General features: G+C 42.4%; 24 protein-coding genes, 1 long non-coding RNA gene and 4 other non-coding genes across 49 annotated transcripts in view; 20 read left to right on the plus strand and 9 right to left on the minus strand.

Moving 5' to 3' along the window:
- The first annotated feature begins 2,816 nt into the window (after nt 1-2,816).
- On the plus strand, nt 2,817-7,918 carry rad51ap1 (RAD51 associated protein 1). Of its 2 annotated transcripts, none has more exons than XM_086202441.1 (9): nt 2,817-3,137; nt 3,222-3,268; nt 3,971-4,112; nt 5,538-5,644; nt 6,375-6,458; nt 6,576-6,707; nt 6,785-6,967; nt 7,066-7,206; nt 7,311-7,918. In XM_086202441.1, the coding sequence occupies exons 1-9, from the start codon at nt 3,121-3,123 to the stop codon at nt 7,436-7,438; spliced, it is 981 nt and encodes a 326-aa protein (XP_086058567.1). In that variant the 5' UTR covers nt 2,817-3,120; the 3' UTR covers nt 7,439-7,918. The 2 variants fall into 2 exon arrangements, with proteins under 2 accessions (XP_086058567.1, XP_086058568.1); XM_086202442.1 differs by having other exon boundaries at nt 7,069-7,206; nt 7,311-7,916.
- Nucleotides 7,919-9,233: 1,315 nt separating this feature from the next.
- LOC147262757 (putative polypeptide N-acetylgalactosaminyltransferase 8) lies at nt 9,234-15,748 on the plus strand. 2 transcript variants are annotated; one of them, XM_086201921.1, is made up of 13 exons: nt 9,234-9,457; nt 9,590-9,813; nt 10,613-10,856; nt 11,332-11,498; nt 11,820-12,003; nt 12,082-12,279; nt 12,735-12,849; nt 13,052-13,237; nt 13,336-13,473; nt 13,615-13,710; nt 13,803-13,970; nt 14,070-14,283; nt 14,390-15,748. In XM_086201921.1, exons 1-12 carry the CDS (start codon nt 9,393-9,395, stop codon nt 14,220-14,222), a joined length of 1,938 nt encoding a protein of 645 aa, XP_086058047.1. In that variant the 5' UTR covers nt 9,234-9,392; the 3' UTR covers nt 14,223-14,283; nt 14,390-15,748. The 2 variants fall into 2 exon arrangements, with proteins under 2 accessions (XP_086058047.1, XP_086058046.1); XM_086201920.1 differs by having other exon boundaries at nt 11,820-12,279.
- ada2b (adenosine deaminase 2b) lies at nt 14,002-20,064 on the minus strand. The gene is made up of 10 exons (XM_086201923.1): nt 19,958-20,064; nt 19,340-19,702; nt 18,141-18,360; nt 17,856-18,066; nt 17,660-17,787; nt 17,232-17,322; nt 17,036-17,144; nt 16,157-16,314; nt 15,869-16,071; nt 14,002-15,169 (listed from the first exon to the last, which is right to left on the minus strand). The coding sequence occupies exons 1-10, from the start codon at nt 19,995-19,997 to the stop codon at nt 15,082-15,084; spliced, it is 1,611 nt and encodes a 536-aa protein (XP_086058049.1). The 5' UTR covers nt 19,998-20,064; the 3' UTR covers nt 14,002-15,081.
- Nucleotides 20,065-20,215: 151 nt separating this feature from the next.
- On the minus strand, nt 20,216-25,388 carry atp6v1e1b (ATPase H+ transporting V1 subunit E1b). The gene is made up of 10 exons (XM_086201922.1): nt 25,106-25,388; nt 24,935-24,990; nt 24,152-24,217; nt 22,989-23,098; nt 22,715-22,781; nt 22,542-22,631; nt 22,395-22,463; nt 22,201-22,295; nt 22,034-22,121; nt 20,216-20,924 (listed from the first exon to the last, which is right to left on the minus strand). Exons 2-10 carry the CDS (start codon nt 24,965-24,967, stop codon nt 20,862-20,864), a joined length of 681 nt encoding a protein of 226 aa, XP_086058048.1. The 5' UTR covers nt 24,968-24,990; nt 25,106-25,388; the 3' UTR covers nt 20,216-20,861.
- Nucleotides 25,389-26,357: 969 nt separating this feature from the next.
- On the plus strand, nt 26,358-30,702 carry LOC147262760 (uncharacterized). 2 transcript variants are annotated; one of them, XM_086202443.1, is made up of 2 exons: nt 26,358-26,490; nt 29,531-30,702. In XM_086202443.1, the coding sequence occupies exon 2, from the start codon at nt 29,702-29,704 to the stop codon at nt 30,449-30,451; it is 750 nt and encodes a 249-aa protein (XP_086058569.1). In that variant the 5' UTR covers nt 26,358-26,490; nt 29,531-29,701; the 3' UTR covers nt 30,452-30,702. The 2 variants fall into 2 exon arrangements, with proteins under 2 accessions (XP_086058569.1, XP_086058570.1); XM_086202444.1 differs by lacking the exon at nt 26,358-26,490 and adding an exon at nt 26,546-27,299.
- Nucleotides 30,703-35,515: 4,813 nt separating this feature from the next.
- Nucleotides 35,516-37,663, plus strand: spic (Spi-C transcription factor (Spi-1/PU.1 related)). The gene is made up of 5 exons (XM_086202446.1): nt 35,516-35,580; nt 35,745-35,832; nt 35,952-36,073; nt 36,153-36,258; nt 36,332-37,663. The coding sequence occupies exons 1-5, from the start codon at nt 35,578-35,580 to the stop codon at nt 36,811-36,813; spliced, it is 801 nt and encodes a 266-aa protein (XP_086058572.1). The 5' UTR covers nt 35,516-35,577; the 3' UTR covers nt 36,814-37,663.
- Nucleotides 37,664-38,035: 372 nt separating this feature from the next.
- spi2 (Spi-2 proto-oncogene) lies at nt 38,036-40,485 on the plus strand. Of its 2 annotated transcripts, XM_086201929.1 has the most exons (5): nt 38,036-38,265; nt 38,365-38,449; nt 38,522-38,598; nt 39,479-39,629; nt 39,939-40,485. In XM_086201929.1, the coding sequence occupies exons 1-5, from the start codon at nt 38,251-38,253 to the stop codon at nt 40,238-40,240; spliced, it is 630 nt and encodes a 209-aa protein (XP_086058055.1). In that variant the 5' UTR covers nt 38,036-38,250; the 3' UTR covers nt 40,241-40,485. The 2 variants fall into 2 exon arrangements, with proteins under 2 accessions (XP_086058055.1, XP_086058054.1); XM_086201928.1 differs by having other exon boundaries at nt 38,365-38,598.
- Nucleotides 38,639-50,507, minus strand: LOC147262763 (uncharacterized). 2 transcript variants are annotated; one of them, XR_015112476.1, is made up of 3 exons: nt 50,001-50,507; nt 46,563-46,665; nt 38,639-40,074 (listed from the first exon to the last, which is right to left on the minus strand). It is a non-coding gene; the product is annotated as an uncharacterized LOC147262763 (long non-coding RNA). The 2 variants fall into 2 exon arrangements; XR_015112475.1 differs by having other exon boundaries at nt 49,839-50,507.
- On the plus strand, nt 43,053-74,382 carry mybpc1 (myosin binding protein C1). The gene is made up of 30 exons (XM_086201930.1): nt 43,053-43,294; nt 47,389-47,415; nt 55,241-55,282; nt 55,714-55,755; nt 56,404-56,514; nt 57,265-57,413; nt 57,502-57,619; nt 57,721-57,775; nt 59,020-59,076; nt 61,298-61,464; nt 61,552-61,684; nt 63,497-63,505; nt 63,774-63,898; nt 63,990-64,095; nt 64,202-64,368; nt 64,451-64,616; nt 64,688-64,794; nt 64,888-65,024; nt 65,367-65,526; nt 65,614-65,718; nt 65,798-65,986; nt 66,936-67,070; nt 67,267-67,434; nt 67,536-67,624; nt 67,917-68,112; nt 68,203-68,342; nt 68,448-68,607; nt 69,091-69,227; nt 69,844-70,030; nt 73,690-74,382. The coding sequence occupies exons 1-30, from the start codon at nt 43,273-43,275 to the stop codon at nt 73,785-73,787; spliced, it is 3,504 nt and encodes a 1,167-aa protein (XP_086058056.1). The 5' UTR covers nt 43,053-43,272; the 3' UTR covers nt 73,788-74,382.
- A 1,051-nt stretch (nt 74,383-75,433) lies between these two features.
- Nucleotides 75,434-84,265, plus strand: chpt1 (choline phosphotransferase 1). Its single transcript, XM_086201927.1, has 8 exons — nt 75,434-75,884; nt 79,064-79,211; nt 79,284-79,425; nt 79,505-79,589; nt 79,983-80,114; nt 80,193-80,351; nt 81,125-81,250; nt 82,583-84,265. Exons 1-8 carry the CDS (start codon nt 75,645-75,647, stop codon nt 82,697-82,699), a joined length of 1,149 nt encoding a protein of 382 aa, XP_086058053.1. The 5' UTR covers nt 75,434-75,644; the 3' UTR covers nt 82,700-84,265.
- A 19-nt stretch (nt 84,266-84,284) lies between these two features.
- gnptab (N-acetylglucosamine-1-phosphate transferase subunits alpha and beta) lies at nt 84,285-103,029 on the minus strand. Of its 2 annotated transcripts, none has more exons than XM_086201926.1 (21): nt 102,762-103,029; nt 102,109-102,208; nt 101,754-101,873; nt 101,543-101,593; nt 100,729-100,931; nt 99,455-99,519; nt 99,189-99,323; nt 92,838-92,999; nt 92,542-92,721; nt 92,170-92,340; nt 91,965-92,088; nt 91,229-91,444; nt 90,099-91,138; nt 89,589-89,788; nt 89,274-89,493; nt 89,014-89,127; nt 88,789-88,874; nt 88,607-88,705; nt 88,339-88,506; nt 87,383-87,473; nt 84,285-86,655 (listed from the first exon to the last, which is right to left on the minus strand). In XM_086201926.1, exons 1-21 carry the CDS (start codon nt 102,934-102,936, stop codon nt 86,584-86,586), a joined length of 3,792 nt encoding a protein of 1,263 aa, XP_086058052.1. In that variant the 5' UTR covers nt 102,937-103,029; the 3' UTR covers nt 84,285-86,583. The 2 variants fall into 2 exon arrangements, with proteins under 2 accessions (XP_086058052.1, XP_086058051.1); XM_086201925.1 differs by having other exon boundaries at nt 84,286-86,655; nt 102,109-102,194; nt 102,771-103,029.
- A 2,738-nt stretch (nt 103,030-105,767) lies between these two features.
- Nucleotides 105,768-111,426, plus strand: dram1 (DNA-damage regulated autophagy modulator 1). The gene is made up of 7 exons (XM_086201931.1): nt 105,768-106,062; nt 107,056-107,123; nt 107,732-107,874; nt 107,990-108,167; nt 108,308-108,366; nt 109,693-109,785; nt 109,877-111,426. The coding sequence occupies exons 1-7, from the start codon at nt 105,932-105,934 to the stop codon at nt 109,916-109,918; spliced, it is 714 nt and encodes a 237-aa protein (XP_086058057.1). The 5' UTR covers nt 105,768-105,931; the 3' UTR covers nt 109,919-111,426.
- A 1,008-nt stretch (nt 111,427-112,434) lies between these two features.
- Nucleotides 112,435-115,815, minus strand: washc3 (WASH complex subunit 3). The gene is made up of 7 exons (XM_086201932.1): nt 115,639-115,815; nt 114,973-115,071; nt 114,822-114,887; nt 114,613-114,750; nt 113,307-113,423; nt 113,157-113,221; nt 112,435-113,044 (listed from the first exon to the last, which is right to left on the minus strand). The coding sequence occupies exons 1-7, from the start codon at nt 115,687-115,689 to the stop codon at nt 112,951-112,953; spliced, it is 630 nt and encodes a 209-aa protein (XP_086058058.1). The 5' UTR covers nt 115,690-115,815; the 3' UTR covers nt 112,435-112,950.
- Nucleotides 115,816-116,134: 319 nt separating this feature from the next.
- Nucleotides 116,135-121,507, plus strand: LOC147262769 (uncharacterized). 2 transcript variants are annotated; one of them, XM_086201933.1, is made up of 9 exons: nt 116,135-116,367; nt 116,795-117,030; nt 117,111-117,212; nt 117,314-117,409; nt 117,486-117,596; nt 117,685-117,802; nt 118,043-118,736; nt 119,522-119,574; nt 119,648-121,507. In XM_086201933.1, the coding sequence occupies exons 1-9, from the start codon at nt 116,334-116,336 to the stop codon at nt 121,174-121,176; spliced, it is 2,973 nt and encodes a 990-aa protein (XP_086058059.1). In that variant the 5' UTR covers nt 116,135-116,333; the 3' UTR covers nt 121,177-121,507. The 2 variants fall into 2 exon arrangements, with proteins under 2 accessions (XP_086058059.1, XP_086058060.1); XM_086201934.1 differs by having other exon boundaries at nt 116,137-116,367; nt 116,828-117,030.
- Nucleotides 121,508-124,220: 2,713 nt separating this feature from the next.
- Nucleotides 124,221-125,652, plus strand: LOC147262770 (tetraspanin-7-like). The gene has a single exon (XM_086202447.1). The coding sequence runs from the start codon at nt 124,473-124,475 to the stop codon at nt 125,562-125,564; it is 1,092 nt and encodes a 363-aa protein (XP_086058573.1). The 5' UTR covers nt 124,221-124,472; the 3' UTR covers nt 125,565-125,652.
- A 4,772-nt stretch (nt 125,653-130,424) lies between these two features.
- def6c (DEF6 guanine nucleotide exchange factor c) lies at nt 130,425-139,307 on the plus strand. 2 transcript variants are annotated; one of them, XM_086202448.1, is made up of 12 exons: nt 130,425-130,681; nt 131,369-131,509; nt 133,027-133,209; nt 135,070-135,300; nt 135,379-135,525; nt 135,604-135,712; nt 137,297-137,517; nt 137,633-137,740; nt 138,046-138,212; nt 138,296-138,494; nt 138,572-138,662; nt 138,844-139,305. In XM_086202448.1, the coding sequence occupies exons 1-12, from the start codon at nt 130,586-130,588 to the stop codon at nt 139,053-139,055; spliced, it is 1,905 nt and encodes a 634-aa protein (XP_086058574.1). In that variant the 5' UTR covers nt 130,425-130,585; the 3' UTR covers nt 139,056-139,305. The 2 variants fall into 2 exon arrangements, with proteins under 2 accessions (XP_086058574.1, XP_086058575.1); XM_086202449.1 differs by lacking the exon at nt 130,425-130,681 and adding an exon at nt 131,027-131,148 and having other exon boundaries at nt 138,844-139,307.
- A 303-nt stretch (nt 139,308-139,610) lies between these two features.
- Nucleotides 139,611-143,363, plus strand: mcat (malonyl CoA:ACP acyltransferase (mitochondrial)). The gene is made up of 5 exons (XM_086201936.1): nt 139,611-140,182; nt 140,955-141,042; nt 141,130-141,347; nt 141,481-141,618; nt 142,260-143,363. The coding sequence occupies exons 1-5, from the start codon at nt 139,739-139,741 to the stop codon at nt 142,533-142,535; spliced, it is 1,164 nt and encodes a 387-aa protein (XP_086058062.1). The 5' UTR covers nt 139,611-139,738; the 3' UTR covers nt 142,536-143,363.
- On the minus strand, nt 142,661-145,640 carry bik (BCL2 interacting killer). 4 transcript variants are annotated; one of them, XM_086201940.1, is made up of 6 exons: nt 145,435-145,463; nt 144,595-144,622; nt 144,084-144,180; nt 143,826-143,978; nt 143,643-143,751; nt 142,661-143,319 (listed from the first exon to the last, which is right to left on the minus strand). In XM_086201940.1, the coding sequence occupies exons 3-6, from the start codon at nt 144,170-144,172 to the stop codon at nt 143,203-143,205; spliced, it is 468 nt and encodes a 155-aa protein (XP_086058066.1). In that variant the 5' UTR covers nt 144,173-144,180; nt 144,595-144,622; nt 145,435-145,463; the 3' UTR covers nt 142,661-143,202. The 4 variants fall into 4 exon arrangements, with proteins under 4 accessions (XP_086058066.1, XP_086058065.1, XP_086058064.1 ...); XM_086201939.1 differs by lacking the exon at nt 144,595-144,622 and adding an exon at nt 145,548-145,640 and having other exon boundaries at nt 142,662-143,319; XM_086201938.1 differs by adding an exon at nt 145,548-145,577 and having other exon boundaries at nt 142,662-143,319; nt 144,084-144,622.
- A 618-nt stretch (nt 145,641-146,258) lies between these two features.
- Nucleotides 146,259-157,387, plus strand: ttll1 (tubulin tyrosine ligase-like family, member 1). The gene is made up of 10 exons (XM_086201941.1): nt 146,259-146,760; nt 146,895-147,018; nt 147,762-147,970; nt 148,072-148,252; nt 148,425-148,562; nt 148,768-148,876; nt 148,960-149,103; nt 151,733-151,819; nt 152,800-152,963; nt 154,532-157,387. The coding sequence occupies exons 2-10, from the start codon at nt 146,906-146,908 to the stop codon at nt 154,659-154,661; spliced, it is 1,275 nt and encodes a 424-aa protein (XP_086058067.1). The 5' UTR covers nt 146,259-146,760; nt 146,895-146,905; the 3' UTR covers nt 154,662-157,387.
- On the minus strand, nt 150,498-150,584 carry trnay-gua (transfer RNA tyrosine (anticodon GUA)). Its single transcript is given in 2 exon segments — nt 150,498-150,533; nt 150,548-150,584. It is a non-coding gene; the product is annotated as a tRNA-Tyr (tRNA).
- Nucleotides 150,846-150,932, plus strand: trnay-gua (transfer RNA tyrosine (anticodon GUA)). Its single transcript is given in 2 exon segments — nt 150,846-150,882; nt 150,897-150,932. It is a non-coding gene; the product is annotated as a tRNA-Tyr (tRNA).
- Nucleotides 153,375-153,461, plus strand: trnay-gua (transfer RNA tyrosine (anticodon GUA)). Its single transcript is given in 2 exon segments — nt 153,375-153,411; nt 153,426-153,461. It is a non-coding gene; the product is annotated as a tRNA-Tyr (tRNA).
- On the minus strand, nt 154,247-154,334 carry trnay-gua (transfer RNA tyrosine (anticodon GUA)). Its single transcript is given in 2 exon segments — nt 154,247-154,282; nt 154,298-154,334. It is a non-coding gene; the product is annotated as a tRNA-Tyr (tRNA).
- Nucleotides 157,388-158,534: 1,147 nt separating the features above from the next.
- pacsin2 (protein kinase C and casein kinase substrate in neurons 2) lies at nt 158,535-180,361 on the plus strand. 4 transcript variants are annotated; one of them, XM_086201942.1, is made up of 12 exons: nt 158,535-158,669; nt 167,964-168,048; nt 168,240-168,396; nt 168,577-168,812; nt 170,625-170,780; nt 170,910-171,085; nt 171,378-171,498; nt 172,546-172,593; nt 174,233-174,363; nt 177,041-177,187; nt 178,188-178,369; nt 178,597-180,361. In XM_086201942.1, exons 2-12 carry the CDS (start codon nt 167,992-167,994, stop codon nt 178,707-178,709), a joined length of 1,524 nt encoding a protein of 507 aa, XP_086058068.1. In that variant the 5' UTR covers nt 158,535-158,669; nt 167,964-167,991; the 3' UTR covers nt 178,710-180,361. The 4 variants fall into 4 exon arrangements, with proteins under 4 accessions (XP_086058068.1, XP_086058070.1, XP_086058069.1 ...); XM_086201944.1 differs by lacking the exon at nt 177,041-177,187 and having other exon boundaries at nt 178,597-180,359; XM_086201943.1 differs by lacking the exon at nt 172,546-172,593 and having other exon boundaries at nt 178,597-180,359.
- A 676-nt stretch (nt 180,362-181,037) lies between these two features.
- arfgap3 (ADP-ribosylation factor GTPase activating protein 3) lies at nt 181,038-188,825 on the plus strand. Of its 2 annotated transcripts, XR_015112478.1 has the most exons (17): nt 181,038-181,214; nt 181,868-181,986; nt 182,108-182,180; nt 182,837-182,968; nt 183,048-183,128; nt 183,232-183,325; nt 183,412-183,471; nt 183,562-183,608; nt 183,963-184,114; nt 184,210-184,341; nt 184,437-184,562; nt 184,662-184,805; nt 185,259-185,385; nt 185,765-185,852; nt 186,185-186,309; nt 186,401-186,472; nt 187,107-188,825. XR_015112478.1 is itself a non-coding variant. In XM_086201946.1 (16 exons), the coding sequence occupies exons 1-16, from the start codon at nt 181,146-181,148 to the stop codon at nt 186,416-186,418; spliced, it is 1,587 nt and encodes a 528-aa protein (XP_086058072.1). In that variant the 5' UTR covers nt 181,038-181,145; the 3' UTR covers nt 186,419-188,825. The 2 variants fall into 2 exon arrangements, 1 of the variants encoding a protein (XP_086058072.1); XM_086201946.1 differs by having other exon boundaries at nt 186,401-188,825.
- A 309-nt stretch (nt 188,826-189,134) lies between these two features.
- Nucleotides 189,135-193,978, plus strand: ikbip (IKBKB interacting protein). Of its 2 annotated transcripts, XM_086202451.1 has the most exons (4): nt 189,135-189,831; nt 189,923-190,040; nt 192,762-192,983; nt 193,150-193,978. In XM_086202451.1, exons 1-4 carry the CDS (start codon nt 189,641-189,643, stop codon nt 193,711-193,713), a joined length of 1,095 nt encoding a protein of 364 aa, XP_086058577.1. In that variant the 5' UTR covers nt 189,135-189,640; the 3' UTR covers nt 193,714-193,978. The 2 variants fall into 2 exon arrangements, with proteins under 2 accessions (XP_086058577.1, XP_086058576.1); XM_086202450.1 differs by lacking the exons at nt 192,762-192,983; nt 193,150-193,978 and adding an exon at nt 190,701-192,693.
- Nucleotides 193,979-196,606: 2,628 nt separating this feature from the next.
- ckap4 (cytoskeleton associated protein 4) lies at nt 196,607-199,829 on the minus strand. Its single transcript, XM_086202452.1, has 2 exons — nt 199,042-199,829; nt 196,607-198,036 (listed from the first exon to the last, which is right to left on the minus strand). The coding sequence occupies exons 1-2, from the start codon at nt 199,372-199,374 to the stop codon at nt 196,855-196,857; spliced, it is 1,515 nt and encodes a 504-aa protein (XP_086058578.1). The 5' UTR covers nt 199,375-199,829; the 3' UTR covers nt 196,607-196,854.
- A 2,059-nt stretch (nt 199,830-201,888) lies between these two features.
- On the plus strand, nt 201,889-232,176 carry bltp3b (bridge-like lipid transfer protein family member 3B). Of its 2 annotated transcripts, XM_086201947.1 has the most exons (23): nt 201,889-202,297; nt 212,030-212,192; nt 214,130-214,168; nt 214,355-214,446; nt 214,989-215,178; nt 216,128-216,268; nt 216,701-216,868; nt 217,463-217,643; nt 217,797-217,880; nt 218,112-218,273; nt 218,706-218,815; nt 218,908-219,049; nt 219,611-219,804; nt 219,906-220,622; nt 220,880-221,562; nt 223,405-223,553; nt 224,263-224,420; nt 224,639-224,789; nt 226,479-226,520; nt 228,465-228,724; nt 229,377-229,485; nt 229,591-229,739; nt 231,732-232,176. In XM_086201947.1, exons 1-23 carry the CDS (start codon nt 202,254-202,256, stop codon nt 231,858-231,860), a joined length of 4,257 nt encoding a protein of 1,418 aa, XP_086058073.1. In that variant the 5' UTR covers nt 201,889-202,253; the 3' UTR covers nt 231,861-232,176. The 2 variants fall into 2 exon arrangements, with proteins under 2 accessions (XP_086058073.1, XP_086058075.1); XM_086201949.1 differs by lacking the exon at nt 226,479-226,520 and having other exon boundaries at nt 201,890-202,297.
- A 3,217-nt stretch (nt 232,177-235,393) lies between these two features.
- anks1b (ankyrin repeat and sterile alpha motif domain containing 1B) overlaps nt 235,394-240,155 on the plus strand; it is a 216,610-nt gene continuing 211,848 nt past the window's right edge. For 2 of the 4 annotated variants that reach the window (XM_086201952.1, XM_086201954.1), the window contains exons 1-2: nt 235,397-235,527; nt 236,227-236,834. In XM_086201952.1, the coding sequence (XP_086058078.1) occupies nt 236,704-236,834 (131 nt within the window). In that variant the 5' untranslated portion in view covers nt 235,397-235,527; nt 236,227-236,703. Of the gene's footprint in view, nt 235,528-236,226; nt 236,835-240,155 lie in introns of all 4 variants that reach the window. The other 2 variants (XM_086201956.1, XM_086201951.1) reach the window with 2 other exon arrangements.

The following is a 240,155-nucleotide window of genomic DNA, read 5'->3' on the forward strand; positions in this document are numbered from 1 at the left end:
TCCAACAAACAAGCTGAAATTAACCAATGATGACCTCACAACTGCCAACTAGGTTAGTAAATTGAGATGGACGTCTAATTTCAAAATAGTCTGGTAATAGTGCCTGTTGGCGCTATGAATAGAAGTCACAGTTATGGCCTGGTTAAATACCCTGGAATTAAGCAGGTGTATACAATTTCACTTCATTTCATATTAATTAAATATGTGGCGAGTCAGGTAAGCTACAGAAAGAGTAGCTTGTGTAGTGTAAAATTACTAACACTCAACTTGTAACCAATACTACAAAAAATGACTGGACTGCTGGCTGGACATGCATGTGCAACCCAACAAAGGTCTCTGATTTGATTTGATTGCATTTTTATGTATTTTAAAAGCAGGGATTCAAAAAATAAAACGTCAACCCATTTATATGCAACGCTTGTATAATATTACTAATAATCTTTATTTATAGAGCACAGCTATTTAAAAATCGACAAAGAATGAAATTAAATATATGTCTAACCGGTCAAGTTGCAGTTTACACCCAAGTCCATCCAGAGAGCCGCGTACGAAGGGACGTCTGAGGGAATTCATTTAAAGTGTAAAGTGAAAGTGTGGCCCCTCCATTCCTTCGGTCAGGGTGCTGAATAATGTCCAGAAAAGTGTTTTTGCTGAACACGGTCGAGTTGACCTTTGGTCTTTTTTGAATATAAAATGTCATCACTTCATCATTTGATCCTATTAGATATGAATTCTTGAGTTACCGCCAAAAAAAAAAAAAAAAAAAAAAAAAAGAGAAGTCACAGTGACCTTGACCTTTGAAGACCAAATCTAATAAAGTGGACGTTTGTGCCAAATTGGAGGAAATTCCCTCCAGGTGTTCCAGAAGAATTATGTTCATAAAGATTGGACAGACAGAAGGAAGGAGGACACGGAGGGCCTCCCGTCACGACTGAGAGATGGAAAGGTCATTAAATGGGGAATGAACTGGAGCCGAATTAACAATTAATTCACAGTTAAATGAAAACAACAACAATGACAACAACAACAAAATCTGTAAGTGTTTTGTCATTCTTTCCGACTAATCTTATTTGTTACAGATATAGCCATTAGTCTTAAAAGTAGTGCTTTATTTCTGTTATTTCTCCTCGTTCTCCATACGACGCCAGTTTTTGCACATGCCAGGGTTTAGTTCTAGTTCTCAGTCCCAGATAAACATGACTGATAGCTCCTGATTCCCTTCCTGCATTTCTCAGGTGAAAAACAACTCACCTGTTATTATTACAGCTGTTATAACATTTGTCACATATACAATATAAACATATTTATGTGTAAATGGAAGCGTGATGTTATGACCGCAGCGTTTGCATGACTGGATCTGATATTTTGGTCGCAGCTGTAGGAAGCGCTGGAGGAGTTTAGGAATGTGTGACCACAGGGCCTTTTGGCCTCACGGCTGTATGTCTGCCTCCCTTGTCTGGGTCCGAAGACATGGACCATCACATCCCTGAGCGTCTGCTCCAGGTCCACTGTGTGACAAACCGCAGCCGACAACCACCCACTCACAAACTGGAAAATGACAACCCTCGGTTGTCTCTGCTGTCTGCTGCTGCTCCTTTCAAGTGTTGTCAAAACGGAACGATTTCCCTTTTACTGCACTTCAGAGGGATCCATGATTACTTCCTCCCTGAGTGTGGGCGTCTGAGCGGCTGAGGACATGTCAAGTCCATGTCGTTCAGCAGGTCAGACTGAATATTACCTCTGTGAGACCTGGAGGCTTCAGAATCATGCTGCCACCTGCTGGACACTTAACAGCCTGGCTCAACTCACTCGTCACTCATTGACACATTTAACACCGCAAATCCCCGCAAAGAAAAAAGACACAAAGTACTTTGATTATACAGCCACCCTGAACAGTAAACATTATGAAAGATCATCTGCCTTCGCTATTCACCAAAAGACATTTTCTGTGAAACGCAATCCAGTAAACACTTAACAAGGTATTTCTCAGCATCTACATTTTTAGATTGCACTGATTTCCAATATACTTTGAACAAATGATAATAGATATAAATTACCCGCAAATCCAATAATTATATGAATATCCTCAATAGTGATTGTTCGCTCACCCCCCCCCCCCCCCACACACACACACTTTTTAAAAAGTAATAAATAGTTCATACTCATAGCATGTAGTGGCTAAAAAAAACTATTTGTTTTTATACAGTTTTACAAATGAGGGCACATTAAAATGAATATTTTTATTTGAACACAGCAGGGATGACAGGTTCTTGTCGGTGTATTTGTCACCTTTTTTTGACACACAAGTCGTTTACACCGGAATTAAGTCTTTATGCTAAGCTAAGCTAAGGGCCTGCTCGCTACAGCTGATTATTTGGGATACAACTATTAAAATTTCATTTATTTCAAACTATATATGACCAAAATGTGAATGAGCACATTTCCCACAAGGGAACAATACAGATTCTAAAGAAGTTGTTATCCTAAGGGACCACTGATAATAAAATTAATATAAATAACTTCTGTATGTGCACTTGTTGATGGTTCCTGAAACGTTACAGACAAAAAAGTTCTGCATGTCTTGCCGCAGCCGTCAATGCTTAATACCCCTCAGCAGGTAACTATTTACAAAAAGCAGATTCGACACTAAATAATGTCAGAAAAATAAAATAAAAACCCATTTTTGGGTTTGGATTTGGGTTCATGTTGTCTGATAAATTTCTAATTTATTGAATTTTTGAACGCTGTATTTTGTTCTTTTTGCGTGGAGCGCAGGGATCGACAACATTCACAACAAACGAATCGGTTGTCGGGTTTCGTAAGATACGACAACAAAGCGTCACTTCTCCGTCATTCAGGCGGGCTGGTTAAAAACAGGAACGAGACAGGCTCGCGTGGACCGCTTCGATCGATCTGATTATTAGTTATAGACACATTTAACTCTTCTAATGAACACACACATGCTTTCACTCGACAGTATTTACGGTTGAAGCTCGGTTAGATTTACGTGCTAGCAAACTTTAGCTTCTGTGCTACCGAGAGTACTGACGTAGTTGCTAACTGGACGTTGATAGTGAATGTTAGCCGAATAAAAAGCGGCATTTAACAGTGTTAGAAACTATGGATCGACCATCGAGGTTTGTCAACACTTGTTTATTCACAATATTTGATGCCAGGTTGTTTGCGATCGTGTTTATTCACAAGGTATTTATCATTTACAGGAAGACCAAGTCTGTGAATTATTGTGAATCGAAGGACTTCGACGATGGTGAGCTAGCTATCTCCCTCTACTGCATGTACATTTCTGTCTTTGCTGTTTCACTCTTTGTGTTGTTTTGTGGCTTCTGTTTTTGTTGCAAAATTTTGTTACTATATATGATGCTAACAAACATGCTGACAACTGCTTCTGGAAGAAAGACTTTATCAAATTAGACTGTTTTATACCTTGCATAGCAAGTCTGTCTCACGATTGCTCCTTAAACTTTGATACAAGTCAGGAATTTCAGGCTTTATTCAGCCTAATCTTCTAAATAAATGGCAAAATATATTTTAGCTCATGACCTATCACCATAAAAACAACCAGCCAGCCACTAAAATGCAATTGTTGTTACTTTACATAATGTTTGGGTAAAACCCCTGCCTTTCCAGAAGTAGAAGCATCTGCAAAAGCCTTGTAAGAATAGAAGACAACAGTGAGTGTTTATATTTATGACAGCTTTATCACGAGGTTGGCAAAGTCATAAACCTATTCTGTCATGGATTTTCCTCCATCAATATTTTTTGCATTAACTCACTAATGTATGGTTTCTGTTGTATAATATGCTTTTTTTTAACTAGTATTGATCAGATGTGATTTTTTTTTTTAGAGAGAGACAGAAGATGTTTAGATTTTTATTAAAAAAAGGCACAGTGACAGTTCTCGATCTACACTTATCACGCGCTCACTACAGTTCTTTATTCTTTATGACAGAAGATGATGATTTCACCTGTGCGATGGCTCCGCCCAGCAAAAAGCCCCGAGAGGGAGTGAAACAACATGAGGAACAAAAATCATCAAGCAAGCCCTCGAGTCAAGAGTCCAACTCACAGTCGTCCCTGAGCCAGAAGAGCAGGTGAGCAGCTGGTAGGGACTGACATGTCGGGCTATAAACACAACAGGATGATTTGTTCCAGCAAGACAAGACTGAAAGAAACTGCGCACAGTATGCAGAGTATGCTCAGCACATGCGGGGGTTAAATTCACAAAATAAAGCTTGTAAAAATATAAGCTCAGGGCTCACGTGGTCATGGAAAACCTGGAAAAGTTAGAATTTTATAATGCAATTTTCCAGGCCTGATAAAGACACAAGATTGATTGAAATCCTAGAGAGTTTGAACTAAAGTTCATGCCTGTTCATGTACCTAAAGGTTTGAAAATGGTCATGGAAATCACCGTAATCTTATGGAAGCCATTTGTTGCCTTGACTGGTATCATGTCTTTATTCGAATTTTTTGCTGATGATAAAAATTTGTATAAATTCCTTGATTTAAATTAGATTTTTGCCATTTGCTTTGTTTAGTTTTACTTTGTTTACCTTGTCAGCTTTATCCCCAATACAGTTATCATTCAGTTTACTATAAATACTGCGACATGAAATAAATAATACAAATATTTCAGAGGAATAATTTTTTAAAATGGAATTATTTATCAAAAAATTCTTTTATTGTATTTAGTTTCTGAGACGCCGCAGGAAAAAAAATGTTTTATACATTCACAGAAAAAAACAACCTTGTTTTCCTGTATACACAACATCTCCATGGTGCATCAGAAAACATTTCAAGTTTGATTTTGACAAATGTCCACTACATAATGGGTTCTTCGCGGAAAAGTTTTGACATTCTGTCTGTGAAAATGTGTGGGAGCCCTGAAGGATCCAAAGAACAAGTTGCGGTCGTCCGCGCAGACTTGGCTGCTGCAGTGAATTTACTGGATAGACGTCTTCAAAATAAGCACAGAGATACATCTGTTTTCCACCGCAGTTTTGAAGGAACATGAAGGGCAACAAGGATTTGTTTGCTTGTCAAACAGCCATGACATAACCAGACTAAAAAACCCGACTGGTTGCACTCTATGTTCACGTATCACAATTATTTCAGACCACATTTAACCCTACGCAGCCTAACCCACAGACAGCCTGTGTAAGCTGAGGTTTTTCACACAGCTGAAGTCTCCCAGTACACCGACAGTATTTCCAGCTAATAAGTAAAATGATTCATTTCATTATTCTGTTGTTATTCATTATACGTAGTGATTTTGAACATAGCGTCCTAACCTCTAAGAATCGGTGGTTATTTTAACCTAATATTATCAAATCAAGTCGTCTAGACCGCACGCTTGCTACATTCTCAAAGACCCAGCAGCTCCCCGATGAGCCAGCACTTGGCAACACCAGCGTGGAAAACTCTATGAGAAGACTGTTGTGTATACATTTGGGAGCAAGTCAAGTAACTTGTGTCTCCCCACCCACCTCCACCCCACCCCACCCCCACACACACAGAAAACCTTTGGATGAGAAGTTATTTGATCGAGATCTGGAGGCCGCCATTACGCTTTCCTTGCTCAATAATGTCGACGGGATAAAGGAACTGTCTCCCAGCAGTACAGGTTTGTTACAGCTTGTAAAATCTTGTAGTAGCAGCTTTTTGTTTTTTTTTTAACGCAATTTACTATTCGGAGGGGGGGGGGGGGGGGTTGCTGCTTATCGTCCATCCTCTCCAGAGCCAGATGAGGAGATACACATGCATAATGGAGCTGAGGGCGGCTGGCTGCTAGTTAGCTTAGCACATTGAATGGTAATTGATGGGAAGCGTTAGCTTACCACTGTCAAAAGTCCAATACATTTCGCCTACATTAATATAACTAAGGCTGCGCATACGATTTGCGATGAAATACCAATTCTAATTCACAAGATTGTGTAGATTCAAGATCAGATAAATAGCCGGAACTACTTTCCTGACTGGGCACAGCAGCGTGATGCTGCGCCGCAAACCTTTGGCCAGCAAAATTTTGTTTACCGCTTCAAGAGCAAACACTGCAACTAATCATGGCTGACTTCAAGAGAGGATGAGGGTGATTACCTCTGGACAAATAAAGATCCCGAACCGTGTCTGACTGTTTGACTTTTGACAGGTATGCTAACACTTCCCATCCACTACCATTCACTGTGCTAAGCTACCTAGCAGCCAGCTGGTCTTTGTGGCTCTCGGCTCCCTCCACAGAGGAAAGGAGGGTATCTGTCTTCTTGTCTGGCTCTGGGGAGGATTGCTAAAAAAATGTACCTTCCAAAAAGTTGTTGTTTTTTATTAAGAAATATATTCTGGTTAAATGTCTGTAGAAGCTGTTAACCTTCCAGCAGATGAGAACACAGATCCATTGTCCCTGCACCGGTCTAACTGCAGCGTGGATGCCTCACTTTTGGGTACATTTCTCTTAGTTTAGTCTGTTGTGGCTCCTCCTCCTTTTATTATCCATTCAGTCTCATCAAGGTTAGCAAATAATCCTCAGTTCGGATCGTCTGAGCTCTTTTTTTCTGCAGGTCTTGATGAAATCACATCAGACAAAGACGCTCTCACTCTGCCCAGACAGAGAAAGTCTGCATCTAAAGCTGAAGTTAAGACTAAAAACCTTCAGGATGAAGACAAGGACTATGAACCCAAACCGACTCCAGGTTGTCACCCATCCTTAAATCCTGTCAATTTGGTGTGAATTCTCTCGCTGGCATTGACGACAACAAAACCTTTCCAGATTCAGAGAGTGACGAGGATTTCAGCGAGCCAGCTGAGAGCGAGGACGAAGAATTCACTCTGAAGAAAATCAAAAAAACAAAAAAGGAGAAGGCGACCAAAAGTGAGCGAACCAAAAAGCCTCCCGTGCTTAAAAAAGAAAAGCAGCAATCGAAGCCGTCAAAGTCCACATCACAGCCAGCAGGTTTGCAGTTGATTATGATTGATACCTACGGAACCAAAGGGTTAATAAAGACTCACTCTGCTTTCATTGACGCTATGATGAGAGCTACTTTGTCTCAGCAGCCTCCACGCCGGTGAGAAGTCCTCCGGCAGCTAGACTTGCAGCCAAACGACCGGCTTCATCCGCCACCGTCTCCACATCTAAACCCGCAGTCTCTGTTAGTCCAGCAGGGGGCAGAATACCCAAGTGGACCCCACCAGGTATGAAAAAGTTATAAGTCTTTTAAAAGTTATAAAGACTTTTTTATTTATTTATTTATTTAACTTTACTGCTGTTTTTTGTGGTGTTTTTATGTTGTTCACAGGACAAATTGGTAAAAGTCCCTCCTCAACCCAGGGTCCAGGAGTGAAGTCTCCAGGTCAGGGTCTCCGACTGGGATTGTCCCGACTTGTTCGAGTGAAGCCTCTTCACCCCAGTGTTGCAAGTCACTGACCACCTGCCGTTATAAAAGATAGTTTTAATTGTTCAATTTTCCTTTTTAAGATGCTTGTAAATATTCAAGATTTCTTAAGTTTGAAACACTTCAAAATTAGGGGATCGTCGGAGTATGTTTTCAACACCCCACCTTCACCAGGCGCCCTGAACACATCGCGCAGCTCCGCCCCGCAAAGAGAAGCTTTCAGGAATAAGTCAGTTTCTGCATGGTTGCATCTGGATTTTCATCTTTCTCGCTCTGTGGGATCTTTGGATAAAGAAAAAGAAAAAAATCTGTCACTGACATGCCTTTTGTGTGGAAAAGTTTTATATTAAAGCACAATTCCGTTGGTTGCAATCTGCATTCTCACCGCTAGATGTCACCAGAGCCTACTTTTTTAAAATGTCTCATTGCCATCTGCAGTCACTTTCTACCTCTTTTCCTTCAGTGACCTTGTATATTGTGTACATATATTTGCAGAATAAAATGAAAATTATACGTAAACTTGTATAATGTGTATCTGTTTGCAAATAATTAACGAAGAATACTGGCAAGATTGTTTAGTTAAAGCCAGTATACATGAGAACAGTTTAGTTTGAAGTTTGCAAAATTTAAGGTAAGATGACAAGCAATGTCCCGGGTTCTGGGATGTGGGGAGCCAGAAGGCCCCGGCGAAGAAGAAAAGTTAGTGATAGCTGCAGTTAGCTGCACCACCTGCTCACATCCCCATCTGTCCATCCGTCTCTTCTCTTTCTCTCTCTCTCTTTATCTCTGTCCCTCTCTTTCCTTCTGCATATCTGTCTTCCTCCATTATCTTTCTTTGTCTCTGCCCCGCTCTCCTACGCTCTTTCCCCCAACCAGTCAAAGCAGAAGGCCGTCCCCACTGATCCTGGATCTGCTCGACGTTCCTGCCTGTTAAAAGGAAGGTTTTCGTCGCCTATGTTGCAGGATGTGCTTGCTCATGGAGAATTGTTGTTCCTTGAAGGAGTGAGGTGCTGGACCTGCTCTACCTGTCGAGTGTCATGAGAGAACTTTTGTTGTGATTTGGCGCTAAACAAATAAGATTGACTTGACTTGACCCGACTGGGCCAGATGAGCACACAGCCTGAGGGAGTGTCACGGTGGCGTTGTATTTAATCATACGCCATATAAACTTCTGATGTCAAGACAATGTGTTTATTGGTTGACGAAGGATTACAGATCGTTGATGGTGCAGAGCATACCAGGATACAGTGTCCTGTTTGAGTTTGAACACCAGCTTGAGAAGCAATGCAGAGTTGTGAGTTGTACAGGATTTCCTGGTCACATAAAAACGGGTGTATAAAGGCTGGAAAACAAGCGCGCCCGAGACAACAACAAGATATTTAGTGGTTTCCTTCATCAAAACATGCAACCAAAAACACGTCCAACCTCCTATTATTTCAATCCTACTTCCTAATGTGAGCCTGGACACATCAGGACATTTAGAAGTCCAGCGGAGCAATAATATATCATAGCTATCATCTTTGGGCCCTGATGCAAATATTTTTAAGTTAATTAATTTACCTAAAGGCGAATTCTTCATTTCCTTTAGACAACTCAAATGGATTTTAAAAAAAGATGAATTAAATTTAAAAAAAAAACATCTTAAGTGTTGGTGATGATACTTCAATCACCGATAATATAAAGAATGTAATTAATACATAACTGCATATCAAGTAGCGTTAAAGACTAACTAATTTTTTTTCTTTTAGAATTTTGGGTTATTTCGAATATTTCCAGAGTTTGTCTTCAATTTTGTGGAATTTTTTCGTGTTGTATAGGTGTTGTTATTGTAATGGCCAAGTAGTCGTCATGTCTTTTAATGGATTATGCTGAAAGATAAATGAACTAAAACTACATTTCCCGAACGTTCAGTGAGGAAACCTCGTCCAGTCTGCAGAGGGATGCTGCTCTTCTAACCTCCTGGTTATATTTCATGACATCCTTCTGATGTCCCAGAACCGGAACCGTAAACTTCCCCTGCTGACACCTGGCGTGAGCTTCAGGATTATCAGGTAGCACTTCACATCGCTGTCTATCACTGTCCTGTAGGTGTGTAATCGTGTGTGTGGAAGAGGAGGGAGGAGGGAAACTCACGGCAGAGGATTAACGTTCTCCTCCTTATTTCTTCCAATTCCACATCCAAGGAAGACGCGTGACATGAAGAGGATCACCAGGATGAGGTCCAGCTGGGTCAAAGTGTCATTTCTGGGCATTTCTGTAGCTGCAGCCATGTTGTACCTCAGCTCCATCAAGAGGGAGGTGCACACCCATTCGGAGAGACTCCAGAGGGCCCACCACAATGACTCTGAGAGGGGCCGAGGAATGCTCAAGAGGATTGACAAGATGGAAGAAGACATGAACCGGCTGCGTGAGTCAAAGTCTCAGGCGAAACGGCCGATCTAGACGCGTAGATAGATGGATTTTTATATTCTGGAGGATTCTGAACAAAGAAACTCTCTCATTATCTTGTAGAAAGATTTGGCGGGTGGCAGATTCCAAGTTCAGAAAACAAAGGGGAATTCCCACAAACTGTCCACCGTTGAAGGAGGAGGACCTTTTAATACATGGCTCACTGGAAAGACCTAAACCCTCCTGTTTTTTTTCTTATTTTATATCCTTGTCCTCCTTCTCTTAACTCAAATCCTTCTCGAATTATTTAACAAAATATTGATGTCCAAACTTGCTTGAAAAGGTGATTATTTTTAATGACATCTGATTAAATATTACTTATATTTCACCATTTTATTGACTTCGCTTCAACCAGAACTCAGTCAAATTCATCGATAATGAACTGATATTTACAGAGGAAAGGATGGGGGGGGGGTCTTTATTCTTTACAAGTGCGACGAGACCAACATTCTCTCTTTGCTCGTTTTGACTTCAGCAAAACGAGCAAAGCAAATAACACGCTGCCATTCTAGACCCTTGAGGGTCCTCTATTGAGCGACTGGTCCCAATGCGGCTCCTGTCAGCCCCATAACTGGGCCCCAAGTGTCCTTTGACTTGATTCGTCATCGGTTGGATGATAAGTCAGGAATTGTGGTGGTTGCTCTTCTTGAGAAGGATTTGTTTGCCTGGGAAATGAGGCGTGCTTTATTCATTCTGACAGAGCGGCGCCCGTCCTGCCTGCCTGATAGAAGCCCCTCACCTTCTCTCTACGTCCACAGTCAGTCTGATGAATAAACTGGAGCAGAAGGAACCAGCGGGGCAGAAGGACGCCGAGGTGAAGAAGGAGAGGAAGGTGGTCAGGAAACTCTACCCAAACTCAGCGCTGTTCAAAACGTGGGGTGAGGAGCTGTCAGAGGAGGAGCAGAGGGAGGCGGAGAAGCTGTTCCGCAGATACGGCTACAACGCCTTCCTCAGCGACAGACTCCCCCTCAACAGAGAGATACCTGACACCAGACCAGCCAGGTGATGACGTGACGACGCAGCTGTCAGACAGCACGTCGGGCTCTTTGTCCAAATCCCCCACTCTGAAGTTTGTATCTCCTATGTAGATTAATCTGCTCTTAGTAACACCAATTCATCTTTTACTAAAATGAGCATTTCCTTTTAACTATTTCATTTGAACGGATTGTCGTGAAACACTGGGAAAGTAAGACACCCCAGTCTTACATCCTCCTCCATTTTATGGAGTCCAGGATTTTACTGCCTCTCATGTTTCATATTCATTTCTTTCAGCAACATAATATTAGGTAGCACTTTTCATTGAGGTGAAATTTTACATATGAAGGCACAAGTCAGGAAACGCCGCCAATCATTAGGTGTAATTAGTCCGTAAATATCCAAGAAACAGTCCCACTGAGCAGTCTGTCTTTTTAACACTGAACCAGTCCCTAAGACGCCAAAGAACTACAAAAATGAACTCCTCTGTTGCTCCTCAAAGGTGTGCTGAGAGAAGCTACCCGGATGACCTGCCCAGCATCAGCGTGGTGCTGATCTACCTGGACGAAGCGCTTTCTGTCATCAAAAGAGCCGTTCGCAGCATCATCGACAGGACGCCGGCCGGCCTGCTGAGAGAGATCATCCTGGTGGACGATCACAGCAGCAACGGTAACCCGCCGTTACCGCGCAGTCACTGTTTCTTTAAAAAAATAGAAAAAAGAAACTGGTCAAACGTAGCCACATTTTTTATTAAAGTAAGTGTTTTTCATGCATTGTTAATTGTTTCAGGATAACCTATGTCCCGTTTACTGGGAGTAGATTTTACTGCGAGTACTCTTTATTGTAGAGACGTTGACCTTCAGCAACAGGTACAAGTACTTTTCCCAAAATACTGAGCTAGTTTATTTATTTATTTGCTGATGTCATCAGCGAGCGCTGGCTCTTCTGGGATCCACTGATGTCATGACTCATCTGTCTTCATCTTTGCAGAGGATTTAATGGAGAACCTGGATGAATACGTCAACTCCATCCACGAGGAGCGGCCCGGCCTGGTGAAGAAAGTCCGGCACTCGGAGCAGCTCGGCCTCACGCAGGCCAGGCTGTCAGGGTGGAGGGCCGCCGTCGGGGATGTGGTGGCCATCTTGGACGCTCACGTTGAAGTCCACGTGCAGTGGTTGGTGGTGGAGTTTTGTTATAACCATCCTTGTCTCTATGATGACATCGTGACATCATATCCTCACTGTTGGTCCAGGGCGGAGCCGTTGTTAGCTCGCATTAAAGAGGACCGGACCATCATACTGACGCCAGTGTTTGACAACGTCAAGTTCGATGACTTGACCCTGATTCCCTACCTATCCGCAGCTCATGCTTTCGACTGGGCTCTCTGGTGCATGTACGAGTCCTTCCAACCTGATTGGTACGCGCTGAAGGACGAGACGCATCCTGGCAAGTGAGTTACCGCTGGGAAACAAAACATCATGGCACTTAAAGGAGTAGTTTTTGGTGTTTTGAAACTCAAAGATTGCCCACTCAGCCCTGCAGACACAGGGAGGTTTTCCACTCATTAAAAAAAATATATATAAAAAAAATTGAGAAATCATTTTGCGGTTTACATTCATCAAATTTCAGTAAACATATCAGAGCAAGGCCTCAGTCATGAAATGTTCTGATGTACAAATTTGTTCTTTCACAATCTCTTTTTAGCCCTAAATGTCATCTTACTGACAGGAAGCAAAGATGTCAGGCTAAACTGGCTCTCTGTAAGACTAAATTGAGGGCTAAAACCAGCAGGAAAGAACACATTTGAATGTTGTGCAGGGCTCCAAGGTTGGTAGAAACAGTGAAAAACTATCGATAGACTGATCTTTCATGAGGTGGGGGTGTATTTTCTCGCTCTGCCACCAGGAGCCCCTCCGTCATGGGGATACTTGTAGCTGATCGCAAGTTCTTCGGAGAGATTGGAAGCCTTGATGGTGGAATGAAAATATATGGGGGTGAAAATGTGGAGCTCGGTATCCGGGTAAGACTTGAAGACGCTTCACATTTTGTATGTGGAGTTTTTTTTGTGTGTGTTTGTTTTGAGGCTACACGTTCATTTTCTGCCATTTCTTTCAACCAAAAACCATTCGAAGTACAGCTGCGTCCTGACATTTGCCACATACGCGTTGAGAATAAAAGACAAAAGAATGGAAAGAACAGGCGTTTGTGTTATTTTTTTGCAGGTTTGGCTCTGCGGGGGGAGCATCGAAGTTATTCCCTGCTCTAAGATCGCTCACATCGAACGAGCCCTCAAGCCTTACCTCCCAGACCTCAGCACCATGGTCAGGCGTAACGCCCTACGTGTGGCGGAGGTGTGGCTGGACGAATACAAGTACAATGTCAACATTGCATGGAGCCTACCCATGGAGGTTATTACCAATTCCTTATCAATCCTTCACAAACTTTATTATACAAGGAGTGCAAACACTTTAACACTCAGTAAACATCCTCATGGCCTCCCTCCTAGAATCACGGGATAGACATCGGCGATGTGTCGGAGAGGAAGGAGCTAAGAGAGAGGCTGAACTGCAAACCCTTCAAGTGGTACCTGGAGCATGTTTACCCGATGCTGGACCCTCTGAGTGGCCTGATGGGTTACGGAGCGGTGAGTAAAGACAACATCACGTCTGAGTTCTTTCAAATAAGCACGACGGCGGCGGCGAGTAAAACGAGCTCGCTAAAGTATGGAAGCTAATCGTTAGCTTTAAAATTGAGGACTTGGTTGAAGTTCTGCTTATTTTGGCAGATGATCAATGGTCTGAAGCCAGGGTTCTGTGTGGACCAGGGTCCCGAACCTGGGAACACACCCATCCTATACCGATGCCACTACTACACACCTCAGGTACACTCACAGATTCACCGAATGGCCTTTTTTTTTTTTTCAAAATAAAATGATTGAGCTCTACTTTGGATAATTTTCATTCTGCGTTGTAGCACTGTTACTATCGCACCAGTGGAGAAATCTACATCGGCGGCATCAAATCTCACAAGTACAACAGCAACCGCTGCCTGGTGGACCCCGGGACGGGGGTCTCCCCAGGTCTGTTTGAGTGCAAGTTAGCCCAGCAGAAGAAGCTCCACATGTTGTGGGATTTTAAACAGGTTTAAGGCTGATTTGAATTTTTTTGCAAATTCAAAAACAAAATCTGGATTTCAGAGGGGCAAACTTACAATAAAACTCTGTTTATTTTTAACCTCAAGGGATCGTCTGTACAAAACAGAGAGACAAAGAGATGCCTGGAGATCGCCCCCCATGAGAAAGGACATTTTAAACTTGTTGTTCAGTGGTGCAGCGGTCAGAGCTGGAAGATGCAAAACTACAAGGACCAGATGAGAACTTTGCAAAAACTCTAACAGGTTTAGAGAGAGTTCACGTTTGGCCCTGGATGACTCCGATCAGTCGTGCAGCGGAAGAGTAAGTTCTGTTTTTGATAGTTTGCTCACATTACATGTTTGAAATGTTACTTTGTGACACAAAATCTGAAATACACTTGAATAATACTTGGGTTTTGTTTTTTTAGGGGTGTCACGAGTATGTTTATGAGTTGCTACCCCCCGCCCCCCAAAGAACACACTTAAAGGGATAGTTCTGATTTTTTTTTGAAGCCATATTTGCCACATACCGGTGACCGGCGGAATCTTTGCTCAGCACCTTCAACGCCGTTCCTCACAACGGCTCCGGAAAGTTGGCCGACTGACCTCGCATTCATTTTTGCCGTTATGAGAAACAGCGTGGATCACGCGGAGCATGAACTCCACTGGTCAGCGTTACCGTGGGCGGGATTTTAAAAGATCTGAAAGGCTCCTTTAAGACTTTTGCCTTCTCACCAGTTTTCCAGGAAAGTGTCAACCAAGGTTTTTGATGCCTTCACCTTGCAAACAACAACATGGTATCTGGCAGCGTAAGTTTAAAATCGATATCAAGATGTTTTTTTATTCTTACACAAGGTCATTACTTGTATATAAACACTGAAGATTTGCTTTTAATTGTCTGAAAATTTTGGTGTCGTTCTCACAGATCGGGGGGGGGGGGTGTTCAGTTTAGCCCTCCGGCGTCTCCTCGAATATTTGGAGAGGAGTGCGTCCAACCTCGACAGTCGTAGTTTTCTGTAGCTGGTAGTTTTCATTAGATTATCTCCAAGTGTTTGCTTTAGCTACTACAAACAGTCATCCATTTGTTCAAGTCAAACAGGATCCTTAGTGTTTTTTGCCATCATGAATGATCATTAACGAAGGCGTCCCATTTATTCTGCCACATGGCGCGACCCCTGTCCTTGAGATGAGCCGGCAGGGAGCTGAACCTGCGGGGAGACGGAACGGGAAATTATAAATTATAAAGGTGCTTCTTTAAACCGGTGGACAGCCTTTAATCTGCTATACTGAGCAGATTAAAGGCAGCCTGGCTTTCATCGTGGTATAAAACTTTAATGCATTCCATTGGATTCCAGAAAATGTTGTGAAAAAGACCAAATTTGATTCCAATTAAAGATCCATCCATCCATCCATCCATCCATCCATCCATCCTTCCATCCATCCTTCCATCCATCCATCCTTCCATCCATCCATCCATCCTTCCATCCATCCATCCATCCATCCTTCCATCCATCCATCCATCCATCCTTCCATCCATCATCCATCCTTCCATCCATCCATCCATCCTTCCATCCATCCATCCATCCTTCCATCCATCCATCCATCCTTCCATCCATCCTTCCATCCATCCATCCTTCCATCCATCCATCCATCCTTCCATCCATCCTTCCATCCATCCATCCATCCTTCCATCCATCCATCCATCCATCCATCCATCCATCCATTTTCTACTACTTATCCTGTTAAGGGTCATGGGGGGGGGCAAGTAATTCCTCCTTTTTTTTTTTTAGCAAAACATCTAATTTCCTTCCGTGTTATTTGATGATACCGTCGGTATTTTTGAGAACCCAAATTTTGACAACACAGACGCACTGGAAGTGGTTAACAGACAGACATCAGAGTCGGACCTGATGGAGTTCACAGCCAGTTCTTTCAGGGTGCCCAGGTTTGCTTTCAACCCTCCGATCCCCACAAAGGCTTGATAGAAGTCGTAGGAGAGGCCAGTGGTGCCAAACATAGACGGGTCATCAGAGCTGATCACCATCGGGTGGCCCTCTGACATCAGCACGGCTGCCGGGTGGTTCCGTAGGTCCGAGACCAGCTTCAGAACCTCGGATGGTCAAAACACACCCACGTGACGACGGGCTGGTTAACATTTTAACGTCGTCGGTGCGGCTGATCGCAGCTCGTCTGACCTGGTTGGAGATGGGGCACAGCTCCACTGCTACGTTGTTTTTTCGGGAGATTTCTTTGGCAAGAGGGTGATGTGCTAAAGCGTAGCCGTGCCCGATGCGCGTGGTGTTGAACAAGAGGGCGTCGAGAATGTTTTGATCGACGTCAGTGCCTTCATCATCTGACAAGAAACACACGGAGGAAGTCATCAGGAAATGTAATCAATAAAAGGAACCACTTTACTGGAGTACGACTACGTAGGAGCGACATTACACTGTCATTAACTTGACATAAAACTGTCATTGAATTCGTTTGTGATGTCACGGTAATGACAACTTGCCATTCACCCTCACGTCGACTTGTCATAAGCGGGACAACTTCTGGTGATGTCACTTCAACAATGTCAACTTTTCACGACCAAAAAAGAAAAAAAGACAATAAACAAGTCCTGGACATTTATGACCGCTGTCGTGAATATCTATGACACGTTCACGACAGTTTTACGTCGCTCTTATGAAGCCATGTTCAAATAAAGCGTCAAATAATGAAATGGATGTCATTTCTATCTTTGCTTCTGGGGCAGAACGACTGGGAGCTGTCGACTGAAATACATTCATGAGCTCATACAGCAACTTAGATTAAAAATGTAAGTCGTGGTAAGAAATATGACACTTTACACTTAAATTTGATTAAAAATGTAATGCCTTTTTTTTCCATTAAAGAGGTTGATGGGTCACGTGACCAGAATTAAGAGCAAAACTGGGGCGTTATGGGTTTGTCAGTATTACTTACATGATAATGTGATACATTGTCTGTCACTTTCTTTGGTTTCTTCACATTCTCGTAGTTTTCATAGTAAAGTATCAATACAAATGATATCTGACTGTTTTCTTCCCACCTACCTGTCTCCCCCGCGTGAAAAAAGAACGGCAAGGTGGCGCCCAGTTCGGCCGGCAGCGACAGGGCCTCCCTAAAGTACCAGAGCGTCCCCCCTCTGTCCTCCCTGCCGACCTGCAAACAAACCTGTTAGCTGGAGGCCAACATAAGCGAACAGTCGCCGCTACCGGAGGACATGAAGAGCAGACATTTTCATTTCACCATATCAAACCCTGCGACGACATCAGGGAAATCCCTCTGCAGCTGAATGGCCTCTTTGACTGCAGCTTTGACCTCAGATACACTCAGAGCTCTGATGAAGAACCACATGACACACATGAAAAGCAAGAACGTGGGTTCCACGGGGGCCAAGTGAGAGCGCATCGAGATCTCTATCCGCTACTGCGGCGCGTCGTTTCTTTCGCAAATTTTAAAAAATGTAAACTGGAAAATTGTCCTTTAAATTGAAAAAAAATAAACACGAAAAGCACACACAAGTAGGTTTAAACTGTGGAAAATACATTTTAAACATTCACAATATGGCTGTGATAGTGAGAGCTAGTAATTTATCTATCATTGTTTCTTAATATATCTCAATATCTGCTAATATCTCAGTATCTGTTGTTCCTTCCTCCTGCGTCATACATCACCTGTGGACAGATATGATGATACGAGCGCCGAGAAAGTCTGGGTGATCAGATGTGAATTTCTTTGTAACTTCCTGAAACGTTTTTAGGGTCCAAACTTTATCGTGGATTCTCCCGTCGAGCTCGTAGGTCTGAAACACAGGAAGAGGTTCCGTTACTGCGGCTCCTACAGAGAAGCGGGGATCGGATGTGAACAAACCTTTGACAGACCGCTACGAAGTTCCAGATATATGACGTTGTCATGGTGAAGCTCCTCCAGACCCTTGAGGAGGTAGTCCTTCAGCACGGGGGCGTGGGTCACCAGCCCAGCAGCTGCGATGAAGGCCTTCTCAAACTTCTCCCACACAATATCCTGGTTTGGGTACACGCCATCTGGATCCTCAGTGAAAAGTGTGAGCTGCTGCATTAAACTAGAAAACAACCCCCATGAACAGGTGAAGTGAAGTTCCTCTACTAGATCTGGACACGTGAAGAGGATTTCTACCTGTTATCAAAACCTGCAGGGTCTCCTATTTTGGCTCTTAAGGTCTCCAGTAGCTGCCAGTAGAAGCAGTCCCATCGGGGGAAGGGCTGGCGGTCTGAGAACAGGAAGCGTACCGAGTTGTCCCACGTGAAGCAGATGTAGCAGTGAGGCCTGTAGGTGACGTTTTTCACCAGCCATTCAACGCTGACCAGAGACGTGCTGTGGATGTGGAGGGCTGCACCTGTCAATCAAACAGCAGGAACATTGACGCACGGGGATGTCAAAATGAAAAGTCACCACTGAGAAGGTTTCGTGGCCCCGGGCACATTTGAATCCCTCCAGCGTCGGCCAGATGTCAGACAAAATTGTCTTTCCGTTGTGTTGATTCTTTTTTGTGACTGCTCTTCAGTATACATTCTTTACTTAAGCTGAAGAACAGGAAAAAGAGGCGGTTGGGTTAGAAACACTGATGAGCGCCTTGGCTAAATTTAAAGCTCGCACACAGAACTTTGTCTCCCCCTTCTGGAATCGAGAGGAACCACAACAAAACTGATAGCACGCGCGAGAGAGAACTCGCTTTCCGATGAAGAAAAGTTACAAGTCTTGTTGCCCAGCTTCATTTTCTTTCGTTCTGATCCTCTTTGTTTCTTCTTACTTTATTCTCCCGGCTGTTACTTCTTTCGCTCGCCCCGTCAGCTCTCGCCGAACATTGCCGGGTGACGTTAAACGCATCACAACAGGGCAGAGCACCACAGATACAAAATTAAATAAAACTCCATGTATTATCAATTACAGAGAGATTCATAGTGATGGACTTGCAATGGGATGTTCATTTAGGGTTCTGTGCTTTTAATTAAAAAAGTACAGGCTCATTATTTCACTTAAGATTCAAAAGTCTGGACTCAGGAAACTTGGACACAGGACTCTTGCGTCCATTGTAGAAATTTCTAGTCACTTTGTGCAACTTCAGAACCACGTTCTGCATGTCTTAATAGTACTTTTACAACTGCTCCTGTCCATTTAGTACCTTTACAACCATTTAACTGTAGTATTGTTGTATATTATGTGTGACATTTTTGCAGGTGAACCAAAACTTGGGCCTCACAGCATACCAGGGTGACTAATCCAAGCACAAATATTACACTTTTAATTCTTAAAAAAAAAAAAGAAACTGTAAAAGTTGCTCTGAAACTTTGAGAGTAAAACAGCTGTAACATCACCTTTGGGCATCTTCTGCAGCAGTTTGAAGATCGAGCTCTTCTGGATGAGTGGCTTTGCTTTAAAGAAGTGGATAGCAGGGGGGAAGAGGGACGCTGACATCTCCTGCTCCTTTAACCGACGGAGGTAGGCGTCCAGTTTCTGCTCAACCGGGGTCAGGGTCACCCGTCCGCCCGTCTGTCTGTACGCCTCCTGACGCATCAGCAAGTCCCTTTGTGCTGGATCAGGCATCCCCTCAATCACCACGGCCCACAAAAGGGGTAAAAGTCTGACTACAACCTGGAAGATTGAGGTAACCATGTCCTTGTGTGCCACAGGGGGGCGCTGTATTCCTCCTAGATCACACTCGTCATTGCGAGCTGCTGCTGAAAAGAAAGACCGTGTGAGGTATAAATACTGACCTCAGAGGCAAGGTTGTTTCTGTGGCTTTGCGGTTGAATAAATTCAACAAACTTATTTAACTGCGGTTTAGCTTGGATTGCAGCCCAAACGGAACAGTTTAAGAAAGCGATCTCACTCCTCAAGTCAGGAACAGCCAGAGGGGGGAAAAAAGACCCGGACACGCATTCCTCTAATAAAATCTTTTCTAAAAGTCTTTAAATCTACTTTAAATTACTTACAAGGGAGACAGAGCTTCTTGTGTCCCGCGTCCTCGCTCATAGGCGTCCAAAAAGGCTCTGCTAGTCTTCCACAAGACGCCGTCAGTCTTACATGTCAGCAAAATACAGGCAGTAGCCGGATAATTGGGACATTTGTCTGACAAATAGCATGTGATAACTAATGGATGAAGCATGAATGGCCAATAAATGTTCAAAAAAAAGAAAAGAAAAAAATCTGTACGTCAAGACGGCGACAAGGAGGGAAACCAGAGCCAGAGGAGTGATACTAATGATTTTATTATGTTGTACATTTACACAATAGAACATTTTCAGTTTGGAAACAAAACCCCAAAGAAAAAAAAAAGAAGAAGAAGAAAACAACCACACATACATAATTTATTCCGGAAACCTCATATACATACAGTGCATCCTCTGGATTGATATCACCCACTCTTAAGATTCATGACAGTTTATCAATAAATTAACACTTTAAGGTCATGGTCGGTTTTGAGTGTAATTCTAGGGTTCTACCCCCCCCCCCCCTCCGTGATTGGTTAAAGCAGACACCCATTAGCAGAACAATGCCCCTGTGTAACTTGGAGTGAATGTTTGTCACGAAGACTGATCCACTTAGAGTGCGACCTGTTGAAAACATCCCACGAGTCACCCTCAGAGTGATACTTGGGGGGGGGGGGGGGGGGGAGCGGTAAACTAACCGTCCAGCATGAACATTTGTAATGTTGAGCGTCTATCATGTCCCTTAATGCACAGAATACTACAGCAATACATCACACGACAACAACAAGTCTCTTTTGCATCAGAAACTCAATTCACGGACAAGAGGAATGACGTCGTTCGTGACAAAAACAAACCAAAAAAAAGGAAAAAAAGGGGGAGAGTTCTTCTGCAATTAGAACGGATTTTCTTAGTCCAGAAACTTGCGGTTCGGGTTGGCCCCGAAGAGAGACACTCGGATCTCAGGCATCATCTGGAAAACACAGAAATGAACTCAAGTACAAAAATACTGAAATATGACCAAATTAGCTTAGCACGATCAATGGCAGTGGATGGTAAATGTTAGCATCCCTCTGTCAAAAGTACACAAAGACATTCTGAAATATGACCAGGGTTACTATTCACTATTAAAGCATTTAAAGTTTCCAGACAGTGCAGATTTACAATCAAGACACAAAACCGGAACTACTTTCCTGGCTGGGCGCAGTGATTCGACGCAGCACCTCAAAACTTTGGTGAGCAAAACAAGACATTTGCTTACAACTTGAATAGAGACTACTACTACTATTAATCATGGCTACCTTTGTAAGAGAATATGACACTAAATACTTCTTGACAAACAAAGATCCTGATCCTTCTAACTGATGTAAGCTAGCACTTACCATCCACAACCATTCATTGTGCTAAGCTAACAAGCAGCTAGATGGTCTCAGCTCCCTAACGTTCGCACAGAGGAGAGAAGGGTATCTATCAGTTTGTCCGCCTCTGGGGAGCAGGGCAAATATGTATACATTTGCCCAAAAGTTGTCATTTTAAACAAGAAAAGTCTATTTTCCAAGAGTGCTTTTTTTTTTTCGGCTGCAAAAACAATGTGGTGCTGAGCAACATCACACCGGAGATGACACAAGATACTAGAAACTACAAGACAAGGTTAAAAACAAACAATCAAAGTGAATAAAAATAAAACAGAAGTTAATCCATTTTCAGAAACCTGACACGCCGGTTGGACAGTAAAACTGAAGACAATGTGGTTGCTTAACTGCATTCCTGTAATTTAAAAAGGAAGATTTAATTTGAGAAAAGGCTTGTTCAGCACAAAGTAATCTCATTACACAAAAGTTGCCAGGCCGATGATACGTTGAGGGTGGAGCTTTGACCAACAAAGAAGTCGTTACAAGTTGGATGGCAGACGCGGCCGCACTCTGAATAGCCTCCTTATTTCTTTCTTTCACCTTATTTAGCTAGATAAGTTACATTGTGGCTAAAAACAGGAACCTAAAGATCTGTAATAAACATGAGTTGAATGAACGTACAGGCTTTTTTTAAAACTCATCTTTTATATAAAGTGTGTTTATTTCGTACCTGCTGAGCCAGCAGGTCCAGTCTGCTCTCCAGGGTGTTGGACACCTTGATCTTCCCGTCGCCGTTATACAGCTCAATACCTCCGGAACTGACAACAAAAACGAAAAGAACTCATCAGTGCTTCGGTTTAGTTTGTAGGTCTGTGGCTGAAATGTGACGATGCTCACATGTCCTGGGAGAGGAAGTTGTCCTGGTCGATGCGGACCTCCAGGTTACTCTTCACTGCTGCTTTGTATATGGGAATATTCCTCTGGATGGACGCCTGACACACAAGAGCCGCAAGGTTATTTTCTTTATATACCCCCACCCCCCCACCCCAAAATACACATCATCCTCCTCCCACTGATGAGCCTCTACTCACCTGTATCATCTGCACGTCCTGTTTACGGCAGCGAACGGTCACTTTAGGCTCCAGGAGCTGGTAGAATCCCTGATACGACACGTCAAGGTTATCAAACATCTGTTTCAAGACGTCTCCAACCCACAGAAGCCCACAGTGGACACTAACCTGTAGGAGCAAGCCGTCGATCAGAGCTGGGTACCTGGCTGGGTCTTTGGCGACGTTAGCGAGCCGCTGGCGAGCCTCGTTGAGCATTTCCTGGAGGTGCAAAACGGACATTTTTAACGGGATCCGCCTCTCATTACGACCCCACGGCGGCAGAAGGATGTATGAAAACTTACAGAGATCATGTCATCGCGGGCCTTCAGCACCTTCAGCCGAGCCTGGTTCATCAGGTTGGACATTTGGCTGTTTTAGAGGACAAATAAAACAAATATTGCATCTGCAAGTTTGTTTTTTGTGGAAACCCTGGAGACAGTCTGGCTAGGTTACAAAAGAGTCATTGTGTAGAGCCTCTGAAACGACTAAATGAAATTAAGGAAACTTTGTCACCCGTACAGCCGTCTCTTTGCTCTTAAAAAGGCCGAGGATGGGAAGTATGTGGTCATGACTCACATTTTCTTCTGCTGCTCGATCTGCTTCTCTTTCTTCTCGTAGTACTCCATTATCTTCAGCCTCTGCGTTTGCACCAGGCGACCCTTCTCGATGTTGAACTCCTCCTCGGCCTGCAGGAGGAGACACAGTCTTTAAAGGTTGGAGTCTGGTCACTGGCAAGGAGAGGTGGGGTCTCTCTGTCTCTGTCCGTCTGTCTGTCTCTCTCCACTTCAGGGGCCATCACTCCGTCTCCATTTAAAAACGGTGTGTTTACATCACTTGGTGACTCGCTGGCCATGGACTCTAAACGAGGGATTTCATGGTGCATTCATGTGTGCCTCGTAAACTCAGAACTGAAATGGCCACGGTGGTGGTTTCCAACAGGGAAGTTATCTTTCTTTTATTTTCACCCCCCCCCCCAAAAAAAAAAAAACCAACTGCACTTTCTTCTTCTTTCGGGACAATTTGAATAATCACAGAGAAAATATAAATTTCATTCAATTTCCATAAATTCAGCAATGTGATCGAACCACGGCGTTTGCAGCAGTAAACCCAAGTCTCTCCTCATGGTGTTTTACTGCTCCATTTTTAATTAGATGCTGCCAGGTGATAAGAAGTTTTACCAAATATTCTGGTGAGACCTTATCAAACATGCCGGTGTAATCTTGAAAATATGCTGGAATAATCTAGACAATATTCTGGTAATGTCTTTAAAAAAATATTGGTCGGATCTGATCGATTACGCTGGTAATTCTTCTAAAAATATGCTGGTATAATATTGGAAATATGATGGTGAGAGATTATCAAACACACTGGTTTAAATTTGAAAATATTCTGGTATAATCTTGAAAATATGTGAGTGACATTTTATCAGATATACTGGACTAATCTTAAATTTAATCTTAAAAATAATCTGGTGCAATCTCGGAAATATGTGAGTGAGATTTGATCAAATATGCTGGTACAATCTTGAAATTATTCTGGTAAAATTTTTTACAAAATATAGTGGTATAGTATTGGAAATATGCTGGTGAGAGATTATCAAACATACTGGTTTAACCTCAAATGTAATCTTAAAAATAATCTGGTGCAATCTCGGAAATATGTGAGTGAGATTTGATCAAATATGCTGGTAAAAACATGGGAAAATGGTGGATGAATTTGTGTGATTTGACCTGCTATACCTTTGCGTCGATCTCTTCTGCCTTCTCATTGGCCTCCTGCTCGATGAAGGCCATCATGTGTTTGATCTGCAGGCAGGAGACATGAATCAGAACTCGCGCGCGCGCACACACACACACACACACACACACACACACATGCACACACGCGCACACACACGCTTCCAACCAGTTTTTTGGAGGATCAAATATTGACATGTTTAAAACGTCTTCAGCTCTCTCGTAAGGAAAGCCTGGAATCTTTTCTCGCCCAGCTATGAAGTGAAGCTGCTGTCTGGTTTTCCCATCATGCTGATGAATGTTTCTGGACATTCCGCTTCAGCTGACACACCCCTAAGATCAGGCCGTTTCTTCACTTTGTGTTTCATCATATGGCTCTTCTATTTCATGGGTTGCAGACGGGCCCCAGGAGGGACAAGTTCCTCATAGGGCCTGGCATGTGTTCATCATGTGATCGTTTGGGGGAAATGAATCCTCTACATGTTAGTTATATTTGAGCTGAATTCCAAAATGGCTGCTCATCTTCAAAAGAAACATATCTGGCAAACCCCACCAGTGTAAAAAATAATAGATTGCAAGTTTGTTTTGTGCAGTGTATTTCAGTGCTAACCAACTGCAGCTCCCTCAATGTCATCCCCCTGCACGCACACACACTCACATCCAAGTGAAATAACAACAACTAACATCATTTTCATTATTGCTACAAGGCATTTAGCAGTGCTCCGTGTTCATCTACACTATCTGGAGTGAAAGGGTACATTTCTGAAGGTTAAAAGGCTTCAGTACCTGCTTCTGTACATCAGCATCGCTGAGCGCCATGGTCGCCGCTGTCCCGCTCGGGCCTGGAAAAGACAAACACAAAAAATAAAAAATAACTCTACGAAGTAAAAGACACGTTTATCCTCATTCAAGCGATTTTCGTCGCGCGTCGTCGGTGTTACACCGATGTTTATTTACCCGGAGATTGCAGAAGAAGAGGGATGAATTAAAGCCCGCAGTCGTGACTCGTAAAGACGTCTACGGAGGGTCAGCTGATTCTCCGAGTCACGTGATGTTTACTTCCTGCTCAGAGAATCAGGAAGCTGTAGCCCAAAGCAGGGAGAACTACTAGCTATTACGTAACCTAGCGGAGATTTGGATTTTACCAAACTATTCAGTCTAAGATTTTAAACGGCGCGGATCAAAACAAAGACAGACTGCTGCGGTTTGACAACATTATGTTACCAAAACTATGGAATTGTCGTTAGCTGGACGCCATCTTTGATTAAACTGTAGTGACGACAACCGGATGTGACGTATGGTGTAGTGTCTTCTGGGACTTGGTGTTTTTTTTAATATGTAGCTCACACACTGTGTTTTATGAACGTTAATCTGATACACATTAATAGCCTAAACACCTCCAGGGATGGTTCAGACATATATCACGGTCAAATAATTTTTAAACTTATTACAATTATTGTTATTTAGATTATTATTTAACATTCTTATGCTGCACAATATTTAAAGATATTTTAATAAGCTCCTTGATTTTTTTTGAAATACATAAGAATTTTCATTTTAAAAGCCATATTTACTCCTTCTTTCAGGATCAGGGCTGAGTAGTTGATTGCAATTTTTTTTTTTATTTTTTTACTGATTTTCAAAACAAAAAAAACTTAATTAACAGTCTCTTTGAGGTTCTAATCTTAGGGTAACCTGACTCTTAATATCCCAGGCCTTAGCAAACTGAATTTTTATAATGTATGGCGGTTTCTGTTAAGGCACAGCGCTTACCAAAGGCAAGGCACTCATGGCTGGCAATGTCCAAGTGCAACACATGAAAGCCTCCCGGTGTTGTATGTAGTCTTGTAATGTATCTTGCCAGCAGGGGGAACTAGAACTCGGAAAGTTCAGCTATAGAAATAGCTCTTCTCCCTATCTGACATGCATTTTCCACTGTGTGTCACAAGCTCCCAGCTGACAGTGATATTCTAACGTTTGGACTGAGAACATAAAGCTGTTTGCCTGGATAAAAGCCTCTGTTGATACTCCAGGGAGTGTGAACACAGGTTAAAGTCTGAATCAAGGTTGAACACTTTTTAACTTTTCTGTCTCACTCGGCGACACTAACTGCTGTCTGGGAGTGTTATGTCATGGATTTGGGAAGTGAGGGAGGGAGGGAGAGAGAGAGAGAGAGAGAGAGAGAGAGAGAGAGAGCACAGTGTGTTCATCTTTCTGTGCCAGCGACAGCGTGCATGTCTGTCTATCTGTTGTTGTGTGTCACCGTGTTTGAATGCACGTCTCGCTTTGATTTCAAGCCTCTCATCTAGCAACTCATTTAGACTGGTACCAAGAGGACGCAGGTATGCTTGATGTTGTCTTTCCGTTTTATTCGTGTCACACAAAGGTTTCAGTGATTAATCCTGTACTGCAATTCCAAGAAGGTCTGAAGAAGAACTGAATCAATAATGTGATTGGATTTGCGGCCTTTGTCTGGCTGAGCGTTGTTAAAGTTGTTATATCTGTAAACATGTCAGCAAAAGGTCAATATGGGTCATTCTGAGAGGTCGTGAAGGGCAGAATTTAACCTCATGCACTATGAGAGAAAGGAACAAGCATGAGGAGTTGGTTTGTCTGGATTCTCCAACACTTCCAGCATGTGACATTGAAACCTGACCTTTTTTTAAACGCCGTCTACAAACACTGTCCCCTACGTTAACACGCAATGAATCGCAGTGATCGTTTACCTCATCACCAGTCTCTTATCAGCGGGACGGGATCAATGGGAATCCGATTACTCAAGTGGGTCAATAAGTCAAGGAGGATCACAGTAGAAAAGATTGAGTGGTTTCTTAGCAGCAGCACAGATGGGCCTCTGTCCATGTGAAGGGTTTAGATGTTTGCATGGTCAACTTTAATGTTTGAGGTGGTCGTGCCACAGGGATTTAAGTCTGTGCAGGCAAACAGCTGAGACCTGAGACAGACAATACGCCATCGGGTCATTAAATCAGCGTCGTCTGACAGCTGTCTGTTTGCTCTTGAAGGGGTGGAGTGATACCACGTCAAGAGCTGGTGTCATCCAAGATCAACCAGATCGAACAAAACATCCAGTTTGAAAGATATTGATGCGCAGTGATCAGGTGTTTCTCCTGGAGCTATTATTACAAAAAAGGTAAAATCCTGTTGCACAATAGACAGGAGGGAGGGGGGAGTGGGCGGGGGGGGGGGTTCCTCTGTGAGACAACACAGAAGAAACAATGTTTTCATTTGGGAACACGAACGCATGTGAAGAGTTCACAGCCTCGACCGACAAGCGAAGCAGAAAAATAATAAAAATAATAGCACCTTCTTCATTTTTTTTTTAATGTGGATGACTGGCATTCATTTGGGCTGTGCAATAAAATCAATAAAGCAATGCATCATAATATACCGACAAATCGATATCATATCACAATAAATGGTGATAAAACCACATTGTGACCTCTGTGTGTAATAGCAGCTATATTGACTGTGTCCAGCAAGAGTGTTAAGCTTTGCCAATGACGTTTTAATAAATTGGAATAGAAATTTTGACTGACTTTGTTCATTGAGTTATCAATACAATGTGATGTACATAGCACTGCACTACCCAGGTGGTGCACAGCAAGTTGTATTTTCAATTTTTGGGGGGCTAAATTCAGGAAATTATGTTGCAGCAGTATGCATCGTATCATATCGTGCCACAGTGTATGGTGATAAAATGTATCGTGGTTTGTATGGAGGCGTACACCTGGAAATGGTCTACTGGTTGATGCGTCGTCTAGATGTGCTGCATTTAAAGAATGTGTTCTATTCTTTCGTTCCAAACAAAACAGTGGATAATATATAATATAAGCGGGACTAAGTACCTGCTACCTGGTAAAACCTCCCTCTACAGACACTGACCACCACACAGTAACGGCGTGATGTCGCCATCATGAAAAAGAATCCAAACTGATTTCCACAGCCTTTGTTTCCGTGCCAACGGTGCTAAGAGGTCGTGGTCACATCACATAGTTTTTCACAGGATCACACGGTGATAAGATCACCTCTAAAAATCTATCAGTGTTAGGGATTTAGAGGTGATGACACTTGGACCTTCCTCTTGTTTCCTGTCTTTATGCTAAGCTGTGCTAACCAACTTCATATTTGCACTCTCTACATAAAGCAAAGATGCACACAAACCACGACCAGATTTTGATATTTTCCTCTCATAATTATTGTCCATATCGTTCACAGACACTAAATCCTTTTCATTTGATATCATTTCTTTATGATCTGCCAGGATAAACACCACCTTTGTCTGTTTTTTTTTCTCTTCCATGTGACCTGTATCTGGCTCACCTATCTTTACTTAGTCATTGGCAGCATTGCAACTTCTGCATTCCCAACTTGACACAGAAATGAAGTGCAAAAGTAAGAAGAGTTCAAAGCCGCTAATGAATATATCATGTGCTGAAACCAGAGAAAACACCGACAGGCAACGTGTTGTGAACGTGATACAACAACAGTTCGTGAGGAACTAGTGTTGAAAATATCTATTCTGGGGATGGCGGGGTGGCAAATACTTTCTGCAGTAACAGCTGATGCATGGCACACGGGGTGAAAAGGGTCACCTTGGCACCGCACGTTTAAGCTTAATTCATGCTATCATTCTTCATGTTTCATATTCAGAAATGAGGATCACTTATAGATGAGATTCAATTTTCCGAGAGAGGAAGTCAGTTTGGCTTCTTTATTTTTTAGTGGAATGTTTTCTTTTCACATATAATGAGGAATATGTTACTTCTGGTTAATTTTCCTTTCTTGCGTCATGTGAAATCACTGAAATAGCTTCCACTGGTCGGTGACAGATGGATGTATGTAGTTTCTAAAGATAGGAAGATATGCAGGTCGAGGCTATAGATAGTCAATCTGCAATACAGCCGGTGAGTAAGGTTTTCCAATGACAGCTTCACTCATATAATGTGCATAAACATTTTGTGGAAGTGCAAAAAGAAATTAATATTCAGCTTTTTTTTGTTTGAAGAAAAATGTGATCCTTGTAGTGAAAACTGTCTGGTCAGTGTGATTCTTCAAATATCGTCACTGCCTGCAGCAATATTTATCTCTGACATTACTTCCAACAGGTGGCTAACAAGTAATGCTAAAGTTTAAACACGCTATTATAGTGCTTCATAATTCATGCCATGCTAAAAAGGGGGGGGGGGTGTATATTCTTAGAAAGTTAGAACTTGCACTTCTATTAAAAGAAATGAGGAAATGCTAACTTCCTTAGCATAAGCTAAGAGTGAAATTTGCATTTATTTGAATAAAGGTTGGGACGTGAGGGTGACTTGTGCAAGAGTGACCTCACCACTGAAGTGATCTTGTTTGACCCTGCAGCTGCCAACCTTCATTCTGGAGGGAAAGGCCCCAGTTGAGTCCAGCAGGGCGGGTAGAGGGGATGCGGATGGCGGCTCCCTCAGCTCCGGCCCTGCTGCGCCTCCTGTGACCAATGCAGAGAGTCCTGGACCCTGGCAGAGTGAGAGCCTGTTGGCGGAGTCCTGGTCCACAATGGGTGACGTGGACCCAGAGGACACTAAGAGTCTTGACAGCAACGATGGAGCCATTCTGGGCGGAGATGAGAACCACTCTTCCAACTCTGACATGGTCCATCTGGAGAGAGAGGAGGCAGAGATGCTTGAGGAGGCAGAGGAGGAAGCGACTGAGCCTAGAGAGGATGCGAGGGGAAGGAGAACAGAGGAAGAGGAAGAGGAGGATGAGGAGATGCAGACAAGTGTGTTGAGTGTACTCGGAGGAGAGAGGGAGCTGGTTGCACTGAGGGAGGAGGAGAAGGACCTCCAGGCACCAGAAACTAAGGAGCTCCTGGTGTCAGCAGAAGAGCCTCAAGTGGAGAAGGCTCCCTCAGAGTTCATGCAGGTGGTTCCACCGATGGCCCTGCCTCCTCTGCCTATCGTCAGGTTCGAACCCCCTTCCAGTACTTCTACCCCGGTCCCTTCAACAACAACCTCAGAAGCAGAGGAGCTTTATTCCACTCAGGGCCTCCACCCTCCTTCTATTCTTGCACCAGAGCCTCCAGTTGAGAGTAAAACTCAGCAGTTCTCTCAGATTCCCCTCTCAGACGTGGAGGAACATTCTGTTAAAGCCTCCCAGGCAGCAGCAGAGAAGCCAGAGCCCACCGATCCTGAGACCACCAAACCTCTGAGCTCCCCTGAGCTTCCAACGCTGCTGTGCGGAGGCGCCGCGCTAGTTGTCGTTGTAGGAGTAGTGGCGTACGGCGCTGTGGCCTACTGCAGAAAATAGAAAACCACTCTTTTAAGCCCAGTTTAACGCAGGTCTTTCCAGCTTTAAAATCTATTTCTCATTCTGGATTATACTGTCTCATGCTCGGGTATTGTAGTTATAAGACATCCTGATTTTTCTGATTTGTTTTGTGCTACCTCAGCTCCCGGCGGAGCTCATGGCCTTTGTTTCCTGTTTTCAATTGATGTGCAGCCCATGAATGTTAAACAGGAATGTAAAATCACGTAAGATTTAATTTTAAAGAATTACAAAACCTGTTGGAGTCGTGATGTTTCTTTGTGTGGCTGTGTCTCTTGTTTCTTTGCAACAAAGTCATGTGACGTCACTCCAAACATCCACAGGAAGGCTGAGTCGGTAGATTTATTTTAGCGGAGCAACAAAGTACCTTTACTGTGCTTAAGTGACATATGCACCAATTTTAGGAGCTTTTCTTTTCATGCTACTTCTATCTTTTGTTACTTATCACTTCCCTAAATTTATGTCAGCTTTAGTTAGTAGTTACCTTAACAGGTTTTTTTTTTTTTAAAGGTTTGGCTGGTGATCCAAATAAACCAGTTCATTTAAAAGAGCCAGGATTCCTAAATTTCATTGATTTCTGCAAATACAATATGGAGAGAATTTATAGCTCATGTTGCTTTATTCAAGTACAACTGGAAAAGTCTATTCATCAGTTGACAGCGAACCCTGCCATTATGATTTTCTAAAATAATTTTTACGAGGACTGCAATGCCATTTATTCGTATTTCTAAATATTTATGACACCAAATAATTCAGTAGTGGTGAAAATAATCACCTGGTGAACCCATGAGGATAAATCAGTGATTGCGTTGTGTACAAAAATATTTCACTCACACACTTTTGTGAGGTTACAGGGCAGTAAGAGAGGGCAGATGGTTGTGGAGAAGAAGTCGAGGAAGTGAGGAGTGTGATTCACCGCTCTCTGCTGCCGACTGTTGGTCAGTCAGCACCATTGCAGCATAAACCATCAGCAAAACAGGCAAAACAGTCACTGCAGTTGTCTCTCTTTGACACTTCTTTCATGAGTGACGTGCATAACGATCCACTCATCTGTCAGACACACGTGTCAAGGATTTCCTAAGTGCGACGCTGAACCCCTGTCTGCGCCCGATGTCTCCACCATCAGTGTATGAATGTGTGTGAATGTTTACAAGTTGGCGCCTTGTACAGCAGCGTCTGCCAACATTGTACAAATGTGAAAGTGATGTAAAACACTCTGAAATGTCACTTGACTTAATAGGAGTTTTATAAATGACGTCTATTAAATATTGGCGTTAGGTAAATGAGTGCATTTGTATTTAATATTACCGCATTTCACTAAAAAAAAACAAAAAACATCTAGGTTAATGAGAGTCAGAAAATGACATTGCAACAAAAGTAATGGCATTCATGAGGAATGTAGAGCACAAAACACCATTGGCATATATTAATACAGTATACAGTATTCAGGCATCACCAATTTGACTGCATTAAGAAAGACCCAGAGTTCCATCATAAATTAAGAAATAGCAAATGTACTCAAATATGCATCCAAATGCACATGCAGTGACTTTTCCCAGTTAAATGTTACCTGGAATCTAAAATGCTGACAGTATACAATCAGTAATGTTTCTATTTTTGTCTGTGTGTTTGATTGTCAGCAGACGTAGGCAAAAAAAACAAAAACAAACTCACTCTGAGCCATATTTTTATTCATTTAATGGAAAAAATCCATGACATTTTGGGGCAGATTGGTTATAGCACCACCTTGTGGCATCCATAAGTGAAGTGATTTTTTTTTTTGTTGACACTTACATGTGCTCCTCCAAGAGGGTCAACTGGATCTGTCTCAAATTTGGACGGTGCAGAAGCACAAGACCTTGTACCTTAAAAGCTGTCGTACTGAACTATCAAGAAACACTGCTGACTTGTGAAAAAACATACACGCAATTATGTTTTAAGTGCAATTGACTTGGTGAGCGTTAAAAGATGAATAAATAAGTTGAAAAATCGAAAAAGAAACCGAACGCATGTTCAAAGCAGCAGAGACACCGACTGAACCGTCAGTGTGCAACGGTTCTTTTACTGAACTCCAAATTAAGGCCCAATCGTGATCTCATTGATAGTGTGAATCTCTCTGTGGTCACGGCTCCATAAACTATAGTTATTAGTTAGTCTATTAACTCGTGGCTTTACACTTCTTGATTTTCATCAAGTGCCAGTAAATAAAGAACAATTGAGTTGACTGTGTTGTGGTTAGCATGCCGTTCCCATGTCAGTGACAAAATACGTGCAGCTATTGAATGGAGAAGAGGAAGGAAAGTGCTTCTTTGTTTGGACAGATAAACTGCAGCGTGCCTGCTCTACCAGAATATAAGTATACTGTATTACCTTCACCGAAGACAACAAATCTCTTTGTCAAGTCTTTTTTTGATTCCTCACAGCCTCCTCACACAAGCAAGCACACATGAAACTGGGATTAATAGATATCCCCCACTGTACTTTATTAAAGCAAATAATAAAAGCTCTCATGTCATTTATTAAAATGAGAAAATTATCTGTCATTTTAGTTCAAAATTCAAACATGAGGGGACTTGGCCAGCTATCTGTCCCAAACCAATCAGCTACTGGACTGATTCTTAAATCTGGTTGACTGTTCCTCAGTCTATCCAGCCACATTGAATCAATATATCTATCTTCAACTGATTGAGTCGACCTGATAACGGTCTACGACAAATAAACCAACGCTGGTGAAAATTGAAATAGAATCTATTTCGTTGCTTAGCTTGCTAGCTGTTGCTAACGCAGACGCAGGAAAAGTCCATTTTGGGCGGAGGTTGTTTCCAACAAATACCAAAGTTTGCAGCAAAAACACAACTTTGCACCTTGTGTTGGAGTTCCTTGAGTTCCAGGATCACTCTAAGTGCCATTCATGTAAAAGTCAGCGGTTAAGCTCAAGGTCATAGCACATATTTCAATGCTATCTCAACCCTAGCTAGGGCGCTAGGTAGGTTAGCTTGGTAGCTATCTATTTAGCTATCCAGCCATCTAGATAGATAAACAGCATCACCTCAAAACTTATAATTGGATCTATTGTGAAATTGGAACCATGGAGGAATAAATTAACATCAACAATTATATGAACATTACTTCCTTGTTGCAAATGAAGAAACGAGTCAACAATGAAGAGGACTTGTGTCCAGGATTACACGTTTTAAGGCACCTCACGTGTAACACAAATACAACCATCTTTTCTAAGACACTTGGACCAAGCTAATGGGGTATGAGAGACATAATTCTGTGTCTAACGCGGTGCCAACACCTGCACAGAGCTGTCATGCTTCAACTGCAGCCTGGCAGGTTGTGGTTTCTAATTTATGGAGTTGGTTTGACAGACCCCCCACCCACACACACACACACACACACACACACACACACACACACACACACAATGGAAAGAGGGAAAGACATAGTGGGAGAAAGGACGAGGTTTGTGGTTCATTGTTTTTTTTTATCAGCGCACTGCACAGGCAGGAAACACACAGACACACATGTGCAAACACACACAGACACACAGACACACACACACACACAGACACACACACATACACTGCCCTTCTTCTATCACAAACACAGATAGACATTATCGATAATTTACTGTGACAAAGAGTTTTTCTGAACTGATGGGAACAGAGTCAAATGTGTTAATTGGTAAGAACAATCTCAGGCCACATCACGATGAGTTCATGAATAAATCATGAGGCCTCTGCGTCTCCATCTCTTTGTTTTCACCATGGATACGGTTCAGGCCTGACTGCCACCTCACTTAATGGAGCTGAAAGGGGAACTTGAGGGCCAAGTCGGTTGATATTTAAAACTGCGAGCCTGAGATAAATGAACTTCTCAAAAAGCCCGTGTTTATTTGAAGAGGGCACCGGCTTCGGGAAAAGAGGCGCAAGCTGTGTTGTACAGAGATGACCACATAATTAACCATTAACCTTTACAAGCACATTAATCACAAGCTGTTTTTATGGCATTCTGGTCAATCGGGAATTAAAATGGTTCATAAGTTTTTATTACAGTTGAGCTTCAGTGCAATGAACATTCCTGTGATAGAAGGATTTTATGAAATAAAGAGATGAAATTGTAGGTACAGATAAGTAAAAACGGAACAAAAAAAAAAACTTGTGCAGTTTGATTTTTGCAGCAAGATTTAATAGCAACACAATTTGAGTTAATCAAAAGAGCCAACGCCGACTAATAGAGTTAACCAATGATTAATGATTGATTCAAAAAATTCCGTCAAAAAAAAGTGGGACTAAAAGGGACAGAAGTTTGAAATTATTATTCAGAGTTTTGGGCGTTTATCTCGCTTTGTGAGAAATAAATCCGATTTCTTCAAAACAACTACGCACTACACTGTAATTTACTTTAGTTCCATTTGAATCATTTTCCTCCCATTTTCTGCAGCAGAAAAGAAGAAATTCAAAATAAAAGCAAAAAAAAAAATCAGTTTTACTGCAAATGTGCACTGATAACTTTTAACAAATACAATAAAAATATGTCATGTTATATTTTGAATAGGATTAAAAGTAAATAAAGTAGTTCACACCAAAAAAAAAAAAAAATAAGGAATGGATTTGGATTCACCGTCCGTGTCATAAGAAGCCAACCACAAAATCCTATGATTGGAAACTTTATTGTCACCAGAAAACAGGAATATCTCTTCAGGCTTAAATTTCACAATACAGAAATGAATGAACATTATTGATGTGCATGTAAGACAAACATATGCAAATTCTCAGGTCACCGAGAGTTGGTGGTATTCCTGGATTGACTGAGCAATAAAGGACTTTTGTTTTTTTTGGTTGTTTTTATTTTTTGCTGGGTGGCGATTTTTATCTCCGCCACGATAGAGTGTGAAGCTCAGATGTCTATCTGCTTCCAAAAAGGAGAAGTGGCTGCAAGTAGATCGTGACGTTAACGCATTTAAATTGCCTCTAGTTATTCATGGGTCTGAGATGTGGACAGGTATTGGAGGTGTGAAATGTATATATACCTGTCCACATACTGTACACCTGCAGTAGCGTGGCAGCTATTAGGACACAAAACAGCCAACATCATACAAGATGGTGAGTTGTGAGGAGGATATGTTTATTTCTCTTTTTATTTATTCATTTGGGAGAGTGTATTTTTGAATGTTTCGTATTCATCTAAGTAAAAACAAACTCAAACCATAACTCTGTCCTTTGTAATAGAGTGTTGTGGGTGAAATGATCATTTGTGTGCATCCTAGAGCTGCTTGGACAACGACATCAATCAACATTTCCAGGATGCCATTGATGTCATTCAACAGCATTCAAATAATTCCTATTATGATTCAGGTATGACAACATTTACAGATATAATTGTCCTTTTTGTCATCAACAATCCAGTTGTTTTTTTTGTTTTTCTTTTGTTTTGTTTATTGGGATGGGAACTGAATGCCTCTTGATCTTTTCAGAGTACACCTACTATGAGATGCCGGCCCCTCAGCCGGCGTCTGTGCAGTGTCAGATCTCCTGCTGCCTCGTAACGCACCCCTCCGATGTCCTCCCTCCCTTGTACGACTGGAACGACACGGCTGTAAGCAGAGTGAAAAAAATTCTCATGAGCTGATATGGGAACTTGGGAGAGCCTGATTTGACGTTAAATACGTGTTTAGCAGCAGCAGTCCTGGCGCCAGGATCTCCCCGACGTCTCCGTGGGTCACTCTGTGCAAACTGAATCTCCTCATTATTGCCCCAACTTACCACCACAGAGGAATAAAGGTAATCGTGTTAAGATTTTTAGGGTAAGTACAGCTGCTCTGATCTTTCACCGCTAACATGGGAATCTCCTCAGGTCGTAAGAAGCTCCGACTATATGAGTACCTGCATGAGGCTCTGAATGACCCCGGCATGGGGGACGCCATTCAGTGGGCAGACAGCGGCAGTGGCACCTTCCACTTCATCTCTAAGAACAAAGAGAAGTTAGCCGAGTGCTGGGGGCAACGCAAGGGCAACCGCAAGACCATGACCTATCAGAAGATGGCACGGGCCCTGCGAAACTACAGCCGCACCGGCGAGATCATCAAGGTGCGACGCAAACTCACTTACCAGTTTAACCCGGACATCCTGCACAGGCTCCGTTCCGCCCAAGGATCCAAGCACCTGCCCTGCCACCCTGCGCAGGAGGAGGTCCACACTCAGCAGCAGAGCCCAGCAGAGCAGAGCTACTGCAGCTCTGCGGCGATGGAATGGCAGAGCTGGTACGGTCGCTACCAGCTGCACGAGGACTACGACCTGGCGGCCAGCTTCACCTCACACAGCGCGGCCAAACTCTGAGTCGAGAAAAGTCTGAAATAGTTTCCAGAGACTCTCTGGGTTCACATCCATGTATTTCATGTCATATTGGGACTATTTTATTTATTATCTTTTAAAATGCATATTCTTTGTTCATTCTTGAAAATGTAAAGTTTCCATTGATTCTGTTTATTTTGCTGGTGAATCTGAAGACTGTAGTTTGCCGTGCTGCCTAATATTCCATCCATCACGTTTACATAAACTTGCTCTGACTTATTTATGTTTTTGGCATCCCTGCTTGTCTTTCATGTCCACACTGGTACTCAGGAATCATTTCTATCATCACTTTCATGTTTTCAAGAAGCTCCAATATGGATTCCTGAGCTTTAAACAGTTTTACGTATCGTTTCCTTGCCTTGATGGGTTTGTGTCATATTGAGTCAATTTTTTTTAAATATTAGGAGTTCTATAACTCAAGAACCATTTGAGTGAAATTGTTATTGCTAACAGTGGCAAACAGAATGGAAAACTGATTTATGACTCAATATCTTGGAATTTGTGATGACATTTTATTGTTTCACGAGTGACCAGAGAAGGGGGAGGGATTATAATTCTATTTCTTTTAATTATATGACAAATACTACATAGTTCACGGGTGGAAATCTATTTTAAATTCCTTTTTTTTTTGTTGTAATTTAACGCACTTGCAATTAAAATAACAGCTCGACTGACTTGATTTAAATGTTTTTTTTTCACTTTCCTGCAGTCTTGCACTTTTTGAGGTTGTTGACTACTTAATCATTATTGCATGTATCTATATAATTACTGATTTTATTCCATACGTTGCATTTTTATTATACTATACTGCTAATATGTTGTAATAAGCACAACGTGTAGGGAAATGTACAAAAAATGCAGTTTGTATATTTTATTTATTGAGTATAAATAATGTTTTTTGTAATATACCTTACAATTTTTGCAATCCTGTTGAAATAAAAAGAATTAAGCTGGTGACTTTTTTCCCAACTGACTACATAAAATCAGCTACAATGCACTGTATATTTAGTTCCAAAAACTTCACTTTCCTTGCGAAAATATATAAAAATTCCTCACATCATAACTCTGACGCTGTCTCTATCGTAGTGAAATGTTACAACATAAGACATTAAGAAACATCCTGTGAGGAAAAATATGGCAGCAAGTGTGTTTTTCCTGAAACGAGAGCTCTGCCTCCAGGCCGAGTCTTATCTTGTTCAGCGGGGAGGATGTGGTCAGTGCTGGTACGCTTTGTTAATGGCTTGACTGGTGCTGGTGTTGGGCTTTGTGGGATGGTGGTCATTGTTCCTGTGACCCCAGTGTAGAAAACGTTTGGTGTTACGCAGAAAGTTTGCTCCTGCGGTGGGTATAATAAGGGGGCTTCGACATCTCAGTCAGTTTTGTGGAATTCTCTAGAACGGAGACAACTTGGAGGCTTCGGAGATGTCATCAGTGATGGTAAAGTTCAGAATAATTGGAAATTTCCGAACAAATAACCTCACACCAAAAAGCTTTGAGTGCTGATTCTGAATTTTTTATTTTTTATTTTTTTTATAGAATTCTTTCCAGGAGGGACAATCTGATTTGGAGGTGATCTTAGAATTCTTAGAGGAGTACTACAAACAATATTCTGGAGAATACGGTATGGCGGAGTTACATTATCACTCCAATTTCAGTTTGATATTTGCACGACTTATTGTTTTTTTGACTACAGGTGTGTCAGTGGATGACAAGAGTCTTACTGCAGAGGAAACATCACATGAGCAAAGCTGGAGGCCTTATGAACCTCCTGTAAGCATCGGAATTATTGTTGTTTTTTTAATGTCAGGTTATGTAGTAGTTGTAGTAGTAGTAGTAGTAGTAGTAGTAGTCGTCGTAGTAGTAGATCAAATAGATGGAATGCTTTCAAAATGAAGTATCATTGAAAAAAGCAGTGAAGCCTGCATATGCAAGCCAAAGAGTTTAATGAATGGAAGCAAGTGCTTGTATTTTAATGTTGTCACCTTGAGAAAACTAAAGTTATTTTCTTGTAAAAACAGGTTCATTATCTCATCATCTCAGAAAAAGAAAAGGCTCATTTCTATAAAAAAAAATAATAAGTCCTTTTTTTTTCTTTTTTTTTTGCCTCTCCAGTGTTCAACCCTGACTTTTCCAGCCAGTTCACTCCTCGTTCTGACATCTTTTCTTTATTTTTTGGATCTAAAACCAGTTGCCTCAAGTAGAGCGAAAGAGAAAAGACAAGGAAAAAAAGCTTGGTTTACATTAGAAAATATCTCACCGAGCAACAATCAACTGGTAATTTGACAAATAAGCGCATGAAGAAAATGAATAAATTCCTTAGCTTTTGCGCAGTTCTTCTTGAGAAAAATGGATAAAAGGCAAACCCAGTATATTTATAAATTACATAAAACCTGGTTAGCAAATTTTGTGGTGAATTGTGGTTACATAATACATAAAAAGATTACAAACAAATCAACAACGCTATAGAAAACCAGATATGTACTTCATGAGACCTATCGTGCCACTTACTGATTTTCTCCTCGAGGTACAGGATATGTAGAGCGAGGTGTATAGAAATATGTTGAATTAAGAGTGTGTGTATGTGCTGATGAAAAATCTAAGGCTGTTCAATAATGTGATTTTTTTTTTTTTCACCATCATCCCGTTAAAGAGTTTTAATCCTGCAATTCAAGCGGCGCTGGCACGCGACGAACCACCAGCCCCGGATCAAAACACATCAACATTGTCTGAGCGTAGGTCCCTGCCAAACTTTCTATCAACCAGACAGTTATCCAAACACCAGGCCACGGCAGCCACGAGCGGTGAGTTCTGCTTTTTTTGGTGACTAGATACTGTAATTGCTTGGTGCCTGTGGGGGGAACAATAATTCACGAGAACAAACGAGATAATCCATTTACTGAAAAAATAAAACAAACAATGCTTCAAAGCTGCTCTCATATCTATCAGTTATCCCCCCCGCCGCCGCCTCTCCTCTTAGAGGCATCCCATCAGTGAGGAGATCTTCCTGGAATCGCCATGTTTGAGGAAATGATTAACTGTAACTGGCTCTACCTGTTTCAGCGTGTGGTGAGTTTATAGCATGAAACAGCAGCTTGCTGTTTTGTGTGCAGGTAGAAAGGTGCGCCTCTTTCACTTCATCTTTGAGATGTTGGAGGATCCGGCCATGGCCCACTGCGTGTCCTGGGTTCCAGCGTCTGCGGGAGTTTTCCGCTTCTCCTCCAGGAACAAGGACCAGTTGGCGGCACTCTGGGGGCAGAGGAAAGGAAACAAGAGGCCGATGACTTACCAGAAAATGTCTCGGGCCCTCAGGAACTACGCGCGGTCTGGGGAGATTTTCAAGGTGAAGAAGAAGCTCACCTACCAGTTCAGTGAAACCACACTGATGTTCCTGCACAAGCATCATCAAGGATAATGTGCACACAGCATGACACACGGAATGCTCCTTTTTTGCTATTCTTAATGTGTAGAAACTTTATAACTTTACAGTGTTCATGTTTTCATCATTCCAGTGACGTTTTCTTGACAGTTATATACAATATACAGAATATTTCCTGTAAAAATGTAGGGTTGTCCCTTTGTTCCAAACAAATAAATTCTTGAGGTAATCTGCTATGTTGTCACATAAAACTGCATCAATCATTTTTATATTCCCTGACATTTAACCTGCAGTTAAATTGTAATAGTTAACAACATATACTCCTCTCCTTACATCCACGTTACACAGAGCATTAAATAAAAAGCAATACACTAAGAGCGAGTGTGTTGATTAGTTTAGTTTCGTAGTTAACGAGGAAAACGACACATCATTTTTCTTCTTAAAGCTCTTGAAATACGATGTCTCAGTTAAAGAGGAGCTCACATACTGTATCTCACTGAAATGTCGCTTGTTGGGTGTACGTGACATATTAAGTGTAATTTTGAGATCAAAATTCTGATCAAATTTCTTGACAAGTCATCTTACTGCTCTCACGCTGCACAAAAAAGAAGAAAAAGTCTGTATATTTTTGGTTCTATCAGCAATATTTGTAATGCCAAATGCAAAGCCGACCTGAGGAAGTGGATCTAAATCACGTCGTACGAGACAGTCCGACAGCCGAGGTCTCTGCAGCCGCTGCAGTTCACGCGAGCAGCACACTTGGAAGATGAGAAGTTGGGAAATACTTTCATGTTTCCTTCTTACAAATTACACACACACACAAAAAATATATATATATATATATATATATAGGTTAAGAAAATACCCCGATAAATGTGAGGTACTGAGACTAAATTGCAGCTTCTGTACCACAATAGTTCAAAAGTGAAAGGTAGGTAGACCCATCTCAACGTGAGAGACATCTAAAAACACAGCAATTTTTTAAAATCTAATTTATAATCATTTTATTTAATCATGACTCATTTGCCAATCGGCCTGTTAACACATAAACATACGTGTGTCTCCCTCCAAATGATCATATTTGTGGCCTTTCTGAACCAGAGGGTGTCAGTGTCGTCCATCTCGGTGACTCCAGTGTGTGCATTTCTTTTCTTTTTTTTTTCCTCCCGCCTGGTGTGACCTCATGGCTAAATCCCCTGTGTGATGTGAACTCTCGCCCATCTCAGGCAATACCAAATGGTTTTGTGGTCTTTGTAGCACATGATACTTCTCTAAGCCTAGTATTTACTGCTGGAGCCCACTGCAGGTTATAAATGGGCCAACAGAGCAGAGTGTCTGTTACCAAGAAAGGCCACATGCTTCAAACTGAGTAAGAGAGGCACAAGGATGGTCTTGATTAACATTTTCCACATCACATGAAAGGAAGGGTGCAGTATCGGTCCAGTTCTGTATTAATAATTACGCTTTGTTTTTGTTTTTTTTTTGTTTTTTTGTCTGAGCGGGATACCAGCTGCATCCCAGCCTGTCTCCGGTGAGCTGATTGTTAAGATTCCCTGCAGGGGTTCAACGCGGAGCACGTCAGGAAGCTTGAGCGCGTTTGAAAAGGGCCCCGCTCGTTCATAAATCCAGCAGCTTTATGCCTCGTAGATTAAACTTCACGACCTTATCAGAGGCCGTACCTGATTTATCACCTGTGTTTGACGTGCTAAAACGATTAATTAGTGCAAAAGCAGGGATAGAATTCACTATCAAACCCTCTTTTTATGTCAGATACACATGTCAAATGTCAAGGTTTATAGCGGCTTTCTAAGTATAGGCCATACGACCACCCCACCCAGGCATCTCCCCAGTATTTATTTGCCAGGTCGGAAAGCCTGCTGTTCTTGGGCAGCATTCCCCCTGGATTAAACTGATATCTGGCATTTGACATCAGGTCCCCGCATGTCATCTCAAACTTTTAATAACAAATCCACAGTTCCTCTGAATATGTTGTTTATCAGTTTAGCGTTGAATGGAATTGTCAGAAAGCATTACATCAGCCTCGGACTATTACAACGCCTCTCCCCTTTATATCCCGCTCCCCCCCGTTAATTTTCCACTCCCCCCCTTTTTTAACCTGGTGCTCTAATCACATTCACCTCTGATGCCCCCCAACAGCACCCAATTGTTGAGAATCATTCAGTAATAATGCAGTGAACAGTAAATGATTTGCCAAAGATGGACAAAAAAAGGTTTTGTGGAATTTCTACAGAGTCTCCCCCCCCCAAATACCCCTCTATCATTTATTCTGCTCTGGGTATCTTTAATAAACATGGGCAGTGTAGTTTAATTTGAGTCCATCCCACATACACCATCCTGAAGCTATAAATAGTCCCGCGTAAAGCCACAGCTGACAATAGTCTCCATCAAATGCACTATTTACACCTGTTTAATTCAAATTTGCACCAAAAAAAACACTACAGTTCCCAAGGGTCTGAGGGATATTTTAGATCCTTGGCCTGAGAACGACAGACTCAGAAATTTGGATATTATTCAAAGCTGGACTCTTTTGTTCTTGCTGACAATAACCAAAAATATAGATTGTCTCAAGCCTTATCCTGAAAACAAAAGATGCAATTTAAGGGAAGAGTCTTGAAAATATAAAGCACATTACGTCCCAGCATAAGAACATGAACATTATTACTGCCTTTTTATTCATAAACCTGGGGAAGCAGCCAGTGGGTTGGGGACAGTGATGCTGCAGTGTAGGACAGACAAGAGCTCGACTGTCCACTACGGAGAGGAGGAGCATGCCACCTCTCTATATAAGTCCTGAAAGCCTGTCCCCCCTGGATCTGTGACTGTTCCTCCCCCACCGAGATTTCCCTGAGCACCCTCCTCATCTCCCATCATTCTGGTGTGACGGGCTTTTCTGCAACTGTCCCATTATCATCATCGTCATCATCATCATCATCATCGTCTCTCTCCCTTGCTGGACTCCCACGTCGTACCTGGTCTCCTGAAAAGGTCTGCTGCTCTGATCCGACTCCTTTTGACTCCTCAACGCGTTTCTCGGGACGTGGCTCAAGATGCCAGAGCCCACAAAGAAAGGTGAGGAGGAAGGAATGCTTCTCGCAATTGCATCAAAGAATTAACCTGCTGCGCTGCATGTTTTTATTTAAACTGAAGGCAAAATGTTGCATTTTGACTCATTTGACTGCATCGTCATTTTTGTTACTGGAGTCAGTTGTAACGGATATCCATCATACCTATCTAAAGCGACTCTGCTGCGTTACGGGTGCATGCATCTATCATTTTGGGGGGCAAGAGAAAACTTGAGTTTTCCGTGGAGATTCTTCTGTGGGTGGGGTTTGGCTTTCTGGACTTTTCTGGGTCAGTCTGCCGGGGAAAGGTACGAGGACTGATGATGAGCGAAGACCCTCGGAGGATGATGCAATCTGGATAAATACATCTCATCATGACTGTAGTTGTCTTTCTGATGATTGATGGGAAGCAGGATTGGGAAAATTGTTGCATCAATGCCAAACACCTCCCCGCTGCCAATAATTCAAGTCCATATTCAACCGCCATACCGCGTCTTAACTCGTGCCATGTCCCGCCCTCGCTTTGGGTCGTCCCGTCTGTCATCTGTAACATCACGTCCATCAACATTCCCTTTTAATCCGCTCTTGTCTGTCATTACCATATTGTATTACTCCCACCCTCCCCATTAGCTCAGCTCTTTGGGTGTATGCCGTCCACCCAGACATGCCCATGTAGAGGAAACGGAACATTTTTTTTGGATCTTGGATGACATCCTGATGAGAGCTGTTTTTTTGTTGTTGTTGTTGTTTTTTTTAAAAAAAAGAAAACCATTATCCTCCAGGGGACCTGGACTTCTCCGAAGAAGGTCTTGATACGTGTTGCATTTGACGCCAAGACATGACTTTCTACTGTTGCATGTTCGTCCATCTTGGAAGACCAACATATGTTGCAGTTCCTGAAGTATCTTTTTAGGGCTTTGTACTTGTCCAAACCAAGGATTTAGGTATGGATGATGCTTGGGACGATACGAAATGGACTTGACTGTTATATTTTCAGTAATGGATGTTTGGGAGCTAATTCAATGGCTTTGCCCTTTCAAAAAATTCCATACAGACCCTTGTCTTCTTAGGTCAACAAAGACGGATGCTGAATCCATAGAAATCTTAAGGTCCTGAAACGATCTGAAGTTCAATACCAGCGCCTCTGTACTACAGACCGCTGAGCCTTCATAGTGTCCATCCACAGGCAAACATCTCTGATCCCCTCAAAGACAGGGAAAGATTCCAGTCGACCACAAATACTACCCAGAAATAACTGCAAAGCCAAGAGCAGCAGATAAATGAGGGTAGAAAAGAATTGTTCCTTAAATGAGTCGGAACAGCTGAAGGAGACCAGCACTGTTGTTTTAGACATCCCACTCTCAACCCTTTAAAAAGTCAAGAGATGACGGACTGGCTGCGGATCTCTTGGGACGGGGATTCTTGTCCCTGGAATAGTTCAGAATGAGCGCACTTTTAATCCCCATCCCTTGTTCCCTGCCATCTCACTCCTCTGCCGCCCTGCCCTCCTCCCTTTCTGTGCCACACACTGACACAGACATCTCCTGCCACTCTCCATCTGGCATACATCACTCTGAACAACCGAACGACAAACCTTTGACCCTGTGCCCAGAGGCCCTCCAGTGCTGTCCTCGCTGTGGCTTCCTTTGTATTGGGTTTCAGGCGTGGAGAAGCTCATGTCGTCACTTCATGATATTTATTGTCGCTAGGTTCCATCACTCTCTCTGGGTGCTGTCCTCTGACACTGTTGCTTTGTGTTACACAACAGCACCTCATAAATCAAACTTGTCGAGAAGCATGCCAGCCAGTAATTACCACCTAAGTAGACCTCTCATCTACTGTCATTGCGGTCGTCGTCTGACCAGAATTACTAGAAAATATTGTTACTGTTAGCTCAAATATACATTTTATTAATGCAATAAAGGTCTATATTAGAAAAGTGGCACTGCTGGCAGTTTGTCTCATCCTGGAGCCTGTATGAGCCCCTTCTGTCTGCACGCCAGGAGGGGCAACAGCTGAAAATACCTGCAGCCTTGTCAGCTGCACTGGGAGTCCTCAGAGGTAAAACAAAACCTTTCTCCACTCTCATTATCTCAGCAGCAATGAGACCGAGAGCGAGTCTCATTCTAGGGTGCATGATGTGACCCTGCAGGATTGTGATCCGGTGGCCAGCAGCACATTGTTTAGAAGTGAGGTTGCAGTATAGGGCTAATTTCGACATGGAATGTTTCACGGGAATCATTAGAAATGCAGGGATATCCGATGCTGAGAAGCACTAAGAGAAAGTGGCTATAAAAAATGGTGCATTGCCATTGATGTAATTAGGGTTGAATTATTCACGGACTAGCAGCAAACACCTGGCTATAATAAGGAAAAAAGGTTTTAGAGCTTTAGATGTGTTATATAGAATAACAATATCCAAGTTTTATCCAGGTGGGATGTTTGAAACCAGATAAAAAGTGGATGAACATAAATTGTTTGATTAGTTCTTCATAGAGTCACTTTGGAACCTATGCGATGAACCGCAAAAGTCAACCACTTTGGATGTTATCAGTCTTATTAAAAGCTTGTTAGCACGTTGTTGTCACTGCCAGCCTCAAATGGTTGAAGTATATAATCTATAATTATCATTGACAAACTTCCACTGGATCATCACCTTCCAAAATAATTCTGTTTTATGATACACTAAAGGCACGCAAACCACCGCTTGCAGGGTCTGTCATGATAGTATCTCACAACACAATCAAGGTATGACAATCACAGGTCACGTCCCAATTCCACTGATGTTTTCCTGCTGCTACATGTGAACTTGCAGTGACTTGACAATGGATGTCACTCATTATAGATTATGGACAAAATATTCAGATTCAAAATGTAAAAGAGCTTTTGAAGTACAAGTGTTTGGCATTTAAAAAAAAAATGAATTCAATGTCCTTTCAGTAAACCAGACACTTTGAACAGAGATACATAGGGTGATCTCACGTGATTAAGGCAAGCTAACCGTGCAGGGCGAGTTGCTAAATGCTAACTCTAGTAAAGGGGTTCAACAGCATGTCTATTTGCTGTTATCAATGTTTATGATCAAGTCTCTTCACTGTAGTCTGTCGCTCAATCACAAGGAAAAGTAATGTTGTTGTTCTGTCTCAAATGGCTATTGACAACTTTTTTTGGTGTGTGTCTTTATCTTAGCTAGTTCATTAGAATTAGCAACTGACCAGGCGGTTGTAAATGCTCTTCTACATGTTCATGCATGCACATAATATCTTTCTACTCACAAATTCTCTCCTTCACCTTCCATTCGCTGCGCTGCACTTCGTTCCCTGTGTCTGCCGCCGCCTCTCAGAGGACTTGAGCCCCAATTTAGGATGAAACAGACCTCTGTGGGGCAGATACCATATCAGTGACAAAGCATAATTTAGCAAACATTAAGTAAATTGTAGCATTGCAGCATGATAGCTTATAATTATAAAATTTTTAAACTTTTGTCCATAACAGAAGGCGAAATTCCTCTGGAGTAAATTCAAATGAATAAAAATTAACAGTCCTGCCAAGTAACCAAGTACAGATGCAACCAAAATAAAACTAAATGACAGTCAACAGCTGCCCCTCTGTCTACATCATCAAGTTTGAGAAGCTATTAAAAAGATAATAAAATACATAGCATGACTCCTGTGGGTAATGGACAACCTCTCATGGCTCTGTGCTCCACTAACCCAGAAATAACAAAAGAGGTTAATTTTCTAACCCCATCATTGCCTATGGATGCTTTGATCTGCAGGAGCCTTCCGTTACAGGTTTTGAATGTCACATCTAAAGATCACATCCCACTCAATGTCAGTTTTGTAAGTCTAGACAAGGCAGAGGGCAAACAAATGGTGTGTCACGGGGCCCTCCTTCATAATCAGTTAAGACTCTATGGTGTCTACACATGAGGAGCCAGTACACTGATGATACGGCTTAGTGGTGACTGGATATCAATAAAATATGTCAATGTGGACGATCAGGAACTTATTTTTAGGTCGTTATGCTAACATACAATAAGAAATGTCCTGTGTGAACTGATGTTGTGGTTTGTTTGTTTTTTGCTTTTTTGGTTCACAGATGAGACACCAAATGGCCAGCCAGAAGGTGAGTAGACTGGATTATGACTGTACAAATACAACTGTCAAGAATTTGCTTCTGAATAGGAGTAGTTAAAGGGAAGGTAGAACAGGAAACCAGTCAATTTTGGGGGATAGTACCTCTGTCAAATCTTACACATCAAACACTGGGTCTTGTCTGAATTAACATGAAAAACATAATCCTGAATTTGAATGTGCAAACACGATTACCGAGGTGTGTAAATGTGAATGTCTGCAATATGGAGGAGCTGCTGTTGTGCTCCAGAGCAATCCGCAGTGATGACCAAGCTGTCAGCGTCTCTGACATTCCTCCCGCCGGCCAGCTGATCCCTCTCTGTTGTTTCAGCTGACGCCTCGACCATCCCATGTGAGCAAGGTGCTGGCACGCAACTGGCTTTGTGCCTTCACTGGGATTTGACCTTGGAGCCACAGCATCTTGAGGCTCCAACATGGTCTGGGGGAGAGCCTAGTACTTCTAAAGTCTACCTAAAAACATCCTTAAGATAGTAAAATGGGATTTGTATGACAATTATTTATTAAAGCACCAGCTACATCTTAGTGGCAGCCTAGAACAGTGGTGCTTTGGCAGTATGATTCCCAGTGTCATAACCAGTGTTGGGCAAGCAACTCCACAAATACTTTTTAACGAAGAAGAAGCCGCATATTTTACTAGTTACTTAACACAAAAAAAACCCCAAAACCATAAAATTTCATTTTATTAACAAGCAAAGCTCTGTGTCTATGAAGAATCCTAAAACTTTGAAATAAGTTAGCATCATAGGCATTGTTGAACGTCCAGTTCCCGCATCTCAACATCTCAAGTCAGGTGTTTGTTTGCTTGTTTTTTTAGAGGATTTCTTACACGCTTTAAGTAAGTTTGCAGTAAACACAAGGTAAATGTTATTTTTTTTCTATGGCATAAAATACACCAGTCACAACAACACTTGTGAATTTCTAAGCTTTTCATGTGGCTTAAAAAAACGGGTTGCTACAAGTGGTTAGCTAACAACTGGTTAGCAACCCCAATTTGTTAATGTTTTTAAATTATCAATTAACCCCCAGTTTTAAAAGTTAACAAGTGGCTATGAATGTGTCTCCTTGCTAACGATACTACAGAGGTTGTTGAGGGCATTAAATGTCATCACAGCTAAAACAGAAGTAGCTTTAAGCTAGCAGTGATGGTGTTGATGTAGCTCCTTCATAGCATAACGTTAGCTCTGTATTTCTGACTATTGCATACATGCTTCAAAATTTACGAAGTTGTTTTTCATAGGTGAAGGTTATCTTTCTGAAAAAAAGTTTAAGTTTTATAAACTTTTTGTTTGCAACAATTTATTTTTGGGAATAATCCAAAATCCAGTGTTAAAATTCCACTGGTCCTCGATCAAGGAAACCAATGGGGATGCTAACTTCTAGGATGGCCTACAAAATTCATCCCTTGGGACTCCATAACCAGTAACCTTAATCTTGACTGAATCACATACACCCTAGTATTTGTAAATACTTTATCCTTTTTAAAAAAATTTATTTTGCAAAAATTTCTCCAGGCCTGTAAATGACTATTTTCGACCGTATAAAATTTAGGGGAAATTAAAGGAAACTACTCCCAAAATTATGTATGTTATCATGTTACTTTGTTATTGCCCAACATTGGTCATGTCAAATACATGAAAGAAAAGGAACAGAAGGATTACGCTACGCTACCATTTTCGGGGCAATTTTTCTTGTTGCCAAAATCCTCATTCACAACAGTGCCTGACATTGCACGACATTTCAAATGAGTGTTGCTGTGGTGGATGATTAAAAAGGACTGGTTAATCCGGCTCTCATCAAGTATGTTGGAGCATTATGTCTTGGTAGCATTTTTACTAAGTGTGTGTTTATCTGTGAACCACAATGATGTTTACAAAATCCTAATCTTGACATATTAACACCACATTTTGTCCATTTAAAGCAGGAAAATAGCAGGTTATTCTTGTGTATCCTCTTGTGAGAATGGTCTGTACAGACTTGCTGTGATAAAGTGTGTATGCCTACATGGAAACAAGTGGAAGGTGTAAAATGAGTGCATTGGTTCAGGTTTGTGTGTTGTGTTTAATGTCCGTATGGCTGCAATTCTGTGTTTGTTTGCGATTGTGTGGGAGAGGCCATAAGGATGCTAAAGCTTTGTGCTTATAAAAAGCAGCTGTTCCATCCACCTCTATATTTGTCACATGCTCAGAAAGTGTTGCTCCAGAAAGTAGCAGTGCCCTGCCCCTACCTGAGATTTCCCTGGAGGTCTCCCCCCCCCCAGGTGGGTAACCCTAACTACCCCGATGACTTCACTCTTCACAGGATTTTCCCCTCTTACAGCTGTTTTTCCATGCACCAATGTATGTGTCACATGCTCAGAAAGTGTTGCTCCAGAAAGTAGCAGTGCCCCGCCCCTACCTGAGATTTCCTTGGAGGTATCTCCACCCCCAGGTGGGTAATCCCCACGTTCCCATACTCTTTTGAAATCACATTCCCTTCCAGCAGCTGTTCCATCCACCTCCGTATTTGTCGCATGTTCAGAAACCATTGCGCAAGAAAGTAGCAGTGCCCCGCCCCTACCTGAGATTCCTGTGGAGGTCTCTCCACCCCCAGGTGGGTAATTCTGATTCCCCATGACCCCTTCACTTAAAACAAAACACTCCCCTCCAGCAGCTATTCAATCAACCTCTATATTTGTCAAATACTCAGAAAGCATTGCTGCAGAAAGTAGCAGTGCCCCACCCCTACCTGAGATTTCCGTGGAGGTCTCTCCACCCCCTGGTAGGTAATCCCTATGCCCCACGTCCCCCTCACATTAAAAAAAAAAACAAAACTCCCTTCTTGAAGCTCCTCCATCCACCTCTATATTTGTCACATACCCAGAAAGCGTTGCTCCAGAAAGTAGCAGTGCCCCGCCCCCACCTGAGATTTCTGTGAAGGTGTCTCCACCCCCAGGTGCGTAATCCTTACGCCCCGTGATCCCTTCACAATTCAAAAAATACTCCCCTCTTGCACCTGTTCCATCCACCTCTATATTTGTCACATACTCAGAAAGCGTTGCTCCAGAAAGTAGCAGTGCTCCGCCCCTACCCGAGATTTCTCTGAAGGTTTCTCCACCCCCAGGTGTGTAACCCTGATGACGTCCCTGACCCCTTCACTTTCCACAGAATGCATCCTTCTTTTGCACATCACGTTTGTTTGGTGTGTGATGTCACGATTTTTCACTTGAGTTACTTTGAGAAGCCTGCAACAGCACTTTTCTTGTGGAGGTATGATTGCACCTACAAATATGTTATTACGTTAGCTATAGGTTAGCCACACACTTCACGCCCGCACTGCTCTGTCTGCACTCATCTTGAGGCTTGGCGCTTCCACATGTTCAGGCTGAGGCTGTCTCCTCTTTGTTTTGGGACATTTAACTGGAGGTATAGAAGGATTGAGGAAGTTGGGTTCTACTAACTCTGTTAACCACAGCCGGTCATTTTTAATATGGAGCCCAAAACCCAACAACAAGCAGTAAAACGTGACAAAAGTAAAAACTTGTCACAAGTATAACTGAATATATCAAGTCAGCCAGGTTATGTTTCCCCTTGGTTTGGGTGTACCATCGTGCAAGGAAGAAGGTATTTATTCAGGGCAGTGCCATTTTAACAAAGCAAAAATGGCACTCAGTTATTTTGGTTTTGGCCAGTATTTTAATGCTTTAACGGACCTACAGTATCTATTGACAGCTGTATGCTTGTACTATGACTACTACTAATAGAGATAACATGGTGCAAGTTAGTGAACCCCAGCCTCCTTGATCTCTTGACTGTATTGATATGCTATGACCAGGTAGATTTTTCATTGATCAACCCAATCACAACTCAAATTACCACGGCAAAACATCTTTTTAAAGTATTTTGTTGAACTTAATTCATCAATTTTGGACCTCAAATGTCCCCCTTTGTGAATCGTGTCTATCTGGTCATCTGATTTGCGCAAGCATTGTCTTGCAAGGCTGCCAGTGTTTGTGCTTGATGCTTGCTGCTCCAGCCTGGCACTTTGTCTGCTGTACAGAGGCTGTAGCAGAGCCAGAGAAAGAGCCAGTAGAGGCTGATGGGAAGAAACCAGAGCCCCCAGAGCCTCAGCCATTACAGGCTATGGTGGCCAAGGAGCCGAGCCCCATTGAGAATGGCTTAAACCAGCCACAGCCTGGTGGGGTTGGGGTGAAAGAGCAAGCAGAGTCTGCTAATACTACTATAAATGAAGAAGCCCCTTGCTCTCCCCCATCACGTGGTAAGTATGCTTCCTCAACAATAATCAGACTCATTACGCCATGTCAAGTGCATATTTTACTCTTTTAGGTCTTCCACTCAACTGAAAAAAAATAGTCTTGTAGCTTTGCACTACTTAACTTAACAGCACATCAGAAACCTATAAACTTAAATTGCCTGAAAAGAATACGCCAACTCTTTGGGAAATATGTTTATTATCCATATTTTCTGAGCCAGACAAGCAGATACATACTCTTACTGTATCTCCTCTCTCTGTTGACTATGGAGCTCCAGACCCTCATGGGAGGGTTGCTAGTTAGCTTAGCAACAATCAATGTTGGAGGTAGGTATTAGAAGCCATTTAAAAAGTCATCAAATGCACTTTAGGGTATGTATCTGATAAAATAACATCAATTAATGCAGGCAAAGGCATTTTGGAGAAAAAAGTATATGATGACTTTTAAGATTGTTTTCTTGTGCCCTGTTTCTCACGTTCAATGCCGCTAAGCTAATTAGCGGTCAGGAGAGAAGGGCATCTATCTGCTTGTTTGACATTAAAAATGAATAACAATAAGCATACTTCATTAAAAAAAAATGGCATATTCCTTTAAACCTTTAATTCTGCACTAACAAAATTGAAGGAGCAAGCATTCATCTTTGCTTCATAGATAATAATCTCATTCTATTATAGCTTTGACTGCGTGAAGACTATAAAGATATAAAAACTATACCTGACAACTTTATGGTGTAGCAATTCAGCAACACTCGATGCCAGTGTCTAAGACAGGAAAGACTAATATAGACTAATGCATTAATAAAAGAATCTGGAAAGATCTTGAAATGGCAAAGTGAAGATGATGCAATTGTACTCAAGGTGAGTCAACAATTCTTTCTAAGCTGTGTTCTGTAATGCTGAAACCTCTACGAGAGGCAGAATAACAAGGCAACAAACAAGCAAAAACTCCTAATTCAGTTTTAGTTTAGACGTGTTGCACTGCTGGTATGCTTGTTAAGCATCCTCGGTTGAGTTGGAAGGGGAAAGCCGCGCAAGATTTTGAGCTTTCTTTGGCCTCGTTGTGAGCATTTTTGTTTGGCACCTGCTGCTTAAAGGCTGATTTTTTTATTTAATTTTTTTTTTTGCCACACCACCGTGGTGGTGCTGGAGAGCATTTGCTTTGAAGCTTGAGAAGCTTGCAGCAATGAGCACAAAGCCTTCATCATCTATATATACACCAGAGTTGGGACCTTTCATCTCCCAGGGTTTGCTTTTACAGTGCAGGTCTTGATCTTTTTTTTTTTCTTCTTTTTTTTTTCCAAGAGCCACATGTTCAAGTCTTGTATAGCATGATTATTGGCCTGCCAGTGATGGACATTTTGATAGGTGGGTCTATTTGTCAATGACACCTTTATTGCAGATGATGATGCTGCTGCAACCCCTAGCCCCGCCCCAGCACCCCCTGCAGGTTGGTACCCATAACAATAACAACAACGCTTACCGCCTACGATTTTTTTTTTTAATCATCTTTTACCTTCCTCTTACCTTGTGAGGATGGCTGCCCATGCGTTTACCATAAATCATGTTGAAAGCAAGATTTGGAGTTTGATTTTGTTTGTTTTTTTGCTCAAGAGAGGATCTAAGGATAGCAAAACAATTTTAAAATGTTTTTTTTTTCAATGTGTGCAATCGGCTTGCCACTGTACTGTTTAAAAACATGAAAAATTAACACTCCTAATGAGATATTCTGTATGCTTTGCTATAACTGTTCATATCGAATCTGCAAATATTTCAATGTATGTCCGTGCACTGACATACATGTTTAGTAAGTGTGTGATTTCTACATGCTAAACGCCACAGCACATCAACCTTTATCACTATCTCCAATAAAGGCACTGATGTGACTGTCATATTTCATGTATATATTTTACTTAGAAATAAATACATGGATATTTATGGCGTACATGCAAAAATATTTTAATACACATGCACAATACTGTTTGTCAAATCTTACCTAAAGGGAATGAACTTGAATTTATGCTTTTTAATTCTCTACGGAACATTTTAAGACCAAAGCCAACAGAAATGTATTCTCCCTTGAAATTTTACCAGTGCAATATTGTGAAGTTTTCTCCATACCCATATCAGTAAAGCCACAGTTTCATGGCTGTGTATGCAATTAGACTGAGGTATTCATACAAATCCTTGCACGTGGTGAACAGCAAAAGTTCAAGGCTGCTGTTGAGATTATTGCGTTGCTACAAATGTCATTGGGATTTGAATGAGATTTTCATTACTTCAGGAATTAACGAAGAGGGTCTGGTTTCATTATGTTTCCCATATGAATCATGCATCAGTGAATCTTGTTCTCAGTACTGGAACAGAATATGCTACCAAATTGCTAATGTTTCCAACTGTTCTGAAGCACAAAAGCGTAGCGCCAGGGGACATTCTGTTGAAATACTTTTTTTGAACGAGACACAGAAAGCCTAGACGGAGTCATGGACATTTCACAGTCGTTCACTGTGGCCATCGTAAGTGTTTTAAAGGAATCATCAAGAACTGGACGAGTTGAGCTCTCATTCTGATTTAGACACAGCACCAAACAAGCAATCTGATATCGCTGTGATGTTGTTCTTCCCACATCGTCATGTCCCTATACCTCATCCTAAAGCTGCCCTCACATGATAAGGGATTTGCTCTTCTCTTCCCGCAGACTGCGGAGCAGAGGCGAAACGAATACGTCATGCAAAAGCTTTGCAAGCCTCTAAGCAACAAAGCCAGCTACATAAATAGCTGCGATAACTTTAGTAGTGGATTAAGCCAAGTTCATAAACTTCATGTATACGGCTATTCATAAACTGTCACACCATCTTACAATTGGCCCTGCTTTGCTTTTCCTGCTAAGATTGTTTGGGAAACTTCCAAATAGGCTTCATCACGCCTATGTTTAAATCTGTAGAATAATTTTTGAGTAAGAGTTTGATTGGTTTGATTTGTTCATCAAAAAGAAGAAAAAAAAACCCTAGAAATTTGCAGACAATCATACTGAGTTGAAATGATTAAATGCTACTGTTTTGTTTTGTTTTTTTTTAACTTCATTTGTGGTAGCCACTGTGCCAGTGCATGTACTGTTTTCTGCACTTTCCAAGCAAGTGTGGAGTGGAAAAAGCAGCACACAGTCTAATATAATTTTTCTTCTCTTGTGGACCTGGAAGATTGCGGTTCACGTTCAAACTGAACCTATAGGTTGTGTATTTAAATGGTTTCTTCCGCAGTATGGTGTTGCATCCCTAGCTTGCATTGTCACATACAGCTGTTATCTCACTGGTTTCCGCTCTGAGAGGTTAGCAGCAACATTGTTCGAAGTTGTAAGAAGTAGAACTTAGAGTGCTGTGCTTCGTAGCGAGCTTCAGCAGTGCCCCACTCCACGCTGCACAACCACTGTTGATCTTGTTTGGGCAGCTTAACCTCGACATTACACGGCAGTATCAGATGAAGCAATCAATGATCTTAAGTAGATGAGCTGATCATGATGAATTCAATAACAACTGTGCTTCTTTTTACAGAGGAGGCCAATACACTCAAGAAACTCTCAATTGAGCTGCCTAGTAAGATCCCTCCGTTAAATCCACCCACCATTTTAGTACCTCTGCCAACGTAGGCTACCAAATGCTGAATCACCATGAAGTGAATGTACAAAACATGTTAGAGACGTGTTTTGATGTGTTTGGAAGTTAACGACAGAGAGAAGCAAGGATGCTTCAGATTCACATGCTAACATAATAACATACATGTTAATCCACTTGTATTTAAACTCTCAGGAAGTCTAATTATAACACAGTCATATCTACTTTTGACACATTGAAGCAGCGGACACAATTCAGTTTACATTTTAATAATCAGACCTTTGATTCCTCAAGTTACTGCTTCCAGACTAATTGCTCGTTGGTTTCAATTTTGCCAGTGTGTGCTTGCTTCAGTGGACTTTACAGTACTATTCCTTACAATATGCTGTAAATTTCTCTTTGTCTTTGTTCAGATGATAGCGTCCCTGTGCCAGCCATGGGGAGAAAGGACTCAGGTAATTAAGTAGTTAGTTGTAGTTAGAACAGTATGTTGTTGGTTTAACAAACTCCAGGAAATTAAAACGTTGATACGGACATCAGAATATGCTCAAACGGCTTTCTTTTTCCTTTTGTAATTTCAAGATTATAGGTCACTCTGGAGGTTTTAGAAATTTTCTTCTTCTTCTTCTATTTTCAGAAGGATTAAAAATGATTTTGTCAACAGCATGAAATGTCAGGGCACATTGCAGCATCCACAACATCTGGAAGCAACTCTATGGCAACCGTCAGACCTCCACGGTCACATAGAAGATCCCCAATGAAATGAGCATTTCAGAATTCTAATAATTTGCTGAAGAGTTTACTCTTTCTTTTTTGGGCATAAAGGAAATGTGATGTCATTTGTTCTGTGTGTCACATCATCTGTTCCATGCTTTCTATGTTGCAAAGAGCTTAAATGCTGCAGCTGCTGCTGAAAGTGAGAAAATGTGTCAGATTGTGTGTCTGTTAGTCTTTCTTTCTGTCTGTTTAACTCCTCTGGTAAGACTAAAACTTTCAGATGGAAGGTGGAAGGTGGGTGTATGGATTCTGTGATTTCCTATTTTTCCTTATCAAAATCAAAAGTGAAGCACCGTTTCACATCTATGTTTCTCCTAAATAACCAGTGTGGTCTCTGGGAGAGGGCCAGCCCCCAGAAGAACTGGATAAACCCATTGAAACTCCACCACTTTCCAGCCTGCTGATAGAGAAACCCCAAAGCGGCAGCGTTAATGTGGGTGAGTGACAATGGAACCAACAGGTCATTGGATATTGCTTATCATGGTTTGATTTTCATAAGAGTGTTCAAGGTACAATGTGTAAGCTTTGGCCAACTGCTGGATTCAGTATCAAGTTGTAGGGGTGTGCACCCCTTTAGTTCAAACAAGGAAATGTGAAACTAGCAAACATATTACACTGTAAGTCATAACATAGGGTATCAAAGCTAAGCTTTCAAGAAAGAAAAAGCCAGAGTTATTACAAGGTTGTATAGCAGTGCTGCACGAGGCACAATACACATTATATGTGATCAAGCTACAAAACAGTAACTGTGCTACAAGTGAACAAGCTAGTAACACACACTGTCATGCGTATATACCATGGCTCAGTCCAGAATGAAGCTGTGGAACTGACAGTAGGCTGAGCTGACTATGTCTGCCTGTAGTGAGAACAGTAATAAAATTAGCTATATAAATGGAATGAAGGAGCCCCTGTTTTGAGTAAGAGTAGCTTTAAGTTAACACAGAGAGTAGTGGAACCATAAAAATGAACTCCGCCTGCCCAGCCAACAGCGCTGTCCGAGAAGAGGACACTGTTTATGTAGATAAGGTTGGCAAGCGCAAGTTACGCTGTCAAATTTCAATTGATTCACAGGTTCACAGGCTCCATTTGTTCCCTTGTGGATTTTTTTGTCATTTAAAAGCCTGAATGACTCCTGATGAGGAAAGAAAATTATTCAAATAACATAAAAAGTTTTCTGTTGTCCAAAGGTTGCGACATTACCTTTGTCGCCAAAGTGGAGGCCAAAGATCTTCTCCGCAAACCCACTATCAAGTGGTTCAAAGGAAAATGGATGGATTTGGCCAGCAAGACAGGGAAGCACTTACAGCTAAAAGAGACATTTGACCGCCTCACCAAGGTACATAAAGTACACCTGTCACCCCCTCATGGCACTAATGTGACCATCAAACAAGCTAACAGTGCTGTCATACGAATTCCTTTGGCAGATGCACACATTTGAGATGAACATCATCAAGGCAAAAGAGAATTACGCAGGAAATTACAGGTGTGAGGTCACCTACAAGGACAAGTTTGACAGCTGTTCTTTTGACTTGGAAGTTAAAGGTTTGCTAAAGCACACACTTTCACTCCTGTTTGCCCACGATGAGGATCACAAAGTGCAGAATACCATGGAATGCATTGTTTGTGTCATTGCTGTCTTACAGCGGCTGAGCAGCAGGTCTCACAGACTATTGATATCCGATCAGCTTTCAAAAGAAGGTAATGAAAGTAATGCACAACGAGACACGTTGATGCTGTGGAGGCGTCAACAGCCATAATATTTTGTCCTTTCATATGAACAAACCAAGGTATTAATTTAAGAGATAGGAATCTCTGAAAGAATCTTATCATTCATAAATGCTCCTGAAATGTGAAGAAAGACATTCCAAAGGAGTCTCTGATGAACATTTCACCTTCAAGTAATACTATTGCAATAAAGCTATAGTGCATAGTATTTTTTATATCAGTTTCATACGAATACCAAACAAGTTCCACACAATGCTCAAGAAGCTTGTGGGGTAAATCTCTGTATTTCAAAGTATATTGTGTTTTAGTATTCTGTGGCATTCCACTCACCCAGCTAAGACTGCCACTTCCTGTTAGCCTTGTGCTAATTTTAATGTGGGTAGATAATTCAATCATGGGACTCCTCTAGACTTTCCAAATGTTATCAGACCAAATTGATCACATACTGATAATGAAGCAAGTCATTTCGTGGGGGTTGGGTGACGCTCAACACAATTTCTCCACTGTTTAAAGCCCCAACTGTAACTGAGAAGTAGGCTAGAGCTCAAGAGGCTACTTCTGGTTAGCCCCCTCCTAACTGAAATGCAGATAAATAACCCAATTGTGTGGCTCTTCCGGACTTCCCAAATGTTAAAAATAGCCTAAATTTGAAATGAAACAAGCTATTTGGCAGGGGTTTGTGTGACACACAAAACAATTTACACACTTTACAGCCAAAACAGCAACAATGGTGTAGGCTATGGTGGAGAGAGAAAGTTGCAGTCCAATGTGACGCACTATAGCTTTAAGAGAGTTGCACCATTAACCTTTCTCAGATGTAATTACAAATCATCCCGCCGATCAGATGTGTTTGCATAATTAGAGGCCAACTCTTGCATTTTAAATCTCACTCCAACAATGTGCCTGGAAAGCAATGCAAAGCATCCCGGTTTCATTGCAGTATCACAGTGTTGCTTCAACATCGCAGAAGCACTGTGGCAATATTACCTGGGACAGGTCTTGATGTGTCTTACACAACCCACCTTATTTCAAGACTCTACTTGGAGAAAAAAAACATCAACAACAAAGATTGGGTTTTGTGTAAGCACCAATCATTTGTTAGCTCAGCGCTAATACATTGATTGAAGCATTTGCTTTGTGTTGCTCTTTTAGCATTGTTCTCTAGCACTGTTTCATCTTTGATTAAATCTTTATTAATCTCTTCTTGTTAACAACAGCAGTGAAGGACAAGAAGATGCAGGGGAGCTTGACTTTAGTGGTCTCCTTAAACATAGGTGAGAATCACATCCCGACCCTGAGTGGATTTTGTCCTTTTTGCAATTCTTAAGCCCTTTTTTTCATTTTTGGATGTGCTTCTTTTTTCACTTTCTTTCAAATCTTTGATAGATTTTATTTGTATTGGGCTACTGTATGAGTGGCGAGCATATTTCAGATTCTTCCAAAGCGGTGGCTCAAGATAAACACCATGATGCATATTTGAGAAGTATGAACAGATAGACCACCGGCATTTATTTTGGGCTTGTCTCTTCTTCTCCCCTACATATTCAGAAATCAAAGGTTAGTAGAGCGAAAACCATAGGTATTAAAACAATTAGACCTTACTGCGGGTGAGTACTGTAATCCTGTAGAGTCCCCAGCATGACATGTAGCTCTAGGAACTGGACGAGCAAGAGTGTTGGCCTACTGTAGTACGGTAACACTTCATTTGAAGGCAGCATTCCTACTTTTAAGTGTCCTGCCAGCAATCAGTAATGATGGAAATGGGCCTTGCATCATAAACGGTCTACACAGCCACCTTTATGACGCCAAGGAACCGTTTTGGATCATTAACGGTGTGCTAGTGGGCCATGGAGAAATGATGCTGTAAAATAGTGTTATCGCTACGTCATTTTATATCAATTTAGGAATAGATACCAAACACCACAATGTTTATTTCAGCCTTCTTCGTAATTGCCTGAAAATAAACAGATGACTCGAGCAAAGAATGGAATAATATTTTATGCTATTCACCTCCAACCTTTCGGACATTTGGGAAAATGTCAATAAAAGAAAGGGCTGACTGAATGTTCTTTTTTATTTAAACTAATGAACACACTCATGTGCAGGGCAATGTGTTTACTAACCTGGATCTCACAATCTAATCCTGTAGACACCCACATCATCTAACAGCGTCAGAGCATCTCTGAAGTGATCACTCAAACCAACAGCAAACAAAGGGATGGGCCAGTACAAAACAGTCCTATGAAAGATTAATTAAGCATATTTTTTGAAGGGTTCCCTAAATCCCTGCATGCTGCATATTAAGATCTTTTATACAGAAAAAAACAGCATTACAATTGGATGAAATGGTGTTTAGTAACAGAAAATGACAAAGAAAAATCTGTATTTGATCTGTGTCTGCTCCTGTGTGCTCCTTTAATACTACACTTAAAACTCTCGTTTCACCTCTACCCACTAAAAGGGCCCAAACTCCCTTATGATATTTCATTATTCATCCCCAGAAGCATGCTATGGATCTTAAAGAGCCATTGCACCATCAATGCTTAATAGAAACCATGTATGTTTATACATTGAACCTAAAAGTTGTAGTATTGCATATATATGATAAAAAAGTCAATTTTCAAAACAGTAGCCTAAACACCACACCATCATGCATCAAATTTGATTCAAAGGCTTTTATGACAATAAAATATCCAGAAATAATTAGCAGCAAAATTAAATACTTAGTTTGCCTTCTCTATTCTGAGGCCATGAATGATTGCGTTTAAATGCAGAGAAAGATAGTACGAAATTTACAAAAAAAAAGAAAACATATGGAGACTCTGAACAGAGAACCACATTTGCGTTTAAGATACGAGATCGAAGTTAGAATTTTGTTATTTGTAATTGGCATGCATGTCATTTCACCAAGAAGGAGGGTAATCCACCCAAAGTCAAGTCAAATAAAACAGATTTATAAATTAACAAACTTGAGAAATGTGGAGGTATGCTGATGACTGTTGAGATATTTTGTCTCTTCTAAAATTGGGTTTAAAAAGGCAAACAAACAGGAGAAGGAGAAAATATGACTTCCTCGGCAGATGTAAAAATTCCATTTTGTACTTTCGCATGCAAAGTGTAGAGAAATGTTCTCAGTAGATCATTATGATTATTATTATGCCACTGTGGGTTTTTTTTTTTGTGTTCCTCCCCATCACACTTACCTTCAGGGTCGACATGAGCACAGGTAGACAGCTTGCCATGCCCATCCCTTTGAACAATGCGTCCTGAGGAATACTCTGTGGGGCAAACGACAAAAATTACAGAAGGACTTTTTTTAAAAAATTGTAAAATAAACTAATTGGAAATCTAAGAGAGCCAAAGAAAGAGTCTTCTATGCTTATGTCTCTAAACCCCCTATCCTTGGGGTGAATGAGTAGTTCCTCAGGACATGTTGGAAACGCAAGCCGTATGATTCCTACCCTCACGTCCTCCCCTCGTATCCGGCACCATTAGGGAGCCAAAACAGCAAGACGACACTCCAGAGGTGGATGTGTGGGAAATTCTTAAGAAAGCCCGACCTGACGAGTATGAGAAGATCGCCTTCATGTATGGCATCACAGATCTTAGAGGTCTGCTGCGGAGGATGAAGAAGATTCCAAAAGAGGAGAAGAAGAGCGAAGGTCAGCAAACAAATTTGAGATGGTCATTCAGAAAAAGTAGACTTTAGTTTTATTCATACTCACTGTGACCCTCATTTTTTTTTATAGCCTTTGCAAAGAAGCTGGAACCTGCTTATCAGGTGGACAAAGGAGGGAAGATCCGCTTGGTGGTCGACCTGGCTGACCCCACAGTTGACCTGAAGTGGTACAAGAACGGGCAGGAAATCAGGCCCACGCCAAAGTATGTAACCATGTTTTCCTTGGCGCATCTTCCATGACCTCTTCTTTTCAACACTGCACAAATGATTCGCATTTCCTCAAATGTGTTTCATTTGTGGAAACGCCATTCTTTACCAGTAGTATGTGTTCTGTCCAACTCGATATCACAGAAATACTCAAAATCAGCTCGACCTCTTAATGCCACATTACAGCATCAAAACCGGTGAGACAGTTTCATGGACATGGCAGACAGACAAAACCCTGGTTCAACCACATAACGATATGAGCAGCAGTTAATGTTGTTTCATTATCAAGAGAACTTTTTTGTAGCATTATTTTTATGGTCATTTGAATGCTTCTTGGAATTATTGGTAACATTTTTGGTTCTGGTTACAGTTAAGCCCCAAAACAATTGGTTAGGGTTTGCAAAATGCTGTGAAATGAGAAACAAAATGAGGCCAAGGTATTTGTTTGACTGTAACAACCACAAGACACTGCCTCTTTGCAGATCACATAATCATGTTCCATTGTTGAACCATGGTATTTGTGAGCCCTCCATAAATAAAGGATCTTAATTGACTTTCCATCAGAATTGAAACCATGTAACTGTGACATATTATGTACCCCATCATGCAACGTGAAGTTAAGAGGTCATAGTAGTTTCATTTTTTTTGTAAGATAAACCTGGTTTTGTTACTTCTCAAAAGCTCAATGGTTCACATCTTTATTGTAGTTCAAAAGCACATCATATGTCACAATAGCCCACCTTTTTATAGATACCCCAATTGAAGTACGTTACAACTTAACGGTAGCTCCATAAGGCATAATTTCCGGTGTATTCTTAAGTTACATCATCTTATCTCTGTGTTGTGAACCATTGCCAACCGAAGCCCGGTGAACAAATAACATCTTCTCGACTTCAATGTGGCTCGAATTACTTTCCACATGATCTCACACACACATGGCTGTAGAAATGGCCCCAGAGCTACATTTTGGTGTAAGTGATGAATGAATTGTCTTTAATTTCCATGTATGTGTCCTCAATACAAGAAAAAGGCGGTACCTCCTTCACAGGTCTTTAACAACGTCTGGCTTTGTAACAGTTTGACATAGTATTACAAAGATCATTACGGGAATATGGAATGTCCCCTTAAAATTATCCAACTGCGATTCAGGCTTCATGATTTTGTTTATCTTATGTTAACTGTAGAAGCTCATACACAGTGTAAGGTACATTTGAGGACATGTCCAATCTATCCAGGCGCTCCTGGTGCCTTATTTCCCTCATCTACTTAGGGGATTTTCTTCTAGCTTAAAGGTGCAGTGGTAGTCAATGGATACAACGATTAGCTCAGATAAAGCTCACTCCTTACTACTGTAGGTTTTAGCTTTCTTGCTGGCATTGCCACCATCCCATGCTGTGCTTATGAGATGTTGTCCAGTGGATGTGGAGAGGAGCCACCATACTGACGAGACTTCATTAAAAAAAAAAAAAAAAAAAGTGCCTGCATGTTCAGTCCTAGACTGAATATTATGGTTTCAGACTTGCAGATAAATAGATCATCGTAAACTGTTCAAAGCCATGCAGAGTTAAAGCCATCTAGGAGGTTATTGCTGTTTTCTGGTTTGGTCTCCTGTGGTATTTTCTGTAGGACTCCCTATTTCGAAGACTTTGTTGTAACATAGCGAACAACATGTTGTACCCGTCCAGGCATGATGTCTCTCTGTCTTTGTGTGCTCGTCTATCTGTCTGTCATATCATGATGCTCCTTCCTGTCTGCCATTATTACTTCCTGTGATCCGGCCCCATTCTGGCTCCACTGCTGACCTTAAGTCAAAGGAAGTAAGTCCATCCATCAAGTTAGTTTACCCTCCCTCGTGTTCAGTGTAGTGAACCTGTGCATGTGTCACACACGTGTGATGCATGCTGAGATAATAATATATTTTTATTGTCACCACCTTTGTATATAATATAAGTACTTTTTTTAGGTCTATTTTTTCCATGTAACATCTTGAAAAAATAACTATTTTAAGACTGTATTGCTATTATTATTGTGCAAGTTATTCATACAATATCTGTTGGTGTTGTAACTAATGGATTTTGTGTTCAGGTATATTTTTGAGCATAAAGGCACACAAAGGATAATGGTCATCAACAACTGCACCCTGAATGATGATGCAGCCTATTCAGTAGCTGCAGGAGATGAGAAGTGTGCCACAGAGCTGTTTGTCAAAGGTATATCAATTCAACTTTTATGCACCCAAGTAGACTTATGCCTGTTGTAACCACTGTATTTATCAATTCAGCATCTTCTTCCTATCTGCAGAATTGCCAATTAAGATAGTTAAAGGCATTGAGCCTGTGAAGACAACAGTGAATGAGAGGATTGAGCTGGAGTGTGAGGTGTCAGAGGAAGGTGCTCAAGTCAAATGGTAGGATAGAGATGTTAAAGCTGCATTAATACAAATAATTCTATTTGTTCAGCACAAAGAATGTGTGTGTATATATCAGTATTTCAAATGCTCCCTCCTCCTCTAGGATGAAGAACGGTGTGGAGGTTCCAACAGGAGTGCGTTCAAGATACCGAGTGAAGTGTGAAGGAACCAAACACTACTTGGTGATTGATGACGCCTCCAGGGAGGATACAGGGACATACTCCATCATGGCTACTGGTGGCACATCTGAGACTCATGTACAGGTTGACTGTATGTACCATCAGATAGTTTTCATACTTTAAAAAATATATGGTAATGTATATCCAGATCTAAGGCATTTTCTTTTAATTAGTGAAACCACTGAAGATCTATCAGGACCTTCAGGATATGAAGGTGATGCTAGGTCAACCCATCAAGCTTCACTGTGAGATCTACCCCGGCAATGTCCCAGGACGCTGGTACAGGAATGGGCAGTTGATCCAGCCCAATGACCGTATCAACATCATACACCGAAATAAGTATGTCCTGGCCATTAAACTTTTCAATCCAAACCAATTTCACTGCTTAGTAACAAAGGTGGGTTTTTCAGGGTCCACCGACTTGAAATTGAAACCAGCTCCCTTCATGACACAGGAGATTACACTTTTATCCCTGAGGGATATTCACAAAGCCTTTCTGCCAAAATTCACATCATTGGTATGTTTTACTAGAGTTCAACTGGATTAAAGAATTTTCTTAAACTCACACTGTAATCTGAATAATTTCCTGATGTAATCTTGCTTCCTGCAGACCCTCCAAAAGTACACTTGGATAGCTTGAACTTCCCAGACAATACCGTGACAATTGTAGCTGGAAACAAACTTCGCTTGGAAATCCCCATCAGTGGAGAACCAGCACCCAGAGTGGTGTGGATGAAAGGCGAAAGGGTCAGTTTTTTTATCTTATTTTATGCAGCTTGCATGGGGTTGCTAAAGTCAAGACTACAGTCTATGGGCGAATTTAATAACACAAGCCACTTTCTTTCACATTCTCCAATATTGTGACCAAATCTGAAAACGATATTTAGAAATGATTTCCAAAAACCTAAGCTTTACTTTGCAATAAGAGTTAATTATCAAATGTTAGCATGCAAATAAAATTAATTGCACGCATTATACTTGCTCCACATCAGTGTGTTCACAATGTCACCATGAGCATCTAATGTAGCTATAAAGTGACAATTATTTTTGACATTTTGATGGTCTTTATCTTATTTTCTTTTGCTTCAGGTCATTCTTGAGTCCGGTCATCGTGTCCGTGCTGAAACGTATGGCGACCAGACCAGCATGACAATTGATGTCACAGAGCGGGAAGACACAGGCAACTACAAGATAGTCCTTCAAAATGAGGCTGGTGAGGCCACGGCCAGTATCAAAGTTAAAGTTGTAGGTAAGATGGTGCAAAACGCTCAAATCAAAAGATCATACTGAGAATTGCGTGCTTGTTCCTGAAATCCTCAACTTCTGTGGTTTGCAGATATCCCTGACCCTCCAGAGGCTCCCTTGGTCCCAACGGTGGGTGGCGATTGGTGCACAATGACATGGGAACCCCCAAAATATGATGGAGGCTCACCAATATTAGGTAAATATTTTGTACTACCTTATGATAACAGATTTCCAAAGTGGAGGTGATTCATTGGCTCTCTGAATGTCCCTCAAAGGCTACTATATTGAGAGAAAAAAGAAACAGAGCTCAAGGTGGATGAGACTGAACTTTGACTTGATCAAAGAAACATCATTCGAACCCAAGAAGATGATTGAGGGTGTGCCATATGAAGTACGGATCTTTGCAGTCAATGCCATTGGCGTATCCAAACCCAGTGAGCCATCCAAAGCCTTTACCCCTCTCGGTAAGCAGCACTTTTTCTGTGGAGACAAAAAAGTTTGTAAAAAATAATAATAATGACAATCAAACATTTGTTTCCCAAAAGTTAGCACTGTAAAGGACCAAACTAATGTTAGCGAGGACAATGTCAAAACTGACACCCAAAATCAAATTAGACTTAACTTTGAGGATAGCTTTTAGGCTATTGAAAATTATGCAGTCAGTATATCTATGAAACATATTTTGGCTCAGTTTAAAAGGCTCTTGGAAAAGAGATGTTCTGCTGCAAATGTAAGTGTTTGTTGAACCCATGAACTTCCCCAGTTTACCTCCAAGTGTAGATTATATTCTCTTGAACAAAATTAGCCTTTTCCCATTGCGTGATGTTGTCGAACCAGGGAAGCTGTGTGTCCACCACAGCAAAGGATCCTACTTGATTTTCCATTGGCATTGTTTCCATGGAGCTGGCATGCAATTTTAACACATTACTACCATCACCACATAATGCACTGTTAAGAGATTGTGAAAATTTGACAAATTTCTTTGAGATTGGGTTGGATAGTGCTTGTGTGTGTGATCTGCCCTTGTATACCCCGGCAACACAGCTGTTCTTCCCCATACCTACCATCCCAAGCATTTTGATGTTGACCTCCACTGGACACGCAGGAGCTTTAGTGGATATTAAATATTTAAATGTGTCTTTATAATGGCTGCCAAACCATCTGTGGATTAGAGGTTTAGGAGATCAGGTCTGTGAGAGGCTTCAATGGGAGTTAAATATGATTCAGAATACAGGAATAGATGGCAAGAGCAGAGAGTAATGAGATCTTACAGGGAGACTGAAACCAGTCATAGAGAGAGAGGTGCCTTGTCCGTATGGTCATGGCTTGATCTTTTTTTCCCAGAAAACTTACTGTAAATGAGGAATGGTAGTTATGACCTGTCTGATCACTTAAACCTTCTTCTTCTCCTAGCTGTGACCAGTGAGCCCACCATGCTGGTTGTGGATGATGTGACAGATACCACAGTGACCGTAAAGTGGCGTCCTCCTGAAACCATCGGAGCTGCTGGGCTTGATGGATATTCAGTGGAGTACTGCATTGAAGGAAGTAAGAGAAATTTGCAATTTGGGGCTACCCCAGATGAAAGGTGAAATCATGAGAGAAACTTGAGGAAATCCAAAGGAGTATGTTTTGCAAGCAATATCTTTCTATCAGATATTGATATCATTCATGGTATTTCATCAACTCAAACTCAACAATTTGCTATAAAATTGCTACAACAGCTACACTGTTGTTTTTACAGCTGATGATTGGGTTGTCGCCAATGATGAGCTGACAGAGAAGACCAAGTACACAATCACAGGGCTAACTCCAGGGACTAAAATCTTAATTCGGGTGAAGGCGATCAACGCAGCTGGATCCAGCACTCCACGGACAATTCAGCACTCTGTTCTTGTCAAAGAGGTTATCGGTAAGCTCTGAAAACAGCACTTGTAAACTTGAAAGTTGTCATTTCACAGAAAAGGGCTAAAATTCATCAGTTTCACATATTCTGGTGTACCTCCTCCTTAGAAATACCTAAGATCCGTGTCCCCCGACACCTGAAGCAGACGTACACTCGCAGAGTTGGAGAGGCAGTCAACCTTGTGGTGCCATTTATGGTAAGGTGGTGTTCTAGTTCTTACACCGTTCCCTGCATCTCTAACCAGAATACACTGCATTCCATTGTACGTACAGAGTCCATAGCTCCAAGATGATATTTCCTACTTCAGCTGAAATTGGCCCTGTGCATCTGCACGGGACAATATGGACACCCGCAGCTCTGAGCTCCACAAGCATCTACTTGCTGGACGGATCTCACCAGAGTTCCAACTTATATGACTGTTTCATTTAGGTTTTTTTTTCATGTCAGATGTAATCAATACTCATGCAACCCTTTAATTATGACCTCAGGGCAAACCCAGGCCGAAAGTCAACTGGCTGAAGGAGGGTAAACCCATAGATCCTTCCCATGTTAGCATCCGCAACACAGACTGCGATAGCATCATCTTCATCCGTAAGGCAGAACGCAGTCATTCTGGGAAGTATGAAATGACAGTTCAGGTTGAAAACCATGAGGACAAAGCCATTATTGACATACAAATCGTAGGTGAGTGAATGGTTTATGCTCAACTGGTATTGATACTACCACTTGTACTTCTTTATCTGTATTTTTCATTATCCGTATGCCCATTATTAGATCTTCCTGGGCCTCCCCATAGTGTGACAATTGAAGATGTGTGGGGAGGAAATGTGGCTCTGGTCTGGACCCCTCCAAAAGACAACGGCAATGCCCCAATAACAGGCTACACCATTCAAAAGGCAGACAAGAAGACGATGGTAGATTTCTTATACAAAAGAGACTGAACTGAAACTGTGTATGATAAACCGGAAAACCAAACGGTCATTACAAGGAGTACCTACATGTCTTGATCTGTTGTGTAGGAATGGTACACATGCATTGAGCACTACCATCGCACCTGCATCGCCATCACAGAACTTGTGGTTGGGAACGAGTACTACTTCAGGATCTTCTCAGAGAACATGTGTGGCCTTAGTGAATCTGCCACCCAGACCAAAAAAAGTGCCCTCATCGTGAAAGAAGGTACAACTGACTGTGACAGTAGCAGGTGACCATGATCTGTGGAAGCATTGCTCTTATGTGCAACTATGAATAGGGCTGTTTCCCCTTTAGGAACCAAAACTTAGATGTTCCCAAATTTAATCATGTAAAACGAGGGAAAAATGCTTCCATGGTGATAACTCTGGAACAACTCTTAACAATATCAAATTGGAAACAGATTAACAACATGGAAATGTTGTTTCTTTTACGGGCTATTTTTCTACAGATGTTTTCTGAAAGGTACTGTCAGTGATTTTTTTCCACCCTTAAGTGAGACTGTCCTATTTTAAAATATAACAGGGGTTGGGGTATGACTGACAGGCCCTTAAAAAGTGTTGTCACAGTCTCTCCAGATTATAAATAAAAAAACATTGTCTTTCTCTCATCACGTAGGATATTCCCCACATGATACCGCTCATTGCCAGTATCATGCACAACCCCATTCCTTTACCCTTCCCCCCACAGGCATGCAGGTGAAAATACCAGAGTACAATGATCATGACTTCAAGGAGGCACCAAAGTTCACACAGCCACTGATCAACACTTTTGCCATCGCTGGCTACAATGCTACACTCAACTGCAGCGTCCGTGCCAACCCAAAGGTAGGTGGTGGAACCTCAGGTGAAAGTTTGCGCAAATTATGCTTTATACGAATATATCGGTTGATGTTGTGTTGTGGAACCAAGGTGGGCGGCATGGTGGTGCAGTGGTTCGCACTGTCGCCTCACAGCAATAAAGTTCAGGGTCTGAACCCCAACTTGGGTAAGGGGTCACTCTGTGTGGAGTCTGCATGTTCTCCCTGTTCCTGTGTGGGTTCTCTCCAGGTACTCCAGCTTCCTCCCACAGTCCAAAGACATGCAAATGGGGACGAGGCTGATTGATTCTCTAAATTGACCGTAGGTGTGGCTGTGAGTGTGAATGGTTGTCTGTCTCTATGTGTTGGCCCTGTGATGGACTGGTGACCTGTCCAGGGTGAACCCTGCCTCTCGCCCGAAAGCTGCTGGGATAGGCTCCAGCCCCCCGCGACCCTTAACGGGATAAGCGGTAGAAAATGGATGGATGGATGGATGGATGGATGGATGGATAGAACCAAGGTGTGGAAAATTTATACACCTTGTGTGGAACATTTAGAGAAAGCTCTGCTTTTGAAGGGAAAGAGTGTATGCATTTAACAAAATATTATCTTCATGCTGCTATTGTCTCTGTATTTACTTGTAGCCCAAAGTGATCTGGATGAAGAATAAGATAGCCATCCTCGATGACCCACGCTACCGCATGTTTAGCAACCAAGGGGTTTGCACTCTCGAGATCAGGAAACCCAGCCCCTACGATGGCGGCATGTACACTTGCAAGGCCATCAATGACTTGGGAGAGGCCCAAGTGGACTGCAAGCTGGAAGTCAAAGGTCAGTGTGGTCCTGGATGTGGGCATGTGTGTCTCCTGGGGCAGACACAGGGTCTGGTTTCCCAAAGCCTGCATATCTTTTTTTTTTTTTTTTAGAACATTTAGACATTTTAGATATATCTATAAAAATCTTTGCACAATTCATTAAAAATGACATCTGTGAAGAGGGTAAGGGGGCAAAGGTGACATTGGGAGGCCAACTCAACCAGGGCACCATAGTGTTTCAACCGACTGTTGCAGTATACCGAAGCGCTGACCACATATGCAGAGGACATGTAAGTATTTGTCTGGGTTGCAGCAGCTGTTTGTAAAATTCACTGCTAAGTTTTTGAGTAAACTCTGTTTGAATTTCTTAGGAGCCACAAACTAGTTTCAAAGTAATATGGATTGCACTATGAAAATAGAACAAAAAACAACTTTTAAATTAAGTTTTAGACAATAACGTCTTTTATTTATTTATGAATGAATTAAGATATAATGTAGGTATGAGTAGAATTTGTATGGTTCAGATAAGGAGATATCTACAGTACCTGACTTATCTTGGATATACTCTTTAATGCAATTTGGATATTTATATTTTATTTTACATCACCAGATACTAAGTTAGTTGCAGTACCTGTACCGTTGTATTTTTATTTTTTAATAAAAATAGTTAGAATTAAAGTGAGCCGACATGTATTTTGCTTGCTAGGTACAGTACAGCTACACCTGGCAGCAACAACAAATCTGTCTTCTCTTTAGAAACACTTGAATTTACGAACAGCTCATGCAATTGGCACCTGGACACCATTTGATATAAATAATGTCATAATAATCTGTTCATGTGTTCATGTAATATCTGATGACACTTCCATCACCACAATATGTATAATTTTTATCCCCTGTGTTCTCACACAAATCTATCCAGTCCAGCTCATCCAACCATCTTGTTCATCTTCACAACACACCGCCTCGATACACCAGTCACACCCCAGCAGATATAACACACAGAACTTTGATGCTTTGGTGTTGGTTAATTATTTAATGCTCCATCTCAAACTATTCTCCTCAATCTCCAGCGACTCCTTTCCAGAGGGGTCTCACAGTAACAGAGACGGCGATTCAGACCAACTGATTCTGTTATAATCCATTTCTTTTTTTTTGGGGCTGTTGCAATTCCCCATCGAAAAATTCTGTGCTGTATATACCGAGTACAGAAAGTTGACTCTACTCAGGCTAATCCTTCTTTAATGAGCTGTTTCAGCAAACAAACACTTTGTGGTTTCCGAGACGGACATTTCTGTCACGTCCGTCTGTAAACGTGACATTTCTGCCATGTTTACAGACAAACAGGCTAAGCTAGTTAGCTAACGTCACAAATCAGACTGTAAGCATTCGTTGGGCTCTTGATGAACTAAATATAGCCAATATTAGTAATATCATGAGGCTGTACACACACACACACACACACACACACACACACACACACACACACATGTATATATATATATATATATATATATATATATATACATACACACACACACACACACAAATATATATACAGTCACCATGAATTATTTTAACTAGAAGTGATAGCAAAAACAAGTTAACAGCTAGCTAATCCCAGATTTTGTTCTGTATGCCTTTTAGAGTAATAGTTGCCTTTTCCCACTAATCTTGGTGTAGACGTTTTCTAAAGCCCCAGTCTCATATCATCTAGATATTGGGTATATTTATGAAACAAGAAGAGGGGAACACATAGACATCCTTCATAACATTAGCTAACTTGCTGAGCTACTTGCTTTCGTGACCTTTATCCAGAACTTAGTATCTTTTCCTTTCAGCTAGCAGAGGGGCATTTGACAGAAATGTTTGCCCTCTAAACCTCAAGTTTGTTTCATGAAATAGCTCATTAAGGAGGGATTACAGTAGTTAGACTCAACTGTGTACTTGGTATCATATGTTTATAAATGCCAAAACACAGCAGCCAAAAACTGGAAATAGACTATAAGCTCAGAGGATCAACTGATCCGAGTTGCCATTTTCTTTACAGTGAAACCCTCCCTGCCTCTCAGTTAACTCCTCATATAAAGTGCTCAGTAATCACTCAACAGTATTCCCTGGTACACATAACTCCATGTAAACATTGTGTTAACCCCTATTCTCTTCTCTCTCCCCCAGTCCAAACTCAAGAATTATGAATGTATGTTCTCATATAAGGTAAGCTTTCATATGGTTTTGGCATATGAAGCTTATGTCATTCATTATGCATCTTTCAGTCAGCCTGTTACCTCGCTTTTCTCAGTTGCTGGGATTGTAGCCGCTTATCTTCCTCGCGAAAGCAGGACGAAGGGAAAGAACATGTGAAATCAGCCATTAATGCGATTTGCATGACAGCCCCAGAACCCCACAGCTGGCCTACGTAACAAACCTGTTTTACATATTTTAATTGGCAAATTGTTGGTGTGAAATGGTATGAATTCAAAGACTACCTCTCATGTATTTTGTGCTGCACATAAGGTGAGTAAATTGTTGCAAGCTTTCTAATCTTTGCCTAGAAATCTAGCATCAGTAGGACTGATTTTTTTTTTCAATGTAGAGAATTTTCCACAGGATCTAAACAAAGCTAACTAACATTCTGTATTTTCCATGTATTTTGCCATGATTGATTAGCAGTTATGTATAGAAGACGGTTCCCTTTGTAGCTTTTTTTCTGTCTGCAGATGATTAAACCCAATATTTTATTTTTGCAAAGCCATTGCATTGTTTTACGGTGGAAACAGCCATGTGTCTGCTTTTAATTCTGCAAGCCTGAGCAGGCATAAGCTGTGTCCCAGCTCCATACTATGCCAATAATCAAAGCAGGTGATTCAGTATCGTGTTTTCACAGTGGCAAAATGTCAAAGTATCTTCAAAAAAGTCAGAGTGTGTACGAAAAAAAAACCCCACCATCGTAGGGAAATATTCATCAGAATAATTCATTGTGACTTGTCACTGTAGTAAAAGCACGCGTTTTATTAATGTAAAGGCGATGGTCCACAAACGTCCCACTAAACCATGACAGTGTGTGCAATACCATAGTCGCGCCATGGAATTCAGCCACTTTTATTATTAGCACCTTTCATAAACTATCCTGAAAAAAGGCCTACCGGAGGCAAAAGCCAATAAATCATTTAGTGTCTTGGCCCTTTTTTTTTCCAATTAACTGGCTTTGTCTTAATCTAGAAAATGGCATCAACTTTTGTTAATTGAAGATGAATTCATTTTCAGTCCAAGTGAGAAGTAAGACACCACTGATGTCCTCTTGCTGTAACATATTGTGCTAATTAATTAATTCAGCTTTTCTGTGTTAAAATGGTAATTAAATGGTAATTAATACTTAAACAGTAAATCTAAATAATAAACATCTTAAAGCTTTTGGGGCAGTCTGTGAGTTTGTTTTCTGACAGCTAAGCAAATACAAAGCATATATTTACTGCTTAGTACTCATGTGTAGTATTGACCTGGGACACATTGTTTGCTTTACAAACTGAATGTCGCACACATTTCTGACTCCTTGTTTGTTCCGCTCAATCAGCCTGTTGCTCTTTAGCTTTCTTCCCTCCTCTTCTATCTTTCTTTTCTCCTCATTTCCATCTGTCCCCCCCCATCATGAGAGTGTCTCCTCTTGTCCCCCAGGAGGGTTCACCTTCTATGAACTCATGCAACGCGGAGTGCCCCTACACCTGATTGACAAGTACATCAGCGAGACGAAGGTTTTTGAACAGGAGAAGTAAAATTGGACAAAGTGCAATGAGACTTTTTATTTTTAGCTTTGCAGAAATCTGCTGCCACTAGTGATTCTTTTCCTCGCACCTACCGCGGCCCGGAGTCGGATGCAGGGATGACGGAGGGATGGGGAGATGGATGTAAGGGGGTAGAGGAGGGTGCCCTGGTCTGTGGTGTGACATGTTGTGTGCGGGTTTGGCGCTAGTTACCATAGAAAAAAAGCCAGTTCACCTTCCTCGTCACCCTCTTGAAAGACTGATGCATGTCGGCAGTGTTTTGGTTCTATCTTGAAAAGTTGTGTTTAAAAAAAATAAGCAGTGAAACAATATTTACATGTTGATTTTGATTGGGAGTGCTTGTTGAAGGTGAAAATGTATTTGTGGGGTCAAGAGGGAATCAGGGTTGGTGTTTGTATGTCGTCTGCAAACTTCTAAATGTCGAGAACCATAAATACTGTTGGATAAATGAATGTTTTGACACTTCTTTCACGTGAATATTGTCCGATAAACCTCTATAGGCTATACTCTGCATGAAACCTTGTGCTTATTGGATTCATATTTATGACTTGAGGCTCGGTCATGTTCGCATGCCTTTACCTTTGTAATTATGATCAATAGATTACAATAAAACATCATTAAAAAAAATATCTTTTTTTGTGCGTGTCTGTAAAAAACATGTACACTTGAGAAAGACTCGTTATGGGTGAAGTTACTGTATCTAAATTGCTACTGTAGGAACTCCCAGCAGCTTTGATTTTAGCCTCCTTCAGAGGGTATAAATTATGTAAAGTCCTTAAAAATAGTCTAGGGCAAGAAAGCAAAGCCCTCTGGCTCATCCACAACAATCTATGATGTCATACACTGATTCCAGGTCAGTAAGCAAATAATAAAACTGCAACTATGAAGCGTAGTGAAAGCAGAGTTAATTTCGCGAGTATCGCTGTTATGAGGTTGCGGCACTTGGTCACTTTTCATTACAAAGAAAAACTTACACTCACACACCCATCTAAAGCATTAATTTTGTAATTAAATAAAACAGTAAGAGGACTGATTTACAACAGGACCTTAAGAAACACTAACATGAGTGAGGATGAAACCTAAAAAATAGGTGGTAAAATATTAATAAAATGAAAAAAAAAAACCAGTAGATACGAAGTAAATGAAAGGATAAGAGCAGAAAGAAGCATTTAAAACATGTTAAGAATGACAATGATGATTACAATGAGTACCAACTAGAGAAACAGTATGAAATGCATGGATAAATAGGAAATAAAATAGCTTAAAGATAAATAAGTAAAATTGAAGTACAAGCCAGTCTTTATAGGGATAAGATAAAAAAAAATATGAAATGTTCAAGATTTAATCAACACACATACACGCACAGGCATTTCTTGCATTTAGAGTTGATTACGTTTTCTTCTGGTATATAAGCGCAAGAGCAAGTTGATACTGACATTTTTTTTTAAACTTAAAAAATACATTAAAATTTAAATGATGCTCTAATTTTATCAATGAATAGAGATCAATAAGACAAATTCCACATTTATTTATTCCAGTCATGGTATTTTGTTAACGTGATGCGTAAATGACAATATTTACCCTGACAGATTTAATCTAAATCTCCCGGAAGAGAACTACACTATTCCCTTCCGGATCCTCGTTTCCTGCTGAGACGCAACTCGATCAGAAGCCGACCGTCGTCTTATGGTTCCGCTGTGGAGATGGCCTAGTCCGGTCACCTCGCTTTACTTGCCAAATGAACCGCTTTACTTTCGAGTCGGCCGAGAGTACATAGCCGCGTCTGAGCCTCTACACTGGAATACTTGGAGGTAAAGCTAATTTGAGGAGTGACGAGGCAGAAAAACAATGCCACAATTCCTGTGGCCGGAGCCGCTGTCACCCGCACAACTCAAGCGGTTGGAGGAGCATAAATACAGCGCCTCCGGTCGGTCCCTTCTTGAGCCCCCGTGTCAAATCTATTGGAACTGGCTGGTCCAGCAAATCCCGACATGGGTCGCACCAAACACTCTGACTATTGTTGGACTGCTGGTCAACATCTTCTCTACACTACTGCTTGTGTATTATTGTCCCACGGCAACAGAGGAGGTGAGTGACGCGACCTTGGACAAAGTTTCTACACGGAGACCAGCCTGAATTACGTGCCCTGCTCTGGCATCGGAAGAACGCCAAACCGCCGTACAAAAATTGCGTAATTACGAGTTTTGTGGTCAGTGACAAACTTTCAGTGCATTATAAGTCATTATTTAAGATCGTGTTTTAATCAAAAGAATAAAATCGCAAATTCGGCTTACATTTGGTCACCTGGAGTTTTTTTAAAAAATTTATTTATATTTATTGTCATTAATGAATGTGGTGACGCTGCGGTGAAAGTTTAAATTTAGCCTGGCTTATATAATGTCCCCCTTCTGGTTCACGGGAAGCCCTCAATGATTTTATGTTCTATTTACACGTCAGCTTAGCGTGGACGGTACATTTTCAGATTTTAAGGGATAGAAAGTCTGGATAGACGTCCAGCATGTGGCCCCCCTCTCCTCCCTCTCTCCCGTAGTTTGTTGGCAAGTTGACCTGTTGTCTGCTCATGTGACGGCGTGTTGTTGACTGCAAAAAAACAAAACACAACAATTTGAAGCACAATGCTACTTTTGTGCTTTGCTTTCACTTGTACCTCCATTCGAGTGAAGGCTAACCGTTTAGCTGGGCAGTTTGTTTCGCCAGCTTGCGTGCTAAAGGTTTAAAATTAACCTGTAAAGTAGCCCGAGGTCCAACACCTTCAACCAGGGCCGTAGCGGTAAATTCAGTGACCAGATCTGCCAGGGTTCCCCATCCCTAGTAAAACACTGTTGACTGCCATTCTAAGATATTGCTCTGCTTTCTAAATTTAGATTTTTTTTTTCTTACGTAATTTCATGTGGTTTTTGGATTTAACCGCTGAATAAAGTGTACAATGTTATTCTTAAGAAAACTTGGGTGGGCGGCAGGTGGTCGGTGTTCATGTGGTTGTGAAAAACCAGGGGGAAAAGTAGTGGATGGTGAAAATAAGTGTTTGAAATATAAAGAGAAGTTTAACTCTTAAACTCTAAGTCTTTGGCTTGTTTGCGCAGAACAGTTGTCGGGTTTGCTTGCCCCTCAAAAACCTCCCTCATTTTCCTCAGGCAGATTTCTGCCACGACCAGCGAAAGGCAGAAAGTTTTGGAAGGGTCAGGGAAATTTGTGTCAGAAAGTGCTGCGTATGTGGTTCGGTTAAGATTACATGGGGGGGGGGGATCCGTTTTTATATAATTTAATATATTTTTATTGTGTTTCCCACCACATAGCTTGTCATTATCCATCCACTTTCTATATTGCTTGTCCGTTAAGAGTCGTGGGGGGCTGGAGCCTATCCCAGCTGACTTCTGGGGAGAGTCGGGGTTCACCCTGGACGGGTTGCCAGTCCATCGCAGAGCTTGTTATTAATTTGAGCCTCATATATGTGGGTGGACACTGACGTGAATTTTCTGTGTGTTTTTAATGCGTGAAGACACACTGAAGAGAGAATTTTCTTCACCGGTGTGAGAAAAGTCATGGAAGTTTACTGGTCTCTTCTCTGCTGGTTTCTTTTGGTGAAATCAAGCGCATGCAACACAGCAAGTCGACAACATTCATGAGATGAGGATTTTCGTGACAACAAAACTGTCTCGATTGATTTTGGCATAGCCGAAGTCGTAGTTGTGGCAAATATGTGGCTATTAATCCAATATCGTTTATCAGTGACATTTCATTGTTGTTTTTTTCTAATATTTAGAACAAAAATCATGTCTGAATGTAAAATACTGAAGTGACAGTGTCATTTGTTTGATCTTGATCCCTTGCGTGATGCGATATGCTCCTAATTGTGGCGCTGCTTTAAATGCATCACAATTGAACTGACAGTTGACCCGGGGTTAAGTAATGGAGCAGGAAATGCATAGGTGTGTGTGTGTGTGTGTGTGTGTGTGTGTGTGTGTGTGTGTGTGTGTGTGTGTGTGTGTGTGTGTGTTTGTTAACAGATTGCCAGCTGTGTTGATTTCAACATTGCAACTGATTCAAAGTCCACAGTTCAGTACAAAAGCATTTGTCCTGTTTTAATTGTGTACTGACAAATACGTCCGCTCTTCTTCTTCTTCATTAATGGATGAAAGTCCCAGTCGGGTGCAAACAAACACAGACGCCAGGAATTCCTATGAACCCAGGGACGCGGTTCAGAGTTCTCTCTGGAGTGATAACACTTCCAACCGTAAAAAGTGGATTCAGCCCCGCCACCCCCTCCCACCACCACCCACCCTCCGGGGCGGCATGGCTCAGGGGTAGAGTGGCCGTCTAGCAACCGAAGGGTTGCTGGTTCGATCCCCGATTCCGGTGATCATGTCGAAGTGTCCTTGAGCAAGATACTGAACCCATAATTGCTCCTGATGAGTAGGTTGGTGCCTTGCATGGTAGCCTCCACCATCAGTGTGTGAGTGTGTGTGTGTGAATGGGTGAATGAGATGACACTGTAAAGCGCTTTGAGTGCCGCTAAGCTAGAAAAGCGCTATATAAATTGAGTCCATTTAGCATTTACCATTTACCTCCAAATTACAAGGCTTTTGATACAGGGACTTTGAAGAAAACAGCAGGACCTCTGAATATTTAGGACAGCATGACATTCCTGTTCTGTGTTTGTCTTGGTCGCTCACACACACACACACACGTGCGCGCGCACCAATTTATTAGGTAGGTATAATAAGATACAGCTAGTAGTAATAAATAGAGGAACAGCTTCAATGGAAAACAAACTAGAATTTATTGAAGGATTTATTGCTGCTTATCTAAGTGGACCAATCACTATGGCAAAGGTTGGTGCAGGAACAGCTGAATGTTATCAGAAGTGTAAATGGTAGAAATCAGATGTGTGAAGACGCCATGCGCCTGAGGACCTCAGCAGTTCGATGTTTGACTTGCTTCAATTACTCAAAGTAGGAAGGAGTTGAAAGTCTTTTTAAAACTAAATCTGCAAAAGAGGACGACTCTGATCCTGAATTCACTGTCAGCCTCATTCTATATGTACAAGACCTCTGTGCCGTTCTGACGAAATCATGTTGCTTTTGTCCCCTCAGGGTGCAATCTTATATCACGTGTGAGATTTTTGGTTGATAGCGTGTCAATCTATTGCGACCGCGAAGAGATCACCAGTGTATCATGTGTAAAGTCAAGAGATCATGTGGTAGCGACGCAAAATCAAAGTCTCTCTCTCTCTCTCCTCCTGTCAGGCACCAGCATGGGCCTTCATCCTGTGTGCGCTGGGCCTCTTTGTCTACCAGTCGCTGGACGCCATCGATGGGAAACAGGCGCGGAGGACCAACAGCAGCTCAGCCCTGGGGGAGCTCTTTGACCACGGCTGTGACGCCGTGTCCACAGGTGCAACTCAGCTGCGACGCATTAGTCCACCATTTCATAAACAAGATGCTTAGTTCCTCTGTCTTCCTGCAGTGTTCGTCGCCGTGGGAACATGCGTCTCATGTGGAATTGGACTTTATCCCAACTGGACCTTCTTCTGTGGTTTTATTGGGATGTTCATGTTCTTCTGTGCCCACTGGCAGACCTACGTATCCGGGACCCTCCGCTTTGGACTGTAAGTCACATTCTGATACCTTTTTTTTTTTTTTTTTTAATCTTTTCTTTTACTTCCTGTTATTTTTTTTCCCCCGCAGGGTCGATGTCACTGAGGTGCAGTTTGCCATCATCGCTATGTATCTGATGTCAGCTTTTGGAGGTGTGGCCATCTGGCAAGCTACGGTAACTGAGAACCAATGGTTTTACAGCCGCGTGTTCACATGCGCAACTACTCAGACGAACACTTTCATTTCAGCTTGGATACTTAGTGAAAATCTCTACTCACTAGCAGAATCAATTCCTTCTTTTTTAGTAAATCTTAAATAGAATTTATGTTTTACTTTTACTCTGTGCTGCCATCGGAGGCTTAACATCACATGAGAAGTGAGAAGGTAAATATGGGTAGCTAACGCCTTGGCAGCAGGTCATCTACTGGACATGATCCGGCTCAAAAAGCTGATGATGTCACTCGCATTGTTTGCTTCGCCCTGCCATCACGCTCAGCATGCCCGCAGCTTTCACATATTCCTTCTTTTTAGAAGCTTTGGTGAAGTTGACCTTCGTGTGTGTCCACAGTTGCCCGTCCTCGGACTGCAGCTGTACATCTTCCCCATCGTGGGCATCATCAGCGGCGCACTTTACTCCTGCCAGAACTACTTTCACGTCATTTTGAATGGAGGCGTCGGTAAAAATGGCTCCACCGTGGCGGTAAGTCAACACGCTGGGTTGCGTTGTGCAGATGTTGCGATGGCGCCTGGTGGCTAACAAACAAATCCTGCTGTGTAGGACACAAGCGTGCTGAGTCCTGGTCTACACATCGGCCTCATCCTCACGCTGGCCTTCATCATTTTCAAGAAGTCATCCAGCCAGCTGTTGGAACATCACCCGTGTTTGTACCTCCTCACCTTCGGCATGGTCACCTCCAAAATCTCCAACAAACTGGTGGTACGTCTATTTAACCAGGTGGTGTGTAACAGGTTTACCTGTCTACGGCGCTCCTCAGAGTGGGCGGAGCAACAATCAGAACCTGAGAAATGGGGTTAAAACTGGCATTGTACAATTAAGACAGAACAAAGGATGTTTTACCCGAAAAGAGTGTTTCGTAGCATGATTGACGGTGCCGAGGTGGCGCGGTCGTTTAAACTTCTTTTCCATTCAGACATGTTCTATTTTGTTTTCTTTTTAGCTCACATCGAAGCGTTAGAGGATTTTTGCGCATGGAGCTGTAGAAAGAAGACTTGGACGAGGCGTTTTATGGTTTATAAACAGATGTTTTGCTGTTGTTAGTAGTCAGTCTCCATTAGCTTGAAGCTAGTAGCTGGTTGATACATAAATGTTGTTTCTGACTTCTGGATTCACTAAAAAGTCACACAGGAGGGAAAGCATATTTGTCAGATTAAGACTCTCGTAGTTCGCCTCTGAAAAGCAAACGACAGTATTCGGATGAAGTATGGCTTTAAACTTCCATCTTGTGCAGAGCTTACTCGCCAATAGGCAGTCAATGAGGCGAGTATTTGCAGACGTGTGACAGAAAAGTCATTGCACCTCACATATCCTTAAGTTTCTAAATCAAAGGGGAATGCATTTGTGTCTGGAGGAGCTTCAGCAGTTAATCATTGCTGCCTCTGCTCCACCACACGTCCACACGTCCGTTAATATTTGATCATGTAAATCAGTGTAAAATGTATTGAATTTTGGGTTTGTTTGTTTGTCTTAAGGTGGCACACATGACAAAGAGTGAGTTAAGCCTCCCAGACACGGCCTTCATCGGCCCCGGCCTCCTCTTCCTCAACCAGTACTTCAACAGCTTCATCGATGAGCACATAGTCCTCTGGATCGCCATGGTCAGTTCTCATTCACACTCGCTTTGTTGAGTAAAGTAGACGTTATCGATCTCACACGTTTGACCTCTCGTTACGTGACGAGTGTAACCACTTAATGAAGCTTCCAGTTTTATTTGTGGAGCACCATTGCACACGAATGCAGATTGAAGTGCAGAAACAGGAGCGTGGATAAAGGAAAACGATGCATCACCATTTATGCAGTGGTGCAGGAATGAATGGGGGGGCGTGCCTTGATAAATGCATATGGATATGCAGCCTGTTGATAGTATACGCTGGATTAGATATTTCATGGTGGCCTATTGTTACCGCGCTGGCCGTCCACCTTTGAAATGGGTCACACCGGCGAAACTTGACACCAGGATATGAAACTGCTGCTGCACGGAAAAGTATCGCCCAACCAGAAATACTACAAACATCCTACCCGTGAACGCGTTCCAGTGTAGTGAAGAATGAAACCTCTTCACCAGGATTTAATTGGTCGGGCTTGTCAAACTCGCAGGGCAGGTAAAGGTGGAACTGTTGAGGCCAGCACGTGAGACTCTGACTTTACACACCTAATCAGACACAGTCCGAGGTGCACCAGCTCGCTTGTTTTATACCGTTGAAAGATAAAGCCGTTCTCGTCCTCCATGACACCTGTAATCTCCCCCTGGATTTGTAACCCTGCTCCAAGGATTAATGCCAGTCTCTTGGTTTGTATGAAATAATAATGACTGGATTCCAAGTGACAGTAACGTATGAACCCTGCACGAACTTCAGAAGCATCTCTCATCAGATCAACACCACTTCCTGCACAACTCTGTCTTTACCAACTCACAACTGATTAGCACGCCTGCAGCGATCTCGATAGGCTGATTCGCGGGGAAGGAACGTCGATCAGGTGATCACAATCCCATGTTGGCATGTATTTTGGTCGCCCTGGAAACCGGAAGCGAGCGGTAGTATGGAAATACTGCTAAACTAGTATTTTGTTGGAGGCCGTAGTAGCGGTCTAAGCCATCCAGCAGTCCAATAACCAACTTAAACTCAAACTGTCATTTGTGACAAAATGCAAATAATTCTGCTGAAGATTCTGAAAACAGAAAATGTTTGATATTTTTGCTTGAAAAATGACTGAAATGATTAATGGATAATCAGAATCGTCTGAGATTCATTTTCTTTTTACTCCTTGCTGGTTTGCTGCCGCTCTGAACACATTTGTAACTTGTCCATGATATTACAGGACTCTTTCTGCCGTAACTTACTGTAACTCGCTCTGCTGCAGCTTCTAGTTGATAAACTAAATTATTGCTTTGTTTTGTTTTTTTTAAATCCACCCTCTGATTTCACCAGGTTCTCTCTCTGGTGGATCTGGTGCGCTACTGTACAGGGGTGTGCCTCCAGATCGCCTCCCACCTGCGTATCCGAGTGTTCAGCATCACGCCGCCAAGCCAAACCCACCGTGACTGACAACTTGCCCGGCGGGAGGAGGCGGGGGGGGATTCGGATCTCTCGCCGCTCCTGAAAGCAGAGGACGAGGAGAGACCCTCGACCCCGAGCCACTGCAGCCTTGACAAAGTGACCACTTGCAATTAAAAATGACCCACCCAACGACTTGAAAGTCAAGAGATGGAAAAAATAAAACTCCAGGCTTCAAACTAAACAAACAAAAAGAACTGTAAAACAGTTACCTGGAACCAGAAGTCCTCATTGGCTGTCGCAGATTAATTAAAACAACCGACGCGAGTCAGACATTTCTACATCACGTCCTGCTTATTCATCTCAAATACCAAAATGTTTACTTAGATGGGTATTTTATAGCTTGTGTGAATATCAAAGTATTTTTATCTGCTTTCTATTTACAGACGTAATGTCCAAATTATAATTGATTTAACAAAACAAACACATACGGACAAAAAAAACAACCCATCAGTGAGATAAATCTCTTTGGTATAGGCCCAAACTACATAGAGTACCTGTCAAAAGTTGTCTTTATCTTGCGGTTTGTTTCTTTTTTACTTATCCTATGAATGTGATTGAATCTGACACCAATCAGGGTTTAAAGTTGACCTTTAAAATTGTATTTTTCCAATTAAGTTCTCAATGTGGGCTTGCAGGTTTGTCAATGAGCTACGTGAAGGGGTAACGGTCGGTGTTAATGCTGAAAATGACAATAAGTCTTCCCTAACACACACACGCATGCACGCGCACACACACACACACACACTCTCTCTTCAGCATCTTTTATTCCATGTGACTCATCCTGTTTCACAGTCCTGGAAAATGAAACCAACCTCACGTGCGGCCTTTGGAACGTCGCCGACTTATGAAGCATTAACACGCGGACTTGTCCTGCTTTCTCTGTTCTTCTCCCTGAAGGGCTAATAGGAGTTAATCTGTTGTGATTGTACAGAATTCAACTAAAGTCGCCTTAAATATGTGATGTAATTATTTGTGAATACTCAAAACAAAGCAGCTTTGTACTTCTTCTTTTTTTTCCACAATAAGTTTCATACCAAACAGTAATAATAATACGATGCAACTGAACTGTACACTGATGGATCTGTTATCACTTATTTCACAGATGTACACTGTGTACTGGCGAACGATTCATTTGAAATTTTGTGGGTTTATTAGTCATTTTTGTAATGATAGAATTATAATCCTCAACAGTTATCTGATTTAGCAATTACTGAAGTTAATCAGGATAAAAAAAGGGATATTTCTGGTGCCGATATTCTATACAAGAGGAGGTACTCCTTATTCTTGAGTTTTAATTGAAAAAATAAAATCTCTTCATCTCAGATTCTGCCTCCAAAGGATTATGGACATTGTAAAAGGGCGTGTCTTAAAAAAGATGATTTTTCTTATTTTTTCTTTGCATGACCAGACGATGGACTTTGGAACTATGCATTGAATTGTTCAACCTTGATTTCAAACACCATGTTGCACTGTTAAATAGTACAGTAAAATATCTTTTTACCAACAGAAATGAGTTGAAAAGATTGTAATAAAGAAAATATTTTTTAATGCAGTATTTGTTGACACTGTCGGAGCCTTTACTGAAGTACCGAAACCACAGAGTGAAGTAGAGAAGCGATGGTGTACCGACTTCAAAAGCACTGGCTAACAAAGGAAAACTGCAAGTGTGTTGTAATTACAAGTACGGTCATAATATTTGTCAAGAGCCCAAAAGCTATACCAGTTGTTTAGCATCTTTTTATTTTTTGTAGTTTTTCCCAATGTAGGATTTTTTTTTTAATGTTTAACCTCCATTTAAAATACAGCTTAGTCAAATGAGGTAAAGTGTACATTTGCAACCGAAATCTACTGCAGCAAAAAAACTGAAATAGTCCAGAACAAGTTTATTAAAGCAGCATGATGTAGTCTCTGAGAGCAACAGCGCCCTCTGCTGATACAAATGATGAAATACAGAACAATGGCGCATTTAAATCCACCTCAAAAATTAGCACAACACTGCACTATTGCACATGACTGGAGATTTAAAATAACAAACAAAAGTCAACTACATAACTTTATGTACTTTGTAAAATGATGTGAAGTGAAACAATATTTTGACGAGATTGAGACGACAAGGAACAGAAAGTGATTTTAATGAGGTATAGTTTTTTTTGTTTTTGGTTGATCTTTTTACAACCAATTTGGCTGATAGCTGATATTTACAGATGTCAATCATTTCTGAACAAGTTTTTGCGATATTTACATTTTGTATATACTGAAAAACGTAAACATTTTTAATTGTCATAAGTACAATTATTACTCCAAAATCACTTGGACAAGCCTATAAATCATCTTTAGTCGGTTATTTTCCTCAGAAGTAGATAACAGTGTGACTCCAGCAAATGTGAAACGATGCACTTTTTTAAAAAATCCGGCCATTTAATGTGTTGACATGAGTTCCTGACATCATTCACGCTGACTACTGATCCCATTACTGTGACAGTTGATTTGGACCCAGGTGTACAGCTACGTGTTTGATTGCTATCTGCTATTCTTTCTCCAAAAAAAGTAGTCATTTTGCCATTCGTTGCATCTTTATTAAGAATTCCAGCGTTGCGTCAAGTACCTGAATGCAGCGCTACGAGCTGGCAGGGGCTTCATGCGGAGCGGCTCAGAGGAGGAATGAAAGCGGCGCCACTCGGTGTCACGATCAAACTGTTAGCTAGTAAGCTACATATGTTGCTTTAAACCACTTCTGATTAAATATACTTGCTTACTCTCCCTTACTAGTTGGTAGTAGAACACAAACACAACCACTGAACCAAGTTCCACTTTATTTCAGTTGGAGGAACCACTGAAATGACGCAATCCAAGTTCCAGACGTGTTACTCATCGTCTTCCCGAATTCACCGGCTGACGTCGCGTGCCATCTAACGACAAGCTGACACGACGGCGTCTAGTTTGTTGGAAGAATGTGGTGTGGATGACAAGCGTACAACATTGCAGTCAAAAATAAATTAAAGAACATGCTGAGGTGTCTGAATTTCAGACGGTAGCGAGCCTGTCGAGTCCCACGGGGACACACATACAGACAGCGACGAAAGCTGCAGTATCACTTAACTCCAACAATTAAATACAGTTGTAGTAACACATTAAGAATAGTAATCATTATATCCTCAATCCCATTCATTGTCATTGCAAAACACTGTGTGATATGGAGGAGTTCCAAGTTTAGTCTTATAAAAAAAAAGAAAGAAGAAAACTGCTCCAACAAGGAATGAACAACAAAGGCACTTCAAGTATTTTTAAGGAAGAGTGACAAAAGGTAAAAATTTCTTTAACTATTCCTTTTCTTTCCATGCGTTTCTGAATTTCCTTAAAATGTATCCCGTGCAATAAAAGCCAAACAAAAACAAGGTTTGAAATCATTTTCAATTCATCTGAAGACAGATTTCCTCAACGCATCCAACTTTCACCCGCTGACGACCAAAAATATGAATCTACGCTTTGGTAAAACAGAAAGAGGAAAAGGCGTTCTCACTTGACGGGTGAAAAACGTAGCGATTATCAAAAGTTTATTCTATACTGATCGACTTCAGCAGTAAAACCTGCTCACACCGGCAAATCTTTCATCGCACTCGTGGGCGGGACATGAGACGGGACGGTGTGGCGTGGAGGGAGTGTTTTCTGTTCAAGTCTTCAATGCCCCTAGTGGGAGGAAAGAATGATTGACAGGCTTCATCCTGGTTTCCATTCCCCTTCATTTGCTGACCTCATTTATCATCCTCGGGGAAGGGTTTCATCGCCGTCACACATGATTTACCGTCCTCCGTCTGCGCGGACGCAACGCAAGCGTGTAAGTACCTCAGATTCTGGATCTGTCCTGCTGGAGGTTACACCCGTTCGGGGTTGTTGTGTCTGGTCACTCGGCGTCTAGGGAACAGCTTTCTCTTCAGCACAATGAGCTGAAGAAAAGGAAAAATGGTAATTAGACGCAATAAAAAATAAATAAGTAAAGATGAGCCTGTCAGCAAGAACACGACTGATATAGACGAGTGGCGGCTCTGACACCTCAGACCTGCAGTAATGGGAGAAGTAGGGCAGCGGATTAATCTCATTTCCCTCTGGAGAGCGAGGACATTTTTGAACACGCAAAGTTAAACTTTCCCGAGCTGACTCGAATGTCTGTTTCTTAACAACCTGGTCGGTTAGCAGCCAAGCTAAACCGGTGCCATCGAAACACTGGGAACACTCTCTAAAGGTCGCAGCAACTATTAACCTCTCTTCAGGGTCACTCAGGAGAAACTGGACACCTTCAGATTAGGCTGCTGCTGCTGCACAGCAAAAGCTGGATGTCGAATCTGGGTCTGAACTTAATCCTCCAGGACCAGTTTAGAGAGGAACTACCCCGATTTACATTTTTTGTGTAAAATCTTTCTTCTTGCAATAAAGGAAACCCCATTTTATGGGTGAGAATAAAAAGAGTCATGTGTTTGGACTGCCGGGGGGGTCTTTCGTTTCAGTAAAGCCCGATCCTGGCTCAGCTGGTCACGCTAGCACGGCGCAGCTCTGGGTGGAATTTCAGTAGTGAGGAGATGAATCATAGCTGAGGTGTGAATCATGGAAATGAGCGTGCGTGACTGAATCTCCAGTGTGTTTATTGAAATGCATAAATACGCTCTAAACACCAACCTGTTCGGCGAAGAAGGACATGACGGTGAAGATGACGAGCGTCACCAGGACACAGTGGGTCCAGAACTTCAGCTTGTCCCGGTAAACTCGCCTGGGAAACGGAAGCGAGATCAGATGAGTTCAGCTCTGATGAGAGAAAACATAACTTATCCTTCATTAACACGTCAGACGGGAAAATATTTCTTTCCTGCTCAGTTGACAGAAGAGAGAAATAGTGCGAAGGTTAGGAACGCCGGCTCCGATGTAACAAGGAGGAAGCATGCAGAGGGCGACGGGTCAACAGGGTGGCAAGGTGACATCACCCGGCGCCATTTGACTGTCACTTGACTCACTCGGAGAGGTGAGGAGGAGGAGGAGAGGTGGCGAGGCAAAGGAGGAGGTGAAAGGCTCAGCTGTGAGATGATCTTGCAACTGTCTTTGAAGCAGGGAGTCTAAATTTAAAGTTCTGCGGCTGAAGCGCCCACAACACAGCAGCAGATGAAAACCCTCTAAAGCCCCCCAAGGAATTCCCACTGCTCCGAACCTGGCAACAATCCAGTCAATCCAGCCCCCCGCCCCCCACCCCATGGTGACAGCCACAAATTCTTGAGTCAAACCAGTCGGGGTAAACAAAGGGCGTGCTGCATTACTAGGGGAAGTGCAAACAGGGTTCAGGTGCACGCTGCGTTTGCTTTCAACTACGGTGGCTACGAGGTCACCGGGTCCTTTTGGTACTGACTTACACGTCCAAACCTAAATTCTTCTTCTCTGCTCTAGAACACTAGTTACCGGAGGAAGCACAACACAACTTCCTAGGTGGGCTACTTTGGCGTTTCCAAAGTCATCCTATTTTGACACATTGGTGGAGTGAAAAAGTGAATGAAAACTTCATCCAAAGATTAGTAAATTAACGTTTAATGTCGGGTTTAAGAGATCAGAAGCCTCATCTGTTCGTTATCGTAATCTACCAATCCTACCATTCCTGGAGTTCATCCATGTGCAGGAACCTGTTGCGGTACTCTCTGGGCAGCTCGAACTGAGACGGCAGCGGGAACATGGACTCATAGAAGTCTCTCAGCACGGCTTTCACCGTGGCGGCGTCCTTATGGCTGTGGTCGATGTTATCGTTCAGACAGATGAACTTCCTGTTGGAGGTCCGTGAGAATCAGGCTTGTTGTTATTGTAGTCTGACCAAGAGCACGGATAAAGAACGTCAGAAACGGTACATAGCAGAGTTCTCCGCACCTGGGATTCTTCCTGATGTCGTCTAACTGACCAACAACATGTGACACGTTGGTCCGTACCATCTTGAAAGCGATCTCCTCTTCCCCCATGATCTCGAACCTGTACAACAGACGGCACAGCATCAGCAGGATTTCTGTGTTTGAATCCTCAGTCAGACGGCGTAATAGAACTCCAGGCCTCACTTGTACTTGTTCTGGTCTCTGAAGGCTTTGTGAATGCGTTCTGTTATTGGCTTGCAGTGGAGGATGAGGCCTTTCGTGACGGGAGGCTGGAGAAGTAAAAAAAAGAAAATCCAGATTATTAGAAAAAGAAAAAGAAAGACAGATGGAACGAAAACGCATTTGCAGAAATTTTACAAACGCGTCCCGAGAGCCTGAAGGACAGGTGTTTAAGTGAGAGGGGCTCACCATGCTGGCGTCGTAGTAGGCCTCCTGGGTCGGGTTCACCAGGTGCAGCTTGGTCAGGTTAGTTGGGAGTGTTTTAGAACAGTTAATCAACAACTGCTCCAGACCTGTCAGGTCCTAGAAGGCACCACAAAAGACAAATTGACCTTATGATGAGCATCAGTTTAACCGGGTCAGCTTTCTTTTCTTTGGACCGGTGAAGAGCTCTAACGTCTTCTCAGCCTTATTTTACAAAGAGGAGATGTATCATAACCAGGAATGACCTGCAGGCTGAGGGGCAGCTCGTGGATCCTCGTGGCGAGAGTTCGGATCTCACGATCCGACAGAACCCCCGAGTGATCCGTGTCAATCTCGTCAAACACCTCGGAGACGTTGAGCTGCTGCTGGGTGCTCATCAGGAAGTAAAAGTACGAAAAGGCAAACTGCATGTCTTCAGCATGACGAACACGGTGGCCGGAGGTTTTGTCGAACTCTTCTGGGAATCTGAAGGAAAGGAGAGCAGCTTAAAAAATTTGTAAAAACTAAAAATGGAACATTCTAAAACACACTGACTTAAAACAAGAACCTCAAACACTCACGTGTCCTGCAGCTCCTGCATGATGAGCCTGTCGATCATGTGAGGCATGTGTGCGGGGACTTTGCGGGACGTGAAGCCAAACTGGCTGTTGAGCAGCTTGTTGACATAACGCAAAGAGTCAGCAAAAGTGTCCTGCAGCCTTCGACCTGTTGAGGCCCCGTCGGTCTGGTACATCAGCTCTCTCTGCAGACGCTCCTCCTCCTGATAAAGTCACATGATGCAGCCTTACACAGCTGTTGTGGGTCCAGATCAATAATCGTGGCCACGAGACTAAAGGTAAGTGTGAACTTTATCTTTATACCTCTTGTTGAAACCCGTTTTTGTCCAAGTTATGTTATCGTATTTGCTCATCGCTTCACCTTACGATGTGTGCTACTCTGCCAATTCGCAAACGATGTGCGAGTACCACTTGGTGTCAGCAGACGTCGCTGCTGCTCGACAAAAGACTACGCTATTTGTCCTTTAAAAGCGAGATAAGAGGTTAGAGGTCAAATCTGCGGGCCGTACTCACCTCAAGTACCTCTTGGAAGTACTTCGTCCTCTCCCAGGGCAGGAAGCCTCTGTCAGCGGAGATGAAGTGTTGGAGTCTCCGCCCCACCGGAGCTGCTCTCTCACCATTGGCCGGTTCAGCCTGACTCTCGGCACTCTTTATTTTGGAAATACGGCTCAGCAGCTTGGCAATCATTGGCCTCTCAATCACAGCGTTCAGGGGGTATGGTTTGGGAGTCGCAAACTCTTGACGCTTGTCGTCAATATGAACAGGGTTGAGGCGGGTAACAGACTTGGTTTGCACAGCCCCGTCTTTGGGGGACATCTCTTCATTTAGTTTGATATTTTTCTGCACACTCACAGATTTATTGTCCTTCATTGGTTCTCCTTCTGAGTCTTCATGGAGTTTCCCCTGGATTCCCTCCGTGGCAGGTCGTAAATCTTTGGGCTGAGCCATCATCTTGTATGGTCTCAGCAGTTCAGCCTTGGTGAGGTTGTAACCCTTCATGGTAATGTCTCCGACCAGAAGCTTCTCATCCAGCTTCTGAAGCTCACGTCGCACAACAGCTGGCAACAGCTGCACGTCCAATTCAGGAACCGCTAGGACAACCTGAGACTCACCAGGGTGCCTCTTCTGGATCTTAGGCCCCCTTTTGTTTTCAGGGATATCAGAGAAAACGAATGGCTGCTCTGGGGTCGGTGTTGTCTTTGGCACTTGGCTGGCGCCTTTGATTGCAGCCTGAGACACATTAACATGAGGGGGCTCACGCGTGTCCACGGCTACGCTAAAGCTCAATGTAAATTCTGTGTCGTCTTGTCTCTGGAAGGTGAGATTGTAGTGGATGGAAGTGGCGTTGTGGCCGGGCTGAAGCAGCAGGTGAATGGTCTTCCACTTGTTGGCCACGGAGGTGTGGCGCACAACCGGGTTGTCGCTCACGTGGGCCTCAGAGATTCTGCGAGCCAGTCTGTCGAAGCTGAAGTATGGTCTGATCTCCCCGACCGGGAGGGTGTACAGGCTCTTATTCTTCTGCAGAGTCACATGGTACAGCTCTCCAAAGTGCTCTACATCAGGCACAGTTCAATGTTACACATACACACACCCATAAAATGATTAACTCTGGCTACAAATCACTATTATTGCTTTAACGTCACCTTGGCCACAGTCGCCCACGTCAAAGCCACAGGAGAGAACATTGCAGGCTTGGTCGCAGAACTTGTCCGCCAGCCAAGAGTTGGCACAGCCTTGATTACAGTAGGAAATTCCCCCGAGACCACCGAGACCACCAGCGAACTGCCACGCTTGTCCGCCGGCTCCACCGGCCCCACCGCCACCGATGCCAGCCGCAAACCTACTGTTCCCTGCTGCACCTGTCAGGTACAAACAAGCTCGTTTCAGTTCACATCGTACGAGGTTGTCAGATCTCTACTGAATCACACGACACATTACAGGTTTATTGACCCGGATGAGTCCCAGGTGATTCAGTCTCGTTTGCCATGAAAACACAAGAAATTTCAGGACCTGCGGACAAGGCAGGATATTTTCCAAAAATAGACGTCCCACAATGGAAGAAATCCACGTTATTTGAATGGTTAGTCAGCAAAAAGAAGAAAGAGAGAATGGCCAGTGTCATGTAGGTAGAACAACAGAATTGGTCCGAGTAGCAGATGGACACACAAGATTCCTCCCCAGGTTTCCCCTCAGGCCATCCCTGGCACTCTCATTGGCTCTCACGCTGGCATTCATCTTCAATTTGATATTCATCCCACAAGACATCTGGAACCTGATTTGTCCCTGACCTGAGGCTTTTGTCGCTGAGCTCCAAAACAGCTCAGGTAAAACCACTTCTGTAGTACACAGCAGCGATGACTGCAGGAGTTAGCCTCTTACCTGTGCAGTCTCCTCCGTCCCAGTCACAGGCAGAGTTGTTGCAAGCCTTGTCACAGTAGCCATCTTTAATCCAGGATCCAGGGCAGCCCTCGGCACAGTTGGGAACGGGCCAGGTGAGATACACCTGAAATGTAACATATGTTGTGTTTAACTAAAACAACGGCGGCACAGACTTCCGACTAAGCTTTGGTTGAGACGATCTGACCTTCTGCCCTTTCGAGTGGCTGTAGAAGTCGTCCGGCCAAACGTCTTTACCAAACATCACATCATCGTTGAGGTAAACGAACTTCTGGGAGAGTCCCGGGATACGGTGGATGTGGGTCTCTATGGCGGGGGAGCTGAAGGTCGGCAGGTGGCTGTTGTTCCGGAAGATATCCTGTCAATCAGAGACAGTAAAGTCTGTTTGGCTTAAAAAAAAAAAACTACAGAAAAGCTGTTGAAAGCTTTGGCTTTAAAACCTCGAGTGCAGCACAAGCAAGAGGTTTTAAGACAGGTTACCCAACACGTCCTGTTTGCCTTCAACACAGGAGGAGTCAGTAAACCTCCCATGCTTTTTCAGCCAAGGCTTAAATCATACCTGGTGTGTGACAACTGTAACTCTGGGGTTGTCCAGGTTGAGCCAGGAGGGAATCTGTCCATTAGTGACGATGAAGATGTGTCGCACCCAGGGGGCGTGTCTCTCCACAGAGCGCAGCGAATAGCGGAGCTCCTCGTTGTCCTCGAACCGGCTGGCTGAGACATCTTCGTCCTGTTTAGACTGAGGAAAAAAGAAAAAAGAAAAGAAGAACACAGGAGGGGGTCTAAATGATATTCTCACACTGGAATATTTGTTACTTAAATACTCAAATGAGAGGCATGGAGGAGCAGTTGTACCTGCGAAATGGCAGTGAGGTCCCAGAACAAGTATCCGGGGCTGATGGTCAACTCCTTCCCATCCAGCGTCAGGTTCTTTTTAGCCTGCTGGCTGAGATCAGTGAAATCCTGCGGGCTTTTCAGGTAGAGCAGAGCGATGCTGGCCTCCGAGTACAACTCGAACTGAGGAACAAGCAACGAAAAAAAAACAATACAGTCACACCAAGGTGCTTAAAACCCGTGTGATTTAGAGTCACGTTTGTATTAAAATGAGATGAACCAGGGAAGAGTAGATGGATTAACCTCAGTGCAGTCCAGACTTTGTTTTTGTAACATATTTTATTGCAGGTGTTAAATGACTTTAAGAAAAATGTTTTTGTCTTATTGTGTAGCAGAAAGCAGCAAATTTTACAACACAATGGGATTGGTGCATTTATTTAATCCTGCAGTATCCAAAATCTGTCAGCAGTAGTGAGTTTTAATTAGCCCAGAATTAATTTCCAAACTCAACTTTCAATCAAACAGTAAAAATTCCTTCAATCCAACTCCAATAGCAACATTGTCCTGCTGAGGAACAGTGAAGAGTCGCTTCAACTCGGTTTTTGTTGAAGATGAAGAATCCAAATCCTGAGGAGATTTCAGTGGCGGGATTGTCCAGACGGTAATAATTCAAAGATAAGAGATGTTTTTTGACCTTTAAACTCTACAAAGATTCACGAAGAAGCATTTTTCCAGGCTCCCGCAGTCTAAAGTTTGAACGGCATGGGAGCCTGGGTGTGTTTGGATAGGCGAGAGATCGGAAAATTCTGTGATGTCATCCTCTCCATGGGGGTCACGTGGAGGTCGCTGGCGATTAATGTCATACATTAGTGAGGGAAAAATATCCCTGGCCCTCCTTTCTCATCTCTTGATTTCTAATCTTCCCAGGAAAACATTCACCCCGCCTCACTCCATCATCCAACACTGATCAACAAACATCTCCCATGTGCTCCTTTCGCTGCCTCCACGCACTCCTTCTTCTCCCCTCCTCTCTTTTAGGTGAGGATTAGCTGGGTCTTACGAACTCAGAGGGGTCCAGCCAGGAGGCCGCGAGCCCCGGATCAGATTGCCATCTTTATTATAGCTCTCTTCATAAGCCTGATAATGCTCTGACACATGCGCCCAAAGTAGAGGTGAGTGGAGGCCACACAGGCGGTCGCGCTGTCATAGCCAGCCAGAGTAAACACACAAATAAGCCTGTTTACTTACCAGAACGCAATGAAGATGATAATGAAAGAAACAAATCGCCTGAAACAATTCAACACGTGCCTCAGCTATTCGCTGATAATCTATTTGTCAATCTGTAACAATTTTCATTGCAGAATAATTCATTTATTTTTAAGAGATGATGTTGGAACTTTTTCGAGTTTCATCTTCTTGCTGATTGTTTGGTCTGTTTGACGGCGACGATCCTGGCGGATGTACCGCCTTCAGTGCAGTCACACCAAACCTCTATAATTGGTAGTGTTAAAGGCGGCGCCCGGCTTTTTACAGAGTGCAAATTTGATAAAGAGATTCGCTTTTTGGGATTTGTAAGATACTCGTGGGAAGACCATGTTGAGGCTTTAGCCCAACCAGAAAATCCCACCTCTTCCAAAAAGAGCAACACACAAACGCCACGACACAAATGCCTAAATTCCAGCCCCCCCCCCCCCATTGCCACTCATACCCATGAACTGTTCCACGTGGTACCAGCTGATGCTTCCAAGGCCCCCTGAGTCAAGAAGAGATGGGCGGACCAGTGGAACTGAGCAGAACCGCCCAGGCTGCACCACTATGTCAGTGACCCCATGGACGTTTCTGGCTAGGACGAGTACTGGATAACTAATAATACTGGATAACCCTAGAGTGCTTGAGGAAAGGCGTGGGACGCTACACTGTAGTGAGTGCAGGGATCAGCAAAGACTGTAGAGTTGATGGTGGTGTAAATAGAACATCCCTGAGCTGTACTGAGGAAAGAGAGACCAAAGATGGCTGTTTTTCACTGCAGTAACTCACCGAATCAGTGTTTGAAACACTCAGGCCAGGGGCAAGAGACAAACACAAAACAACTTTTTGGATTTTGCCCTTTCCCCTCTTTGCTTCCATCAATCCTTCTTCAACTGCTTATCCAAAGCAAGGTCAGGAAGGAGAAGGCCCCAGAACTCCCCTTACCCTGACCACATTAGGCAGCTCTGACCGAGGGCACACAGATTTTTCCCCACGGTGCAAAGCCTTTAAAGGCTTTACTGAGCCTAGAATGGCCTGTCGTTTATGGTAGAACAGAAAAACTGCCTCTTCTTTTGCCACCAAATGAACTGAATGCTAGGCAACTCTCACAGATTTTTAATACACACGCTTGAGCAAGAAGAGTCGGTTTCAAGAGAGCGGCAGATGAAGAGGATATTTGCTGTTTAATAAGCAAACCCTGTTCCCCGTCAACGCCTCAAGGAGGGTTTAAGTTATTCATCGCCTCATGATTATCACGTTTATCCTGACACCTCATAAATCATGATCACTGTTGCATGCGTGTCAATTCAGACGCAAAAGAAAATACCCTACGATAGCAAGATAGACTTGACACTGTGAGACAATTTACACTTGACGCGAACATGCATATCCAGTGGCTGCTTTGATATCCGATCACCTAAAACGCGCAAGTGTAAATGGTCTCCATATAAAACAACCAGGAGGTGAGCAATCTTTTTTAGCAGATGAAGCTGCGTCATGCTGCATCGCCTGCTAAGAAGTAGCCATCCTGCCAAAGAGATCTGGATTAAATCTGACAGTATGATAGAACATTCTGTTAGCTTCTGGAATACACGCAGGTTCAGATCTGATGATTAACGGACTTTTACAATCGAGAAAGGAGTTGAAATGCTTTGGAGAAGGTTTTTAGGAAGCATTCTTCCACTGCACGCCGAACCTTTTGGTACATCTGTAAAAGAATCCTGCTCCGTGGCAGAGATTGGACACCTCGTGGACGCTCGCAGGCCTCACCGACAAGTAGAAAACCCAAACATCAGTGGGCTTGTACACCTATCGGGATCTGGGTGGGGGTGGGGGTCTACAGGCAACAGCAAAGGCAGGTGATAAGAGGTTGTGGGGCAGCTTTCATCACCAAAGCACTTGGTTGGTATTTATAGCTGGTGTTAGACCATCCCTCAGCGCCGAGCCCCTCCCTCAACGGCTGCACATCATCCCTCTTTCACAGAATTGGCCTGGTGACACCAGGAAACACCTTGAAATTCTAACTGGGTATTGTGTCGTTGTGTGTATATATCCTCCTGTAGCCCCCCCCCCCCAAAAAAACAAACGCACACTTTCCATCCTGGAACTCGGGCCTCAAATGTCACCCTGCTTCCTGTTACTAACTGACAGGAGACGTGGAACAGGTAAGATCAGACATGGATGAGGTGACAAGGTGTGTCCCAGAGTTCGGGGAAGGTGAGTAAAATTCTGGCAACCTTCCAAATCTGGCGCCACACCAAACAGTTGTGCTGACATTAACCCCCACACCGCCAGCTTGGGTAACACCCTGAATACCGCCAGTTATTATCCTGTGACCAAGAGGCCGACGCTAACCTGGACCCAAACAATGTGACAACCGGCTCTGATGACAGTTTACCGGTCAAACAGGTTCATAGTAGCTGCTTCTCCAGAGTGATTACATACACCAATACGATGCACAGTGTTGTATTACAGATAGACCACCATTCCAACCCCCCCCCCCACCGTCCTGATATGTGGAAAAACAAAAGCTATTGTTAGCCTTGCTAGAAAGAGAAAGTGTAAGATGACAAACCGCCAAGGCAGACAAAACAACACAAACAAGCATTTAGAGCACCGACGTTGCCTGAGGCCAACTGAGTGATCATCAGAGTCTTGGACCGGCGCCGTTTGCTTTATCCAAATTTGAAGAAATTCCTCCGAGGTGTTCTTGAGATATTGTCTTAACCAGAGTGAGACAGATAGGCTTGAAAAGTGTACGTAAGAATCCCAAAATATGAGAACAGGTGATTTACCTATGCCGTTACTTTTTTTTTTATCTTTTCCATGTGATCAACAAGCCAATTTGAGAGTAAAACTAGCAACACTGCAATTAAAAAGGATGTTTTCTGGCAATGGAATTACATTTGTGATTAAAATTGGAACTTTTTCAAATCTGAAACCAAACTACTTTAAAACTGTGGTTTCACGTTCAAACTTTGGCTCCGCTGCTGAACTGAGAGTCGTGGGTGGAACTGAAAGACGTGAGGTAAGAGATACTATTGGTCGTCACTCTCAACGTGACTGACGGTAGAGACGGTACCAGTCCCACCCACAAGACTCAGCTCAACGGAAACTTCTGTTCTGTTTTTGTATGCAGAAATTATGAATCTGCAAATCACTGGTACAGTTTTGATCACAAATTGATTTTACACGCAATTAAACATGCGTTTGACTTACTTGTTCATCTCTAAATGAGCCAATAAAACGCATAAACAAGGAAAACCAAGAGTCACCTCTGCTGCTAAGAAGTTGTTCATCTGAGTCACAAGCCTCAGGAATCCCTCAGACTCAAGCCCAGATAAAAGCCACAGAGAGTTCTCGTAGCAGACACGTCTCTACATCAACTGTTCAGAGGAGACAGCGCCAATCAGGCCTTTATGGTCAAATAGCTGCTAAGAAACCACAAAGCAACAAGTAGAAGAGATTTGTTTGGGCCAAGAAACACAATGAATGGACATGAGACCAGTGGAAATCTCTACTTTGGTATGATGAGTCCAAATTTAAGGTCCTTGGTTTCACCCGCCGTGTCTTTATACGGATGGTCTCTACATACATGGCTCCCACCGTGAAGCATGGAGGAGGTGTGATGGGGTGGGGGTGCTTTGCTGGTGACACTGTTGGGGATTTATTAAAATGGAAGGCACATTGAACCAGCATGGCTATCACATCGACACGCCATCTCATCCGGTTTGCGTTTAGTTGGACCGTCATTTATTCTTCAACGGGATGACCCCAAACACACCTCCAGGCTGTGTGAGGGCTGTTTGACCAAGGAGAGTGATGGAGTCCTGCACCAGATGACCTGGCCTCCACAGTCACCTGACCTCAACCCAATCCAGATGGTTGGGGATGAGATGGACCAGAGATTGAAGGCAAAAGAACCAACAAGTGCTCAGCATCTCTGGGAACTCCTTCAAGACTGTTTCAGGTGATGACCTCACGAAGCTCGTCAGGGGAACGCCAAGAGCGAACAAAGCAGTAATCAAAGCAAAGGGTGGCTACTTTGAAGAATCTATAATATAAAACATGTTTGGAGTTATTTCACACTTTGTTTACTACATAATTCCATATGTGTTGTGTATGAACATTGTTATTTTTAGTCCGGTCATACTGTGACAGCACGTTTGTTTTGTGTTCCCTCTGTACAAAGCTGGTACCATCCACCACATCAGCCACTCGTTCTAACCGCCCATGTGAGCATATTATTGGACGGGACAAACCGTTGAGTCATGCCGGGCCAGTCCTGCATGTCTGCTGGGGTGACGGGGTCACGCAGCTCCAGGCTGCACTCTTTTGTTTACTTTGATTATTTCAGAGTAATCCGCGCTCATTAGTGGCGTTCCTCCCGCTCAGAAAAATACAGCAGAGAAAATTATTAGAAACACGGACAGTCGCCAAGCTAAACAAGGAGCCCTTCAGCTACATCATTAAAATAGGAAAACCCCATATTTAGAGGGTGGGGGGTGGGGTGGGGGGTTGTAATTAGCCTTTTCTTAAGATGATATTCATGATGTATAAAAAGATCGTTTTAATTTCTGCACACAGAAATATAAGCGTCTGTTTTTCTAATGATGTGGCTGAGTCCAGCAGGACTGTAGCGGTAGTGACATCTTGTGGTGGTTACATGAAAGCTGAAAGCTAGCAAAAACAAAACAAAACAAAAAAAGAACCCCAAAACTCTCCCTTTATTTTGATCACAACTGTCAGGAAGCTAAAAGTAAACTCAAACACAGGATCAGGAACTGTATTAGAACCCTGAAGTGAAAAACATGCAGCCTCAGGGTTGCAGCAGTGGCCTTGTTCCCCACTGCGCTGCGGTACTGTCTTTATGATGCTTGAGAAAAATCTGTGATTATTTTTGACTGATATTGCAATTACAATATGATTCACAGTATCATTCTACATTTTGACACGCAATTAAAGGTTTGAGAAATATCACACCTGCTTTCAATTCGATCGCCGAAGAAGGACAACAAGCCTACACTTTAATTACTGCCCCAAGATGGCTGCCGTGTGGAAGCGTTTCCTAGATGGACTTGAAAAGTCCTCTTTACTAACAAATATACTCCGGAACAGTCGTACCTGTTTGATCTTATCAGTGATGACGGCGGGGAGTTTGACTCGCAGCTGCTCCGTCTCCTTGAAAGAACCTGGGAAGCCGCTGAGGTAGGCCAGTGCCTGCATGTGGATCAGACCTGGAGCCTCTTTATCAGTCGTCTGGAAGGCAAACACACAAACACACACACACACACACACAAACACAAACACGAGTGTGTCACTGGCCCTGATCAAGAGGAGCAAAAAGTTGAGATATTGATGGAGGCGTGCCTTGGTTTTTCTGAACTCACCAGGTAACATCTGGACACGGAGAACTTGTGGTCTTTCTTCAGCACATCTGTGTAAGCTTTTTCAGCTGTGAAAACATCAAGACTCAAAGTGACAAATGGAATCCGTCTATGAAGGCAAGTCTCAGAAGGTAAACACAGGTGTGGCCCATCTGTTTACAGTGTTGCGGGCATTAACTGGTGCACCTGCAGCACAAGGACTTTAGTTACCCCTGCCTGAGGGGAATCAAGTCATTTGTCACATTTGTCAGCAATTTAACCCAAGAATATCAAGACCGAATTTCACCAAACTTGGTGGAGGGGTGCAGTCTGCTCTGAGGAAGAAGCCATTACATTTTGGGGCAGATCCATTCAATGCAGCAAAAGAACTGCATTTTTTTACACTGAGCTTGGCTGAGGTCACCTTGGCAGGGTTAAGCGATCTCTGAGTGCCCTCTAATTATCAATGGGATTAATTACACCTGTGTCGACCCAGCTTGTCAAAATGACTCCCCTTCAAAAAGGGGTGAAACAAAAACTGCAGTAATACTGGATACAGGAAGGAGAAATACTTCCTGAACAGTTAACAACACAGTACTCTTGGACAAAATGTTCCGTGTAACGTTAAAACTCAATCAATCCGGTGCTTTCTGACACCTATAACTTTGTCTCAATGCAATTCCATTTGACACTGAGGTCTGAAGCTGGTATGAAACAATGCGATGAGCAATTACACGTTCAGTTTAATTTAATTTTGAAATTAAAAAGGTCAAATCTGGCGGTTACCTTCTCGGCGTGTAGTTATCACACAGGAGATCTCATTAAAACGAGCAAATACAGAAACCTTGACTCCATGACAACCCTCGCAGCCCAGCAAGGCTTTCACTAGATAGCTGCAACACGCTCATAACTCCAGCCGCCACCTAGACCTTAAGAGTGGGACGACGCAGATTATTTTGAGACGACGTGTGAAAATGATAGCACAGAGTTGCGGTAAAGAAGGTTAAACCTTGTGTGAAAAGTCTTGAAAAACCACAAGTAGATTAATTCCTGTTTCATTGTACACAGTCAGGGGAGAGTCAAGACCTCTCCCGCTGGTCTCTTGATAAGCATGGAGCTCGAAAAGATTCATTATCCATCTGACATCAAGAAATATGAATGAATATTCTTATTCTAGCTGTTTTGATCGGTGAAGTCCTTCTGTCTGATGACAAATTATGCCTCTCCTGCTGGAAAATGTATGGGCTCCTTTAACGCTGTGTGTGTGTGTGTGTGCGCGTGGGTGTGTGAAGCTTTACCGTCAGCCTGTGAATGGAAGACAACCACGGACGCAGAGGTGGACGGGTGGAAAGGTTTGTTGAGCAGCAGCAGCTCCTTCGCAGCAGCGAAGGAGGGATGGAGCGACGTCATCTCTTTGACGGTAACGTTGGCCGGCAGAGCTGGGTCCAGGGCCAGCATGGGCGCCATGATGCAGTGGGACAGCAGGCATTCTGGCTTGACACTAAAAACACAAGGGAGGAAGTGCACACACGCACACTACGATAAATATAGCTGCACGTAGTGTAGTGGTCTCACTTCCTTTAACCATGGTTTTGTACTTAAACACATGTATGAACATGTTCACTTCACACATCTTTAACGGAAACGTTGCATCGTTCACTCTGCTGTTAATACTCAATTTTTCAATCTTGATTAAAAAAAAAAAAGGACGAGTCTCTTTCACGGAGCAACAGGAAATGGCAACACGTTCGTTAATGGTGCAATAAACAGAAGAAACAAGGAAAAAATGTTCAAAAAACTGACACCTTTGACTCCTTCCATCAAAACACAGAATACACTTGTTATACAATATTATATTATTTCTTTACATCCCGTTATCTTTACTTAATGGAAAACGCACCACCTGTAAAAGGTTCACAAATATTAAAGACTCATTTTCCACCTTGTTCTTCAGATTTTTAAAAATGCCATTTTTTCCCCACTATTTTCAGTATCTGCGCCTCAAAATTTCAGGGGTTCTTTCCTTTCACACATTTTCCACGAGTTTGGTGAAAATCGTGGTTTTAACGTGATCCTGTTAACGCTTGGACGAACAGCCGACGAAGCACTCACCTGCCTTTTGGAACTTCAGTTGTCTCACTTGCATTTTTCCCCAGGCGTTCCCTGTGTGCAACAACATCAGGGAACTTGTGTCATTTTTTATTTTTACTTTATCTATTCTTTGTATCACCTATTAAGTGAAACAAAAGTCTTTGATCAGTGATTCTCTCTTCATCTAGCAGAGCCGATCAACGTGACAGTGATAAAGCCTCGCCGCTGCTACCTCAGAGCTCTTTGTTCCTCTTGCAGTTGCTCTTTAACCACCTTCAGCTCCTTCAGCAGCGCCACGTCGGTGCCGTTTACCCATGTGTACACCACATCAATGGGCATAGGCAGACAGAGCCTGCAGGGGAACATTCATAGCAGTCAGAGCGGCTGTTGTGGTGGCGCGCAGCCTCTCACACATCTCAGCTCCTTCAAGTTTCTCTTCTGGGATGTTGCATGCAACCTTGATGTGAGCGAAGGTCGATTTTTGCAGAGCTGACTGCAGGTTGCTCCCTTTTTAAATTAATATTTGTGTATATAACCCCCCCCCCCATCTTAAGTCAAATTTAAATGCAACTATAAATGTTTCTCACCTGTTCTGGTATGATTTACCACCCAAATTGTCTCTGTAGGAGTCAAACAGCACATGATATTGGTCCCGACTCCACTCCACCACCACCTGTATGGAGAAAGACATTACATGGAACCGTTTCAGTCCCAAATATAAATCATCTCCCAAACACGGCAACGTCCGTGTCATTATCGGCACGAGAACAAACTGTGCAGTAAGAAATTGCTTTACATTTACACTTCAGTTTGACTGACATTGAACGAGAAGAATCACTGCAACAAAACCTGTTTCTATAAAGTTATTCAAGTTTTTTTCCCCTTCATTAAAATGGTAAAACTCCAGCGCGTGACTTCACATGAATCACTTTAAGCCTTTGAATGAAATATAATTTAAAAAACACGAGTTTATGTAAAACTGCCAACACTTTAACGAATCATAACAGTGCCGAATTTGCGAGAAGAAATAATGTTTTCGTTTGAAGCCCCGCTCAAACATCTACAACGGACGCAGAGCTATTTAAAAGCTAGGAGTAACTTAAATTTACAAAAAAGCGAGTGGAAGCTGGTCCGACGGCGCTACAACAAGATGAGGCTGAGAAAAGCCATACTGGAAAGTAAGCTAGAGGCTAATTCAAAAGCAAAACTGGTGACCTCTCAGTAACTGGAGTTCAAAAAAGAAGCTCACCTCTCCAAACTGGAAGGCAGACACTATCATGAGGACGATCCCCCCGAAGCAGAGGTAGAGTCCGTATCGGTGGGACAGGCAGGTGTACGTCTGCCTCTGCAACAGCTTGAGCACCGAGTTGACGACTACCATGGTTCTCCTCGGTGACGCATAGCGCTGCATTCATTCAATATCAATGCAGAATAAAACATCACAAATGACCCCGGAGCCGTCAGCTGACCGCCAGCCAGACCACACGACACATGACAACTACGTTCGGTGCTTCTTCGACGGTGGAGATGTTCCTGTTGTCCCCCTTCTTCCGCGATTTGAGCTCTTTGTCGCCCTCTGGCGGTGAGGAGGATGATGCCTTCATGGTCCCCTCGTTTAGAGGTCCTTACGGCCTATCACGGATACATTTTCTGTCATTATATTTTAATCTCACACACACATGTAGATTTTTTTTAAATTTGTGACATATATAAATACCTTTAAAGTAGTTTCTTCCCCCAAAGGGCTCATTGTAATTTTTTTTAAAGTGTTAAAAAAAAAATGTGTAAAAATGCAAGTCTCTTTCAACATGAGCATGTAATTAAGTATGTATTAATAATTACAATAATAATAATAATAATAATAATAACTTTCTTTATAGAGGAACAACATTACATAGTGCTTTGTATTGTGTGTTGATATATTTGTGTGTGTGTGTGTGTGTGTGTGTGTGTGTGTGTGTGTGCACTTATATATGCATGAAATTCTGTCCACTTTGAATTGATGTTTAAATCCCTCTTTTTTGACAAAGGGTTTGCTGACTTTTCCTCTTTATACCATCCTCTATTCCCGGCATCCCCCCCCCCCCTTTCCCCTGCTTTACTTCCTTGTTTTGTCTTTGAACCAACTATGCATTCATTTATATCCAAGATATAAAAAACCCACCCCTGTATTGTTTAATTGTTTCTAAGGCATAAAGCAAACACAGTCACTAAATTGTATCTTACGACACAAGAATCTGTTACTCAAAAAGATCAGCAACAACTCCTACAACCTCTTACCAGCATTTTGTGAAAAGGTGATTAAAAAATATGCTAAGCTAGCTAGCTAGCTTAGCATATGACCAAATTCCTTCAAAATCTTTAAAGTATTCTTTTACTCTTTGAAAGTACCAGTACACGAAGCAAATGAGGCATTCTGTAAAGATTTGCAGTTACTCCGTTTTAAATGAGGCACGATACAAGTGATCGAGCAAAGATATTCTAACATTTTACTTAGTACGGTAAAATCAGAAACTGTTGTGCACCATCATTTTTGTCAGGCTTGATACACAAGAATAAACTTCCCATAATCAGCACGAGATAATACGAACAACAAATACTATTTAATTTAAGTAACGGATAAGAATATTTAACAAATTACGGGGAGAAAAGAAAACAGAGGAAACTGAAAGCTTTAGCGATGAACCCTGGCACCTTCTCCATTGAGGAATTCCAGAAAGTTCTGGAGCAAAAACAAAAACAAAAACAAAAACAAAAAAAACTACCTCTCTGCTGAGTCGGGACTCCATGAGAGACGTCTCCTAATAAAGCAACAATTTCTCAATGCTTCTGCCAAAAGAGAGACTTGACAGCTTCTAAAGGCTCTGCGAAAACGTGAGAAAAGAACCTGTGGACGTGAGCTCCCGTGAAATATCCCAGGATTCCAGCTTCATCCTCTGTACTCTTTACTCCTACTCCTAGTTTTCTTTAATGGGGAAAAAAAACAAATCCAACAAAAATGACTTATGATATAATCTAAACAGATAAGCATTTCTGAGTTTCATATTCACGCTGGGGTCGTGAACGAGGGCGTCCACAGGAGCCAGAAGCTCGAGTTTGACCTAAAAAAATGTGAGATTAAACCCTCGTGGACACACAAAGCTCAGCTCAGTCCAGCCGGGCACCTGCTAGTCTCCCCACACATTCCTCACTTAAACTGCATCTCCATCCATCGTCATCTTCCGCTCACTCCTTACTAGTAAGGGTCGCGGGGGCCTGGAGCCTATCCCAGCATCTACGGGCGAGAGGCGGGGTTCACCCTGGACAGGTCACCAGTCCATCGCAGGGCCAACACAGAGAGACAGACAACCATTCACACTCACAGACACACCTACGGTCAATTTAGAGTGTCAATCAGCCTCGTCCCCTCTTGATGTCTTTGGACTGTGGGAGGAAGCTGGAGTACCAGAGAGAACCCACACAGGGACAGGGAGAACATGGAGACTCCACACAGAAAGACCCTGTGATGGAGCTGGGACTAAAACCTGGAACCTTCTTTAAACTGCGTCTGTTTTAGCTTATTTTTCTGTGCGTTTCAAACAATTTGCTTATCTGTAGTCACAATAATACCTTGCGCGTGCCTTCTTACATACCAACCCACGCTGCGTTTGCTGTCACTGCTAATCAGGGAGGTCATAAACCAAAGTCGAGGTGTTTTTTTTTGTAGAACTGACACAGGTCATATGACTCAGATCCTCCTGGCAGATCCTCCCTGTCCTCTTAAATGCAGGTATCTCCTCCTCCTCTTCCTCCTCCTCTTTAGCTCCATTGTTCCATGTTGTTTAAATGATTTATTACATTGTTGTGCAGCCCTTAAAAACAGTTTCTCAAGAAACCTCTGGCCTTGACAAACCTCCTTTACATTGATATTTGAGAGCAACTTCACTCAAAGTGTCAAAACTTGGACCTCAATCACGGGTCAAACTTTCCATGTTTCTTTTAAAACCATCGAAATATTTACAACAACAAATAATAAAAGAAAAAGATGTATTTTACAGCTTTATTCTGCTGTATGCGATCACGCAACTTGAACTCCATGAGTTGTTCATATTTCACGGTTGATACACAGAGAGGATTTATGTTTTCTATGAAGCAACAGTCGGGGGAAGCTGCAAGAGTTACACGGTTAAGATGAATAATCATTTCCCCGGAGGAAGGAGGTTGGATGATACGGGAGGTTGTATTTGCATAGTCCGGCCCACACGGGGTCGTTTTAGGGAAGAGGTTACAGTAAACCCTGACAACTTGTGACTGTGGGCAACAGACTCGAGATCTCATCTCCCGGCTGCAGGGGAAGAAGATCACCGGTCTTCACCTCTGGATGTTTTATGGCTCCGTGATCTGCGTGGAAGCTGCTGCGGGTCAAAGAAGATGTCCGGATTCACGCAGGGACTTTGCCTCCTCCCCATCTTTCTTGTGAGCTGGTCCTCCAGCACTTTTATCATCTCCTACATTATTGCGCTCTTCAGACGAGATGTAGACGTCATCTTCCCCTACATCAGGTGAGTTTTATTCGCGAGTCAGGGAAGAATTTTAACTTTCTGATAAAAGTATTGGTAGTGGCAGAGAGCTGAGGACAAGTTCAGACGGGCTGCTTCACTTTCGTTTTCCCTCACGTAGGCTTGGCTGGTACCCAAACCCTTCAACACACACCTCCTCACTAGGAACCAGAGCTTTAGAACTCCTGCTCTCACTTCACTCTTTGAAAATATACATATTCTATACCAAAGGAGGACATGTGTGTGTATGTGTGAATATGTGTGTATGTGTTTATGTGTGTGTGTGTGTGTGGGGTGGGGGGGGGGGGGGCTGTCAAATATTTGGTGTTAAAGTTCCATATGCGGACGTGTCTTAGATGCTGTGGTAGATAGAAGAAACTTGCAATAAATTTAAACTTCCTGGTTTTAGTTGTGTGTCACTCTAAATGTGAGTGTGTTTTTTTTAATGTAGCCAAAAGATCCAACTTTTATACTACATCACATAAATATCTGGCCACAAAATACTGCTTGTTCCCTCAAGTTTATTATTTTGAGGCCACAAGATGTAACTTGTGCCCTCCGTTTCATTATTTTGTGGCCACAAAATGAGACTCGTTCCCTCATTTGAGTTATTTCAGAGTCTAAAATTGTGGGAGGGAATAATATTTCGTAGTCTCAAATGAATTAGGTTGAGGGAACCAGCTAGAACATGTCTGCACAAAATACATATCTGTATCTATCTTTTTTTTCTATATGGTCCCTCCAGGTCTCCGTAGCATCACATGCACATGACTGGGGGGAATTGAGTTGTAACGTGAGGTAAATTATCTACGTGGTGGTGGGTTGGTTTAGGGTGGAGGGTTTTAATGTACACTTACTTTGTTTTCTGCACCTTTAAAAAAAAATGTTAATGAGAAAAACAAGGAGGCCATTAAAGTGGAACTCAAACATGAATCGAACACGAGTCACAGACGTGGGAGGTGTGGGTGCTGAACTGGTCTCTTTTTCCTTTCACAGTGATACGGGCGCAAACCCCCCGGAGAGCTGCATTTTTGGCCTGATGGCGTTCATTTCTGCTTGCGCAGGTATTTTTATTCTCACCCTTTTGAATATCTGCAGTGTTGTGTTGATGCTGTTGTTGTTTCTTATGCATGAAATGATTGATCCTTTTTTTAAGGCAAGAATGGGTTTTCCCATGGGAGAAAACTACTTCCCTCTTAGCGATGACACTCACTTTTCTGCAGTCAGAGAAAATGAAAGAGGAAATACAGGGATGTAATATGGGGGGGGGGGGGGGGCAAAGTTGAAATAACTTTTTTGGGGCCAATTTTAAAAAAAAAAGACTAGAAAAAAAACAAGTTTTACAAGAAAAACAAAATGACGACCAAAAGGAGTAGAAAGAAATCTATAAACCAGTTTTGTACATCTTTTTTTTAAACTGGTTTATGTTTGTCCTTTGTTCCAGCTCCTATCTGTCCCATAAATTCATCAGCTTACTGATATACAGTGGCGTGAACAGTTTTTTCAAAATAAAAGTCTCCTCAAAAGTTAAAAAAAAACACACTCTTTGGTGGATTATGATCATGAACCGATGACGTTTCTTTCTGTATAACGTTCTTGCACTGGTTTGAATTTCCCTTATCCATGCATGTCAAGACCTTAAACGACTGGGTATTTATTGTGGTTCTCACAGGAATAGCCACCATATATGCCAGGTACAAGTTCGTGGAGAGGCTGAGTGAGGAAACGAGGGTCGTGAGTCCACGTCTGAATAAATCTGCTCTTGTGCTGGGGTTGCTGTCCTGTCTGGGCATGAGCATCGTAGCCACTTTCCAGGTATGCATGGGACAGAAAAGTGACAGGATCTTTACTTTTTGTATCTTTTTTAAAATTATTTTTATTATTATTATCATTATTATTATTATTATTATTATTATTATTTTGTCGGCAGGAAACAGCAGTGGAGGTTGTTCACGATATAGGAGCCCTACTCTTCTTCGTCCCCGGTGTCGTCTACCTCATCCTCCAGGCTGCTATATCCTATCACGCCCATCCCTATGGATCCTCCATGAACATGTGCCGAATCCGACTGAGTGTCGCCATCGTTGCGCTGGTGGCGTTTTTCCCCAGTATCCTTTCACGCTAATTTGATGATGTTCTGCCTTCTCTGGAAACCCGAATACTTCTACATGGAATGAATGATCGCAACGTGGTCGATTTCCTATCTGTCTCATCATGTGACTGTTACTTTTCCTGATGAGCTTCTCAGCCGTCATCTGTGCTTTTTTTGTGAAACATCTCAAGCTACACCGAGACCCGGGGGACAAGGTAATCGCTTCCTCCTTCATTCCTCCTCTAAAGCACCACAGTCTTTTCCGGCGCTCTGTAACTTTAAATGAGTGTGCGGGAAATTCCCGTTAGCTTGTAGCGCTTCGATGCAGGTGCAAAATGCAAGCTTGGAATTCCCACTACAGATAAGATAAAATAACATGGTCCAGAAAGCATGAAATACACACACACACACACACACACACACACACACACACACACAAGGTTTAATTTGCCCTCCAGCCACAAAAATATAAATAAAAAATAGATATTTTTAGATTTAAAAAAAAATTATACTGCCAATCATTGTATATGATGGTTTTGTGAGTTAAAAGATTCTTTTAATACACTGTATCTCTTAATTTCTTTTGAAATATTATCATTTTATTCGGCGGCAGAGTAACACTTTGTGTATCAAGTCAGTCTGGCACAAATTAAGTAAGAAAAAACCAAGTGAGCTGTCTTTTTACTTCATGTTTAAAAAAAAAAACACATTGTCAGAAATCCTGTAACAGCGGTGTTTCTCTTCTTGAGCGGACTTGAATGCACCAGCGTCCTCTATTTCTCCACGTGTGTCAGCAGAGGGCGCTGGCTGCTCGTGTTACGTTAATTTATGGCGTAATTATTTTTGACAGTTATTCAAGACCCAGATTCTTAGTCAAAGTTTGGTTGTCCATCCATCCATTTTCTACTGCTTATCTTGTTAAGGGTTGTGTGTGTGTGGGGGGGGGGGGGTGGGTGGAGCCTATTCAGGTGAGAGGCGGGGTTCACCCTGGACAGGTCACCAGTCCATCACAGGACCAACACATAGAGACAGACAACCATTCACACTCACAGTCACACCTACAGTCAATTTAGAGTATCAATCAGCCTCGTCCCCTCTTGATGTCTTTGGACTGTGGGAGGAAGCTGGAGTACCAGAGAGAACCCACACAGGAACAGGGAGAACATGCAGACTCCACACAGAAAGATCCCATGTTGGAGCTGGGGCTCGAACCTAGAACCTCCTTGCTGTGAGGCCACAGTGCTGACCACTGCAGTTTTATTGTTTCGTTTCTTTAAGTCTTACACATCACCTGCAGTACTCCGAGGTACCACCAGGTGTACACCCATTTGACAGCTGACTCTTAAGTGATCACAAACAGAATGCTTTTGGGGTTTGGACTACAAGACAAAATAAATATGTGAATCTGTTATTTATTTATTTATTTATTACATTTTTCAAAACAAATACATATATGAATCAGTTTTAATGTGTAAATATTTTGTCAGATTAACCCATGAACACTAAAACTGTTACTTCCTCGTCCGATTCCCCCCCTGCAGGATTATCCCTTCCATTTAGCCAGCGCCGTGTGCGAGTGGATTGTTGCCTTCAGTTTTGTCTGCTTCTTCCTGACGTACATCGACGATTTCAAAGTGAGTTTCACATTGTTTTTCCCCGTCAAACACCATTTTCACTCCATGCATCCCTTCCATTGCACACTCTCTCTCATTGCTTTCCCTGCAGCTGTTTACCTTACGTGTGAGGACTGAATATGAAGACTCTTGATCAACTGCCAGCAAAAAAAAAAGAAGTATTTTCAGATATATTTGTGTGTGTGTGTATAGTACACTGTTAGCCTTTTATAACTGTTTTGTATCACCTGACTGAATTTGAAGATTTTATGTTATTTATACATTTTGTACAACTACGTGTGTCAGCTGGGACACTCCAGAAAAAAAAGAACTACAAAAAAACAACAACACACAACTATAACCTGTATTTTTTATACTTTTTTTTAACATATATATAGATATGACCAAAAATCTTTTTTAAACATGCATGGATTGATGCCTTTGTTCAGTCGAATGTCATTTTGCACTTTGCATGACCGTTGCAGCAGCAGCGTGACGCATCTCTGCTGGACCCGCGAGAATATGAGAAGTTACTGACACATGATTGCTATCCATGTGGCGGGATGACAAAACTCATGACGACTTTTGTCAGTACAAATGTCACATACTGACCGAAGTATTTCAACAAATATTACGGTAAAACTCTGAAAAATACAAATATCAAAGGAAGCTGTTGTCAGTTTAACAGGATTAGACTGACGTTCCGTACTAGTCAATGCTTGGATTAAAAATGGAGCTTAATCCCAGATCAGGTGGACGTTAAAGGGCTTTCAATGTTGTTTTCTGATTGTAAAGTGTCAAATGTACGTAATCTTGTTTTTCTGTACTAATTTTTGTCTTTTCTGTGATTTTGCAAAGGGAACTGCTGAGTTGCAAGAAAGTGTTAGGACTTGTCAAAGAAAATATCACTCTAAACCGCTTTGTTTCATCGGCCGATCACGCAAAGTATGAAATATAGTTAAGCTTTGACGCAAACGGCCACATATAAATATATAGAAAGTCACTCGCGCTGACTTTGAAGTCATTGTTATGCTGCTACACTTCCAGTTTCTGTCCACCTCCTGCAGCTCAGGCCTTAGATTGACCTCCACACCCCTCACTGAATGAGGAACGTGGAACTTGAGAACAAGCTGAAGCACTCGGGTTTGGCCCCGAGAGGGGAACTGTGTCTGCTGTTTAGAGTTTGATGGATTTATGAAATATTTTGTTCACCGAAAGACTATTTATTGTAAAAGTAGTCGCAATTTACTCTTCCACCTGAATAAAAGAAGAAATAAACCCAAAAACTAGCAGAAAGACACCAAAACACTAAAAGATAAATATCTAGAAATGAATCAGGAAGTGATGAAATCGTGGAAAAACTGCCATGATGCTGAAATTATTTTCATTTAGTTCTACATCCTCCTCCCACATATTCTAAGAAATACTCAGCTTTATGCATCATCTTCGTTCACATCAGTTTAATCTAGAATTGCTGTCCGATGCCTCCTCGTATCGTAGTCTTCCAAAGACAAACCACTTGGGTGAACCAGAGCAACAAATAATTAACTTTTCCACTACAGATTCTGCATTTACAATTGATGTGTTCGTCAGTTACATTGTCTTGTGTTGCTCATGAAGATACGGCAGCGGCTCATCGGAAAAATAAAAATACCAGACAGTCACGGTTTGTTTTGAGTTTTTAATTACAGGCCAAAAAAATCACATATTCCAAACTTTTTGCTGACATTTTAGTGTAATATCACATTGTTTTATCTGGTTGTGCAAGTTGAATATACGCAATACATTTAATCTTGACAAAATTCAACAAATATGACATGACAAACCTTATTCTTTTTATTATTACCTAGCACTTCGGGCTTCAGCATCATCTACATTAACAATACCAAGTGTCAGACGCTTTAGGCTGAAACTGCTCCCGTTGCTTCTCCTCAAAACCGGCCACACGTGGCACATTCCGGATCAGTTCATTGAAGACATTCCTTGGTTTCTCTGTGGTAGTTAACAAGCTACAATCCTCCAAACGCTCAATGCTCTATATCCTGCAATAAGACATCAGTGTGTTATTTTGGATGTAGCTCATTTCCATGACAATCACCGGGGATTTTTTTTTTCTGTACACAGCAGCTGTTGAAAAATGGGTAATTCAAGCATTCCGAGGAAGGTTATAAAGCCTAAACATCTAAAAATGATTCATTTCCTTGCAGTCCATAGCGATGTTCTGGGCAGCCTATTAGCCTACAATCCGTGATGTCATATCACATTTAATACGCACCGAATGCAGAGCATGAATGAATTTTGTGTTAGATTTTGCCAGACTCGAGGACTTTTGTGCATCTTGTGTTCACCCTCAGGTGTCCCATAATGCACTGCATCTCTTCAGAGAGCTACGAAGCTGGACGGACACCCAAGACTGTCTAAATAATGGCTGGCTAGCTACGGAGCGAGACACATAAAACGCCATAGATGCTCTGAACAAAAGCGGTGCTTTTGTTTTGAAGACAGGATGTACAATACAACACAAAATGAACTGCAGTCAGCTATCGCTGTGACCAGATACTAGTACTTCAAAGAGAAGGTAGTTTGTAGTAAATGATCTTTGAGCAGGAAGTACGTTAGCAACTGATTCATAGCAAATCCTTCAAATCAAACAGCTACTGTGACATACAGTGAATTTGCAGAAGATTAGATTTATTCTTCTTGAAATTACAATGTACGCTGTCAACGTTTACAGTATTTACATTTCGTCTGGACCGGGCCAGACAAAAAACAGACAAAACTTCCATCTGATGAGTGATTATTTCACGTTCACACAAGCTAAACCCTAACTACGAAGGACTGGTTTAGCAAAAAAATAAAAAAACCTACTTGCTACTGCCACTATCTAAGAATCTGTGGTTGCTAACCATTGGGGTCGCTTGTTATTCACCCCTCTTTTATAAAAAAAAAAAAAAAAACAACACTTCTCTGAATGCTAATGATGTATCAAAACGCAAAGGTCGCTGACGGACCTGGAAGAGAAACATTTCAGCTGCTTCTCACTGAAATTACAATCGCTAGCGGTCAAACTTCCTGTTTCACATCTTCTTCGCGGCCTCCGTCACTTTGTGAGTGTGAAGAGATCTTAAGATGGCGAGAGACGGCCTGTACAGGACGTTTTGTGGTGAAGAAAGAAGAGAAGAGTTTTCAGTCACTGAAAGATGATTCACTATCAGAACTGTTGGCATCCACGTCTTCTGTGCTCTTCGCCCCTCCGTCAGGTACGGGAGCATCTGGCGTGCTACGATTGCAAAAAACAAAACAAAAAGGAAAATAAAGATCAGTTAGCTTGAAATATTCTATTTTGGATAACCATCTCTAACTCTGTTGGGTTTCATAGCGATAAAACTCACTCAAGCATATTTGGATCCAAACCCTCAAGGACCATTTTATTTCTGATAGCCAATACCGGAACCCCCTGTGACAGAAGACCGCGTGTTAGCACACAGAACGAGGTAATGCTGGTTCCCAGCCACCTCCTGTCACAGTGATGAAATCCTCACCACTTGAACCATTTTCAGGTATCTTGCGTAGCGCGGGTCCTTGGCCACTGTCATGACATTCCTAGTTTCTTCCTCAGCTTTCTGCGTGGACGCGACCTCTGGAGCGCTCTGGACAGCCTGTGACACATTGGTTAAGACAAATACCAGCACAGGAGATGATTTACATCAATGAGGGTTGTTACACTTTTAAAATGTCTTTATTGAACATCCATCCATCCATTTTCTATACTACATATCCATTGAGATAAGCGATGATTGGGTGAGAGGCAGGTTACACCCTGGTTGGGTCACCAGTCCATAGCAGGGCCATCGGGAGCAATTAGGGGTTCAGTATCTTACTCAAGGTTACTTCGACATGGTCACCGGGGGGAGTGAGGATTGAACCAGCAACTCTTCAATTGCTAGACAGGCACTCTACCTCCTGAGCCGCACCGCCTCAGTTGACAAGTCTTCACATTTTAAAGATGAGTGTAAATGATTTACTGACATCTAGTGGTGAAGTTGTAGATTGCACCGTCCCTCTTTTCTTTATTTATCAGATTCTCACAAGACAAAGTCTTCGCCTGAACAAACGCAAACCGAGTCAGAATCAGAGAAACTACCCTGATCCATGCAGGGAAGTGACTTTGTTAACTAGCAGTTATTCAAAAACAGTTAAGAAAGAGGAATTAATGGTTCAGTCACATGTGATTGAAGGTCTGGAGGCCATGTAGAAATCACAAGGCTGCAAATGACACACAGTTTGGTTATGTAGTTTGAACGTGATTCCATACAATCAATTTATCGCCCACAACCTGTTTGTTTCCTTTCATATCTATTTCTGGCCATGGGAACCTTCCTGAAGTCATCAGTCTTAGCGACCGAGTCGAGAGAATTCACTCAAGTGCACCCGTTTCCTTCCTCGTGTGTCTATTAACCAGCGACCTTGTATTGCCCCTCATAACATACGAGAGATACGGATCAAACCTAATCTCCTGTCATCATTCTGGACCTCGCTTTTGTCTGTACTGACCCAGATAACTGTAGCGTGGTTAACTTTGCGACGCAGCATGACAGGGGTCGTGGAAGTTGGTCAAGTTAACTCAGAACACATGAATCATTAGTTTCAGGAAATTATACAGTAACAGAAGTATATTGTACTAAACATTGTAAAGAATTGCTGCCAAAAGATGCCATTAAATCTTACACACTGTGCCTTTAAATAAAACTATAACCGCGTATCAGAATCAGGACTTGTGTGGACTTTAAGCCGGAGCCTAACCAAACAACACTACAATTCAATTTGTGTGAGTTTCATGTGATCTACCTCTGGAGATGGAAGGATCCCTGCCGGCGGACCACCGGCCTGACTCTGACCGGTAGCGGTGGGTCCGTTTGTCTGAACAGTTTGGTTCTCACTGATTCCATCTAACGTGACGTCGTCCAGTCCGGGAATGGAGGACAACTGTTCAAAGCACAACGGTATTACATCGAGTTCATGAAGAGAGGAAGATCAAAAATGGCAGCAGATCTCACCTTGGCCTCTAAAATACAAAGAGTGGTTTCAATCTGCTGTATGCGAAGTGATATGTTTGAAAGTTTCTGCGTGAAAGAAAAGAGAGAATTCAGGGTCACACACAACTGCAGGAGAGACGAGAATAACGGAGATAAAAGTAAAAGAACAAACCTCTTCACACACTGTGGAAAAGTTGTTCAGGAACCGAACTGTGTGAACGATAAACTGATTGAGATACGCTACGATCCTTCTTTGCTGAATAGCAGGAACCTGAGAGAAAAAGAAAATATAATCAATCAAAAGAAAACATGACATGACTTCAAACAAAAAATACCGCAATTCTAGAAAAAGACTTTTGTAATGTATCTTTTATATACACAACAATTCAACCACATCCTGAGCTCCATCCAGACTAACCTTACTATGAAGTCCTCAGCTTCTAACTCACTTTGCAAGTATTTATCATGTGACACGCACGTGTATCTTATCCTCAACAGATACAAAACATTATACAAAATCAACATTTTTTTTGTAGAACACACTTCCAACACAGATAAGGACTCACAAATGTGTCAAAAGGGCAGTTAACTAGGTAGCTAGCTAGCTAACTCGTTAGCCTTTTCGTATTTAAGTATTTTTTAATGCTTTAACCCATGTTAGGAATATTTATATGAATACAAATCACTTTTTTGTGCATGACTCCATTTGTTGCACGCTCTTTGACTAGTTTCGAAAGGGTAAACCAGCTAAAAGGAACCAGAAGCAGAACTTTAGATATTTTCGCAATATAAATCTTCACATTTCCTCGGGAAGCTAATAAGTTAACACGCCACCAACCTTCGTAAGATCCACGCCGGAGCCCACAATCGGAAGTCCGTCCTCGTCCATGATAAAACTACAGATTAAAGCGTCGGTTCTGTTTTTTAAAATGCATTTATATGCGTAAAAATGACAGAAATTAGAGGACAAGCATATACGCTGTGAAATGTGTCATGTGACACGGAAATGTGTGGTTTGACGTGCTGACATCATCAACAACTTCCGCGGCAACGTGAGCTTGATGACCTTTTATTTTGAAATCTCAAAAGCTACAAGTGAAGAGAAACATCCGACCATGTTTTCTGACATGGCAGAATTATCATTAATTGTAAAAACAAAACAAAAATCAAAATTACCGTGATGTTTATGTATTAGACCCAACAGAACAAGGAGCTCTGACCGACCCACAAAAAGCGATAAGTTCATACATAAATCAATATTAGTTGTTACATGAATTCAAATGTGTGTAAAACAGATAGAAGGGTGCTATTAGTTGAGCTTTTATTATAATGGTTAATTTAATGGAGGTGAAACTTATCTCATAAATAGGATTAATACACACATTGAATCTTTTATTTTGAAAAACGGAAACTCCCCCCCCTGAAGACATCAGAAAACGGACGTTTGCGTACCAGCAGCGCATGTTAGCTATGAAAAACAGATAACTTTAGTTTTGTTCTATTTTTCAACTCTAAGGAAGAGCGGCTGTATAAATGGATGTTCTAGAACCCAGAGAGAAAATGACTCGTATGTATTTACACAATTTATTCCAAAATTAGGTTAGCACAGTTTCTGTTTATGTTAGCCAAACAGTTAGCCGGGCCCGTCTATTTAAAGTTGTCTTGAATATTATAGCCAGTATTGCAGCCAGTTTTTGTTGTGTCTTGATTTTGAGGGAATAAATTCACATTTTAAATAATATATTTTTTAAATTTTCCTGTAAATTGATAACCGAAATATGTAGCACTGCTGTACAGAGTGTAAGTTTAAATATATCACATTAAAGCTGCAAGTACACAGTTGGTAAAGGTGTCAGAGTTCTGATTTAACTAAAGGCAACTTGTATTAAAACTTAATTCAGAATGAGATCAGAAATAGAAATGATTGTTTGAATAACTTTTAATTTTTTAAAGAGTTCTGTCTGATTTTACAAATTCTCTACTGCCCTCCATAGATGATGTCTCATATTGCACATTTTATGTACCAGATCCAGGCCTCCCTCTCTCATCTCTTCGCCTCCTGGTGCCTCCCTTACAGCTGTGGTCTGCTGCTATGTGGCAGCTGGTGAAGCAGAAAGATGTGATGAATTACAGTAAGCTTCAGGAGTTTGTATTTACGGTTACCGAGGCGTTTCCTGGATTGGTAAACCACAAACAGAGAGCCCAGCTTCTTCTGGGCCTGAGAGCAAGGGTCGGTATGATTTCTGAAAATTCATAAACTGCAAAAAGTTCATCACAGTTATATTTTCACTTTCCCTCTTCATATTTCAGTTGATCTTGGAGCTATGCAAAGGTTCCGGTAAAGGTTCTGTTGATTCTCAAGTGATCCAAACTAATTTGGAGCGATTCCCACTCACCTCCGCTAACACAGATGTAAGTGCAGTGAAGACACACCTGTTTGTATACAAATAATTATGTGTTATGTGTTTAATCCTCCGAGAATGTTGTGGCTCACGTACTGCTGTCTGTGGTAGTACAGAGACCCAGAGGTGACAAAAACGGAGAGCACTTTCATTGCGCTTGTTCAAAGCCTGCTGAAAAATCCAGTTGAGAGAGCGTACTTCTTCCAGGTCTGACCGATTTTCATCTCTGAAATCATCCCGAAAGAGCACTCCTGTCTAAACTGACATTTTTCTGTGCTAACAGGAGGTTTTCCCAGTTGAATACGGGCCACAATATGACGCTGCCCTGAATGTGTTATTATGGGAGCTGCTCACAAAACTGGAGAAGCTGCTGCCAGTACCAGACCTTAAACAGGTGTGTAGCCCAGTCACTGAGATGTTAACTGTTGTTTTTACCCGTGCGAGACGTATGAAAGTTAACCAAGAAGTTACCGTGACTACAGACCGCAGCCTGGCTGGGATCGACTCCTTCTGTTTTGGAGGAATGCATTCAGTCCACACCTGAAGAGCTGGACTTCATCTTCAAACACTACAAGAGTTTGGGATTATTGAAAATGCCCCGTGAGTAGACTTATTATGAAGCGGCTTCTCAAACGTAAAGATTTCTGCTTTTCCCATTTGTGGGCTCATCAGAACTAGATTCCTTTTTTTGGGATCTTTTTTGTTGGCGTGCTCTTCTCCCACACACCTTTCTGACAGATTGGGAAATGTTCTTTTGTTTTTATTATTATAAGAAAAAAAAGTCCTATTTCAAGACCATGAAAGAATATTTCCCCACCATTTACCAGTCTTTCTTTACAGATGGCCCCTCGTCCACCATCGGCACCTCCATCATGTCTGCTTTATCCATTCCTCCCTCGCAGAAAAAGAATATCTCTGCTGATCTGGAGTCCATCCATAACTACGCCAATGTGACAAACCCTTTGACTTTAGTCGGGGCTGATCAGTACAGGGTGGTGACGGTCTACGCCGAAGTTGAGGTCGGAGGGTCTGAGGTGACCGAAGAAACTAATGAAGAACAAGATCAAACCGACTTCTATGAGGAGGAAATCGTGGCCGGCGACGGGGAGTCGACCGGCTCCAAAGCTGAAGAAACGGGTGAAACCGTGGAGGTCGCGAAAGCTCTGCAAACTCTGACGAAAACATTTGCATTAAGGAAGGAAAACCTCGGTCAAGATATACTGACGGGAAAGAATAAATGTGGAAACACAGCAGGGGAAGAACATGAGCTGAACAACCAAACGCCCAAGCCTGGAGAAAACCCGGTGGTTGATACGAAGGATTGTTCCTGGCCTGAAGTCAATGAGATCCATGTGAACTACGTCACACAGCTGAGGCATGAAGATGGATTCCTCTCCCGTGATGATGACACTACAGAACTCTCTAAAACCCAGCAGTCTTCATCCCCAGAGAACGTGCGCAGGTCGTCCTCTCGTCTGCAGATGAAGACCTCAGCAAGACAGGAGATGAAAGAACTCAGCGGAGAGCCCAAAATGTACAACTTCTGAACCTCTTGAAACCTCTTTTAATACCATTTTTTAAAAGTACATTTATTTTATAGTGTGTTTATTCATTGGCAGTTCGTAAAATAACAGTTTGGGCTGGTTCACATTTGACTTCCAGCTGTGTCTCGTGATCCAAAGATATTTACCGATTTATGGATGTGAGGACAACTTTTGGGCAAGAGTTGGATTCGAAGATGAAGAACACTCTTTGCTCTTCCCTCTCACTCACTTTTGAGATGGAAAGCTACGGCTGAGTTAGCATCTGGTTAGCCTAGCGTAGAACAAAGAGCTTCTCTCAAGTGGACTTGTTGTATATCATCAAATAAAATGAGATATAACAAGTTAATTAGCAAGCTCGATAGGTTCTTTTGGCCAATTTCTCTCCTTTTTCTGCCTAGCAAAGCTAATGGCTTCTGGCTGTTGTTCCACCTTTTTCATCAAGATGTGATCGGTACTGCATTTAGGCCAGAAAGCTTAAGTATATTTCCTAGAAGGGTGAACTGAGATGAATCTTAGAGCTTCTTTAACACGACAAACCTATTGATTTTTTTTTGTTTTTGTTCTTGTTTTTAATTTAATTCAAGTATCCCTTTTTGGCACCAGTGTATCGACATCATAAAGGAAGTATTATGATATATGGTAGTATTGATAATTTGCACCACCTGCTACTTTCTTTTCTACTTCATAGTGAAGTACCATACAACTGCATGTCCTTGTAACTCACAATTTCCAAAAGCATAATTAATAAGCGACATCTTTTGATTTTATTCACCAGGAACCAGCCGGATGTGTCAGTTGCCCCCTCTGTGATCAAAGAAATCGACAGTGGTAATATTTTGACATGATGAAAGATAAGTATTTAACAAAGAGGGACCTTCATATTTTTCCCTTGTAATTGCAGGAGAGTCTGACGAGATGACCTCCATCATCTTCAGCTGCGTGCGGTGTCCCTTCCACGACGCCGACGTAAACAGCCCGCCTCACTTTCACATGCAGAGCGTTCGGACAGAAGTATACAGGAATCTCTCAGGAGTCAAATTCACACCGTCTCCTTCCAGCACAGATGACATTTTTACATCGATTAAACTTTTTCCCAAAGGAAATGCAGAGCTGACCAAAACAGGAGAGGCTGATCATCAGAACGTTAAAGACGGCTCTGTTAACGCCTCCCCGTCCCACAGCCGAGAGAAAGCCCTCACGTGTGAAACGTGCGGTAAGACGTTCACTCGTACATCCGACGTCAGGAGACACCAGCTTACCCACACTGGGGAAAGACCGTTCCACTGCTCACAGTGTGACCGAACCTTCCAGCATTCATGGGATCTGGCCAAGCATGAGAGCAAGTACCACAATGTGGCCATCTCCTTCACCTGCCAGCTGTGTAAGAGCAACTTCGCCAACCTCCGATTGTTAACCGTCCACCACAAGAAGTCCCACTCGCAGGAGAGCCGGCTCCCTCAGATCTGCTCCATCTGCAGCCAGAGCTTTGCCTGTGCCGATGACCTGCTGGAGCACAGGAAGTCCCATGTCACCAGCAAACGCTACATCTGCCAGCAGTGCGGGGAAGGCTTTGATTCCCTGTTAGCACGCTCCAAGCACCGACAAATGCATCTGGTGAAGCGTCATTTTAAGTGTCCGCACTGTGACAAGACATACACTCGGAGGTCGGACGTGAAGAGACATTTGTCCACCCACACGGGGGAGCGACCTTACAAATGCAACCAGTGCAACAGACAGTTCTCGCTACGTTTCATGCTCATGAAACACCTCCATGTTCACACGGGCGAGCGGCCTTTCCAGTGCTCCCACTGCCCCAAGAGGTTTACTCTGGTATCTGTGCTGGCCAGACACGAGCGGATGCACACTGGGGAGAAGCCATTCCTCTGCTCCCAGTGCGGGAAGGGCTTCTTGTCTCAGGGAGAGCTCTCCAAACATCACAGGTCACATCTGGATGACAGGCCCTACTCCTGCTCTCAGTGTGACAAACATTTCAAGAGCAAGAAATCCCAACAGGACCACATGGTCTCCCACACTGGTGCCCGCCCATACCCCTGCACCTACTGTGGGAAAGGCTTCACTAAACCGTACGCACTGACCCGACACAATCTCATTCACACCGGGGAGAGGCCGTTCCCCTGTGGCCACTGCGAAAAATCTTTCCTCACCCTCAGCGAGGCTCAACTGCACCAGCGGATTCACACCGGGGAGCGACCATATCGCTGTGACATGTGCGAGCTCAAGTTCAAGGGCTCGTCGGAGCTGGCGCGGCACAAGCGAAGCCATTTAGAGTTGAAGCCGCCAAAGCCGCACTGTGAGCAATGTAGGAAAACATTCACATCCAAGGCAAAGCTGCAGAAACACATGGAGACACACAGGATGGAAGTAGCACATTCGGCCATCTCCATTCAGCCTGAGCAATCGAATCATTGAGTAAATAACTGAATCTATCTTAGTGGTTAGAGAGGAGAAAAATAGCTTTAGCAACTAAATCATATTCTGACAAGTAGAAACAGCAGGTTTCCATAACTATTTGATACCTGATGTCACGTGACATTAGATGTGGCGTAATGGTGGGAGTTTATTTCTGTTGCAGCCTTGACCTTTTAAGTTGATTTTTTTTGTTGTTTTTACAAAAATAATGTTACATTGAAACATAAATGCTTTTTATATACATTTCCCCTTCACTGTAGTAAAATTTAAATCATGTTTCAGTACTCAGGATTGAAAAAAACTATGAATTGAAATGGTTTCCCACCTGAAATGTTGTATATTTTCGTGTCGTCACTGTAATAATGTGTTGTGCAAATACACTTGAGGTTCAAATGATGGAAGCGAAGTATCGCAAAATATCTCAATGCTGTTAAAAAAAAAAAAGTGAACTTAGTTGAGAGATCTGTGGATAGAAGGTGGCATAAGGTTGAGACATTCATACCTCACTTTGGATAAATTGTGTAAACTTTCTTCTCCTGACAAATAAATTGATAACTAACCAATTATCTGCAAAGCTAATGGCTTTCCTATAAACCTTATTGTATAAGGCCAAATGTTAGCGTGCTAACATGTTGATGGCTAGCATATCTGACATCAGCGTTTTATCGGACGGATTTAGCGCTTTCTTTAAATCAAAGTCTTAGAGGAGGTTCAACATGTCAGACTTTTAAGCTGCTGCTCTAAAAGGGAAAGTGTTGAACTTTCCAACAGCAGCATTTATCGAGGAGAATGTATAAAATGGACTCAAAGGGAAATATACTCAGGATCCACCAACTGTGTTTCAGTTTAATCAAAAGGCTACTTTGTTAGCTTTAGCCAGCAAAACTAGCCTTCCAATGCAAAATATCTTGGTTTATGTTGGTCAACAAAACTCCGGTTAGCTTAAAAATTGCTTTGTTTGCATTTGACTCTTAAGTTTGTTGGTTGGCGCAGAGACAGCAAAGCAAAAGTCATTGGTTAGCTTTAGAATTCAAAACTAACATTTAATAACAAAGCTCACCGGTCAGGATTCCGGCATTAAAACAAAACTTGGCTGGAATTAGGCAGCAAAATTAGCATTTAGACTACAGTAAAGACCCATAGTCGGGTTTAGGTACAACAAATACTAGGTTAGCTTGAGATAATTTGAATTCTCTTTCAGAAGGGTTTCCTGCTGTCTAGACCTGTTCAGTTGGTCCAACACCGCTGAAATTGTACTTCCACAGTGCTGCGGTGAGGTGTCAGGTGGTTTATTGCCATTCCTGTCAAGATTGCACATTAAAGTGAGAGAGAGCTGATGGTTATTGAGCAAAAATTCATTACAAACACCATAAACATTATCTTTTTTTTTTTGCTTCGACAGGCCTCCAGCTGTCTCTGGTGAAATTCATAGTGCTGTCTGTTGTATATATAATAAGGTTATGAAATGTGCCTATGTACATGGAAAACACTTACGAAATCAAAATATGTGGTAGGTTGTGCTTGCCTCTTTTTAAAAGGGTTATTTTCTGTAAGTCATTTTAATGCTGTCGTATAGGACTATAAGGCGGATCTGCACACCTATTTCTGTATTCCCCGTTCTCCCATCATGTCACTGTTATGGCTCTCCTCATAAAAAGAGGCATTTGAATGTGCTTAATTAACTGAGAGGCTTTAATTAGCTGTGATCGTGCTCAGGGTCGATGGGAGGGGAGACGCTGCCAAAAGGGAATGACAGGGATAAAAATATATAACTGGGGACCAACAAAGTTTCAAGGTTATCTATTTTTAACCAGGGGAGGTATGTTTCTGAATATATTTCAAATTATCACTGCTAGGTAAGAAAAGAATACATGTAAAGAGAATTTCTTACCAATCTTGTGTTCAAATGTCTTCTTTGGCTGTGGCTTTTTTTGTTAGAAAAATAAAGCCGGTGATGTCACAGAACTCTGTGGCAAGCCAGTATTTAAATCTCTGAACAGATGGGAGTTTGACTGATGTGCCGTTTACTTGGCAGGCAGGAACAGGAGGAAGCTGTACAGAGTTGCATCATGGGAAATGTAGGAACTAGGCAGTGATTTCATGCCGCTGAAAACTGGAAACATTGCCCTTTTGCATTCATGAAATTACAGCACAAAAGCAGCATTGTTGCCCCCAAAACTCTGCTTTTTTTCTGCTTTCTGGGTATAGAAAAGAAGCCATAGAAATGATCACCTATATTCACAATGAAATGAAATGATGCATAAAACAAAAAATTCCAAACGTAAACTAATAAGTCCTTTGACAACCACCTGAAGTAATTAAGAGACTTATTTAAGCTTGGTTCAAGTACATTTAACCACAAATTTAACCACAATGTCAAACCTAATTTTTGGAGCCCTTAAAATTTTTCAGTGAGGAAAGTATCGGTTCAACTGGCCCGTTGGTTCCATTTAGGATGTTGAAACTTCTCAACATCCCGGATCAACACCACAACCCAGTCGACACTACAAGTATAGGTCGAAGAAGCGGCAAACAGCAGTAAAAACATGTTAATATTCACACAACAACTGCAGCAAGCTATACTTAAAAATAATTAAAATGTTGTTGTTTTTTTTAAACTTTGAATATGCCTCACACGACAGAAAAAAGTCTTACCACATCTGGTTGTGTCAGAAATCTATCTGCTGTCTTTGACTGGCACTGACCCACAGAATCATGTTGCCCAGCTGCCTCCTTTCCTCTTATTTCAAAACAAAACATGTCAGCCAGTGAAAAAAAAAGCTACAAACACGTCACTTTACTGTTTGTATTTTTTTTAATTTTTTTTTAGAATCCACATTTTTTCCACAAATGGAAGTTTGGCCAAGTTTGAATGGATGTCTACTTCCCACCGACAGAGGGTGTGCCTGGGTGAGTTCTCAGTCCGTCCCCCCGCAATCACCTCTTGTCTGAACAACAGCGAGGAGCAGCAGCAAGGAAGCAGATGCTGGGATGTGGATATCAGCCACAGAATTTCGAGTAATGGTGGCCATGCAGGTGGAAAGGACTCCCAAAATAAACCGATAAATTGGATGGAAACAAGGTGGCTGCGGATGCAGATAACAGCCCGATGCGACACCCATCATTGTGATTTACTGTCCAGCCGACGTTGGAGGTGTTGGTGGCGGATTAATAACCAGTCATAAAGACGCGGGAGGGGGATTGTGTGTTGCCGGAGAGTGAAGGTACTGATAGAGGAAAGAAGAGGGAGAGGGTGTGTGTAAAATAGAGTGAGGGGAGTAGATAAAGCTGGCATCATGAGCTCTGCACTGCCTTACGACTCCTTGTCCATTCGTCCGAGTCCCAGCAGACGAGCCTTGGACTGGGAGCGTGAGCAGCTAGCTGTGCGAAGGCTGTCTTCTCCAAGGGGTCTCGACCTCCTCACTCCTCCTCCTCTTCCTCGGCGGCCATCAGCTATCCCTGGTTACCTGCTGTCTCCCTATCAAGAGCAGGAGGAGCCGCTCCACCAGCAGCAGCAACGTCTGTCCTTGTCTGTCGTGGGCTCAGAGGCCTCCCTGGCGCCCCCTGCACCTCCACCTGTGGGCGCTGCCCCACCTTGCTGTCGCCCTGTGGGAGTCATGCACCTCCTGCGCCTGGGTCTTCTAGCCTTCAGTTGCCTCTTTTGGGCAGCTGGTTTGGCCCTGTTCACCCTGGGTGTTTGGGCTCAAATTTCACTGGCGGACTACATGCTGCTGTCGGCCAATAAATACCCCAATGCCCCACTCATTCTTCTGGCTACGGGTGCCGCAGTCACCACCTGGGGATTCCTTGGTTGTCTCGGGGTGGCGGCAAACCTTCCGTATGTGCTAAGGGCTTACGGTTTCTTTCAACTTGCTGCACTTGTAGCAGGTTTGGCAGCAGGACTCTCCGGTCTCTTCTATCGTGAAGACATTGCTGGAGGGTTTCGCAGCGGATTACAGCGAGCAGTGGTAGGCTACACTGAGGATGAAGGCCGTGCCGATGCTCTAGATAGCCTGCAGAGGTCCCTGGAATGCTGTGGAGCTGAAGGTTGGCGCGACTGGCTCACTTCGGACTGGGCCATACAGCATATGACCTTCCCACCACCCGAGAATGGCAGCTCGTTGTCCTTGCCAGACAGTTGTTGCGTGAGGCGCAAGGGCTGCAGGAACCGACCTCTACTGTCGGATGATATTGAAGGAGTGATTGCTGCAGGGATCCATCAGCATGGTTGTTTTCGCAAAGTTTTCAGCTTGGTCAATGACAACGTCTTCCACATTGCTGCAACTGTGTTGGGACTGGCCTTTACCCAGATTGGAGGCATTGCCCTGGCATGTCTGCTGGCTAACAGACTGACCCCAAGACACCACCGACGTGTGGTGGCTCATTGATGGTCATATTTTACAAACCTATGCCAGAATTGACACATTATTAGGATTTGGCATTAATAATGTTGTTTTAAAGTAACAAAGTAGGGAGAGCTTTAGGGATTAGGGCCTCTGGGAGTGTGAAAACACACACACACACACACACACATATATATATATATATATATATGTGTGTGTGTGTGTGTGTGTGTGTGTGTGTGTGTTTTGAACCAGTCAAACCTGTACAGTAGCTATATAAAATGTACATAAACAAACTACAACTCCCAAGGAGCATTTGACATGTTGAATTGTGACGCTTTATAATGCTAATGGTCAATTTAAGGTTATGCTAGAGGTGATAATAGAGTCAATTTGTGGGGTCAATTTTGGATGAACTAAGCTGTTTTTTTGTTTCTGCTTTTAAAGGCGTAGCATTCTGAATTTTCCACAGCTTTGATTGCACCTCTGACTGGCTTCTTCTGCAGTGAAAAACCTACAACTCAAAGTAATGAAATCAGATCTGTCAAGACGTTACGTATTTGGAAAGGAACAAATATTCCACGATAAAGTTGGAAAGCATGCTCCTCACACTTTGCAATTTTAGTACAATCACTGCTTGTCTGAAGCCACCTACTGCATCATTTTGAAAAAAATGATTCATTGTTGGGAGGAATGGCAGATTGGTGGAAAGGTATGTGGTGGGTTCTCAATGTGTCCTGCATTTGCAGTACAGAGAGATTAACTTTGAACAGCAGGATTATTTTCTCCATCACTTTTCCAATATATGATCTGTGAAACCCTTTGGAGACTTTTGTCAGCTGCCATCTCTTACTATGTAAAAAGGCTAAACTGTAAATAAAGTGAATTATGGGACGTGAAGATTTTACCAACATACTTTTTTCAGCACAACCTAAACGATGTGAATATGTATGCAGCTGTAATGATATGACATTGTTGGTGGTATGGCGCTATAAAACCACAAGAAAAAGCGGAGACATTTTGAACTCACATTTTAATCAATTTTAACAGGAATATTCACCAGCAGTTTCTCCTCTCTTGTCAAACAATTGTACCTGTCTGAGTTCAACAGATATTTACGTGGTGCTTACTAACCAATTCGTCTCTGATTGTTTGTGCCATTCAAATATCTGACAAACTGTAGAAATGTTTGTGTTGACTGCTGTGCATTAGTAACATATGAATGCTTTAAATGTGTTTTTTTCCCCCTCCAAACCTCTCCAAGTATTTGTATGCCCATGTTGATGTTAAGTCACTGCTTTTTGAGAATGAGATTACTTCTAAAATGTTCATGTGCATTAGCATGACCCAAATGTTGTGCATCCCAACTAAGCATGAAAGACCATATCGATGTCTTGACTATATTTCCTTTTTTTTTCTTAAACAAATAATGTTGGAATTATGCTAAATGGCTTTCTTTAACAATCTTTAGCAATTAACTCTTTCAGCTAGTAGCTTGTTAGCCAGCCTTACATAAAGAAGAGACGCTAACTTAGAGACGCTGGCTCATATTTTTGGTTAAATCAATACTAAAAATAGTAATTAGAATCTAATAATTATGCTATCATTGGGCTTCAGAGGCGCAAGGTTGGACAGAGATAGCTTTTTCCATTTTGATGCTAAGCTAAGCTCACCTGCTGCTGCCTTTTGCTTCATAGTTTGTGCGATAACGTTCGTCCTCATCATGACCATATCATTCCTAGCAAGAAAACACATCTCGTAGGTTTGCAAAAACTTTGATTTAATTCAATTTGTAACTTTCAAAACTAGCTAGCCTCTTATTGTCCATGTTCTAAATCGATAAAAGTGAGCATATAAGCAGGAGGTTGTGGTATCAATTTAACTTAGCATGAACATTTTAAGCGTGTCAGTAACATTATAGAATTAGCTAGGCTCATAAGCTATGGAGGGAAGGAGAACTAATGTCTGGGTTTTGTTCAAAACTGAAGGTAAGATGGTGCATAACGGCAGACCCATAAAGCAAAACTCTCTAATTATTGGGCTTAAAGAGGTACTTGTAAAATGGACACACCAAAGAGAGCTTTTTCATATGTTTTTAGTTTTTATGCAAAGCTAAGCTAACCCACTACTGTTTCTTGCTTAATATTTAGCATTAAGATTTATGTCCCATAATATCAGCCTCCTAGCAAGACAGTTGGCTATTTTTTTTTCCGTAAAAAAAACAAAATCTATTTTTAAGGATCTACCTTGGTCTGTGTGGCTGGAAAAGGAGCTTCGATCGAAAACCAAGCTCTTCATTAGGGTAGCCTAGCTTAGGTGGCTAATTTGGATGGCTAGCATAGGTGGCTAATTCAGATGGCTGGTGTTGGTGGCGAGCTGAGCGTGAGAGATAGAGGGAGGCGCGGCGACATTTGGAGGGATCTCGTTGTAGGCTCACTATCTCGTGAGGTTTCCAGACCAAAGCAAAAATTCCTTTTAACCTCCAAAGTGTATCTTTGATGAATGTCATTTGTTCCGCCCTCATATGGGCTTGTAGTCTTGTGCGACATTAAATCACTGAATGCAGAGATGATCATCCACTGTTCACAAAACCATCTCACGTAGACTCTCACCTTCATTTTAGTATTTTGTTATCCTTATAATTGTAAAGATGGGTATGTAATCCACATGTATCATCTGTATGAATTAATAAGAGAGCAAAGAAGCATGACTGAAATTGTAAATTGTGTCTGTCAACAATAAACATCAATAAAAATCTTTCCCTCAACACAGAATATCATATTGATTAGACACTGGAATGGGAATGTCAAGGTCTACTGGCCTATATTCTGTATATGACAAAATTGCAGCAGCATTTATATGATGTATTGTTATTGTAATATATAACATAAACAGTAAAGCCTACAAATCAGCAACGGGGAATAATGCAGAGTCCAATAAAGCATCTTGCGAAAGTTTGTTTTTTTTTTTTGGAAGATTTGGAGATTTAATGTTTTAAGTTAAAAATATGCAGACAGGTGGCAGGCTTGAAGCTCCCGTCTGCATTTAATGAGGGTAGAAAAAGGCTTATTAGTCTCTGTGAAATAGGCCATAGTGGGAGCGTGCCAAAGTGGTAAATTCTCTGTGCTGGGAGCGGTCGATCCCTGCAGACCTCTGGCTGAGCTGCAGTTCTGAGTTACGACCATCCGAATGACATCTCATTTCTAGCACCTGAGACAACAGTAATTAGATCTGTCCTTGAAGGGAGACAACACATACAGAAGAGCTGCAGCATGTGATGAAACACAGCAACCCGACCCAGCTTTAATGAGTTTATGAGCCAGAATATCATGAAATACGTCCTTTGGGCGAAGCGGTTAATCATACATGAAGCAGACTTTCATTCACTTACTGCAACTTTACCTTATATATCAAGAGACAAAGGCATTGGACCGTGGCGTCCAAACAATGACGACCATTTCAGGACCTAATTATGGTATTGATTAGCCTACATTATGGTCTAACAAGGCTTGCGGATGATTTCTGTCTGATTACACTGTCCTTGTTTAACCTATTTTAGCCGATGTTAGCACATCCCCACCAGCAGTTTCCTCACACAAAAGATGAGTTCTGAAAGACATTCGAGCAACACCTTAAGTCACACAGACCGATTCAACCTCGGAAAACTATTTGGGGTTGGACACATGGGCTGCTTTAGTGAGCTCTGCTGGCACTGTGCTCAGACATATGTTCACCAGAAGGGACACAAACGGAGTGCAGAGCAATTCAGATCTTTTATCCTTGTCTTTTTAATTACATTTAGTGAAACATCCTATTATATGTTCTTTGTAAGATGTTGTCATTTTACTCTTCTTGCCTGAATTTTTGGTTGTGAAAAGTTGCAACATGATTACAACCACTATTATGTCTTTATCAGAGAATCGTTAAAGTACCGATGCTTCATTTAGCCTTTTTTTTTTAATGCCGTTATCTCCAAATCAAAATTTGTTTCTTGCATCATCTCAAGATAACGAAGTACGGAAGCCAAGAGAGGCCATAATTGTAATCTATATTTGGTGTTTACAGCTCATTCGCTCAATAGAACAGGATAACGACTAACATATTATTACAAGATAATAGTCTAAGGAAATATTTATCTCATAATGATGTGATAATTAGCCTGTTATCATTTAAAAAGTCATTACAACTATGTCTTCTTTGGCTTCCGTTCTACGTAAATGTTAAATGGCGTTTTTTTTTTTTCTCTCTCTCTCCGGGAGTTAATAATCTCGTTCTCTCAAGGGTGTGGTTATCTCAGAATATCCCAGATTAGCTTGTGAATTAAAGATAAATGGATTTTTAAAATAAATAAATAAATAAAAGCACAAATGTTCTCAGCTTCCACAAATGAAGAGAAGAGAAATTCACCAGGGATGTTTAACCAGGAAGGTTTTAAAATGTTTAATAAACTACATATAACCAACCACATCATCAGGTATCATACCTTAAATGTTTATCTATACAACACCCACGTTTTACACTCAGCGTCTATTTAGGTGGTGTTTCTAATGTGCCATTGTGACGTTCCTGCACTTTTGTAATAGATGTGGCTCCAGGCTACACAGATGGGTGTGTCTCTGCAGCCTGAATCTGATAACAGGATCTCTCTCTTGTTTATTTGGAGAAACTCCAGTACTCCAACCTGATAATCTTACAACCTCTTTAGATTTATCAAATCTAAAAAAAAATTAAACTTAAAAAATGGGAAATTTGATCCACAAACACGACCCGAGACAACAACAGCGACGACAACAACAACAAAAAATCCAACTAAAACTGAGAAATGTGGAGTCACGTGCGGGCTAAGCTTTATCTCTACTCTCCGCCTCTTCAGGTCTGCCCTACATCTGACTACTTGTGGTCCGGCGTAGTTTGCACAGCAGTCTGTGCAGTGCACGCCTGCCCGTTGTCTGCCTGCCCCATATTTGATTTGGCAATGCTCACCACCGCCACCTCCAACACTCGCCCGTCGCTGCGTAACAGCGTTGCGCCGCGTTTGGAAATGTAGCTCTTATTGCGCGCACAAAATGGACCTGAAATCCGAGCTGCTCAAATCTATCTGGTACGCTTTTACATCGCTGGACGTTGAGAAGTGTGGGAAAGTTTCCAAATCCCAGTTAAAGGTAAGGAGTGTGTGTGTGCGTGTGTGTCTGTGTGTGTGTAGTAGTCACTGCAAAGTCAGGAAACTGAGACATAGGAGTGGAAAGTCACAGGATGGACTCGAGATATGTGTGTGTGTGTGTGTGTGTGTGTGTGTGTGTGTGTGTGTGTGTGTGGTTTTACCAGGTTTTTTTTAAACTGAAAACAAACCGAAAAAATCTCTCTTTTTTTTTTTTTAGCGAATGTAAATAAAAGCTCAAGTTCAATCGTTTCAGGGAGTTGGAGGACACGCAACCTATTTAGAATCAACCCAGTTTCAGCTTCAAATCCAAAGTCCAACCAGTCTCAGAAGTGGATAACAACAAAGTTATCATGAGACACTTGACAACAGCAATAAGAAGATGTGTTAATATCCTTTCAGTGTGTGTTGTTGTTGTCTGTCACGTCGCTTCCCCTCCAGTTCCTACATGCCTGACTGGGACCCTTTTAGGTGAGAAGAAGAATCCAGGGAAATAGCAGACAGCTGTCCTGACATGCTTTAAACACAAGCTGCCTCTGCTTGTGCGTGTCTGTGTGTGTGTGTGTGTGTGTGTGAAAACATGGACTACCTCAGACTAAAAATGAGGACACGTGTGCTGAACTTTACACATCAACAGACATGACATCATGTCCTTTAGAAGCATTGAAATATGCACGTTTTGCTTCTAAAGGTACTTTCCCACAACCTTTACACGGTGTTGAACATCCCACATGACCCCGTGGCCCTGGAGGAACACTTCCAGGATGACGACGACGGGCCGGTGTCTAATCATGGCTACATGCCCTACCTCAACAAATATATACTGGATAAGGTACTTCAGTGGTTGGAATCAAGTGTGTAAAATGATGCAAATTCGTCAGAAAACGCTTGTTCATACATTTGTGTGCATTGATAGTGGAAGTATTTTCGGATTTTCTAATCCTCCTGAAACAGACGCTGTTAGGGAGTGTTAAATTAAACACAATCTGATCATTCTAAATCTTATAAATTCTTAAAACAATGTGTTTGCAACCAATTAGATATATAATTTGATTTACAATCAGGTTTCTCAAAGGGTTGGACCACATGGAGCAAAATAAATATATCTAGAAGCCCTTTTGTCAAAACTCCAGTTGTAATAGTGCTGCAGGGATGACATATGTTTGTTGGCCCACCAGGAAGTTAGCATGTGACGGGTTCTCTTGACAGGAAGCAAATTTTTTTTATAATAGATTACGGCTGAAAATAATCTCTGGCAAGCAAAATTTGAAGAGAAGAACCCATTTTGCTTCAGAACATAATCTTCACAAACGAACAGCACGTTTATGTTTTTTTTTTTTTTAATGCCCCGCAGATGCAGCTGTGAGGAGCGCAAAGCTAATGTGATGCAACACAAAATACTGCACGATGCAGTGGCGTGAGCCAGCCAGCACATCAAGAATAAGAATACTTCATTTATCCCACGCTGGGGGAATTTAAATAGTTTCAGCAGCAATAAGAATATTTTATTGCACTATCAATGATTATCATAATCATTATCACTTCAGATTTTATTCTGTAGAGGAAAACGTTTAAATATGTTAAGCTAGTGGGAACCGCTGACCTTATTTCAAGCATTCAATACAAAAAACCCTGAACAGGAGGTTCAGTGGTATTAATTTAGGTCCAGTTTTTTAGGACTCAGGACTCTGCAGCAGCCTGCTGACTCTAATTGAAGAGAAAAGTCTGGTGATCGTCCATGAAAAGACCAAACACAACAACAAATTGATTCTACTAATAGAAGCGCATCAATGAGTCACCCTGTCACACCGGCTGACGTGTTCCTCCGTTCCTATGAACACTGCATTTTCTAGTTGATTCAAAATATGTCGTTTGGTCATTTAGCAGAAGAAAGAATATATGAAATTATATACTGGCACCCTTGTTAAAGAAAATGGACTCAGAGCTATCAATCAATGCATCGGTTTCATACCTCTGCTCATAAAATGTGTTGTTAAGATGTAAAAATTGCATGATGCGTAACAAGATATCGCCCTCTGACATAAGTCACCTCATCTAATTTGATATAAAATCAGTCTCTTATTATTGTATTAAAATGTCATTAAAATTGTTATTATAAGCATGGAAACATATTTAAAACATCAATGTTTTTGTCAGGTATTAGAAAGTTTTAAGTTTTATCAAACAAGTCATACAAATATTTCTCAGAATCTGGAATCAGTTATAATCTCTGTGGTTTGAGCTCAGTGGGTTTATCAGCTTTTCGGTGAACAAGCCATCTGATTGGTGGAGGGATTCTTCATGTCACGATGACATTCTTCATCAGCCAGCGGTTTGTGTTTTTGCCAGGTCAAGGAGGGGATGTTCGACAAGGAGAAGTTTGATGACCTGTGCTGGATGATGACCATGAAGAAGAACTACAAGGGGGCGCCAAAGGGGGCGCTGTTATCGGAACGAGACTGTTTCAAACTCTTCTGTTTATTCAACCTGCTGTCTGAGGACCGCTACCCACTGGTGATGATACCAGAGGAGGTAAAATCTGGGTTTAGGAGACTTTAAATCAAAATCCCCCCCCCCCCGAATATTTTTTTTACACTGTACAGAAATAGAATGAGGAACATATTTCAAAACAATATATGCAAGATGTGCAAAAAAAAGTCTTAATATTCATAAACCAGAGTACAGGAATGAATCATCCAAAAAAGTACAAGGAATCAGTCAGAAAAAAAAGGTGTTACATGAGGCATTTTCATTGGATGATTACTAAAATAAAATCTTATGCCCTTTATAAACGGCTACAAACCATTTGTGACTCCTTTGAATCAAAACACATCGAATTCTGAATGTCTCATCAAAAGACACGGCCATATTATGAAACACTTCGATCAGCAGTTAAAAAGAATGACACCTTAAATGATTATTTCCATATTTGTCTTTCCCCAAAGAAAGTTCAAGATTTCGGTTCCTTGAGATTTGTATTCTTTCTTTTTTTCATACACAACATCACCGACAGTCACCTTATATATTATATAAAACGGCAGAAAATATTTCGTTTATTGCCATTCAATCATTTTTCAATAGAATAAAACAAATATCCAGATTTATCTGGATAATAAAAGGTGGCCTCCCTCTTGCATCTCAGTAAACGCAGACGTTTCTGCGCCGCAGAAGAAAAATCAAGTGCAAGTACGTTAATGAGTCTCCTTCCTTCCTGCTCTTCCCCCATAATGCTCTTGGTTTCCTGTCGACACACACAGGAATAAACCGCCTTTGTCTTATCAACACAGTAGCCCTGCCCCGTAAAGCTCAGAGTTACAGAGATACATGGATACTGATAAATCAGCATTCCAGGGCCATCGTTATTGTATATACAGTACATGTACATATATTTATATACAAATATATACACACAAGTGGCTCAGTACTTTGAACATTTCCTGACAACTGGTTTGTAACCACTAGACTACTGCTGTAATGATGGTTAAACAACTCAAATACTATAGATTTTGCAACGTCGTCCAAGAGCCATCATTATGATTATTATTATTTTTTTTTTTTTGCTGCTGTGAAATAGGCATCAAAGTGTTACAGAGGTTATCTTTGTGTTCTCAGAAAAAAAATTGCAAAATTTACAATTCTCACTAAAATCCTGCATCCGTTTGCAAAATAATTGCGACATGATTTGAGTTTTTGTTTTATTTTTCTGCATGTCGTTCATCGACAAAAATGACCAAACCCTTTTTTTTTTTTTTTTTAATGTTGTCATGTTTTTTTCACGTCATCTATAATTCTATTATTATTGTGTATGCTGGACCACAGGAAGAAAAGCTACAGCCTGCTGCAGCTACTGGAGAGCATAAAAAAACTAAAATGAGCTAAACCAAACTAGGTTAAACTACTCTAATCTAAGGTAACATAAAATAAGATTAACCGATCGATGTGAAACTTAGATCAAATATCAGTCTCATCTAATGCAATCTGAATTTGACTGAACTAAGATAATCTATGATAAACTAAATTAAAACTAAAATAAACGAAGCTAAGCTAAATTTAACCACAGTAATCCATACTAAATTACTAATATCCAGGCTGGAAAAATGGCTCTGGTGTACTACAGGAATGCTTCAGCAACGTTTGGAGAATATGAAGGGACACTGGAGAATTGATACCAATAACTCCAATCCCTTCGATTAAATTGTATTCTACCACTGCTTGTTTTGTTGTCATACCACTTGGCCAATGCTTTGGTTTTCTTGTGCTCGTGCAGAGTGAGCTTGGCCCCATTGCTACGCCCCAACCAAAAATAAACATCGGCCAAAATAAAGGTTAATCCCACGTTTGTTTTTACTGCAGACGTTTGTGATCGTGGTAATAATTTAGTCATTTCCTCAGGTGGAATATCTACTCAAGAAAATCTCCACAGCGATGAGTCAGGAGTGGGATGGTAAGCCCTTGGAGGACATTGTATCCCAGGATGCCACAGTGCGGGACGGTGGTATGTCTGTATGGAGCTTCCTGGAGAACATGGATGCAGGCCGGCTGCTGAGGGTCACCAGTGCTGAGGCCTTCAGTCTGGCGCTGGACGAGGTCTATCTAGAGATGTACCACAGTGTCCTGAAGAGGGTGAGGCTCCCTGTCTTCCAAAGCAACTTTGTCCCCTCTCTTGGTCGTCTCTGTTTACTCTTAAAACTCTTCTGTCAGGGTTACATGTGGAAGAAGGGACATGTACGCAGGAACTGGACTGAACGCTGGTTTGTGCTGAAGCCGTCCTCCATGGCGTACTACATCAGTGAGGACTTGAAAGACAAGAGAGGCGAGATCCTGCTGGATAAGAGCTGCGTCATAGAGGTTGGTGAGGAAGAGTAAAGCGTGTGTACAACGCAAGGATGAATGCAGTACTATAAGATGTATCATACTTTGTTTCAGCCTATTCCAGACAGAGAGGGGAAACGCTGTCTGTTCTGTGTGAAAACTCACAGTAAAACCTATGAGATGAGCGCGTCGGATCAGAGACAGAAGGTGGAGTGGACTCAAGGTGTGTAGAGGTAGCGGCGCAAACACACACGAGACAACCAAATGTTTGTGTGGCCACTTGTGCGTTCTCCTCGTAGTCATATTAATAGTCTTTGTTTGATGCTTTTGGCAAACAAATACGTGTTATCTTCGTGTTGCAGCTCCCAAATAACAGGATCTTCTGTTCAAGATTGATTTTTTTTTTTTTGAACATTTATTAGAACAGGTTCCTTGACAGAGTCTCACACATCATTCCAAAACCTTATGACAAGGTACTCAATACACAATATTCTTTGCAGGTCTAATTATGTCCACAATAGTAAGAGGGAGAAAAATAAAATAAAATAACATAAAATAAAACAAGGAATAAAAATACCATCCAGCCCAGTTAAATAGAGACCATATTCTCATCTCTCCAAATACATTATAACGGGTGCCCATTTTTCAAGATATAAGTCAGTCTGAAGTCGTAGGGTTGCTGTTATGCGTTCCATGCAGTTTACATCCTTAAGCCTTTGGTACCACTGGTCCAGGGTGGGTGGGTGGGGTTTGTGCCAATTTACTGTGATCATTTTATGTGCAATTAACAGAAGAACCCTTAACAAAAACACCTGGTTTTTCCCTAAATCAATTATTGATGCTGTACCCAAAGTCAGTTGCTGTGGTTCAATTGGTCTATTTATTTTTAAAATCTCACTTATTTGTCGTTTCACCTCTTCCCAGAATTTTAACAATTTAGGACAGTCCCAGAAGATGTGGGAAAAGTCCCCTGTTATGCCACAGCCTCTCCAGCACAGGGGGGAACAGTTGCTGTCGTAACTTGCTATTATCAAAGGAGTTTTAAAATGTCTTGCTCTTAACTTCCAGCTAAATTCCCTCCAGGCTGGGCTGCTTAAACATTTCTGCCAGGGCACCCAAGAACTCTCCCATTCTCCGTCAGCAATCACGGCATTAGATTCCAGTTCCCACTTAGCTTTCACATCCAGTGTATCCATTGAAGTGTCCATACGTATCCTGCCTCAAGATTGATTTTTGTGTTCGTAAAACCATTGTTTTTATTACTCAGTCAATGGTCACCAACTTGGCGTGACCACTTGACACATTTCAGCCGCATCTATCCACTGAAATTCAATAAAAGCTAAAATACTGCAGCTGATTAAACCCAAACTCAGAAAACAAGCATTTTAAAAGTTGTTTACGTGTTGTGGAAAAATGAGAAAAAGCATTCATTCTTATCTTTGGCATCATGAGCTTGTTACTTCTGCATTTTTTTTTTTTTTTACCCGTTTGTTGCAATTAAATCAAAGCAAAAGTTGGACATCATTTAGACACGGTCCCTGGAGACGGCTGGGACCTTCATGAGTACAGGACAGCAACGTGGATGTCAGTTGTGGTTGATGGAAAAAAAAAAAACCTACTAAATCTTGTATGGTCATCAGAGCTTATCCACTAAACATATATTTAAAATGTTCCACAGATTGCCATCGCCTGGTTGGTGATTATTAATTTCGTCTATAAAATGTCTGACAATAGTTGCTTCAGCTCTAAGTTTAGCAAAGTTTACCGAAGTCACTCACACCTGTGTTTGCACGTCTTTTGTCTCCAGCTGTCCAGACGGCCCTCCGTCTCCAGAGCGAGGGAAAGTCCTCACTTCACCAAGAGCTCAAGCTTAAGCGACGTGTCCAGCGAGAGAACAGCCAACGAGAGCGTAGCCGTGGCTCCCGGAGCAGCTGCAGCAGCCAATCAGAAGACTCAAACACTCAGGAGATGGAGAAGATGGAGAAAGACAAAGATAGACAAGACCTGGAGATAGAGAGCATCATCCAGGTCAGCAGAGTAAAGACTGAAGATGTCTTCTTTTTCTGGAAGTCCCCTTTTTTTAATTTACGAATGTTAGCATGTGGACAACCCAGTGAGAGCGAATGCTATGTGTGTGTTGTAGCACGCACGCGAATTGGAAACCAGGCGAAGGGAGGCAGAGGAGAGGGAGAGGAGGAAACAGAAGGAGGTGCAGATGGAGCTGGAGAGACAACTCAAAGAGGCCGAGTTGGTATGTGCACCACATGACAGCATTTATTTACAATTTCCTGCGATGGGATTTACAGTCCGTGTCATCGGCTTTGATCTGTAACGACAGTGGCGTAACGTTGGCATTATAAAATTCAGACTGGTTTTAATGTTTTTTGTGGAAATGGTAATGTCATTCCTGGAAAAGGTGATTTGAGAATAGGTCAGTTATTTCCACTTGGTTGGTGTGTGTGTGTGTGTGTGTATGTGTGTGTGTGTGTGTGTGTGTGTGTGTGTGTGTGTGTGTGTGTGTGTGTGTGTGTGTGCGCGCGTGCACCCACGTGTCAGCTGAGAGACAGCATGCAGGCAGAGATGCAGGAGAGGGCCAAGGAGGCTGAACAACAGAGGATAAGAATCCATGAGTTGGAGCTCACACAAAGGAAGCTGGAGGCTGCTCTAAACATGGAGATCCAGGCTCGTCTGGAGGAGGAGCGGGCCAGGCAGGAGCTGGAGAGGTAACACACACACACACACACGCACGCACATAAACGATTCTTTCGTGTTTGAACCAACATCCCTCCTATCTCTTCTTCCCCAGGTTGCTGCAGGCTGAGGAGGAGAAAAAGAAACAGTTCCAGCTCCTCCAGGAGCAGCAACGGGCCATGCAGAGCCTCATCTCCATACAGGAAGCCTCACATGGTGGTATTGAGGGTGACGCCCCCTCGGCCCTCCACTCAGCCTCTCAGGAGCTCCAGGATCTGCGTGCGTCTCGCCAGAGGAGTCACCAGCGCTTAGAGGTGAGAAAAAGGCAGTGATGGCAAGATAAAGTTAATATTCTGGTGTAATACCTTGAAACTGTCCGGTCTCGCTCCAGGAGGTGCAGGAGAAACTGAGGAACGCAAGTCAACACGTTCGGCACTGGAACGTCCAACTGAACCGCCTGATGACACCTATCAGCCCTGGAGGTGAGAAATGTTTTCAAATTTAATTGTCAGGTATAGGGATTTGATATATTTTGTCAATAAACTAATAAATTGGGCCAAAAATAATCTTTTTTTTTTTTTGGTGAGGTAGTGATGCTGTCATTCCCTGTAAGTGTCTCCACGTATTCATCAAATTATGTGTCTTTTTTTTGTTCTCTTGTAGAACGTTTGGAGCATCGGCTATCATCAAAAAACACGTGTCCCAAAAAAGAAGGTGCTCTGGCCAGTAACGAGTTCATCTCTAAATTCAAGATAAGAGCTGAGCTGAACAGCCAGTTACCCGAAGACCACAAGACGCTGGAGGAGCAGATGGAGGCTGCAAACCTGTCTGACGGTTCAGACGAATCGCTGGAAAAATCTAACGGACAAATCTGACCGCCGGGTTTCCATTAATGAGTTTGAGTAGGACATTTGTAAGACAAGGGTTGTATTATATTTATATTTTGAGATCCACAGACACTAAAATGGTGATTTAATGTTGATGTAATGCAGGATTTAATGAGAACACCTTGGATTAAGATCAACTGAGATTTAAAAGTTTTGTACAATAAAATGTATGTGACTTTATGTTGAGATGTCCGCGTTTTTTCTTTTTGAATGAAAAGACAGTTTATCTTCCTCAACATCAGACTTCCACTAACTTTATACTGACTTGAATAAAAAATTGTTTGCTGCGATCTGTTAAGAAGTAATTTATCTTATGTGAAGTCTAAAGTAGCCTTTTTCATACGAGGGTAAGTATTATCAGCCAACATTAACTTTTATGATAAGGAAATGAAACCATGCTGTTGGTAAAACTACTTGTTTTGATTGATTGACAGTTGTGATATAGGTCATTATTGCTGTGCCAACTTTGTCCAGACGGGGGCGTTGCAGCATCTCAGAGCCAAGAAACCGCCCGGAAGTAAATATCCTCATCTTCAAGTTGAATCAATATGGCTTCTCGCATACTATCACATGCCGAGGGATAATTTATGTTATATTCCAACTCGAGCAAAGTTTTTTTTGTTGGTTATTTCTAAGGAGGTCTACTTTATCTGTAAAGATATCGTTACTTCATGTCGGCAGCCGTGACAGTCAGCATGGCAGTGACCTGGAGATGGAGGGTCAGACCGCTGCTCTCTCTCGCCAGGAGGCTGTCCTCCAAACCACTACCTCCCGCGAATGGAGCTTCTCATCCTGCAACTGAAATCCCCCTTCCCCCGCTGGATAGCGAGCAGCCAGCCGTTAAGTTGCGCAGACCCTGGAGGAATCCCAGCGGTTGCTCCGTGCTGCTCTTCCCCGGCCAGGGCAGCCAGTTTGTGGGCATGGGTCGCGGAATGTTAAAATACCCCAACGTTAAAGAAATGTTCGCGGCGGCAAAGAACATCCTTGGCTACGACCTGCTGTCTCTGTGCATCGATGGACCCAAGGATGAGCTGATGAAGACGGTGCATTGTCAGCCGGCTGTTTTCGTCACTTCGCTGGCTGCGGTGGAGAGGCTGAACTACGAAAACCCCTTGGTAGGAAGCTAGGAGGCTAACTTACATAGGTAGTTAGGAGGATAAGTAGATACCTGTAGGTAGGTAGGAAGGTAGGTAGGTAGGTAGGTAGGTAGGTAGTAAACTAGGTGGGTAGGTAGGATGGTAGCAAGGCAGCTAGTTAGACAGGTAGTTAGGAGGATAAGTAGGTAGGTAGGAAGCTGGGTGGCTAGTAGGATGGTAGCAGGGAAGGTAGTCATTCGGATAAGCAGGTGGCTTTGCAGGAAAATAGGCAAATTAGTTACACCGACATCTGTGATGGACATTTTCACTTTTGCCTGATAAACTGTAGAGTAAAGGTTTGATCACTTAAAACATTCCATATAAAAATGGTACAGGAAATTAGTGTTCCTGTATTAAAGTGATAATAACGCTGACATTATTTCTGTTTCCAGGGTCCCACGTCGATCCTTTTTTTTTTTTTTAAGCAGAAATACAAAATGTTTTGGTCCTGCATGTGACACTTTACTAAAGTAATAGTACATGTAGTTCGGTAAGCTAAAACTGTTGGGATGGCAAGATAATTAAGGGGATGACAGCAATTTCTCTTCCACTTCTTTAGGTATTGTTCTCAGTCTTCCACGGTTTGAAGTCACATTGGTGTCACATTCCTTCATCTTTTAGAAGACGGATGTAAAATGGGTTCAATAGAAATCATCTGGTATGTTTTAGATGCCAGCAATGTTTTTTACAGGTCCTCGTTGCAGCGGTGTCTGTTTATTTGTCAATTAACCTGTGACTCGTGTGTCCACAGGCTATTGAGACGTGCGTCGGTGCTGCAGGCTTCAGCGTTGGAGAATTTAGCGCGCTGGTGTTTTCTGGTGCCATGACTTTTGCTGAAGGTAAATATTTTCTCTCTGGGGAAAGACTAAACTACATTAGCCATTAGGCATTTTTGACCTTGCCTCCCTCCCTCCTGTGTTTTCTAGCTTTGCATGTGGTGAAGATACGTGCAGAGGCCATGCAGGAAGCATCAGAGCTGGTTCCCAGTGGGATGCTGTCAGTCATTGGTAAACCCACTTCCAAGTATAATTATGCCTGTCTGCAGGCCAGAGAACATTGCAAGAGTTTGGGAATGGAGGATCCCGTCTGCTCCGTTGCTAACTATCTGTTCCCTGATAGCAGGGTCATCGCAGGTCACCAGCAGGTACAAAAAAGCTGTTTATTTCTCTAAATTACAACGATACGAACGTATGGAGCAGTGGCTTTAACAGGGGCTTCTTATCAGTGGTGGTAAAAACTATTCAAACTGGTCTTTTACTGCCGTGTTGTCCTCACAGGCACTGGATTTCCTGCAACAGAACTCGAGTCAATTCCACTTCAGAAGGGCAGGTCCTGTACCCGTAAGCGGAGCCTTCCACACCAAGCTGATGAGTTCAGCGACAGAACCCTTGAGAAAGGTTCTGGAGCAGGTGGAGGTAGGCCAGCTGCACATCCACTGTAACGTGTTGAATGTTTGGTGCTTCTCGAGCACTGCAACTTTTTGGGAAAATCATTAATCTGCCATCCACCTGAGAGTCAGACAAGAGGAGGGATTCCCTTCTCTCCTGCGTGCTGCATTGGGGAGCTGAAACCCACTTGACTGCTAATTAGCTTAGCTTAATGAATGGTAGTGTATGGGAAGTGTTAGCATAACTCCATCAAACATCATTACACCTTTACCTTCATTAAATTCACATTGGTTTTGTGACCAATTATGAGGAGAAATACTTACCTGTCAAAGATCCTGAATCTGATCTATTTGATAACTCTTGACAAGGGTACGCTAACACTTCCCATCCACCACCATCAATTGCGCTAAGCTAACTGCCTGTTAGCTGGTTTCTGTGAGTTTCAGCGCCCTTATGTACATACAAATAACAGTATTTACTTTCCTGTCTGGCTCTGGAGAGGGTGGTTTTGTGTTTTATCGTATTTTTCCGCAAGATGACCAGTGAGCAACTTAAAAAAATGTAATTTTTCTGAGTGGTTTGTAGATTCTATCATCTACCTTTAGTTTGCTCTGAGTTTCAGGCTCCACGGTGTTATCGGAATCAAATACTCGTTTTTGTAAATCCAGATACGCCGTCCTGATATCAAGGTGTACTCCAACGTGGATGGAAAGCGCTACATGAGCGAAAGTCACATTCGCAAACAGCTGGTGAAGCAGCTGGTGTCTCCGGTGAAGTGGGAGCAGAGTCTACACGAGATCTACGAGAGGCCACAGGGAGAGAGTTTCCCTCACACCTACGAGGTCGGACCCGGAAAGCAGCTGGGCGCCATGCTGAGAAACTGCAACCGGAAGGCCTTCACCTTGTACACACACGTGGACGTCACCAGTTGTGACGACGAATAACGCTGAGATGGACCTCGGTGCTCATTTTACCTCAGCCAGACTTTCCCTTTGTGAGCCCCCGTGGTTACGTCATGAGAGTTTGTATCATTGAATAAAAGACTTTTTTTTAAAATTAATTTTTATCAATGAGACTGAAATTGTTGCTGCTAAGAAGTTTATTTGCATCACTTAAAAAAAGAAATCTGAAATAGAAAGTCCAGCTCCCTTTATTTTACAATAAGCAAAGCCACATATTTATTCGTGGAAAATGTTTTTTTGTTTTTTTTTTGGCCTCTTAAACCAGTAAGAAACTAATCTGGGTACAAAAGACTGCAGGCCGGCAACAGTCCAGTCAGGAGAACCAAGCACTTTGACCTTAATACAACCATGATCCAACATGTTAATGCTACAATACACTGGCCACGACTGTGATGCTCATTTGAACAATAATTCTTTCACAAATATAAAACCCTTTTTTTTTTTTTTTTTTTACTCCGTTTCCTGATGTCGTTCACAGTCTTTGTGAAATTCAATACCGCTTATTCAATTCGTATCAAAAGAGAAGTAAACAGCAGAAATAAACCACGAAGCGATAACCCTCACTCTTATGCAAACTGTTTTTTTTTTTGGTTGTTGTTTGTATGTTTTTGTCAAATATATAATGGCCGAAGGCCCGGCTTTAGGCCGGTTAGGCTTTCCATTCCAGCCAGGACGCACCAGCGAAGATCAGTGCAGCTACCAGCGCCGCAGTCAGAAGGGCTCCTCTGGTCCAGTCGCCGCTGGTTACTGGTCTGAAACTGGACTCCTGGGAACGACACGTGGAGTCAGGACTTGTGATTATTTAGTAAATTTGGACAGAGATGCAACAAAGAGGTGTTTACACATTTTGAGCACACTTACACTGCTGCCTTGTATTTTATAAAGCAAAAAAAAAAAAAAACTCACAAAAGAATCATAAAATAAAAACAAAAATGTTATAATTAATGCTGAATCTCCGGATAGCTTCATTAAACACAGAAAATTACTATCACAGCTGTTCTTGGCCTCCACAAGGAGGGGAAGGACTACAGACTATTGTGCTCAAAATGTCCCGCTATGCACTCATGAACAAATATAATAATAAGTTACCAAGGCTGCTCGTGCCTCAGGTCCCTGGGCCCCCTGCCCAGTGCTCGCCATCCAGGACTTCACTGCAACAGAAGCCCCCCGGAAGCCCCAAAATTGAAGATGGACGTCCCTGCGCGAGTTACTCCAGTTACACAAAAGCTGCCCAGATGTAAAGGGAACAAGGAGTCACATGAGATATTTTACCGATAGATGGTCCTAGTCAGTGCCTGAGCAGGTCTCAGCATGTGGAGAGGGGCTGGGAACCAGTTTGGCTGTCTGCTGGCCCGCTCTCGGTCCAGCTGGTCTCCGATTGCTGCCAACTGGCGACCAAAAATCCGTGCAGACTGGTCACTGATCCTGAGGGAGGAACGGGCAGGATTCTTGTTCACTTCTGAAGATTCACGCAAAGAGATTTTACCACTTGAAGGGATTTGGAGAACATTTGAGGGGCCGAGACTGCACCTGAGGTTCACATCAAACAGGGTGTCCACGTCACCAGGTCCAGCCTGGAGGGAGACCACATGCTTTGGTTGTCTTGTTTGTTCCACCATCTTGTTTTCTGAGAGGAGAACAAGTAGGATTCTAATCATTCATGTACTGGGAACATCGGCCTGTTAACCCTCAGATGAGGTGAGATAATACGTTATTAGTCTGAAGGCCGGGAACTTTACAGCGTTACAGCGGCAAGAGCTGATTGTCAAGTCTGGAACATCAATGGAAACACAGATAAATAAGGAAACCAGCAATGTGAAAGGGAAAAAAGATACAAAAAAAATAAAAGTATGTAAATATGTACACTTCTCACAGTTGCTTTAAATATATGAGGCAAAAATTGTACATAATGCACAGATTTTATAACTGCAAAGGTGTTTGTGTGTGTGTGTGTGTTTGTGTGTGTGCGCGCGCGTGCGTGTGTGTGTGTTTTTTCATCCCTGCTGGAGTCCCAACGTTCACAAACAGGCTGTGTAAATACCGGATCATGTGACCTGGATAGGTGGCGCCTGTTAAGGTGAAAATAAAGGTTGACAAAAAACAGGCTGAAAAAAAAAACAGGCTGGTCTAGTTGTAAAGAGGTGACATCATCTGCTGGGTCAAATCCGGCAGTTGTAGTTCACTGTCTGGTCCACAGAGGACGTGGTATTCAGTACGACTTCACTAACCCGGCATTATAGTTATATGCTTTCTATCACGTGGGTTCAACAGGTCTACCCCCCACCCCCAATATACACCTGTCCTCAAACCAGTTCCTGATTTGTCTGCACTCTTGGATCTGAATGCAAATTCTCCATTTCCATAACTCAAATCAACCAAACGGCTTTCTCCTCCTCAAGAAAGAAACCCTGGTGTTTCAAGCAATCTTTTTTAATTTCAGTAAAACATTATTTACTGGGGTTATGTATGAAAAAAATGTTTTTAGTAGTAAATATTTGTTTTCACGCCGATTCCAAATCATAAAATATCATGAAGCACAGCTTTAATTCTCTAACCGTGTCAATATACTTCAAAAAAGACAGTTTCTTGGTATTATTCATGCAATACTCCATGTACAGTAGGACTCCATATTGTGATAACAAAGAGATGATGTCATCACTCTCACCCAAAGCAAACAGAGGTCATTGTGAAGATCACTCGACCGCAGAGATGAAATTATTTTAAAATGACTAATTCCAGCTGTGCTGTTTTTCCAAATCAGCCTCATTCAGCATTTCTATCTTTTTGTTTTAATCTTGAAGGTGTATCAGATCTAAATCGAAAGCGATTGCTCCCCACGAAAACATGCATTAATTGAATTTTAAAAACCCATTAAACGTACCTTTGGTGTGGATTAAAGCGGACGCCGCCCTGTAATACACACAAAAACATTGTCATTCAAGAAATAGTAAAGGGAAATTCAGGAAATATTTGCAGGTGTTCCCCTCCACTTACAGCAGCGTCCTTTAATCTCGTCGTTCTCAGGTAACTGACACGAAGATCATTAACCACGCCTACACCTGCTGCTGCCAGGGCGTGGCCACCAGGGGGCGACATCCCCTCTACGTGTAGAAAAAAAGGCCTTAAGCAGTTCTGTTACTTCCGTAATACTTGTCCATAAATTAAAAGGAAAATAAAAAACAAAAATGACAGAAAGCTATTTTCTTCATTTTTAATGAGAAGTTTATTTGTTGTTGTTTTTTAAGGATAAAGATTACAATGTGGTTTTTGCTGCGCCCTGTTCTAAACATGTTATACGCCATATGTCTGGGAAATAGAGATTTCTGCTGATTTGTAACAGCAAAATGCTGCATTCATAACAGTGTTTTTTTTTTAAATTTTTACAGTGTATGACTGTCCCCTTTTGAAGAGTTGTAAGTTTTAATAAATACCAGGTTGATGTGTGTAAAAGTTCTTCTCTCTAAGCTAGTAAGCATATAACGTGGTTTGGTGCCACATCTACCTAAAATGTGTTTTTGTTATTATTATTATAATTTTTATCCATTAATTGCCTTGGATAAAGGTTAAGTTAGTCGGATCACTTTGTATGTTTATTATTTGCTGTTATTGTCATAGACTGTGACACAGTGACCCCTGCTGGCACAACAGCGGTACTGTCAACCTGCAATGTCGTCACTGCGTCCTCGGTTGCTAGGTTATCTCGCCGAAAGATCAAAAGCCCACTACCATAACGACGTCGTTTGATATTTTTATAGTCATATAAAAAAACTCCTTCAATTGTAATTCAGTCGTAAAGTACGTTAATGTAGGGGCTGCATTTTTTATTACTCTTTTTTATCACCAAGACTTTTATTGTGAAGAGTAGTTTTCCCCAGGCGTTTCGTCACGCCTGCTTCACGACGCCTAGGTCGATAAATGTTGCTCCTTAGCTATGAAACCACAAACATGGAGGAGGTTTTTCGATGGTAGCGGAAGCTGTCAGTGATGCTGGACGTCTGCTTTCCCGCCGAGGTTTGCTGATAGTTCTGCTAACGACGCTCGGATGAGACTGCATCCCTGACTGGGTGATGTCCGCCCGGCCAGCCTCTGCAGCAGCAGCAGCAGCAGTAGCAGTGGCGGCGGTGGTGGAGGATTCAGCATCCTGCTAACTGAAGGAGCCCGGCTAGCTGCTGCTGATGACTGGCTGTTTTCTCATATTCATCAGGAGGTGGGTGCCACCCCAGAGGCCATGCAGAAGGCTTTAAACTGCACTATTAGCATGCAATCTCTGGATTGTAATCTCTGAAACGAATCTGTGTCTACCTGTTGTTGTTGTTGTTGTGTTTTTGTGCTCCACCCTAGAGGGAGGCATCATGGCCGGTAAGGTGAAGTGGGTGACAGATATAGAAAAATCAGTGCTCATCAACAACTTCGAGAAAAGGGAGTGGGTCCGGGTGACAGAAAATGAGGACTGGAACTTTTATTGGTAGGTTTTGCGTTTACATTGCACTATAAACCCCTGGAGTTGCCGTAGAGCGGAAAAAAAATACATATCTGATGGCCAACTTCTGATGGCAAAACTTGTTCCGTCAGTGTAGTCATTTTGAGGTCACAAGATAATAAGATACCTTGCTCCCATGCTTTCTATTCATCTTGAAATTCTTATGTTGTTGCCTCAAAATAATGAATTTGTGGGCACAAGCTATGTCCTGTATCTTTTTGTTCACAAAAATGCAAAATTGAAGGGAAAAGTTGTTTTGGCTTCAAAATAATTCAATTTAGGGACGAGGTTATATCTTGTGCCAGGATATATTTGTACCCCCCCCCCCCCAAGTAAAGTTTAAGTATCTCAGATATCTCAGATTGGTTGTATAATGTATCAGTGGATGCACTTTGTTTACTATTAAAAATGTTCATGACAGCCTTAGCGTGGATAAACGACTTCTGCCTGGAGGGTAGGATTCATTTTTTGCAGCCTAAAAGATTTCCTTTGAACCAGCAACCTAAGGACACCTGCTGCAACCGCTACAGTCCTCCCCTCTAGCAACTGAGCTGTCAAAGGCCGATAGCACGTTAAGCATCAGAAGTGTCAGACTGCTTTTGTCACCTGGGTGTGTCACACTTGATAAATACTGAAATATTCTTCCTGTAGTCCATCTTTATAATGTCGTGTCCACCTCTGCAGTGTTTGCTAGACCATCATGCAGGTTTACTTGTACCCACATGTAGGATGAGCATCCAGACCATCAGGAATGTGTTCAGCGTGGACACCGGCTACCGCCTGTCTGATGACCAGATGGTCAACCACTTCCCCAACCATTACGAGCTGACCAGGAAGGACCTGATGATCAAGAACATCAAACGGTACCGAAAGGAGCTGGAGAAGGAAAACAGCCCGCTGGCCGAGAAGGACGAGAACGGAAAATACATCTATCTAGGTATCGCAGCAGAAAGCTGAAAATAGAGCTACGCACGCAGAACTGCTGCTACTTCTTCTATCAGAGATACATGTAATTATTTTTGCGCGTACGTTACCCAGATTTCGTCCCTGTGACGTTCATGCTCCCCGCTGATTACAACCTTTTCGTGGAGGAGTTCCGCAAGAATCCATCCAGCACCTGGATCATGAAGCCCTGCGGGAAGGCCCAGGGAAAAGGCATCTTCCTCATCAACAAACTTTCCCAGATCAAAAAGTGGTCCAGGGACAGCCGCACCTCCACGTGAGTTAGCACGTTAGCTCAGCGACATTGCTATTTCATTAGAATGTAATGACATAACAGTGAGGTCAGATTCTCAATCTGTGGCAGTGGTTGTCTAGCAATGAAGAACACAACTCCCATGGTCCTTTGCTACTTCCCCCAACTACAGCAAACCACACTTTTGTGTCTCCAGGTTTGTAGCCGCCGCTAGTGGTAAGGAGGCCTACGTCATTTCCTTGTACATCGACAATCCTCTACTGATCGGAGGGAAGAAGTTTGACCTGCGTCTCTACGTTCTAGTGACCACCTATCGACCGCTCAAATGCTACATGTAAGCACCGAATGTTCCTGCGTGGAACCTCTTTTTGCACGAGGAAGTTACATTAGTCGTCATTGTCGCTTCTCAGATAGGTTTCATGCAAAGTGAAAAAAGAAATCCAGCAAAAAATTCATGCGACATCATTTCTATATTTTATTTAAAAAGTATTTGGTTGTACTTGTGACATGAACGAGCCTTTTTTCTCTCGATCTCGTAGGTACAAGCTGGGATTCTGCAGGTTCTGCACAGTGAAGTACACACCCAGTACCAGTGAGCTGGATAACATGTTTGTCCACCTCACCAATGTTGCCATCCAAAAACACGGGGTACGTTCGTGCGATGTATATTCTATCTGTCCGTTTCATCTTTTTACCGCTATGTCAATCTCATCTGAGTCTCCCTACCGCAGGACGACTATAACCACGTCCACGGAGGCAAGTGGACGGTCAGTAACCTGCGTTTGTATCTAGAGAGCACCAGGGGCAAGGAAGTGACCAGCCGCCTATTTGACCAGATCCACTGGATTGTGGTTCAGTCCCTCAAGGCTGTAGCCGTAAGTGGACGTGATTGTACCTCGACTTCAATATTGTGTCACTGTTGAGTGGAGGACCGATGCTTTCACAAAATGGAAACGCGAGATTTAAAAAAAAAACAACAACAACCCAATAATTAAATTGTCTCCTATCATAACATCCTGACATGAACACTGACATCGTTACTTGAGTGCAAAGTCAACCCCCCATGTTGTACTTGTTAAACCACGTGTAAGTGTGTGCAGGATTCAAACCAAAACAGAATGGAGTGGAAGCTGTATTCATTCACGCCAGAGATTTTTTTTTTTAAACAAAAACTTTATTGAACGCTGGAAAATACAGACTCTCGATGAGGATCATGAATACAGATCAAGTTAAATACAGTATTAAAATGAAATAAAGTAAAAAAAACAAAACAAAACAAAAAAAAACAGGGATTCCTGTCAGGAAAAACTAAACAGAAACAAAGTACTGTAACAAATAAAAGGTGCATATTAATTACAAAGTAAATAAGGCATTCAAATTCACATAATGGAGCAGAGACAAAAAGAAAAGGAATTTTTAAATTAGAATAACAAGTAGCGATCTTTGTCTAGACTTATTTTCCTAGCATTTTTGCTTTGTTTTTTTTCCCAATTTTTTTGATACATGAAAAAAAATAAAAATCTTAAAATCATTGATAAATTCAGGAAAGGAGGGTTTACAATTTCTCCATTTGGCGCAACGAATATGAAATTTACCCAGTAACAAGATTGTATTAAGAATGCCTGAAACAGGAAAATCCAAATCATCCATGAAGAAAATAATATGACACAATTCAAAAGGTGGAACATCATTGCTTTTTAGCGACATCCAGTTTTTAATGTCTGTCCAGAAACAGTGAGATACAGGACATAGAAAAAAAACAACTGATCCAGTGTTTCCTCATCATTGCTGCAGAGGGAACATTGATCCACCTCAAATTAATATCTTTTTTTTTTTAAGAAATTCTGCAACAGGGTGGATCTCGTTCGTGATTTTGAAATGTGTTTCTTTTAACTTCTTCAAGGCAGAGTTGAAGTGGCACCATAAAGATCTTTGTTAGTTCCTCTACAATCCTCCGCTCTACCAAATGAGCCATCAAAGCAAATCCCACAAGTCAAAAGCAGAAGCGTAAGACTCGTTTTACATGCAGTTTAAACAGTGGCGACTCTCCAGAAACCCCTTTATTTCAACACGGCGTTACCCTGAGCGCCGGGGCTCAGCTCCAGTTGTGGTAACAGTTGATCCTCACCATGTGCTTGTGTGGTCGAGCTCTAAGGGTTGGGATTCATTTTGAATAATGCCACCTTTCCAGCTTCTGAAGTTTGTTAACTTTAGTAATGAGTAACTAGCTTACCAGTTGAGAATTAATTTTTCCTGCTTAAAAATTTACTCCTTCGAGCCGGATTTGAACCAGCGACCTAAGGATGCCTGGCATGTCCACTACAGTCCTCCGCTCTACCAACTGAGCTATCGAAGGGCTGCAACCTAAGAGGGACAAATTTGTCATAATTCTTCCGATATGTGTTGCTTGTTTTATGCTTATGAGTGTAAGTGTGTCTCTCAGGTAACGACAGGGGATGAAAGATCATCTGAACATGTTCTCCGTCACCCGGGGGTTAGAATATCTGCTCAAAGAAAAGCTGACGTGTTATAGATTTTTAGATTCTGTAATCCTTTTGCCATTCAGTTGCTACTTTGAGATAACACTTAAAGAGAAAGCACACGGTCTGCTTCTCACCCTTCGATAGCTCAGTTGGTAGAGCGGAGGACTGTAGTGGAGAAATCAGACATCCTTAGGTCGCTGGTTCAAATCCGGCTCGAAGGAAGTGCTTTTTAACTAGAAAATCAACACTTCTCGTCTCCACTGTAACGAATTAACTAGCAGCAGTTGGCTCATTCATTTACTGTGTCTTTTTCAGACCTGGTTGAACAGGCACATAAATACATTAAGCACTCTAAAACCTTTCACTTAAACTTAGTTTAATCCCATGAATTCAGTTTTTCGATTCATTTTTAACTCACTGAACAGATATAATCGCTATATCATTCAATCCTAAGGTCATAACTTGTTCATTTCGATAAACGACTCCTGTCTTTTGACATTTTCTTCTTTTCCATTGACTTTTCATGGCAGACAGGAAACAATAATTCCACATTTCCAAGTAAGTGATGGACTGGATGGATTTTTTTAAGATGTCTTTCAGTTTAACCAGATAGACCATTTCATGGGACGCAAAATTGGTATTTTTCCCATAAAGGAGGAAAAACATTTCCGAGGTAAACCGTGACAAGTATGAAAATGGGACGAACGCGAGTATCAGTATCTATAATCCTGTCTTTCTGGATCTTTTCATTCAGGCGTGATTGAAGTTTTTTTTTTTGTCTTTGGCTTAAGACCACACCACCCACACTTCCCCTTTCTCCTACGAGATTTGCGCCACTTCCCTCTTAAGGTCTTGACAAATAGTGATGACAGACCTGAGCGCCGCTCTGTGTGTTTGTTAATTTCCCACCATGCTGATTTATTTTGTGTTACATTGAAGAAAAGCGTTCCCGACGTAACACAATCCCCTGTAGTTGAACTCCTCCCTCTGACTCTTACTCCGTCTGCTGTTTCTCCCTCAGCCGGTGATGAACAATGACAAGCACTGTTTCGAGTGTTACGGGTATGACATCATCATCGATGACAAACTCAAGCCGTGGCTAATTGAGGTAAGCCGTCTTTTGAGTGAGTCATGACTTGCGTGACATTACTAAAAGTAGAAAGCACTCAGAGAACACACACGTTCCACCAAGATCAACCTCACACAGGACACAGGGTGTGGCGTTCCGTATTTGTTTTTTTTGTGTTGGTTTTTTTTTGCATGAGTGAGGACACTAATGTGAGCGCTGTTGTGCAAATATCACTTCGTTTGTTCACCAGATGGCACTAGAGAAGACATATGTTGGTGACCCTCATGCGACGACATCATGACTGTCAGCGTACCGTGCTCGCATTAAAACGTGTGTTTGTGGTCTCACTTGATTCTGAGGTCATCTATTTCTGTATGTGCAGCAGGTGTGTTACACTCTCAGTCTCCCGCGTTCAGGTCCATGTGCCTCTGTAATCAAACATCTAAGGGTGTGTCTTTAACCCTGCGGAAAAACATGAACGCTGTTTCCAAACTGTCTACGAGGCCAATACCAGTCGCTAGCTGGATGTTGATCGCTATCTGAGATGGGAAATAATTTTAAAAAGGTTGCCGTTTCATCATTTGATTCTGAGTACAGTCGCTTGTTTTGAGGCTGTCATATTTTACTGTGCTCATTTTGGTTTGGGGTTTCCAGGCTGAGCTATTTCTGTTCTCAGACGCCAGGGTGATCTATTTTTGACGTTAAGTTGGTTGTAGGACACGTCAGCGAGGAGCCAAGAAAATGTGTGCCGGCAGTCCAAATCAGGTTAACTGCTCATCATCCGTGTCACGTCCGCTGTCATGACCTGACCTGACAAATAAGTATCCTACCACTTTGAGAAATAAGCACATTTGTGTTGCTTTTAAGGTTGAAACTAAACACACAAGGTTTCCAGTGTGTTCCAGCACAGCAGCAGCAGAACTTCCTGTATTTAAACACCTTGATTGAACTAAATTTTTATGTGCACTGTTAAAATGTACACGTCATCGTCCCTGCCCGTTTGTCCCTGTGCTCCTCAGGTAAATGCGTCTCCTTCGTTGACCTCCAGCACAGCCAATGACCGCATCCTTAAGTACAACCTCATGAATGACACCCTCAACATCGTGACACCCAACGGGGAGATTCCAGATTGCCGCTGGAATCGTAGTCCACCGCGAGAGGCCATGGGCAACTATCAAGTCCTGTGAGTGACGTGAAAATCCTTCCGTCAGTTCTAGAAACCTTGACCCAGCCGGCGCTGGTTCTAATCCGACTTGAAGGGCTTAGATTTAACAACTGATTTTATCTAGCTTTTACCTAAATGAGCTAACTGTGGCGCTCTTCCACCAGTGCTAGCAGCTGCCACCCTTTGATTGGTCAGGTCTTTTAGTGAAGGACTGTGGAGTAACTATCTTCTACTTAAACTTGTTGTTGCCCACCTTTGATACCTCGCTTGGTTGAGAGGAGGCATCAGCACGTTCTGAGTTTGATTGGTTGCTGGTTTAAGTCTGACTCGGAGGACATCCTGTCCAAATATGAATTTCCATCCTGCTATTTCCACCTTTACAAAGTAAATGATCGTTCCAGATCCTCCACCAGCGCTTGAATTTGCTGCCGTTTGGTAGCTCAGTTGGTAGAGTGGAGGACTGTAGTGGAAATATCAGACATCCTTAGGTTGCTGGTTCAAGTCCGGCTCGAAGGACATCCTTTTCCATGTGGATTTTTATCGTGTTATTTCTACAGTTACTAAGTAAAGGTGTATTCCACATCCTCCACCAGTACTTGTTGTTGCCGCCCTTTGATAGCTCAGTTGGTAGAACAGAGGACTGTTGTAGAAATACCAGACATCGTCTGGTCACTGCTTTAATGATGCAGCCCATCTCACTATTTCTGCCTTCACTTAAGTAACCTGTCCAGCTCCTCCACGAACCCCTCTCTACAGTGTCCTCAAGGCATTATGCAAATAAAGGTTATTTTATGTTGTGCACACCGCAGGTACTACGACTTGTTAGTTCTTCACTAGCAGCCTGCGTCATCAAGTCCTCAAAGAAGTTTTGAGTTTTTGTAGCAGAGACCAGGGCTTATGCAAATATAGCTGAACAAGCTCAATATGTCTAAACTAACACGAGACTCACTTATCTCCTCGTTGTTCTCTGCTTCTCAGCACTCAGTTTGATAAGGTTTTTCAACGTTAGCGCTTTCGAGTTAGGGTGCTGTTTATGCATTATTAGACCGATACCAAACAGAGCTTTAATAGTTTATTTTCTCCTGAATAATCAGTGGTTTTTTTTTATTACAAATGTACCTTGTCTGATAAAAGTTCACTCTGATTCAGCTTTGTGTTCTGTCATTCAACAAGCAGCCACTTCCACATTTATGTGGACAAATACTTCGATTGTGCTTCCTGTTTGGGAGGATTTGGGGTTGCTGCGGTACAAACTGGATGAGAATATGTCAGTGGTAGCTGTGTGCACAGGAAAAGCAACCTCCTTCGAGCCGGATTTGAACCAGCGACCTAAGGATTGCTGACATTCTCCACTACAGTCCTCCGCTCTACCAACTGAGCTATCGAAGGGGGATGAGTGCCTGTACAGGGTTGAGGTAGTAATAAGTTGCGCACTCAGGGGTCTTGACACTAACAGCCTCATTCTGGATTGTTTAAACACAATAGTGAGGCCAGTGTGTGTTTAGTGCTAATCAGGGGGTGTTGTGTGACTAAAGGAAGGCTTCTCTCTCACATGTATTTACTCTGATTCTCTTGTGGATGACCAGGTACGACGAGGAGCAGGCACAGAGCGAGAATGCTGAGCGAGACCTGCGGAGCCGTTCGGGTCAGTCCCTGGGGTCAAAGGGCAACAAGGGGAGTGCAGGCGTTCGCCCTGCTGCTGCCACCTGGAAGTGAGGTTATATTGCAAACTATGAATGACTTCCTGTACAGGAATACTGGATCTACCAGAGGGGCAAAGGGGATTAAAAAAAAAAAAAAAAAAAAAAGGACAGCACAGACTTTTTTAAGCCCTGTCTGACGAAGGCCTCTCTCCACATTTCACCACATGAAGTTCATGGGTCGCCAACCCTGCTGCTATAAGGAGAACGGATTTGTGTCAAAGGGCTTGAGGTTAATGAACAAGTAACTAAGAATGTGGATATCATGTCGGTGGGTTTGAAGGTCACATCCAGGCAAATCAAGTTTATTCCTCACGTCGGATATTTGCAATGCCAGAAAAAAAAAGTGTTTTCCCATGACAAGAAAGAAGAAAATGACACGTTTTGGAGAGGAAAGAGAGATCTCTCTGCTCTGACAGCTGGAGTTTAGTGCACAAAGTTAGAATAAAGTTGTAAGAAATTCAAAAAAAACAAATACGTCTACTGATTTAAAATCCAAGGTGAAAAAGGAGAGTTAAAAAAACTATGCATGATTACTGAGTACTGACTAAACTTGACCCGCCACATGGGTGCTAACAACTGTGTGGATACACAGTTGAATTGAAAGAACATAATAAAAAGGAACATGAAATGTAATTACTGAGGAGATTAAACTGTTATATTTGCTGACGGGAAATGAGTCCTACAGAATTTACAGTTGCATTCGCTCATTTGGCAGACGCTTTTATCCAAAGTGACTTACAAGTGAGTAACAACAATCAAAATCTTCAAAAACACTCCTCTCTATCAATTTAGCTAACAAATAGAGGATTGACAGCCTCAAAGGTTTTTTTATGTGTTCATTTTTAGTATATATAGTAAAAAGGGGGTCATTAAGATTGATTGTATTTGGTGCAGAACCCTGGTGTACTTTAATACTTTCAATTTATTCAACATTTTTGCTGAAATATCAAACATTTGCTGCATTTATGTTGCATTTTGCATCCCAAGTCTATCATAGAATGTTGCATTTGTCTGGAATGTAAGCATAATTGTCTGTCAGTTGTTTATTTCCTGAAACTACTGAACTATTCAAACACTGATCTTGAGTGTTAGTCCACCTTTTGTAAAATACTGACGTAAGGCTGAATGATATTCACTTGGTACAATGATTTGAGTTGCATACTCACCATATTTATATTTAGATTTTAAAGGTATGATATGTAACATTTTCTTACCCATGTTGATGGCTTGAGTTCTTGCATTAGCCAAAATGTTCCCAACAGTTTTCAAATGCTGAGATATTTGTATAAATTCATTTTTATATCCTGTTTAGGCCTTTTAATTTCTATAATACATTTTTTTTTTGCCACATTATATACAGTATGTCCCAACATAGTGCAGTTGAGGGAGCTTGCTACATGGCTAGTTCATGCTAACCACCTAGCTGGTAGTTGAGGTATCATTCAGTGCTCTCATAGTTATTTAACGTGTGTGGAAAACTGCCAGGAACCTGAGGATTCATTTTGCCGTGTAGTATTAGCCAATTTAGCTTTATAGGTAATGGACTTATCAAAAGTGCTGCAAGGAGATGAGGAAGCAGGGCTAACAGCTAACTGCTAACCATTAAAAAAACAAAAACAAAAACAGTTTCTATGTTACCTCTAATGTCCATGAATCAATCATCAAAGCCCCTTTTCCACTCTTGAGTGCCACTGGGCTCTTTTTTGTTTTTCAGAATTGGTACATTTCCTATCACCTTTGTTGAAGCTCCAATATGGACACTCATTGCTTTTTTTACAGGCATAATGTTACGTTAGCTAACATTACTCGCGGCTATTGACTTACCGTTTGCTGATACAAGGTGAATGAAATGTAACATGAATAAAACTTCAAACCTCATCAATAAACATTATTCCTGACATATCAGATTCATGGGTGGTTTCATCACGAGGACAACAACTCCCATGATCTCATGCTACGTCCCGACGCCATCGAACTCTTTGTCTCCCATTATTGTTTTGATTGTTGTGTTGTTTTGAACATTACTAATGAAACAGTATCGTTCAGCCCGATGTTGATGTCGAAATTGTATCCCCATTATTTGTATTTATGTATGCGCTTCATAAAGATTCAATCCAACCTACTTCCGTTTTGTGTCACTTCACTAAAGAGCTCATAGTCCCTGATGATCTTAATCCGTCTGGAGTTTAGATTAATCACAGGTCAATCCGTCACGGGACAAATGACTCCTGCTACGCTGTTGCTTTCACCGTGGCTACAAAGTAGCTCGATGCATGGCACCGCTCCTTGGCCTCCAAAGTTTGACACCTCCACCTTAATTTTAATCCTCAAGTCTGAAGCTGAGCCCTAAAAAAAATGTGCAGCAATTGTTTTTTTTTTTTGTATTTTATGAATTAAGTAAAGCGATTTAGTCTATTCTCATATGTGGAAAGTGGCTACAGAAATATTAGAAGCTGAAAACACAATTGCACATCTGACTATATTTGTTATTAACATCTGCACAAAAGACAAATCTATTTGTTGCAGTTGGAGGGGTACACGTGAGACAGATTTGCCTTCCGTGTTTAAAAAGATCCCCCACATCTGTTCCTCTTCATCTGCCTCTCTCTCTCTCTTTCTCTCTCTCTGACATTAAATTTGTTTTGGCATACTTTCATTTTCATTTGGTTGTACTTGACTTGTCTACTTCTCTGTTGGTATGTTAGCATTATGTCATGAAAATAACCGACACCACTTTTGTACGTTAACATTTTTGACTGAGATGTAAGATGTGAGATGTGAACAAAAGTCCTGAATTGTGACATTACAGAACCACATAAATATTTTTTTAAAAATTCCCATAGTATCGTCTACGTTTTAAGCAGTTCTACTTTTACTTTCTGTATTTAAAAATAATTTCATTCAAGAACAAGATTGCTTACATTGAATTAATTAAACTAGAGTATAGTACACAGTTTTACCATCAGAACACATTCTCTCATTAATTTCAACTTGAGGGGACTTCAAGAAAGATCACTACATCCTTTATTTTTATTGATGACCCCTGGAAACTTCGGCAGGACTTCAGAAGGTTCCCGCAGCTTAGGTTGGAAGCTTTAAAGTCCCAAGATTAGGGTAGCCAGAGGAACTTTTCAAGGATGTGACGTCATGCAGGCGCACCTCTCCGTAATGTGCAAACACAAGACTATCGGAAATGTAGTGATTTCAAAATAAATGTTTATAGCCACCTCGTCATAGGGGCCCATATGGCTTGCACATACACAAAAGCTAATACTTGAAGAAGAACATGTACTCAGTAAAATGATCACAAGTTAAGTACTTAGTAATTGTAAAGTAACTACTGCTATAGTTTATTAATGCTATCAATTCAGTGCTGTCACTTTTATAGCACTAATAAGATAGACATAGAATGCACCTCAGTTTCCTTTACAAGAGAAGATTTGTAAGGACAACTATAAAGACATTAAGAGACAAATAAGACATTCAAAATCAAATCAAATTCATAGTTAGAACAACTGAAAAGTTAAAACAGGTTTTGAGGTATATTAACCAGAGAATTATATCAAAAAAATATAAGATAAAAGGTTAATGAATTAAAAGTAAGACCATAAGGTTTTGAGAAGCTTTTTGAAACTACCAAAAAGCTGAGTGTGGTGGAAATATAAGGTAAAAGAGAAAATTGAAATATACAAATATAGTGCAAGTATTTTTAATGGTACTCCTTCACTGTACTGCAGTCATGTAACGTCACTTACTTATTTTCCACTGCTGCCACCAATTTTTACATAAACGAAAAAAAACCCTACCGTATTTGACAACGTTCTCCATGCAACGTGTCTTATTTTGAAAATCCAACCGGATGTGTTTCATAATACTTTGGGGCAACTGGTTGTGTCAGTCAGTCGGTCGGTGGTGCCGCTGCTGAGCAGAAAAACTGGGAAAAGATTTTTAAACTGGCACCACCAATTGAATTTACTTTTCATTTAAGCGGAAAACCACAAGACGAACAAACATTTTTCAGGTAAGGCAACACTGAAACGTTCAATTGTACATTTGAACTTTTTTCACGGTGTGGGCTGTGGCTAGTTTGCTAACATTAGAGCTAGAAGCTAACGATAAAGTTAAGTTTATGGAAGGAGTTTCGGTCCGTGGTGGTTTTTTAAATGTATTGGCATGAATAAAAGGTACTATGATAGAAATGATAAGATATAAAAATTTAAGTTTAGCAGTTCACCTCTGGCGGAATTCAACTAAGGTGGATATTTCAGAGACTTCAAGAGTCGAAACAGGAACTCAGTTGAGTTAAATAACAGTTTTCAAAATGTCACCGTGTTGAAGGAATTTTTTTTTTTTCCAATATACAAGATTAACCCAAGTAGATGCTTCAAGACGTTTCATCCAGTTTTCATTGCCCGGAGTGATGCAGGGCGGGGCAGGTTAAAACAGTAGAGATACCCCCCACCACCCCACCCCCTCCCTGGTCTGTGGCACATTAGTCTGGATGCTGTGCTTACAATATTACACATATGTCATCTTCTACCAACTGAAAATGGGAGTTGCTGCTGCTGCTGCTGGTTATCTGTGTCGTCGCGGGGTTGTTGTGGTCCTCGTCCAGTTCCACTTTGCTGCAGTGCCAGCTGGCTGCCAAGTCCAGTCCTGTCATCTGCACTGTACACTTCACAGGAACCGTAAACGACTGCTTTGGCTCGAGCTTCACTTAAATTAAGGGCTCCTTGTCCGCCCTGAGAGATGATCCATGTGTGTGAGGATGACGAGCTCTCATGATATTTTTATGAATCATTGGAAGTTATCAGTCATTGCAGCCATGCAGTTGTATTATTCATACACAACAAGGATCTCTCAATAAGTTTGTCTCTTTTTGGATCAGCGTTGCCTAGGTGAAGCAGTAGTGAAAGCTGCGGTTCCCTTTTTTTGTGTGGGCCATGTGAACTGATTCCCTGCTAAACATAGAATGGGTATTCCAATTTCGTCTGAAGGCGCTGTTCTCCTTTTCTTTTTTTTAAAGCTCTTAATTGGTGTACTGTTCTTCAACAGGACACAATTAGAAATAGTAAAACAGATATGAGCCATCATCAAGCAGGATGCCATCATGTAGCTTGTCAGGTTGTGTTTGTATGAACATTTCCTCGAAGCAGAAACCCAAAGATGGATTTCTCCACACCTCAGAAAGTTTGATTGTTTGCAACTTGACTAAATGGCATTGCAGTTGAGCTGAAATGACATTCAATTGACAGAAAATAGTTGGGCAAATTGCATGCTCTCCCTGTGCCTTGGTGGGTTCTCTCTAGGTGCTCCAGCTTCCTCCCACAGTCTAAAGACATCAAGAGAGGACTAAGCTAATTGGATACTCTAAACTAAACTGGCTATGAGTGTGAATGGTTGTCTGTCTCTGTGTGTTGGCCCTGTGATGAACTGGTGACCCGTCCAGGGTGAACCCCACCTCTCGCCCGAAGGTGAGAGGCTCCAGCCTCCCTGCGACTCTTAACAGGATAAACAGTCAAAAATGGATGGATGGATGGATGGGTTTGGCAAATTACCAAATATTCACTGGCTCTCACTTCTCAAGTGTAAATATTTACTGGCTTTATTCTTCCAAAATAGAAAACAGATTAACTGAAGTAAGAAAGGCCAAATATTTATGAGTAGTACAGTCTCAGCTGTGACAATATTCACCTTGTCTATCATTAAAGCCATGATAAATTAAACTACATGCCTTCAGATTGTCGATCAGCCAAAACACAAGATGTAAGCACATCATTTTGAACCCTTATGAAATTATAATGAACCATGTTCTTTTTCTCTGTCTCAAATTTTATTGTCTGGACAAATTATCATCCAAATCATGGAAATAAGGAGTAGCTTAATTGATAATGAAAATATTTGTCATTTCCATCCTCGATTGTAGCCACAGCCCTCTGGATAGACCTGGATATATCAAAGCATCTCTAAAAAAACCTCACATATTTCAGGCTCTCTGCTGCTTTTTACACAAATTAACCTGTAACATCTACAACAGCTTTCATGACGGGTGAAGTTGGGGCTTCCTCAGGAAAAAGTGCACAACTCTCCTGTCCATGACGTCAGGATCTCCCCTTCCCTGTCATGTAATACTGAATTTCCCCCCATTATGTCTCTGACCCATGCTTCTGGCATGTCCAGTGGAAAATGCCTGAAAGTGTGGAACAAATGCCATTGTTGTCCCCTGACCATGTAGCGAGGGGTTTTTGAGCAGGCGGACTTCATAGTTCTGTTGAGGCCATAGCTGAGCGGGTGTTTCTTTGCAGTATGGCTTATGCAGTATGAAGATCCGGTAGAGACTGGCTAGGTAGGAGGGAGTCCGAATCAAGAGGTTCCACATTTATAGGACCATGTTTGTGTGATCAGCAGTCCTGAGCAGCTGTCGAGCTCACATGAAGAAGGGGGGCAGAGGTGATTGACTGATAGAGAGAGAAAATCAAGGTCGTGACTTCAGCTCGTCATGGAAATGTGTGACCTTCACTTTTATGTGTGTGTTTGACAGAGAAAGAAGCAAAGGAATGAGTGTTTTTTTTTTTTCCACTCAAATCTCAGTTGGGATTTAGCAATGTCCTGCTGTGAAAGTGCAATATTGAAGGGATAGCTGAGCTCAGCTGTGTTCCCCGGCTGTGTGTGAGATATTGCATTTTTATGCAACAAAAGAAGGAAATGGCAACTGAGCTACCTTCAAATGGAGGGGGGAGGAAAAAATCACCCTCAATCAGATAAGTAATATTCATGTGATAAAAACACTGGCAATGTAGAGGGCCAACGTTAGCTTCCCTCTTATGTAATCTCATTGTGAAAACCCTGTAACTAAGGATTTTTGCTGAAGTGAGGGCTACAACTGGCAGTTTTAGTGTCATCAGTTCTTGTGTTGATTTTATGTTTTCAGAGGACGTTTACCAGTGGCAGTGTTTCATTGCTCACTCACGGTAGTGCTGAACCCAAAGGGTTATTGTTTGTTTTTGGTTCAGATAAAAGTGTTTGTGGGTTCCTGAATATACAGCTGGATTAGGAAGACAAGGATGATACCTGATGATGTCACTGAGGTTCTTTTAATCTGTAGTTTTGGACAATTTGCTGCTGTTTATAGTTGGTGATAATTTGCCGCTTTTAGCATTGAGCTGGATGTACATGACTCTGACTGCGTTCTGGAAGTGCAAAGAAGTGATGCAGAGATGAAAAGTGTGCACTAGGCACCTGTTTGTGAGTAAATAATACACTTTTGGGGTTGAAAAATGTCATGGTTTCTTAAAGCCCAAGTTATCATGTCCAACCTTTAAACAATAATTCCTTCGCTGAACCTTAAAAAAAGCAAACAAACATCTTTTCACCAAGATAAGTAACAACTCATTCTTGCACCTCTGAAAGATTGATTTTACCAAACCTTGGCTGTGTGGGTTCTCATTTGCACTGACAATCAGTCGGACAATGCTGGAAGGTCTCAGTATTTAACACGGCGTGAAATGGGCCGCTACAACCCTCAGGACAGCCTCACTATGCACACATTTCCCCTCTGCACCAGTTACTGATTAGTGGGGCCTACCGGACTGAGACAGAATGAACTGTTGAGATTGCATGACTCTGATGTCCTTGCTCTGCTCTGTTGATAAGAGTCTCTGAAGTGACCTGCTCAAGTTACCAAATATTCCTCAAACACAATGGGTGTGAGATGTATGGAGTGTGCAGCCTGTGACCACTCGGGTTTGCATGTTGGTATTCAGATTCTACCTTTTTTAGACACAAAGATAAACACACACTCACACACAGCTTAAGGGCAGGCATGCATGCGCCTGTCAGCTGTGGATGTGCTCATCTCTCTACTGAGTATTCTTATTGTTTTCAACCTCCTCAGCTCTCTTCATGACAGTTTCTCTGTGGCAACTTGCCAAAAAGAAACACAAACATGAATGCACATTTAATTTTTTACAGTTGTTTGTTTATCCTGAGGTTAGATCATAAATTCTGCAAGAGTTAATTTTGTATATTCACTTGAATTTTGATAAGTGAATCAGATTGTTATTAAGATTTTAGTCAAATGAATTTAGTCAGGATTAACTGATTCTTCACATATGTACCTTTTGATGCTGTTTACGTGTAATTTTATAATGCGTCTTGGGCAGTGGGATCACTCGTGGACAGTGCCGACGAACACAAAGTTTGTGCAATGAGATCCAGTCGGCATCTCAATCCACTTGCTGAGGTGGTCTTGGACACATTGGACCACATTGCTCTCATATTGTAAACACTAATGTGTCCTGAATTGTCTTAGGCAAGGATTTAACAGGTTAATACATCATTAATATGTGGTGGTTGTTTTGATGATGGACAGTGTACTGAAAATAGAAGGTCATCAACCCAATCCAACATTATGTGCTGTATCTCTGCCTCCGGTTGCTTTATTGCTCTTTAGTTTTCTGCCTGTTGTTACTGTCACGCGTCTGTTGTTTGACATGACTCAGGTCTTCTGACGTCTGGCAGCATCTGCTTATTTTAAAGGGATAGTTTTGATTGAGAATGACAGAACAAGTTACAGCATCTGCTTTCAATAACAAACCTTTGAATCTCCTGTCTTTTTTCTACCCCCCTTCTCAGCATCTCATTCTCAGCTGCTCTGTGAATCATCACTCACGCACCAACTGATATTTGGTAAACCTCATTGAACTGCAAATTTGATCTTAGCAATAATGTAATACCTATTTTTTGTTTTGCGGAGAAAGAGTAGTGACAGTGTGGGAATTTGTTAAACGTGCCAAGGTTCAGTTTAAGCATGATAGCAGTGAGGATGGAATGCATTTTTTTCACCTCTATCTCGAGGCTGTTGTCAGCAACTAAATTCCATCATGCTTAGTACATTTAGCCTCAGCAGTCTCTTGTGGATATCATTGTTGTGTTTGATTACATAATCACTAAGCCCGTAATCTAAGGACCCCTTTTCAGCCAAATTTAGGGAACATTAAATAAAGTGCCTCTGCAGCCTTGGTGAAATCATGCATTTGTTGTTTCTCTTTGTCACTTCATGTTAAGATGACAAAAACCTAAAGATTTTCACCAAATTCGACTCATTTTCTGTGTTTGTTCGCTTGTTCATAGCACCGCTGTGTGTTGATTTTTTTTTCCCCCTGTACCAATTGAGTGGACTTCAGACCTCCGCTTGGTCAACAGCATTGTTTGGACTTCTGGGTCAAGCCCCCATGTCCTACAGACGTTTGTTCCTATTCACTGTTGATTACATCAGACCCGGAGAACGGCTTTTGTGATGAAGGAATTCCCAAATACAGTTTGGTGGCTTCCTGGATATGCAAGGTCATTTTTCTATTTCATCTGTTTGCATGTTTGGATTTACATTTTTTTTTGTTTGTTTTCATTTTGCTAGAGGAACAGTTTGATGATGAAACTATATCGATTTGTCCCAGTTGGAACTCGGTATGCTTTTATATTTTACGTGGGCCAAGAAATCATTTATATTTTCATAATGAATTACTGTTATGACTGGGGTTACACTCCATAATGCTTGCATATCTGCCTCTAAAAATGAGGAATAGTAAGCATACTGTCTGAAAAGTTGGCATGTACTATTTGATTCTGTCGATCTCAGTCCTTCCTTGGTGCGGTGTACGTGATTAAAGTCAACGCAGGTTTATTTTATTCCCGGTGGTCATGTTGTCAGCAAAATGTTCGTCGTAGCAGGCCGGTGGCCATGTTTAGAACTGATATTTGTAGCTCCATCCATGTGTCCAGCAGTGGTTGGTGAGAGAGAAATATGGACAGCTGGTGTGGAAAGGCTAAAGGGACAAGTGGACAAGTCTGGATAGTGCGTGTGCAGAGAAATACAGCTTGCATTGGTTTCTCCTACATACACACCTAATTGAATGATGCCGCACCACAGCGATAATGCTTAATGTGAAAAAAAAACAAACTGGCTTTTTTACCAGTTACAGTGCATTAACAAAGGTATGTGAGGTTAAAGTTCTTGAATTCAAAGTTAAGCTTGATAACCATGTTGTCTCAAAATATGTCTTGTTATTCTTGGAACACAACAGTTTGAAAAATTAGCTCACCGGTAGATAGAGGCAACCTCAACTCTAAAACATGAAAGCTTCATCTCCTTATAAAGAGTGAGGATCCCACAGTGTTTTACAAACCCTTTTTCACATGGAGCAGTTTTTAAAAAGTTCAGTCCTATGTTGTCTTTAAGGTTGGGCTCTATTTTTTGTTGATCAAATTGTTCATGATGTGCTGCAGCATCAAAGTGCTGTGTTTTTCACTTGCTCTTGCAACTCTTGCTTGAAATTAGATTTAAAGTTGGAACTGGAAGTACAACATAAAGAAGAGTTTGGGGCGGATCCCTGAGTATTTTTAGGACAAAGAAGTAATCTTTCATGTTTGCAGCGGGGAATTTATTTCTTTCATAGACTTTTCAATGCACCGCTGCTCCAAGTTTTCTGACTCTTGTGTGGCGTGTCCAGCTTTTGCACGAATTTGCAGAGTTACTTTTTCTTAAGAAGAATCATGTAAACCTTCTATTTGTATCAGAACTAAGGGTGGATAAATGTCTTATTTGGTCTGATGAATCATCCTAATTGGACTGTTGTATCGAGAGTATTCGATAATCAGCAATAAACTTGTAAAATGATACGTTATATCAGTGATTATCTCTTACAGTTTTGCTTGGAAAATGAACATGTTTCTGATAAATTTTATGTTGACCAACAAATACATATATTAACATATCATTTCACCTGCCTATAATTGAGTCTAATAGCCATAGTTTTCTAGAAAAAATAGTGTAGTATCGATTAAATTGACTAATAATGCTTTAATGAAAAGAAAACTAATGTCCCATGGTAGAGTTTTGACCTCAGTGAACCATTTCTACGCTGACTGTCATTTACACATCTTGTCTTTTGAATCATTTGTCATCCAAAAATAACTTGAATCGAAAATTTTGTGATATCTGATGCCTCATTGTCAGCCAGACATACATGCTCTACGCACAAGGAAGTGGTGTTTTTATGGCTGCGTTAAGTAAAATGAAACCGAGGTTTTCTGTGGTGATGTTAACGGAGAACATCTGTTTGTATGTCTGGAGCTCAGTTGTGTGTGTATTTGCCTGTTTGACCTGATTGTAAACTACAACTCAGTTAAAGGAATGATTGTTCATTTTCCTCCCCGTCCTGTCCTGACCACAATACTGCCCTCTGTCCAATCCTGGCCCTGGAGGACTTGGGCCACTGACCATTGACCAACACACACATTCACACACTCCTCGTCTCACTGTCTCACTCCTGTCAAAGAGGCTCTGTTCACTCCGGGCAGTAAAATGCGTTTTGTGTGATCAAGTCCAGCAGAACAGAAATTCCTCAATATGAACACTGAAATTAGTCTAACTTGACTTTTTGAAATGATTTTATTAAAAAAAATCAGAGATGACACATTTAACTTGGGAGCTTGTATGTTTATAAAGGGCACTTAGGGGTTCGGTATCTTGCTCAAGGATGCTTCGACATGGTCACCGGGGGAAGTGAGGATTGAACCAGCGACCCTTTGATTCCTAGATGGCCACTCTACTGCCGAGCCATGCTGCCCCCAACCATAGTCAAAATATGCTTATTCAAACAATTAACAAACAGGGCTGATGTGTAAGAAATATTTTTAAAAAGGACCACAAAAAAACATTGTTTTTAATACTGAAAGCTGATGTAGAGACTGCATTGTTTTGTTTTGTTTTTTTTTGGTTTTGTTTTGTTTTTTTTTAGTTATAAATGGTTACATGAATATGGTGCCTATCCATTTGGTGACAACAATGTTCTTGAAAGCCGAGCCAACACAAATGTTGATGTCAGTAATTAGACCTAAATCCTGACCATCATCAGATGTTAAACTGTCCCTGTTAAGTTGGCTTGAAAATAAGAACTGCTTTTAAAATTCAAAATTCCAGTGCAAGATACAAACACAAGATTCATAGTCTGACCCCAGGATAAACACATGGAATATTTCTAAAAATAATTATATTCTGTAAGAGTGCACAAATGTTTAAATACTGCAAATATACAAAATCAGGCCTAGAACCATCAAATATCATTAATTATACAATATGGCTCAGCCCTGCTCTGAAGAACAAAGGGCATCAATTTATTAGTTTTGGGAAATAATAATAGAATTCTTATTATTGATCTTCCTGAAGTGTGGGATAAATTCTTCTACTTAGACGTGAGTTCACCAGATTCTCTCAAATCTAGTCCAGCTCGTAAGTGCTCATGTTAAGCAAATTTGAGTTTAAGTAAATACAATCTGCCTGTAGATGTTTGCAAGATCTGAAAAGGGACGGTCAGTCCGTAGGGGAAGAAGATGCTGGTGGAGAGGAGGATTGAGAGAATGTGCAGGGGAGGAAGAGGATCGAGTTTGGACATGAATAAAGAGAGACTGTTTGGGGGGCTGTTGAGTTTATATTGATGGACATGAGGAGAGACGAGGGGGGAGCATCAACAGAGGACTGTCTGTGGTGGCAGTCTGAGGGAAACGGAAGCTACCCGCTGTCTTGACAGTTTGGTCTTTTCGCTCTATAAAAGTCACACAGAGTCCTCCGAGGCTCAGCGTGTTGCAAGAAACCACTGTGGTTTCAGCTTGTATTGAAAATTGCAAGGGTGTAGAAATACACAAAAACACCCACCTGCTGCCTTGATTATCAAACCAGATCACACACATTCACTCCTCCTCCCACTCCCTTCTCTAAACAGTTTCTTGTTTTCACCTCCTTATCTGTGTGTGTGATCCACAAGCAGTGCTCTTGGGGGGAATGTTGTTGTAACGGCATGGTGATGTCACTGTCTGCTTTTGGTTTAATAACTCATGTCTCAAGAACCTTCCCTTCATCTCTGTTTGCGTCAAGTATTTCAGTTTTCCACTTTCTTAATCTTTATCTCTAAATAGTTGCCAAGATGGTACCATAGAGGAATTGAGAAATTAGAGGAAGTCTGCTCCTCAGCTGGGACTTAAACCTTTGTTAGTAGCATTTTTCCACTTTTCAAATAAATTATTCACTCACAATGCAATGTCAAAAATAACAGAAACAGTCTCTCCTGAAGTGATTTTTACAGAAGTTTCCATGCCCTGTCAGAAATGACACTCCATTGAAGGGGAATGTTAAGTGTGAAACGTAGATAAGTTTACTCGATCAAAAAAACAGTATTTGTTTTCATAATTACAGCTGATTCTCCATGGATTAATTGGCAAGTGAAATCATTGATTAATTGGTCTTTCATTGTTTTTCTAGGCCCAAGTGAAACTTAAAGGCAGCAGCAATGTCGGGCTCCTACGACGACTCCATGATTGATGTCTCCAGCGATAGCTTCTGGGAGGTGAGCTGCAGGAATTCCCGTCCACTACATGCACTCAAACCCAGCCGAACAAATTCTGTCTCATTGGCACCAAGTAATTGCGGAAATTATTGAATAAAGACACATATGTGGTATTACTCACTGAGCCTTCTGTCTTTCTTGTCCTCCTCCCATTGGTCTTGTCTGTCTGTGTCTTTGCTGTTGGTTCTCAGGTCGGTAACTACAAACGGACAGTGAAACGGGTGGACGATGGCAACCGGCTGTGTAATGATCTCATGAACTGTCTTCATGAGCGGGCGCGCATTGAAAAGTCCTACGCACAGCAGCTGACAGAATGGGGCAAGCGCTGGAGGCAACTCATAGAGAAAGGTTGGCATCGAGCAAAAACACTAAAACATAAGCTTTAGAACAACCTCTGTGTAGGAGATTTAGCTTCCAGAACCTCTAGTATAATACTACCGAAAGTATAACATTTAGAATATTTAGTATGAGTTCAACAAATATCCTTTAAGCATGGCTTTCATAAATGCTGACTGGTGTTAAACTCAGGCCCCCAGTACGGTACATTGGAGCGGGCGTGGTCTGCTCTTTGTACGGAGGCGGAGAAGGTGAGCGAGCTCCACATGGAGGTGAAAGCAGCACTGATGGGAGAAGACTATGAGAAGCTGAAGAACTGGCAGAGAGACTCCTTCCATAAACAGATGATCGGCGGCTTCAAAGAGACTAAAGAGGCTGATGACGGATTCCGCAAGGCTCAGAAACCCTGGGCAAAGAAGCTCAAAGAGGTCAGACCAGTCAGGATCTTGCACATAAGTCTGAATTTCTTTCATAAATCCAAATATTTCTGTAGATATGAAAACAAAAAATACACACAAAGTCCTGAAAAATGGAAAAAATTAATGGATGTGCCCTTAACATGAAGTGGCTTTCCACTAAGTTTCGTAAAAATGTGTGTGCTGTACATAATGCTGAAAGTCAGACAAACTACAGTGGCGGCGAAAACAACCTTACTGCCGGAGGTAATAATAGTCATTGAACCTGAAGGTCATTTCCGTCAACCCTGCTTCAGATTACAAACATCTAACTGCAGGCTGGTGAATTTTCAACTCACTGATTACCGCCATTAATTTTAAATTTTACCCCTCAGTACACGTGATTAGGTATTTTTGGAGTCACCATTGTTGTCTTTCCACTCCATGACTACCTTGCTTACTAAACAAGAGAGCAGAAGCACTATCATATCCCGGGAAAAGCTTTTGCCAAACAGCGCTGCAGTTCTTTGACTGTCAGCTGACAGGAAGGACATCGGGAGTTCGGAGGGATACTGGCAGCACTTGTAGTTCAAAATTAGGTCAATGAACTCCGCACTTGTTTGTTTACTTAGCAGAGATTCCTTTCTTTTTCTGCGAACATGCATGTATGTGTCTGTTAAAAGCCACTCCATGCTCCTTGCCCTCGTATCCTTTTTGTGGTGTCACCAGGGGGTGGGTGGTGACTTCCTGGCTTTGCCTTTTAGAACAGAACAATCCAGATTTGTTACCATAGTGATTTATTGATGGACTTGACAGACAGGGACAAGCAGAGGACAGGGAGGAAATTAGGCTTATTAACTGAGCTAGAAAATTGATGGTTGTCATGCTGATGGGGACAGTATGTCAATAAAGACATATGTATGAGCTGAGCCCTCGTGGATGTAGAAGAATACTGGACTGGCTGTTATTTTCTGTTAGCAAGGATGACGGCCGATGTCCTTGATAAGTGTCCTCTGATTTAGCGCATGATTGCTGCGTGGCTGCTCTGGCCTCCACCCAAGTAACATTTGGCACTGACCAAGACACTCTTCAAATAGAGCCATGGTGGATGAGTTCACCTACTCATTTCTTATCTCTCGGACTTCAGATATCAACAAAGTGACTGAGGAATGGTTAAGTGCATTAGTGATTAAACTCCTCAGCTCATCCTCACGTGTCTGTGTTACCTTACCGTAGATGAGTGTCAACTATTTCAGGGGTTCCCAAACTTTTTAGATCCTGATTCCAAAAATAGAATTGGCAGAGACGTCGACCGCAACTTTCCGCAGAGGTCAAACTTGGCCCCCCCCAAATTTAAATGTGTTTTTAATGTTTGTAATGTTTTTGGCTTTTTTTCCCCTTTTTTTTCCTTTTTTTTTTTTGCATATCTCTTTAGCCTATTTTAAGGATAAAATCCAACCTCTGCATTTCTGTTGACTGTCCAGTTGTCCAAAAATATTTATCCATAAGGATGTTTGAAAACATAAGAGCTCAAAAACTGCCACCGCTCTTGTTTTTTCCCCCATATCTAAGCGAACTTAAATCATATATTTAATGAATAAAAAGAGATTCTGATTCTGATTCGTCCTCGTGATTCTGAGCATTAACACTTGCATTAAAAAGATAGAGTAAAGTGAGTTTCTCACACATTCTAACATGTAAGCACTGTATTCTCACATTAGCCATGCAAGCAACATGAGGAAATACTGATCATAACCATCATTAGTCTAGAGAATCACAAAAGATAGTCAGTCCCTCCCAGTTAAAAATTTGAGGTTCTTGCCCTACGCCTGGTTGAATCTGCAGGTGGAAACCATGAAGAAGTCCTATCACTCTGCATGCAAAGAGGAGAAGCTGGCAGCCAGCAGGGAGACCAACAGCAAGCTGGAGAGCAACAACAATCCTGAAGCCCAGAAGAAGCTGCAAGAGAAGGTGGAAAAGTGCCAGCAGGAGGCGCAGAAGGTAGGATGCAAAAATGTATTCCATCCTTGAAAACTCGTGTTAAAACAGGCCACCATTTATTTCCAGTCATACACTTTTAGATTTTAGTTAATACTGTAATTTGTGGTTCCATTCCTACTTGTCATCCAGACTAAGGAACGCTACGAGAAATCCCTGGAAGAGCTCGACAAGTTGACCCCTCAGTATATGGAGAACATGGAGCAGGTGTTCGAGCAGTGGCAGCAGTTTGAAGACAAACGCATTCGCTTTTTCAGAGAGCTGTTGTTAGAGGTGAAACAGCACCTGGATCTTTCAACCAATCACAGGTCAGATATTCTCCACATATAAAGTGTTAGTCATTTTTACTGCCATGTTTTTCTCACTCAAATACATCGCTCTTCGACTGTCATTGTTTTTATAGCATATCCTCACTTCCTGTTTTGTCTGATTTATAACATATTACAGCACTTCATGTCACATTGTATTTGTTAGACCAGAGCGCTACACAATCAGAGTTTGATTGATGGCTTTCCAGAAATGAAAGCAGACCGAAACAATGAGTCTGAGGTAGATGTGAGATTTCAGGAATGGCTCCGATAATCTCTTCACTCTCTGTAGATTCCAGACAATTTACCACACGCTGGAAGACACAGTTTCTGCTACTGATGCTGAAGAGGACTTAAAATGGTTCCGATCCAATCATGGCCCTGGCATGCCGATGAACTGGCCCCAGTTTGAGGTATGAGACTTGATTTGTTCTTATAAAAAAAAAAAAAAGAATGGTGGAAGGCTGATTTTGATATGGAAACATGGAGGACAGCCATCTCTCAAGAGGCTCCCAAAATGTTCTCACGTCCCATCAGCTGATGCAGTCATGGATGCCTCTTTTTTTAATTACAGACTCCTAAGGGAAGGTTTTTGTTGATGCTGTCTTAAAGGCATAAAGTACTAGTCTGTATATATTATTTAGAGGTTATTATGAATGATTTGCCCTCCTTACTTGTCTTGAAACTCCTCTTAAGGACCTCTGCTGCTGTGAGAACCACCAGACGGGAGGAAATTGACCTTCAAATAACGTTTAAAAATATCTGAGAAGAAATGGGCATGGGCAGCTTTGTCCTGATGCCCAAGCAGGAGTTAAATCCTAGTTTTATTTTCGTCACTGGTGTGTGCTGTTTGGCAGACGGGATGGAAGGAAACGTATCCTCAGCAGTCAGAACGGCAGTGATGGATGAAGTTAATGTCATCTTCCAAACTAAGGGTGAAATAGAAACAATGGAGGGCAAGCCGGAGCTGCACTTCATCACTAGGCTGCTGCTGCGGCTTGGTTTTTGGAAGTTTCAAACCTTTTCTGTTACCAGAGACACACAACAAAACAACAAGTCACTAAATTTAAAGTCTATATATCAACAAGGAACTTGTTTGAGTTAGAGGGAAGATCTGTAGAACACAAGACTTGTGAAAGGGCCAGAAAAAATAGCATTTTTATGTTAAATGGAGCTTAAATTGGCATTGACCAATGTCACACCCTTCCACGAAGATTTGTTAAAATTATCCTGGTAGTTGTTGAGTAATTTTGAGCTCCTTGGCGGAGGTAAAGAAAAAATAACACCCTAAACACAGCACATTTTTATCTTTTGTTTTGTAAAAGTAGCAGGTTATAAAAACTGTTTTAATCTCACGCTGATAGAAGTCATTGCTCTTTTCACTCACTAACGCTATTTTGAAGCTTTTTGAGAGTGTTAACGCTGTTCTACACCTGCTTCCCTTTCCCCGTGTTTGACAGAATTTGGACTGGTCCCATCCTCGATCCTTTAAGAGAAGGTCCATTGTAGTGAGTCCTGCATGGGAGGGCTGTTCTGTCACAGCAGCCATGGGAGGGAGGGGGGGGATCCTTTTCCCACTAACACGCTCACTCTGTACTGCATTCCTTTGTGTGTGTGCTTGAGGTGCTTTTTATCTTGCATAGATGTGGCCCCCAATTTTAATTAAAAAAAACAAAAACGTATGCAAACACGTGGCTCTTCCAGACATCACCGGACTGTCCTTGACTCTCTCTTCGCCAGAGAATGTTCACACAGACGTGACTCTTCCTTTCACCCATAGCTACAGTATATGTTAACATAAATTTCCTGGACATCAGAATTCCTAGAATTACTCAAGTCTGACTTTCTAACTTTTGAACCCTGACCTTTCTGGGCCTCACTCAGTCCCAGTCTGTTTGAACCCTGCAGGATGCAACCATAAGGCCAGACAATGTCTCCGTTGTCAATAACTCGGCCAGGAAAACTTCTGTAGATATTTGAGAGGCCTGACAAATGAGAGAGGTCAGACAAGCACTCTGGAAAGCTTTTATTACCCTCCAACTACTGTCAGAATTATTGCTATAATTAGTTTGAGACTCCAGCCGTGTGGTGACAGATACTAAAATTGGCCATAGTTGTTCAACAAGGCATTGAATTAATCGTAGCAATAACCATTGTCCCAGGGTGAAAGTCGGAATAAAGGGCATTTTAACTGAATGTTTAGCCATCTCTGTGTACAGAAGTCATGGGTTTCATCATTGCTGTCATTTGATAAGACCATCTGTTCCCTGCTCCACTCTCGCGGGTTAGCCTCTGGTGGAGGGGAGATTCTCTGCTGCTGCGTTTCTTTCAACAGGTGATGGAGACTCTAGCTGGTTTTTCTTGCTACATGTTGTGCTCAGACCAGACACAAAGCAATTTTTCACATTGTTTTATTTTCATGAAAATAAAGTTACCACGGGTTTGCTTTTGTGTATTTTTCTTTCCGCTGTTTCAATTCAATTTAATAACCATGACAATGGAAAGTTTTTCAACTCGTGAATACACAAATGACACAAAATTGAAAATTCATGCAACTGGCCATCGCAAATTTGCACCTTTTTACTTTTGACTTTTTATGTAATTGTTCCCTGTGGAAAAAAACAACTGCTTGGTGTTTGGTCTAAACTGAACTTAGAGGTGCTGTCTCTAACACTGATAACTAGACATCAAACCAGGCGTCTCCGCTGGATGTAGCATTCTCATCCTCTCTCCGTTATTCATCCACCTCTCTCTTCTCACCAGTGAAACAATGAAATCTCCCAGTTCACGACATCCACCAAGGGATGTTAAAGATTTTGTAAAAATCAACAATCTAGTACAGCATTTCCTTACTTATATGGATGCAGACCTTAACTTTAGATGCTTCTCCCTGTTTTTATCAAGTGTTAGAAGTAGCACCTTTAAACTCTCATGCATGTAACATTTTGAAGTCGAGACGTGTCGGTGTCACAGTCAGAAAAATATCTTACAGACTTTGTACTATGTTCAAGTGTATGTTCTTGTTTTTTCACTACCAGCCGTGACGGCATGTTTTGGTTTGGAACCAAACTCAACCACTCCAGCAAGATGTTTCCTTCAGTCATAGGAACAATATTTCAGGCAAATGTGTGTGTATGTGTGTCGTAGGACTGGTCTATAGACCTGAACCGGACCCTGAGCAGACGGGAAAAGAAGAAGCCATCAGAGGGCGTCACACTCACTGGCATCAGTCAAACTGGGTCAGATCAGCCTGTTCAGCCTGCCAAGACCAGCAGCAGGTAGATGTTTCCTCACTCGCTGACTCACTTTTTCTCTCTCCAACAAACACACACACACACACACACGTTAAATGGAGCATCTGTTCTCAATACACACGTGCACACACATACACGCACACACACTCAGACTCAGACACTCCCTGTATCCTTAATCCAAATTCCACACGTCAGAGATAATCTGGTACACCTTACACAGTATCTACCTCTACAGGAATGCAGTAAAATGTTGCGTAAAGGAAGCTCCGGGTATTAAACCTGGTGGTGCAGCTGTTTCCGTGACAACAGTAAACATTATGTTGCAGACCATTTGGAAAGCAGTATTCCCCGTGAGACTGGAGTCTGCTGGTACATAGTTGAGAGAGTGCCAGAAAACAAATGTGGAAATGTTGCTTTCACACAATGAGACATTCATTGTCTGAATATAGGTACCAGAGAGTTCAAAGGATTAAATGAAACGCCTGCCTTTCATTCAGACACAATTAAACCTCACTCTTGTTTTTATAGCTTAATATTGGCTGTAATGGATTTCCCACACATCAACGTCCAAAAGCCCAATAAAAATAAAAAAAATAAAAACCCTGGACAACTTCCAACATTGACCTTGGCTGCATGATTTACAACAAACCTCTCTTGACAGATAATGGAATTAAATCGCTCTGTCAATGTTAATACGTACTTAAAGCTTGATTGACAGTTTTTAATAAAGCAATATAGTCCACATAATTTGAGATGAGATAAGAACTTCTTCGTTCCTACAGGGAAATTTATTTGCGGTGACACCGCTTAGGACATATTTTTAGTTCATGGAAACAACAGCAAACAGATGATTAAGATGAAAGCTCCCCAGGATCCTGACATCAGGGTAAAATAAACACCAGGCCTACGGGGTTGACTTTTTCCTGCGTGTGTCGTCGTTATTGTGATGTATTTATTATGTATTTAAATGGCTCTTTGTGTTTGAAAGACTCTTGACTCTTTACATTCCTCTGCAGTTTGTTAATGAGTTTCCCTGAATCTGAAGTGTAAACAACCACTGACACGAGTAGGAAGATGTATGTTCAGACTTGAGCAGAGCTCTCGAGGAGTTTGGAGAGGAGTTAACTCAGGGAATGTCAGGCATGGAAAGCATTTGACCTCTGAATTTAAAAGCGCTGCCTCTCCTCCCCAACCAGCATTTACGACACAACGCATTTGTTTACAACACATTGTCTTCCAGACATTTTGTATAGCTTTAGTTCTGACTGTTTATGAGTATGTAAGTATAAGTTGGATACAGTTCAGGCTCAAAATTTGACTTCACAGTGAAGGTTGACTTATTGTATGTTATCAGTTAGGCTTTTCAGTTCAGTAACCACAAAAAAATGTTCCTAGACTGCATTACCTCTGACCTCCTTCACCATACCATCCATTTTTATTCTGATCTTTAACTCTGACAGGAAAAGGAAAAGCCCAGTCTACCTCATAAGCAATTTGATGGCCTTCTTTGAATCTGATCCTAAAATAGACAGTTTTGCAAGATAATTCAGACAAGTAGTCATGTGCTCATATAGAAATGCACACAACTACATTCATGGTTGTTATCGGCTTTGTTTGTTGACTGAAACCATCCAAAGTAGCATTTTACCAGACTCCCTCTAGAGCAGTGTTTGGTGTAATAACTCCACAGGATCTGCTCTGAGAGCATGGCGTGACTATGCAAACAAAGGCGTGGACGGTACTCCCTTTATACCCTCGATAGCAAACTGAACTCTACTGCTGTTCATGGTCCAATAATTGTATGAGCAGGAGGCGGAAACCCCGTGTGTCCTGCCGCACAGATGAAGGGCTCGCACACATCTGTGTGCAGGGATCTCCCTTCACATGACTTCTAAATTGTTAGACATAGATTTAAGAATTTGTGTTCCCCACCAATGTAATCCAACGTAATCCAGTGGAACCTTTGTCATCCAAGTTTTTGTTTGTTTACTGTTCAAAACACATTGGTTTACTCACTCATGCTCACAGTTACATGCAAACACAGCATTAAATACTGTGTATTTGTAATGTCATTTGCTGTTTGTTAAGCTTCGCCCCACTTAGCAACTGTGGCTGCACCTACCAAACTTTACGTTCCATCAGTGCTAATTGAGCCTCACTTTTGTGGTGCGTGACTTTTGATGTTGGCAGCTACGTAACAACAGTTGCTGTTGTTTGATCTGCAATAGTGGGCATGAAATGAAGCAAAAGTTAACTTGACAGTAGGTGGGAAACTGGCACAACTCCTGTCGATTCATAGTAAAACAAGGACCTGCAAAAGCATCTTTAATATTAGCATCACAGCTGCTACATACTGTGCTAAAAGATGGAGGCAACAGCTGCATGTCTGAGGCCTGATTTCAGCATCCTCACACATGAATAATCTGTTTCAAAGACATGGAAATAAAGATCCATGATTGTTGTATTAGAGTATAAATCAGATCTTGAAAGGCCTGCTGGGCTGTGATTGGATAATAGCTGTGTGGGGAGGGGTTACAAGATGGTTATGGGCCAAAGATTTTGTAACCCTGAAACACATTTCAGCATCTATGTCTCTCATCATCTGGTGTGTGTGGCTTCATCACTCTCAGCTCTCTATGTCACAGGTGTGTCTTTATTTTCGTGTGTCATCACCATCTCTTACTGTGTCCCACATCATCAGCCTGACTGTGCCTAGCGCAGCACCTGTGGGCTCAAACCCGTTTGACGAAGATGATGAGGAGGAGGAGGAGGAGGAGGAGGAGGAGATGACAGTGGAGCAGCAGACCACAGTCAACCACATCAGTGTGAATAAAGAGGAAGTGAAAATGTTGGTGAAGAGAAGATAACACCTGCAGCCTTCCCCGCCTCTTCTGTTTTTTTTTTTTTCTGGATCGCCGCTTGTGTCTTTGCTAGTTGTGCTTCCTCGCATCTTCCTTCTTTCTCAGGCAACAGGTCGTGTCACTCTGCATGGTCACTGAACGGCATGCCACACAAAAGAAATGTGTGTGTCTGTCTTTCACTCCTAACAGGACCATGATTCGCAGAAGGACACTGAGGGGGCGCAAGTCTGTCTTACAGTCAAATCTGAATATTGGTGTGGGTTTGTAACGTCTCCCAAGCTATTGCACCTCATGAAAGTACATCAATGTCAAAACCCCAAAACTTGAAATTTTTGATACAAATTTCAGACTCCTCTTAATGTTGGCATAAATCAACATCAGTTCCAAAGAAAATCTTCATTATTAACCAAATGGTTGAATAAAGAGTATAAAAAAAATGTATTTTCGAACACTGAAAAGATCTGGCTGTAAATCCATTATAGGTGTTTCCATGTGCATTTACTGTTGTCTGTCTGAGCCATGTTCTCTTTGGTGTTTAGGTGGCTCCCCCTGTTGGTTAAACTCCAATCATGCCTTGACAACAATGATTTGCTTTGCTTGTCGTCGCTTCATCGTTCATGTGCCTTTTTGTCCTGTTGTTTTGTTGCATTGCTTTCCTCCAGCAGTGAGTGCACTCTCAAAGTCCTTCATCTTCAAGTGACATCAAAACATTTGTCTGAACCTCGTTGCATTGATGTCACGTTAGCATGATTTCCACTCATCTCAAGTGAGCTGCCATGAGAATGTTTTCAGGATGAATCACACAAGCTGTCTGTGGATTTATGGATGCATTTGGCTTTTTGTGTTGTATTATTTCTCTTGCTTTTTGTTTTTAAACTTTTCTTCCTCCTTCCTTCTGCCCGGCATGCTGGACCTTCTCCGCTGGTACACAAGGTGCTGTGATACACTCGATAATTCTCTAAGCTGCTGTTGTATGTGTCTGTCCAGTGCCAACAGTACAGAGAAGACTGCAGACTGGTCAGATGAAGACACAGCTGTTAACCCTTTCTCAGCCAACGGTAATGGGAATCCATTTGAGGATGAGCCAGCGTCTCCCGTCGTATCTGTGCCTGTCAGAGCTCTTTATGACTACGAAGGCCAGGAGCAGGATGAGCTAAGCTTCACAGCAGGTACGCAAAGGGAAGATAATGACAGATTTCAAAACCAAAAACAACAAATTCCTCATCTACTCACAACAGGAATGGCATCAGTTAGATTCGATTAAAGCAATTACCCAAACCTCAACATTTTTGCTGTCTAAATGTCTTTACACTGCTGTCACCCTCTGTAGCCAGATTTATTTATTGTAATGGGAGTGGTGGAATCCAGATATCAGTCTGTTTTCTTGCGTCTGCAGGTGATGAATTCACCAAAATCGGTGAGGAGGATGATCAGGGCTGGTGCAAAGGTCGGCTCAAGGATGGACAAATAGGCCTTTATCCCGCGAACTACGTGGAAGACATCCAGTAACTAATAATGACCAGTGAGTAAACAAGGAGAAGGAAGTGATGAGAGCGACGGCGCGGCTGGAGACAAGGAGGCTCTGCTTTACTGCCAACCCTTCTCCCGCTGTTGGTGAAGACTGGACTGAGCGGGAGGTGGACCTGTAAGAGAGGTTGCAGACTATAAAAGGACCAGGTGAAATACTGCTGCTTGCTACACCTCGCAGAAGCTAAGTGCAAGAGTGGAAATTAGTTTCCAGCTGATCAGCCACCGGGAAGATGACAGGGAAAATATTCTGTCAGTGTAAGAAATCTTATGTCACTCAGACCACAGTTGTCTTACAGTCACTCAAAAAAATAGCTGTTACTGTGCTGTTACAAGAATAGCTAGTATATATGAAATAAGACTCATGAAAATGTGCGTGTGAATTTATATATAGTTTAAAGAAACACTGGGATGACAGTCTGACAAATTGTCTCTTTACATGCAGCCTTAATATGCAAACCTCTATGGATTCATTACCCTTGTTAGAAGAATAATTATCTGTTTTAGCTTTGAACTCCTGTCAAATTCAAACACGTTGAGGCAGATATAACTTGATTTAAACTAGTGCTTACATGGTTCAGTCATTCCTTTCAGGGTTTTTGTTTCTCCATTCAGTTTCTGACTGTTGTGGTTATTTCACAGGGAACGATGAAGACCAGTAGAGCCTTATTCTGATGTAGCCTTCATACAGTTCACAGCAGGTAGTTTCCTCTAGGCACTGCATTTGAATGTATAACTCACTGATTGTATTTCTCACTTATTTTTTTCACCGATGCTAACATTGGAGTTTTGAGACCACTGTCCTCAAGCCTTGCAGACAAACCTTTCGACTTCCTGTTGAATGTAGATTGTAATGTTCTTCTCATGCAACACTGAACGTTTTAGTTTTTTTTCTCTCTCTCTCTCTCCCAGAAGGTTTTCTCACTTGAAGTTCCTTGTTTTTAGTTATCTCACTTGGTTTCAAATATCAAGTAATGGGAGAAATGTTTATTAGACGACATATTACAAGTTGAGCAATAAAACCACGGTATGGTATTGTATACGTGCATGTACATAGGATGAAAAATATGGAAAAAATCAAAGGTTGAGATCAGATATAGTTGGAAATTGATTGTTAATTTATGATGCCACAAGTGCTTTCTTGTTAAAATGCTGTGACTGAGAATCAGTTTGTACAAAAATTGAATGTTTTATGGCAAATATCCCTCGAACCCTTTATTTTGTCATTTGTAAACATGATTATTTTCCCTTTGCAGGGGTTCATGCTTAATCAACAAATACGATGTAAATAAATCTTGAAAATGTTTTTTTCCTTAAAGCTATGTCATGAATAATATACCGTATTCCATTATTGTTATACACGTTTGATTATCAAATAATTTCAGCTTGCCCTTTTGCAGAAATGAATTGCTTTTTTATTTGTGCAGGCTCCAATATGAATTAATTGCATAGTTTATCAATTAAATCCTTGAAAAATGTAATTCTGATCTTTAACTGCAGTTGGCAAGGAAGAAGAGTTGATAAGTTTCACCATGTTTTCAGGGCACGCTGTCAGACACAGCAATGGCTGTACTTGCACACCATAAAGTTTGTAAATGTTGTCACACAACATAATAAATGGATTTATTGGAATAATGTTTTTTTTTCTTTCTTTTGTTTTAAAAGACTTACAATTTTTTTTTTATGTTTCACAAAATGTCGAGATATTTACATAGTCTAATAGGAGCTTAAAATGTTTTTTGTGATATGATCCTTTAAAAGTTTATTTTCTGCAAATCTTGGCTGCGAGTAGTCTGCCAGAAAGATTTTGATTATCTACAAAAAGTATTTTTTTAAAATGCTTGTCACAGCTAAAATCAATGTATCCAATTAATCTGAAAAAAATGAAAATATGCATATCATTTTTTGAAAGATTGATTGCCAGCCTAATACTTATTTTAATATTTTTTTACAAGGTTTGTATGGTTTGAGCATATACTTTCATACGTTGACATTAATACTCTCCTAAAAAAATGATTTTCCATGCTAAAAGCGAGCTTTATTTGAAAGCATGTTGTTGTCATTAGAGTGCCCCCATGGCCCACCCATGTTCCCCAGCCCAGTGGTTGAGAAACAATATTTTCAATATGTCTTTTTGTTTAATAAACGATTGCTATGAGTATTTAAGCCGTAGCGCAATCAGAGAAAACTAAAATAACTAAACAAAAGTGTTGTTTTCAAGCTGAATTCTCCAGAAAAGTTGAGCAGGGTAAGACTACATTTCCCAGAATACCTCACTATCATAACAGCGCACGGGTGCCTGTCAGCCAATCGTAGCTGGGCGGTGATGTTCACTAGCTGACGTGTATAAAGTCAGGATATTGTTTAACAAAACTGCTGTTTTTCCATGAGCCTTTTCGACCACCGACAGGTAGAATAATGACAGAGCCAAGCAAGCAAGATATTTCTGCTATTTTCAAGCGGCTACGCTCAGTTCCGACGAATAAGGTGAGTTTCAGACGGCGGACCTTTCTAAGCTGACAAGGAAGTATCTCAAAAATTCTGACACGTCGCACTTTTAGGAGCGTCACGGCTAGCTTTAACTTGCCAACTTCATTAAAAACTCTATGTGTAACTCGTATACATTTCTAAATGAGTCTGTTTGGCTGATAAATTTGCTTGTTTTAACATCAGCAAGAAATTAAAACAGAAGACACGCGACCTGTAACTGGGCTTGCCAAGTGGTTGACAGCGGAGCTAGCTTCATTGTGACAGTTGATGTTAGCTATAATGTTAATGGTTTCATTTGTAATTGTAACCATACTCGAGGGCTATGCTCTACTCGGAATAATATATGTTGGCAATATAGACGCTATTGTGACATATGACCCGCATTTCAAAGCCAACTGACCGCGAAATTGAACCCTAATTCAATAACAGCTGTTTGAATTTATGCTAGCTACCAGCTCGTGCACCATCGGGAATATTGATTTAAGACCTGGCAGACGTCCTACGCTGTTACACTTCTCTTTTTATTGATTTTAGAATCATTTATGAGGAGGAACAATATATCTGATAGTCTTATGTGTCCAATGAGACCGCGTTAAGCCTTCCCTGTTTACATTTGCCATATGTTTCTGTGCGCTTCCACCCCCATCCAGGTTTGTTTCGACTGCGCAGCTAAAAACCCCAGCTGGGCCAGCATCACCTATGGTGTGTTCGTTTGTATAGATTGCTCTGGCACACACAGGTCTCTGGGGGTGCACCTGTCCTTTATCAGGTAAGTGGCAAGTAAGGATATTCATTGGAAAGTTACTACTTTTTTATTTTAAGACGAACTGTAAAAATCCAGCTTTAATATGATGACACTGTCTAAACTTCTACATTATTTTATTGAATAGGTCCACTGAACTGGACTTTAACTGGTCATGGTACCAGCTAAGATGTATGCAAGTGGGAGGAAATGCTAGTGCGGTGAGTATCTGCTTGTTAAAATTTTTTTTTTTTTTTAAATCCAACCATCATCCCAGTGTAAGAACCAAAACCAGTGAAATGTCCAGTAGAAATGCACCAGTCCACATTTCTTCAGTTCCAATTTGGATTCACTGAATCTGATACTGACTTGGATTATGATTAAATAACATCTTGAGGCTGTGGTAAACCACACAGCAATTATTATTTTTGAGGAGAGCAAAGCAACACACAAATTTGAATGTATTCCAACTGTGTATGGATTCGTACTTGGCTTGGCACCATATTACAATATCTAATCTGTGATTGAGGTCTGCTGAGTCTGAATCTGTGTGAATGATATCAGTATCTGTACCTGATATTCCTGATTCAGTAGCCCATCTCAGGGCTCAGGATCAAGACCTGGAACTCTTAATGTCTTGTCATCGTTAAGAGCAGTCATGCAGAAGGCAGAGAGGGAATAAATGACAAAGAAATAAAACAGCCTCGACATGGTTCCTGGTGTAACCTACATCATAGGTCGACAAGGATTTGAGTGGAGGCTCATCTTCTGCCCCCCCCCCAAGAAGATGCTAAATTAGAGAACATTTTAACAGGAATTTGGCTGTTACCTTTCATAACTTTATGTATTTTTTTTGTTTCCTTTCCTGTGTCAAAAGACTGCATTTTTTGATCAGCATGGCTGCACAGCCAACGCCGCCAACGCCAAGTACAACAGCCGAGCTGCTCAGCTGTACAGAGAGAAAATTAAGACGTTAGCCACCCAAGCCACCAGACGTCATGGCACTGAGGTAATCTTAGTCTTTTTGTTGAAGGTTATGGTTGATTTTTTTTTTCCGAGTGGCACATTTCTGCTCATCTTTCCTACAGTTATGGCTCGACAGCCTGGCTCCTCACTCGCCATCATCACCGGAGGACAAGCAGGTGGATTTCTTCAGTCTCCACTCACAGGTATCAGTTTGCTTTCCCTGGTGTTATCAATCCACAATCAAAGACGCTGCCTGCACTGATTGGTGATGAGTAATTTTACTAAATGTGTCTCTGCATTCCTCAGGAAGTTCCAGAAAATTTAAACATGGCTAAAATGAGCCTAAGCTCCACCACGTCAGGGAAGCTTTCCATCGCAGAAAAGGAGGAAGACAAAAATGGTAGGTAGTGTTACTGCTGAATAATGTTGCTAGAAAGACTCAAATCTCAACATAGTTTGTGTCTGATATATGATAAACATTTTCAGGTAATTCAGAGGAGGGTCCCAGCGTGGAAATGTTGAGTGCTTCCCCAAAAACAAACACAGGTTTGCTGTTATTCAAGTTGTAATAATAGATTTTAAATTCTCTTGATTTGTTTAGAAATTTGAACTAAAGCGTTTGTTACCCGTTTCCAGATTCATCCTTTCTTCTCAAAAAGAAGCCAGCTGCTTCCAAGAAAACGGTATGTAAAATACTACTTGGACTTAATTAGTCCTCAATTTAGTCTTACAGGTAAGCAGGCAATCTGAATGACCATTTGTAACTCCTTGCTCAGGACATCTATTTTGTATCTCTGGTAAATGTCTTAAAAGACCTAAATGTTACAAGAGGAGCACATAGATGTCCGGAGCAAGGAGTTACAAATAGTCATCAAGCTTTGCTTCCTGTCTGAAGACTAAATTTTGGACTAAAATTGTATTAAGAACAAATTTGAGCGGATAAACATTTGATGAATCTTTTGTATTTATTTATACAGTAACTAGACAGATTGTGTATTGTAAGTGTGCAATTAATTGTAAGATGTGTCTGCTTGTAGTTGGCCGCCAAGAAGGGCGGTCTGGGTGCTCAGAAGGTGAGCAGCCAGAGTTTCTCTGAGCTGGAGAAGAAGGCTCAAGCTGCTGACAAGCTCAGAGAGAGAGAAGACAGCGGTGCTGGTGCCGCCAAGAATGCTCAATCTGTGGACTCTATGTGAGAGCATTTCCTTGTCTCTGGTCCTAACGTGTTGATTCATTTTAGATCCATGCATCCTCAGGTTTCAGTTCAAACATTTTCTTGCCTCCCAGTGCTGCATCCATGCGACTGGCCTATAAAGACCTGGAACAGCAGAGGAAAATTGAGGAGCAGAAGTTGAAGGGGTTGGAGGGGAAGAAGAAGGAGCAAGCTGAGAGGCTGGGCATGGGTCTGGGCGCCAGGAGGTACACTGATGAAGAGCTGATTATAAAAGTTTCCATGAGATGTCACCGTGCCTTTTTATTTATTCATGTGTTGTTCCTCTCATTATGGTTTTTAGTGGAGTTTCTCATTCGGTGACATCAAACATGCTCGTGATCCAGCAGGAGAATCCCCAGGGGTCCAAGACCAGCAGGGGACGACGCTTCACTGATGATAATGACGATGAGGGATCCTTTCATTCTGGGTCAGATCCTGCCTCCTAATTCTTGACTACAAGACCAGAACGGTAGTCTAGTTTATGATGACTCTGAAAAAAGACTTAATTCTGAACTTTTTTCCTCAGGAGCTTGCGCCAGTTTGAAGATCAATCCTCTGATAGTTTCTCCTCCCGATGGAGAGATGGAGGCGAGGGAGGCTGGCTGAAGGAGAGCAAGAAACCAGAGCCAGACTTCTATTTGTCTTCTACTATACCATCTCTTGATGACAGGTAGGAGAAGCTGTGTTGGGGCTTGCTGATAGTATATAAAACAGTTGAATTGGACTTTTTGTACTGCTACACAGTACAGAATTCAATTTACAACCACATTGTGGTCATTTTCAAACTTTCTCTTGTACCTAGAATCTACTTAATGAAAAGTTTTGCTTTATTCACACATTCTGGATTAAAAAATTGTCAAGGGACATTTTTCCATGTTAAAAAGGGCTTTAGGTCATTGTGTTTAACAGGAATGTTATTGGGAAGTGTGTATCACTGCCCTCCACAGGTGATCTTGCAACATCACGTGTGAAAAGACAATACAGAAATGTTCTGGTGTGGAACGGCCCGTGAAAATCCCAAGTAAAACTTTGAAGGCGTTACCAGTAATTTGCTGGGAACCATGCGTAAAATAGGCTTTAAAAGTCAGAGCTGTTTTCACTTGTGATCATTATTTGTTGTCAGGCCCACAGCCAGGAGAAAACCAGAACCAGTGCCAGTCTCAGACACGGGAGAAGCTCAGAAAAAGTTTGGGAGTGATGTCAAAGCTATCTCCTCTGACATGTTCTTTGGAAAACAAGACGACTCTGAGGTACTTAAATCAACACATGCATCATTGCATGCAACAAAGTTCTCTCTATCTAAAGGAACAGTGGGAGGCATTTGCGCCTCGCTAGTATGAATTTTCCAGGATTGCTTTCACCTGCTGTTTACGTTACACTGTCTCAGACACTTGATGTGTTTATTTGAACGTGTAAATCATCAAATCAACCTGCAGCAGGCAGAGATTTTATTGATGTCCTTTTTAGACCCATTGTGCTTGTATCAGTCACATTCTGTGTATTTCTGTCATTTTTGCTCTGCTCAGCCTCACCTCTAGATGCCATTGCGTACTACATACACACTTGTCCTTAACCTTCATGAAGTCTTCGTACTCACTGAAACATAGTTTCCGCTCTTTTATTCTCTAGTATGAAACCAGAACTCGACTGGAGAGATTTTCCGGGAGCTCCGCAATAAGTTCAGCTGATCTGTTCGATGATCAAAAGAAACAGACAGGTAAGGTGAATAGACAGCTGCATCATCAGTGCACCAAAATCCCACTAAAAGTATGCTGACAAAGGTAAGTTAATGCTTAATTAAGTACAGGAGTGCTTAATAAGCATTAATTAGTCATATTTAACATTTATGAATGCTCTTAGTCTCTTTGCTGCAATGTTTAAAATTAAAATGATACCAAATTAGCACTGGACACATTAGTTTACAGTTAAACAATGAGTACCAACTGTTACTATAAAGTGTTACCCATGTTATTAATGAATATAATGTTCACACAGCCACGAAGGGACTCAATCGAATCTCTGTCCGTCTTCTTGTGTTTTCAACAACAGCAAGCTCGTACCGTCTGACCGACGTGCTGCCCAACGCTCCCGACATGTCACAGCTCAAACTGGGAGTTCGTTCCATGGCAGGAAAACTCTCCGTCATGGCCAGCGGCGTCGTGAGTTCCATTCAGGTCAGAAACTCGACACCTCGTGAAGCGTGATAAGCGGTCCTGCCTCGCTTGATGAATATGAACGGCTTACATTATTAATTGTATTTTTCAGGATCACTACAACTCCTGAGCAACGTTGCGCGTCTCCCGCGAGGTCCAGCAGCAGGTGTCCTCTCTCAGTGAGGTGTGCATCCTCATGTAGACAGAGAGGAAGAAGGTCAATCAGCACTATCAGAAATCCCCCACGCCCTGAAATAAGCCTGTATACATCTATATCTAGTTGTTCTATTAACAAATGTATACACGCAGCAGAAGTCGTATGAGTCCAGATGACTCGCAATATTCAGTGGAATTGTGCTCCACTGCAGGCATCTTAATGGGTCATGAAGAATATTTAGTTTGCATTACTTTGCTTTGAGGGGTTTGGGGTTCAATACTTAGGAATACTTTATGTAGCAGAAGAGGTTTTATGAAGCAGGGGGTTGTGTTTAGATTCCTGGGGTTGAAGAGGTCGCAACCCAAACAGCCAGAATTATTCTGCTGTTTCATGGGTCATTTTTTGTCCGTTATGTGCACTTTGTAGTGTTTCTTTGGTTTGAAAGTGTCCTTTCTGTCCCCAAAGTGCAATTATGTTTTCTCCTCCATTGACAGGCCTAGCAACTGATACTGAGGAGGCCTTGGGCAACTGTATTTTTTTTGTTCCTTTTTTTTTTTTGTGTGTGTGCCTCAGTTGTGTTTGTTCAGTTAAGTAAATTGCTATTGACCTCATAAACATATTAGCTTCTTTGCTAATGCTAATGTGTGGTTGGTTTTTGTAGGACAGAAGACCTCGCCAACAGCCTGAGCAGCTCAGAAATCCTACATTTAAAGTAATAGTTAAACGCATTTCACAAAAATGTTGATTTCCTTTTCAATATGAAGCAATACTTGGAATCTGGTTTGGTTAGCTTAGCTTAGCTTAGTTTACCTTAGCTTAGCGTAAAACTGGGGAGAGGGTGGCTGGCCCTGTCCAGTTGTTGAAAATTAGCATTGTTAAAGCTGCCCTGATTATTTAATTTGTATAAAAGTTGAAGTGTAAAAATGACGCATTGAGCCTTTATGAGGGTTGCCACCAGACTCTTATAGCCTTGAAGAAAAGACCTCAGAAAGTAAATGCATCTGTCCAAGAAGTAGGCAGGTAACCTCCATTCTTAAAAACATTCTACACTTGTTTAAGATGAATTAGACAATTCAGATATAGCCAGATAATTATAAGATTTAGAGGTGCTGGTTGGTGGAGTTTGACAGGTACAGCTAGGCTGGCCAATGTAAGCTATTAGCCTCCTGATTATATTTTCTTATTTATCCGTCAGATAAGAGCAAAAACTCCTCATCTAAGGCCTTTGCAAAGAAGCAAATTAATTGCGCTTCTTGACGTCCAGTTCTGTTGCACTGTTATTTTTTTCTCTCTTAAATTTGCAGGGAGTCAAACTTATATCGATGCCTCAGACAGATTTATTGGGTTTAGAAGGATGCCTCACATGTGCTGGGTTGTAACTACAATAGCTCATTTTTGTCCTGTTTGTTCTGTGGTTAATGCTTCGGTTCGCCCCCTTTATTTAATGGTATCAACGGACCCCTGAAGGCTGGTGTTTCCTGATGTGGTGTGTGTTTAACTTCTGTCTTGTTTTCTCGGGCTACCATACAACAACTTTGGCCCACTGTAAAGAAGAAGTGCTGGGCCTTCAAAATCATTTTTAATGCTGTAAAAATATTCCCAAGGCCCAGGTCATTCTGTCAAATATACATGTAATAGAGGTCTTGGGACACAAGTAGCACTGCTAATGGCGCTATGCTAACAGTTTTATTTCATTTAAAAGCAATACAAAAGCAGCTTAATGGCAGCTTGTGCTTCAGTGTTTAGGTGGGTTTGCCATGATGCTAACCTCAGTTTTTCTTTATGCTGCAGAGTTAAGATACAGAAAGATTACTGAGTACTTTCTGTATGCTTTATTCTCTCAGGAGTTTGCGTTGTTAAAGATAAAAAACCATAACCCGGCAAAGGGACGACCAAACTTGTCTACTTCATCACTCTAAGCCTTAGCCCAAAGATTTTTGTTTTAATCCTAAACTATTATTGCAATAGAGTAGAGTCATCTCGTTACCTTTTTTGCACATAATTTGATCAAGATTGCACATGGCAGCTTTTGCTTGAATGTACTGTATTGCAATAAGTTGATGTGTCCAGCTTGGGTTTGGTTTGTTGATATTTGTAAGATTGTCTGTGTCTTACAATGCTGTCAGTGTCTTTCGCGTTAAAAAATGTTACATGGAAGAGGAAGAGCAGTGTAACATGGCCTTTGCTTTGTTAAGACCCATAATTTAAATGGAATAACAGAGGTGTTCTTTTAAAATCTGTACAGTAGGTTATGAACTGCTGTATAAAGTGATGTACAGGGCTTTGGAATACCATTTATAGAAAGCTATTGATAATCACATTTTGGACACTTTTTGAAACATGCCAAAAAATAAAAAAATAAATGGCCTGTGCTTAACTTTCCTGCTGTATTTTAGTTTTTTTTTGTCTACATTAGTGAGTCTGCACGTCACAGGAATGTCTCTCCATTTCTTTTTCCAACGAAAAACTTTTAAACATGTTTGTTAGCAGGGTGTTTTTGTAGAAGTTTCACTTGTAGAGAGGACCGCAGCTAAAACGAACATGCAAAATGCAGCATATGAATAAAAAGATAAAAATATTACGAAGAAAAATGTGCACAAGACGTAAGATAGAATATGTATTACCATGAATTTAACAAAGTTTTAGCTTCATGTGCAGTCATTAATCCGGTCTGCAGGGCAAATATTGGCAGCCGCTTACGTGGCTAGCTGATGCTTTCAATGTTCCCACGCTGCTGACGGAAATTTGACAATTTCAGCTCCTTTTACCAAATGAGCTAAGCCGTAGAAGAAGTGAACGTCACGACCTTATCTGAAGTTGTTGTAATAGCACTTAATCTATCAGACAAAGTCATAAACCCGGCTACTTTTGTCACGAGAACGGTTTTAATCTAACGACGTTCGCCGTGTATGTAATTTACGAGTTTCCAGTGAGATATGAAGGCAGCATTTTTTCCAAGGAACCGGGGAAAAGGAAAGATGTGTTAGCATGGTCCAGAAGTGTTAGCATACATCTAACTGTTAACCTCTGTTACTCCGTTACCGTATATTATGAACTTGTCAGCGAAACATTTGTCTTATAATACTCGTAAAGAAAACTTGTGAGTGTAAACATACATAAATTTTTCTCCCCTCTCTGGGGAAACTAGTCCTATTTAATTTTTTCCACTGTAGAGGTTGTTGCCGTTGTACTAAAATGCCTTCTGAAGTGAAACAGAGGAAGAAAACTCCAAAAACAAATGAGGAAACGTTTGAAAAAAGCCAAGACGAAGAGCAGAAAGTGAAGACGGAAACTGGGAACCAGACAGGAGCTAACAAACCGTCGAGTTTGGATTTTAAAAGTTCGATGTGCTTGTTGTCGTTAGTGGCTTGTGCAGGACTAAGCTGGTAAGTTGTGGGGAGGGGAAAAAACCCAGTAATATCACACGTATTTGACTTGATTCAGGTTCCCTGTAGTAACATGTTTCCTCGCTTCCAGGGTGGTGGTACAGCAGAACGAGAGGTTTTCCAAAATAGAAGAAAAGTACACGCTGTTAGACGGGAAAACCTCGAGTTTGTTTGAAATGGAGGAAGAAGTTCTGAAGGTTTCTAAAAAGGTGAGTTTCATTCATAGTGGAGGTCGAACCTCAGATGCTGGGTGGATAACAAAAAAGGAGTGGAAAGTTAAAGGGTCAGTTCGCCTAAATAACGGAAATATCCTCAGCCTCAGTTGTCGAGATGATTACTTCTTTCTGTAAAACATGAGAAGGAATTTTTTTTGTTGTTGTTGTTATTTTGCCAGGTTGTTTTCAGCTGTTCACTCAGCGTCAACTCGATTTCAGATAACCTCCACTCACATTTCACCAGTGTTTGAAAGACGTGGTGATGGACGCTGCGAGGTCACGCTGCTTTGTTCCAAATTAGATGTACAAAACCCAGGAGTTCATCTGAAAGTTGTTCATAAAATCTAGACTAAATAAAATAAAATGACTTTTTTGTTTTGAATAAAGCTGCTGCTAGTCAAGGTGCTAAAAAATGTATCACAAAGAAATTTCCACCTCAAAAATCTATTCAGAGGGAATCCATTTACATGACTTAGAAAAACTCAAATGGAGGCATCATGACACCAACGGTAATTGATGGTTTTTGGATGTTGCACTAGTGTGTGTGTGTTTGTGTGTGTGTGTGCATGTGCATGAGTTTTACTGTATGTAAGAACACTGCAGACCTTAGAGCTCCCACAGAAACAGCCCTCCTGTTTTGTGTTGCGGCTGCAGCTTGCTGCCTCCGAGGATGACCTCCAGGAGGCGCTCTCCACCGTCTCCTTGGCAACAAGACTCCAACAGGATATTTCTAACCTCCACACGACCATCGCAGCAATGCAAACTGATGAGAACTCTGCCTCCCGTGATCTGCAATCGGTCAACACTCACTTCCTGAATGTCACGGAGACGTGGCAGGAGCGCCTGGCCACCACCACCTCTGAGCTGGCGGTGCTCAAGGCCGAGTCACGTGAAGCTCACTCCAGCGCCACGGAGAAGGTGAATGAGGCAGAGCGGAGGGCCAAGTTGCTGGCGGAGAGGTTGGAGGAGCTTGAGGACAGCACGAAGAGGAACACCCGAGCTCTGGAGCGGACCGAGGAGGAGGACGCCAAGCGAGCGCGGGACCAGCTGGACTGGAACACCAAGCAAATCCACAAGCTGGAGGAGCAGATGAGCAGTCTGGCCCACAGGGAGGAGGAGCTCAAGACTCAGCTACAGGAGCACATCCCCCGGGCACAGGAGTGCGAGCAGCACCTGCCTCAGGTGGAGGAGGCGGTGCGCTCCATCCTGAGGCTGGGCAGCGATCTGAGCGGGGCGGAGAAGCGGCTGGAGGAGGTGACGCTGCAGGTGTTCGGGACAGAGGACAGCATGCTGAAGGCCCTCAATGAAATCCTGGAGATCCGACAGGAGCTGGACACGCTGCAGGCTCACAACAGCATCCTGAAGATGAAGAACGAGTTGTCCGTGGTCAAAGAGGCGGTCCATGAACTCACCATGGTGTTGAGAGGGAGCAGGCTTGAGGGCCAGAAGGACTCTGAGGATGGGGAAGAGAGGAAGGATGAAGGGGAGGAGGAGGAGGAGCCGTGGGAGGAGGAGGATGAGGAGTGGGTAGAGCAGGACGAACCTCTTCAGGATGACATCACTGAATGATGTCACAGTTTGCCCGAGACTCAGGAAAAGGAACGATACAGTCATGCTGTTTGATCTAGACAGCGATTTTAAAAAAACAAACAAACAATTTTTAAAAAAAATTGTTATAAAAAGTGTTTATTATTGCGAAATATGACGACAAAATAAAGAATCTATTGTTTAGCGTGAAGGGAAACAATTCTTCAGCAACTTCACAAAGAGCTTAGCAGCTCCGATGGAGAATCTTCCAAAGTTTAATGTCAACAGAAGAACTTTTATTGCTAAAATTTCTATTTCTCAGTTTGAAACAAACTCTTCTCTGTGGTCCAGTTTAGTTACGGCGGATGGAGTATGGTCAATATTGTATTTTTATGCTGACATTTTAGAACTGATTTGGCCGACAGCTGATGTGACCAGTTTTATTTCACCTTAACGTCTGGATGGAAACAAGTTTATACGCTATTTACTTTTAATACATATTGGAGGAAAAAAAAACATTTAAACATTGTTGAATTTGAAAAAAAAAAAATTCTTTACATCCAAAACAAACCAAAGCCCATAAATTATATATTTATCATGTAGTTGCTTGTCATCTGTTGCTAAGTAGAAATTTGGCCAAAACTGGGCGATACTTGCCCCTTTGACTGATAGGTTACAAATATAACCGATATCTGCTGATATCAGTGTGCAAATATTGTTGAGTGTCTTTTGTGTGGTTTTGTGGCTTTGCTGTTATAGGCTTCTTCTTTTTTGTAACTTATTTGTATTTATTTTTAATTTTCTGTAGTCTAAGGGTAAGCCTAAGTCTTTAGGTTCAAGCAACAAACTCCTTAGTTAGGTTCAGGATCCAAATATCATTTATATGTATTTTTGTGTGAAACTGAACTACAAGTGTGAACGCAACCTAAAACATGTTTTGTGTGTTTTTATTCCTGTAATCTCACTTGATGCGTTTGGGCATGAAAGCAGCGCGATGGCGACACTGAGCTGATTTGATAAAATCACCTTTTTTTCAGTAAAGTTCCTGTTTGTCCAACTTTTTGATTCTCATATTTGATATTATCCCTGCGTGTGTGTGTGTGTGTGTATGTGTGTGTGTGTGTAAAAGCATCAGTGAAGTCTCCCGCCGAGTGCTCAACACTGCCCGCTCTGTTTGTCCCGTTGCAGTGTGAGAGTGTCCAGCTAATGTTGGAGGGTCTTGGGGGCCAGCGTGGGGGTCTGCAGTCTCAACTGGGGGGTCTGGACCGGGACGTCAGCCAGCTGAAGGAGTGGGCCGCTGGGCTGACTGAGAAACGAGCTCAGCTCCAGGGCAGCTTCGCCACTCTGACGGACGCCGTAGATCAGATCAAAGAACGCACCTCTGCTATCACCAAAGACTTCGCTAACAAGGTAGCGCTGATTGTCTGATGTTAGAATATTGTTCTGTAACGGGAGGAAGAGGAAGTGCAGCAAAATGAATCATTTGTGTATCGTCATCCAATTGGTGAGGAAGAGGTTGCTCATAATCTGTGAGGTGCTGAAGCATTAATGGGTTTCTCTCTTTTTCCGCCTCTAGGTGGCGTCAGTGAGGACGGACGTGCGAAGGATGGACGGCCTGCGCTCTGAGCTGGAGTCTCTTCTAACTCAGGTGGGCGAGCTAGAGGACAAGACTGCCCAGGTGGAGCACAGCATGGTCAAACGTATCGGGGATCTCCTGGGCAGCAGCATCGACCGCGTCCAAAATCTTCGCTCTTCATCCGAACGTAACGCTCAGGCCATAGAGCAGCTCCGCCGTCGCATCTCGGAACTCGCCACCGCTGATAAACAGCTGTCCGACCAGCTGAGGGAGCTGGAGAGCGGCCGAGCTCGCCTAATCAGAACGGTGACCTTCGCCAGTGACCTTAAACCAAAGGTTGCCGCTATCAAGCGTGACTTTGGCGCCTTCGAACCTCAGCTGTCAGATCTGACTCTTCGCATTGGAAGACTAGCGGAGGACCTGACCAGGAGAGAGGAAGAGATCACCGAGCTCAGACACACGCTGGCTAACCTCACCGCCGTTGAGGGAGATTTAAGCGTTATGACACAGCAAGTTCGTGAAATCGACATTTCTGAGATCGGAGAGACGCACCAGCCGACATGAGCACCTCCATAAGCCTTTGTAGCAAAAACTGAATAAATATAAAACTTTATTCATCCACTGTGATGAACAGTCGGGAGGCTGTAATGATTTAAAAGATGGTGTTTGTGTGGGTTTGTTGTTTTTTTGTTTAATTTTCACTTGTTGTGAAATTGTATATTTTGACATTAACGCTCAGATAACTGTCATTTCTGGAAGTATTTATTCACAAAATCTTGTCATCACAGGTCCGAATTCGCCAACTAAAACGTGATTGTCCCAAAATGAAGTTGTTGTCCATATTTTGAATCCCTCTGTCTGATGATAATCACCCATCGCTCAGCTCGTGAGCGTCAGGCCGATCAGACGCGCCAAGATAGGAGAGCACAGAAAAAGACATTAAACCATGAAACAGATGTTGGATGTACACATGCAGTACTCACTGAGGGGAGACTACTTCCTGCTTTTCCTGTATGTCACTTCCCTCCTACTTCACATCAAAACAATACTCAAATGGTATAGTGACACCTAGTGGTGTGAATGAACTACAACTAAAGCTCAACGCCAGTGTTAAGCGATCTTACCAAATACTGTGTCTCATCTCTGCAGGGGTTAAGCCACACGTAGGTGCGAGCGGCCAGACTGCCGGGTAAATACGTGGATTCAAAGCAAATGTAAGTAATTCAGGGGTTTATTTGCATACGGAGCAGGGAGCCAATCACAAGAGGTCACGAGAGACGCCCACAACAGTGGAGGCTGAGTGTGAATTCCCCCATGAAAGGAAATGAAAATCCAACACTCTCGGCTTCTGTGTAAAATGCCTTTTTTGCGCTGTTAATCAGTGACCATTTCTGAAAGATCAATAAAACCCTGAAATTAGTTCAATTGGATGTTTCCTCAGGGCCTAGAATATGACGCATCAGGCCTGAGAGCCTGTAGTGCGCAGGTGGCAGGTCACATGATGAGCAACGGACTCAGTCGAAGCGTCAAATATTTTGACCCGAAACATCTGTTTCCATAAAGATAACCCTTCTAGCAGTTAAATGGAACACCTACACACCTTCTTTTCATGTCAGCAGCTGTGCTGTTGAAGTGATAATGAAGGGGTGGGCAACAGAATGTGAGTGACGACTGACAGGTCGAGCGACAGTCTCCAGGTTAAGAGATTATTCCAGAAACCCGATTAGAAAACGAATGCTAGAACCCATCGTTGCTCCAAACATTTGAGGAAATCCATTCTAGTTTCTTCCTCCAACATCAAGCTCTTTTGATGCAGGATTTTTGATTCTCCTGACTCATTTTGAGGTTTTAAACTCACCCACCTTCCCAACCTGTTTATTTTCTTATGTAAGTTGTGTTTGGATTAGTTTAGGACACACACACACACACGCACACGGGCGAGGTAAAAAATAGAACTACGAGAAGCGTCTAATATGAAAACGTCATCACGTGATCCTCCCCCAGATGCAGTCACATGACTTGGATGGTGACTCCTGATGAAGGTTATTCACCTCCAACACTGAGGTGCTGCGTGACTTGAGTTACCTGTTTGCTTCCCAAACTATGGTATGCGCCACCTGTCGTGCCCCGCCTCAACTGGGCCGTCTACACCACGGTGTGTTTATTTGCATCCAAATGCCAATACAAGCCGATGACGGATGGATCTCACGATTTCAGCTCTCGACGATTCATGACAAAGCAGCGCAGCCGCGATTACATAAGTGACCTCTCCAGATTTACTGCTTTAATCAATTTTTAATTTAGTTTGATTCATAATTCCCGAATGAAATGTGGCACATCAAATTACGAGCACGCCCCTCGTTTGCCTGATGGATGCAAAGACGCTACAGGAGAAGAATGTGGCGCATTAACTTATTGTAAAATGATATGATGCATCATAGAATGGGTTTTAACGCGCTGTTCTAGTTTAAAATTGTGTCTTGCAGAAAGTAAGAGGATTAAAATACAGTCACAACTGGCCATCAGGCTTCGCCTCCTGGCCTTAAGACAATTCAGGGCTAAACTAAACGCATAATGTCAACGTTTCAAAAAAAGAGGCCATTTGTCTTTCCCTGTCACTGAATTCAACTTTAAATTACAAAAGACGACGTTATGAATGTTGGCGGTTTAGCTTGAGAACACGTAAACTGTGCACACGACATATCGAGGCTGATTCTTCTTCTTCTCTTCTTGATCAGTATTTTGGCAGGATAGAATTAGATGAGTACGTTCAATGAAGACGCAGAGAAATCTCCTATCGGGCCTCTAATATGCTGTTGTTTTGACCAACCTACCATCCCTCGTCGTGATGTAACCCATAAAAATGTACCCAAAACATACTTTTGAAGTTTTATCCAGTGAATTATCAGGAAACATAGCACACCCAGGCTACCAGCACGTCAAATACATCACACGCGTGGAGTTTCGCTATCGAAACTGGTTTTTAATGAGGTTCTATTTAGAGACTCTGTTCTAAACTGCGACAGAGTTAGTTATACAAAAATAAATTATGACCACAAATGAGACTTAGGCTTCAGACTGACACCCGGGGGAGAACTGATCGGATTTATAGTTTCGAAACGGAGTTCAAGTATTATTTTTTTTCATCCCAGAAAATGTCATGTACTCAGGTACTTTTCAGGGTACGAGGGCTCAAAGAACCCAGAAATATTCATAGTATGCTGTTAATGTTTTGCATGGCTTTGTCAGATAGAGATTTATTATACAAATAACATCACCAGATTGTGGTGATGTATCACCTATGGTGTCAAAACACTTCCTCCTATGGAAAACAAGGTTATTCAATGTTCACAAGGAAATAATTCAACACATATTTTGGGCCACAATTTTTTTTTTTTTAATGTTGTAGAAAAAAAAAAAAGAGTAAACAACTCATCAGGAGCTTATTGCATTTGAGTTTCCAACAAAAAAAATCCCCCCCCCCCCAAAAAAACAATCTTTATGCAACAAAACATTAGAAAACAAAACTACAGTGCAGAATGAGTGTGGATTTGATTCACAGATCAGCAGTCCAGCTCTGCCAGTCTCCTGACTCCACCCACTTTCCCTCACCTTCTCTTCTACCTGTGGAACATGTGCAACATCACGACATCGACTGACTAACGTTTTGGGTTGTTTCGTTATCGTCCGCATCGTTTGATGGAACTACTTTTCGCTCTTCTTGCCAGGAGCTTTGGATAAAGCGGCCAGTGTCTTGGTGGTCTCCTGCAGCACTTTCTGCATGGAGGAAATGGCCTGGTCGTGGCCTTCCAGTTTGGCTGCTTTGCCCTCCAGGCCAGCCACCAGGCTCCTCAAGCTCTCCACCTGCTCTGGTTTGACTTTGCTCTCCTCCACGTCGGCCAGCCTCTTCTTCAGTTCCGTCACCTGCTTTTCCAGGTTGGGGTCAGGTGAACCCCCCTGAGTGCCACCGGCCTGGAGCTCCTCCAGACTGCCTCTCACCGCCTCCAAACCAGATATGGCTTCTTCCACAGCCTGACCCTGAGCAGCCACAGTACTTTCATGTGCGTCGTACTTGGCGAGCAGTGATTCTACCTTGGTGCTGACCTCCAAGATGGATGCAGAGAGAGAATCGCCGCTCTCCTCTGCTGCTTTAACTCTGACCTCCAGGTCGTCTGATCTCCTCTTAACTTGATCAGCCACGGCGTTCAGCTGCTTCTCCACCTCCTGTACAGCCTCGGCGGCCTGCTCCAACCTTCCCTCCAGCATCACGCCTTTGTCCGTCAGAGCCTGGACGCCGACCTCAGCTGCGGACAGCGACTGCTTCAGGGTCCCAACAGCTTGCTGCACCACTGTCCTCACTGACTCCACTTCCTCAGACAGCGAGACCACTTCCTGGTTGCGAGTCTGAAGCTCCTCCCTCACCGAGCCTATCTGCTCCCTGAGTGAGTCGGACGAGGTGTCAGCCTCCTGCTTGGCTGATCTGATTTCAGCTACAACCTCCACTATGGAGGACAGCTCCTGTTTGATGAGCGCGGGGTCTTCCATCTCACCCAGGCGGGACTTGAGATCAGCTAGCTGGCCCTGCGTCTCACCCTGAGCTTCAGTGAACTCCGCCACACTGGCCTGGATCGACTGACTCACCTCAGCCAGCCGCTGCTCCACAGTCTTTTCCAGAGAGGAGAAATCCCTCTCCCGGGCCTCCTTCACCTCTTTGATGCCCTCCGAAAGGTCCCTGAGTAGCTCGTTCTGGAGCTTCTGAAGAGCCTCCTCCACTCTCCTGGTCTCCACCTCACCCCTCTTCATCCGGCTGACGGCGCCCTCCAGCTCCACCCGCGTGATACCCAGTGATGACTCCAGTCCGTCCACGATGCTCCTCAGGGACTCCACCTGGACAGAGAGAGAGGAACACAGTCAGGGGAGGCTTTCACCCACGGAAGGTGGACAAAAATACTTTGTGTCAAAGTTTAATATCTGGGAAAAAAAACACAATCAATCAGAGAAGCCTATTTTTTTAATCTGTAGTAGTACAAAAAAAACCCCAGTAGCCTAAAATTAAGTCTGATACGTTGAAAAACAAAAATGCAGTGTCAGAAGAGAAAGCTAAACATATAATTATGCAAAATATAAATTTAATCTGCAACTTTCACAAGCAAGGAACAGATTATGTTTGATTTATTTGTATTTGAATATGATTATAATATGACGTGATAAAATTCAAATTTGATAAATTAATACAAATTTTACAGTATTATTCATATACATTTTAATTGATATAAATATGATGAGGATGCTTTGTTTATCCGACATCCAAATGAACTCTTCATGATGTAACAATAATTTCAAACAATTGTGCTCCAAACCAAAAGGACATTTACAACAAAACGCCACATTCCAGCTGTTAGGAGGGAGGTCGGTGGATCAGGAGAAGAATGAATGAATGAAAATATGACTCTGATTAAGCAGGTGACACTGATTTCAGATCGGATTTTATTTCTACTCGTTTTCTCTCCTCCACTTCATCAAACAAAGGGAGTGTGTGACTTTCTTTTTTTTTTTTTTGTCCTGCTGGAGCCCGAGAACATCACCCTTAATCCGTCCCACACTCACTAACGTTCTAACTCTCACAACAACGTAGAAGTCCTTCGAGTTCACACGGACTAACTTTTATGTAAATGGAGAGTAAAGAAGCCAAGAATTCACCCTCAGTGAAGGCACCCAACCCCCAACTAGTACATGAAGTACAGCAGCTACACGGGCACTTGTGTCATTGTAAGTAAGTACAAAAAGCACTAAAAACAATGGATTTATCACCCCCCCCCCCAAAAAAAAACAAAAAAAACAAAAAAAAAAAACTTCAGACAAAGAGGGACAGGGGTGTCATCCTCTACTTACCTGATGAGCTATACTCTCCATTCGGCCGCTGAGTTGTGCGTTTAGCCGTGCGCTCTCTTCGTGCCCGGCGCTCGCCTGACGCATTTCTTCCACTACTTGCTGTAAATAAAAAGCGGCGAAACCCGCAGCACCTAATAAAGCCACGTAAAACACCGCAGCCACCAAAGTCCCGAGGCAGCTCCCTGATCGTGACCCCTGGGGAGCGGGGCCACTCACCCCGTTGCTGCTGCTACTACCACTGCTGCTCTTGTGGATCTTCTTCGGCGCATCATCTGGACCAGATGAGGCGTTTTTTTCGCTCGAGCTGCTCTTGTGTCGGTTTTTCGCGGTCATCGTTACCGGTAGCTCGCTGGGTCTGTCTGTGTGTGTGTATATGTATGTGTGTGTGTGTGAGTGTGAATGAGTTTTTGGTTAGTTTGCAGTCGTGGATGGAGACGGTTTCACGTCCAGGCCCACCGGACAAGCAGCGTATCAGTGAGCGCGTCGTGGCTTTACCGGAGGCTGTTTGCATTGAGGTATGCGGATGGGGGCCGTCCCATGTAGTCCCAGCACGGGTCCGGCATCATGACATGACACAGCAGGAAACACGGCCAGACCTAGCCCTCCCCCAAGTTAAAGTTGGGCATCAGACGCCGGTGCCACGAGAAAGTTGAAGTAGCATCACGATGCAAAGATGAAAAAGTTCTGTTGTCCTAATTGCTTTTTTTGTGCAGGGCAGTTATCTATAAAAGTTTTTCGAATAATCTCAGCATTTTATTTACTTTTTTACTTTTTAATTTTCGGCTTTAAAGGGAAATACAAGCTTCTAATATGTTTTGTTTGTTTGTTTGTTTGTTTTGTTGCTTTACCATCCTGCGACCACATAACATCGCGATGAGTTGGTATTATTCCTCATGAACAAACAGGTTTAAAATAGTGAAAATCTCAATTAAGACCGATGCAAACTTTTCTGCAACCATAGCGAGGCAGAGCCGGGCAGCGCTGGGAGGAGCTACCGGATCTCTCCTCCCCCCCCCCCCCCCCGTCTGCCTGACTCCTCCTTTCATACGTGGCAGCTTCAGCCTTGAGGATGCAGCAAAGTCTTGAACAATCCCACATCATGACCTCCATCTCTCCGCAGAGAGACACATCGGCTCTAGTTACAGCTTCCAGACTCCGTAAAGCTGTCAGCGAATCAATACGGTTCTCTGGGTGCCTGAACGCATCATCATTTTTTATCCTGAATGAAAAAACACTTCAATTTTGATGAAGTTATATTTACGATTCATGCTAGTTTAGCTAATGTGGGAGATTTTAAAGCAACAGTGCTATTATTATCTCGCTCTAAAAGTTTACATGTTGTTGGTTTTTACTAAATATCCCCTTTTATTATGTTGCTAACTAGAGAATAGTAAAAGGCGCCCATTTATATGCCTGCATGCAAAAAAGTTCTCACTTTATCTGCTGTCTGAAAGTACACAAACAACAACTTCTCTGGGTTGGGAGTGAAGACAGTACATGTGCACTTCTTCTTTTCAAACACTAGATGTCACTAAAAGCGCGTTTCATGAGGAGAAAAACAAAACAAAGCGTCTCAACACAAACAAACGAAGCCGCAGATGCGCTGACTCAGACAATTATTAAAGGAGCTTTGTGATATTTGATCTTGTATATCATTGAATCAGTACATAAATATTTTATTGCACATAAATATTTCATTGAACATTCTGGGTAAGATGACAACTTACTGCACGCTCTGTAATTCACGATAAGCCTAATATAGTGTGAGTTCATTTCCATCTTCTGTTGTTCAAACTACATTTTAAATGAAGAAGTGCCGGCTGACAGGCTCTTTTTAATAAAGAATTGTAGTACAAATCTTATTAGCATATTTAAACATTAAAAAAAACACCTCATACATTGACAAGATACTTTAGAAAAACATGAAACTAAACAATAAAAGATGATGTGAATTTGTATTTACATCAGTTAAATTGTTAATAATACCAAATCGACACTTCAGCTTTAATACATATCATATAATGAGGATGCAGGAGTATATATATTTTAATTGTATCCAGCTCTGAAATGAACAGCTGCACACACTCATACAGGAAGAAACGACAGTCATGGTATCACTCAGAATCCATCAGATTCAAATGTTAGTTCAAGTAAAGCAAATTGTATTGATTTTAATCAGTCTGACTTACAATAAAAGCAATGGAATTATGCAGCGACAGTTTAAAATAAAATACAAACATTCATACAAACACATTCTTTAGAACAGGGGGGCCAAAACCTTTTTCCCCTGGAGGGCCAAAAGAAAAACAATGAAGGACGGAGGCTCCAAAAGCATTTTGCAATGTGTGTCACTGTCTCTGTATCCATTTTTTCTTTCCTGACACACATCAAACTGTGCAAAGCATTACTCAGCAGCCTGAATACAGTATATTGTGGGGAAAAATGTATAAAAAATAAATAAATTGTATAGAACAAATACAGTATAATTTATTTCAATTACTGATCATTGCAAAACCTGGCGCTGCGTGAGTTGGTGGAGTTTGCTCTTTGATTAATTTAGTCACAAAATAGAAACAATACGTCAAATAAATGTAGTTTATATGTGCCTTTTAAAGCCCTAAGGGTAAAAAAAAAATCGGAGAATAAGGCTTATTATCAAGTGGGGGAAAAGATTAAAATCAAGGGAAGAGACAATTATCTTAAGAAATTAGCAAACTCGCCACCAAATGTGTTAGTTAGAGGACCTAAACTTATAACTCCTGAAAGTATTTTTTTCTCCACAAAGGTGTCCGAAATGTGCAGCTTTCCAAGCGGAACGCGAATGCATCATGAATCCACGCCCCGACGCCGTGACAACAGACGCTATCCGCCCGGCCGACGCGCTCTGCTGTCCAGGTGTGTGATATCGCAGCGCTGCGGGGCCGTTTACGGAGCTTTATCAGTTATACCTGCATGAAATGGCCTAATGTGCTGCCCTTTGTCTTCGAGCCCAGCTGTCACCCGGACGTCTGGACTACCGTCTCCCCTCTACCACTTTCTCGTTCCCCGGAAAATGAAGCGGGAACACCGTTATCATGAAGACTGACACAGGGAAAGGAATTTGACTTTTGTGTTAATAACTCGAGTGGGAAGAGCTAGCGGTTGGGCTTACCAGCTAGCCACACAGCTCAGACACCCGGCCCGGCGGCTTGGATACCCGGACTACCGCGGTCATGGCTGGGCTCATTAAGAAGCAGATTCTGAAGCATCTCTCCAGGTCAGTCCTGAGCGGAGGTTAGCACACTGGGAAGGAACACACGACGGTAGTGGGTTCAGCTGTCAGGAAGACATTTGCTAGCAGTCAACAAAATACAGTTTAACCACTTAAGTATAATTTAACGCAGATACATGCAGGTTTTCCCGAAGTGTGTCACGACTGTCAGCTGCGTTATCAGCTCCCGAACCTGACGTAGCTAGTCGGCTAACCTGCTAACACTGGGGTTAGCTAGGGGTGCTAATCCCTCGACAGAGCTATGACAGGTTGAACCACTCAAGTGGGCTGAGTCAGATTGCCTAAAACAACAAGCTCAAATTTCCCTTGAAGGTTGTAAAAAAGTCATCCTGTCACTCATAAACTAATGTCTGACTCGTAAACATTCGTGATCAGGAAGTATCTCGACTTCACGTCACACAAATTACACGGTAATCTCAAGAGGTTAGCACCGATTTGCGCGAGGGCAGGTTTGTTTACACTGGTTTAACATTGTTTTTTTCTGGTTTTTCATCACTCCACCTTCTTATCATACGGACCGAGAACCATCAGCACACAACACAACATTGGTTTGACAGCACCACCCTTGTACCTAAACCGAAGTGAACCGTATTCTCCACTTTGTAACCTTTTGATTCAGGATCTGCTGGTTATCACCACCAGCTGAGGCTCCTTTTTTTTAAATGTCTGTAACGTCTTGTTAAAGGAAGCATTGAACTCTACCAGCTTTACATGCATTATTTATTATTTTCCACTGTCCCTCAAGGGACTTTCAGTAAACTACGTCTTTGTTTTGTCCTCTGAGGAGAGAGACAAGACAAGGGATGGACTGATTGTGACAGCCAGGGCAGATATCATCATGGACAGTTTTCATAAATCAGTTCAAACTGAGGGGTTGATAATATTTGTTTTTGCTGATCTTTATTTCCCAGGGGGAAAAAAATCCCTTCCTGAATGATGACTATTTTACTTCAATTTTAGCCCCGTATCTCACCGTCTAAAGCAGGAATTCAGTCTTACACATTTATTAATGACAATAGACGCCGTAGATGCTGTGTTGTCGATGCCGACGGAAGGTGGTGGTTAAGGCAAATATCGGCTGATACATCAGTCCATCCTCACTTCACGTGTTCATCTATTTATATGTTACAATATTGTTTTATTAAAATATACATTTACTAAGTTCGATATTACCTATAAATGAAAAGCACATATGATATTTATATCAAGTAGATGGTGGATTTGAAAAAATACAGGTCCTCCTTTATTTCCTGAACATTTAAACATGAAGAAGATACTCGAGCAAGAACCCAGTTTACTCAGACTGATACGGGTAGATTAAAAAAAAAAAAAAAGACCAATATCTACCAAAACAGACGAGGTGCTGATGATTGTTGAGCATGCTTACAATTTATTGTTGTGCTGTTATTAGGGGTGTGACAAACATTTTTATACTGCATGATATTTCTTCCTCATTTACACGCATCAAGATGTATTGTAAAGTAATGGTCTAGCAGTATATTTGTTGTATTACTGCAGAGTGGCTGTAGTATTTGTGTGTGTTTAGGGATGTTGTTGCCCTTCATGCACTCCCACTCTGCCACAGCCAAGATTTGTATTGTCTCTCACGCGCAGCCTATGGAGGCATGCCCTTCACCGTCCTAGGTGAGTGCTGATATCCCCTCGCGCTGTCTGTGTGTGTGTGTGTGTGTGTGTGTGTGTGTGTGTGTGCGCGTTTCTATGTTGCAGCAGCGTACGAGTGTTTGCGCACATGACCGCGTGTGCCCTCAGCTGCATTAGCTTCAACATTGACAGGAAATGACCAGAGGAGCGGTGATGTCATCCATACGAGGGCTACGATTGCCTGTGAGAAGACCCGTCTCTCGGTCTCGCTCCCTCCACTGTTGCGATGTCCTTGTAGAAATCGGCTTCTGTACCACACTGTAGAGGGATGTTTCTTCAGAATGGGGTTTGTCTGTTTTCTGCTGCCTCATCAGCATCAGCCAGGAATAGTTTCTGCCTGTGAGATTATTCATACATACTGTAGGTGTGCTTACACAGCTGCAGGTTGTGTTGTGGGTGTCAACATGTCAGCTCAGCTTCGACTAAACCCACGCTTGATTGTTGCAGAGGACGCACGTCTGTGCTGTATTATCTGTGATGAGGACAAGCCTGTTAGAGCGAGATGGCACAACGCGGTCTTCACAGTTGACTGACTCACAAGTCTGGACTGGCCGTTCCTCCCCTGGTCGCAGCTCCAAGGCACGCATGACATATTAAACTAGCCCAGGGAGTGTTTTTATTTGGGGGTTTGCTATTTGAGACTCTCCTCTTTGTTTGACTGTCATGTCTTTAAAGACGTCGCTGTGCTTTCCTGATGTCAGCAACATCGATGAGGTGTTTCAGCCTCAGGTAGACCCTTGGGGGGACTTGACAACAAGGTGTGCGTGTCTGCATTACAGACAGGTTTGGATATCGACAAGAGTCTGGGCCAGAGCCAGATTGAGCTAGATCCAATTACACAGATACACACACACACACACGCACGCACGTACGCACACATGAAGATGGATTGAATACATGTAATCGTTCTTAGACATGCTCAGTCTCAATCTTCCTCTGCTTTGCTCTCCCCCAGAACTCAGCAGCAACATAAACAGATGTTCCAGGTGAAGAATGAGGCTCACCGAATGAGTGGTGGGTGTCATGACACAGAACGTGACCCCAGGTGGGGCTCTGTAGCGTGACGCCTGGTGGAACGTTGCTTCCTTTTTCTCATTCCCACCATTATTCCAGTCTTACTTCCTTCTTGTTGGTAGGCCTGTTCAGTTTACACACTGTATCTTGGACATAAATGATTTTCATCGCTGTTTAAAAACAAGTCTCTTTTTACCTCTCTGGGCGTGTGAAAGCTGTTGGCCTTGTGTTTCAAATTAGGCTAAAATGTTCACTTGGATTCGAGGATGAAGTGAAAAGATTTTGGTGCTGGTCAAGGTCACTGTGACAGACACACATTGGGATTACTTTTATTTATTATTGACAGTTTTTTTTTTCTTTTTCTAATGCTTGTTGAATCAGTGGATAATTTCAACAACCTGCAAGTGTTGAAGCCCACTTCTTCTAACGGTGCCGGGGCCAGGGAAGCTCTCAGACTTGCAAAATGTACCAGATTATTGTAGACGAAAGCGCGTTGGCATGGTATGGATCGCCTAGTGTGAGAGCACCTTAAAAGCCATGTAAGAGTGCCTTGAATAAAGGGTCATAAGTAGGGCATGATGAGGGTGCAGTGGGTCTGTTGGTACAGATTTGACAGGACTGTTTTCCTCTGAAGGAGGACACTGTACTGCACCCTCTTGAATTCTCAAATGATCTCTTGAGTCCAGCTGCCTCACAAGGTGATTCCAACCAAGCCAGTTTTGATTGACAAACCTAACACCTCTGAGAACGAGGAAGATTATCATGAGCTTCAAGTTCACGAGTTCATAGCCTGGAAGATTAGGTTCTTAGCCAGGCTGGTATCTGAAGTCCATTTTGGGGTTAAGTCAGGAGGTTTCATAGGAAACTAAACAAAAGCTTCAGCCAGGCCTAATCCTTTTAAACGCCTCTGTTTAATTCAGGCCTCTGAATCCATCTTCCTCCCCTCCACCTGTTCTCATTTTATTTGCTTGTGAAAGTCGAATTCTGTTAAGAGGCATCGCGCCTTCTTCGTCAGCTCATTTATTGCTCATTGGGGTGTGTGAGATTGGTCCATTTCTGCTCTTGTGTTTGTCATCAAAAGCCTCTTCAGAGCTGATGAGGCACCATAGTGATGAACTCCAATGTTCCCAGTCTTATTGCTCACTGCTGGTGGGAAGACAATTATGGCATGAGTCATGACTGAGTGCCTATTTAGTTGTGGGTGTCGCATCTATGTGCAGCTGAAGTATTGTGTACTTACCGCCCCGGGTTTGGTGTGTTTTCGTTAGTGTGTGTGAGGGCGATATTTGGCCGGGGTCCCTCTGGACCTTGGCATCCTCTGCTCTTGTGTAACCTGTCTTGGGTTGTTTTTCTTCTTCACACTAACCTTTTTTACCGTCTCCACAGGGTCATAAATAGTCGCTGGCCTTCACTGTTGATACAAACTCACTCCTCTCTGGCAGCTTCCTGCGAGTTGCTGCATTGTTCACCATGTTGGCACTTGTGTGTGTGGTTTTCATTGGGGATAAAATATCTTTGATCTTGTTCTAGAACAGGCTAGAAACACTGAGATGGCGGCGTGTTTTGTTAACAAGAACATATTTTTATTTTCAGGTGAACATAAAGTCGCCCCCCCCCCCCCAAAAAAAATCTTGTAGGGAATAGTAGAGATTTAAATAATTGAGTATTTTTTTAGATGAAGAATGATGGGAAAAAGTTTGTTGTGCAAAATTCAAGTATTCATTTAAGGTGTCTTAGCCCAAAAAACATCTAAGCCCGCTTGCATGTGTAACGGTGGCCAGTGGGTTGCGCCGCGCAGTTAGCAAACCCCATGTGGGCGACATGGCTCAGGGGTAGAGTGGCCGTCTAGCAACCGAAGGGTCACTGGTTAGATCCCTGACCCCGGTGACCATGTCGAAGTGTCCTTGAGCAAGATACTGAACCCATAATTGCTCCCGATGAGTAGGTTGGTGCCTTGCATGGTAGCAGTGTCTGAGTGTGTGTGTGAATGGGTGAATGAGATGACACTGTAAAGCGCTTTGAGTGCCGCAAAGGTAGAAAAGCGCTATATAAAATTGAGTCCATTTACCATTTACCACTCTACAACACCTTAAAGGATGCAGAGGTGCCTGACTCTCGCGCAAGTGGGAGTTGGCGTCCTTGGTAGTGGGTCCGCCTCAGTGGCAGACGGTGCCAACACAGCACAGGTTACGCAGGATCTAATAGCATTACAAGATTGGATGTCAACCCCTCAGTAGATCACCGGCTGCTCAGTTTGGAAGCGTTTTATCAAAAATGTAGCTTTCCAAGAATTTAAGCCCATTTAGTGTAGAAAGATGATTCAGCTTATTGCTGGAGTTTCTACTCTTACTTGGAAGTATAATTTTTTCCAAACATTACCAAAAGCTCTGTCTCTCTGTCTTTGTGAAATGAAGCGGCATGGGACAGCCTCCTGTCTCTGCCGTGACACGGTGTAAATGCTCTTGGTTAACGTCAGGGTTTTGCAGTGTGCAAGCACGAATGTCAGAACAACATGCCGGCCTTGTTTGGGATTGAGAATTACAGAAGCATGCAACTGTAAAACATCAGACAGTTTGCAACCAGTTTCAACCAGAACCAGTTCTTGAGACCCATATCTCTGCTCGTTTGGGAAGCAGTTGTGTGTAAAGTGTTAAACAGGCAGCATCCTTGGAATGTGTTGCATCAAAGATCTTTCAGCATATTTCAGAGGCTAAAACAAGCACTGGTGTCATCTTGAAATGAAGCCAGGCTCTGGATCATTTCTACCTCTCCGACGTGACTTGCTCTTCTAGTTTCCAACAGCGAAAATACCTCCATATAATGCACAACTACCAACAAAACAACACCAACACTGATTAAAGGAATTGATTCGCTCAGAGTTACAGTGTCAGTTCTGAATGAAACCAGTTCTCCATTCCTCTCCCGAAGCACCGTCCAGCAAGCCGAAGCAAACAGCAATTCGCATTTTGTGACCCGTGTCCGAAGCATGTTTATAGCTACGCAACCATCAACAACAAAAAGATCTACAGAGACATACAACTGCACTTTGATTATTTTTTTTCCAACCCAAAAGATGCAATTAGGCAGTCAGACCCAGCAGAAAGTCACCTTTGCTTCTGATGTTGTAAATAATTTGCTCGGCAGACGACGATATCGCGGAATGAGACTATGGAGGAAAGTTGGTAGACGGATAATTAAGAGTGCTGTGTGTGGGTGTTTGTTGTTTTCAGATTATTTTAAGGTTTGTGTGATAGACCATCACACCCACGCTGCAGGCATTCCCCTCCCAACACTGCAGTGCTGCTCTCCTCTACAGCACTGCAATGAAGGAAAACTGATGAGCCAGTGAGGAACCGTTGGAAATCTTCAACGTTAGATGCATCAGACAAAAAAAAAAAACCCCAGAGAAACCGAGAGGCCTCTTCAAAATGAAGCCAGTCAACCACAGAAATGGAAGACACATCAGTGGAGGTTGCTACACCTTTCAGACTTGTCTTGTGTGTGAGTACCAGCAGCAGCTTTAAGTTTTCCTGGCTCTTTCCATCTAGTTTTGGGATCTGAGCTGTTCTATGGTTGAATCACGAGCTCTGGCCCCGGTTCAGGAAAACTGGCTTTACTGCACTGTGTTATTCAGCCTGAATGTGAGGGATTTAAATGCCTATAATCACGTTTATGTCACGTTCTCTTGTTGCTGTTGTTCGGCCCAGCTTGTTGCTCAGTCATATGAATATTGGATGGGAAAAAAATAGGTTTCTTTCATTCTTCCTCTCATTCATTTTTCCTCTCTCTCTCTCTCTCTCTCTCTCTCTCTCTCTCGCTCTCTCTCTTTTTCTATTTCTGCTCCCAACTCTCTTTCTCTCTCTCTGCTCCCAACATCTTGGTATCTTAAACAAGCTGGTTACCGCCTGAGTCATCTGGCCGTCCTCCCTCCGACTCCTCTCTTTCTGGCATGTGTGTCGTCAGGGTGCGCCACAAATACGCCATCAGAGCAGGAAAAATGGCTTTCCATTCGCAGCATCCACAGGAGCAAAATCTGCTGTCAGTCTATTGTGGTTGAAGCAAAAGTTGCAAGATCAGCCCTCACTCCCTCAGACATCTCAGATAGACAGCAGCTAAACTACAAGAGCAAATGAACTGATTTCTGTTTTTTTGAACAACTCTCCGTTTATTTAACTTGTATTAGATTACAGTCCCCTGTCTTGTCGAGAGTTACCACTGTTGGCTTTGGAAGTGCTGTTAGATGGCTTTTATTAGCATTGGAGAAAGCTTGCCAAGATTTTTTTGCTGGCAAGAATGTGGGTCATGAGTTTACTGTGACAATTAAAAAATCCTGAGCCAGTAGCCTGATTTCTTTATGAGTCCTTATGGGATTTATTTCTTTATGGAATATGTTTGTATCAAAGTACAACTGTCTGCCTTCACTCTTTTGTTCAGAGTAGTACTACTAGGTTCGGGGTTCCCGAGTGTTTCACCTCAGGATCCTCATAATAAAGCTGCTAGAGATCCCGATATCACCTGAGACGGTGTAAGTTTACAAATGCTGCACATCGACACTCTGAAGGTGCCTGTTCTAAAAATGGCTGCGTACCTTTACAAGGTAGAAGAAGTGTGGAGGAAGCTACATGTGACCCTGCTGAGATCCAGAGAAGTAGGGAACAGCCAATGAAGGTGGCGGCCGTTGTTGGCGGATACTTGATCAGCAGCAGGAATTAATATTTCACTGCTCACAGCTGAGACACTTCAGCAGACACATCTCTGTCTGACTGACTGTGTTTCCGTCTCGTACGTGTGTGCACGCATCCACGCGAGCACATGTGGACATCATATATTTTTTTTAGTTGTGTTATCAGGAGAGTGCGTTTTACATGTAATTTCTGGCTCCACTGTGCTCGAGTTTCTGGTTGTGTCTGCTGCTACTGCTGAATAATTTACAGGGATGTTGCATTAAAGAAGAATCTAACACTGCCAGGAGAAGGTGTGGAGTGGGCAGGAATTTGATAGACAAAACATCGCATTCATAATTGGACAAAGTCTGTTTTAGACAGTAGAATACTGGCTGACTGCACTTTATAGTCTCAGGAAGCATTGTTTGGAGAACAATACCTAGTCTGGTTTCTTTGTTATAATAAAAAGAAGAAAAAAAAGAAGTACTTGTTGAAGTGAAAGTCCACAAAGAAAATCCCTACTTTTGATTCATTACCTTGCAACCAAGTTACCTTTAAATCAAACTTGGACGCTATGAGCATTTAAATGCCCCGCGTGTGGGATCTAGTGACATCTGAAGGTCAAGTCGGACATTGCAGCCCCTCACCTCCCCCCCAGTCTCAGGAAGATCAGTGGTGGCTTGTGGGGCATCCATATACGATCTTAATTTTAGGCGGGAGTTGGCACTGCTTGTTCAAAACTAGAAAAACTGAACTGGTCCCCTCAGGAAAATTGCTCCAACACCATTATAAAAGATGACACAATTGCTCTGTCTTGAGGGATTACACAACTGAATGTTCACCCTTCTGTCCTGAACATAAGACGCGGGCAGCAGGGCACAGAGCCTGGACTTTTACAGCTCGCTGCTGAAGCTCTGTCCAGATGACTGTTGCTTCTGAAAATCTTTTTGGAAAGGATTCGATTGAAATAAACACATGAAAATGATGCGGAAATAATCACGTCATGTTTGTACATGTTGTGTACAAAGCATGAATGCTATCCTTTGTCGGTCTGGTTGCAAGACAACAAGCAAACAACCTTTTAAAATCCTAGTTTTCTGAATGGAGTTTGTTATGGAGGGTAAGGTTTATATCTCCCTCTCTGTCAGTCTCCGCTCTTCTTACTCAGCTGTCTTCCCTCATCGCCTTGTGCTCCATCTACATCCAATTTGTTCTCATATGTGGAGTTTTGTTTTTTTTGCAGTACTATTTTACCTCCACCAAGGTGTATCATTTGTTTATCCAACAAAACATGGGGATTTGTTTCACAGGTACCTTTCTAGTTTTAAGCCTTTTTTAATGATCTAATTTAACATTGTGCTCAGCTTGAATAACAGATGCACCTGGTGAATCAAGCTCGCTAACACGTCAGCTTTTTTTTTTTTCCTGGCTTCAAAAAAAAGGGAAAAAAAAGATAAATGCCAACACAAGTCTTCTAACCAGGGAGAGACATCACAGTTGTTTACTTGCCAATTTCCCCACTGAGGGACGAACAAAGGTTTATCTTTATCTTTATCTTTTCTGTCTGTTCCACTTGTTCCTCAGTGAATTCACTTAGTAGGTCAGGTAAGATACTGAACCTCACTAGCTTGATTGTCCAGTCATTGACAATCAGGTCAACCAGTCCGTTATGTGACTTGGTTGTAAAACTCTGAGCTTTGATCTGGCTCTATTTACAGATAAATACTCTGGTGTGAGAGAGATTAGCTGACAATCTTAAGCCTGCGCACCTTGCATGTGTGAAACCAATGTTAGCCCTTTTAAAAAAAAAAAAAAAAAAAAAAACCCAAAACATTACAGTTTCAGGACAGTAAGTCATATCAAGAGGTTCTTTACCGCCTCAGCTGTGAGGGTAATGTCTTCACTGCACCGCTGCTGCTTGATGACCAAGTCATTAAACTCTGACCGTGCTGCTGGAGTTCAGACGTCAATAAATCTGCACATCGCACACAGGCGAGTCCGTGTGACTCGTGACTGGGAGGTAATGTGAAATCAATACTATCCATATTTGAAGAGATTCCATTAGACCCGTCCGTGGAGATGCACAGGTCAATAAACCATTTAGTATCAGGATGCTCTGCTAACTATTAACCAATAATTAAACTGTGACTGTGGGCAAGAGACACTTGAGGTTATGGACATGCAGTTTGTGTGTTTAACACGAGCGAAAAGGGCAAACAAGCTGAACACACAGCAGCTTAATGAACGATGCAGTTGCGTGTACACACTTGATGAGGACATAATCAAACATTAGCCTGAACCTTGAATCAAATCAACCTCGCCCGGAGTCTCAAAGCGTTTTTGTTTTATATTATTTGTTTTCCTCCTTGATTTACAGGTTTGCGAAGAACCTGTCGCCAGACAAGATCAACCTGAGCACGCTGAAGGGAGAGGGCCAGCTCACCAACCTGGAGCTGGATGAAGAGGTTCTCCAGAGCCTGCTGGACCTGCCAACTTGGCTGGCCATCAACCGTGTGTGCTGCAATAAAGCCGCCATCAGGGTGAGAGACGGTCATACAGTGGGCACTGTGGATGCATTGCTACCTGACTCATCATCGTGCTATTCAACAAGGATGCACCATGTTGGATTTTTTTTTTTGCCCATATGCCATTATTTTGCAACTGACTTGGCAGATGGGTAACATCTGCAAATATCAGCCATCTAAAAAGTGTGCGAGATATTTACTTCTTTATTTTTTGAGAAAAACAAAACAAAACACAGAATCAACTTGAGGGAGAAACCTTCTTTATTTTCAGAAACTTGGAAAAGCTCATTCACGGGCCCAGGTCGAACTGGAAGGCTCATCGGGCAAAAATGAAGAAACCATTCTTGATTTAGCACAATCCCAGTCAAATTTCGATTTATTCTACTGTTGCTGCAATGATACTCGTGATTGGAGTAGGAATGGTAATTTTTGAATGTTAGTTCCAATGAAAATAGATACAGAAAATAATTTGGGTTTTTTTTTCTGTATGGAAGTAGCATGCTCCTCCACATCTGGAGACTAGGATTTGAAGGCAGCTGCATCCTTACAGCATCATCACGTCATTTTATTTGTACTTGAATGTAATGGGGGGGGGGGGGGGATTGCAGCTCCTGGGATTTGGATATTGCAGTCCACCATATTACAAATGTGACCGTATTTAGATTTAATTGTGCTGCCCTATTTTAATGGTTTACGAGCTTAAGTAAAAGAAACCTTTAGCTGAAATATCCTGTGACACAACAATCAAGTGAGTGTGAAGTCACAAGCAGACACACTTTTTAACACCTATGTTGTAGACTTGCACCATACACACACTCTCTCTCTCTCTGTCTGTCTCTGTCTCCCTACTGGAGCTGTCTGGTGCCCTCAGCGATCTTAATAATCAGCATAGTGCCGTGTATGAGAGCTTGGACTCTTGACACGCCCTGGAAACAGTGAATGGAGTAGCGTGGTTTCCTTCGTGACTGAACTCTGATTCAAACCGAGGTCCACTTTCCACCTCGTTTTTTGTTTTTTTTTGTTTTTCTCCCCCTCCTCCGCCTGATTACTCTCCCTATTCACACTCTGACTGCAGTTCTTTACATCCTTCTCCACATGCCAAACCTCATTTAGTAGGGGAAAAAGAAATTCTGTTGTTGTGAGTTCTGGTTTCTTCCTCTCTTTGCTGTGTGCGTGTAACATTAAACTATAGCAGCCACGTCATTTACAGCAAGCGTAGGTGGGGCATCAGAAGTCTGAGCTCTGGAGCTGGTGAACTTAACCGTGTGCTGCTACTGGTTTGTATTCTGTTTCAGTGTTGACCAACACAAAGTGGTTTTAAAAAAACAAAACAAGAACATTGATGTGTTATCTCACTTCCTCTGTTTCATAGCAGTATAACGTGCGTGTCTTCCTCTTAAAATCCAGTGCCCCAAATACAATGAAAGTCTTCAGTGATTTCGTCTTTTGCCGATAGATTTAGTCCTTTTGTGGTGCAAACGCTCATGAGTTGCATCCACTGATGTCAACTGCAGTGAGTGTTCATGCTTTGATTGGTTTAAGTGGCAGGATTAGAGTTAACGCACCCTTTTGGCACCTTCTAGCTGAGGAAAGTCACATTAAATGTCTGTAATTCCATTAGAGCAGCAGAGCCTAAAAACTCCCTATCCTCCTGATTTGTGACGTCCCAAGCACACTTGAATATACCTATAATTTGACACGTGATTAAGCCAGGAGCCTGTTCATTCAGGGTTAATGGAGCTCTGGACCTGAATGGAAAAAGAGTTGCAGCCGGTCTAGACCCATTGATTTCTTCTTGCTCTCCCTCATCTCCGAGCTAAGCATGCAGTTCTGGCTTGATTGAATCCTTTCCAGGAAAGTTGCACCTGATTTGATTTGCAAATCTCATGATTGAAGGGTGATACTGAGGACCTGAAGGGATCATAGTAACCCATTTCTCTTTTCATTGACAGATACCATGGACAAAGCTGAAGACTCACCCCATTTCTTTGGTAAGCTTCACCTGCCTCTGTTGCTCTCACGGTCGGAAAAAAAGTCGACAGTGAATGTTGTAGGAGGATCGTGAAAACACAGAAATATTAAAGCAAGGAGACTCCCTGACTGACTCATGATGAAGAAGACAGATCTCTTTTGTTAGCTATTGTTCCCACAGCTAAAACTAAGAGTTATCATTTCAGACACTGGATAAAGTGGAAATGGAAATGAGTACCTGTGATGAGCCTCGTCCCCCCAATGGTCCGTCTCCCATAGCAACAGCATCAGGACAAAGGTGAGTGGTTTCTCTTTAGAAGTCAAGGATTCAGTTTTTAAAGCTGCTTTTCTCCATTTTCTGTTTATGGAGAGTTTCATCATCAAGAGGTCCCAATCCCAGAGTCAATATTGAATTATCTTGACCTTTCCTCTGCTTTGTGATGGTTGCTCATGAAGTGTGAGTTGTCACTGTTTCCTAAGGATACGTTTCAGGCAGAACTAGTTGACGGCAAATATCTCCGCTGCTCTGTTTATATCAGTGTTTGTATTTTTGTTTGATTGTTTCTTTAATGAAAAACAGTTGATGCAATCTTCTTTTTTTTAAATTCACATTGATTAAAAAAAAAAAATCAATTTTATTTTTGGTTCCAATTGTGAAATGTGGCCAAATCAGATGATGCATCCAGTTGGCAAGTCAGATTTTTAATTTTTTTGCCTCTATGACAGAAAAGTTGACTCAAATATTGGTGTCTTCTTTGAAATATTTCATATAATTCCTGACCATTGCACTCATCTGTTGCTAACCACTTGTGCCTGCCCCCCGCCCCTCTTTTGTTTCAGTGAATACGGCTTTGCTGAGAAGGTGGTGGAGGGCATGTCCTTGTCCATAAACTCCATAGTGATCAGGATCAGTGCCAAGGCCTTTAACGCCTCCTTCGAGCTGTCCCAGCTGCAGGTGTACAGCGTCAACACCAGCTGGAGCATCAGCGACCTGCGGTTCACTCGCATCCAGGACCCTCAGAGAGGAGAGGTGACTAGCTTTAATGTCGAAGGAGAGACTGCAAATATCATTCTAGGGTCGACTAACAGTCAACTGGTGGAGATTATACTCATATTTTGATTTAGTTTGAGCAAAATGAGAGTGCAGTTTTCTTAAAATTCCTGAATAAAAGGTACTTAAAGTAAGAAGTAAAGGCTCATCATCACATCATTCTGTGTAGATTTGCTACACATCAGGAAAAGTCTTAAACACCCTCTAATTCAAATAATACATCAAATGAGTCTCATTTAAAGTTAACTTGTGTACCTTTACATCACGTACCCCGAGTTCTGGTAACTACAAGTTTCCCTGACCTTATCAGGACAAGATTCCTGACCTGAAGTGTGTGATTTCATGGATGACATCATTAACAGAACATCCTGAAGAGTGATTAACTAGATAATTTCTAATTACAATGAGCGATGCTCTGTGTGTTTTGTGGCTGATGACTTTAAGTTGTTGTTAAGTTTGTTAAGTTAATCTCCTACAAACAACTATAAAAAAAAACCTTCCTCAGGGTTAAGAAAAGTAAGATCCTAAGTGTGTAATTTCATTTTATTAATGAGTGTTTACGTGGCTGGATCATTTGAAAAAGGCTTCGACTTTAACTGTTTATTTACCACTTGTGTTGTGTCATGAATAAACAGCCGATAGTGTCCTGTGATTATAGGAGTCACAAAGTCACTTTTGAGAGGGGAAATGAGAAGAAAATGAATCAAATATGGGCGGTGGCCTCACTTCCATTTATTTATCTCCTGAGACGAGAATTGCTTCCATGAAAAGGTCCACAGCTACTGACAGTTTGTCAGCCCCAACTAATCAATCAAAGGGAATTATCGGTCGTCCTGTACTTTATAGCTGCACTGAAACTCTCAACTTTGATGTACAGCATGTTTCCCACATAATCCGTCTAACTAACCCTGCTGCGTTTCTGGTCCAGATCCTGACGTTTAAGGAGATCAGCTGGCAGATGATCCGTATCGAGGCTGATGCCATCCACAGCACCGAACACGAGATGCTGAGCGCCCCCATCCGCCTCATCACCAACCAGTCCAAGATCCGAGTCACACTCAAGCGACGGGTCAGACATCCACTTAAGAGAATATTAATGGATGAGTTAAAACCAGGCTCCCCAGAGCAACATCCTGTGGTCCGTTTTGAACAAACCCTGCTGTGTAAGACGTCATCGTGTGCAGCGCCACTTCCAGCACCGATCCTTATCATTCAATCAGACAAAAACGCCTGTGAGGAAGATTGTAAGCATCACACAGAACAGTGCACAGAAGCCTTTTGTTTGCGGTTTGTGAGAGTAATTAGCCCCGGTCTTTCTTTGGGCTTTAAGAAGAGACTGAATAAAACATTTATGAAGAGACAAACCTGGCATTACAGCTTTAGCTCATACTGTTATAAAAAAAAGACTGTTTCTCAGTGAGTGTTGTGTTACATTAATAGGACCCCTGGTGATTTTAATCTGCAGAATGTACATTTATAGCAGTGTCTCTACCCGATGCAGATTAAAGACTGTAACGTGGTGGCCTCCAAGCTGATTTTGATCCTGGACGATCTGCTGTGGGTGCTGACCGACTCACAGCTCAAAGCCATGGTGCAGTATGCCAAGTCCCTCAGCGAGGCCATGGAGAAGTCCGCACAGCAGAGGAAGAGCATGGCCACCGAAGACCAGGTGCATATATATCGCATGCATAACTCGGCTGAGACACACACAGCCCTCCTCAGTACTTCATAATAATGTATCTCAAGCTTTCTCACTCTATGAATATTGGTTTTGCTTCATTTATCCCAGATCATAACCCAGTTACACCCTGTGTGAATGAGTCATGTCATGTTCAGGCAGTATATGTGCATTCTGTCTGTCCCGCTGTGTACTGGAGCCACGCCTCTGTCGAGCTGCCCACACTGTCTTACACTCTGTCTGCTTATCACCTTCTCAAACACAGACACACACACAGACACACACACACACACACACACACACACACACACACACACACACACATACACAATGTACCTACTCATTCTGACACAAATATTCACTTGCCAGAAGACTTTCAGTGGAGTAGCAAATGTGATTCGGCGTAACACTCCATCTGCTGGTTGACTTGAGTACTGCATGATGCGGCAGGATCTCTTGAGGTCACCAGTGACAGACAAAAACAAATCTTAGCACTCACCACCAAGAGAGCAGCAGCGCTAAATAATCAGGGTGTAATTACAGCACTTTTTCATGTAACTGTGAGCCTGTGTGTGTGTTCACAAGGTGTCCTCAGCGCCCGCCTCAGCCCAGCAGGTCCGGACCCAGCAGGCGTCCACGGCCGCTGACCAGAGTGCAACGATGGCAAAGCTGTTTAACGCCTACGATGTGTGTGAGACGTCGCACCACCTGCAGATCACACACCTTGACCTGCACATATGTGATGACATCCACGCTGTAGATAAAGGTAGTGTTCGCACACTTTCAGGCACAAACAGAAATGTCCTGGATCTTCATTTACTTGCTTTTTTTCTGCCTTAAATCTCAATGCAAAAAAATGGTTGTTCGGAATGTTTTCAGAACAGAGCTCTGACTGATGGTCATTCTGTGATTCTTGCAGTGATCAATAAGAGAATAACAGGGGGAGCCATGCAGCTTTCCTTCAGCTCCATCACTCTGGACTACTACCCGTTCCACAGAGCAGGTGCGACTCCTGCAGTTTGATCTGTTATAGCATGACTCAAATCTCACTAGAATATGACATATGAAAACATTACAACAATTTTATGCAGTCATTCAGGTTATTTCAATGCCACGCCACTCATCTTAAAGCTAAAAGACATTCTTATTTTCATCTTTTGTCCGTCAGTGTTGCTCCATCTACTATGCCATCATCATTACCAGCTGTAACTCTTCCTCGCTTAATCCTCCCCAGGTGAGAGTTGTGTCCACTGGATGCACTACAGCGAGGCCACCAAAACCAGGGAAGGGTGGGCGCGGAGCCTTCTTGAAGAATTCAAGTCCAATGTGGAGATGCTGAAGAGTGCAGTCCGTGACCAGCAGGGTGTTGCTCCTGCTCATGGTTCCCCACAACACGGTAAACTCCCACCCTGATATCATCAGGGATCACTCAGCTTGTTGTTTATGATCTATCTCCTGGCACGCGCACTCACCGCCACACCATCATTCATGTCATGGCTGTGGGTTTTCTGTCCTCCAGTGTCCCTTAGGGACGATGAGTTTGGGCCTCTAGGAAGTCAGGAGAGAGCAGGAGGAGGAGGAGTAGGGCTTAGGGAGGCTGATGGAGGACTCCTAGAGTGGAGCCCACAAACGCAGCCTCCAGCCCAGTGCTGCTGGTGCCTAGAGACAGGTACCGCGGTGTGTGTGCGCACAGCGTGGTGCGGTGGTACACACCTTTTGTAAGGCACTGAGGTTTCCTCTTTGAGATCTGAGTGGTCACTCTGTCTCTTTCTATGTCTTCCTATTTACATCTTTAATCGTCCCTCTGTGTTTCTATCCTTCTCTCCAGGTAAGATAAACACCTCCAGCACCTCATTCAGTCCCCCTCCTGAAACCCCCAAGACCCAGCTCATGTCCAGCTCCGTTGTTCTCAGGATGGCTGACTTCAGCATCTACCAGGTCCCTATTAACTAACAACCTAAACAATGACACCCTTGACATCCTTACTCCTAACTTGGTGATTATTTCTGTCTTTTTTGTTTGTGTTGCAGGTGTCAACAGCAGATCAGCGTCGTTCCAGCCCCAAGACCATGATCTCGTGCAATAAGAAGTCCCTGTACCTCCCACCAGAGATGCCGGCCATCCATGTCGAGTTTACAGAGTACTACTTCCCTGATGGGAAAGACTATCCCAGTGAGACGACTTCACTTCTGCATATCAACACTTGACACAGCGCAGTGTATTGAACAACAATCTAAAATCCAGATCCTCTAAGGGATCTATACCAGGCCAGCAGTTTTGGGAAGTGACTGACTGTATTTCACCTCCTTCCGTATCTAGTCAGCTAGTTCATTCAGCTGAGGGGAAGTCATTGACTGCTGTACAGCTGAGAGAACATTGATTTTCTGAAACACACCCTGTGTGCTCTCAATGAAGAATCACCCACTGAAAACCTCTTTAAGTGATTTATTTTAGATGCACACCATTAGGAAACATGGTGTGCATTTTTTGTTTTTTCACCAATGAATATGGCACAAAAAAAGCAAATTGATTCAAATACACTATATGTAAACGTACAAACATTGCAGTTTATTTGTCCATTAGATTAAAATTGAACTTTGAAATATTTTCTTTCATTACCATTTGCTTTGGGTCACTTTCATGCAGTTGCCTTCTTTATAAGGCAAAGTATTAGCCACTGCCTTAGCTCACATCTTTGTCTAACACCAAATCTTCTTTGTCCTGCTCCCACAGTCCCGTGTCCCAACCTCTACGCCCAGCTCAACGCCCTACAGCTGGTTCTGGATCCTCGCAGTCTGGTGTGGCTCAACCTTTTCGCTCTCGACCTCAGGCAGAGTCTGGAGCAGTTCATGGAAATCTACAAGCTCAACGACTCGCAGAAACCCGACGAGCACGTTGACATCAAGGTTGACGGCCTCATGCTGAAGGTGAGGACGAAGCTAACATGCATGTTTGTGGTTGTTTGGGTCAAAAGCATTTCAGTGTATTTATCTTCATTTGCTCCTCTTCTTCTTTTCATCAATTATAGCTGGTTATTCCCACTGATCGTGACCCCTCCTGCCCCCCTGACTTGCCTCGCTCCATCTCGGTGCAGACTTCAGAAATGGTGGCTACTAACACCCGGCATCCAGCCAACTGCACCCGCTCCCACCTCGAAGCGCTTTTGCAAGCGTTCCAAGAAGAGCCCTTCTTCTCTTCTTCTTTTGAATCATTCCCTCGCTCCTCCTCCTCCTTACCTCTCCTCCACCCCGTCTTCCAGCAACACGCGCACGAACAAGACACCAAGCTACATGACATCTACCGGGGTCTGGTGGTCCCCACGATGGGGGCTAATGCCCTCAAGATGCCAGCTGCCACAGACTTTTGGGCACTGCACTTTGCTCAGTTTTGGGTGGACTACGAGGGCACCCGTGGGGGCAAGGGGCGGCCGCAGCCCTTTGTGGACTCCTTCCCTCTCACTGTGTGGGCTTGTCAACCAGCAAAGCTCCTTCAGCACCAGGAGAAGCTGAGAAACGCTTCTGGCTCAGGTCTGTCCAGAAGCACGTCTGTGGAGGCTGTGGGACGCCTGCAGAGGAAACGCTTACTGAAGGAGTATTACAGTACTGATAGTGCACCAGCACCCCCCAGTAATGGACTCCATAAACCCCTGTCACTGGACAATTTGCCTTCTTCATCTTTGACATCGTCAAGTAAAGATGCTGATGTACATATGTTGGTGCATGTGCAGAAGCATTTAAGCGCGCAGGTAGGTTTTTATTGTGTCTTTCTAAAGGTGATGGGGGAAACTTAGATAAGTTGCAGAAATATTATGTGTGTCAGTACTGATTTTTGCTCAGAATTATAGTACATGGGTGCAAAACCTCACACCAAACAAGATCGTAGTGACCAGAGCAGGACAGCATTTTTGGAGAGTAAGAAGGTTGCAGTGGCTTTTTCTCACCTGTTGTAAATCTTCAGATTCAGTGTGTGTGTCTGTGTCCGTGTCCATGTCCATGTGTCCAGGTGAGCCATCGGCAGTTTGTGTTCCTGATGCACCTGCAGCGCAGCATCAAAGCTCTGCAGCAGACCCTACAGCAGGACCTGGAGGAGATGGGCAGTAAGAGGGAGCGCAAAGATCCTTCCCAACATCCTGCAGACCACCAGCCCTTCACCGTATGCCTGGGCCTCCTGCTGAAAAGTGCAGAGGTGTCCCTCCTCCTAAAGCCCGTCCCCCTGCCTGAGGGTTCTCGATCTCCTCTGGGATCAGAGCTCTCCCCCTCAGAGAGCAGAGGAACTTTGGAGCCTGGGGGAGATGTAGGTGAGGTGGTGGATAAGAGTGAGAGGGGGAGTGAAGGGTGTGGTTCTGAAGGTGCAGCTAAAGGGACCTGCACTGTAGACCAGCTGTTATGTGGAGAAGGATCAGAAATTAAACTCACGCAGGGTCCTGCCCCCCTCATCCCGACCTCCACCCCCTCCACACGTCCTGACTTGAATCACAAAGGCTCCCTGGATGAGAGGACTTCAGCTAAGAACTCTAGGAGGTGGAGTTCAGAAGAAGGGGGTGATGGGGTGGTGGATGGTTTGGCTGAAGGTGCCGAAATGGGAGCTGGATTAGACTCCAAAGCCCAGGCGAGTGACCCCCTTCCTGACCCACTCAGTGACAAGGACAAGGCTGCAGCTGCCAAGATGCCTCAGTCTGTTTCCAGGTACTGAATTTGCCACACAAACGATGTTCTTTGCACCACATTGCTGTTAAACAGAGTTATAGTCCCACTGTATGAATTCATGTTATTTTTACAGGTTTTTGGCCTCATTCTTATCAGTAACAACATTTTCCCTTCTAAAGTAGTGGCCAAGGAACATTACAGCAACACTACATCTTTAAAGAAACCAGGAGCTCAGCCAATCATAACAGTGACGTTCTTTGACGGAGGTTTACCGAGGGTCTGTTGGTGCACCTTTGACCCGGAGCCCTTAGGGAATATTACAATCACTCCTCCAAGGAAAATAGCAAATAAACCGCTAAAGCCATCGTATGTCCGGACACATTCCCAAAGCTTTCTAGAGAGATAGCCGGGTTGATCAATGACGATCAGGGCTTTCTAGACTGTCTTGCTATTAATTATATTATTTGCATTATATGATCTTGTCTATTTTCATCTCGTCATTTGCATAAATATGCACATATTTATATATCTTTTCATATGTATTGTACATATATATGTTTTTCTTCATGAAGGTCTCTGTTTCATTATTTGTGATTATGGTACCATGTTACATTCTTAAAGCTTCTTTAAAAAAAAAAAAGCATTTTCAGGATTTCACACTGTTAGCAAGTTTAAAAATAAATTTTGGATGCATTTTTATGGTAAGGAAATATAAATCTTGGCAAACAATTTCCTAACTAAACTAGAAAGCACTTTTCTACTCCATGAGTCTGATAAATGAAGCTCCTTCTCTTTCTAATGACGTGAATAATAGAGCATTCACGTCCTGGAACACAAGTGCTGTGTGTTGAGCTCTCGTATGCTTGTTGGCCAGTTTGGATGTTCAGTCTTCTGACATTAATCATGTTGGCAAACTTCCAGCTGCCACTCGTCTGTCAACAACATTGCGTGAATGTTTTTGTCCTTTCTTAATCTCATTCTACTTCCTCCTTGGCCTCTTTGACCTTTGCTTTGACCCATGTGAGGTGTGTGTGTGTGTGTGTGTGTGTGTGTGTTTTCTCTCTACAAAGGAAAGGAAGTTTGTCTGTCGTTTCTGATCTCCTCAGCTCCTCAAACACCAGCAGATCCACCTCCCTTTATTCCATGTCAAACATGTAAGGCACTGGATCTGTGATTAGCCATACTAGTGTGTGTGTGTGTGTGTGTGTGTGTGTGTGTGTGTGTGTGTGTGTCCTTGTCGTGACACATGGATGGAGTTGTTCAAGTGCTAATGTGTGTGTGTGAATCCCCCCGTGTGCATGTATTTGCATGTGTGTGCATGACACGCTGCTCCTTGTCATGTAGACTAACTCGCCCTCTCCTGTGTTTGGTGTCGACCTGTTGGCCCATGGTGATGCTAAAAAGTCAAACGGTGGAACTTATTTTTTGCAGTGGTTCTTTTTCAGCCTTGTGTTCTCATTATTTCAGGAGCTACTTTGATTTTTTTTCCCCCCTTTGCCTTTGTTTCTGGTGCTGTGGAAGATGGTACACTTGTTTCTTACATGACCTTAACACATAGCACAAAAGACTGGAGCCATATTTAATTCATCACCTGCCAGCTCGGCTCTATCAGCTCTTTAAGAGCACTTCTGCCCGTTCAGTTTTCAGCATAAGAACAAGATTCCTGTTAAATCTGGAGAAAATCTTTTTTTCTCCTCTCCCTTTCCTTCTTTAAATCAACATTCTTGTTAATTAATAATTAGTGTGTCAAAGTCAGTATCATGCATGTTGCCCAAGCAAATACGCAGCAGTGATAAAGTAATTCTCCTTTGTGAAACTCTATTACTGTGTGTGTGTGTGTGTGTGTGTGTGTGTGTGTGTGTGTGTGTGTGTGTGTCATAGTGGTCGTTTGATGCGGGATCGTTCCCAATCCAGTTTCGCCGTGTCCTATAAAAACATGAAGAAAAGCCCGTCCCTGCAGTCGCTTGACAACATCTCCATAGACAGCTACCTGATGGAGGACGGAGACACCTGCAGCCTGCTGGAGAGAGGTGGGAACACACACACACACACACACACACACACACACACACACACACACACACACACACACACACAAACGTAAACACACACACATACACACGTTTTGGGTTCATACCAGTGCATGCAAGTGATACTGTGAACTTGTGAGTGGTCTTGTGAGTGTATTTGTTTGGTTATCAAGTAAAATGTACACAAATAATGGTTTATATTCCCATGAACACCTGGGAAATCATGGAACTTTACATTTACAAAAGTACTTGAAAAATGACAAAGAATTTTTTAAAATTTTTGGGTAGAAGTAATCAAATTTTCACAAATACCTGCATGTTAATGGGTTCAAGTAAGATGGACTGTGAAAACTGTCTTTTGATGAATTTTAGATGAATTAATACATGTTAATGTCATATCACACCATGCAACTTGTCATTACTTTTACTTGAAATGGTTTGCTGTTTGCTTTTTATAGGTAAAAAGACTTTTTGGCATTAAACAGTCTTGAAAATTGATGAAAAGAGTGTGAATGAACTCTTCAAAGAAGCCGGAGATTATCATGACTGTACAACCATGGAGGCTCCAGTTTTGACCAGAAGGTGGCAGCATTGTGCTGGAAGTCTGGAGCTTATCAGAGTTGCAGGAATGTATTGAGGAAATATCTGAATTTAGTGAACAATTGTTTCCCGTCAGTGTGGTTCATGCTTTTCTGTCTGTCCTGGACAGATGACGTGTCTATCTCAGGGTTTAAGGACGCCATCATTGAGCAAAGCACCACAGAGAGTGCCACCGAGGTTGTGACGGGCCAGGAGCAGGAGGGAGGCGTGTCCCCAGACTCTGTCAGCGCCACCTCACAAAGCATCGACGAACCCACCAAAGACATTGTAAGACAACAAAGTATTAGTACAATTAAAGCTACTACATAAACTACAAATGGATGCTATTTACATTCTCTTTTATGTCACATTGTTAAAATGCATACAGAGTAACAAGTCATAACTGCTATGGAATAAACCCTGCACAGTTTTAGCCCAAAAGGTGCTGACCAGAGTTGTGTGTGTGTGCGTGCGTGCGTGCGTGCTCGCATCGCCTCCCCCTCCAGGTGTCTGTGCTGGTGTTGAAGGTGCAGTCAGTGTGTGCAGCCATGGAGGTGGTGGGGGAGAGCACGGCCGTGGCGCTGGAGGTGGACAAGGTCACACCCAACCAGCTGGGCAATGTCAGCCTGCGACAGTACCTCAGCAACCGCAGCCTGGGTGAGAACACCTTACATACTCCTGGACTACACAAATGAGCATCAGACATTTGCCACTTGGAATTTTGTAATAACTCTTCTGTTAACACTGACTCCAGTTTTTTTTTTTTAACATTGCTCATTCCCACACTAATCTCAAACAACACTACAGTAAACTAACAACTTCAGAAGAAGATTCTCCTCACTACAAGTCAAGCTGGAGAGGAACCATCTTCCTCATGACGATAGTGGAGTGAGACAAAAACTACTGGAAGTCTTCTTCCTCATTAGAAAACGTCAAACTATCCAGAGAGAAGATGCAGTCAAGTAGAAATAAGAATTTACGAAAAAGTGTGCCAGAAATAACATCACCGACAAATGTTCTGTGCTTCTCTGCACCATCTGGAAAGAGGATTAGAGATTAATTTGAGTAAGCACTTTTAAAAAGTCTAGTATTCCCAGTTGAGCAGCTGTCCCTACTGCAGTGATTACTGCTAAAAAGGAATAATAATGAGTTAGCAACTTTGATCTTGAACAGAAACAAACAATATAGTGAATTTAAGAACAAGCTGATGCTTGGTATGAGCTGGTTGATTCTAGAAAGCCACCCAAACTAAACAGACTTCATCAGACAACTTTGGTTCTCTAATATTTAATGCATTAATTTCACGATCTGTGCCCGAAACCACAAAGTAGGAAGTTCATACATTCGCTGCTGTTCATAGTTTGTACTTAAGTCGCTTTCAACCTCGGGAACTTTTCCTTGGAACAAGAAACTTTTTCCTGAGCTACCTTCATTACAACGGCAGGAACCAGGGTGTGAATTTAGTTTTGGAACATCATTTTAACACTTCAGTGGGTAGTACTTTCTGAAACACTCTCTTTCCATGGTTCAACGCATTTTATTTTAGAAAATCTGCAGACTGTCTGACTTAATTGTTGCAATATCACAGATACACCAGGAAGCAGAACAAGAAAAGCTCTCATGATGATGTATAGGTTACTCTCAGGTGCTGTGTTGTGGTAACTAGACTTGTTTGAAGTCAGGAGTTACAGGCTGTGGTAGCTGCTGTTGCTGAGGACCATATATGGTGGGACCAGTGACCTGCATGGAGAAAGTGTCGAGGTTTTCTTTCGTCCAAGGACAAATTCACGTGATCTTCACTGTGCTTTAGAGCACAATTGAAAATCAGACAAGAACACTTTTTAGTTCCGGGACAAATAAGGCAGTTTCGGACCAAGCAGTTACTGAAACCAGCTACTGGGGAGTTCTTCCCACATCTTCTTTCTCTCTAGGGTCTTTTTGAATGTTTGTGTTCGCTCCGCCAGAAGGAGCGGTGGAGTTGGAGGCCGCTGTCTCTGCACAACGCTGCTGCTAACTGAGCTTGGTGGGAATGGTGGTTACTGGTGCTGTTTCAGCTTGTCTTTGACCAATTAACCAAGTTCACTCATGGCTCCTGCTGTGCTGAGAGAGTACTGTGAAGTAGGAGCGACAAAGGGTTCCAGCAGAACTTGATTCCTAGACCTAAAAAACTACCAGTTCCTGAGGTCCAGCCAAAAAAGAGATACAGTTTAGCTGAAAGCACTAAAGGTTCCGGGAAATTTGGGCCAAAAAAAGACAGTAGGTTAGATCCACTAATCAGTGCACACTAACACACACACTACTACCCCCCCCCCTTCCTTTTATTCACCTTGCCATAACTCCCCACAGGTATGGTGAGTTCAGTACCAATACCTGCTCAAAGCAGCCAAGGTAACTGCTGTGTGTTAATTCACCATCTGTAACTTAACATGCATGCTTGCCTCTTGGTCTGTGTGTGTGTGTGTGAGAGAGAGAGAGTGTATTTATGTGTGTATAAGATTATTCTTCAAGTTGTCAGACCTCATTTCTCAGGACTTTGCTTGGCAGCATGCATTAGGATATTACTGGTGGCATGAAGTGTGTGTGTGTGTGTGTATGTGTGTGTACTTGTTTTTCAGCAGCAGTCAGTGTTCATGTGACATTGAGCTGTGTGTGTGTGTGTGTGTGTGTGTGTGTGTGTGTTTAGATTTGACAGTAATGGAGTGAGTGGTTCCATTATTTGCAACATTAGGCCCACAATTTTAAGTGTGTCATCCAGATTAAGATCAACCATTAGTGTTAACCCCAGATCTTCCCGTTCACTTCTCTGCTTAATTTGCACTCTCTCTCTCTTTCACTCTCTCTCTTTCTCTCTCTCTCTTTCACTCTCTCTATCTATCTCTATCTATCTCTATCTCTCCCCGTCCTTCCTCATCTCTCCACTGCAGCAGACTTTGCAGTTTCACTCCAGTGATTCAGGCAATGAGAGAAACGCCAGCTTTACCCCTCGTTCCTCCATCTCCTCCTCCTGCCTCACAATACTCCACCCCACCCACCTCTATTCCCTCTTTCCTCCTCACACCTCTTTCACCCCTCCTCCCGTTCCATCTTCCTACTAATACTCTGTTATTCAAACCTTTCTTCCTCTTCATCTCGCTGCCTCTGGAGGCCATCTTTTCTCTTCCCCGCCTATCTTATCACTGTCACTCAGCTCTCTCTCTCTTCCCGCTCTCTCTCTCTCTCTCTCTTTCTCTCTCCATTTGCTTTGACATAGCGGTCCAGGATTGTGAGAGAATATGTCAATTTATCTAACAAAAGCTTACAGCCCTGTGTGTGAATGTTTTTCCTGGACCTGCAGTTGCTCGGTTATTAACCCTTTCCTGACTTTCCTCCTGAGCTCATACGAAGGCGTTTCGCTTCTCACCGTCACAATAATGTGTTCCTCAAGTGCCCATTTTCTTGCCTTGCTGATTGTTTCTATTGTGAATTGTGGCGTCTCTCGCTTGTTTCCACAAAGAGAGAGAGAGAGAGAGACCTTGCCTGTGAATGTTTGCTTGCTAGGTGAATAAGTGCATAAAAAGTTTTCATGGCAGGATGGTGTTAACACTTTCATCAGTTCATCTTCTTTGAACTCACTTTTCCCTCTGTGCTTCTCCAACCCTTTTCAACACACAGGGTTTATGTCATTTTATTCCGGGGTAATGGAAGTCAAACTGGGGTCATTTAGCGGTGAAACTCTGTTCAATACCAGCACGCTGTCGTCTTATTTTATTTTATTTTTTTTTAATTTTTTTTTTTTTTGCGGGGGGGGGGGTGGTGGGGGGGGGTGGAGGCACTTTAGGTTTGTGGTGTCTTAATCTTAAAAGCACGTAAAAATGATTCAGTGAGAAAAAGCTTTGAGTCCTCAATACTGACAGTGGGAGCTTCCACAGAACCCTCTAATCCTCTAGTCCTCAGAAATAATTAAACGTCAGTGCTGCGAAAAGCCTGTGGGGTTGTTTTCAGTCTCCTTCAGCCCACCTTCTTCCTTAATCCCTTCTTCCTTTTCCTCCTCCAGCTCACCTGCTTCATTTTTGTTTCCGACTTTCTCCTCCACATTGCTGATACTCGCCATCTTTCATTCTAGCTCTTAATTCATTTGAACAGCATTAACATGCACCCTGGAAACGTGTCTCCATTCAGCAAAGTTGCACAAATTCAATTTAAATGCAGTCATTTTGTCTCAAGTGTAAAGTTTCAAACAACATGGCCTCAAAACCTTAAATCATGGTGCATTTTAATGTCGCCATGCTGATCGTGTCTTCGCAACCTGAGCAAGCAGCAGGAGTAACAACTTCCTCTGCCTCCTCCTCACAGCTGGCGGCGACATCAACTCCATGTCCGTCAGGGGTCTCCACAGGCCGGAGGTGCGGGCTCGCCTGGAGAGCGGGCCCTGCGCTGCTGTCCACTCTCCTCTGGCGGAGCGCAACGGCTTCCTGCAGCTGCGTCTCCATGGATACCAGGCGAGCTTCTTGATGTCCACTCTGCGCAACCTGGCCCAGTTCCTAGAGGACGATTCTGCACCGCAGGTCCTGCCCATGGAGATCAGTGTCAGCGACACACACATCAACCTAAAGGTGAGTTCTTGATATTTTTTGTGTGCTTTGGTTCATTTTCACACAGAAAAATCCAAGGGAACTAAAATGCATCGTTTTCAACCACATGAGAATTTGCCCTCTGTTCACATATCAGTGGTGTCTGAGGCTGGAGCATCCTGATCCGGATATACCGTCACTGTCAACACCATATCTTAGGAACTCCTCGAGGAAATTTCTTCAGATTTGACACAAACGTCCACTCGGACTCGAGGTCAAAGGTCAATGTCACTGTAGCAGGCAGACGTTGGATATAAAACCAAAATGCTGTATTTCAATTTTTTCTCGTATCTTCATTCTTCTCCATTCCTGTTTCAAAACCGTTTTCGAATCATCAGCATGATGAACCAGAGTGAATTTGTGCTCTACGGGAACCAGACTGAGACCACCTCTTCAACAGGTCTCAGTCTGCTTATTTTTTTTGCTCGCTCAGGTGCGATTATTGTCTTCACGCCTGCACACAACCAAGAGCACCGACTCAAGTGCCCTGAACAAAGAAGGCGTGAAATCATCCTTTATATCAACCGAGTATTTGTCCTTCTGTGTGGCAGTAGTAGACCCCAGAACTCACTGCAACACAGCGCAGCACCTTCTATAACCACCTACCAATGGCGTGTACTGTTGTCACCTGCAGGACGACGGTCCCCGCGACCATCCCTCCGACTCTGAGCACTCGCCCATCACCCTTCACGTGGACAGTCTGATCATACACCGAGGAGATGATGGCTCCTTCTCTATAGGAGGTGATAACTCATCCACCTCCACTTCAGCACGGATTCACCGCAGTTGCATAATGTGTTTGAATCTACACCTCCAACTCCCTTTCTCTTGTTTCCGCCTCCTCGCAGTGGATGGCGCCGCACAGGCCAAACCCAGGAATCAGGGCGTATTGATGGACAGCTCACTGACTCCGGTCCCCGAGGCTGAGGGCGGTATCACAAAGGCTACGCAGACTCAAGCTCCGCCCACCAGTCCCCCCCCATCCACCAGACAAAAGGTGAAACATGTCTTTATGCTTCAGTAGAATCAAGTGGCGTTACAAGCACAGAACGCTGCCCACCACATCTGCACACCACAACAACGACTCTCTTCTTCTTCAACAAAGTAAACGCTGAACCACAAAAGCACCTTTCTACTCGCTGGAGGCCAGTTTGAAGATGAGATGCCAGGTTTTGTTTTTCGCCAGGCTATTCCAGTCCCCTGCTTGGCTTCAGTTTAATTTGCAGAGGGAAATTTCACATTTTTAGATGAAACGTAACGAACAGTTATATAACACTCGTGTAGTTCTTCAGACCGGATGACAGGACAGATTGTGTGTTCCAGAGCAAAACATTTTCTGATCTCATGATTTAATCTATCAATGTCCTCCAAAATTATTACAACTCATTTGAGCAACCAAATTAGAGATTTAGGTAAGTGAAAGTATAAAGTTGAATGGTTTTTCACTGCAAGCTTCGGTAATACGCCGATGAGCCAGGAACTTCTCAGAGAAGGACTGAGGTGTTGGGTCATGGTTAGAGTAAACCCCTGAAAATGGTGAGAACACACACACAGAATGTGAACTGTGGTGTGCGTGTGTGTGCGTGTGTGTGTGTGTGTGAAGTCAATTTTATTTGTAAAGCACCAAATCACAACAAAAGTTCTCTCATGACACTTCACAAGTAGAGCAGGTCCAGCACCTCACTCCTTCAAGGAATTTCCACCCAACAATTCTCCATGAACAACTCATCCCGCAAAAGCGGCGACGGACACCTTCCTTTTAACAGGCAGGAACATCGAGCAGATCCAGGATCAGTGGGGACGGCCTTCTGCTTTGACTGGTTGGGGGAAAGAGCGTAGGAGAGCGTGGCAGAGACAAAGACAGATAATGGAGGAAGACAGATATGCAGAAGGAAAGAGAGGGACAGAGATAAAGAGAGGGCGAAAAGGAAGATGGACAGACGGGGACACGAGCAGGTGGAGCTACGGGTGGCAGCTTGAGCCTCTTCAAGTCTGTGTGTGTGTGTGTGTGTGTGTGTGTGTGTGTGTGTGTGTGTGTGTGTGTGTGTGTGTGTGTGTGTGTGTGTGTGTGTGTGTGTGTGTGATGCAATACTTTGCCCAAGAAGTGTATTTTGCCTTTTAGGTACTCACAAGTAAGCGGATACTTGTCTTTTTTTTCTCTCCTGCATCACTTCTTTGTGATTCCAGAATGCAGAAAGAGCCAGCAACTTATATTTAGCTTGATGCTAATTGCAGCTGACAGCCAACAGCACAACTGTCCGTGAATAAACTCTCATGCTCATCACCTGGCATAATCCACGTCTTCTTTGTCAGCCGTATGTTCGGTGATTCACAAACACGTAGGTTTGAGCTAAAAACGGACTAATGGTAACACTTTTGGCTCAGCGCTTCCGTGGTTGAGCACCAAAAGCTGGTTCAAATCAACGAGCTAACTGGTCACGCTAACTGCTGTGGAGTGGCGAACCTGAGGGGTTTCAGCTAGTTTGTTTTTAACTCAAGCCAAAGTCATAATGGATTACATACTGCTGGATAAATAAAACATGAATTGTAGCGAGCAATGCACTGCTGAGTCTGTAAACAGTCTGTTTTGTTCTGTTTTGCTGTTGTTAACAGCCTGTCACTGTTAGCTTCAAGCTAAATATACAGGGCTTGCTCTTTCTGCATCACAAAGCTGTAATGCAGGAGGGCAAAAACATCTTTTGTGAGCTCAAGACACGTGTTTGTGAGTACTTGAGAGGCAGAACACAGCTTTTGAAGTATCACTTTAAAGTTCTCCCAACCACCCCGAACTCCCACCTCAGGTTCAGTTAGACAAAAACATCTCGTGGCTCCTGCTTTGGTTTATGAGAAGCTGCTGGTTGTGAGATTAGATTTTAGAGGAGCACAAAGACAGCTGCTAAGTTTACATGTCCATTGTTGGGTCATGTGATAACGGTGTCCTTTATTTTAATGCCGCCAACTCAAGTAAATACCTGTGTCTCTTTCTCAGATGCTGCTCGAGGAGAACGAATGTCTGAAGGTGGAGTTGTCCCGAACCAAGATGGCGCTGGCTGAGGCCCAGATGGAGAGGGACTCTCTGCTGCACCGCATGAAGAACCTGAAGATCAGCACCAGCTAGACACAGTTCTCTGTCTCTCTCTCTCTCTCTCTCTCTCTTGCTCTCTTGCTCTCATCCTCTCTCTCTCATCCTCTCTCCCTCTCTTCCCTTGAGCCAGTCATTTAGCCCGGACTGGTCAAAAGTGATGAGGACATACGCCGACGGGCCGGAGAACGTGACAGAAACACGTCACGGATGGGATTCCTTGACGGCTCGCTTATCGTGCTTGTTTGTTCAGTGAGCCACCGCGTGACTTAAAAAAGAAAAAAGAAAAAAATAACCATAAAGCAATGCAGAGTCTGTTTGAAGACTCAAATATACATTTTTACACACTTGTCTGTTTTATGTTCGCCACTTTGGCCTCCTGTTTTGGACTGCGGAGGCCTGAGGGAGCTGATTGGGAGATTTTAACACGTGAAGGAAAGAAAGGAGCTACATTCATGGTCGTGCCTACAGACCCCCCCCCCCGCCCCCTCATTGCTTCTGTTGCCCAAACAAAACAAAAAAAACCCAGTGAATCAGGTTCATTTAAACCTGGTAGGTATGAAGGAACATTGAATGTCTCATCTTCAGAGGAATGTCTCAACAACAACTATTTTTTTTTTTTTGCACTGCACTGATATTTAACTTGATTTCCGGCTCTCCTATGTGGGCGAATCCTACCGAGTGTGTACAGTGTATATTGTCTTAGAATGTGAACACATAACTATTTTCTACGATTGTGGTTATGCGGTGTTTCAGTTGAATGTGTGGGTGTGTGTTGTGTGTGTTATCAGCCAGAACAAGCATTTCATTAAGGTACATTTATATCGGTCACAGCTTTGTCAGCATTATTGTCCAACGACATGTCTGTAACCCCGCCCCCCCCCCCCCCCCCCACCGCTGCCTTCCTATTTTTCTATGTGTAAATAGCTTCTTAACATGTGCAGCACTTTTAAAAACTTAAAAACAAAAAAACAAAACGAGGCACTGTAAATACAACAAGCAGGACTGTGAGAGAAGAGTTAGACATGAGGGCACACGGAGCTGCCTGACTCTAAGTACGTGTCTTTAGGTCAAGTTTTACATTCATGTGTAATCTTACATGGCCAGACATCCCTGAGTAGACGTCAAAAATGACTTCAAACAGCACACACTACACACGGAGGTCCTAAAAGCTGGTTCTCGCACATATGCAATTTACCCGTACTTAAGTCCCGCCCACTTCATTTCCCCCCTCCCCCCCTCTGCTTCCTGTAAAAGCGATGAAACGCACCTAGTTCTCTGCACAAATGTGGTAACAAGACTTGAAATGTCAGAGGGAGGATCGTTGTGTCTTTTTCTTCTTTTTTCTTTTTATCAAATTTGATTTCTTATTACTTTAAACCCTCGAGCGACCCTTCCTCACTTGTCACAGCCCTCCACCCTCTGACAACCTGTGGAGACGGAGAAAGACACAAACGGTAATAAGTTGTATCTTGTCTGTCAAAGCTGCTGAAATACTGAAGATAATAAAAGGGTATCCCATCGAAGGAGTCGTCTTGAGAAGTTTCTGGCGTGAGTTATTCGCGTTACGCGTGTATGGAGGGAGATTACGGCCTCGTGTGGGTCTCACAAAAAAGTCGTGAATTCAAAAGTTTTAATTCTGATTTAAATCTCAGAGGTCAGATTTTTTTTTCCTCGCGGGTCATGATGAAACGAAAGAAAGTAGGTTTTAGACGAAAGGTCAGAATATTTAGAATTTATTGTTACGAGTCAGGAACTTAATTTTTTTCTAAAATTGTATGTCGTGGCCCTTGAGGGGCCACGAGGGGGGGGAAGTTTTGCAATTGTAGTGCCAATTTTATTGGCATATTTAATCATTTCTGTAATTGCTTATGATTTGAGTCCATTCGCTCCTTGAGATGAGAAATCGGCAGATTAAGATAAAAGGATTCATAGGTGAACCTTTGTATATTTTTCTTCTCAGAGGTGTCTTTGGGTCGAGGTTTAATCCTCTCTGTCATGCATTAATCTCATTGGTCCCATTTAGGGGGAGCCAGAACATTAATATGATATCGTTATGTAAAATTACTTGACACGGAAGGGTGAGAGTCGCTGAGCTGAATGTGCTAAATGGTCATGACACGTACAACCGTGGAGTGGCGGAGGGACGGAGAGTGTGTGAATGTACTGTTTACACTCTGCTGCTGAGCGGATTTACGTTAGAAGAGATTCTACACTTTTTTATCGTTTGTGTGTGCGTGTGTGGGGGGGAGTGGGAATGTAAACCAACACGTCATACAGATGCATCGTGGGAAATATGATGGGGGGGGGGTCAAAATTGACTCAGCTTTATTACGAGATTAAAACAGAAATTAAAGATTACATCCGTCAAGCGATTCCATTGGCCAATATAAACTTACTCTATACGGTAATTACGCCAGACTGTATTATTATACATAGATTCATATATATCTGCTGATGATGTCATCAACATGCTGCCTACCAGTACATGTCAATGAAGCCATGGATATATAGATAAAGCTAATATTCTATACCAAACCGTTGTGCATATGAGTTTTTACTCAATGTATAAAGAATATCAGCAGTTATATCAGATTTCTCACTGTCTGTATTACATCTTTAGTACAGTATTCAACACTTCAGTGTAAAAAAAAAAAGACAGTTTTAAATCAGTTACTCGGTTTGTACTATTTATTAATAATCCGGTATATTGTCGGCTTCTTTCTTTACCCTTGCAGAAACAAATATGCAGTCGCAGTGACCTGAGTGCAGCAGAGAGTTTCACTTAGTTTCATGTCATTCCAGTGTAGTTTGAATCTTAAACTATAATAAATTGCACTTTCCATATGGGAGAGTAGCGATATATTTGTTCCTGAATGAGTTGTCGAGTGCTCTACTAAAATAGCAAATTACTTAAGTGCATATTATAATTGTAATTGAAATCATAATATACATAATGTATGGGGTTACTTTGAGACACTGAAAAGAAAACAGCTGAATTGGTTGATGTGGAAAACAAATCAACAGATGAATCAATATTTTAGGATTATGCACGTCTGGTTTCCTTCCCCGAAGCTCCTGCTGCATGATTCCTTTAATTTTATAGGCTGCAACAAAACCTAGTTTTATGAGTTCATTGATTTGATGTTGTTAAAACAGCCACATATCATTTTTATGAGAGTGACAGTAGGCCATGAGGCTGGAGATGTAGCACCCCACATCCCTCCCATTAAGCATCAGGGTGAAACCATTAGAGCGAGTCCCAGCATGCACCTGGGGTGCTGAGTGGAGAGGAGGAGGGTGTGTCTGTGTCACATATTCAAAATCTGAGCCAAAAAAAACCTCCATAATATGACGGGGCACTATTTTCAGACCCCAACTGCGGTTCAGCAGCAGCAGCAGCAGCAGCAGCAGGACCAACTGTGACACGCATCCAGCTCCGAGCTCAACAGCGCATGCGCGTGTTTGATGGACTAACTTTATGACCTGAGAGTGGCAACAACTGGCGCAGCTGTTGGGCACGAGTTGGACTTTTTAAACAACCCAACAAAAGGATTCGCCTGCAGCTGGTGCTGTAGCATCGTCATCCACGCCCAGGCTGTACATGACTCAAGTTAGAGAGAATAAAGGAAGGAAATGGTCGTTGGGCTTATCAAAATAAAACGCAGCTCCCGTGACAACGAAGATGTCATGTAATTTATCGGTAAGAGTAAGTGTGTTTTACTTAAAACTACAAATACCGGACTACAAACGTGATATACAGTCATTCAGTAGTTATTGTTACTGTTTACCGAAGTGGAAAAATATAATTAAAATTACTTTTGAATGCTGTTTTCTCTCAACAGATGTAATTCAATCATCATGAGATAACACGGTTTTGACTTGAGATGACAAGTTGGTTATGACGTTATCTTGAATTACAAGCTCTTGGCTCTTATTGCTACTTTTGTCACACCAACTTTTATCGAGTAGGAGACAGAAATTCAATGTCAGTTATTACAGGAAATGTTTGGAAATCAGATTTAAACTTCAGATGTACCAGAAAAAATTGACAGGAAATTCGAAATTATAACATTTCCCTCGTCGGAATTGTTTTTCTTGCTCACATTAGCTGTCTTATCTGGTCAGCCATTTAGCTAGCCAGCTACTAGCTTGCTACTAACCAGCTAGCCAGACCAAAATTTCCGACCATTCCTTAAACTGTTTTAAAGAAACAACGCAATTGGTCTTACGTGTAAGTATAATACCGTGTATTCACTGAAATTGTTCCTTCTTCAACACATAACCTTCAAGTTGCGACTTTTCAACGTGCGGCGTCTTGCGTGAATTATTTTGAAATCTTCAACAGGAAGCTCAACGTTTGATGGCAGGTGCGTTGATACTCGTGTCTCTGGGTCCACAGAGAAGCACCGGTCACAGTGCGGAAGGTTCAGAGGAGAAAGGTGGAGGGTGCAGTGGGACTGAAGAGTATCTTCCGGAGGCAGACCGGGTTTCACCTCCTGCCTGTCCTCAGCGGGAGCGTCAGACCAGCGTGGAGCCTCCGTTAGAGCGGTGAAGGACTTTGTGGTTTTCTTTCTTCTGCCGGGTTTCTCTTCACTTCACACTTCGTGAGAGACTACAGCCTGTTTGTCAAGAGGAATACGGGGCTGTGCGTGTGAATGGACTGAGGTAGTGAAGCACCGGGGGGGAGCCGTGCGCGTCAGACCTGCTCTGCAGCATCAATAACGGCTATTGCGGCGGCGGCGGCGGCATGCAGTGAGAGGAATCCTCTCTGATGCTCCCCTGCAACAGACACTAGAGGAAGGGTGAGGAGGGGAGGGGGATATATGGGAGATTTGTTGGAATTTCATCACCCCGTCATTACAAACTTGTGCCCGGGATGGGGAAGGAGCAGGAGCTGCTGGAGGCCGCCCGGACTGGGAATGTCGTCCTGGTGGAGAAATTATTGAGTGGGAAGAAGGGGATACTGGGGTCAGGCTCCAGCCCCATCCCTCTACCCAACCTACTGAGGTAAGAAACTTGCTCCTGATTCTAATATACTGCCAGGGGGAATTCCTTCATGGGGTTCCCATGCGTACAATCAGGTGGAATGTGGTGTCATAGCAGGTAAATGCACCATTACTCATGCTGGCTGCAGCATCAGAACAAGTAGGAGCAACAAACTCTTTTCTGGAGGTGCTCCTGACTTGTGGGGCTGAAAGAAAAGTCTGTGTATGCAAAGTCAAGAGAGTTAAATCAAGCAAAGTTAGGCAGATAGAAGTGTTGCAGGACACCACACAGAACATGTGACACCTCAGTGGAACACCACCAGTGAATGTTTAGGTCCATGAGCTGTTTCGTCACACAATCAAGCCCAGATGACAAACAATGGCCCAACATTGATTTCCTTAGAAGGATGATGTGGAGTCAGGATGCATCATCTCTTTTTTGTTTGTTTCTTTTATCAGAGGCCATCAGGTAAACAAGTGGCGTTAGGTTTCGCCATAAACCTCCTCATGGAGGCTGCAGTGATTTTGGTGAGGTTAAAAACGAACAAGGATTCATCAGAGTGAGATCTTTCCCATCTTTTGTGAGCGCAACAAGTTGAATGTAGCGTCATTTAGTGGTTACTGGAAGCCGATCATGTAACACATTCACATTTATATCAGAATTACACTGCGATGTCTTCATGTGATGTCCATCCATCCATCCATTTTCTTCCGCTTATCCTGTTAAGGGTTGCGGGGGTGGAGCCTATCCCAGCCCCTTGGGTGAGAGGCAGGGTTCACTCTGGACAGGTCACCAGTCCATGGCAGGTCCCAAAACATATAGACAGACAACCATTCACACTCACAGCCACGGCTACGGTCAATGTAGAGTCTGGATAAACCTCGTCTCCTCTTGATGTCTTTGGACTGTGGGAGGAAGCTGGAGAACTGGAGAGAACCCACGCAGGCACAGGGAGAACATGCAGACTCCACACAGAAAGATCCTGTGCTGGAGCCGAGGCTCAAACCTGGAACCTTCTTGCTACGAGGCGACAGTGCTTCCCCCTTCATGTGATGTACAGCAAGATAATACATAGTAAGTGTGTGTTCTTTAGGGGCCCTTAGCAGACACAGGAAGTGATGTTTAGCTGGCTCTGTGCAGAATGCAGATATTGTTAGGTTTCACTTCACTCTTGCTAAATGGAGCAGCAGGTCTGATGTGTGAAGGTCCTCTCATCACTGCCTGCAGCTCTAATTAGGACCCAGTTAGGCGTGAAACATCCAGGGGCCACCTGGAGTTCACCTCGGAGTCCTAGTTTAGGAAAACGTATTTCAGATGTGGAATCGTGACACCGCCCTGCTCGGATCAAATTCATTGTTCTCTAAGGAACAAAACACGTTTGAAATCTCTTCATATCAGAATTCAAGCATTGCACTCTCCCTGAATTAGAACCTCAAAGGAAGCACAAAAAGCCTGAGTCAGTCAGGCAGCGAGAACAACTGCAGAAGTTATGTGTCGCCTCCTCCTGCCCCTGCAGCCTCTCCCTGTCTTTGCTGAGGCTGAGCCAGGTGATTAGGAGATCAAAGGCGGAGGAGCGCCGCCCCGGGCACTTCTGCAGTGTCTTACGACCAGGCTCAAGTCGCATGCTGGCAGAGAGAATGCCAACCGCTGCTCACAAGACTCCAGTACTTCATAAACAGTTAGATGATTCCTACAGGGGCTTTTGAATTCCTTCAAAATAAAGTCAGGTTGATTTCATTCCCCGACACAGAGAGAGTGGGAGAGAAAGAGAGTGTGTTTCCACACACCTGTAGGAGCCGCAGAGTATTTTCTGTTATCTTGACGTTAAAATGTTGGTCTGAGGTCAAGTGTGGCCCGTAACTGCTGTACAAGATCTGTGGCTGATTTCTGCAGCGTTTGTTCTTCCTTCTCTAATTTGACTCCCGGCGATAATGAAGTTAATTGTTCAATCGGAGGGAGGGCATTATCGTAGCTTCCTCCTCACCGGTGCCCCCTTTGTCATCTTTTATTAAGAGAGAAGTAGGCTCATGGCATGAAATGTCCCAGTTCCAATTTCAAATCTGTTAGTTATGTCTGCAGCTTTAAAGGTACCATGTGTTGTTTTTGTGTGTGTGTGTGTGTGTGTGTGTGTGTGTGTGGTTTTTTTTTTAAGTTTAAAACATCACCCACTCAAAGAGGAAACAGCACTGCAGACATAACAGTGTCAACCAGTGCTGGAGACACATTGACTGGTTAGCATGCTATCTAGCTAGCTAGCCCCAGTCCTTCCTAGCTGTGAGACCACTCAACCTGCCAAATTACTAGCTGACTTTTCGTTTAAAACCGACAACTGTAACTGGTCATATTAAGAGCTCTTTCACAAAACTTGAGTCTGGTTGAAAAAAACAAAACAAAAAACAAAACCTCAATCAAATCGATACATTCGGTTAATTTTGTATTTAATCTGGTTCAGTTTCCCAGAGCTCAAATTCAAGCGGAAGAAATGAATAAAAAAAAAAACAGAAAAAGTGAAAGCGCATTTTCCCCCCAGCTGGTTCAGCAAAATTAAATGGTTGAATCTCACGGCTCCTCGGGACATTCCAAAAGTTACGAGACCGAATGGATCAAATCACGACAGTGGAACGGGTTATTTTGCAGGGGTCATGACCCTCAAAATAGCTTTGTACAGTAGTTGCATCTTTTACAGTATGTCCGTGTGAAAAGCATTTTTCGGGCTTGTGTGTGAATCATGTGACAAATGTAATAACTGTATTTACACGTTGGTCATTGGTATGTAACATTGGCTTCAGAGCTCAGAGCTGTTCTTGGGGGTTTGGGCCTTTTGGTGGATCATTAACAAAATGGCAGCTTTGCTTGGAGTAGGGGTGAACCAATTTTGGGCCGATAGCCATACAAGTACATAAAGGAACAATTAGGCCAATAGCTTATCCAAGTTTTTTTTTTTCTTTGCCAATAATGATTTTTTTTTTATGATGATTGTGAAATCTTGATCCCCTTTTTCATGATAGGGAAACAATCAAGTTATATAAATCATCATTTTCACCATTCAAAATAACACCTTTCGTTCTTCATCATAGGCGGCACGGTGGTGCAGTGGTCAGCACTGTTGCCTCACTGCAGGAAAGTTCCGGGTTCGAGCCCCGGCTCGGGCACAGGATCTTTCTGTGTGGAGTCTGCATGTTCTCCCTGTTTCTGTGTGGGTTCTCTCTGGTACTCCAGCTTCCTCCCACAGTCCAAAGACATCAAGAGGGGACGAGGCTGATTGATACTCTAAATTGACCGTAGGCGTGGCTGTGAGTGTGAATGGTTGTCTGTCTCTCTGTGTTGGCCCTGCGATGGACT

Source organism: Aulostomus chinensis, chromosome 4 (assembly GCF_037954235.1).
Source record: "Aulostomus chinensis isolate RoL2024-O1b breed Wild chromosome 4, RoL_Achi_v1.0, whole genome shotgun sequence".
Taxonomy (NCBI): Eukaryota; Metazoa; Chordata; class Actinopteri; order Syngnathiformes; family Aulostomidae; genus Aulostomus; species Aulostomus chinensis.

Bases quoted from the DNA above. Each gene is read 5' to 3' on its own strand.
- rad51ap1 (XM_086202441.1), top strand. The intron at 4,113-5,537 runs GTGAGCAGCTGG...CCACACACACAG, and splicing joins TCCCTGAGCCAGAAGAGCAG to AAAACCTTTGGATGAGAAGT. The intron at 6,968-7,065 runs GTTTGCAGTTGA...ACTTTGTCTCAG, and splicing joins GTCCACATCACAGCCAGCAG to CAGCCTCCACGCCGGTGAGA.
- LOC147262757 (XM_086201920.1), top strand. From the start codon at position 9,393: ATGTCCCAGAACCGGAACCGTAAACTTCCCCTGCTGACACCTGGCGTG. The intron at 10,857-11,331 runs GTGATGACGTGA...TGCTCCTCAAAG, and splicing joins CCTGACACCAGACCAGCCAG to GTGTGCTGAGAGAAGCTACC. The intron at 12,280-12,734 runs GTGAGTTACCGC...CTCTGCCACCAG, and splicing joins GACGAGACGCATCCTGGCAA to GAGCCCCTCCGTCATGGGGA.
- ada2b (XM_086201923.1), bottom strand. From the start codon at position 19,997: ATGAGCGAGGACGCGGGACACAAGAAGCTCTGTCTCCCTT. The intron at 17,788-17,855 runs GTTTGTTCACAT...CCTGTGTTTCAG, and splicing joins TTCGTAGCGGTCTGTCAAAG to ACCTACGAGCTCGACGGGAG. The intron at 16,072-16,156 runs GTCAGACGAGCT...TGACCATCCGAG, and splicing joins TGTGCCCCATCTCCAACCAG to GTTCTGAAGCTGGTCTCGGA.
- atp6v1e1b (XM_086201922.1), bottom strand. From the start codon at position 24,967: ATGGCGCTCAGCGATGCTGATGTACAGAAGCAG. The intron at 22,296-22,394 runs GTGAGTAGAGGC...CTTGTGTGTCAG, and splicing joins AGGACGTGCAGATGATACAG to GCGTCCATCCAGAGGAATAT. The intron at 20,925-22,033 runs GTACGAAATAAA...TGTGTTTTCCAG, and splicing joins TGGACCTGCTGGCTCAGCAG to ATGATGCCTGAGATCCGAGT.
- LOC147262760 (XM_086202443.1), top strand. From the start codon at position 29,702: ATGGGTGACGTGGACCCAGAGGACACTAAGAGTCTTGACAGCAACGAT.
- spic (XM_086202446.1), top strand. The intron at 36,074-36,152 runs GTAAGCAGAGTG...ATACGTGTTTAG, and splicing joins ACGACTGGAACGACACGGCT to CAGCAGCAGTCCTGGCGCCA. The intron at 36,259-36,331 runs GTAATCGTGTTA...GAATCTCCTCAG, and splicing joins ACCACCACAGAGGAATAAAG to GTCGTAAGAAGCTCCGACTA.
- spi2 (XM_086201928.1), top strand. The intron at 38,599-39,478 runs GTAAGCATCGGA...ATCCCGTTAAAG, and splicing joins GGAGGCCTTATGAACCTCCT to AGTTTTAATCCTGCAATTCA. The intron at 39,630-39,938 runs GTGAGTTCTGCT...TTTTGTGTGCAG, and splicing joins GGCCACGGCAGCCACGAGCG to GTAGAAAGGTGCGCCTCTTT.
- mybpc1 (XM_086201930.1), top strand. From the start codon at position 43,273: ATGCCAGAGCCCACAAAGAAAG. The intron at 55,756-56,403 runs GTAATTAAGTAG...CTAAATAACCAG, and splicing joins CATGGGGAGAAAGGACTCAG to TGTGGTCTCTGGGAGAGGGC. The intron at 67,435-67,535 runs GTAAGCTCTGAA...CCTCCTCCTTAG, and splicing joins TCTTGTCAAAGAGGTTATCG to AAATACCTAAGATCCGTGTC.
- chpt1 (XM_086201927.1), top strand. From the start codon at position 75,645: ATGCCACAATTCCTGTGGCCGGAGCCGCTGTCACCCGCACAACTCAAG. The intron at 79,426-79,504 runs GTAAGTCACATT...TTTCCCCCGCAG, and splicing joins GGGACCCTCCGCTTTGGACT to GGTCGATGTCACTGAGGTGC. The intron at 81,251-82,582 runs GTCAGTTCTCAT...TGATTTCACCAG, and splicing joins TAGTCCTCTGGATCGCCATG to GTTCTCTCTCTGGTGGATCT.
- gnptab (XM_086201926.1), bottom strand. From the start codon at position 102,936: ATGAATGCAGCGCTATGCGTCACCGAGGAGAACCATGGTAGTCGTCAA. The intron at 91,139-91,228 runs GTGACGTTAAAG...TGCCTGATGTAG, and splicing joins CGTGGGCGACTGTGGCCAAG to AGCACTTTGGAGAGCTGTAC. The intron at 89,789-90,098 runs GTGAGTACGGCC...TGACTTTATCAG, and splicing joins ACTTCCAAGAGGTACTTGAG to GAGGAGGAGCGTCTGCAGAG.
- dram1 (XM_086201931.1), top strand. From the start codon at position 105,932: ATGTCCGGATTCACGCAGGGACTTTGCCTCCTCCCCATCTTTCTTGTG. The intron at 108,168-108,307 runs GTATCCTTTCAC...TGAGCTTCTCAG, and splicing joins GCTGGTGGCGTTTTTCCCCA to CCGTCATCTGTGCTTTTTTT. The intron at 109,786-109,876 runs GTGAGTTTCACA...CTTTCCCTGCAG, and splicing joins CGTACATCGACGATTTCAAA to CTGTTTACCTTACGTGTGAG.
- washc3 (XM_086201932.1), bottom strand. From the start codon at position 115,689: ATGGACGAGGACGGACTTCCGATTGTGGGCTCCGGCGTGGATCTTACG. The intron at 115,072-115,638 runs GTTGGTGGCGTG...TTTTTCTCTCAG, and splicing joins CCGGCGTGGATCTTACGAAG to GTTCCTGCTATTCAGCAAAG. The intron at 114,888-114,972 runs GTTTGTTCTTTT...TCTTTCACGCAG, and splicing joins TTTCCACAGTGTGTGAAGAG to AAACTTTCAAACATATCACT.
- LOC147262769 (XM_086201933.1), top strand. From the start codon at position 116,334: ATGGATGTTCTAGAACCCAGAGAGAAAATGACTC. The intron at 117,410-117,485 runs GTCTGACCGATT...CTGTGCTAACAG, and splicing joins AGAGAGCGTACTTCTTCCAG to GAGGTTTTCCCAGTTGAATA. The intron at 117,597-117,684 runs GTGTGTAGCCCA...CCGTGACTACAG, and splicing joins CAGTACCAGACCTTAAACAG to ACCGCAGCCTGGCTGGGATC.
- LOC147262770 (XM_086202447.1), top strand. From the start codon at position 124,473: ATGAGCTCTGCACTGCCTTACGACTCCTTGTCCATTCGTCCGAGTCCC.
- def6c (XM_086202448.1), top strand. From the start codon at position 130,586: ATGGACCTGAAATCCGAGCTGCTCAAATCTATCTGGTACGCTTTTACA. The intron at 135,713-137,296 runs GTGTGTAGAGGT...TTTTGTCTCCAG, and splicing joins GAAGGTGGAGTGGACTCAAG to CTGTCCAGACGGCCCTCCGT. The intron at 137,741-138,045 runs GTATGTGCACCA...CCCACGTGTCAG, and splicing joins AACTCAAAGAGGCCGAGTTG to CTGAGAGACAGCATGCAGGC.
- mcat (XM_086201936.1), top strand. From the start codon at position 139,739: ATGTCGGCAGCCGTGACAGTCAGCATGGCAGTGACCTGGAGATGGAGG. The intron at 141,348-141,480 runs GTACAAAAAAGC...TTGTCCTCACAG, and splicing joins TCATCGCAGGTCACCAGCAG to GCACTGGATTTCCTGCAACA. The intron at 141,619-142,259 runs GTAGGCCAGCTG...TTGTAAATCCAG, and splicing joins AGGTTCTGGAGCAGGTGGAG to ATACGCCGTCCTGATATCAA.
- bik (XM_086201938.1), bottom strand. From the start codon at position 144,211: ATGATTAGAATCCTACTTGTTCTCCTCTCAGAAAACAAGATGGTGGAA. The intron at 143,979-144,083 runs GTGCAGTCTCGG...TTCCTCCCTCAG, and splicing joins CTGTTTGATGTGAACCTCAG to GATCAGTGACCAGTCTGCAC. The intron at 143,320-143,642 runs GTAACTTATTAT...TGTCGTTCCCAG, and splicing joins CTGAGGCACGAGCAGCCTTG to GAGTCCAGTTTCAGACCAGT.
- ttll1 (XM_086201941.1), top strand. From the start codon at position 146,906: ATGGCCGGTAAGGTGAAGTGGGTGACAGATATAGAAAAATCAGTGCTC. The intron at 147,971-148,071 runs GTATCGCAGCAG...TACGTTACCCAG, and splicing joins CGGAAAATACATCTATCTAG to ATTTCGTCCCTGTGACGTTC. The intron at 148,563-148,767 runs GTAAGCACCGAA...TCGATCTCGTAG, and splicing joins CGACCGCTCAAATGCTACAT to GTACAAGCTGGGATTCTGCA.
- pacsin2 (XM_086201942.1), top strand. From the start codon at position 167,992: ATGTCGGGCTCCTACGACGACTCCATGATTGATGTCTCCAGCGATAGC. The intron at 168,049-168,239 runs GTGAGCTGCAGG...GTTGGTTCTCAG, and splicing joins CCAGCGATAGCTTCTGGGAG to GTCGGTAACTACAAACGGAC. The intron at 170,781-170,909 runs GTAGGATGCAAA...CTTGTCATCCAG, and splicing joins GCCAGCAGGAGGCGCAGAAG to ACTAAGGAACGCTACGAGAA.
- arfgap3 (XM_086201946.1), top strand. From the start codon at position 181,146: ATGACAGAGCCAAGCAAGCAAGATATTTCTGCTATTTTCAAGCGGCTA. The intron at 182,181-182,836 runs GTGAGTATCTGC...CTGTGTCAAAAG, and splicing joins TGGGAGGAAATGCTAGTGCG to ACTGCATTTTTTGATCAGCA. The intron at 185,386-185,764 runs GTACTTAAATCA...TTTATTCTCTAG, and splicing joins GAAAACAAGACGACTCTGAG to TATGAAACCAGAACTCGACT.
- ikbip (XM_086202450.1), top strand. From the start codon at position 189,641: ATGCCTTCTGAAGTGAAACAGAGGAAGAAAACTCCAAAAACAAATGAG. The intron at 189,832-189,922 runs GTAAGTTGTGGG...CCTCGCTTCCAG, and splicing joins GCTTGTGCAGGACTAAGCTG to GGTGGTGGTACAGCAGAACG. The intron at 190,041-190,700 runs GTGAGTTTCATT...TTGCGGCTGCAG, and splicing joins TTCTGAAGGTTTCTAAAAAG to CTTGCTGCCTCCGAGGATGA.
- ckap4 (XM_086202452.1), bottom strand. From the start codon at position 199,374: ATGACCGCGAAAAACCGACACAAGAGCAGCTCGAGCGAAAAAAACGCC. The intron at 198,037-199,041 runs GTAAGTAGAGGA...CTCTCTGTCCAG, and splicing joins TGGAGAGTATAGCTCATCAG to GTGGAGTCCCTGAGGAGCAT.
- bltp3b (XM_086201947.1), top strand. From the start codon at position 202,254: ATGGCTGGGCTCATTAAGAAGCAGATTCTGAAGCATCTCTCCAG. The intron at 214,169-214,354 runs GTAAGCTTCACC...TTATCATTTCAG, and splicing joins AGACTCACCCCATTTCTTTG to ACACTGGATAAAGTGGAAAT. The intron at 224,790-226,478 runs GTGAGAACACCT...AACTCCCCACAG, and splicing joins CCTCAGCAACCGCAGCCTGG to GTATGGTGAGTTCAGTACCA.